Source organism: Eurosta solidaginis, chromosome 3 (assembly GCF_040869045.1).
Source record: "Eurosta solidaginis isolate ZX-2024a chromosome 3, ASM4086904v1, whole genome shotgun sequence".
NCBI lineage: Eukaryota > Metazoa > Arthropoda > Insecta > Diptera > Tephritidae > Eurosta > Eurosta solidaginis.
In genome coordinates, this window is record NC_090321.1 from 4,256,785 (window position 1) to 4,460,929 (window position 204,145).

A 204,145-nucleotide genomic window follows, 5' to 3' on the forward strand; every position below is an offset into this window, starting at 1 on the left:
TCTTTTGAACGAAGTAAACTTGAATGTTCCATGCCGAGTTTCAAGGCATTATAAACCTACAATTCTTAAACAATGCAGAAACAATTTCCAACTAAACGAACCTTTTCTGTGTTTGTGTGAAGATTATAACTGTCTCTCGAGAATAATCGATGTTTCGGACTCGCTCTTTGCATTGAAAAAAACGGTTCTATCTTCTCTTAATAATTAAAAAATTATATGTATACGGTTAATTTTTGTATTTCTCAACTGATGAGTTTCTCTGTAGCTGAGCAGTTTTAGATCTCGGCGCTAAGAAGCCACTGCCTCTCAAAGACTCGGTAACAATAAAAATTATAAATTATAAATAAAACATAAATAAGAATTAGAATAAAAAATTATGTATTAAAAAAAAAAAACAGGATTAGCATGGTTTCATCGGGCCACTTGAGGGCAGTGCGCTGCGACAATGTCCGAGAAAAAAAGGAAAAAAAAAGTTGGTTGGATCAACTGTTTTATATGGAAATGGATACGTCAAGTATAAACGGCCCTTTATGCCGACTTGGGACGGCATATGCAAGGCAGATAAATTTTGCAGTGAAGTATCAAATTACTGCCGAGGGCAGCCCCGATAAGAAAAACGTAGTCTAAAATATTTTTATGTTAACTTTCCCAGAGCTTCAACATGGAACCTGCAGAAACTTCGTATATTCTTCTTGACGTAACTACAATTGTCTAGGGGCAGTTCCGCTTTGAAGCTTAACCAAAAATTTTCTCCGTGCGAATAAGGCGAACCCCAATCTCGATTTCATAATTGCTTTTTAGGTAATTGTTTTATTTATGATGCTCTATACTCTTCACCTGGACAAATGTTTGTTGGCTTTTGTTGGTGATTTTAATTTCGCTCGCTTTAGGATCAAAGTGCCGCAGTGGCTGCTACATCATTGACTTTTTAATCTTCATGGTGGATTATTGACTAAAAAATAATAATAACTTCCGTACAAAAAGGCGAGTGGCTGTTGGTGATGAACAAAAACCACGGATCGAGAAGTAGCAGCCAAGGTTCGAGTATAAGGTAGCCGAAACTAAGCTGTGAATCATTCAAGAACGTTGTAGAAGAGCCGGATCATGGTTGGCAGAGACTTGAAAATGGATTTAAATGAACGAAAAGTCGAAAAATGTGGACCGGATGTGACAGCCTACTGAAAAATTCTACACAGATCTTTTTTAAATATTCAGAATCACACATCACTGGTAGCTAAGAAAAAGAAGCAACGTAAAAGACTCACACGTCGAGCATGAATTTTGGGAGGAATCAATTTTCTTCACCTTTTTTCCACACCACCACTGGTCTTCAGCAAAACGCATTATGCGCGCTTGAGTAAGTATACTTTGATGTTGTGTGCCTTGTCATTCAAGGCCATGGTCGTACTCAGACAGGGTAAGTCAGCCGCTGCCTAGGGTAGCCAGAGATCTTTCCTCAAAATTAAGTAAATAAATAAAGGCAAGGCGCGACAACCTCCGAAGAGGTTTTAGGCCGAGCTTTTCTTCCAATTCGCGTCGTATCCTTTTAATTTTTCCTACAAATTGGCGGACCGGCATCTGCAAGGTAGACACATTTTCACTGAGAAGCTTTTCATGGCAGAAATACACTCGGAGTGTTTGCCAAATCACTGCCGAGGGGCGAACCCGCTTAGAAAAAACTGTTTCTAAATTTTCAATGGTGCTTTACCCGGAGCTTGAATCCAGGATCTTCAGTGTGGTAGGCGGAGCACGCTACCACCACACCAAGGCGGTCACTTTCTGCTTTTTCAGCGCCTGAAATCAGTACACTTTTTTTGTAAGCAAAAATTCTGATAATCACGTTCCGTAGTATGAATGTGAATTAGCGCTGCGCACCAACCAACAATATCAATGCTGTAGAGCAGGTTCTAATCCCCTCCCCGTCAAAAATGCATGTAAGTGGTGTTTAAATTTTTCTCAAATGTTAAAGGAAAGGTAACCCTTACTATAGCAGGGGCCTTGTCGTTAGTATAAGGGCTTAACCGAACTCCAAAGGTGGTCGTACTACCAAGACGAACTTAAAAACTTCTAAAGAAGGTAAGAATGCGAAGGTAGATGTGAGAGGTAGGGTGAGAAAGAAATCGCTATCAGAGATAATTCCAAACCAACGACGAGAAAGATCACTTGGCAGAGGGGCAGTGGCAGTTCACTGACAAAAACTTTCCTACGACCAATCCTCGATTTTGCAACTGCATCGAAGAAGAAGAAGCACCGAGAGGCAAGAGGCAGCGATCGGCCGAACCTGACAAGCACTGTATCCGTTCACACTTATACTACCACTCTCTCTTGCCACTTCCACCATGCATACTTTCAGAGGTACACAGTACGAAAAATTCCATTTGTATAGAAGGTGTCATGCCTCCTTTCCGTTATAAAAAGTGCTTGTGGAAATGTTGCAAATTACGCTCCTTTAACCTTTTACCAAACTTCAAAGGTCTTGCCAGAATATTTCTTATGGTATGTGCGAGAAGAAAAAACAAAAGAGGGGAAATACATGAATATAGTGTGGAGAAGAGGGAGAGAAAGAGGTGCAGTTAACAGAATTCGTCCTGAAGTGAGTGATGGAGAAAGAGAACCACAGCAAGCGAATGATAGAATTATAAAGAAAGACGAAGACAGCAAAATGCAGTAGAATGGTAAATACTTGTTTAATGTTTCAAAATGTGGAATTAAGCCACAGGCTTTACCTATCGACGGCTGAGTAGAATATACTCCTAACTTGGCTTGATTCCTAAACGTTTCACACAATTTTTTTCAAACGCATTCTCAGCTGAGATAGTTGTTTTTTTTTTTCTAGAAACGTAGGTACGTCAATCACCATCATTTCTGTAGCAATTTGAAAAACAACCAATTTCGAGTTAGGATAATGGCGATACATAAACATTTGTAGAAGCCATTTGATGCTAGGGCTATAAGTAAGTGTCACGACATTACAAACCTCTTCTTTTGAGCCAGTGTAGAACTAATTTCGAATTAAATGAACCTTTTCGATGTTTGCGTCATGATTTTAACACCCATTCTAGTTCATTTGATATAACGGATTCACTGTTTACCATAAAGAAAACTGTCCTATCCTATCTTAACTCGTAACAAAAACAAATAAAAACCAGTAAGGACGGGACTATCTTCGGCTGTGCCGAAGACTTCATACCTTTCATGAATGGGGCTGAACAATAACCTTATCCCGTTCGTAATCCCCAAATAATCGGATGTATAAGATAAGAAATATATAGTGAACAGATGTACATACCTAAACAATTTTTAAGATAAATATAAAATAAAAAATAGCGAAAACCCCCTTATCTGAACGACCGCTTGTATGGGATATATATTATATATAGCTCCGATCAAAGTATTTTTTGAGAAAATCTTCTATGATATATTAAAATATATATCACCGAGTTTCACGTTTATACTTTCTAAATTGCGGCAGGAATGACCAAAATCGTCTTATCTGAACGATCGGTTGTATGGGAGATATATTTTATAGTGGTTCGATCCTACCGGATCCCACAATTGTCTAATATAATACAAAAATACATCCTTGTGCCAAATTTCATTGAGATATCTCACAATTTGAGAGACTAGTTTGCGTTCAAACAGACAGACTGACGGACGGACAGACGGACATGGCTATATCAACTCAGTTCGTCGCCCTGATCAATTCGGTATACTTAATGGTGAGTCTATCTTCTATATTTCTCAACGTTACAAACATCGGACCAAAGTTAATACACCATTTCATGTTCATGAAAGGTATACTAAACGAGCCAGACTCGTGCGCATTTTGCGCAACCAATATAAAATATCTTATCAAATATCAACAGAAATCAGCTGTTCTATCAATAAATTAATTGCGCTGTCATCTGGCGTATGGTAGCAACTGCCGGTAATGCAGTGCAAATGTTCACAATAGTACCATAGTACAAATAGATTTCTTTGTGTGCTCACAATCGTTTATTTTTACCAAATTATTTTAATAAAATATAGCTAAGCAAAAGCACTACGACCAAAATTACCCAAAGCTCGCTAATATCCCGAATCTCCATCTTTACAACAAACAAAACTTTATTTATAGATTTGGATTCCAAATAAGAGCGAAAAAGGGACCCATACATAAAAAATAGCCATTAGAAATAATATATATGATATTTTACGTACTAAAAAGTTCACTTACTTAACAATGTAGTATATGATGTATAATACTCAGCTGATGATTTTTATTCTGTAGCTGAGCAGTTTTAGATCTCAACGCTTAACAAACCTCCGCCTATCAACAACTCGGCAAAAACAAATCCGTGTGTATGCGGATGCACCCCTCGCGTCGGTTGGGCGGACTTTGGAGGGTACTAATCTGTTGGGTATTGGGTAACGGATTGCTGTTATGAAGCCAGAATATCACTTTTATCCTAACTGAACAAAGATTGCCACAGATTTATTGACGCTGAGCTGCCTAGGAAATTTGTCCATAACACCCTGCACAATGAGAAGAATAACAGGTACAGATAACCAATCAATACACTGACAATATGCATATGAGTGCTCAAATCAAACCTTGGCAGAATATTTAACGGTAACATCGGGGCTATCGAAAGTTCGCGTTAGAGTTGTAACATGAAGTTTAGGCTTTAGATGCTTCCTGCTCGTAAGAGAGCCAGGATAAGATACAAATCTTCACTATCTGCGAAAACATGGATCTCAAAAACGGCTGTACAAAGGTTTAAGTAAATCCTTAAAAAATATGTACTTTCTTCCCACCCTTGGTCGAAGCCTTGCTGCGCCCCTGCGCAATGCTATTGACTTGCTTATGTAAACATAGCCAGGATAATTAATAATTTTTCGTGAGACAGAAAAAAATCGTTACTAATTGATTTTTTTGCAATAATGCATTTTATTTGTCATTTTTTATTTCTTTTAAAAACTGTATTTTTTATGGTTTATTAATGGATTGAGACAAACAAAGGTACAAACATACTTACATATGTACATACCAACAATATGCATGTATGTATGTATTCATTGTTATTTTGCGATAAAATAAGACGGTGGCGATCGAGCTAATTAAGCCATGAGTCGCCATTGGCTATATTACCCACCACGAAGACCACCTAACATGAATTTGAAAAGTTGAATGCAAAAAACCACCAACAAATAATAACAACAAAACAAAACTAAACAAGTAAAAAAAAAGCAGATAATAGCTGTAATAACTGATAGAAGACACAAGCTACATGCAAACATACATACTTATTAGATTGAGCATACGGGCAAAAATTGGTGTTTGTGCAGTAGAGTGCATAGATTTAGCAACATAACAATTCCTTTACATTTCTGCTCACGCCATCGGTGCTGAAAAAAAACTCTCCTTTGCGCGAGAAATCTTCATGCATCTTACGACAGCATAAATCCGCAGCTATGTGTCTCGAGTTTAGCTTCCCAGACGATATCGACCGAATCCGCAGACCAGCTATTTATTATACGCCATTTCAGACGTCAATATAAGCAAAACAAAAGGAAACCAACTTATTTAACATACATCTGACCTCTCATAATCTATGCTTGTTCCCACATAGACATAGTTCCAAATTTGCAGCTGTTAACAATGATTTATCCGCCAAATCGGAATGTCGCCGAATACCGTAAATATACAGGTTTGTTTGTCTTCGACAAGGATAACAGAACTTAAGTAGCAGCTGTTAATGCAATAACATAAAAACGACCAGCGTCAATAGTTGCAGGTTTTAGTCACTTTTGTCGGAAACCTCTTTTGACCTCGACTCGCTCGAAATTTTTATGTTTTATGCCATATATAAGAGGTTCTTTCGTTTGCATCTTTAGCCTATCGAAGCTTTTGAGTATCGAATTAGAGCAATATTCACATAGCTGCCGACCGTCGTTTCGATGGCCGAACTACCTCAGAGGACTTCCTTGGTTCCCGAGCTAGGATGTGTGAGCTATGCTTGGAAATATAGTTAATAGAGGTACCAGTTTTTAAGAAGTTAAAGGACCTGCCAATTCATCATGGCTATTATTGTAGACGTGTAAACTCTTCCTCAAGATTTTTGTCAGAGACAGATGTGGTTAGTATATTTTAAATTCAATCACAACTGTACATCCATACATATATACATATTTACATGTATGCGTAACCGCAACTATCAGTAAAGTTGCTGTTTGCTGTACCCAGTAGCCGCAACAGCAACAACTCAAATGGCAGAAAACCCCAATGGTCAAACGACTAAACGCAAGCGGCGTTCAAAACCGCAAACACGTAGTCATATCACTCGTTTTAAGTGAGCGGCAATAACATGCCATATTTGCATATCTACCAACTAGAATAAATACGTCCTAGAGATGGACGCGAGCTCTATTATTTCATCCACCATGGCGCCAGGCTTATTGCTTGTCGCCTTAGCGATAACCTGCGGAATCCATCAATGCAGGGTGTTTGTTTACAGCCTTGGGAAACCACTCTAAGTTGGTACACTGCCCCCCCCCCCCCCCTTATTTCAGCGAATGAGGTCACTTTGAAGGGTCTTCTATTTAGTTACTCGTAAATCCAGAAGCTTCGCTGGCTGGGCCATATTAGGAAATTCTTTAACTCCGACCAAGAAAGTATGTGTATCTTTTTGGTTTACCCTAACGCTTAAATGTGGATTGGTACTTAATTATGGTTACATGTTAAGGAGTGCAAAAGGTTGCGGTGGAAGCATTTTGCCCTTGTTCCTAACCCGAGACCTGAAAAAACGATCTAGGGAGTTTCTAATAAAAAGTTTACACGGATTGAAAAATTGGAACTGGGACTGGGATGTACTAGAAGTTGCGGTGGGTAAAGCATTCAACAAGGAGCAAATGGATTTGATATTAAAGAGCCAACAACGAAAATAACGACCTTTGTTGACAGCCTCAAAAGGATCTAAAGTGATAAATCTGATGGTCCGATGATAGCGTATATTTTCAAGTTCCTCTAATGAAGCTGCGAGGATGAGGAGAAAAACAGTTGCTGTATAACTTTATTGTAAAATTTACAATGTAAATGTCTGGTACCCCAGACAAAGCGACTTATATCCCGGGGTCTGTTCCCTCGATGGTCTGACAAAAATAAGGAAAACGGCTTCATTTCATATAAGAAATTAAGTAGTTTAATAGAGATTAAGTAAAAAATATTGAACGAATGTGTTTCCACGCTGCAGTAACTGGCAAGACACACATCGTGGAAGTACCTAAATTCTACCTTTAATGCCCGATAATTATTTAGGGCCTTAGCCTGCGCACACTGGTCGGTCTTATATGGAGTTGGTGGCCAAAAATACTTCCAGTAGAGATATCAACGTGAAACTTTGGTCACGGCTTTACAAATATGTGAGAATTATTTTTACATAAAATTGGTGCGGCTGATACCTTCATTCCGACCCACAACCACCCACTTTCGCCGCATGCCTACAAGACGTAAGTAGATGTCGGGGGAAAAGTGATAGTATGTGTCTATCGCAAATACAATGTTTAAAAGGAATAAATTAAAAATTAAAGTTATTAAAAGATCTTGCATACATAACAATAACAAAACAACAAACACACACAAAAGTTTACATTTGCATATCGTCGACTGGATAAAATAATGTCGTATGTTACATGTGAGCACATATAACATACGACTATAATTTATAAGGGAGCTATCAGAAAACTGTCGCAAAACATAGTTAGTGGCAGCTGATATTAACACTTTAAAATCTTACAACTTTGGCTAATAATAAGATATAAATCCCAACGTGAGGATCGGTGAGGAACCCAACTAAAACTTTAGCTGAAATTGAAATATTTGTGCAAATAAACACCAATAAAGGCACTGGTGAAATTTTAAATAACAAAAAAAAAAAAATAATAATAACACAACAACCTAAAGATACTAAAATTATTTCAAAATTAGGTAAATAGATTTGACTTCAATATTCATTTTTATTTATTTCAATACAATGATATATTATATATTTTTAAATAGCTTAAACTTGCACTTTATTTTTAACTTGCTCTCTAAGCTATTCTTAAAGAGTACAGTTCGAATAGAACAAAAGCAAATATACCTTTAAAAATGCTTAGAGATAAGAGATACTAACAACACATTTGGTGACAAACTTTTCACTTAAATTTTTTTATATTTGGCATATGGAACCGACCACTGTGCAACGTTCAGAAAGCCTTCTATAATTTTTACTGTGGGAAACCATAACTTTCACTTAATAAAAATTCATTTTGGTCCGCGATAGGTCCAGGATAATCCCGAAATTCCCTATCAATCTCTAATACACACCTCTCGCAGCAACTTACAACCTCAAGTACACGGTAGATAAAATATAGTCGATGATAGGAACAAAAATTGTGCCGGCGACAACGGAGGAAACGGAGGCAACGGAGTGGACGATGACAACGCCCAGTATCACCAGTAAGCAAGTAGTAATTATTGCATTAAATGGGAGACGCCATGGCGCGTATGTTGTTATTAGTGTTGTTTTGTTGTACGTTGTTTGTGGCCAACATGAATGACGATTTGTGTGTGCGTTCCACAGTAGCCCAGAGACTCGAAGCAACTTTGTAAAAAAGCTCGATTGAATTATAACACAACTCCCAAAGTGGGGTGCAGTCAGCGGGGATAAAGTGCCGCGCGCCAAATGCTGATGCATTGCACTGCAAACGCCCGTGTCGTGTCTATGCATGCCAATAGTAAGAGTTTTTTTTTTATAAAAGCAGCCAAATAACTGTAACTGAAGTTGCCAGAGGTGAAATCGAACTGTAAATCAATCACTTATCTTACCGAAGACAATGGAACCTAAGTCCGACTTCGACACTACCGTAGCTATTTTCTAAATTTTCTGAATACTTTTTTTTTGGCGTTGCAACAACAGCAACACATGTTTTGTGATCACTCAAATAATGGTTTATTGTTATTGTAGCAGTAGGTAATGGAAACAGGGACCAAATCGTAATATCCGTGATCAATGACTCGTCACGTAAAAATATGATTTTCGGATTATAACATACATCGGCATGATGATATAAGTGAACGAGTAACCGAACGTAATATCCTAACTAATTATTTATTGTTATTTTACCAACAAATTCGACGATTTTATTAAACGGTTTTATTTAGCTTGACTTGATAGGCAGGCCGCATGCACGGCCGTTGTGAACGAATTTTGTAATTGAAATTTAAGTAACTTCGCGATAAGCTACAAGCTTGAAACTTGGAATATAGTTCAGAACCCGATGACAATGCAATAAAAAGGAAAAAATCGAGATATTCACAAAAATCGTGTTTGTAGCCCGATTTGGCTCATATTTGGAACACATAATACATACAAGAATAAAAAGCGACTTATGAAAAAAATCGTCGCTACGTGACGCAAGGATCGAATATTCACAAAAATCGTATTTGTGGTCCGATGTGGCTCATATTTGGAACACATAATACATGCAAGAATAAAAAGCGACTTATGAAAAAAATCATCGCTACGTGGCGCAAGGATCGAGATATTCACAAAAATCGTGTTTGTAGCCCGATTTGGCTCATATTTGGAACACATAATACATACAAGAATAGATTTGTCATATTTCTATTGATAGTCATAAGTAAACCAACTGAACCTTAATCAGGTTATGCTACGCCTCACATTTTTAGAAATTTCACGCGCCCAGCGCTTTTATTGAATTGTCTGATCAACGCCCTAGATTGATAAGGGGTGTGATGACTAGTACCTAGGACCTACCTAATTATTTTCTAGCTTTTCGTATTATTATTACTTCATGTAAGTATTGTTTTCAATAAAACCGTTTAACTTAAAAAAAATTTTTTTTAATTATTTTATATCATTATTACTTTAAAATCTATTCTAACGTACTTTTGGTCCTAAAAGGAGAAGATGATTCAAAATAATTCGAGATTTCTTTTTAATATCACGGGTAGCTTTCGAGCTTCTGCAGAATAAGATGATATTATCGCTTAATATAGAGCATTCTGAAGATCTACACATCCATCATAATCTTATCGAAATCTTTATTTAGCTAAGACATCACCCTAAACATCTTCCTAAGTTAAAAGAGCCTGCTTTGCTCAGATCTACATACATCCGGAATAAAAAGCATCTGTGGTTGGCTCTTTAAGCCGGAGTCAATGGTGCCGTATGTCGTATCGCTGTATCCGTATCCCTAACGTAATCAGCTGTTTATCGTTACGACGGTAAACCAAAACCCAATTGGTTGGCTACGATACGGTTACGACCTTAGCGGCACCAATAATCGATTGCATTGATTCTCATAAGATTGGTCGAATCAGCTGTTATAATGTTACCGATACGGTTACCGATAAAGCACCAATGTCTCCAGCTTTATTTGATGTAATGCATGGCTGATAGGAATTATGATTTTATTATAACAGTTAGAAATGTACCTATGTATAACAGTTAAGAATAAACCAAATTTTTTATAGACCGGCGGTAGCCGTGGTGTAGTTGTAGCGTGCTCGACTACCACGCCGAAGCATCGAACATCGATGGGTCTCCCCTCGGCAGTGATTTGGCAAACACTCCGAGTGTATTTCTGTCATGAAAAATTTCTCAGTGAAAATGTGTCTACCTTGCAGATGCCGTTCGGAGTCGGCGTAAAACATGTAGGTCCCGTCTCGCCAATTTGTACGAAAAAGGAGCACAACACAAATCGGAAGATAGGCGCGGCCGTTATATGTTGTGTTGGTTTCAAAGAAACTGGTATTTTTGATTTTGTTCTATTTATAGAACTACAAAGAATTAACCAATGTTGTCTATTTGTATGAATTAAGCGGCGGTTGTCCTCATTGCTGTATAAATTGAAATGTGAATGTATGAAAACATTTATTTGAAGCAATTTTTAATTTAGAATTTATTTAATAATTTGGGAAAATTTTAAACAACGTGGCATCAGGACGGACAAGGCAGAAATAAACTCCTCTGAAAATGTTCTTCTAGTGAGCTTCGTTTCCTGCTGGGTCGTAATTAAAATGCACGTATCGGCAATGGCTGGCTGCAATTGCAATTGTAAGCTTGTTTTGGTTTTGGAGCGCGCACCAAGCGCGTGGTGCAATGCCGTGGATTTGACGGTGGGAGATTGTTTGCTTACCATACGATTGTAGATTGCTGTTTAATGTTATTTACTATTGCTAAGTTAGAGTACGTCAAAAGAAGGAAAAGAAAAAATACAACAAAAACAAAACATAACTATAAATTAAGACATTATACGATTAAAAACAAACAGCGTCGTTAAAGTCAAAGCAAACTTGCCACCAAAGATTGCCGTTCATCGTTGGTGGTCGCTACGGCTCACCGACAACGACAACGCCAACGACTATACGAACTTATATACATACAGACATACAAACCAAATACAAACAATCAATCGAAAAACCGCTAGCAACGCTGGCAATCGGCGACCGACGGGCGACGATCAACCACGTGAGCTTGGGCGAGCAACAAAAAGATAAACACATATTTTGGGCTGCTGAGGAGGGTGGCCCGTATAGTATTATTGAGGCTATTTTCACAATTATTGTGTTGAGCGGGACGGCGTGTGGTTGCACTAACGCAGTAACGGCAATTTCGCGGATATGATCAACACCAACTCTTGTGTCCTCTTTCGCGTACTGTAGTACGTGACTAACCCATGTCCTCCGGCGAGCTGCAATAGGGCTTTCGCGGAATATTCAACTTAAGACTGGTTAAATTTGGAAGTGGCTGTCCACGTACATACATACATGCCTGATTTATCCAATCAGACTACACTTTTCCGACCAGAACCACAATCAAACAATGGTGGTCAGATGTCTTAGTGCGTAGAAAGAAGAAGGGATGTTAAGCCCTATACTACAACCGAGGATGGAAGAACCGACATGCTATCACCCAACTATAACGAAGTATGAATATCAATAACTTGACTAAGAAACAACAAAACGTCAGAAAATTATTAATTCCGCCGATCTGTCAATTATTAAGACAAAGAATTAGTGGTAAAGCACCGACATGCTTAAACTGTTATAAAGAAGATGGTAGCACGAGTTTATGCATACCGCTTGAAAAGCATGCTCTGTTCAACATACAATACGATCCCGCGAACCGTGCTCTCTATAACCAGGAAAAGTCTTTTCAATACCGCAAATAAGATTCTATCTCGTATGTATCACGTAACAGACGCCCACCATCATCGAGCTGAATAAACTTCATGACAGCGGCTTTCGGTCGTGTCGAAAATAAGTAGCCCTCAACTTTGATGATCTCCACTGGACTGTCTTTCCCGGAGTCGGAGGTTACACTAAAAATAAATAAATAAATCAAAGAGTAACGAGCAAGTTCTACTATGGACTGAGTAAACAAACAACTGAGATCTGAGCTAGAAATATGAATGAAGAAATTTTAAAGCTAAATCACCAAATAAACCACCCTTTACAAACACGCACACACACATCAAAACTAGTCGCTGCTATTGTGGAGCTAGCGGGCGATTCGGGCTAGTTTCGTTCGTTAAACGTTTAAAGGAGACGCAATGATGGGCCAATTGGTGTACTTTGGCGTATAGGTGCGCCTGTGCTTGGTGGTTAGTTTAAGGTGTTTTGTTGTGTTGTTGGTGTGATAATGCTTTGCTGTTGTGTGGTGCAGAGTTAAAAGTGATTGCTTTTGTTGTTTAGGTAGGCGCAGCGCGTAGGCACACGCATCAATGGTGGCAATTGTATAAAATTGTTTTTTGTTTTCAACAATTATCCGCTTATATGTACATATATACATTTACTATGTGAGTATATATGTTTTTGTGCGGGTATTAAATGTACTCGAGTCGCCGCACTATGAGGTCTGGCTATAGCGCTTGCTGAAAATTTTCCAATTTACCTCACCTACCGCCGACTTCACATCACCACTTGCCATCTACGAAATAACGTTCAATCGCTCACTGCCTTGGTTAAGCTTGCCAAAGCGAAAATTGGTGTTAGTTTAAAGAGCACGTGGAAGAAGAAAGTCGAAGTCTCTTCCACCTTTCTTCGTAGTTTGAATAATGCTGTTGATGCAAGAATAACCGCAAACTCTTCAAAGAAAAGTCGAATAAAGAAAGTTTAAGCATAAATCTCCACTATACAGATTGGCTTCACATTCTCCCTGGTCTGGCCATTTCACGCCCTGTCTTCCTGCTCCATCGCAAATCTTTTCTTAATAATTAAAAAATTATATGTATATGTATAATCTTTGTATTTCTCAACTGATGAGTTTCTCTGTAGCTGAGCAGTTTTAGATCTCGGCGCTTAAGAAACCATTGCGGCTCAAAGACTCGGCAAAAAAAAATTAATTTTAAATTACAAACAAATAAAAAAAAATATACAAAAATTAACAGGATTAGCCTGGTTTCATCGGGCTACTTGGAGGCAGTGCACTGCCACAAAGTCCGAGGAAAAATTGAATTGACATCCACACGGCAGTCACCGCAGCAATGACAAACAACAACTTATTTCACCCCCATGGCGTAGACCTAAGCATTCAAAACAGAACAGTATCAGCTTATCGATAGAGGCATATGCCGTAGACGCAGTACCCAAGTATACCATAGTAAATGTGTTCGCTCAGCGAATGTCGCACTGTAAATAATTTTGTTCTTGTAGTAACGGATTTCAGTAAGCTCTGATACTATAACCTTTTAAGCTAGTCCGACTGAAGCGGGAAGGCTTTGTTTGTTCCCATTCTAGGAGAGCTGCTAAGGGTTTCGACTACGTAAGCGTTAAGAATACGTTTAAAGAATATCTTGACTGACCCTTTAATGCGCTTGACTTTGAATCTCTATATAAACACACTGTGAAGGACATATTGTCTTTTTTTTTTTTTTTAAATAGTGTAGAGCTTAAGGCATTGAATAAAAAAGGGTCTATTTTTTCTTGGTATGCTCTAGGCATATTTAACAAGCTCTGTGATTATCTTCACGTTTGTGAAGTTTGGCAAACACTTCGAGCGTATTTATGTCATGAAAAGATTTTCATCGAAAATCAATCTGCTTGCAGATGCCATTCAGAGTTAGCATTATACATGTACACAGCTCCAGTCCCACTAATTTGTAGGAAAAATTGTCCTCTTGTCCTCTATAAAAGGTTGAGTCCCTCCTCATTACTCTGAGAAGACTGTTTATTGTTTGCCGTTCACTCCCAGGAGAAGGAGCCTCAAGACAAATATATAAATTTTTAATTAAATGTGATATCTCAATGGGCGTGAAACAGAAGGTATTTTACCTCGTAATTCAATGTTTTTAAATACGGTTTCCGCCTTATTTCAATTATATTTGAGAATTTTAGGAAAACAAGTAAGGAAGTCTAAGTTCGGGTGTAACCGAACATTACATACTCAGCTGAGAGCTTTGGAGAAAAAATAAGCGAAAATCACCATATAGGAAAATGAACCTAGGGTAACCCTGGAATGTGTTTGTATGACATGAGTTTCAAATAGAAGGTATTAAAGAGTAATTTAAAAGGGAGTGTGCCATAGTTCTATAGGTGGACGCCATTTCGGGATAGCCCCATAAAGGTGGACCAGGGTTGACTCTAGATTCTACAATTTGTTTGTGCGATATGGGTATAAAAGGAAAGGTGGTAATGAGTATTTTAAAGGGGAGTGATCCTTAGTTCTATAGGTAGACGCCTTTTCGAGATATCGCCATAAAGGTGGACCAGGGGTGTGTTTGTGTAATGTGTTTGTACGATATGGATATCAAATGGAAGGTATTAAAGAGTATTTTAAAAGGGAGTGGGCCATAGATCTATAGGTGGACGCCATTTCGGGATATCGCCATAAAAGTGGATCAGGGGTGTCTACTCTAGAATGTGTTTGTACGTAATGGGTATCAAATGAAATGTGGTAATGAGTGTTCTAAAAGGGATTGGGCCTTAGTTCTATAGGTGGACGCCTTTTCGAGATATCGCTATAAAGGTGGACCAGGTGTGACTCTAGAATGCGTTTGTACGATATAGGTATCAAATCAAAGGTATTAATGAAGGTTTTGAAAGGGAGTGGCCCTTAGTTGTATATGTGAAGGCGTCAATAAACCAATCCAATTACCATGTTTCATCCCTTTTACTATTTGATATACAATTATGGCAATTTTTTCATTTTCGAAATTTTCGATATCGAAAAAGTGGGCCAAGATAAAGTGAGTTCAGTTAAGTACGTGAACTAAGTTTAGTAAAGATATATTGATTTTTGCTTAAGTGATCGTGTTAACGGCCGAGCGGAAGGTCAGACGGTCGACTGTGTATAAAAACTCGGCGTGGCTTCAACCGATTTCGCCCATTTTCACAGAAAACTGTTATCGTCATAGAAGCTTTGCCTTTACCAAATTTCATAAGATTGGTAAATTTTTGTTCGACTTATGGCATTAAAAGTATTCTAGACGAATTAAATGAAAAAGGGCGGAGCCACGCCGATTTTGAAAATTTCTTTTATTTTTGTATTTTGTTGCACCATATAATGATACTGGAACAACTGGAGTTCAATGTTGACATAATTTACTTATATACTGTAACGATATTGAATTTTTTCTTAAAATTTTACTTGTAAAAATTTTTTTTAAAAAAGCGTGTTCTTAATCTGATTTTCCTGATTTTTATTAAGGACACATATAATAATAAGAGTAACGTTCCTGCCAAATTTCATCATGATATCTTCAACGACTGCCAAATTACAGCTTGCAAAACTTTGAAATTACCTTCTTTTAAAAGGGGGCGGTGCCACGTCCATTATCCAAAATTTTACTAATTTGCGATTCTTCGTCATAAGATCAACCCACCTACCAAGTTTCATCGCTTTATCCGACTTTGGTAATGAATTATCGCACTTTTTCGATTTTTCGAAATTTTCGATATCGAAAAAGTTGGCGTAGTTATAGTCCGATATCGTTCATTTTAAATAGCGATCTGAGATGAGTGCCAAGGAACCTACATACCAAGTTTCATCAAGATACCTCAAAATTTACTCAAATTATCGTGTAACGGACAGACGGACGGACGGGCGGACGGACGGACATGGCTCAATCAAATTTTTTTTCGATACTGATGATTTTGATATATGGAAGTCTATATCTATCTCGATTCCTTTATACCTGTACAACCAACCGTTATAAAATCAAAGTTAATATACTCTGTGTGCAAAGCACACTGAGTATAAAAACGGCAGGCTTAGCTCGGCCAACTTTAACTGTTTCAAACAAATCTCGCATACGACAAATCGCCAAATGACCCCAAGTGTGGGCTTTCCACGGCCGTTCTTACTGTTTAAATACGGTATGTCTGTCGTCCTTTCTGGAGCGTGTGCCAAAACTTGTGCCGCTATTTGCATTGCCTTTTTAAGTTCAGCGAGCCGACGATAAGGATCTTTGATAAGTTTATGCTGTGCGTACGCCTTTGTTTTATCTGTGGTATGCTGTAAGTGCTAACAACAACAAACACGGCAAATGTTGCGACATTTTGTTTGCCGATATATTCAAGTATGCTTGATATAGTAATTGAAGTTGTTTTTATTGTGGTTAATGCTGGTTGTTTCTCTATCGCGTTCTTAGTTGCTTCATTGTAGTCCTTTTGTTAAAGTTTCAAATAAAAGTGATACCGATGGTATTATAAAATCCCGATCCAAACTTTTTCAATTAAGTCAACTAACAAAAAGATTCCAAGTGCTTTGCAATATTTGACGCCAATCAAAACGAGCAAGGGAAGCCAGGACTTTTCCACTTGTTTTCTTCCAGCTTTCCGGGCCATTTTATAGTAGGACCAACTCTTAGAAGATTTTACGCTTTAATTTGCTGTACTTCATATTCTCAAATTTGAATAAAATTAGTAGAGTTCATCATTAAATATCCTCCTGTAGTCGGCAATGGAAGTATGCGAATATCCGTAAATCTTCCAAGAACACTTTCTATCGGGCTGGGCATGACAAAAGATTTATAGAGTGTGACCTTTGATTGTCAAGAGGGGAACTTCATTCTCAATTACCTAGGATTTGTCACATCGCCCCTATCTAAGCAGACGAAATCAGCAGTCAACAGCAATATACCTGGAAGCAAGTTTGCCGGCTTGTTTTTTAAAACAGCTAGCTCTTCGCCTGTTCCGCTTTTCCTACTAGACATACTCTACGCAGAGCTTTTGGCACGACTTTTAGGCCCAATTATATCAACACGATCAGCGCCAGCGTAATTTTATATTCTTGAGCATATTTGATCTGCAGCTGGAGGTTTCCACTCCAGCATTAAGTTAAAGAAATCGCGGAATAAGGGCTAGCCAGGTTTAAAGCCACGTTAGATCTGTAACGTATGATGTCATGATTATTGTTCAACACCATTTGGATAAGCTTTATGAGTTTGTAGGCCAGATGCAGCTATAATGGGCACGAATTACGCTATATATTTGTGTATATAGGGCATGGTCGATGTAAATTCCGGTCGGAGGTTATGTACTTTTGACGCATAATTTTGTAGACTTGGCACGACTAGATAAATTATTGCCTTGCTCTGTCGATAACCTTTCAGTTCAGTTCAGTTTCGGTTTTATAGACAATTTCGGGAAAGGGATTACCATAAATATCGCTGGCCCCGATATTCAAAGCTCATCTCTATTTCCAAAGGAACTATACTGAATTCATGATGTTTTTTCTACCATCCCGTCTACTTTTGTAGTTGTTATTGTTGTGATCTCCGTTGCATGTTGGTGGGTCTTAATATCTGAGCGTTGCATTTTTTCGCCTTTTTGTGCATTCCCCCATTACATCCCTGTGCTTAGCATAGCATACTTATTTTGTTGTCTTTATTTGTGTTTAATGATAAAAGAGCTTGTTATTTCATTTTTTTCTGGTTTGATCTTGTTTACACTGTTCTCTGTTGTTGATAGAGCGTAAAGGCTATTTAATGAGGATTTATGCCGTGACCATCTGCTAAACAAAAAAAAAAAAACAAAAAAAATGTAAGGCGCGATAACCTCCGAAGAGATCTAAGGCCGAGCTTCTCTTCCAATTTGCGTCGTGCTCCTCTTGATTTCCCCTACAAATTGGCCGGACGGGACCTACATGTTTTATGCTGACTCCGAACGGCATCTGCAAAGCAGATGAGTTTTCACTGAGAGCTTTTTATGGCAGAAATACACCCGGAGCGCTTGCCAAACACTTCCGAGGGGCGACCCCGCTTCGAAAAATTTTCTTCTAATTGAAAAACCTTATTTCTAAAATTTTGATGTTGCTTTGCCCGGGGTGTGAACCTAGGGCATCGGGTGTGGTAGGCGGAGCACGCTACCATCACACCACGGTGGCCGTCGCCATCTGCTAGGCAGATGAATTTTCGCTAAGACGCTTTTCAGGAAAAATTTTACATTAGTGCACCACGCTTTGACAATATACTGTAACGAATTTATGGAATTACGCTTATTTGATACCTTCTGCTAACGTTGGAATCGCTAAACTGTTTAATAAATCACTCCAATATTCTTTATTGCAAAATGGTCTTTATTAGAGTACTTTGGGAGTAGTACAATTATACTTCACTACGCAACTGATAACGTGTTTAAATCGAACTGATTGCTGATTCCTCACCTTGCGCTGCTTTTATACTGTTTGTTGCCTCGTCTGCATTGTTTCCAAAGGTCTAGACGTTTCACCTTCTACAATCTCCTGCTTGGTACATGTATATTTGTAGTTTATGCGTTTTTCATAGTCATATGCGTGTGTATGTGTGAGCAACTACTTCGGCTGATGACCACATGTATGTGTGTGAGAGATCTCTTCGTGGCCGTGTGCATAAAAGTTGCTAGCTTTAATGTGTACATGTATATACGAGTGGCTGCTTCGTGTTTTTATTGTTGTGTGATTATTAACTAGCCTAGTGATGACAACATTCGTCACAATACAAAAGCAATTATTTTTGCCTCCGTCATTCACCACGCTAGTGCTAGGGGCGCTCCTCCTACCCATTATTAACTTTAACTGGCAACTCCAAACCAAGGTGGACCCGATTCTAAAGAAAAATTTTAGTTTTATGGCTTTAATTTTCCACCGGGTGATAAAAATGCTTAAACTCTAACAAAAATTTATTTGAGTACCATAATTACTAATTTCATGGGAGTAATAAAAAGAAACCGTACACTATTTCTCCACCAGATTTAATTTTAAAAAATTTTATATTTTACCCGTATTCGTTAATGGTGCACTAATGGAACATACAGTCGCTTTTTATGATAGTAATACACTTGGTAGTATTTGCCAAATCACTGCCAAAGGGGAGATCCCGCTGATGAAAAAGTTTCCTTGAGTATTTCGATTTTGTTTTTCCCGATTCCAACTCGCGTTCCTACACTTAGTTACAACACTGAATACCATGGGTAATACCGCACCGAATGTACTCGGAGCGGGAAATTTCCTAGAGGAATGGAGATCTGTTATTTCGTAAGACTCAAGAGTACAGATGACCATCCATATATATCGTTGTGCCTGTCCAGTATTGGCTGAACTGATCCTAACGATAATCGATATCAGAGTGCTTGGGAAGTAAAACGCGGAATATCGTGCGACTCATTGCATAGGCCCTGACTCGGGCGTCGTACAAGTTCCCGGAATCTTACTGTGCCAAAACTGTTCATGTTTTGAAAGAATATAAAGCTTTCACCTACTCAATTTCGAACTCGAGGTAAACTTCGTCAGACCTTGAGAGTTTGTTAAATTGATTGAGAGACAAAGTTCGTGCTGACACTCAAGGACGCAAAGAAGATTTTCGTGGCAGGAATACTTTATCGAAGACAGCAATCGAATACGGACATTCAGATAATTAAGTAGCCTCGCTATGCATCAGAATAGTATTTTAGGTTCATACTGCTATCTATGAAGGCCACTGAACAGACCAAACTGAACCAGTTGAGCTTGGGTCTGATTTTACTACGAAAGCTCATGCTAGATGGACTCTGTTCTACAAACGTGACGGGGTTGCGTGATTCTAAATCCTTTTTGATTTAAAATCCAACTTCAAATCAAAGATATTTTTTATTTGATTCTTCAACCAAATCAAAGATACTTTTTACACCTTTCATGCTAATGGAGTAGTACATTAAGTTTGGTACGAATCTCGAAATTGTAAGTCCTTAAAGGAGAACAGGTAAACCCACCGAAAATACGAACATAATTAGGATGATCTTCTGATCTGACATCTGAATTGATTTGGCCATGTCTGTTCGAACGCAAACTAGTCCCTGAATTTTGAGATGTCTTGATGAAGTTCGGTGAGTAGGTATATGTGTATTGGTTTCTGATTAGAACTTTATCGGAAACAACGACCGGATAGGACCACTATAGCATATGTTCATTGGCGAGCTCTCTGGTCTCGTCATAGCTAATCCCCCCTACCTATTCGCTTACGAGCCGATTATGCTAGACAGCTTGGCTAGGCCGATCAGGCCTAGGTGAAAATACGAAATGTTCTATTGGGCCTGAGGTTTTGCGACGTTATAGACTTTCAAAAAACAAGAACACACATTTTCGTACTACGCGAAAAATCTAGACAAATATCTTACGAGATATTCGTGCATTTATTCAAGATGTAGAGCTAAATTAACATTCGTATAGTACTAAAATTGATATTTGCAACAGAAAGTGTATATAACGAAAGGCTTAATGAGCGCGGTTCGGATAACACTCGCAATTACGGGTTTTATCGAGTTGCTCTTTCTAGAGCTCCCAAATTCGATAATATAAAGCATTGGACTACGATTTTAGGTCTTGAAACTGGGCCCTAAATGAAAGAGAAAAGGGATACCGATGGGAGCTGGGACCATAAGAGATCAGATTACTGGAGGGAGGAAAAGGTCGCACCAGAAACGTCACCAGGGGCCTACAACAGCACGGGTCGACGTTTTGGGATAAATCCATCAAACACACCCAAAATATTAAGAAATATAAAATATATTTGATTTGAAAACATTTTCAAATAAAAAATTCATTTTATTTTTGGATTCGTGGTTCATTCAAATAAAAATCACGCAACCCTGAAATGTGAGTATCCAAGGTCCACTGATTGCTGTACTAATGGGGCACTGTCTGATGGGAGTACATGCTGAACGGTCGAGCAACTAATGGCAAGTATTTAATCAACTTTTTAATGAAGCTAGGTTAAAATTGAGGATGCTCTACACTGTGCCACCATAACCTGACCAAACCTACATAAAACTCTCTGCTGCGATTTTTCTGCTCCCTAAATTCTCAGTATGCCCAACACATAAGATTTTGGATGCGGCAGCATGCGCTGAAAGATGCCTCTTGTGATATACATTTTAGGGCTACAGTAATTTGTTAAGGGGTTCGAGGTATGACAAGAGTATGCCACCCATCGACAGCCAATCGATTCAGGATAATGAAGCTAATTGAAGTTAAAGTTTCCAGCCACTATTTAGGAAGATTAGATTTTCTTCCTTTTGGCATTCTAGATGCCTATAATGGAGCTTATGAGAACTTTCGTTAAATGGCTTTTCTTTGACTGGTCTGTTTCGAAAGCAAATACTGAAGCTCTGTTCTTGTTCAGAGGCGGAGCAGTAGCAGAGCATATTTTTCGTGTATATTTCTGGAGTAGGAAATGCAAACACTGGTTCCAATGCACCGATTACCAATATACGATTTTCTTTTGCATCAGATTCCCAGACCGACCAGTTTTTGAAATACCCGAAACCGCACATCACTAACTGTACTCCAAAGAATAATGCGGACCAACCGCAACCCAACAAACGGAGACGCACCACAACCGTGGTCTCTGTTAACTGTCCTACTCTCAACTGTTGACTGTTAAAAGTTGGTTTTGCCTGCATCAAGTTCGCAAATTTATGATAACCATTTATCAATGCTGCGTGGCGGATTTCGTTTAGCATTCGGCACTTAGCTGGTCCCAACATGGTGAAGGCATATTGGCATTGCTTGTATGCGTGTATGTGCCATGTGTTTATGTTTGTAAGTATGTGGGTTCCCTTAATCGGAAGCATTGTGGGTGGTCGCTTACTGTGAGTTGTGAACAAGCAAGTGAGCGTACCGCCAACCAGTTGGCGACTTCCAACGACGACCTACAGCGTTGCTGAGCCATTCCCCACACTCGTTCAGCGCCACTCTGCCCGCTCCAGTCTTTTTATGTCCGTTCATCCATCCATTTGCCTATTCGCTCCACGGTTCGACCATCTACACGTCAAATAGCTGATATTGAATTGTGAATGACGACATTAACGTCTTCTGTATGGCTGTGGCGTCTTTGGCGGACGTTTTTATTGTTATGGTGTTGTTGTTATTAGTGATGTTGTTTAAAGGTTTGGTGGCGGCATAGCTCGGACGACTGATCGCTGTTGCGGTTGGCCGCAGTTTCGCGGCTCACTTGAATTAAGTGATCTGAGAGAAAACACACATCCATCCATATGTATATATGTACATAGTGTACGTATTTATTTGTGTGACGCACCCTACTTGAAAGCAATGCGGCTGTTTTGATTATACCAGTAAATTATTTTGTGGAAAGGCGTGGAAGGCTGAGCTCGTGCGTCGAGACATGACATAGCTGGGACGAGGGAAAAATAAAACAAATAAGGATGGGACTGTCTTCCGCTGTGCTGAAGACCTCATATCATTCATGAATAAAGCTGAACAGTTTATGGAAATTTCAAAAAATCTGAACAATCGGTTGTACCGGACATATGTATATATGACCGCTTTTAACGATTTTTTTACGTAATGATGTATGACATATGTATGTGTAAGCATCTAAAAAATGTAATCTTCTATGTAGCGTTAGGTAAAAAGAGAAAGAATTACCTGATTTATCTGAACACTCGGAAGTGTCCCGTCCCGTTTGCGTTCAAAAAGACAGACGGACATGGCTAAATCAACTTAGCTCGTCATCCTGATCATTTTGGTGTTCTTATTGGTGGGTGGCACGCAATAAATTAAATGGGGTTACACTGAAATGACAGCTCTTGGTCGGAAAAAATTCCGAGTCGCTCCGGTACATAGAACCAGCTGCCTTGGTGGGCCTATCTCTTGTCCTTTAAGGACTTACTATTTTGAGATTCATACTAAACTTAATAAACTATTTCGTTTCCAAAAAAAATGGGTAAGAATTAGAGATGAGATGATAAAAGATATAGACGACCCCGAGATCCAATGGCCACATAATGGACGGATACAGGACGTAAAGGTTCAAAATTGCGACAAGGAGGGCTGGTACATATAAATATCGGAAGGGCACATTCAGCGCTTAAAAGTTTAATATCGGGATCGGGAGTAAATTTCTTCAGTCACGTGACCATCTCTAGTAGGAATAACAGGAGAAACGTACATACAAATCTAAATAAATGAAGGCATTACTAGAGCATTAAGTAGTAAATTAACGAGGGGATTTCTATTTCATTGGAAAAATGTTTAAGGTTTGACCACACAAAGAAATCAAAACAGATAATATTGTAATATATGTATGTATGTTTGTTAACGTTTCGCAATCCCACGATTCGGCGCACGTTAACGTATATGAGACTAGAAACTACAAAAAAAGTAGGTGCTATTTGGAAGAAAATCCTTTAGCTAACCCCCCGCGGGTTAGGAGGTGAGAATATACCCGCGGTAGGTATGCCTGTCGTAAGAGGCAACTAAAATACCGGATTCAAGGGGTTTGTGTAGCGCCGCCCTTTCAGGTTGCCAGCGCAATACATAGCTTCTCCAAACCCAATTGTCAACCTCACCTATCCGTGGCGAATTCTGTTTCATTAACAGCCGAGGCTCTGCCGACCCCGAACTCCTCATGGATCTAGGGGGTGGGAAATCGTTATGGCCTAGAAGGTCGCATGTGGTTATAACAAATCGTTCCCGAGATGTTCGGGCTTGGTACCGGAACGTACCGAATCTGCATACGGCAAAGGAAGGACCATCAACTCGATAACACTCCCCAAGGCTTTCGGGGAGTGTCCTTATCGCTACAGCAACAACAACAACAGGTGACTCGAATGAACTGTCTTTTTCCACTTAAGACAATCAGAGGGAACAAAATTCCATTCCATTTTCTTACCGAAATATCAGCTTTAGTTGCGAAGCTTGATCGAATACGCCACCCCAACCCTGGGTAGCGGTAGCAGCTTTATATTTTCATAGAGCTTAGCCAAGTGCTAGTGGGAGCAAGCATAAATAAAGTTATGAGCTCTTTGCTGAAGATGTATGTATATTGGAATGCTTTTTCGCTATCCCTTGGTTGGCGACATACTCCTTGTTCTCTCTACGCAGAAGTTCTGGAATTAGCTCGCAAGATTCATAGCTTTAAACGTAATTGGGAATGAAGGAATTTAAGTGCTGATGCTTCAGCATTTTCGGTTCGTTCGTTTACGTTTCAAGTGGCGCGTCCACAGCTTCATGGGCACTGGGAGGGATTCTGGAAAGATTCGGACCCGCATCAATGAGCACAAAACCTTAACAGATCTGAATCGTCTATTTCTCTCGATCTGCTTATTGGCGTAAACTTGAACCTGTTGAACACTTTTTTCAGATGCTGTGATCTGGCCAAAAACACTATAGTTTTCTGAACAAATACTTCATCTAAATTATTTTTGCTTTCCGTATGTTTTCGCATTGTTGAAGGCCACAAATCTTCTATTAATTATATTGCCGCGGAAATATATTCAACTGTTTCATTTGTAAATACTACTAAGTTTTACTAATCAAATGAAACACTTGACATTCTTCTGTACGGCGAATTGGTTGAATTCGCTTTGCCACCATCTGGTATGGATTCGCCTTGGGTTTGTTTGATTGATAAATTGCTAATAGTTTTCTCTGCAGTCATCGCTATAAATGCGCCATTACTTTTAAAAAATGCAGACCAAAACTCATTAAAAATCAATCAAATATCTTAGTCACCAGACTCTGCATTTTATTGTACTACAATTTTATGAGCTTCAAAACTCACCCATAAAAATTTTCTCAATGTACATATAAGGAAATACAATTTTTTTTGGAAATTTTCGTTTTTTTATTGGGGGGGTGGAGATTTTAAAATTTTCTCAACCCCATTTTAGTTTTGGCCAAGGCGAATTCAGTACCAGTGTATGCAAAATAATCAAGAAGAAGCAGAGGCAGTTGTGATAACACCACCTGATACCGAATTCGCCTTTGTTTTGGCATATTCCCACGATTTTGACGTAGTTTTCGTTATAAAATATAAAAAGGTGAAATTAAAAAATTTATTCAAACAAAAAATAATTCTGGAAAGTTTTTTTCACTTCATTGTTTCAGAATTCCTACTCAGGAAAATCCATTTCCCAAAATTTTCCCATTTCTTTGAGTTTTGCGCACAAAAAATGTACATAAACAAACAAAAATTACTCTTCCTCTTTTATAAGAACAAAAAATTTCAAAATCGGTCGAAGATTACGATCTACAAAGAGTAATGAAACATTATTTTCAATTTGTATCAGTTGTACCGGAACGAGCCATACGATCTACGTGTGCCGATTTGCTTTGCTGACGAACTTTACGTAGCCTTAGCAATAATTTATTTATCAACCCTACCCCACTGTAAACCTAATTGAATTGTTAAGCACGTTAACTCTATTTTCTGCTGTTGAGATTAGCAAATTAACAGGAAGGTGATCTCAAGAGCATATTCTTATTAACGTTCTCCTCTCTTGTTAAGTACGGCATTATAGGATACCTCAAATGATCGGTAGCATATGAAGCAACAACAAGAAATATGTAGCAAATGTTTTAAGTGATAACAGAAATATTACATTGTTTTTTTTTTTTGTTTTTGAAGAATTTTTTAATGAAATCCTAAAATTCCGCTTTAGTGAAATGCATTTTGGATATTTCCAACCCAATTTGGCAAACTAAACAGAATTGTTTTCAATATTTCCAATCGAAAAAATGCATTGTTTATGAGTGCACAAGAGAAGCGCAACATAAAAAGAGAACAAATGTGATATTGCATTCATTAACTTCTGAGAAATGTGTTCACGAAATATACACACATGCTGAAAATTGATCCAAGAATATGCTCAGTTTAATAAATGCTCAATGGTTGAGAGGCATACAGAGCGCGAACGGAAATTGGTGAGTAACAAAATGGTGTATATATGTACATATACTTACACATAATCACATACCGTTACTAGATGAGCGCTGCCAACGCGCAAGCGCTTTTGCTGGTAGAAAGCGAGACGAAATCAAAATGGCCGCGTGTAACAGGAAACAATCGCAAGCATGTTAGCTGAGTAAAACTCTGTATGTGTGCACTGTGTATGATATGAGAGCGCCTATTTAACTATATTGGAAAAATACCACAGTAGATGTAATAGCCATGAATGTGTGCTAAGTGTGAAATAATAAAGTTACTTCTGCTGCTATCGCTGCTGACAACGCACAGTGGGGTATATGAATAATAGAATCGGCCAATCTTGTACTTCAGTGTGCAATAAGGCAATGCGTTTAATCTTTATTTTAAACCGGTTTCTTCATTTTCTCCAATTCAAGTGAAAAATATAGCAAAGTTCTTAAGTAACTTGCCGATGGTGATATTTAGGTCACACTGGTAGTAAAAGTTCGTGCATATACCACTAATTTCTTCATTGCCTACTAAGTACAAACTAACACTTGTTGACTATATAAATTTTCTTTTGGATTTCAAGATTGATATCGTTTTCGCTCTTAATAATGGTTTCCAAATTGGTGAAGTATTTTCTATATAGCTTCGATGTTATATATTGCAACACGAACGTTGCTACCAAACCCATAATGCACCGGTTCTTTGGTGACGAAAATTATTTCCTGTCTCGTACACAACTATACCAATATTAAATTTTTTCACTTCTTTATCAAGGCCAGAGAAATTTATTAAATAAGATGTCCTTTCCAATCCTAAAGGAAATCTGGTATTGAAGATAAAACAAATTGAGATATAAAATCTTACATATATACGAAGAATTTTGACAGGCAAAGATGCTATAAAGTCCCTAGTCTAGAATTTATCGGTTGATAGTGTACTTACAGATTATTGTTGTTGTAACGACAAAAATGATCCGAAGGGTTGAAGGTAGGTTACCCGAAGATGAATCCGATAGTATCATCATACTGATTGCCGCAGAAACGATTTTCGGACCCTGGCGAACCTTCAGCTGATTGTCAATATAGTGTTCAAAACATTGTTTACTATATAGTTTGGCAACTTAAATTGGGGCTATGTTGCGAATAGAGTGGAAGGCAGTTGAATGGAGTATAATGAAGAACGGCAGGAAGAGCGGAGTTGCATTGCATTAATATACCTTTAATCTATGTACCAAAATTACAGATAATTGTAGAAAAAATAACTAGATACTTGAATATAAGCAAACATTTTCTCCTAATTACTGCAAATTAGGTGTCCTCAGTGCTATATATTCCAAAATTATCACAGTTTATGAATTTGAATTTTCTAAACGATTTTCGTAATACATATAACCATTAGTGATTATGTATAGTGATGTTTGTGTATGTGTGCTAATTCTGAGCGATCAGCTGTTAGTTGCGCTACTTGTTAAGGTTTACAATGGTTCAAAAGATCTTTGGAACTAACAAAATTCGATAGTGATGGGCGCAAAGTTGTTATAACCATAAATAGGCGCTCGCAATCCACGTCATGGCTGGACGAATTCGTCACGATTTTGAAACCTAATGTTCGCTGCGAAAGTTTCTAGTAGAATTTTGGAACATAATTTCAGATTATTTCTAGAACCGTTGTTCTTCCCGACTAGAGTTAGTCATATAATGTCCTCATTGATGGAACGCCGTGAGTGAGAAATGTGCTCTCTCTGCTTGGTTACATCGTTGGGTCGTCTTTTATTTCAGAGAGCAGGTGTGATGGTGTAGTGCAGACATTTTCTGCTGTATGCCTCGTGAACAACTTTTCGATGGTAAGCTTTCCTTGCAACGCTGTATTGCCACTGTAGGACCAATGATTCCTTCGATCTCCTTGCGGTCGTATGTGTTTTCCTGTTTATTACTCCATTTAGGATGGCGTCCGTCCCTTCCGACGACGCAGCGTTTATAGTGCGGATGCATTTAAAAAACATTTTATTTGAATATACTTTCAAATATCGTTGTTCTCAAGTACTCAGTGCTAATCAATATAATCAGTTGCAAAACAGGAATAAAAATTATCTCCGTGGTTACGCTGCAAAGCTGCGCTGAGCTTTTCGTCGATCTTTTAGCAGAACTAGGCTGCGTTGCTAAAAAATTTTTCGAAAGGCCATATCATCCAAAAAAAAAACTACTGTGCAATGAAATGCCTACCCAAGATTTGAGTGTAATAAAGGTAGCAGCGGCGGCAATGTCAGCGCAGCCGCCTCATCCACCACACTACTACTTCAACGCTAACTCTACCCAACAATTTTCTGGCATTAGAGTGCGAGTAATTCCGACAATACGCTCAGATTTCACTCGATCTTCGTTGTGGCAAGACGTTAGCAATCCTGTGACGCGTGGTGAAAAGTGAATATTGAATTTTGTTATAAAACATATACATACATAGTTTCTACACATTTACTTACTGCAGGGCCGTAAAGCAAGTAGAATTCAAGTATACGTTGGTGGCCTCTGTGTCATTGTGAGTTGTGTACTTAATTTATTTGAATGTAAGCGCGCATTGGCAGACAACTGTGAAATAACTTAATACATTCTTCTTATTAAGAGTATTTCAAGATAACCGAAAAAGAATAAGAGTTCCTTTAAATTCAAAACCAAACGAGGATCAACGGCAAGCGAACGACATTCTATGGAAATTTCATGTGCGACAGCGACGCTGTTTGTTTGACGTGAGCTAAGTGTATGTTAAAGAAAAGAATAAATAAAAAATATAAGTGGCAGAAACGGAAAGTATACGAGTACATGAAGAAACGTAAACAAAGAGCAAAATAAAGAGTTAATATGCAAATAAATGAATGACAACGCCAAACAATTTTATTAAGCGACGACTTGTAGACCGACGCGAAGTGTTTTTCTTTGCTTTTGTTTTAATTTTTTTGACGCAAAAACGTACGTATGTACTAAATTTCGTTAGCCAAGAAATTAATGAATGAAAGATACATACATATATCGGAAGCACATTACTTCTATGTGGTTAAAAGGACGTTAAAAATAAATAAATATTGACAAAAAGATGTAAACTCATAAAACTGTGCTAAAATCCGAAAAAAAAGAAATTTCTAACAAAACGAGCATATTCGTTAATGTGATGTAAATGTTAATAAAATAAGCAAAAATAATTATAAAACAAATTAAACAACGCGCTCAAGCACAACCTCTACAAAGAAACAGCCCAAAGAAGCGCACAATAGCTAAAATGGTTGTGCCCACAATGGATGGGCTGCCAAGAGTACCGGACACACATGGCGATGTCGTCGATGAGAAATTGTTTTCAGATTTATATGTCCGCACAAGTTGGGTAGATGCACATGTTGCACTCGATCAAATCGACAAGGTATGTCAAATTCGAAATTATTAAAACAAGCATAATGATAAAGGTGATATTTAGTTAAGATACAGCAGACTAAATATCAAACAATATAGGTATTCTTTTGTAATACGTTAGAACTTCGAGGAACTTGGCACGTGCACTTAATTAACTATAAACTTCCAAAAGGAACGCAGTATACATTCAGTCAACTAAAATACCTGCTAAGAAAAATTAATTAAGCCTTCAGTGCAATAGGCGAGAATACTAGCCACTATACTATCGAGAATCAGTTCACCCTAAAGGCCGCGGTACAATGACATTTTGCAAATATATGCGTTTTTCATATATATCGCCACAATCAACCAAGATGTTGCGTTTGCAAATACGAAGGAACTTCAGACATGGCAATTGAAGTTTATTACGCCTTGCCCACTCACATACAAAATTTCGCGAAGCACTGTTGTAAACATTCTCCCTATACAACAAAAATACTTGCTAATCTATTTTGTGTCGTATTCTATTGTTATATTGAGTTTTCAATTGCGAGAAATGTTAGAAAATTTACCAACCAGTGGGAAAGATAATTTCACTTGCAAAGTGTGCCAACACCCTTAGCCAAAGCAAATGTGAAATTCTTCTTCTTATGATTTGCTTGGAACAAAATTGGGGAGTTGGCTACTTTTCAATTCAGATGGCGCCAGTGTCGCTCATTCTACCGTTCTCCATAAAAATACGTGCAATCTACTCAGAATGCAAAAGATTGAGTAAAATGCAACTATGTATATGAAAAACTGCTTATGTGTCGGACCTATAACTACATTCGGGAAGATATATTAACCACCATAACATTGAGAGAGACTCAAAGTCAAACTATCTTAATTTTTACTGTAATTGTTATTGCTAAGTCTGTAGTTACTTTAAATTTACAAACGCAACAACTTTCGTGTTTGTGGCGATGGTGCTGTCGTGCATAAGATTGCGTTGAACTCATCTGTATGAAAAACTGCATTTTGGCTCGGCTATTAGGGAAAATAAGTGAGTATGTAACGTTAATGTTAGGATCTGCCAGTGTTCAAAATCATATCTGAATTCAGCTAATAAAAATTTACTACAACGAGAGTTAAATTCTCAGATTTAAAGGCAGCACTGCAACCATTATAAACAAATGCTCATTTGGGAATTCAATGTTTCCTCTGAACTCAATATCATGTGATTTTAGGCTATGATGCTTTAAACAATTTTCATTGTTCCCAAAAACCAAACAAAGATTTCCTAACCTCGTTTAAATAAGTGAGTGTTAGTTGGTAAACAAGTCGCATGTCCCAAAAAAACTGTCGGATATACATACATACTTACTTATCATCATATTATTATTATTATAATAAATTATTTAATTCACTCCGAATACAGTTGGCGGAATATATCAGCATTTGAGTGTACCCAACTTATTATTAAAGGCAGTTGTACTAAGCATTATATCAAGGATTTAATTAACACCGATTATTCTTAGGTCTGCATTACCGCATAAGACGGGGCCTCCCGAATATTTGAGTCCGACCTTTTTTAACATCATTTGTGCAAGCTAATGGAAGAAAATTTAATGCAACAATTCAATCAAAATATCATTGCTGATAAAGATTAATATAGTCAGCTGCTACAAAAGATATATATATCTAAGAGCTAAAATGGCAAGAATAAATATCACTGCTTTAGTTTTATGTTTTACTGACAAAGATCAAACAAAGTTGACAGGAAGAGCTGCTGTGTACGGCTTCATAAAAAGTCAATAACATGCGGTGCTTACAAACAGTGCTTTATAAAATTGTACACAATATTGAAAAAATAGTCAATTCTTTTCCTAAATGTGTTACATATTAAGCCTATATAAATCATTTCCAGCTGGCGTTTTGTGGTGGTAGTGTGCTCCGCCTACCTCACCGAAGATTCTGGGTCCAAGTCCCGGGCGAAGCAACATCAAATATTTTGAAAAAAGGTTTTGAAATTAGAAATAGTGTTTCTCACTGAAAATTCGTCTGCCTTCGTCGACTTCACTTTTGGAGTCGAAGCCATATACATACATAGGTTCCGTCCGTAAATTTTTAGGACAAATTAAAAAGTAGCACGACACGAATTTAAAGAGAAGTTCGGACTTAATTTCTTCGAACGCAAATCGCGCCAAGTGTGTTTTTTTTTTAATAATTTCATCCATCGTTTGCACGAAATCTAGAAGTAATGGTTTGTGGTTTTTCGCATGCCGCCGCCGAATGTCATAAATATCCGCGCGGTGAGATTTTTGGCGCCTTACTTAATTTTCTACTGTCTAGTCCGTTTATTGTTCAAGTGGATTGTCGATATGGTTGAAAGGGGTATCAACTGAACTGCTGAAACAAGGATTCTGTATGAAAAAATTCCCTTCATTTTGCTTAGCTGTTCCATGGTTATAGGGCCGGACCTTAATTCCTTATAACCTTATTAAATAAAAGTCCAGATTTAACTTTTCGAAATATAAGTCCGAAAATAATTTTTTCTGAAAGATTGTTATGATAAATGGAATAACAGTTTGGGTTCCTGTTTCGGACACAATCGTTTTACAATTACTACAAACCAAGGCTGGCAACTCTCAGGTGTTCTCCCGCAGACTCAATGGTGTTTAAACACCCTTTTGAAATAATTCTCACCTCATACTTAAGTTCAAGATATAAGTATGAGAAGAGTTTGAAATATTACTTGGACTTACATATATTCAAACCTATGTTGTTTATTTGCGAATAGCGTCTGAAACGATAATTTCGATTTTCACACTTGATCATTATCAAAACCCAAGTCTTCTAATTTGGCATTTCTTAAAGTTGGCTGCCCTACCCCAACTAGTCCCTTGGAGTGAATCATCATCATTATAGCCTATCCAAACCAAGTTAAATATCACCTGCACTTTACGGCTTCTGTAACAAATGTGAATATGTAGGCACATACATATATTTACCAGGAAAGAATACTCAGAGTGGTAAAGCCGAAGCTTTCCCAAGCCAGTTGAACAAATTACCGGAGGTGCTACTACCCAAACGTGGAACTAGTCGTGAAACTGGAGTTACGAGGTTAACCATAATGAACTCTTATATCATAAGGCTGAACATATAGTCATTAATATCTTTCAACTTAAGGTGGTCGACTTTCACTCAAAAATATTGTTTTGGTTTAACGAAGGATAATGAAATCAATGTTTAGAGCTCAAATGTCTGCGAATAAACATTTTTTTTAAATACAGTTTTAGCACACCGCTCACTTGTAAAATTGAAATTATATACGCAACGATATCCACTTAGCTTATGATTCCGAGGGCGGCATCTTTGGCCAAATAGTTACTCCTTAACTCCTCTCTGATGACTCGAATAGTCTCTTGTGCTCTCGGCAGCATGGAGCGATAGAGCTTCTAGGAAAGTGAAGTCGACGAAGGTATGAATTGGAGTTGCTACTGTTCGAACTTCGGAGATTGTAGCTCTTAAAAAAGGCAAAATAAAACTGGAGGTGATGCTTTGGCGCGATCAACCAGCATTATTTTAATGCGAATAGCTAAAACCGTGCAACAAAAGACTATTAATAGCGGCCGTAAACCGCAAGGAGCTACAAATGATCAAAAGAAATCGCGTCCAGGACGAGTACTACAAAAGTGGGACAATTTTAAGTATTTGTATTTTCTTTCGGCAGACGCAGCAGTACAAGTATCTATGGCCGGGGCTAGGCTCGAAGTCTCCCTGGAGAAAGTGAATAAAGAACATCCCCTCCGCAGGAAGCCACTCCTTGGATGACAATTTTTGAACGATCCGTTCCGCAACCCAATTGTCAACCTCACCTACGCGAGGGGAATCCTGTTACAAACATGAATATATCATACACATATTTAGCAGGCGAGGCTGTGGCGACCCCAAGTTTCTCATTGAACTAGGAGGTGGGGAGGGTGGGATGGCCTAGAAGGTTTAATTTGGTAATATCAATCGTTCCCGAGATGGTCGGGCTAGTACCTTAATGATGCTTTGTTACCGGAAGGTACCGGATCTATATCCGGCAAAGGAATAGCAACATCGACAGCACTCCCCAAAGCCTTCGGGAAGTGTCTTTATCGTTAATACAACAACAACAACAACATAAACCTCTAGTGAGGGGTTATCAAATTTGGAGTAAAACTACTAATAAGTTAAGCTAACCAGGACACCTAATTTTTTACATGTTTCGATTATTTAAATGGGACACATTCTTAAGTTTTTTATTCATATATAGTGAAGCGCCGCTGGTAATGAAAGCTTGATTGATTATGGGCCTCTAAACATTGAACCACTTCCGATCCATAAACTGGTAAAATAATTCCAAATTATCCACTATAACTAGGAAAAACAAAATTGTCCAACAAGTTTTGTGAGGCACTGTACATGCGCCGTTCTGTATGTATTTATGCACCTACTTTAGCAGGCGATGCCACTTTTTCATGCATTTTTATACTCAGCGTGCTTTGCACACAGAGTATATTAACTTTGATTGGATAACGGTTGGTTGTACAGGTATAAAGGAATCGAGATAGATATAGACTTCCATATATTAAAATCATCAGTATCGAAAAAAAATTTTATTGAGCCATGTCCGTCCGTCCGTCCGTTAGCACGATAACTTGAGTAAATATTGAGATATCTTCACCAAATTTGGTACAATAGATTGGTATTGAAAATGAGCGAAATCGGATGATAACCACGCCCACTTTTTATATATATAAAATTTTGGAAAACAAAAAACCAAATAATTCAGTAAATAATACACCTAGAATGTTGAAATTTGACATGTGGACTGATATTGAGACTCTTGATAAAAATGGGCATGGCACCGCCCACTTATGATAAAATCAAATTTACAAATATTATTAATCATAAATTAAAAATCGTTAAACCTATCGTAACAAAATTCGGCAGAGAGGTTGCCTTTAACGAAATCGCTTAAGGACCACGCCCACTTTTATATAAAAGTTGTTTAAAAGGGTCGTGGACGAATAAAATAAGCTATAACGTTGAAAAAAAGAGCTTTATATCAATGGTATTTCATTTCCCAAGTGGATTTATAACAATAAATAGGAAAAACTGAAAATTAAAAAAAATGGGCGTGGCACCGCCCCTTTTATGACTAAGCAATTTTCTATGTTTCGGGAGCCATAACTCGAAGAAAAATTAACAGATCGTAATAAAATTGGGTACACAAATTTTCCCTATAGCAGAAAATATTTCTAGTAAAAATGGACGAGATCGGTTAAAGACCACGGCAACTTAGATATGAAACAAGTTTAAAAGGTTTAAAAGGGTCGTAGGCTAGAATAATAAGCTATAACTTAGCAAAAAATAGTTTTGAATCAATGATATTTCACTTATCAAGTTTTATTGTAAGAGGAAATGGGGGGATATTTTTTTTTTAAACGAGCGGTGCCACGTGTTATGTAGAAAAGTAATTTATCTGAAATGAAATGTGCAATTGAAGCTCACGCTGAGTATATAATGTTAGGTTACACCCGAACGTAGACAACTTTACTTGTTCCTATTACTTTGATTTTTTGGTAAGTCTCCGTTTCCTTTTCGTCATTTATGCTGCCAGTTTTTGCTTTCGTAGGCAATCAGTTGAATCAGACTGTAGGAAACACGGGCAAATAAACAAATCTATATCTAAATGTCTGTATACAAGTACATAAATACTACATACATGTATGATTGTGTGGCGGCCCTGAGCTCGCTATTGCACAACATGGGTGGCCGGAGTGTCGCCAACCAGTGCCGGGTATAGCCCGCAGCCGCCATCGGCTGACTGACTGCCGGTCTGTCGCATCGTTGAACGACTTTCTCACAGACGCATTCAGCTCCTCCTGATTTGTTTGCGTGGTAGTCACTTTAGTTGCGGTTTTTGACAACATTCATTTGTACATGCACTTCGATCAGACAGCGCTCATATACAATACAATCTACTAATAAATACGTTCATACATCTGTTTGCATGTAATTTAGGCAGCACGAACAAGTTGAAAATCCAAACGAGGACGACAAATGTACCTACATTTTTTTGTACCACACACCAACTGATCTCTGTCGACGGCTGCCGTATGGTTCATGTTAGAGATGTGCGCGGGACTAAATGCTCTCTCCCGTCGCCGTCCATCCTGACATTGAGTTAGTAAATGTCGCACTTGTCCATGCGTAAATAATAGAGTTGTGCTCTTTCGTTCATTTCAGAGATTCGAATCTTTTGTTCTTTTTCTGATGAACGAACAAGTTGTTCTTTTTGTTCATCTGTTCTTTTTTTTTCAAGCAAATTTGTTCACTGCTGCTCGCACCAGCGAAAAAAGCCAGCAATTATAGATGGGGGTGTGTATGCAGTAATGCTTTGTGTAGGTAAATTTAAGTGTGTTATGAATAAATAAGTTAATATATATATGTATAATTAACTTCAAAAAAAGTTACAAATTACGGAAGATCCAGGAAATTGAAAGAGTACAAACACAAATTGTAAATAAGAGCTTTTCAAGTTTAATAAATGTAATCATTAGCTTCTTACAAAACATGTTTTTCATAAATAGTCCATACATATATTGTTGTAGCAGTGCCACACACAAAGATGACCACACATATCTTTAGTGTAAGTGGCATCATCGACATTCGTGCTCACTGTGAAGTGAATTTCTGCGTATGTATGTATGAATTTACAATGTTCGCGAACGAGAAGAGAGAAAGAATAACATTAGATAAAACGAACTAAAAGAACAAATGAACTAAAAGAACAAATAGAACCGAAATCGAAGATCTAGTTCACTTGTTCAGTTGAGAGACCCGGTCAATTGAACAAGTTCAGAACGAAACGACCCAACTCTAGTAAATAAAGTTTTCGGAAGCTGTCAATTTAAACGAAGTTGCTTGCAAAATAATTTTTATTTTGTGGAGTCAAAAACATTTAAAATACTTTCTTTTTTCCATTGAGTACGTGGGGTCCCGATTGTCGAGCGTGGGTTATCGTTCATGTAGAAAACACAAACTGCCTTTTTCCCAAAACAACCAATAAAGTACAATTAAATTTCCCGGACGTCCCTCATCATTAATTTGCGTTGAACTATTTAGGCGATTTCGGCCATTGCGTAACAGGCCAAACTAGCTACCCCTGATCCGCAATAAATGATGCCAGTCGAGAACACCAATCTTGCCCCAAAAGAAATGGGGGTTGATTGGAATTCTTTCTTGGCCAAATTCCACCCCAATGTCTCTCGACACCGACCATGATTACGTACATCAGGACAGGTTCTACAAATTTATAGAGCGTAATTTCTGTTCGCAATAAGTGGTCTAAAGTAGCACTCTTCGGTAAAAATTTTTTTTGTTATCAATGCTTGTCCCCAGATAGACGAAGCTCGTCGCAGTCTCTAAATTATACCCGTCAGCAGTGACATGTAAGCCTGGGCACAAATATTCAAACGATTTCTTGGATTACAACAAGCGATTCGTCTTGATGAGCTTCTCAGCGATGGATATAGTGAGACATGACAACCACTTCGAATTTACATAAGATATTTATAAATCTTTGATTGGAATTTTTAATGGATTTAAGAGTTGCGATATCAAAATGGTACATCAGCGCGCATAAAAAGCAACGCGCAACGAGTCGAGACAAACTTCAGACTGGCAGAACTGTCACAGCCGCTGCACAAGTGAGTCGCATTTTTATCTTCAAACACTATACCTCGCATGCCCAAAAGTAGTGCTAATAATCTTTAAAATGCTGACTGGGCAAACTTATGTTTGGATATGAGCACTTTATACAACTGAAGCCTCATTGAATGAAGTAAAACGAGTGAGTGACAGCAGCAAACTAACTGCAATGACTGCCGGCTGCTCTGATGCATTTGAAATAAAAAATCCAAAAGGCCACGAGAACAACATTTAGCAGAAAATAAATATGTTGCAAGATCCAGAAGGGACGCTTCTGCCTTCGACTGCGCACAAGGTTCTTCATATGTTTTATTGTACCCATTAATATTAAATTCCCTAAGATTACTGCATGGTTTCCCTCTGTAAGAGCTTGCTTGAGAATCTTTACTTATGAGTATCTTTATGTCAATCTCTTACCTATGAGCTTTTGCCTGTTTCAAGTTTTTAGATGCTTGAAGCTTTCAATCCCCATTTAAGGCTTTCGGTCTCTAGCGCATATATTGACTTTATGCTACTAACTGTAAGGGGTATAGAAATGTTCATAATCACTAGGCAATCACTTTCATGCTCGAAATACAGAAGGCAACAATAAGTATATTTATACCATACTCTCGCTATTGTACGACTATTATCTAGAAAATACTTCTGTCTGATAAATGACGAACTAACTGAGCTATATGTAAGGTGATGCTGGGCTACCGCCAGCTAAACTTTCCAACTAAATATGTATGCGCACACATTATGCACGTGAGCAAACAAACTATTTTCGACCACCTCACATCAGTTTGGCTTTCGCCATATATTCTTTCATTCTTCCTATGGACTTGAAGACATATTATAAATATTATCTCGTATTTGTATCAGGGACGTTACGGACTTTCAATTTCACAATTCCGACGAAACTATAACAATAATAATAGCGATGTTGTTGTTGTCTCCGTCAATTCCATTGTTTACGAATATGTAAGCTGAAGAAATAAGCTCTCCTCTTGTGTTTATCAGTTTAACTGGTATCTCATACGAACTGACATATCTTATTTTATATTGATGCACTTAATTGTTAAAATGTCAACGGAAGGTCTATGATTTTATCAAGCCCATTAGGGGTATGGATCTTCTAGTACTCATCCCCATTCGCAATAGCGCACCTTACAAAGTCTTATATTTTTTATTATTGAGTTGCCTTTATATGACTTATTTATGATGTTATTGCTTTACATAGTTTACAGTATGCTATCACGTCTTCAATATTCATAGATCTATTCCTATGCCTGCATTTTTATTCAACAGTCCCTTTAGAGTCCGAACTCTTTTGGTTCCTCAGCCTTAGTATACGAAACCGATTCCGAACCCAGTATTGACTTAGTACCTTAGCATCTCTAACGTAGTATATTGTGAATAAATAAATCCAAAGGAAAAGACTTGTGGAACAACCAGTTGGTTGAAAATCTCTTTTATACTCTTGAAATATCTATACACAGATGTATAGGTACTTTCCCAGCTGAAGCACAATCCTGGTGGCACCGGAAACATGGATAGGATTGTATTTGCATATTAGAATTGAATGGTCTGAACTCAGAATATGCCTAACATAAAGACTGCAAATAGGCCATAAAGTGTTGTAACATACCCCAGCAGATGGTGTCTTAACATTGGCTTGATTTTATTTTAAAATGTTTCGCTCTCCCCACTTCTCCTTTCTTTAATTTGTGTTGAATCGTTAGTTGTTCCAAACATTGTCAATATGTTTGAACATTTCTCTAATAAGTAAGGTGTGTGGCATGATCCAATTTTCCTCAATTTTGTACAACTTCATTATTTATGAGAAATATTTTATGACACTTCAGCTCTTGAGGGTTCCAAGAACCATTCGAAACAAACCACATAATAAAATCGGACACAAACAAACATATAGGTACGGAGCAGCGGAACCCATGGGACTAACTTCAAAATGGGTGGCGTATATAAAAATTCTTAGTACGCGACATCGCCTATATCTACCCCGAAGTGTTCAGATTTGGGTTCGTGGCGTGGCACATCCGGTGTCCAATATAATAATATCGAATACTGTAATTTAATAAAAAAAAATTTTTTTATTGTGACAATATCCACGAAGAGGGTACATACCTTATTCGGACCCGGATGCCCCTAAAATATGCTACTGCAATAATGATTTCAAGCGAAATGTATTACTGAATATTGTTTTAGGTTAGTTTTTCGCCAACATGTAAGAACTCCATAAATTACACCATTTAGCAGGAAGGTGACTCATAGAGCTTGATTTGGTTTAGTCGAGAGAACATTGTTTCTCAAACTCTTACTAAGCCAAAAATGCTACGGCTGATTTCGTTTTTTGTTCGATGTTTATACTGGTTCCTATGCGACCAACATTTCTTTGGGGTCGCTAATTCAATTTAACATGTAAGGAGGCATCCGCAGAGCTGATAAGGCATACAAAGAAAGGGAGAGTTTCGAGAAGGAATAATTGGATCCGTGCTCATATCTAGTAGATATATATGTAGCATGTGTTGCCATAATAAGAAGTCGTCATCAGTTTAAGTCAGAATTAGCTTGAGACTGCATTTGCAACACCTACACACTAGTATTTGGCGTAAATGGCTGGTACATATGGATGTACTTCTGTACGTAGTTGGCTTATGGCATAACGGGCACTGCCGCCTTGTCCATGTTATACTAATTCGGACATTCTTATAGCCACACGATTGAGCCATCAAATGCTCGCGCCAGGCGGCTCCAAACAGTGAACTTCGCGATAAAGTTTACAGTGGGTCAATTTGTGCGGCCAGGCCAGTGAATTAACTGCTGTTTGTTGATTTGGTGAATAGTGGCAAAGTCTGTACAATACAAAAATAGCGAAACCGCCTACTCACATTTCCGGTTTTTATGCATCAGTGATTTTGTTGTTGTAGATTTACAATTTTTGGAAAAATTGGACTTGTCTTGAGTTCAACAGCCAAAAGACGTATTCTGCGTTCTTCTACTTTTTATTGTTGTTAATTTTCGTGTGTTATCTTCAGTCAAGTTGAAAGACAAGTCAATTTTCAGTCAAAACACATGCAAAAACAACAAAAAATTAAGCAGCGATAACAAAAACAAGCATAGCAAAGAAACAACAAAAACTACTAAACAAATTTTAAATAACAAACTCAGCAAGCGAACAGAAGAATTTCCAGTTTCCGAAAAATCACACACAGTCACATACAAAAGTAATCACGCTACATGAGTACCTATATACCTACCTTGAGAAACGCAAGGGGGATCCAACTTTAACTGAAAAATCTTTTCAAATATATAAAGAATGCAGAAAACAACAAACGTACGTACAAACATCCAATCGAAGGAATTATGAAGACATTAACTTGGCCACACACATACCGCCGTCCCCAGTCCGACTTGGTAAGGCATTATTACGAAATGCCAACAGCGCAACAACAACAACAGCAATAACAATATACACAAATTACGGCAAGCCTAAAGTGAAAGATAGAAATATAGACATTTAAATGGACGGACAGATCTAAGTACAAACGCACAAACTGTTGTTGGCTGGTTTAACAATTGGTTTGCTGTGTGTGTGGCTACACGACCCGACCCGGCCCGTTCCATTCTTCAATGCAAGCGGACACACACAGCTTGTGTGCCACACACAAAATCACTCACATAATTTTAAAAGGCTCAACAAAAAAAAAACACCAAAACAACAAATAAACCAACAAGAGATCCAGCGAACTACTCTTTATGCTTTTGTACGGTTATAAGGCCGGAAAGATGCATATGTTTGTATGTAGTGTGTATGGGCTGAAGCGATTGAGGTAACGAAGGAACGAATAATCGTTGTCAGGAACACGCTTTACGGTGTCTATAAAATCAAAATAAGAACAGCAAACAAGACAAAAAGTTGTCTTCGAGGCATAAAGTATTTTTTATATCATGCAATACAGTGCTTACAAACGTTTGGATATCGGATGCTTTGGCTGAGTTTTAAAATTATGTAGGGATCTTCCCTTTTGGTTCCATAGTCTTTTTGTTTTCTGTTTAGGCAGCAGGGTTGCAAGTTTCTGGATTAACTTTCACGCTGTTCGAAGTTTGGAGTTCCACCGGCCACCTGTGGTCATTTTCTGTAAAGACGGGCGTTACTACCTCTTGCAAGGAAGTGAGATCCCCTTGACCGCAAGACGGTCTGCAAAAATCATTGGGATCACTCAATAGTGACGGGAGTCACTTTTTAATGGTAACTTAAGAAGTACATATGTACATATAAGTACCTACATTGGAAAATTCTTGCAGACAAAAGACGGCACCAAATATTTGGGTATGCTATTGTATAACAAATTTTCCCAAAAACTCTATATACAGAGGCTTCATTGCTCAGGACATTCAACCGAAAGAGCAAGTCATACGAAAGTAACTTATTAAAAGGGTAAAATGAATTAAGCGAGCTGATACAATTCTAAAACTACATATGTTCATCATCCAGATGGTTTTCATAAGGCAACTTACAATTTTTAGTTAAAATTTTTGGATTGCTACGTAAAAAGAAAATTATTACACTTCTGAATTAATTAGTTTAATATGCTTCCTGCTGATGGACTTAAACTACTCATAAAAACTGCATCTCCATTTGTTGAGTGTTTCGAGGCACGCTATTTGTAGAAACACCTTCGAAGATATCTTGATGCGGATAGAATTTTTTGTTATATTTGGCCCATAGGCCATAAAAACCCATTTCTAAAATTTCCGAAAAGGAGGTTCGAAGCAAATAGATACAGATTCCTATAAGGGGATAAGAGCAGCATCCAGATCTAAAACTGTTATCTGGCACATTCTTAGATGTTACTGTGCTTCTCTTGTTACTCTGTTAAAAGAATTTAAGAACAACGAGCCGGACCCGTGCGCATCTTGCGCAACCAGTATAAAAGTCTCTTATCAAATATCAACAAAAATCAGCTGTTCTATCAATCAATTAAAACAGCTTGCGCTGCCACCTGGCGTATGCTAGCAACTGTCGGTAATGCAGTGCAAATATTCACAATAGTGCCATAGTACAAATCGATTTCTTTGTGTGCTCACAATTGTTTATTTTTAACAGATTATTTTAATAAAATATAGCGAAACAAAAGCTTTACAACCAAAATTGCCCAAAGCTCGCTAATAGCGCGAATCTCCATATTTACAAACAAAACTTTATTTATAGATTTGGATTCCAAATAAGAGCGCAAAAGGGACCCGTACATAAAACAGCAATTAGAAATAATATATATGATTATATATGTTATAACGAATAACTATAAATAAATTCTCCTAAAAACCCATGGCATACAAAAACCTTATTTAAAGAGATTACCACAGTTTCCCTGAAACCTCCTCACATTGAGGGTATAGCTAAAAGAAAACCATTATTAAAATTTCCGAAAAAGAAATTCAAACCAATAGATAGTCACATATTCTTTAAAAGGAAGAACGAAAATACAAAATAAACCTGCCGGTTCGCCACCTATACGCGCTGTTCGACCAACATCCACGAGGCATAAGAAATTACTAGAATTTACTACGTATGTATGTCAGCTTGCGCTTCTGGTAGAAGGTAGGAATATATGTATGTATGTATGTATATGATGCCACACTCTGCGTGCCACCAAAATGTTAAACGGCATTGAGTGCTTCTACATGCGACTGACTGGCTTACCTGCTGGATGGATGAACGATGAACAACGGACGCGGCCAACTGCATATGCCGCAACACTATCTACCTACAGCACACACAAATAAAGATAATATAAAAAAAAATGAAGAAAATCAAAATAAGGCGAATAAAAAATATTAAGAAAAGTCAACGCTACAACAACAATTGCTACACACGGAGCACCACCAAAGTCGATTGGATCGACATCAATGCCGGCAAACGGCACCAACGATACCAAAGGCGAGCTTCATGTATGGTTAAGTACAACAACAGCGATATCGACATTGCCGAATGCATGAAAGGCACAATAAAACAATAGCAACAAGACGAAAACGTTGGAGCAATAAAGACGTAAACAACCGCATAGCGTAATAATAAAGACATTAAACTGTTAAAAAGCAACAGGAGAGTGAATGTTAGCGGCGATCGACCCCGACCGCCACCAAGCTGCACACTAGTACTCTTGCACCCGCACAATCCGGCAACTCAGTTAATGCAACACCATTTTTTGTGTGTAATGTTACCATACAGCTAAGAAACAAAAAACAAGTAAACTTTCAAAGTAAACTCTGTGCTTATTAAGGCATCGGGTCCCGGGAATGCCGATCAATTCTCCCCTCCGAGATCCCGGGACTATATTTATTATAATCATGTTTTAAATTTAAAGAACTTCAACCTCGTCGTATGAATTTTGAACTGATTTATAACATGCTAACAACAATTTCCCCTTCTAGTGCGTTTCTCAACTTCCGGTTACATACGTAACAGGTTAAGATCTAGTCTTTCAGATGAAACTTCATTTGTTTTAATATGATGAGTCCCGAAATGCCGGAATTGCAACATATCTTCGGGACTCGATGCCTCAGTACTTACTACTGACGTTAAAAGCCAACAAAGAATGTTGAAATCGCGGAAAACGGAAAGATGTAGTATCTTAATAGTTTTATGTGGGCGCATTAGAAAGAAACGATTTTTAAAAGAGGAAAAAAAATGAATCAAAACAGAAATGCTTCTCGCAGCTAGAAAAGAGCTTTTCATAGAACTCAAAAAGAACTCGAAATATAGAAAAAGTAGTGAAAGATGTTTCGGGGAGATGGCTGTGAAGAGGGTAATATAAATTTTCCAGTAAATTCAAGAAGGAGACAAACTTTTGTTGTTTGTACTCAAAACGTCTGTGGAGAGTCACCACAGAGAACAGCAACTGCCTAAACAGGCCATATTTGGATTTAATTCAGCGGGTAACAAGCCCACTGGGATTAGCTATTGGTGGAACTTCTTTAAGTGTCATTATGACAAAGTCGGTGTTTTAGGCCTTCCGGCTGCCAAACCATCTAATAAAGACAGCGTCGCATAACACCTTGGACTAGAAAGTGCTACTAAGCGCTCGCCAACTCTCTGCCTTCGGAGGTTAATAATATGTGAGTTTTATGTTATGATCGTCTTCGAAGATCAAGATAATTTGAAAAATATTGGAAAAGTGCTTACAACCCTGAGACATAAATAAAATCAGTTTTTCTGACCACAACATCAGAACAACAGCAAATATGTTTTTCTCAAAAGATATATGTATATGGGGTGAACGATCGGCTAGTGCGCCTTAAATATATATAATCCAAATGTTTTGCAACATATGGGCTCCAAGGATTACAGTGAAGGTGGTCATAGTCGACGGATAGCTAGTTGCCAGTAGAGTCTATAACGTTTTAATATTCTCTGCAATTCCTTATCTTTAGTTTAAAGAGATACATTCGAGCTGTACGCGATATTTTTTTTTTATTTTTTTTTTATTTCCTGATACCTATCTTTCTGTTAAATAAATTACAAAAACAGATATCGCTCCATTAGGAGAGCATAGGGCAAAAACGAGTTCTCTCCACCGAGTTCTGTTATGGGCTAGTCTGTTGACCTCCCTCCACGACCCTTCCGACCGGCATTCGGCGTGAACAGTTCGCGATATTTTAGTTTCTCTTAATTTAGTTTGATAGCTCTTATAAACTCTCTTTAAGTGATATAGATTAAGCTGTCCGTTAATAGAAAATTTGTTTTGCGAGGTGGAATATAGTGAATTATGGTCTATGGCAGGCGTCGCAGTGTGGTGGTAGCGTGCTCCGCTTACCACGCCGAGGATCTTGGGTTTAACTCCCGGGCCAAGTAACATCAAATGCCGTTCAGAGTCGGCATGAAACACGTAGGTACCGTCCCGCCAATTTATAGGGAATATTAAAAGGAACACGACGCAAATTGGAACAGAAGCTTGGCCTAAATCTTCTCGGAGTTATAACGCGTACAGTATTTTTTTTTATGGTCTAAAACTAAGGTGGCAAAATTTAATCGAGTTCTTTAACACTTAGAGCTGCTAAGTTGGATTTGAATATTTTGAAAACCATGTGCTTTCAGTTTATTTGAAAAATGTAGATATTTTTTATTACATTAACTAAGCTCACAAAATTAGATTGTAAGGAAAACAAGTAAGGAAGTCTAAGTTCGGGTGAAACCGAACATTACATACCCAGCTGTATACTTGAAATGCTGTTGTTGTTTGTTTTGTGTGCTTAATAGTGTTACAAGGCTGCGCAATAATACATATACATATGGTTCTATTCTGAACTAATTTTTCTTCGAGTTTTGGCTCCCGAAACATAGAAAGTTGTTTCGTCATAAAAGGGGCGGTGTCACGCCCATTTTTTTAAATTTGAAGTTTTTCCTAGGCTGACTTCGTAAATGCATATTGCAAAGCATAAGCTGCGATTTATTGCTCAAACTATGTAAAACAAAAATGTTTTGTATCACTGCTTTCCATCACAAATGCATGAATAAAATTTATCATGCACAAAAATGATAACCGATACGCATGAAAAAGAGTTGCAATGCAAAAACGAGCATCATCAATAAACAAAGCTGTGTTGAAAACGAACGAAGTCAGCCCTATTTATTGTTATAAATCCACTTGGAAAATGAAGTACCATTGATATAAAGCTTTGTTGCTTATTTTATTCGTCCACGACCCTTTTAAAAATCTTTTATATAAAAGTGGGCGTTGTCCTTAACCGATTTCGTTAAAGGCAACCTCTCTACCGAATTTTGTTACGATAGCTTTAACAATTTTTGATTTATGATTAATAATATTTGTAAAATTGATTTTATCACAAGTGCGCAGTGCCACGCCCATTTTAAACAAAATTTTCTAATTTTTATTAAGAGACTCAATGTCAGTCCACCCGTGTTAGGTTCTATTTCTATATATGGCATTGTGAAAACTATTTTCACCCCTCTAGAGGCCTTCTTTCGTCCTAACAGCCAGCCATATAATGTTTTTTAATCAGACTAAATTTAAGAGCACTGCCCGAATGTATCAGCAGCAGTGCGAGATGAAGGCCTGAAATTACTAGGGAAAAACCAGCGGAGAAAGACTTGACTTTTCTTTACAGGGGGTTCAGCGCCAGTTGATGATCAGTGTTGCCAGTTTAGCTTTATTTTTGAGGGGCTTAGGAACAGATATTCAATGAATTCATTCATCTGCTTCGAAACTACATTGGAACGAAATTGAATTTTTTATTTCAGAAACATACAACTGGTTGTATTTGCGTAAATAAACAAAAGAGCTGTGCAATAGAGATATACGCCGCCGATAAACGCCGCGGCCGCCGAATGTCAAAAATATCGGCGTGGCGGCGCGGCGTCCGGCGCGTTACTATATTTTCTACTCGTTTAAGACTGTTTAGGCTATTTATTGTTCATGTCGAAAATTGTTCGGATATGGTCGAAAGTGGTATCAACGGATGCACATCACCGCCAGTTATAAGAAACTAATTGCGAAATTTAACTCTTTATAACTATTCAAAAGTTATTTAAAATAACAGGCGCTTTCGATGTCAGCTTAACACGGACTTTCCATCACCCTATTCACCAAGTTATTAAACAAAAGAAAAGTTATATAATAAATTTATATGCTCACTTTGCATTTTTGAAAAAATTAGTAATGAACAATTAATTCAAATAAAATGACCCAAGGCGAACATGTTTTTAAACTGTCCTCAAGAATAAGCGAAATCAGTGATGCAAAATCCTTTAGTAGGTTCTAGGGGCATAAACACTCCTTTGAAATTATTTTTACCTCATACTTAAGTTGAGGATATATGTACTTATGAGAAAGGGTTTGAAAAATAACTTGGGCTTACATTCAAACATCTGTTGTTTATTTGCGAAACTATACAAAGCGTCTGAAATGTTAATTTTGATTTTCACACTTCATCCTTCAACACCCAAATCTCCCGGCTTGACATTTCCTAAAGTTGGTGGCCCTATCCAAAACTAGTCCCTTGGAGTGATTCACACTGATTGTAGCCTATCAACCAAGTTTAAATATCACCTGCACGTTACGGCTCCTTTTACAATTGTGAATACGTAGGCACATACATATATTAACCAGGTGAAGCTTTGTCCTTCGCAAGAACACTCAAAGTGGTGAAGCAAAATCCCAAGACAGTGGAACTTATGACCGTGTGTGATATTACCCTAACGTAGCGGACAGACTTGTCTGAAAACTGAAGCTACGCGGTCATCCATAATGAGCTCTTATATCATAAGACCGGAAAACAGCAGTTGACATCTGTCAACTTAAAATCCGTCGACTTTCATTCTAAATTTGATTTAACGAAGACTATTGAAATCAATGTTGTGAACACAAACGTCTGCAATCTTTGGTCTACATTTTAAAAATTTTACCCAGGGTCCTTGTAAAATTTTAATTATGTAGATGCGCCGAGGATTATACGGATTTTCACCCATGACGCAATGACATCCACTTAGACTGCTTATGATTTCGAGGGCGGCATCTTTGGCCGAATAGTCACTCCCTAACGTTTCAAAGTGTAGCTCGGCAGCATAGCGCGACAAAAGCATCCGTTGGAAAGTCTTTGGAGCTACACCTAGAGCTTCTAGGAAAGTGACGTCGACGAAGGTATGAGTTCGAAGTCGCAGTCCTATAGCTTCTGTACTAGCATATGGTGTGAGGCTCAGGAGGCGTGGTAGCGACTGGTGATAGGGATTCCTACTGTTCGCACATCGTAAATTTTAGCTCTTAAAAACAGCCGAAAAAACTAGAGGCGCCCTCTGCCACGATAGTCATGAGTATTAATAGACCATTCATAGCAACCCTAAGTCGCCTTTATGCGTGACCGCCAAGGAGCGACAAATGATTTAAAGAAATTGTGTTCGCGACGATTATTAGTAGTTAACCCTAGGTGAAACTACGCTTTGCACGAGATATACAGGCAAAAGTGTGACTATTTTATGTATATCTATTTCTTATCAGCAGGCGCAGCAGTACCAATTCCAAAGACCGGGGTTAGGTTCGAAGCCTCTCTGGAGCATGCGAACGAGGGACAATCCCTTCGCAAGGAGCTACTCCTGAAAATTTTGCAACGGTCTGCGAAATTTTGATGCAAAAACCCCGGATCTTTCCAAAATGGCCAACACGTTGATTTCCTTAAATACATATAAACAAAACCTTTCCTAAATATTATTTTTTTAAATAGAAAATCAAGCTTTTAAAGTAAGAACACCGGCGTACGCCGGCGAGCGGGCTACGCAGCCGCCGCCGGTATATAATAGAGCCTACGCCGCCGCCGCCGATAAAGTGATCGGCGTAAACCTCTACTGTGCAATGCTATATGCTGCGATAAACGATGGACTCGAACCATTCCGAGTTGCTTCTAGACGAATGGGATAGCGTAGGTTTCACAGTTGAATTTTAGGGACAGGTTCTACACTATAAAAACGTATTTGGGGAAGATCCCTTAGATAGTCATTCCAAGGTTGTTTTTTTTTTTTTTAAATTTTTAGTACTTGGGTAACTTAAAAACGAAGCAGCAGAACTCATTTATAAAAAAATTAATTCAATGGTACGATCTCATTGAACTAATGAAAAATTTAAATTAATTTTCATAAAACACAGATTGCATCTCTAAACTATTTTATTTATTTTTTATGAAATTGGAGTACAATTTAATTTTAATTTTTTAGTAGTTGTACCTACGAGGTTTTTATACTGTCCAAGTTTTTTATGAAAAAAATTGAAAAAATGCTTGAAAAGTTGCTTTAAACGTTTAGATTTCTTTTCTTAGCCTTACAAATTTTTATTTGGCTTTTTGCTTGTCCCTTTTCTGAAAGTTTTCTGTCAACACGCCTGATGAAGATAAAAGACGAAACACTCTAATGAACATGCATACATACCATTTCACAGCAACAGCAGCTGTTTAAAAAATGTTTGCATGTATATTCGTTTGTTCGCACACATTTACACACTTATCGTCGCAGTGAAATTTTTTTTTAGAAATTTGTCAACCTGGGTGGTCTTGCTGTTGTTATTGTTGTGTTTGTAGTCTGGTAGATGTGGCCGCTTCAAATTGGTTTGCTTGCATCGGTATGACAACAACAATAACTCATTTGAAATGGCTCTTAAAGTCCATTGTGTGAATGTACATACATACATACATACATTCTTGCATCCATTAGGTACTTATGTAGGCTTGTGTGTGGGCAAAAATGTATCTACTCCTACGCACGATCCTTAATGTAGTACCGATTTTCACTATAATCACATTTGGTGCGTAAATACATTCTTATGTACATATGTATATGCATGTATGTATGCATGTATATTTGTAGTTTCATATCGATCTGTCAACAGTCAAATAAACCTAAACGAACATGCCAATCAACCAACGGGTAGGTAGATAATAAGTACAAACTAAAATGTGTGATAAATTAGAGGTTGTTTCAAATTATTATTTGTTGTTGTTGTTGTTGTAGCGATAAAGACACTCCCCGAAGATTTTGGGGAGTGTTATCGATGTTGAAGGTCCTTTGCCGGATGCAGATCCGGTACGTTCCAATAACAAGCACCATTAAGGTACTATCCCGACCATCTCGGGAAAAATTTAGTATGACACCATAAAACCTTCTAGGCCATAACGCCCTCCCACCCCCTTAATCCATGAGGAACTTGGGGTGGCCAGAGCCTCGGCTGCTAAAGAAACAGGATTCGCCACGGGTAGGTGAGGTTGCCAAGGGGGAAGTTGTGGAAGCTATAAATCAATTTGGTATTTTATTCGCCTCTTACGACAGGCATACCTGTCGCGGGTATATTCTTAGCGCCCTAACCCGCTGGAGTTATTATTGCTGCTTTGCAGGGCAAACATGCCATCAACAGAGGATCATAAGAATATGAAGACGGCGGGATAACACAAATCCGCCGGAGTTGCCTGCTTCCATTCAGCAAAGCAATTTTATGGCGGCCAAGTCGAGTTGAATTCGTCTTTCATCATATGTCAAAATCTATTTAAGCCTTCTTAATATATCCTTGGGCAATTTCTGGATGGCTGCATCAAATTTGTATACCAAGAGCTCTATCGTTGCTTATGATATACTTTTCAACTTAAAATAAAGAATATTGTGGTTGTAGTTGTTGTTGTATTAGAAGTGAGAATATTGTGGTAGAATATAAATACATCTTTTAGCACAAATTTGTATAACTAAGTGTTCTTTCTTAAAATAACCAATTTCCTTTAACTATTTTGATGCATTCCCTTTAATTTAACAAGTGAAAAAACTCAGATGAAATGTTATAGAAATCTCCCTCTCCCTCACATTCATAATACCTACTTTTCTCCCATAATTGGTTTCCGCTTTTCCGAACATTGTTCAGAATAGGAGAAAAGGGAGAAGTGAAAAAACTCACATGGAATTTTTATTTAGAATACGACGAATAGGAGCAGGGAAAAAACTCGCACGGAATTTTTGTTTAGAATTGGCTGAATATTTTTTTAAAATGGGAATGGTTTTTATGTGGACTTTTTTAGGATATTTACTTATGCTTGGTAATTATATTTAGAGTGACTTGTCATTTTATCTGGCAAACGGTCGCAAGATTTGTTTTTTTTTTTACAATGAAATAGGAAGCATTTTGAAACCTCACATTTTTCAGCAGATTACTTATTTTTAGCAAATTTGACATTTTTTGGAAACACAACTTCTTCTCTATCTCTCTATAGAAATCATAAATTTCCACATTGCAACCTGACCTTAAACAATTATGCAAATAACTTGCTAGGCTGTGGTTTTTCAAGTTATATTGAAGTGAATTTTTCAAGAAACGGCCAAAATCTGCTAGGGGATTGAGCGCCAAGTAATGATGATGACGAAACGTTCATGTTGCGATAATTTCGATTAGTATTTCTATCATTCATTCGGCCAATGATTGTATGTACGAACTAAGCAGGATGATAATAGTTTTGCAACAAAAAAACATTACGATGCCTAATGGATACAAATATGTATTTATCTGATAAGAGGGTTCAATGTTTGTGATTGACAACTGCATTCAGAAGCTTATGCCTTCCGAACTTTATTGTCATCACTACATTTCCACGATAGGTAGCTATCTAAGTGATTTAAGCTTGTCTTATGGTCGAGTTCTTATATCACAACTAAGAGTGCGTTTTTCCTAAGATTTAAAGCCATTACTCAGAAATAGAACCAACTGTGACCTGGTTTAGGTAAAAACCTGCAATTGGTCTATCCAAAAGTTGATTAAAAAACGATATCTTAAATATTTGAAACTTGCACTTTATTATTCTAAAATTTGATGGGCTGCATAACTGCATGCATACAATTTATCTAAAAATTTAAGGAAACAAATTTTATTTTTTTTCTAATGATTTTTGAGGACATTCAAGTTTTTTTTATCTTTTAATTTCGCACATTTTTACATGCTTTCATTTATGAAATATTTATTAACATGAACAGGCAGAATAATCGATTTTCCAAAAATGTTCCCATTTCTTTGAATTTTGCGCACAAATAATTTTTACAAACAAAAATTCAAAAATAGGTTCTTTTCTAAATCTCAAAATCTTTACAAAAAACAAAATCGTTTAAACATTATTTGAATTATAAAAAAAATTTGTTCAATTTGTCCCCACTGTGCGGCGCGTATGTCTTTATTGGTGGTTCGATGTTTTTTTCTTAATTTTCAAAATTGCTCAATTGTAACTAGCAAGAATTAAAAACTTCCGCTTAATTGAGTTGTTCCCAAAGCCAATATTCATTAAATTAAAATACGCAGTAAGAATAGTATGGGTTAATTGATTAGTTTCAAAACTGACACACTTAACCATAACCTTGGTTAGGAGCCAAACGGCAGGCTTGGTTAATTTTGTGAGAAGGTCGGGCAAAATATAATCACTTCAACGAGAACGAGCTCTTACAAAATCTGTAATATTTTCTCTCATTTCCACTTATAAGATTTTGAATAACAGTTTATGTATGTCTCTTTGAGTTGAAAAAACCACTCCGATTTTGCCCGCTTCAGCTTTCGGTCACGATTTGCTAACAGGGTATTCATAGCCGCCAAAATGGATGAAATACATTAAAACCATAAATATGTTTGGAAAAATTTTATCATTTATCATTTTATAGACCCTTTTTGTGTGATGTGAGCCGACGCGGTCTTGGGAATTGAGCTAACAACCGTTGAGAATGTGAGTCGTGTTTATTGCTACATTTGTCAAAATCAATAGAGACGTCCAACCACAAACATATCAATTGTATGCAAGTATTAAAGCTATGCGTTGTTGTTGCCTATTTTTCATGATATGTTATATAATTTGGCTGTTGTTTTTGCTAACTTTTATTGGTGTTTTGTTTTTATTGTACCTGGCCGGATCACGCCGTCATGTGCGGTCCAAGCATTCAAATTGACGGCACACAAGCGCGCGCATATTGATTAACTTAACATGAAAAGAAAAAAATAATAATTTCAATGTGTGGCGATGTGAGTGTGTACGTACTTATAGCTTTTCGCCTTTCCAAAGCTTAATTGTTTGTAATTTTTATCTTTTTTTTGTACTAAAACAAAATGGGTTTCTAAAATATTTCCGCACAAGCATACATATTTTCATACAGCAGACCATAGATTACCTGAATACACTCAATGATATATGTATGTAAATAGGGTGCCACGGTAGAGGACTAATAATAATAAATTGACATGATATATCTCCAAAGAGATTTAGGCTGCGCTCCGCTTTCTATTTGACTCGTGCTACAATAAGACTGGCAAACTATTTGAAAGTTATAATTTGAACTTGGTGATCGACGATGCTGCTTCTTCATCAAGAAGACATATCTTGCTTTTTGTGGAACTTATAACAGCTATCTCAGCACCAACCCAAAGAAGGACCATTCTCAAATCATTAGGTGGAACCCTTTGGTAAAGCTGACTCCGCACAGTTAAGAAAAAACGGAGGTTGTAAAGTTTTAATGCAGATTTCTAAACATGATTTGAAACATCCTGCTGTTCACCGCGAAACTAATTGCTTTATATGCTAACAAACTTTGTTTTCATTGCACTATTTTTTTGCTGTTTAATGGTACAAGGCTATTCGAACTGAAATGGAATAATTTTATTAATTTCAGAAAATCAAAATCTTTATAATTATTATCCTTATATAAATATTTAAAATTCCACTATTTCTGCGACTCATTGATTTAAAATTTTAGACCCAAGAATTACCCTATAGTTTTCTAAAGGCCTTCAGTACCTACGTGGAATCTGAATCCAATGTCAGAATTTTTTATTTAATTCTAGTTTTCCGGAATATCTGTATCTTAGAGTACAGATAACACGTTTTATGTGAATACAGCTTCTCTACACATTTTCGTCAGGAAAACTTATATTCGTTAGGGAAATTGTACTTAAAACTGTGTTAGGTTTGTTATATTTTCTACATGCAATGGTTTTTCACAAGTTTGCGGTCTTCTTTTAGGCACGTCAAAACTAATAAAATCAAACACCTAACTTTAAAGGGAATTATATCGACTACTAACTGCAACACAAGTCCAAACCCTATATAAGAAAATCTGCCTGAAAGTGTGCTACATCTATTACTTTTGTTCGTAGCGAACAAGGCGGTACAGAACAAAAGCGTATATATGAATATACAACCAAGGAGGATAAATATTGTAACGAATTTTGGGAATTCCGCTTATTCCAAACCTTCTGCTAACGTTCGAATCGCCAAAACTGTTGAATAAAATAACTCCAATTTCAATAATGCAAAATGGTCTTTATTAGACTACTTTGAAAATACTTCACAATAACACTTATACTTCACAACCAGTAGCGTGCTTAAATCAAAACTGATTCCTCACCTTGCGCTGCTTTTATACTCTCAGTTTTCTCGTTCATCCATTTCTCCTAAGGTCTAGTCATTTTGCGAAACTGTATTCCAGAACAATTGTATCCCTTGCTTGGTTATTAGCTATAACTATACATGTATACCTATTTGTAGTTTATGTTTCTCTTATAGTCATATACGGGTGTATGCGTGTGTACTACTTCGGCTGATGATTACATCTGTTTGAGAGTATCTCTGCGTTGCCTAGTATGTACAGATGTGTGTAAACGATGATAGATTTGTTTACGTACATACGAGTGGCTGCTTAGTATCAGCTTAGTGATACTAGTATCAGGTTAGTGATGCTAATATTCGTCACAATATAATATTCTTTACTTGTAGCCATTTGCTAAATATTTTCTTCGAGGTAGTCGCTGTTTTTTTTTTTTTTTTTTTTTTGGCGAGATGTGCATAAAATGTTTTCAATACATTTTCGTGGGGTATTTGCGTTTATTTTTCCGACTGCATTTAATTAATTAATTGATTGTCCTTTCAAAAATCACAGTAGCACAAGGTAGCACGGTATGGATAAATGCGATACAATTAAAAATGTACCTCTTAGAAAACATTAGGCATCAGTTTTTTTTAATCCAGCGAGTTACTCGCCACCCGTAGCAGACTGGTGGCTCTAATTATATTTATCCTCTTTGATATCACGAACGAATATCGGGAAAAAATAAATGGCGGTTGTGAGTGTACTTTCTAACGATATATGTAGATTTTTAATCGAAATAAGGTTACGTGGCAAAATTACGTATTGAACACAGCCAAAAAATCTCCGACGTTTATGCAAGAATAGCTCGGAAAAAATAATTAAAACCAAGAATCCGCATCTATACTAATATTTAGGAACTGATGAACTTTCGCAAAGTCTTAGCTCTTTTCTGAGGCCGAACTTTTTCTTTTAACTTTTATTTACTCTAAGTACTAAATGAACATAAAGCGTCACAGTAAAATTCGATTCATAATAGGAACAAAAAATTATCTTACAACAATCGATCATTCTTTGATTTTAACTAAGAAACCCCACCACTGAAACACCCTTTGTCCTTCCATAAACATTAACGCAGCCGTTACGGCACTAGCCGGGTGGGTGGTCCTTTTGCCACACAACGTGCATGCGCTCATTGCTGGCCAGCTTTCTTTACTTTATTACTTCTATAAATTTTGTATTTCTTTTTTTTTTTTTTTGTTTTTTCTATTTCTATTAATGTCGAATTACATTCATTATGATATTGCTTTTGTATATAATTTATTGTAATTATTATTTCCGTTTGTATATCTTTTGTTGCTGCTTTTTTAATCCTCATTGCTATTGACTATTTTTCAACCCATTCAATTACTAGACAAGCAAAATAGCTAAAGAATCCTAATATTCCATAAATACTTAATAAATCTGAATGTTAGAGCGCACGGTGGGGTATTTGATCAATCTAGCTGGCCAAAAGTCGATTTTTCAAAATATTCCAATTTTGTTTAAATATATTCCCTGGCGTTCCCAGATGTCCATTGGGTTGGTGTCGAAATTCTGTTCGAACAAAATTCGGAAAACAAAATTCTGCTTTTTAAAAATTATGCTTTTTAAAAATTATGATTTTTTAAAATTCTGATTTAAAAATTCAGAATCGTAAAATTCTGTAAACAATGTTAAAGAGGACATGTCATTACTTTGAAAAACTGCGCACTTTTTCAAATTAATGACATGTTCTCTGTAACATTGTTTACATTATATTTCAAACGGTATTTTGTTTACATTATTTCTTGAAACAGCATTATAGATGTTGGTAGTTATATATATTATCTTTTAAAGACAATTCTTGCCATAGTGGTGAAACGAAAACTTTTCTTAAATGGTTCTTTGTTATGTGCTCAATAGTAATCGAAAAAACTTGGTTTATTAGTATATTTACAAACATGTCACAAATTAGCATTTTAAAATCGAATAAAAACAAAGATATGTTAGGTGTTCATGGCTATTCCTATTATTTAGAGAAAATAAATAAGAATGCTTCATATAATTGGTCTTGTTCAAAAGGAATCCAGTTTCAGTGTAAATCGCGGATAGATAATTATAACCCGAAATATTCCCCTGAGTTTTGGTCAGTACATGACCACACCTCATCGGAAACGGAAACCTTTCCTAGAACTCAAAACAATGTCGAAGCGTGGCATCGACGTTTAAATGTACTTGTTGGAAGAAGCAATTCGCAGTTTTACAATCTTGTATTAAATTTGCAAAAGGAACTTATTTACGCTAAATTGCAAATATCCAGAAGAGAAAATGGAGAAATAATAAGAAAAAAAAGAAATGTAATTAAAAAAAAGACTAATTCGAAGAACTATTAGAAAAAGAAATGAATTAAGTCACACGAATTTTTTGAAACGAATTGCAAAAATATAACAATTTACTAGACAAAAATATGGTTAATAACGTACATATTACATTTATATGGAATAAAAGTTTTGTTTGTTGAATCTAAATACACTCGTTATAACTTTTTCGCTTTATATAACGGGTTTTTAAGTTAGTTAAAACGCATTTCAGAAGTTCAGGTTCAGGTGCAGAATTTCGAAAAGCAGAATTTCGAAAAGTAAGAACTAATAAGAGCAGAATAAAAAAAACAGAATTTTGTTCGAGCAGAATTTTTAAATTTTCCGGAATTTTGGGGAGTCGAATTTTGTAATGCAGAAATGTGACACGCTCCCATGTCCATTTAATAGTATACATACCCCAAAACACATCTGCAACGTCAACGGAGCAGTATTGTATTTTTGGATTAAAAAGCAATATACCCATCTAACCTAAATACTTGTTTAGCCTTAATCAAATCTAGTTACATTTTCTTTTAGGACAGATAAATGTGTTTTTAATTCATATATTAGATTTTTTAAATCGCATGTGTTAACTGAGTTATTCTACTTGTAATACTACTATTTTTCAATATTAAATTTTTTAATAACCTTGCAAACAAAAAGATATATCTTTTTTTCATGGCATATCATGTCAGTAATTTTTTGCCAATACATAAGCTTGTGTTTGTTTCAAAGTTTAATAACAAAAACGGCTGTGCATACCCGCGATTTTTTGAGTGGTGATCAATTTTGTAAGACTGATACCCTTATTGGCAAAAGGTGGCAACCTTGTGAAAACATCCTCAGTGGCAACACCAAGGTGAAAAGTCTTAACATGTAATACTATATCGATGTACTAAATTTGATTCAAATCGGTTAAGCCGTTTCCGAGATGGTAGTGGATATAAAAAGAAATATAAAAAAGGTGAGGTGGCAACCCTTCTTAAAAATGTCAATAGAATGCGGAGTAAAATACCTTTCGTTCCATGTAATTCCAAAAAATTACCCCGGGTCCATACCAAACCGGGGGCCCGATTCATAGTAATTCTGCGCGGAACACCGTGAATTTACTGTCAAATATTTCTTTTCATAACAATGAAGGGAGACAATCACTTTTTGAACAGAAATAACTGCTGTTTTAATTTTGGCCAAATACCCCACCGTCCCACTAGACCATATATAGGAATTTATATTTTTATACAAGGGTGCCTCATTGCATAAATCCTTCTCTCGTGCGAACTGAGTTGATAACCGGCAAAGGACTTTGCCATCGTCAACACTCTTCGAAAGTTGGAAATGTGTGCTTGCCGCTACAACAACATCAATAACAAGCATGATACAATGACCTAGGAAAAGTTATCATTCACATCACAGATGTCAGGTTAATTTAGTTGTATTGGTTGTTGTAATTATACCCACGTATTTTCCTATGACTTGCATTTCCGCTCCGTATTCTTTTATTGTCAAACGGTCTTATTTTATATTTAATGGTTTTATGAATACCCTTTTTGCACCCTAACACACATAATATCTAATATTACATATGTACATATGTGTACCTTTGTTTCTCTAAAACTCTATTAGATACTGATAAAGCAATAATTTCCGAACCATTCTTAATGGCTTTTAAATTGGTTGCTGATCAAGTTAATTAACATATTCTTTCTTTTGAAGTATTTTTTTTATTTAATTTTATAGTGCTTTGCACACAGAGCATATTAACTTTGATTGGATAACGGTTGATTGTATAGGTATAAAGGAATCGAGATAGATATAGACTTCCATGTATCAAAATCATCAGTATCGAAAAAAATTTGATTGAGCCATGTCCGTCCGTCCGTCCGTCTGTCCGTTAACACGATAACTTGAGTAAATATTGAGATATCTTCACCAAATTTGGTACACGACCTTATCTGGACCCAGAATAGATTGGTATTGAAAATGAGCGAAATAGGATGATAACCACGCCTACTTTTTACATATATAACATTTTGGAAAACACAAAAACCTGATTATTTAGTAAATAATACACCTAGAATATTGAAATTTGACATGTGGACTGATGTTGAGACTCTTGATAAAAATTTGAAAAAAAAAATTTTAAATGGGCGTGGCACCGCCCACTTGTGATAAAATCAATTTTACAAATATTATTAATCATAAATCAAAAATCGTTGAACCTATCCTAACAAAACTCGGTAGAGAGGTTGCCTTTACTGTAATGCTGTAATGCTTTGAAGAAAAATCAACGAAATCGGTGTAGGACCACACCCACTTTTATATAAAAGATTTTTAAAAGGGTCGTGGACGAATAAAATAAGCTATATCTTTGCAAAAAAGAGCTTTATAACAATGGTATTTCATTTCCCAAGTGGATTTATAACAATAAATAGGAAAAACTTCAAATTTTAAAAAATGGGCGTGGCACCGCCCCTTTTATGACTAAGCAATTTTCTATGTTTCGGGAGCCATAAGTCGAAGAAAAATTAACAGATCTTAATAAAATTGGGTACACAAATTTTCCCTATAGCAAGAAATATTTGTAGAAAAAATGGACGAGATCGGTTAAAGACCACGCCCACTTGTATACCAAAGATTTTTAAAAGGGTCGCAGACGAAAATAATAAGCTATATCTTAGCGAAAAAGAGCTTTGTATCAATAGAATTTTACTTTCAAAATTGAATTATAACATTAAATTGGAAAACACTTAAATTTGAAAAATGGGTGTGGCACCGCCCCTTTTTTTCTAAGCAATTGCAATGTTTCGGGAGCCATAACTCGAAGAAAAATTTACATATCGTAACAAAATTGGGTATCTACACATATTTTCCTTATAGCAGAAAATATTTCTAGTAAAAATGGGCGGGATCGGTTAAAGAACACGGCAACTTAGATATAAAACAAGTTTAAAAGGGTCGTAGACTAGAATAATAACCTATAAATTAGCAAAATTTAGTTTTGAATCAATGATATTTTAATTATCAAGTTTTATTGTAAGAGGAAATGGGGAGATATTTTTTTCTTAAACGGGCGGTGCCACGTGTTATGTAGAAAAGTAATTTATCTGAAATGAAATGTGCAATTGAAGCTCACGCTGAGTATATAATGTTCGGTTACACCCGAACTTAGACACCTTTACTTGTTTTATAAATTTTTTTTTCAACTTCTATACGATACGATGTCATATCCATACTTTTTCAATTGATATCGCTATTTTTAATCTATAGTTTTTACAAATGTTTTTAGGTATCGAATATAGAAACCGTAGAATCGTATGTGGTATCCTTGTTCCAATTTCTCTAGACTGTTTATGGCCTCCCAGCTAAATTATTCACAATCATTGTACCAAATCCTAAGGTCCTGCAGCTTCACTGCACTGAAATGAAAGCTTAGAAAACTTGTACTGCCCTTAAGGTTGGCTCAGAGTTAGATAGAGAACTTTCTTCAGTACTTAGGAACACGATATCGAGTCTAAAGTATCGATACGATGTTCATATCAAGCTTTGCTTTACAAGTATCGGTATAGTATCTAATCAAAATGAGCCGGCTTTATAAAAAACTCATAATTTGTCATCACATGACACCAACCATCTTTTCAATTGCAATGTGCAACCCAGAGATCGGTATCAAATGCCAAAATTATCGATATGGTAAAGGGCGGTTCGTGTCCCTATCAGTGCTGGGTTAAGCTTGCCTTAAGCGCGTTATCCACATTGCAAAAAATTAAAAATTCCATACAGTTGTCGAAGGCTTCCTTTAGAGAGCACTCTGCATATCTGTGCTTAGATTATTACGAGCGGGATTATAGACGCCCTGATGATTTTTTTGATCGCTTGCTCTATAATATTCTCTATAATTTTCAAAACAGAAGATATCCAACTACTAGTTCCTCCCTCTGCTGCAGAAATTCTTTATAAATGCCACCTTCTTCTTCTTAATCGGCGCTTAACCGTTTAAATGGTTATGGTCATCAAAAAAGGCGCACCAGTTGCTTTTTCGCTCTTCCAACTGGCGCCAATTGGTCACACCAAGGGAGTTTAAATCGTTTTCCACCTGGCTCTTCCAGCGGAGTGTTACATTTTCAAAAGAGCTACATCCGAAACCTCGCGTTATTGCCCTGAGCTTGTGTTTTCACATACAAACATATGTATAGTAATGTACACTAGCGATGTGTTAAACTGAAAAACCGGCATCTCAGGGTATCTAACGATGAAAACGTCTAAAATATCCGTACTACGACACCCTAAAGGGCCAATTAATGGTGATTTATAACCATATAACCATAACCAGATAAAACAGCTGATCAAACCTACCTTATGGAAATCAATGTAATTGATTAATGGTGCCATACAATAACGCTAATGCCATAACCATACCATAGCCAAACAATTGGTTTTTGGTTTCTCGCCATATCCATAACCTAAAAATATTTGAGTTGGTGAATTTATTAACTTTTTGTAGATTTTATTCATTGTATTGGATACGTTATGACTAAGAGTATTTTTTGTGGAATATGTTTGTAATTTTTTGCGTGTTCTTCATTTTTATGAAATTTTCACGATTTTTAGGTTAAGGCACCATTAACCGATCACATTGGAGATGGTTGTGGATATGGGTATGGTTAGGACTATGGCGTTAGGGTTAAGGAAGTTTAATTGGCCCTTAAGAAATGAAAAGCGAACGACGCAATGAAAATTCGAAGATATTCGATATAGAATTTCAAAGAACCGAAACTAAAACATATAAGTAAAATCAATTCGTTCGAGTGTTAGTGGAGCGATATTTTAAATAAAGTTTAAAGAATATGATCCACAGAAATTTGGCGCACTTCTTTAAGTTTTCATGATAAACGCAGGATAACGAATTATATCCGGTTATTTGAGCAGTCGAAACTGCACATCACTAATTTATAAATAGCTAAATACGTTTGATGGAAGATTCGGGCGATGACATACTAAATGCACCCCCGAAAGTTGTATGGAAAAACAATTGAAATGAGGGAACTACATACATTCATATGTACGTGAGTAAATATGACCGTCTGTATTGTTCAAGGCATTTTTGTCAGAATTGCACACAAAAATTACCTTCAACATGGGACCATTGACTAAGAAGAAGACGTCGCTTTTTTTTTAATTCCATTGAGTACCGCCTTATCTGCGGAACGAAAGCAAGTCGTTTGAAGGTTTTTTGTATGTAAGGTACACTTGTATTTAATACCAAGAAATTGGTAGTGAAACGTCTGAATAGAATAAAGAACCACTGCAAGGAATAGACGTAGTAGTTTGATATTTACATTATTATTAGGCCTCTATGCTCCTCGACCCCTATTTAGAGTTATTGCGTTTATATTAGGCTCCGCCTTATAGTTCAGGTACAAACCAGGATCGACGTAGCCTTTGAAATAATTACAAATCGGACAAGAGAAGACGTGTCGAAAACGTAAGTGAGTGAGTGAGTGGTAAACACATTTTTAGAGTGGTTTCGATAGCTTTTTTTAAAGCTGATTACAAATTACTAAGTACCACGAAATAGCCCTAGAATGAAGCCGAAATAGTCTTGAAATGATCCCGAAATAGAAGCGAAAATATTCTGAGAAGTTTTACGCAAAATTATCTCCAGATAGTCCTAAAATGAATCTAAAATTTCTTCAAAAAAATCCCTTCCTGGTCCACAAATGTTTGTAGTATGAAGAATGTACATTTTTTCGAACAAAGGTTCTGAAAACTGTTCCAAAACGATACTGAAGTGATAGCGAAATGGTCCTGAAGTGATCCAGACATGAAATTATTTAATACCAGTCCCGAAAACAGTAGCATAACCTGACGTTGCTCCTACTTTTACTGTTCCTAATTTTAAAATTAAACCATACCTTACTTTTGTATAAGTTTGGTCAAACTCGCTGGAAGCGTGATACTCAGACATGACATACGTTTTTGTAAATATACCCAGCCAAAACTGGCATAAACCGTTGTAAGCAATAAGGAATACTAGTTTCACTCCTGACAGATAAACTTTGGAATAAGGTTATAAAAGTACATCGTACGTCTTATAAAAACGCCTGATTTTAGCCTTATTTGCACTACAAAGGTAAACAAAAATAAAAAAACGTGCCAAACTCTAACGGTCTACTGGATAAACTAAACCTTATTTTAGTCGATACAATTTTTTAATATTTTCAAGGAAACTGGAATTTCTTTTTATTTAAAAACTAGAACGCCGATAAAACTAGTTTAAATAAGTAAATCTACTTTTTATCGTTTTAAAAAATCAATTCAAGATGTAAACTTTATATTTCTCGTTGTCTGTTATATTTCCTGCACACTGGCAGAAGTAGGTATTTTATGCCAATTCCAAAAGATATCTGGGAAATGACAATTGGCAATTGAATTTTTGAAGAGAATATTTCATTGCTGATATACATTCCCTGGGCCAGCCGAATCACACCCGAGGAGTGATCTGTTTAGAAAAACTTTCAAAAAGTATTATTAATGTTACATATCCTGCATATAAAGGAAGGAACTGAAAATTAATTTTGGATGATACATCACCAATATATACTTAAATAAAGTTTTGAAAAGGTGATTATGAAGATATTTAAATGAATTTGAGGTCAGATGGTGGTTTATTATATTTATATCCTATGCAAGCCTGATTTTATATGTACAATAAGAGTTATAACTAGGTTATAATATGGCATACTACAAAAAGTCATTCAAAAAAGGTTCACTCTAATGCGTCAACAATGTTTCTGCGAAATTCGAAAAATGGCAGTGAAATTAAGATCTTGAAAGTACGCACAGCACGACTTGTACTGTTAAATTGAGGTGAGGGTGAGAGCAAGGTACAAGGCAATGTAAGGTAGAAATCCATTAGCAGGTAGCCAATTCCAATCAGGTGAATGCTTGATGAATCGACAAAATGCCGCCGTTTCCGTGAACTCCGGTTAATGCTGACTGGAACTGAAATCCACAGAAATCGTTTTTTTTTTATACTCAGCTGAGCAGAGCTCACAGAGTATATTAACTTTGTTCGCATAACGGTAATACGTAACGGCATAAACTAATCGAGATAGGTATAGACTTCTATATATCAAAATGATTTGGGCGAAAAAAGAAATTAATTTAGCCATGTCCGTCCGTCCGTCCGTAAACACGATAACTTGAGTAAATTTTGAGCTATCTTAATGAAATTTGGTACGTAAGTTCTGGGCACTCATCTCAGATCGCTATTTAAAATGAATGAAATCGGACCATAACCACGCCCACTTTTTCGATATCGAAAATTTCGAAAAACCGAAAAAGTGCGATAATTCATTACCAAAGACGGATAAAGCGATGAAACTTGGTAGATGGGTTGACCTTATGACGGAGAATAGAAAATTAGTAAAATTTTGGACAATGAACGTGGCACCGCCCACTTTTAAAAGAAGATAATTTAAAAGTTTTCCAAGCTGTAATTTGGCAGTCGTTGAGGATATCAAGTTGAAATTTGGCAGCAATGTTACTCTTATTACTATATGTGTGCTAAAAAAAAACTAGTAAAATCGGATGATGAACACGCCCACATAAAAAAATTAAATTCAAAAGTCAAATTTTAACAAAAAATTTAATATCTTTACAGTATGTATTATGTCAACATTCAACTCCAGTAATGATATGGTGCAACAAAATACAAAAATAAAATAAAATTCCAAAATGGGCGTGGCTCCGCCCTGTTTCATTTAATTTGTCTAGAATACTTTTAATGCCATAAGTCGGACAAAAATTTAACAATCCTTGTGAAAGTTGGTAAGGGCATAGCTTCTATGACGGTAACTGTTTTCTGTGAAAATAGGCGAAATCGGTTAAAGCCACGCCCAGTTTTTAGTCACAGTCGACCGTCTGTCCTTCCTCTTGGCCGTTAACACGATAACTTGAGCAAAAATCGATATATCTTTACTAAACTTAGTTCACCTACTTACCTGAACTCATTTTATCTTGGTATTAAAAATGGGCGAAATCCGACTATAACCACGCCCACTTTTTCGATATCGAAAATTTCGAAAAATGAAAAAAAAGCCATAATTCTATACCAAATACGAAAAAAGGGATGACACATGGTAATTGGATTGGTTTTTTGACGCAAAATATAACTTCGGAAAAAACTTTGTAAAATGGGCGTGACACCTACCATATAAAGTAGAAGAAAATGAAAAATTTCTGCAGGGCGAAATCAAAAGCCCTTGGAATCATGGCAGGTATACTGTTCTGGTATTACATATATAAATAAATTAGCGGTACCCGACAGATGATGTTCTGGGTAACGCTGGTCCACATTTTGGTCGATATCTCGAAAAGGCCTTCACATATACAACTAAAGGCCACTCCCTTTTAAAACCTTCATTAATACCTTTAATTTGATACCCATATCGTACAAACAGATTCTAGTGTCACCCCTGGTCCACCTTTATGGCGATATCTAGAAAAGGCGTCCGCCTATAGAACTACGGCCCACACCCTTCTAAAATACTCTTTAATACCTTCCATTTGATACACATGTCATACAAACACATTCCAGGGTTACCCTAGGTTCATTTTCCGACATGGTGATTTTCCATTATTTTGTCTCCAAAGGTCTCAGCTGAGTATGTAATGTTCGGTTACACCCGAACTTAGCCTTCCTTACTTGTTTTTAGTTTTTTTTTTTTTTTTTTTTATTTTTCGGTTATCTGTCAAATAAACTGCCGGTTAGTGTTAACGAGAGATTGCGCAACCGGCCTCTAAACTGGCAAAACACAATTTCTCATGTTCAGAAAGAATATCTGTCGTTGAGAGGTTAACAGTTGTAACTCCACGTTTAGTCCAAATAGAGTTAATATCATCTGTAAACTTTATTCCGCCTCCTTGGACTTTTGCAAAAGATCGTCTCTCAGATTTTTATTTTGAAAACGTTGTATCCTCATTCATCATTTGGACAGAGAATTTACCTGTTTTGCACATTTCTCAAGATGTAATCTTTGCCTTTCAGCTACAGATGTACATACATGCATACCTAATTAGCTATAATGTTAGGACGAATTTCAAAAGTCGTCGTCTGAGTGAGCAACTGAGCTTTTGTTGTATATCAGGACTTTCTGAGCTCTGCCGACGAGCAGAAAAACATCTTATCCCAACGCGCGTTTCAAGAACATTCGATCTCAGAATTTGACTCAAGAACGCTCTCACCCAAGTTGCACGTAAGTAATGACAACACTTCCTTTGTTCGTCTATCGCAACATGATCGGCTTAACTAAGCATCGAACCGGGTTAAAATAAAATTCATTTTGTCCCTAGCAATGCTCATACGTTTTTTGTTAAGCTCTTCTTGTAAGAGTTGTTTTTGTTCTTATGATGCTCCCAGAAGGTTTAAGGTTGTTTTACTCGACTGCCCTACAGTGGTTAAGGCGCGGCGGCCGCCGTGGTGTGATGGTAGCGTGCTCCGCCTACCACACCGTATGCCCTGGGTTCACACCCCGGACAAAGCAACATCAACATTTTAGAAATAAGGGTTTTCAATTAGAAGAAATTTTTTCTAAGCGGGGTCGCCCCTCGGCAGTGTTTGGCAAGCGCTCCGGGTGTATTTCTGCCATGAAAAGCTCTCAGTGAAAACTCATCTGCCTTGCAGATGCCGTTCGGAGTCGGCATAAAACATGTAGGCCCCGTCCGGCCAATTTGTAGGGAAAATCAAGAGGAGCACGACGCAAATTGGAAGAGAAGCTCGGTGTGACCACCCGACTCGATTTGCTTCTCCGCACTTAAAAATTTTCAAAGTGCTAACAGTGCACCACTTGACGCGAAGAAAATCAGGACCCCCAGCGGGTTAGGGGATCAGAATATACCCGCGGTAGCTATGCCTGTTGTAAGAGGCGACTAAAATACCAGATTCAAAGGGCTAGCGCAACCCTTTCAGGTTGCCAGCGCAATATATAGCTTCTCCAAACCCAATTTTCAACCTCACCTATCCGTGGCGAATCCTGTTTCACTAACAGATGACCAAGCGACCCAATCTCCTCATGGAGATATGGCCTGAAGGTTTAATGTGGCCATGTAAATCGTTCCCAAGATGGTCGGGCCAGCACCTTAATGGTGCCGTGTTGCCGGAGCGTTCCGGATCTGTATCCGGCAAAGGACCACCACATCGATAACACTCCACAGACTTTTTTAAATATAAGTGTGATACACCTTCATACGCGGATCCTTTTGCACCTTTTGTGCAAAGACTTTATTGGTTATAGTTTACGAAAATCGTATTTTTAATGACATACCTGTTTTTTGTTTTTATTTATTTCATAACTTACTGGCCACCTGAATTATTTCTCTTTCCTTTATTGCAGGGTAAAGCGCGAGGGAGCCGCACTGCCATCTATCTACGTTCAGTATTCCAATCACATCTCGAATCACTTGGTAGTTCAGTACAAAAACATGCTGGAAAAATGCTATTTGTTGCTATCCTCGTTTTGAGCACCTTCTGTGTGGGGCTGAAAAGTGCACAAATCCATTCCAAGGTACACCAGCTGTGGATACAAGAAGGTGGTCGGCTTGAGTCCGAACTCGCATATACACAAAAAACAATCGGTGAAGATGAATCCTCAACGCATCAGCTAATCATACAGACAGCGCATGATGCGAATGCGTCCGTTCTACATTCGCAAGCTTTGTTGGCGCATTTGGAAGTTTTGAAAAGAGCGACCGCAGTTAAGGTGCATATGTTCGATACAGAATGGGGTTTGCGCGATATGTGTAATTCACCAACAACGCCAAGCTTTGAAGGACATTATTTTATTGAGCAAATTTTCAAACATCTGATTCCATGTTCAATAATAACACCATTGGATTGTTTTTGGGAAGGTAGTCAGCTTTTGGGACCAGAATTTCCAGTACAAATACCGTAAGTATTGGATGTGGATTAGAGTTTTGTATTCGAATTAGACAAGGTTAGATTGACAGATAGACAGAAATAAACAATTTTCTTCGACAAATTATCTATAAGTCCCGACTCCATGTTCGACAGCTCAGCAGAGATTTTCAAAGATTTCGGCCTTAAAAAACCCTACAAGTTCAGGTGCTTGATGCGATTCACCTCCAAGGGTTTTTAGGGTGAGCTTCTCTTCCAATTTGCTTTGTAAACGTTTTAATTTACCTTACGAATTGAAGGGACGGGACCTACATGTTTTATGTCGACGCCGAACGGCAGATGCATTTTTACTGAGTTTTTCATGGCAGAAATACACCGGGGTGTTTGCCAAACCGCTGCCGATAGACGAATTCCATTAGAAAGGCTTTTTTCTAATTGAAAAAAACTTGTTTTTAAATTTTTGATGTTGCTCTTCATTATTCTAATTGCAAGAACTGTATTAAGCTGCAGGTCTAGGCGCAATTTCTCTTGCGTATACTGCATATAGAAAGACGCTTCAGGGCTCTCTAGAGTGTTAGACTGTATGACCCGCAAATGATATGTTCTGTGTATCCGACGTCTGAAGTTCAAATACTGTCGTGTTATATTCCGTTCTATACATTAAGCTAGAATGGCCCTAGTTAAGTTGCTTTTTTGCCATATCATTTAATGTGTACCGTACCGTTCATAATATGAATGATGTACGGTCACAGCTCATTAGATTAACCTACATTATTTGCATTTTTTATTTTTTATCCCTCTAGTGGCATGGATAAGCGAATACAATGGAGCACAATGAATCCCTCTAGCTTAGTACAAACAATGAAACAGCAAATGAGCGATCAAAAAATATCTTTTGACTTTGATATCGTAGATCAATATATGAAGCGTGCAGCCATTACCACCGGTTATACGGAGAAACCTTGTCTTAATCCCAAAAGTCCGGAATGTCCTGAAACTGCACCTAATAAGCACAGTCAACAACCGCCGGATGTTGGAGCCATACTGACCGGCGGCTGTAATGGTTATGCTACCAAATATATGCATTGGCCAGAGGAACTTATCGTGGGTGGTGTACAACGTAATCGCTCGGGTCATTTACGCAAAGCAAAAGGCTTACAAACGGTCGTACAACTTATGACGGAAAAGGAAATGTTTGATTTGTGGAATGAGAATTATAAAGTACATCATATCGGCTGGACGCAAGAAAAGGCAGCAGAGGTTTTGAATGCGTGGCAACGAAACTTTTCAAAAGAAGTCGAGTCACTGCTGAAGATCAATCGCCGTATATCCAATAATTATGATATCTACGTCTTTTCGTCAGCCACATTAGATGATATACTAGCTAAATATTCAAATCCCAGTCCCACAAGCATAGTGATTGGTGTAATTGCCACCGTACTTTATGCCTTTTGTACGCTCATACGCTGGAAGGATCCAGTTAAGGGACAAAGTAGCGTTGGCGTCGCAGGCGTGCTGCTTATCGGCTTCTCCACTGCTGCTGGTCTAGGTTTATGTGCTCTACTTGGTATCGTGTTCAATGCAGCTAGCACACAAGTGGTACCTTTTCTGGCACTCGGTCTTGGAGTGGATCATATTTTTATGCTTACTGCTGCCTATGCAGAAAGTAATCGTAAAGAACAGACTAAATACATATTGAAAAAGGTCGGTCCGAGCATACTTTTTAGTGCATGCGTTACATCGGGCTCATTCTTTGCCGCAGTTTTCATACCGGTGCCAGCATTGAAAGTATTCTGTCTGCAAGCTGCTATCGTTATGTGTTTCAATTTAGCAGCAGCGTTACTTGTTTTCCCCGCTATGATATCTTTGGACTTACGACGCCGTACCGCTGGACGTGCGGATATTTTCTGCTGCTGCTTTCCAGTGTGGAAGGAGAAACCTGTTGCAGCATCATGCGCTAACGATGCGCACTATAATAACAATAGACGGAATGCGTATGCTGTGAAGAATTGTAATAATCGTTCGACATCTCCCTCGACATTGTCACAGCAGTCTTCCCAACTAAAACAGCAAGAGGAAGCGCTGCTATCATGCGCCGAAAAAAGGATACCAACTTTTTCCTTATCACATTTTGCTTTCAAGTATTATACACCCTTCTTAATGAAAAGTTGGGTAAAATTCCTCGCTATCGTCACATTTGTTGGTACGCTCATTTTTAGTTTATATGCATCGACGCGTTTGCAGGATGGCCTCGACCTTATCGATCTCGTACCCAAGAACACAAATGAGTATAAGTTTCTCAATGCACAAGCGTCCATGTTTGGTTTTTATAGCATGTATGCTGTGACGCAAGGAAATTTTGAATATCCCACCAATCAACGCTTACTGCACGAATATCATGAGGCTTTCGTCCGCGTACCACACGTTATTAAAAATGATAACGGTGGTCTGCCAGATTTTTGGTTATCGCTATTTCGCGATTGGTTAATCAATTTACAACGTATTTTTGATCGTGAATTTAGCGAGGGTCGCCTAACAACCGAAGGTTGGCAGCCGAATGCTACAAGCGATGCGATATTGGCCTACAAGTTGCTCGTCCAAACAGGTTACGTTGATAACCCAGTTGATAAAAGTTTGGTAACCCAGAACCGATTGGTGGACAATGAGGGAATTATCAACCCGAAAGCATTTTACAATTACTTATCCGCCTGGGGTACAAATGATGTTTTCGCCTATGGTGCTTCACAGGTGAGCTTTAAAAGAAGGCTGAATACTGTTACAAATATTAATCATTTTCAATTTATATTTACAGGGTAAATTACATCCAGAGCCACGTCAGTATTATCACATTGCCGGCGAGTATGATCTCAAAATACCCAAGAGTTTGCCTTTGGTTTATGCACAAATACCATTTTATTTGCATGGTCTTACCGACACATCCGAGATTAAAACTTTAATAGGACATATTCGAGATTTGAGCATGAAATTTGAGTCGCGAGGACTACCAAATTACCCTTCAGGTTGGTTAAAATAAAGCTGTCAAAAGTATTGTCGGTTACTTTGTAGTTAAGTATGAATCTCAGTAACGGTTCAGAGTTTGTATACGTCATGTCACGAAAAACCATTTCCATTAAGGTCTCTACTTCGTCGAATATAATTGGTAAATTTTCCATTGGTATTTAAATGTGATTGTGAGGTTCCTATATATTTTGCTCGTGTTTTTCTGGCCCGGCGGGTTACTGTAAAACTTTTAAACAGCGAACTTTTTTTTGTAACTTGATTCAAATGGAAATGCGATTCGAAAACTATCAAATCACATAATTTTTTTTATTCAAATCCGAAAGAAATTTCTTTCAAATCGTGCTATGTAAGTACATAACAAGGCCCCAGGAATAGATAACCTAATTACCCGAATGTTTGAGCTATTTAGATACATCGCTTGCTTGTCGCCATCGAGAACATCAAAGGCAAATTGTTCGATAGTTATCTTATTTATCTGATCGAGCTGATGCAGCAACTCAATTCCATGAGCACTATTTAATGAAATCGTATGTTATCCCCATGGATTGTATGCTTTAATCCGTCTCTGCAGTCTTACAAATAATTATACTCAGCTGAGCATAGCTCACAGAGTATATTAATTTTGTTCGCATAACGGTAATCCGCAACGGCATAAACTAATCGAGATAGATATAGACATCTATATGTCAAAATAATCTGGGCGAAAAAAGAAATTCATTTAGCAATGTGCGTCCGTCCGTCCGTCCGTAAACACGATAACTTGAGTAAATTTTGAGGTATCTTAAAGAAATTTGGTATGTAAGTTCCTGGGCACTCATCTCAGATCGCTATTTAAAATGAACGAAATCGGCCACGACCACTTTTTCGATATCGAAAATTTCGAAAAACCGAAAAAGTGCGATAATTCATTAACAAAGACGGATAAAGTGATGAAACTTGGAAGTTGGGTTGTCCTTATGACGCAGAATAGAAAATTAGTAAAATTTTGGACAATGGGCGTGGTACCGCACACTTTTAAAAGAAGATAATTTAAAAGTTTTGCAAGCTGTAATTTGGCAGTTGTGCTAAATAAAAATTTGCAAAATCGGATAACGAACACGCCTATTTAAAAAAAAAATGAATATGAATATGAATTGAATATCTTTACAGTATATAAGTAAATTATGTTAACATTCAACTCCAGTAATGATATGGTGCAACAAAATACAAAAATAAAAGAAAATTTCAAAATGGGCGTGGCTCCGCCCTTTTTCATTTAATTTGTCTAGAATACTTTTAATGCCATACAATAAAAAAAAAAATAAAAATAAATGTAAGGCGCGATAACCTCCGAAGAGATCTAAGGCCGAGCTTTTCTTGATTTTCCCTACAAATTGGCCGGACGGGACCTACATGATTTTATGCCGACTCCGAACGGCATCTGCAAGGCAGATGAGTTTTCACTGAGAGCTTTTCATGGCAGAAATACACCCGGAGCGCTTGCCAAACACTGCCGAGTGGCGACCCCGCATAGAAAAACTTTCTTCTAATTGAAAAACCTTATTTCTAAAATTTTGGATGTTGCTTTGCCCGGGGTTTGAACCTAGGGCATCCGGTGTGGTAGGCGGAGCACGCTACCATCACACCACCGTGGCCGCCAATGCCACGTCAAACAAAAATGTACCAATCCTTGTGAAATGTGGCCTTCCTCTTGGCCGTTAACACGATAACTTTTTCGATATCAAAAATTAAGAAAAATTAAAAAAATGCCATAATTCTATACCAAATACGAAAAAAGGGATGAAACATGGGGATTGGATAAATTTTTTGACGCAAAATATAACTTCGGAAAAAACTTTGTAAAATGGGTGTAACACCTACCATATTAAGTAGAAGAAAATGAAAAAGTTCTGCAGGGCGAAATCAAAAGCCCTTGGAATCATGTCAGGAATACTGTTCGTGGTATTAAATATGGGGTATTCCATCCCATTTCGACCAATTTTGAACCCGGCCCCTTTAGAATTGGCTGAAAGTTTTTCTTCTTTTTCTAGCTTACGAAAGACGTTTTTCAGAAGTTTTTCAAATTTTTTCATCCAACTCAAAAAAAGTTATGAATTTAAAAAAAAACACCGTTTTTGTTTTCAAAATGCTATAACTTTTTCATAAATTGACCGTTTGGGATCTTTTTTTTTTAAATTTGTTTTTAAATGTACTTTTTGGGAAAAATTCACAAACATTTTTTAAGTTTTTTTTTTGTTGTAATTTTTCAGTTTTTCGAGATTTTTCGAATTTCGCCCTTTTTTTCTTTTTTTTCTCATAAAAAACTTCAATCAATTCTGCAATCATCCCCTTTAATCCCGGAGTGGGCCGAGAATTTTTTTATTTAATTGAATAAATTAGAAAAAAAAACTTTAAAATTTTGTTTGTATTTTTTCCGAAAAGTACATTTAAAAACATATTTAAAAAAAAAAATCCCAAACGGTCAATTTTTCAAAAGGTTATAGCATTTTGAAAACAAAAACGGTGTTTTTTTTTTAATTCATAACTTTTTTTGAGTTGGATGAAAAAATTTGAAAAACTTCTGAAAAACTTTCAGCCAATTCTAAAGGGGTCGGGTTCAAAATTGGTCGAAATGGGATGGAATACCCCATATATAAATAAATTAGCGGCACTCGACAGATGATGTTCTGGGTCACCCTGGTCCACATTTTGGTCGATGTCTCGAAAACGCCTTCACGTATACAACTAAGGGCCACTCCCTTTTAAAACCCTCATTAATACCTTTAATTTGATACCCATATCGTACAAACACATTCTAGGGTCACCCCTGGTCCACTTTTATGGCGATATCTCGAAAAGGCGTCCACCCATAGAACTACTGCCCACTCCCTTCTAAAATACTCTTTAGTACCTTCCATTAGATACCCATGTTATACAAACACATTCCAGGGTTACCCTAGGTTCACTTTCCTACATGGTGATTTTTCCTTATTTTGTGTCCAAAGTTCTCAGCTGAGTATGTAATGTCGGTTAAACCCGAACTTAGCCTTCCTTACTTGTTTTGTTATTAAACAAATTTTTTCTCTTTTCCTTTTATTTCAGGCATACCATTCATTTTCTGGGAGCAGTATATGACTTTGCGTTACTCACTCGCCCTAATCCTGTGCATTTCACTTACCGCTGTTTTCATTTTGGTGTCCATTCTGTTACTCTCTGTTTGGGCAGCCGCATTGGTCGTCTTCAGCGTCATCGCCTCATTAGTGCAAATATTCGGCGCCATGACCATGTTAAGCATTAAACTCTCAGCTATACCAGCAGTGATACTGATACTAAGTGTGGGCATGATTGTTTGTCTTACGGTGCACATATCACTGGTAAACTTTAAATTTTGTGTTATTTGCAGCGAATTTCCAACTAAATGCTTTATTTATTTATCTTCTCTTTGAAACAGGGTTTCATCACATCGGTAGGTAGCCGCGAACGTCGCATACATCTATCCATGCAAATGTCACTCGGTCCACTTATACACGGCGTACTCACTTCCGCTTTAGCTGTATTCATGCTTTCTACATCACCATTCGAATTCATTATACGTCATTTCTTTTGGTTGCTGTTGATAGTGTTATGTGTGAGTGCTTGCAATGGTCTCATACTTTTTCCCATCTGTTTGAGTATGTTTGGCCCTGAGGCTGAGTTAGTACCACTTGAACATCCAGATCGCATTTCAACGCCATCCCCTGTGATGACGCGTAGCAAGCGTGCTAATAAAACTGTGGTGGTGCATGGCAGCCGTTCATCACGTTCCTGCAACAAGGGTATGCACCATCATAAGGATATTAATATAAATGATCCTTCGCTTACGACCATTACCGAAGAGCCACCCTCTTGGAAATCCTCCTCCTCATCGATACAAATGAATGCAAATGAATGGAATGCTGCTTCAAATATGAATAATATACAATATGCTACAAATGGCACACAACAACAACACCAAATGAATAATTATAATATGAATAATTATTATGTGCATCGGCCGCAACAAAATTATGCACCATATCATCAACAGCAACAACAACATAGTACACAGCAAACTATTTATGGCACGCCAACAACATTTCACAAAATTCAACACCCACAACAACAGCAACCACAGCACTCACATCATCCCTCACAGCAGCAGCAACAACAACCACCTCCGTCGCCGCAACAGCCAACACACAGCAACTGCGGCACGACGCATACGCTTGGTGGCCACCATGAAACAAGTAACTTTCCCGAATTGCAGAGTATCGTTGTACAACCGGAAGTCACTGTGGAAACGCACCACTCGGACTCGAATACAACAAAAGTAACAGCGACAGCGAATATTAAAGTTGAGTTGGTGACGCCCGGACGTGCGATGCGCAGCTATAATTTCAGCAGTTAGCGGTCAAGTATAAACGATAGCTACACTCAATAAATGAGAACACATTAGAATTTTAGGTTATTTATTTGAATAGTTAAGTAAGTAGAAATGTTTGCAGTTTTTTAGGTCACACATTTTTAAAAACGTTGCGGGGTCTGATTAAACAAAAAAAAAGCAACTAATAAGATATGCGGAGAGGGAGGATGGCGCGCCCCTCGAAAATTCATGTATTGGAAGCTTAGGTGGCGGAAATATGTTTGCCTGATTTTGTTGAGATTTTTACTGTTTCGAAAAGAAATGATTTAAATAAGAGCGTGAGTGAACGGTTTATAAAGTATTTAGGTAACCAGGAGCGTGCGCAGGAATTGTCTATGGGGGGAAGTGTTTTGAACATATGGAAGCTCATAAAGTTCATTTAAAAATATACATATAATATATATAAAATTACATACTTCTTTATTTTTGACTGAAATTAAAAAAATTTAAAAATAACATAGTTATTGGTTATCAGTCAACAAACGGCCTCTTCCATCTACCAGTTTTTATGAAAAAAATTCAGTCGTTGTAAGCCCATGGGAGGTTGGAACCCCCAAAAAACCCCTTGCTCACGACCCTGTAGGTAACAATAGCATAATTAGGAAATACAGACATACATACATAGCTATCTAGCGCTAAAACTTCTTGATTTCAATACGAACAGTACTGGGGCCGTATCACGTGTTATGATCAGTGACTGCAAATCATTTTCACTCGAGCGATGACTATGCAACTGTCAAACTATTTTTTAAAATTATAATAAGTTATTGATCTAACGCGTACTCTTTGCCACTAGTACGTATATGCCATTAATCCGATCCACTATTTCAGAGCTGTTGTGATTTAAAAAATCTATTTCGATCACAGATCGTAACACGTACATAATACTGGCCCTAAACAAATGAATCGAATGTAATTCGGTTCGAAACTTTTTATGAAAACCAGAACAGATCTGCTGATTCTTAAGTTAAATTTTTGATAAAAGGTGCATCTCGGAAGAAATGTTACAAAAAAAATTAATAATAAAAAAGAAAAACGCATATTTTCAAATAAAAATGTATCTTCTGCGTTTCGAGATTCAATTCTGTATGATAAAACGGACAAGATTTGACCAAAGAGGATTCATATAATAACAGACGTCAGTTCATACTTTTTGCGAAATTGATTATTATCCCATTTGAGGGGTAATTTTAAATTGCTCTCACTGCTTTCACGAGGTATTTTTGATTGTTTTAAGGGATCGCCAATCAGCTCTGGATCACGAACAAATCTCAAAGGAATGATCCGGATCAGTACTATGAGAGTTCGCAGCACTCAAGTAATGTGTTCACATAATAGGGTGCCTGTTATTTTCACACTTTTTCCCCGAATCGCTCCATAAAATTTTACGTATGCCTGGTTTTTCAATACGAGTTTAAACTCCAGCTAAAGTTGACACTTTTATCGAAAAAAGCTAGAGTAGCAATGCTTAACAAAAGGTTCCAAAAATGTTGGTATGGGTACCAAAAGAAGCGTTTCGAACTAAATAACTATTGTCCCAAGGTTGATATTAAAAATTGTACTTCTCTCAGGCCGTGACATTTTGGCCCAATAAAAAATTATAATTCCAAAAGCAATTCAACGCAATGCAAAGCAAGTTATTACCGTTTCATGCAAGTATTATCTAGGTACGTGCGAAATAAAATTGAGAAAATTATATGTAAGTATGTTATGTTTGTTTGTAATGTTTTCGTCAGTACTAGGCTTTTACTGCCAATTTAAATGTATTAAATATGAGTTTCGCATTATCAACCAAATAGTAGTAAAGTCACAAAATGCAGGGTTCGCATATATGTATGTATGTATTTACGAATTGGCAATCTAAAGAACTTAATTTTTTCATTACAAAAAACTTTATGAAATCAAGAAAAGCTTTTTAATATTTTTAAATGAAAAAAGAAGTCAAAATTTCCTAGATGCAGTTTTTTTAATTGAACTTAAAGATAATACGGACCCTGCTGCAAACAACATGCATGTTTTTTATGTTAGAAAAAAATTGTAATACTCATATTTTTATAAAAGATATAAAAAAGGCATTCACGCATTGGATACAAAAAAATAATTAATACTGAAACTAGTACAATTTCCTAACGACTTAGATTTGTATCGATGCTTAAAAATGCAAATAAAATTTAATTAATTTTTAATTTAAAATAAATTATTTGTAAATATTATTATTATTACTTCTATTAATTAATGTTAGAGCTATTTAAATTAAAAACGCAACCGCAAAAAAATAAAAAACATAAAGTATTCAAATTGTTTTAAAACCTCGTATTAGTAGTGTTCCAAAGCGAAACTAAACACATATAAGTGAAACTGAAAAATATTCAATCTTAATATATTTTTAACTAAATTTAATTTACATCGTAGCGTTCTCTACTTAATTTATTTTTAAAATTATGAAAAGTCTCCTAAATTAGATAAAGCAAAATATAATTTTTAAATATCTTAGACTAAAAAAACAACAAAAAACTACTTAATTGAAAACAACAAAACTTATAAAACGTCAAACTTAGAAGACTGGACGGGTTCATGTTGACATATCACGCTGATAAGTCAAGGTATTAGTAAATCGAGTATACAGTTCGGTAGGTATTGGGAAGCTCGAGCGTACAAATAACTTCGAAATTTAACATTTTTGAGTTAGCTCCCTATTGCTCTATATGGTATGCAATATCAGCAAAAAATAGTTAATCACTATTTCTATGGGGAATTTGATATATGTAAAAGCGTAAGATTGACTCCGTCGTCTTACCTTGGAGGGTTTATTTAGTAATTAATATTTTGTAAATTAATGTTGTTTACTTTTATTATTATTTTTATTGCACTTTAAAATGTGTGTGCATAGTTAATGGTTGTTTACTATTATTATTATTTTTAATTTGTGTAAACCAACTGCAAATGTATATTAGTTGTAAACGATTACTTAGTATGTATATGTGCAAGCGAGAGAGAAATATTTAATAAATTTTCAAGGTTATGCCAACCTCCAAATGTAGCACCTAATTGAAATTATTTTTAATGTTGCTCCACTCGCCATTGCTCATTGTATGGGAAAAAGACTTCTTGTATGTTAAGGATAAGTGTTACCGATATGGGCACCTTCTGGTACTAACCTGATTGCGACGGAAAGGATTCGTTTGAACCCGTTGCACCTTGGAGTCGTATTAGAGTAGGATATTCCTAGCGTTCAAATGAACAGTGATCCAGATACCGATAAAAATTTAACATGCAAATATCACCAGTTGGCGCTCAACCGCCTAAACGGTTTGGCCATTTCGCAACAATTCATGCCAGCCTCTGCTATAACTGATGCCGGTTGGTAGCACCGAGCGAGATCAAGTCTTCCTCTCCCAACTCCGTGAAAGGCTTGACGGTTACGTTGTCTTTACATAAAACTTCACCTGTCCACCTTGAAGCTCTATATTGACTAAGGCATCGGGTCCTGAATATCTTTTGCTCATCCAGAGACTTACCTTGAATTTTGGTTAAAATATTATTAGGTAATTTATACAAATATGAATAATTTAACAAAAAAAAATTATTAGAAAAATGTCTGTTTCCTTTGAAATCGGATCATTGAAATTTGTAACGCCTAAAGGATACTGTACTTTACCAGGAATAGAAGATTCCCTGTGGTTTGAATTACATAAACTGAGGCAATCAACGGGACAACACGTATACAATTGAAGATCGTCAGCGTAAATGTTGACGTCACAATTACCACATTTTTGTTTTATTTTATTGTGATACAAGCAATTCACAAAAGTGTCGTAAATGTTGTTAAATATATAATTTCAGGATGTTTCAATGGTTTCCTATACAAAATTTTAATAAACTTAGCGAATAGGGGACTTAATTCAAACTGCACAAACAAAAACACTACTTTTAGGTATTATATTTTCAAATTTCTAGGATAAGTCTGTGCCTTCACTAATTATACGTTTTGAATGTAGTTTTGCTGACAAAGCTCTTAGTTCTAGCATTATGTTGTTAATTGGAAATAAATAATATTTATAGGGCAGTTAGGTTTTAGTAAGGAAAGCCTAAAAAATTTGCGGTTTGGTGTAGCCGAACTATGAGCAAACTCAGTAAATCAGAAATGATGCTTACTTTTTCCCCTGAACGTTGAAATTTCATACCAAAGCCCAGATTTAGTAAGTGTGATTTTTGAAAAACTCACATTTACTGAATCTAACCCCAGGTTTCAGATAAAAAATCAAACGTCTTAAAAGTTTCAACTGTGCTATAACGGAACCTGATTACATTTAAAGCGCCAAATACACGACACGAACATTCCGCAATCTTATTCGCAGCTTTGGCCATACACCATACGAACTTTTGGCCGAACATTAGTTCTCTTTCAGACAGCGATGAATACGGATAACAATTGTGCTGCAGCAATATTGCTCGCTGTGGCAATTAAGCGTAAAAAAAAGAGAAGATTTATACATTTCAATAAATTCACTCAGAAATTTTATATTGTCCATTTTACTTTTCCGCGTACGCCTGTTCCGTTCAGAAATTACTGCGATTATGAGCTATTTCGCCATACACGCACGAACAGTTCGCGCAAATGTTCGTCAAAAATTAAAATATTTTGATTTTTGGCGAAGATTTGCGCGAACTGGCAAACACCACCATACACGACAGAAAAGGTCGCAGAAACATGACATAACGGGAATGTTCGCGGAAATGTTCGTGTCGTGTATTTGGCGCTTAAGTAGGTACTAGAAATTAGTTAACAGCGTTGTTCTTGAAGTTTATGGGGTTCTGTACCTACGAGAATAAAACACAAAACACTTCTTTCGAAATCAAATCTTTTTTACATTTGCTTCAAAATCTGAATATAAAAGTAAATTTGTTTAATCGCGACACGTTATTTTAAAAGTGTTACCAAACATAAAACCAATTAGTTTCATTATTTTACTCAGTTTTCAATTCAAATCTTAACTCGACGGCCTTCGTAATGGCTCCATCAGTGGCAAGCCCTGCCAAATTTCTTAGAGGCACACGTGCATTTGAGAAAAATTTTCTTAGCTCAACCAAAGAGGATAAATACATTAAGAGCCGTCACTCGTAATTTTTTTGGCATTTACTCGATGTATACTGAGAGGTAGTCGCTACTTTTTTTTTGGGCGAGATGTTTATAAATGTCTTCTATACATTTTCGTGGGGTGTTTGTGTTTATTTTTCGACTGTATTTAATTTATTTATTTAATTCTTTTTCCAAAAATCACAGTTGGACAAGGGGCCTACGCGGCATGGATAAATGCGAGACAATTAAAAATGTCCCTCTCAGAAAACATTCGGCATCAATTTTTTTCAATTTCCAGCGAGATAGTCGCCACAAAATAACGAGTGACGGCTCTTATTGTATTTATCCTCTTTGGCTCAACTAGTAAAAAAAATCTATCATGAAAAGTGTTTGATAACCTATCGAAATATCTGGATACTAAAACAAGAATTTTGGCTGATAAGTCCGTATAATGGGTTTGCCCGTAGATCACACATCGGCGTTTCATAGATGAATTGATCAGACAAACAGGTTACGCTCTTCATATAGAGAGGTTGCGCTCTTTCCTTACCAAATGATTTAGTCGTCGCTGAACAAGTCATTGTGAATGATGACTAAGTGTGTTATCTTATCTGTCAACTGCCTGACAGGCTGTTCAATATGACTAGTTTTCAGCGTTTTGACAGGCTGTTCAATATGGCGGCGCCTATCTTCAGCGGGTGATAGAAAGAGATACAGAATGAGACAGCGATAGTCATTCACAAATCCGGTGATCCAATCACTGGAATTTTGACGTTTATGCAGAAGATATCACACTTAGTCATCATTCACAATGGAACAAGTGGCGTAGCAACATCGTTGTGTGGCTATCGCATGTTTGCGCAGCGAATGTTAAAAATATGCATGAATGTACGTATAATTTTTTTGGTTAACAACCGGCGGACTAAATGGACTAAAAGTGGCAACCGTGCTTGCAACATGTTAACATGTATTTGGGGAAACAAGGTGAATCGCAGATCGTCGAATACACAAACCTTTCTCACCACGTCAATCGCGAATCTACCATGCGAAATGTCAATCTCAGCTGTCTTTTAAATACTACCACAAACAAAAACAAATATATTTTTCACGAGTCAAATTTCCAATCGAATATTCGTTTCCTTTTTATTAGTGAAAATTTATATCTCTCCATACACAAGGAAAGTATATTTCGTAAGAAAACCATGCCAGTAGAAGGAAAAGAGAGCAAGGCACAAAAATTGGCGGCTGCACGGAAAAAGGTAAAAGAATAAATCTATGACACGTCACACAGGAGTTGTATTATAAGATGGGCAGTGGGGAATGGTCGTTTTAAATTTATTGATTTACTATAATAAATTACAAATTTATGTTTCACAGTTGCGGGAATATCAGAAACGTGGCGTATTGGATAGTGGCACATCAGTGCCTGCTACTACAGAGTCGCATACTAGCAGCATAGCTGGTGGAAGCAGCATATCGAGCAACATATCGGAGACATCAGATTGTGAATCTTCCACAAATTGCTTGGATGTTGGAAGTCTAAGCGTAGTAAACAGCGCAATAGTGACGGAATGTGTAATTGAGTCATCGACAGGGTTGGGCAGCGCAACCGAAGCTGAGACAACTGATTCTGCAACAACAGAGGAATTGCCACCACCCACTGCCGCTATATACTTTCAAGCAGTACAGCCCACACCTGAGGAAAATGTAGCAACCACAACAATATTTGATAATTTATGCACATCAGAGAGTCCCCCAGGGCCTGATGTTTCATTTAAAGACGCTGACGCTGTTAGTATAGATCCAGTACAAAATAACGTCAATACAATACAAGTACTCATAAATGAAAAGGCGACACTAACAGCCGAATTAAATAAATATCGTAGCTTGTGCCGTGAGTGCGAATTGGAATCAGAAGAATTGCGTACACAATTGGAAGCAATGACACAAAGACAAGATGACATGCTGCAACGCAATCAAATGCAAAAACAAAACTTGGAGCAAATGCGTAAATCAAATGCTGAATTACAACATAAATTAGCACAAGCGAATGCAAAACTTGAGGATCAAGCAGCGCATATGGATGAGTTAAAAAGGCTTTTGGACGTAATGCAAAAGCGGGCGACAGATGTGGAATATCAATTCAAAGAAAAATCGAATGAATTAGAAATGGCACAATTGCGAATACGCCAATTGTCGGATGAGGCAAATGTAAATCAAAGCGATAATCGGGTAGAGGTATTAACGCAAACGCAATTCATGTACGAGCAACAGATAAGGGATTTGCAGGTAAGTTTAGGTGGAATTATGTATAAATATATGTAAGGCGCGATAACCTCCGAAGAGATCTAAGGCCGAGCTTCTCTTCCAATTTGCGTCGTGCTCCTCTTGATTTTCCCTATAAATTGGCCGGACGGGACCTACATGTTTTATGCCGACTCCGAACGGCATCTGCAAGGCAGATGAGTTTTCACTGAGAGCTTTTCATGGCAGAAATACACCCGCAACGCTTGCCAAACACTGACTAGGGGCGAACCCGCTTAGAAAAATTTTTTTCTAATTGATAAACCTTATTTCTAAAATTTTGCTGTAGCTTCGGCCGGGGTGTGAACCCATGGCATACGGTGTGGTAGGCGGAGCACGCTACCATCACACCATGGTGGCCGCCATGGAATTAGATTAATTTATGAAATATAAAGCATTACAATTAATATTTGTATAACTTATATTATACTCATACAGGCTATGGTACAGCAGCTGACCCACGATAAAGAGCAAGCCAATAGTCAATATCAAAATTATGTGCAACACTTGAATGCAGAGATGAGAAGTTTGAATGAGAAACATTCCGAATTAATGGATGAATATACGCAGCAGCAAGACCGTGAACGTCAACTGGTTGATCATATTAGTTCACTTGAAAGGGATATTCAAAAAAATATAAGTCGACAAGATCATTTCAACAAGGAGAAAGAAGTGAGTTGTGTTGTAAAGTAGTTCGTTGATAGTATAGACAATTCGGCATAAAGGCAATGTCTATGTCAAAGTTTAATTAAACGTGGTTGTTGTTGTAGCAGTATTGCTACGTATTGCTTTACCGTATTGCGTAAGAGGCCAAACAATTTCTGATAGACTAAACTTCCCTCTGAACTCAACAAAGTATGTTAGGACACCATTTTAAAGAGATTCAAGAGGTTGATAAACGCAATTCATAGCTTCCGCAACCCAATTGCCAACATCACCTACGAGTAGCGAATCCAGTTACAAATATGCATGTATCATACACATATTTAGCAGCGAGCCTCTGGCGATCCAAAGTTCTTCATGGAAGTAGGGGGTGCAGGGAAGGGAGTGTTGTGGCCTATAAGGTTCAATGTGGTCATATTAAATCGTTCCCGAGACGGTCGTGCTAGTAACTTAATGGTGCTTGTTACCGGATCGTACCTGTTCTATATCCGACAAAGGGCCATCAACATCCCCCAAAACCTTCGGGGAGTGTCCTTATCGCTACAACACCAACAACAACTTTACTTACCATAGACATTTTCGCTGTAAGTCTTTAAAGAATGGCGGAAATTAGCCAAAAACTATGGTATGCAATACGATAAGCATTTTTCCATGGCCCTATTACCATGCTCATTATCAAGGCTTTCCGATGTCTCATTCTCAAGTCGTTTAGTGTACAATGTTGGGTATGTATGTAAGTTACTCCAAAGTCTGCACTGCTTGGGATGCTGAGAAAAAGTGTACTATAAAGCTATGTAATAACAATAAAACAATTTTTAACACCTTTTAGGTGGCGCCAATCAAAACAGAAGCACACAATGAAGAAATTGAAAAATTAAAGGAAAAAATTTGCGATTTTGAAATGGAACGTCATGAATTTCAATTGAAAATTAAATCACAAGAAGATCGCCTTGAGCAACTTCAAAGTGAGTTAAAGGAAAAACACACGAAACTAGAACAATTTGAGGAGTATATGGAAAATCATGCAGCCGAACAGCCAGATAAAACTAAATTGTTAGCCACCATGGAATCTGATAAAATTGCAGCCTCGCGGGCTCTGACACAAAATTTGGAACTGAAAAAGCAATTGGATGAATTGGAATTACGTTTCGTGCAATTGACAAACGATAAAGCAGATTTAATCAATAAATTAGATGCGGAGGAGCATGCAAATAGGAAATTCCGTGAAAATTACGCGACACTTGAAGAGAAATTACATAATATCGACGAGCGCTTCAAATTTAAAGACGAAGAAATGATACGCCTATCACATGAGAATATGGAATTAATAAATAAAGCAATGGCTTTAGAGAGAAAACTTGAACGCCAGCAACAACAAAGAAGGGTATGATGTTATGGTTTGATTGATTATAAAAAGTTTGAAAAAATCTGACAATGCTGTATGCTACATCTACCGTCTAAGCTACATAAGTTTGACAATTACCAAATATTTAAATTTTGTATAACTCCGTAATGGACATTATCGCGTTTTAAATTTTACTAATTTGTAAAACTTTTTACACCATTACTGGCCTGGATGTAATGACGTTTTGTTGTCTGAATAAAATGATACCTTCATATTGCACTCTTAAATTCTAACCTTTGAACTAGCTCACCTGAAACTACGCAAAATGGCTCTTTGTGAAGGTAATGAGACCATATTCTTACTCAGTGGAAAATATGTTATTAAAAGATCGAACAAACTCACGAGAGAGCTCCGGAGAACCAACGGAGCAACACTATTTTTAGAAAGGAAAGCGGCATTAATGTGAATTGTGAAATGTACACTTCCCACCGAATTTTGGCAAACAATTTACTGAAAATAGAAGTTTTTTTTTATCGATCTCTGTCTAAAGTCGTCCATGAACTTAGATTAGCCTGCTCAGGTGTTTTGGGGAACCATAGTAGCTACCGTGATTTAGACGCTTTGTCTCAAATCGACTATGTAGAGATCTCGCCAGTTCCTGAGTAACAGTCGCCGGTTCCTTTTCTGAAATGAATGTCGTCCGTTGGTTCTTCCAAACTGTCTCGTAAGTTTATGTGCTCCATTCTTAACAAATTTCCCCACTGAATAAGAAAAGGATTACCAATACCCACATGTTTAGCATTTTTGCAGAATTCCAAATGACCTAGTTCAAAATTATAATCTAAGAGTGCAATATGAGAGTTTCATTTTTTTTTTGCAGAAAGGAAAACGCCATTAGTGGCACTAGGAAATCAAGTCAGAGTTGATTAAACTTTTTTGCAGTTAGTAGCTACGCGTTCCTAAAAGCATATGTCATTATCAGAATTGTGAACTCTTTTGAATCAATATTATAACCCCCCGGGAATATTGTGAACTAGTGACTAATTGCAATACATTTATGTTCCTTTATACTTTTTCAGGAACCCCATAAAGATGTTACAGTAGCGGGTGATTATAGGTTGCATGAGTCCGCGGTAGAACTATCTGATCACACTGGACATGATCATAATCATAAGCATGGCGATCAAGCTGACAGTGATAAAGAAGACGCTGAACATAAACACAATGGATATGAAGATGAAGAAGGGCATGCACATGAACATGGATCCAGATATGAGCACGATCGCACGTTTGAACAGAGCCAACACTACCAAGATGAGGGAGATCATAACCATACGCACCATCATTATCACGACCAAGAGCATAATGAGCCTATTTTCAATAAAAAATATTCAACAAGTAGCAGTAATACAACAAGCACACCCCAACTAGCTACGGAAGAAGCTGTTGAAAAGTTAGAACAACGTTTTACGCGTCTTATGTCACAAGTGGCTGATCTTACCGATGAGAAACAACGTTTAGAACATATAGTTTTACAATTGCAAGGTGAAACGGAAACTATTGGCGAATATATAACACTCTATCAAACACAGCGACGCATGCTTAAACAACGTGAATATGAGAAGGCAGCACAAATGCAACTGCTACAACGTGAACGTGAGCAATTGCGTGAAAGAATTGCTTTACTTAATCATCTAGTAAATAGTTTGAGTGCAGATCTGCCACAGCATCGTGTACCCGTACCACAGCATTTAAATGCGATGATAGCTGATTGTAATAGCGCTGTAAGTACAATTAATGACAATAATGCGAATAAAGCAGATTTTGTTGCTGAAGTACGAGAAGCTCTTGAAGATGTGGAGCCGCCAGAGCCGAAGCATATTAATCATCAAAATGAGATGCAAGCGCAACAGAAATTAAGTGAGGCTGAATCACGAAAGATATTGGCAAAAATTCAAGATATAATTTCAGAAATAGATGAGAACACACAACATATTCCAGATGTAGCTACGACGCAAACTGTTGATCATCTAAATTGTTGCCTTGGTAAAATTGAAGTGGTTTAGACGGCTGCACTAAAAGTCACAGCATATTTATGTGAGTGCGCGTTTATTCATGCGTTTGTAGTCTTGAATTATACAAGTGATCGAGGTTTCTTAAAATTGTATCTATATGTATGTTATTTGTTTAATTTCCTATAATGTTAGCCGAACTCATTAAAACTTTTATTAAAATAATTCAAAAGGTCTCCTATTCATCGCCATAGAGCGCCAAGTGACCAAGTTCAAAAGTTAGAATCTTAGAGTGCAACATTAGGGTAACATTTTTGCTAGAAAAGAATACGCCTTAGTATCACACGGGTATAGAGTTATGTTGATTTCCGAAAATTTGTTTCCTAACTGATTTGCGTGGAAATTGTAAAACACTTCAAATTTTCTAGACAATATTTAACAAAGAGAACGTAGGTAACACTCTTTTACTCTGCATTCACCAAAGAAAATGAAATATCCGGTGAAAGCGTAGAAAGTTTTCCACCAATGTGTTTTTTTTTAATTGAAAATTCAGCTGCAACATTCTTGGCACATTTATACATTTTCTTTGTTTTACATGGGGTGGAGTATATAAAATGTAGAAACTGTAGAAAAGTTTTCACAAATGTATTTTGTTGATGGCAGTTAAAATTAAATTTCTCTACATTTCGGATGGATTTTAGACAGAGAGAATACCCCTATTGTAAAAAATTCCTGCGCACAAAAACTATTTTGTTTTTATTAATAAATCTTGTTTCAAATACCCATTTTCTACTCAAATGCGTCTATGGAAACTTTTGTGTGTAGAAAACCTTTGAAAGTTATATGGAGAATTTTCAACTATGCTTTTTATAATAATTTTAAGACTTTCAAAATTGTGTGCAGTTTTCATTAAGCTCTTTTTTTGATTTATCCCTGCCAAAAATGTTTATATAATTTCAACATCTATTAGTTAGAAGTAACTAACTGGATTTTTTTCTTGAAATAATGAAATGAAAATTGAATTTTTTCCTCCAAGCTTATATTTAGGCAAAGATATACATATATAACGTTTCGAGTTTACCTATATTTAAATTTTGTACAATCCTTTTTTTCAAATAACTATTTTTAAATTTGTGAACTTTAATAAAAATGTGGTGCACGACCAAAACAGAGATTTCTTGGTAAATATTAAAAAATCCAGGCATAGCCCAATATTTATATATACCCTATTATTTCACAAGAACACACTTGTTACTTTCGCTTTTAAAAAATATTCCTCAACAATTTTCGTCTTTACGCTTTACCAAGTTCCATTCCAATCAAAATATGTTTTCAATGCTGTGGTGCTATCGTATTTAAACTTGGTGTCGTTTTTTTTTTTAATGCAGTTAGCAGCAATTAAAAACTGCTCTTAGTTTTGACAAACTCCTATATTAGCTTCACTTGTATGTATGTAAGTTCGTTAGTGAATCTCTAGGTTAGGCGCGCAAAGGAGAGTTAGACCCATCTAGCGGCAATTATCGAAGACTCGCGAGTGGTTAAATAACTCGCTACAAAAGAAGTTGTGCTTAATATCAGAGACACGAATATCTGTGCTACGGTGCTAAGTGCTATCAACATCAAATATCATAGAGGATTGTAGATACTAAAACGGCGCTGTATTTGGGTGTTCTTTAGTTTTTTAAACTATATTAATGAAATTAAGTATTTACTACATACATATGTGCATAATAATCATATATTAAAAATACCTGACCGTTATTTTACCCACATACCGATAAACCAATTATATTTACTCAACGTTTCTTTGATTTCGACCTTTTTACTTTACTGGCGTTACGTAACTTTGTATTTAACTTGGGTTCAGCTAAATTTCTAGGTATACAGCTACGTGACGGACGCAGCGTTGAATTGTCGACAGAGGGTGTACTACCAACTTCATCAGTACAAGCTGCTGAAACAGCCATCGTCTCAACTAATGCCGACGTGTTGCTCTGCGCTTTTCCATTATGGCAGGGTGTGCTGCAGGGCTTTTCCAAAAAATTGCCCATTGAGTATTCTGGTAAGCCTAAACTTGTTTCAGTGCCTATAACAAATTAAATATAGAAAATATGGCAAGTAATCTTAATTTATAACGCATACCATCGTTCTCTTTGGTAATATCAGCTAAGTTCTCTAAGTCATGTGGTACGATTGTATCTGTTTAAAATGCAGCAAGAAACAAAAATACATATTTAGCTTACGGAGAGCATTAAAACTGGTATTGAGTAAATAGATTACCTTCGGTAGCATTATACACCATTATATTGGGTGGAAGCTCATGTAAACGTTGCAGGCGCACGACAAGATTTCTAATAGGTTTTTCATTACAAACAATATATTCATTTTGTTTATCAACTCGAGTGTTTGATTCGGCTCTACCAATTGTTAAATGCAAGGAGCGTTGCACTGAGCTTACCAATTCGTCCTCTATATCATTATCAAGATCAAACTGTGTTGGTGTTTGTGAGTAATCTAGAAGGATGATACATATGTAAACAGTAGAGGCTCGAGTATCGAGGTATATTCATGTTGGAGGTGATAATGACGCTGTTACTTTAATCTCAGACGATATAAATGTCCTAAAGTATTCTGAAACCCCATAGTGCTTATTTGTACTGCGTTGTTGATTAACTAGATCAATTTAATAATTTGTGGATTGATTTACGTTCAGCACCCGGTCGACAAACTCCAAGATCATAACCTTGTCAAAATGACTTTCCCAAAAAGATTCGTCGATTGCGAATCTCTAATATGCCCTTCGTTCGCGAGCAAAAATTTGTTGTTGTCGTTGTTGTTGTAGCGATAAGGACACTCCGAAGGCCTTGGGGAGTGTTATCGATGTTGTTGTTGTTGTTGTTGTAGCAGTGCTTCGCCCCACCTAACAGACGCGACCGATCACAAACTGTCATCAATATCCTCTAACGGGAGTCCAAGGAAACTTGCTGTTTCAACAGGGGTGGACCATAGGGAAAGGGGTGTTAGAGGCGTTGGTTCCACATTACAATTAAAGAGATGGTTGGTGTCATGTGGGGACACATTGCAAGCGGGGCATACATTTTGTATGTCGGGGTTGATTCTGGATAGGTTTGACCGTATCAAAAGCTTTTGATAGGTCTAGCGCTACGAGTACTGTTCTATGGTGGGGGTTTTGATTTAAACCGCAATTTATCTGGGTGCCAATGGCATTTAGCGCGGAGGTAGTGCTATGGAGTTTTCTGAGGCCATGCTGATGGGAGGCTAGTTGCAAATTTGCTTGGAAATAAGGGAGCAAAAGGGCTTCGAGCGTCTTTGCTACTGGCGATAGGAGAGATATTGGACGATACGACTCTCCTATGTTAGCTGGTTTACCAGGCTTTAGTAGCGGGACCACCTTGGCCATTCTCCATTTCTCGGGTATGACAAAGGTGGAAAGAGACAGGTTGAAGACCTGCGCTAAATATTTGAAACCCTCTTTCCCTAGGCTTTTAAGCATCGGCATGGCTATGCCGTCTGGGCCCACTGCTTTGGATGGTTTAGCGCGTCCAATGGCGTCCTCAACCTCTTTAGCGGTGATGGTGATTGGTGACGCGCTGAATTTGTGTTTATGTGCGTGTCTGTTGGCCCTCCGTCTAACTTTGTCGACCGTAGAATGCATTATATATTGTCGGCAGAAAGCGCTCGCGCATTTTTTCGCATCCGACAGCACTTTGTCGCCAAAGGCGATGGAAACTTTGTCTTTGTGCTTAGTCGGATTCGATAGGGACTTTACGGTGGACCAAAGTTTACCCACACCGGTAGAGAGGTTACAACCTCTTAGGTGCTCCTCCCATTTCGCCCGCTTGTGTTCATCCACAAGCAATCTGATGCGTTGGTTTATATCCCTTATTTGGGGGTCGCCTGAATCAAGCTGCCTTATAAGGTCACGTTCTCTCGCTAAGTTTGCGGCCTCCGCCGGGAAGTGGGCCGGATTTCGGGAATTCTCCCGGCGGGAATGAAACGTGCCGAGGCGGATTCAATGACCTTGCGGAAGGCACGCTCCCCTTGGCGGGTATCAGTCGGGATAGGGAGGGCAGCAAAGAGGTTGTCTGTAAAGGATTTATATTCTTCCCACTTTCCTTTTTTAAAGTTTATGAAAGTGCGTTTTTCGGTGACGATGAAGTCGGCGGTACGCTCGAGCGAAACAAGTATAGGCAGGTGGTCGGATGCCAATGATACCATCGGCTGCCAGTTGACGCAGTTTACGACTTCTACGCTCACGATTGAGATATCTGGCGAACTGTGACAGCTTCCTACCATACGTGTGGGGGCGTCTCCGTTTATTGTGCAGAACGTCGTTTCTTCTATTTGATCCGCCAACATCTCGCCCCTACTGTCCGCCCGCAAATTTGAATGCCATAGGTCATGATGGGCATTGAAGTCGCCTAAAATAATGCGATTGTTTCCAGTGAGTAAGGCTCTGATATTAGGGCGGCATCCACCGGGGCAACAGGTGGCAGGGGGATGTAGATGTTGATGATTTCTAGGTTTGCATCGCCTGACCGGACAGATAGGCCTTGACGTTCTAAGACGTTGTCCCTGCGGTCGATGCCAGGATCAAATATGTGATATTGCACAGAGTGGTGTATTATAAACGCGAGGCCGCCTCCATGTCCGCTCTCGCGATCTTTTCTGTGGACATTATACCCAGAGCAGGTCTGAAATGCAGATCGTGCTGTGAGTTTAGTCTCTTGAATCGCAGCAATGCGGATGTTGTGCCGCTTCATGAAATTGACTATCTCCGTAATCTTCCCAGTTAGTCCATTACAGTTTAACTGCAGAATTCTGAAGTGCATGAGGGGAGACGTCGCCACTCTGGGGGTAAGTGACGGGTGACTACGCCTGGGTTGAGGAAGGCCAGGACGCAATTGCTGTTGTGGCCCTGGGACTGGGCGTCCTTGGGCAAGCATTGGGGTACCCGGATGATTTGGGTTTGCGACCTGGCAACATGGCGCGATGAAACCCGTCGAGGGGTTGCCGTCGCGGAGACCAGAACATCTAGGAAAGTGGCACCACCCAAGGCAGGAGCTGCATTGGGCGGATGTCGCAAACATATATATTCTGTGCTGGCAAACGGTGCAAACGGAGGTAGGGACTAAGAGTCTGTTTCCCTGACCTACACGATTGCTGCCGGAAAAGAGGGGGGGAGAAGACGGGGGCAGGGGCTGTTGCTCAGCATTGCTTCCGACTCTACTACGAAGATTGTAGTTATGAGTGGTAGCAGCTGTTTGAGTTGTTGGCGCCGTAAGGCGTAGACTACGGGGCGCCCTTGGGCGTGAACAGCAAGGAGCCACAAAAGATTTATAAAAGTTACGTGGACGTCGGGTTTTGGGATCAAGCCCAGAACAACCTGTCCGATGCAACCATCCCTTACACGAGACACACTGAACAGAGTATGACGGTCCTAAAAAGATTCTTTTCCGGCAGATGCAGCAAAACCATTTCTCAGGACCGGGGTCAGGAGACGGACCCGGATTGGATTCGATACCTTCCCGGAGCAAGAGAATATGGAGCAGTCCTGCTGCAAGGAGCTGCTGGGAGGATGACAATTTGTGGGAGGGACGAAACAAATTAAATGGGGTTACACTGAAATGACAGTCCTTGGTCGGGAAAAATCCCGAGTCGCTCCGGTACATAGAACCGACTGCCTTGGGAAGCGGTTATCGATGTTGATGGTCCTTTGCCGGATGCAGATCCGGTATGTTCCGGTACGAAGCCCGACCATCTCGGGAACGATTTGTTATAACCACATGCGACTTTGGCCATCCCGCCCTCCCACCCCATCCATCTATGAGGAGTTCGGGGTCGCCAGAGCCTTGGCTGTTAATGAAACAGGATTCGCCACGGATAGGTGAGGTTGACAATTGGGTTTGGAGAAGCTATATATTACGCTTCTAACATGAAAGGGTTGCGCTACATAACCCCTTGAATCTGGTGTTATTTTCGCCTCTTATGACATGCACACTTACTGCGGGTATATTCTGACCCCCTAACCCGCTGGGGGATAAGCAATATTTTCTTCCCTAGTGGTAAAATCCCTACTCACAAACTGAAAGCATCATGGTGTGCGATATTGATTTCTCTTATTGTACGACTCTATTTGACACTACTGTATTTCAGTCAATACACGAAAGGGGCAGGGGAAGCGCTACACTGAACTCGCGTAACATCGGTTACGACAATTATCGTAATTGGAAAGACTAAAATAAAGACCTACATCAAGATTTACATACCCAATGCAAGATCACGAGCCGTATCAATAGAGTTTTCACATGCATTTAATCGTTCACCTTGTTTTCCACGCCTTCTAATATCGCTTTCTTTTCTTTTTGCTGGTCTATTCTCCATAATTTTATTCGACACATCTCTTAAAGGGTTTTGTTTAGGCGTCATGTACATGTTACTTTCCATCTCCAGTTCTTCTTCGGTCCCCTCATCTATGCAACCCAAAGCTTCATTTTCGATAGTATCGTCATCGTTTTCAACATCAATTATATTATCCGGATTTATTGAGTTTTCTAAATCCATGTCCGACTCTTCCTCGATCATTGTCGCGTCTTTTTCTTGTACACGTCGCGTTGGTGACATTTGTACTACACTCTGTTGGCGACAAGCTACACTAGCGCGGCGGAAATCGGACACAAGCTGTGTACTTCTACGCTTTGCACATTTGCTAAATCCGCTTTGATCACTCACTCCCACAAGGTTAGCATCTACACTTTGTATATATTCCATTATATTTATATCAGCGTCAATTTCACGTAGTGAAGTTAAAAAGGATTTAATCAGTGTACGGAAACGTTCGCGACAATTGAATTCCGCCTCAACACGTTGTCGATGCTGCTCCATACGATCGGCCTTCAGCATTACCAATTCTGTTTGTAGAGTGGTAACTAATTGTTTTAGTGCCCGATTGGCATCAATTACTTCTTTATTTAGTTGCTTGTAATCACACATATTGAATTAAATTTTTTAAGGGCCAGCTACAATGTAGCCAGTGAGTCTGATACTCCTTGCCGCGTAAACTAGCACATCATCTGTACGCACCAGCTTTCTTTAAAATCTGTTGATCTTGTATGTCTGTCTATGAATAAAAGATGCAGAAATTTTTAAAACAATGAAATATGCATTAAATAGTTTACTTACTGCACAAAATAAACACATATAAATTATGGAATATTTGTTTGCTCTAACAAAAATTCAAACGAAATCGCCTCAGGATTATAGTGCTGCCAGATATTTTATTTGTTTCTAACCAAAATGATTGAGGATTCTGTACACACGCGAATACTCTCGGGTAGATACCATGAAGCACAATTCTGTATCAACCCTAAATAAATAAATAATCTAATCTAATCTAATAACGAAATCAAAGAGGGTAAATATAATAAGAGACGTCACTCGTTACATGTAGCCGTTTGCATTTGATAAATGTTTTCTTCGAGGTAGTTGCTGTTTTTTTTGCGAGATTTGCATATAATATCTTCTATACATTTCCGTGGGGTATTTGTGTTTATTTTTCCGACTTTATTTAATTAATTAATTAATTCTCTTTCCAAAAATCACAGTTCAACCATGTGCCTAGACGGCATGGATAAATGCGAGACAATTAAAAATGTCTCTCTTAGAAAACATTATGCATACATTTGTTTAATTTCCATCGAGTTACTCGTTACTCGTACCAGACTGGAGCTCTTATTATATTTATCCTCTTTGACGAAAGCTTCTGAGTTTCTAAACCCAAAACTGGTGTGCTCGTAATACCTATATGACACAATTTTATTTTTGCTTGGATTCCAAGCTAAACAAACTGACGAAACTTTATCCGAAAGTCAAATTACAAAAACAATTACCAACGAGAGGACCAATATTGTCTACGAAATAAAATAATTTGAAATGTTTTTGTATATGTTTTAAATTTTATTTTTTCACTAACATTTTTATTATCAAAAAGAGAAAGAGGGACCGATATTGTCTACGAAATAAAATAATTTGACATGTTTTTATATTTTATATATTATTTTTTCACTAACATTTTTGACCACAAAAACAATGCAAATAGGACGGAAAAGTTATTTCTCGTTCTGGGGGGTCACTTATTTTACTCGAAAGTTCATTTTAGTTGTTTATTTATGCACAAAATTTTCAAACTTAAAACAAAATTTATGTTAATAATAATGAGCTTAAAGGCCGTGGTTAAATAAAACACAATGTTTAAAATTTCATTGGTTTTTTTAATTTGTCAATATTTCGGCTTCAGTCTGAAGCCATCTTCAGGACTGTAAGTAAACCCCCCCATTATGAACACGCCTAATGATAAGAGAATTAATTTTAAAAGTGACACAGACCAATGCGCATATGCATATCGCAATTTATTGCTTAAGCAACAACACAAAATGCAAGTCTCACGGAGCACATGAAAGAAAGCAGCGTACAGAAATTATTCCGCTAGCAGCATACTTGGGATCAGCAAATCATAATGTTGGATGACGACATATTCGTTGATCTATTGTTTGTATCCCTATATATTTGTTTGTGCATATTTTAGTTTACACTTACTGTACTTTAAAATTGTATACATTTTTGATGTTTATTTTTCTTTTGTTTTCCGAACATATGATCAGTCGATAAAGAATAACCACAAGTGTAAGTTGTGTCTCGTTTATATGTATACCTAGTTGCATAACGTAAATTTTAATGACCATGTATCTGAAATGAATGCCCCCCTTTTTATACATTTGTGTTTACTTACAGTCCTGAAGATGGCTTCAGACTGAAGCCGAAATATTGACAAATTAAAAAAAACCAATGAAATTTTAAACATTGTGTTTTATTTAACCACGGCCTTTAAGCTCATTATTATTAACATAACGTAAACGCATAAGGCTATAAAAATTACCAAAAATGTTAAAACAAAATTGTGATTTGTCAGAAAAAACTAAAAAAAAACAACCAATGTCAAAAAAATCTAAAGAAATACAAACTGGCTCGTTATATGATGCTACCTTATTTTATCTGTATTTTGTCTTATATTTTTTGTCGCCCTCCCTCCTAGTATGGTTTCGGTAGTGGTGTAAGTGTGTAAACTACATTTCAAAACTAACGAAATATACGAAAAATACAACCTAGTTCATTAAAAACAAACGAGCCAGATTTTATTTCGATATGTTTAGTAGTGTCATATAGGTATTAACAAACTAGATTGTATTTTCTTTGTTTTTTGGAATATAACTTACACTCTTATACCAGGGTGAAGCCGTATTAGGAAGGCGTGCGACAAAAAATTTAAGATAAAATACAAAAAAAATGAAGTAGTGTCATATAGGTATAACGTTTAACTGTGATTTTGATTTCTCTGTTGCATGGTGCAATTATAGGCCTCCTTCGATTTACAACGGGTTTGACTGAATTTTGTGTGTGTTAGTGCAGTCGGGTGGCTTCGTGACACACGTATTTGTTGTCGGCTACACGTGGATGAAAAGCAAACATTTTTGATTTTTCCATTTGACGCTTACTTATTTGATAGCCGCGGAGTGTGATTGACAAAACAGTAGTGTTGTATTTGGTTTGTGCCGACATTCAAAATGGACAAGTGCGCGGAAGAACAGCAATTCATATTAAAATTTATTGAAAATTATCAATGTTTACGAGCTTTATGGAATGTAAAGCTTTTATTATTATTTAATAAAATTTTTATAAATTTTTTTATTATTTAATAAAACTGCTGTAGTTACAAGTAAAAAAAATCATCATCCGATGAGGACATATTCACGTCCAAACGCTACGGTTCATTGTAAATTTTACCAAGTAGCGCAACTAACAGCTGATCGGTGAAAATTCGCACATTCACGCGCACAGTTCTCGACTCAGTTTCAAAACAAAACTTTAGATTATTTAATTCAAATTTTAAAGTGGGATAATCCTTACATATTTATGTATACAGAATATATATGGCGTTTTTGTTGTTATTAAAACAATAGTTTTATTTATATTAAAGCTTTTATCATTTTTTTTTTTTTAACTTCGAAAAATCTCCGAACACCATTCCTTCATTATATGACATTCGACTGCCTAGTCCACTGCCTTCCACTCTATTCGCAACATAACCTCTACTTAAGCTGCCAAACTATATAGTAAACAATGCTACGGTTTCTCAATGCAAATTTTGATTGATGGCTTTTTATTTGATAGTCGCGGGGCAAGCGTCAAATACCCGACACGCACGCATACAAAAATTCAATCAATCTCGCTGTAAATCGCAGGAGGCCTTATTAAAACAATTAAAATGCACTGTTGCTTGCTCATTTCCATGGCGGAACGATACAAGGTGGCAGCATGGGACAGCTGATTATAAACTTTTTTTATTTGATTTGATACATCCATTTCCGGCGCAGTACGATTTTGACATTTGTCCTTCGAATTTACAAAACCAAAGTACATGGAATTTTTATTTATGTTTGGAGGTGTGTCACCATGATGCTGCCACCTTGTATCGTTCCGCCATGCTCATTTCCACCATATAAAGGCCCCGTCACGTACAATTTTTGTTAAGCATCGTACAGGGAATTAGCAGTGGATTGCATGTATTTGCATGAACAGCGACAAATATTGATTGGTATATCTATTTATTATTTTGTGATGATGTTTTGCTATATTTCTGTAATCTTAAGTCTTTAAAGTTTCTTAGCTCATATGGTTGCACTTTTTCACATAGAGGACCTTCTGTGAAATATGGTCTGATATTTTTCCGGCAGTAGTCAATTATACATACATAATTGTATGCATCACCAATCCGCACACTCAACAATTTCAGTACATCAAGCAGCAGCTTTACCTATGTACATATATCTCCGAAATTTTAATATTAATCGTATATCTCTATTCTGTAGTTTTTATATTCTATCAATTTGAGAATTACTGCAACATGAATACGGCGTAGTGTTATAAATATTTATTGTATTTGGCACCGACAAGTTTTTTCTAATCCTTCTCAAAAATTTTTTGCATTGAACACCTTCGTTGATTATTACATCTAGATATTACCCGTTAATTTCGATATTCTTCACATTGTTCAAATTAATTTCCATTATCTGTCAATGCACGATGCTGCATCATAAATGTTATATGATGGGGCCTTAAATCTATTAGTTTGACGTATCTGTGTTCGACATTCTCTGCTTTATCTTCGGAATTCTCATATTTATCTATTCACCTTTTCGATTACGGGAAATTTATGCTGTTTGGATAAGTAAAATTATTCTAATTTATCATCTGTTGTTTCAAACTGGCGAAAATTAAATAATTTCGATAGAAAAGTGCTTTAGTTAAATCGAAGTAAATGTAATGCCATAATAAAGCGAAAGAAATCGTCTGCCCAGCTTGCCTGCAAAAAGGCACAAACAGTTGCGTGATTAAAAAAAGGTGCTGACCAACAGCAAAAATAATGCAATAACGAAAAGTGTCGACTCGTCAGTAACAAAAAAAAAAAAAATGAAAATGGGCGAATGTGTTTAAAAGATTTCGACAAATAAAATATCTTGATTATGAGGCTGTGAAGTAATATTGCATTTAATTAACAAAAAGAAAATCAAATTTATAATTAAAAAAAAAATCTACGGAATTTGTGACATTTCGACAAAAGTTAGGTAAAGCAATAAAGAATATTTGTTTAAAAATAATTTAATTGAGGGACGAAAATTTGCTATAAAACGGTGATTAAACAAATTAACGGGCTAGACATTAACCAAGGAGCGCAAAATATCCTTGCTTCCAGGTAAGATATAGATACAGAAGTTGAAGATTATGGATGACTTTTCAATCATAACATACTTATATATATATTTACTACTTTGATTGCTACATTTACATAAACATTTAATTAGCTTGAAAGTTTTGCATTGCGCAAATACTTCCTTATAACTAATCTTATTAGCGTGACGATAGAGCATGTTGACAAACGCGTAACCCACAAAAGGTGCATTGCCGCCGAACACCAAAAGTTCAACGTAACGCTAGTGAGCAGGTCACAACATAAGCATGGTGTCAAAGTGGGTGGATGCACAGGAGATGGGTTGTTTATGTATAACTGCATTCACTCATATACTTATTTCCCAAAACATTTCATTACAACATATTTCTTAAATCTCAAGAGTTTTATCTAAAAAAATTGCAGTGTTATTACTGTAAAAACAAACGAAATTACATTATTTTTATTTTGAATAAGTATCGCACATTTTAATGCAAACAGAAGTAATCAAAAACTTTAATATTAAATAATAAAACAAATAAGGAAGGCTAAGTTCGGGTGTAACCGAATATTACATACTCAGCTGAGAGCTTTGGAGACAAAATAAGGAAAAATCACCATTTAGCAAAATGAACCTAGGGTAACCCTGGAATGTGTTTGTATGACATGTGTATCAAATGAATTATTATTTAAAACGTAGTGGGCCTTAGTTATATAGGTGGACGCCTTTTCGAGATATCGCAATAAGGGTGGACCAGGGGTGACTCTAGAATGTGTTTGTACGATATGGGTATCAAATTAAAAGTATTAATGAGGGTTTTAAAAGGGAGTAGCCCTTAGTTGTATATTTGAAGGTGTTTTTGAGATATCGACCAAAATGTGGACCAGGGTGACCCAGAACATCTTCTGTCGGGTACCGCTAATTTATTTATATATGTCATACCACGAACAGTATTCCTGCCAAGATTCCAAGGGCTTTTGATTTCACCCTGCAGAATTTTTTCATTTTCTTCTACTTAATATGGTAGGTGTCACACCCATTTTACAAAGTTTTTTCTAAAGTTATATTTTGCGTCAATAAACCAATCCAATTAAACTGCCCATCTATTATATTCATTGTGTCAGACAAAGAAATAGATAAACTTCAAAAGATGCAAAACAGATGTATGAGACTTATTCTTAAAAAACCTAGAGATACTCGTACGGCTGATATGCTGAGAAGTTTGAACTGGTTAAGTGTCAAGCAAAAGATTTTTTTTCACGCTATGAAATTTAAATTTAATATTAAAAGTGAAAATGTACCTGAATATCTAAGTAAAAACGTAGTATTAGTTAAGCAAACATATAACATTAATATACAAGGAATAAACACAAACTGCCTTTATTCAGAACTGAAATAGATCAGCAAAATATTTTTTATAAAGGTCTAAAAAGTTTCAATGAACTGCCTATAGATATAAAAAGTTGTTATGAAATCGTAGCTTTTAAAGCAAAACTTTATGAATATTGTATAACCTTAGCAATAAGATAGTAAATTGTAATATAATTTAATTCATGAATTAGGCTTTTTTGCCGTAATAAATAAATGAAATGAAATGAAATGAAAATGTTTCATCTCTTTTTTCATATTTGGTACAGAATTATGGCATTTTTTTTCATTTTTCGTTACTTTTGATATCGGAAAAGTGGGCGTGGTCATAGTCGGATTTCGGCCATATTTTTTTTTCCTTTATTAACAACTTTGATATACAATATATATTCATACATCCATTTTCTCAAAAAATATAAAATTTTGTGCGAGAAGATAACGAATACATTTTTCTCATTTTGCATCAATCAGTTGTGGCAAGAGGAAATATTCCTAATTAGAGGAGAAAATAAATTGGATTGTTTTATACCAAGATTAAGTGACTTCAGATAAGTACGTGAACTAAGCTTAGTTAAGATATATCGTTTTTTGCGCAAGTTATCGTGTTAACGGCCGAGAGGAAGGACAGACGATCGACTGTGTATAAAAACTGGGCGTGGCTTCAACCGATTTTGCCCATTTTCACAGAAAACTGTTATCGTCATAGCATCTATGTCTCTACCAAATTTCACAAGGATTGGTACATTTTTTTTGGACTTATGGCATTAAAAGTATTCTAGACGAATTAAATGTAAAAGGGCGGAGTTACGCCCATTTTGAAATTTTCTTTTATCTTTGTATTTTGTTGCACCATATCATTACTGGAGTCGAATGTTGACATAATTTACTTTTATACTGTAAGGATATTAAATTTTTTGTTAAAATTTGACTTAAAAAAATTTTTTTTTAAAAGTGGGCGTGTTCGTCATCCGATTTCGCTAATTTTAATATTTAATATTTAGCACACATATAGTAATAGGAGTAACGTGCCTACCAAATTTCATCATGATATCTTCAACGACTGCCAAATTACAGTTTGCAAAACTTTTAAATTACCTTCTTTTAAAAGTGGGCGGTGCATCGCCCATTGTCCAAAATTTTTCTAATTTTCTATTTTGCGTCATAAGGTCAACGCACCTACCAAGTTTCATCGCTTTATCCGTCTTTGGTAATGAATTAAAACACTTTTTCGGTTTTTCGAAATTTTCGATATCGAAAAAGTGGGCGTGGTTGTAGTCCGATTTCGTTCATTTTAAATAGCGAGAGGTGAGCGCCCAGGAACCTACATACCAAATTTCATCAAGACACCTCAAAATTTACTCAAGTTATCGTGTTTACAGACGGACATGGCTAAATGAATTTCTTTTTTCACCCAGATCATTTTGATATATAGAAAGTCTATATCTATCTCGATTATTTTATGCCGTTACGGATTACCCTTATGCGAACAAACCTAATATACTCTGTGAGCTCTGCTCAGCTGAGTATAATAATAAACGCATACGATTTTTTTTTTTCAAAGACAGCTATGTCGGTTACCCTTGCTCCTTTAATGTACTGTTTTTCAGTGCGAGTTTAAACTACAGTTAAATAGAGTTTAACCCTGCCATTTTGGCCGCTTAAGCTGAGATGCGCAGCAAAATTTAAGGCCGAGCCATATATGTAGGTATAGTGTTAACTACTTTGTACTCTTTATTTTAATTTTTAAAATAATTTTAATTGAGTTTTCGTGTTAACTTAAAATTTTGAATAACTTCAAAAAAAGAAAATTCTAATTAGTTGGAAAATATCTAAACTCAAAAATAAACAAAAATAAATTTTTTATTGCAAACCAAAATAAAAGAGTTTTTTAAAATATCAACTTGAATGTTGATATAGTAGGGTACATGTGTTCAAGGAAATATTATGCATGCAAGTAACATCGCCATAATCACGCAAAATGTTGCATTTGTACATATAAAGGAAGTTCAGACTTGGTTTATTTAAATTTTTTGTTTTCGCCAAAATTTTACATCTTTTTTTCCAAGTTGAAAAAACAGCGTTGTCCGTTTAAAATCCAATGGCCTTTGCTACGCACATTTAAGCTCTAATTATGGTAGTAGTTGTTGTTGCTTTTATGATTAATGGCACTTGTGAAAACGTTGAAAAATGTCTTGATAAAACTTTCTCCTATATTACATTCTTATCATTTTGATGCTGGATATTAATTAATCTCAAATTCTTTAGCCATCGATTTTTCTTTGCCAAAGCACACTTTTAAATCAATACTCAGTTATATTTGTTCTGTGTAATCTGTAAATTTATTGCCCTTGATTACAATGCAAGTGGTTTGTAATTATTTTATTTTATCATAATTCGGGACATTGCTCAGTATAATGCCTTCAGTATTCGTTCTGTGTATATAGGAAGAGAGACAAGGATAGGTATTAAAGTTAACCCGTACAATTTTGTGTAATCAATGGTACATAAGCGTTGACAAGGTCACCAAAGTTCTTCGCAGCATTACACAAGTAAACTTCTTACTAATGTCAAATGTAAACTTTGATTAGAACAATACTAACAATTAAACACTTCATGTACCTACCACCTTGTACATGAAGCACGGTCTCCAAAAACAACCAACCAACCGAGCGCACGACGAACTAATCCGATATACCAATGGTAAATGTATTGGCAATGTGCATTTGCGTTGCCATGCTTTGCTTGATAAAAAAAAAACACATCCAACATATTTGGGGTTGATTTCTATATCCTTTTTAGCATTTGAGCATACAATGCATATCTCCAAGCATATATGTATGTATAATTATTTATTTATCAAAGTGGAAGCATTTTCCGTGTGCGACAATAGCAATATTGTTAAGGCTTTCCCAAATGCATGGGCGTCTTACTTTTTTTTATTTTTCGCATTAAAAGTGCAGCACTTTACCCAACAAAGAAGTGCTAAAAGTTTTCCACGGGTTTTCTTTATATTTCTTTTGGAGTGGCTGAATGAGTTCAATGTCGTTGAGAAGAAGTAGCAAACAAAGAAAACTTTCATATGTAAATACATACATATACATATGTACATATATATCCCGTGATGGGGAAAATAAAGATTTAAAATTTTTATTAATGTTAAAAATATGAACAGCTACATGCTCTATGCTGCTGCGGATTACTCACTCAACAGTTTTACACTCTCCCTTATGATTATGTCAAATATTTTTTTTTTGTTATATCATAGCGCTGTGGTTTGCCTTTCAAAAAGTAATTTAATTTTTGTTCTAAATTTTACAAATGCAACAACTATCACCGTTTTTGTTTACTATTAAGTGTCTGTTTTCATATCTTATCCGTTAATAAGGCAAAGAATCTGCCACAAAGCTTTTTAGCGATAAGATATGTATGGATATGTACGTATAGCAGATACTTTTTTAGGGTGGGCCTCAAAAATCAAACGAACGATATTTTTTTACACGCAAACCGTCATACCACGCTCAAAGATATACATACATATGTATGTACATACATATAAATTGTTGGTATTTTGATCACATAAGAATCAAAAAAAGAACCAAGTGGTACAGCTGATTTAAAAATGATGCAAACATATATATAATCGCTGTGTTTTTTTTCTCATCTATATACGTTTACGCTTAAACTTTATATGGAATGCTACGCGACAAACTTTAAATACACCAGGCATGCTTAACCAACGAACCGATATCATTTCGTTACGATAATTAACGTTAATAAACGAAACAAAGTCTTTTCGTTTCGTTTATTAACGTTAAGAACGTCAAATTAACGAAATGATTTCGTTTCGTTTTCTGCCATATCAAAACGAAATCAAATCGTTTATGTTGATTATAAATTTCAAGCTATGCTGGCAAAGCTGATTGGTGGCGGAGTAATTAAAGGTGAAAGCATTAGCCAAGCTGATTGCAACTTTTCTCATGAATTTTGACAGTACGAACATTTCTCAGAGAATTTTTGACATTACCACAAACGAATTACACAAACAAATTACATAGAGTTTGTGTGTGCATGTCCGCTCGCTGTTGCCACCTTACGGCTTCACCATGGCTATAGCATTGCCAGCACAATTCAAACATAAAGTATCACGTTTTTGTTAACGTTTTTAACGTTAACGAAAGCTTTTCGTTTCGGTTAAAAACGAGATACAATTTATCTTGATAATTTCTTTATCGATAATATTTCGAAGTGTTTCAACGGAAACGGTGGAAATTTTTTGATAAACGATTGGCTTAACGTTACGGTGCATCCCTGAAATACACCCCCTGAAATTGCTACGCATATAATTAGAACTACTAAAGGCCCCATTACTGATACAGCATAGGCTTGACTTGGCTTGAGAACTGTCACTTACAGTTGTGTTAAATGAACATTGCATGTTACTACCCTGCAAAAATCGCGAGTACTCCATGCATGCATGTATGGAGTACTCGCTATGGACCAACCGAGTACTCCAAAATTAACCACAATTCATACAAAAAATATGGTCCAATTAACATTGCGATGTCCTAGGACTGGACCATATACTCCAGCTTCGCATTACATCAGAGTAATCCATGGAGTACCCACAGTCAAATAAACATCGTGTAGTGATTACAATCGTTAAAAACGAGCAATGTTCTGCTTACAATGTGTTCGTGTAGAAACATGAGTTGGTCCATTGCTGCATTACAGTGGAGTATAATGGTAAGTACTCCAGTGGACCACATGATCCAACGATATTTGTAGGGTAATTACTCAAAACTTAGCAACAATTAACTTGACTTAAAGACAAATTAAACTTCCTTAACCCTAACGCCATAGTCGTAACCATACCCATATCCATAACCATCTCAATGTGATCGATTAATGGCCCTTAACCTAAAAATCGTGAATATTTCATAAAAATGATGAATGCGCAAAAAATTACAAAGATATTCCACAAAAAATAAGTATCTTAGTCATAACGTATCCAAAACAATGAAGAAAATCTAAAAAAAGTTATTAAATTCACCAACTCAAATATTTTTAGGTTATGGATATGGCGAGAAACCAAAAACCAATTGATTGGCTATGGCGTTAGCGTTATGGTATGGCACCATTAATCGATTACATTCCTTTCCATAAGGTAGGTTCGATCAGCTGATTTATCTGGTTATGGCTTTATGGTTATAAGTCACCATTAATTCGCCCTTTAGAAGTCTGTTGAATTTTGATCTTCTATGTAAGTTCTAAGTGACGTTTACATTTTGAGATGCCATTTGTTTGTTTCCATTTCATTTTGACATTTTGTCATACAAATTGGCATTTATTGATTATGATGCCAGATTGTATGCGCTAAGTGGAGTATAATCAAGGCTAAGTTGTCAAGTTTACTCCAAGTCAAGTCAAGTCTATGCTAAGTATCAGTAATGGGGCCTTAAGCCAGAGTCATTGGTGCCGTATGTCGTATCGCTGTATCCGTATCCCTAACGTTATAAACTGTTTATCGTTACGACGGTAAACCAAAACCCAATTGGTTGGCTACGATACGGTTACGACCTTAAGCGCCAAATACACGACACGAACATTTCCGCGAACATTCCCGTTATGTCATGTTTCTGCGGCCTTTTCTGTCGTGTATGGTGGTGTTTGCCAGTTCGCGCAAATGTTCACCAAAAATCAAAATATTTTAATTTTTGGCGAACATTTGCGCGAACTGTTCGTGCGTGTATGGCGAAATAGCTCATAATCGTAGTAATTTCTGAACGGAACAGACGTGCGCGGAAAAGTAAAATGGACAATAAAAAATTTCTGAGTGAATTTATTGAAATGTATAAATCTTTGCCATCATTGTGGCAAGTAAAAAGCAAAGATTATTGTAATAGAATTAAAAAGAATAATGATTATGCGACTTTAATCGAAAAATTAAAAGAAGTAGATCCTGATGCCACAAAGGATACAGTTATAAAAAAAAATAAGTAGTTTGCGGGCGCAATACCGGCGTGAATCAAAAAAAAAAGAGAGATAGTTTGAAGTCTGGTGCTGGTGCTGAGGATGAATATGTTCCTACTCTTTGGTGCTATGATTTGCTATGCTTTTTGAAAGACCAAGAAGAACCTTTGGCAGGCGTTACCACAATGCAGGATGAAAATACAAACACATTTGAGGTAAGAAAAGAAGTCAAAATTTTATTGTTTCTTTTTTTTTGTGAACACAAACATATATTTTGTTTTTATTCCGTAAATGATTCACTTTCTTATATTTAATATATTGTTCTGCCACGGAACTGCTCCCACTGTATTAAAATAATTACAATATTTTTCTCGAGTAGTTTTTGCTAAATTGGATGCATTCTTTGCATTCGTTATGAGTGCCAAATTTTTTGTAAAAGTTGGTCAAATGTTGCCTTGCTCATACGAACGTAATTTTTAAAATCATTTTGTGACGTGAATTCCAGTTCTTTAATAAGCTCACTTTGTCCAAGAACTGCACCAATGTCTCCAGCTTTAAATTGCAATACGCATTATACTCAGATGCAACTGAAATGTGTGTCTATGTTTCACCCTCTGCACTAATTCTGTGTATTCTATGCGCGTCCACTATTTATCACAACTGATTCAGCTATAAGCTAAGCGAAGATAGACGTTTTTTTTTCACGCGCAAACGAAACGTACACGCGTGTAAAAAAAAAACACGACTAATATTACTATAAATGATGATAAAACTACATATATATGTGACCTGGAATCATGAAACGACCGTATTTTGCGAAAACAATTTTTCGAAGAAAAATGCGTTTAAAGTTTTTGTCTAGCTTGACTCTGTGTAGCGGCTGGCCGTTGTGAACGAATTTTGTAATTAAAATTTAATTAACTTCCCGATAAGCTACAAGCTTGAAACTTGGAGTATAGTTCAGAATCCGATGAAAATGCAATAATAAGAAAAAAACTCCGATAGGTGGCGCATGGATCGAAATATTTCACAAAATCGTATTTGTGGTCCGATTTGGCTTTAAATGCGATTTCTGACTGTGGTTTGTTCCATTGGAAAGAGCGTTAAATTTCCTATAAGAACCACTCAAAAAGTGAAGAACGGAATTTTCGCACAATAGGGTCGTTTCATGATTCCAGGTGACATATGTATGTATAAATATTTTTCTAAGTACATATGTAGGAAAATATATATTTTCGTATGTGCACTTAAAATACATTTTCAATTGAGTTGTGCCTATCTTCTCTATATCCATATATACATATATGTATGTATGTGAGTGTGAAATGATTTTAATATCCCTTGCTGTGCTAGCGTTGTTGGATTTGATTGTTTGTCACGTTGTAATCGTTTAACATTTAAATAAAACTAACACAGGAAACTCAACCCCCACATTGAATAAGTTGTGGTTTATTGATGGCTGCGCGGGCGGTCGGTGGGATTTATTCATAATCATAGGCAGCACTTATGTACATTAAATATTTTATTAAGATTACTTAGACATACAATTATTGTTTATAAAATAGTATTTTTTAGTATGTTTTTGCTTAAAAGCGTTGCTTTATGGTTGAAAATGCCTTCAGCGTCAAAATCCTGATTTATTAAAATAATGTAATTCGCGACTATCTCCGAAGAGATTTTAGACAGAGCTTCTTTTCCAGTTTGCGTTGTGCTCCTATTTTAATTGTTCCTACAAATTGTTTTATACTGATTCCGAAGGGCATCTGCAAGGCAGATAAGTTTTCACAGAGATGCTTTTCATGGCAGCAATACATTCGGAGTGCTTGCCGAATCACTGCCGGGGGGCTACTCCGATTAGAAAAAAATTCTTATAATTGAAAAAACTTGTTTCTAAATTTTTGATGTTGCTTTGATCGAGTATGAACCCAGGATCTTCGGTGTGGTAGACGCAGCACGCTGCCTCCACACCACGGTGGCCCCCTAATATTGAGGATAATTTTAAATAGCCATCATGAAAAAATCACTAACAAGACTTTGTTCGCTTATATTGCTCTATTTACGCTACCCCGCCTCTACCCTCCTAGTTCCCTAAAGGGAGTCGGGGTCCCCAGAGACTCAGCCGATAAAGAAACGGGATTCACCACGGATCACTAACTTGAATAACTTGACCTCGCTTATATTGCTTTATTAAAGCCCTCCCACCTCCTACCCACCCCACCCCTAGTTCCCCAAAGGAAGAAGAGGTCGCCTGGGACTTGGCTGCTAAAGAAACAGGATTCGCCACGGGTAGGCGAGGTTTACAATTAGTTATATGATTGAAGAGACTTCGCCTTTCAGGGACTAAAGAAGTCATCTTCGCAAGCATTATGAGAAAATACGGCACCTGAGATATCCACAAAAAAGCGCCAGACCTCAATGCCAGGAATTGCATGGCGAAACCCCTTCTTAAAGTGAAATACCCTTAACTCGCAGTAAAGGAAAGCACAGGAAGACGCGGCCGCTCTAGCTCAACTTCGATCTGGATTCAGTAATATGTTAAACTCTTACCTGGCATACATAATACAACGCTTGTAAAGTGTCCCCAAATGACACCAACCACCTTTTCGATTGCAATGTGTAAGCAACGCCTCCTAACACCCCTTTATCGCCGTTCCACTCCGATAAGAGGATGTTGATGACAGTTTGTGAGTAGTAGCACCTATGTAATGGGGCGAAGCACTGCTACAACAAAAACAACAACAACAGAACGACCTATACCGCTAAGAAAGACAGAATGACGCGTACCACCCATTGATCTCATCTAGAGAAAGATTCTCTTAAGGTGGTAAAGATAAATAATTAGATAAAGACAACGAAAAAACAATTACTGTATAAATTGTTCTATTTGCCAGAGGCCCTTTTCAATATACTCTTCGGTTTTTGCTGTTCGAATTTGTTCTTCCTCGGGCAGGGAGAAAGCTATTTTATTCTATAGAAAGATCACAAACTCAATACCTTCATTAGGACAAATTATTCAATCAAACCGCTCGATAGGGAACTCTTTTGTGACTGTCTTATAAAATAAATTTTACTGGCTTGTAACGCTGCCAGTGTCTTTCTTGAATCCGCCATTTTTTAACGTAAAAGGAACTGAAGTTTTAAAAAACTCTATTGGCGCATACTGGTCTGTTATATAATTCTTTTAGTTGAACTAGGCTTGCTATATGGTGTTTTTTTTTCAATACCCTATCACTTGGCTTGGTACTTCTCTCTCAAATACTTAGACCGGTTGCGGAATTATCGGCAATTCTGAAATGTGATCGTATGGTGTAATTGCCAAATGAGGATGTTAAAGAGTTGTGAACAAAGCATACTCTTACTGATGATTAAGAAAAATTGTATTTAAAATGGATATTCAGTTTATTGCTTTTTCTTTTCATAAAAATATTAATTTAATATTTTGTGCGGTAATAAGACGTTGCCACCTATTCTGCTATATTTTGCAAGCAGAAAAAACGGACGCAAAAGATGCCTGCCATTTTTGTAACCGGTTATAAGAAGGTCGGAACAATTCTAACTATCTGCTTTTCTCTGCCCTTATAGCAAGGGCCATTTGAAAGCCTAAGCCATTTAATGTTTCCCAAATTTTTAAATTTTCTCTCAATGATTCATGAAGTTTAGTTTTATGCGTTGTGTATAATCTGTAAGGTGCTTAGTTGCATGATTCATTTAAAATTCATTGCCGCAAAGATCAATTTATTATCATTTAAAATTTATTTAAAATAATCAACCAACCAACTGGATTATTTCAGCCGCGATTAAAGCACTGAAGAAATTTGAACTGGATTAAATTGAAAAATTAAAACAATAAAAAGTACCCAAAATATTATACCCACATTTAGCCTGTAAAAAGTAGAGCTGTTAAGCCAGGAATAAATGCACAAAAGAAGCACAATCACAAATGTCCCCAATGTCATGGCGCTCCGCCGCAATATGTCTTAGCTACAAATGTAAATACACATACATACATACATACAATCTAACCCACGCCATTAAAATTATTTAACTAAAATTTATAACCACAATTTTAATGTAGATGTAAAAAGCATAGTTTAATGTTACAATTATGATTCAGATGACTTCATTCGCACACTGCATGACCCACATACAAACAATTGCTCTATTAGTAATTGCCTGCGTTTAATGCAAGGACTATAACATTTTTTAAGCCTATGGAAGATAAGGAAAGGAAAATTGCTCATACAGACTTGAGCAATTTTACCTTACTGCTAGTGTACGTTTAATTTACATATCTACTGTTATCTTCGTTTAAAAATAACAGCACGTTCAATTTATTGGCAAAATTTTAACCATCACAACATCGTATGAAACTGCGAAACCTCATATAATTTCCACGAGGTATTTCAAATTGGCAGTAGAGCGACAGTATCGAGGAAGACTTAGAAAGATTAAGGGGTTTGAGATATTTTTGCAGTGAAGCGAACATGAATGTCGAAAGGCGCGAATAAAATCCACAGGTGCGAGGGACTAAAAAATCCCGTACACCTACTACTGTGGCGTACCGGATTCAATCCTCGGCAAAATGCTGCCCATATCCGTAATAATCCCCTAAACCTACAGCAATTGTTTTTTACGAACACATTTGATATCGGTGTCAAAGGTTTTTGCCAACGGGAAGTTAATAAAGCATTTCACGAAGAATCTTCGATAATATCCTGAAATATAACCTCGGACGATAGTTTGGAAGAAAGGAGACGGCAAAAAATTTTGACGTAAACCGAAGTAGCAACTACAACTAATAAGTGATTAAATTTTTCGAAATGATATAAATTATTATATATTTATTTATTTTTTAACTAAATTTATTTGACTGTTTTGGAAAGTCCCCAGTATCATAAAAGCTGCGTAATGTGGTTGACTCATAGATAATAAATATGTAATTGAGTTTATATTATAAGTACGTACGTGCATTTGACGCGGAAATTTGCAGCTTAATACGGAAATTTCATAGTTTGAAGTCAATAAGTATTTATACTCATCTAGACAGACACGGTTAAAAGTGTCAGCCTAAGCTGGACTTTTTTTCTACTACAAATATGACCAAATCAATTTTAGATTATACCGGTGTGTTTAAAAACCACTGTGTGTAGAGCTTGATTTTAAACCAAATAAGTTTACATTCGTTATACCCACTAACTGTATAACAAAACATATCGGAACATTTCATACTGTAACGGATTTAGGGAAATTCCGCTTATTTGAAACCTTATGATAACGTTCGAATCGCTGAACTGTCGAATAAATGACTCCAATATTCTGTATTGCAAAATGGTATTTATTAGGCTAACGTGGGAGTAGTACAATTATACTTCACAATTATACTGCACTTCGCAACTAATAGTGTGTTGAAATCAAACTGATTCTTTATTACTCAGATTGCGCTGCTTTTATACTCTCGGTTTCCTCGTTCACCCGTTTATCCTAAAGTCTAGTAATTTCGCGACCAGTTGTAGCTCACGCTTGGTTAGTTACCAACTATATACATAAGTACATGTATATTTGTAGTTTATAGCCATATGCGTGTGTATGTTTGAGTAACTACTTCGGCTGATGACTACATCTGTGTGTGTGAGATAGCTCTTCGTCGCCTTCTACATAAGTGTTGCTTGCTTAAATGTTTTTGTTGTTCCGTGATTATTTACTAACAGCCTAGTGATGTCAACATTCGCCACAATACGTATAACAAAAAACACTGAGCAGATCCGCTCAACGCGTTTATTCAGCTGTATGGTAGTTCTTTGGCGTTTTAAAGTGTTGTTTATGAGTACAATCTGTTTTCTTAATACTATAGGGAAGTTTGAAAAATAATTGAGTAAGTCCTTTTCCTTATAATTTAAGGATTATTACCTCATTTAGCAGTTGGCTCAACTCGCCTTTCATATAACGAAATTTCTATCACTCACCTAACCGAAATTTGTTTGCAACGTATCAACAAAAATTGTGTTCGCTGAAAGCGCGCTATCAATTGCAGCCAGAATTGGGCAAAATTTATTCGTATAACGAATAAAATATAAATAATTTTTTTTTGTCAGTAATTTACGAATACAGATAATTTTATTTAAGAAAGAAACGAAATTTTATTTGAGTGAGGAATAAATTATTTTGTTCTTTATTCGAATAATAAATAAACACTAAAAGAGAGACTTGTTTTCTTAAAATAAATATTTTTTTGCTTCATATTTAGATAAGCAAACTATGAGTTTTTGAAAAATTTTTCAATCGAAAATTTATTCAAAAATAAATTATCTATAGAAATTTGTTCATGTATGATTTATTCATGAATTAATTAACTTTGAATAATTTTCTTATAATACATTATCATTCGAATAATTATCTAAATGAAATTTTATTAGAATAATGCCCAACTTTGCTTTACAGCACTCTGCAAAATAATTTTTTTTTTTAATTTATCAGATGATTAAAACATATTGGTTTTGTTTAAAAACAGAAGTGTCTAAACGTTTCTGTTGTAGATTTTTTATACTTTTTGATCTTGTTTTAATACAATTTTAAGATTTCAGTCTAATTGTTAAAGCAAGTTTTAAACTTAAACCGAATAAAGTTAAAAATGCAGTAACAAATTGCGAGATTTTCAATTTAATGCAAAAAAGTTTAAAAGTTTGCTTAAACCGATGAAAGGTCTAAAATTGTGGCTACAATTTTTTACATGTTTTTGTTTTTCGTATAACATTTTGAGATACATATATATACAGACATCGTCAGCTTATATTCAATATCCTATAGCTGTAGTTCCATACCGAACGCCTTGTTGTCGGTTCTCAAGGTAGATATTGTCAAAAATGGCAGACAGGCAGATGAGCATTGCACAATCAAAAATGTTTAGATACATAACCTTAATAAACGGGAGTTTATGTATATCTCGACCCTTTTACCCTATGTAAATCCGCCTTAACTTAAGGGCGCTGTTAAAGTCTCCCGCAAGTTGTGAAAAACTTAAATAAAATTTTTAATAAAAATCACTCTGAGCTGAAAAAATTTCGCCACGACATAAAATTCAAATGTTGTGACTACATCAACCCTGTTTTCAATCTCTTACGTTCCTGCACAGAACCCTAAATTGACCGTTTTCAACTGAAACAACAATGGCAACCCAGATTTTCCGGTTATGCTAACTTAACCGAGTGCCTGTCAGAAATAAGTCAACACAATCGTACTAATCCACAATGCCTATAATGTCCGATGTACGATGTATAAGTCTAGCTGGGTATACAAATTATGTTGATAAAGGATTTTGCTTTTATAAAATAATTATTTTTGTTGACAAAGAAATTTTCAAGATGATAATACCATTTTTGCTAAATTTTAAAGCTGCAAAATAATGTGGGAACAATTTGTAAAGTAAACCAATCAACTAAAATGTTTGAAATTAGAAAATAAACGGTGTAATTAAGACTGGTTGCCCTTTCTATCGAGCCCTCTGTATTAATTATTAATTAATTATAATACGGAAAATAAAACTCATTTATGTCAGCTTTTTCTCAACAAGAAATGACTCTCTTATATTGCAACCATGGCTCCAAATAAGAGTTAAACGAAGTAGTTATTTGCAGAAAGATAAATATGGTGATGTATTAGATGAAGATGGAAATGGAGACGCTCTTAGAGAAAGAGGCCAAGATGGAGATAGAGAAATAAGTAGATGAGGCTATGAAAAGGGACAGCGAACCTGAAGTAAATACGCTACGTATGCTAACTGCAAAGGTAATGAATTACTGGTGGACTCAAAACCACGTCATACAAGTTGAAGAGTTCAAATATAGGAAGCTTTTAAAAAATTGAATGACTGATTTTGTGCTTGGACTTTTTTACTGCTGCTACTGTGCACCCCAGCAGATTTAGGGGCTTAGAATATATCCGCGGTATATCCACATACTGTTTGCTCGAAGTGCATACAAATCGTGCTTGATGCTGTCCGGATAATAACTGAATGTGCTCGTACCAAAGCATACGAGATTTATACCCGGTAGAGATAAACGCCGCCGCGGCTTTCGATGTCAGCTTAACACGGACTTTGCGTCACCCAATTCACCAAGATATTAAAACAAAAATTAAATAAAATGACCCGATGCGAACATGTTTTCAAATTGTCCTCAAGTTGTAAAAAAAGGCAAATTACACAAAAAAGGTGCAGATTAAAAAAAAAAAATTTATATTGCGATTGGCTGAAAGAATAAGCGAAATCAGTGATGCAAAATCCTTTATCTTTAATCCGGATTTTTACCTCATACTTAAGCTGAGGATATATTTACGTATGAGAAGGGTTTGAAAAATCACTTGGGCTTACATTCAAACATCTGTTGTTTATTTGCGAAACTATAAAATGGCGTCTGAAATGTTAATTTTGATTTTCACACTTCATCCTTCAACTCCCAAGTCTCCCGGTTTGAATTTCCTAAAGTTGGCGGTCCTATCCAAAACTAGTCCCTTGGAGTGAATCGCATTGATTATAGCCTATCAACCAAGTTTAAATATCAACTACACGTTACGGCTCCTTTTACAAATGTGAATACGTAGGCACATATGTATATTTACCAGGTGAGGCTTTGTCCTTCGCAAGAACACCCAAAGTGGTGAAGCAAAAGCTTTCCCAGGACAGTCGCACTAATGACCGTGTGCGCTATTACCCTAACGTAGTGGACAGTCCAACTAGTCTGAAAACAGAAGCTACGCGGTCATCCATAATGAGTTCTTATATCATAAGACCGGTAAACAGCAGTTGACATCTGTCAACTTAAAATCGGTCGACTTTCATTCTAAAATATCGTTTAACGAAGACTATTGAAATCAATGTTGTAAGCACAAACATCTGCAAACTTGGGTCTACATTTTAAAAATTTTACCCAGAGTCCTTGTAAAATTTTAATTATGTAGATGCACCGAGGATTATACGATTTTCACCCATGAGTTACACAATGACATCCATTAGACTGCTTATGATTTCGAGGGCAACATCCTTGGCCGAATAGTCACTCCCTAACGTTTCAAGTTGTTTCTCTGGTGTAGCTCGGTAGCATAGCGCGACAAAAATATCAGCTAGAAAGTCTTCGGAACTACACCTAGAGCTTCTAGGAAAGTGACATGGAGGAAGGTATGAGTTCAAAGTCGCAGTCCTATAGCTTCTGTGCTGGCATATGGTATTAGGGTCAGGAGGCGTGGTAGCGACTGGTGGTCGGGATTGCTACTGTTCGCATATCGGGAGTTGTAGCTCTTAAAAATAGCCGAAAAAACTGGAGGCGCCCTGTGCCACGAGAGTTATGAGTACGAATAAACCATTAATAGCAACCGTAAGTCGCCTTTGTGCGTGACGGCCAAGGAGCCACAAATGATTTAAAGAAATTAATTGTGTTCGCGACGATTATTAGGAGTTAACCCCAGGTGAAACCACGCTTTTCACGAGATATACAAACAAAAGTGTGACCATTTTATGTATCTCTATTTCTTTTCAGCAGACGCAACGGTACCAATTCCAAAGACCGGGGTTAGGTTCGCAGCCTCTCTGGAGTATGTGAACGAGGGGCAACCCCTCCCGAAAATATTTGAACGATCTGCGAGATTTTGAGGCAAAAACCCGGGATCTTTTCGAAGTGGCCAAAACGTTGATTTCACTAAATACATACAAACAAAACCTTTCCTAAATATTATTATTTTTTTTAAGGGAAAAATTAAGCTTTTTAAAGTAAGAACACCGGCGTACGCCGGCGCACCGCCCACGCCGCCGCCGCTAAAGTGATCGGCGCAAACCTCTAATACCCAGCAAAGGACTTTTTAAAAAAGGCCCAACAATACATTACTTACTCGAATTGGCTTGCCTTAACAAAAGATGAAGATTAATTTATAATAAAAAAATTTGCATGGAAATGGACATAGTATTAACTTTGACGTAAATAGAACATCAAACTTCCACCCATTTATACATATGTATATACATATATACTCAGTCCACTTTCACCTTACTTTGACATTATCATTCAATGTAATTGCCAAAAAACTTTAAGGAAACTGCTCAAACAGAACTTAATTGATTTAGGTGCGGTTCGCTGACAGGAATATCAATATTTTGCTTAAATTACAAGAACAACACCGGCACATCGTTGCTGGTATTTTTACGGTAACCTTAAGAATTCAACATTTCATTGAGCAAACCATCCATTAGGGATGTCAATACCGGTGACCAGGGTTCGCATTGCTGACTAAACTTGCACTATTTCATTTTCCATGCATTTTTGTATAATAACAACGACTATCGCATTGACTGCGAAAGATGCACAAGTAAAATGAAAATGAAATATGCAAAACCCGTTTTGAAGTCTTAGACGATTATCTGTCGTTATGGTATTAACTTAAAAATTACTTTCAAAAAAGGTTGAATAATAAACGCACACAGCAGTTTATCACTAAGAGTCCTCATGGACATCCAAAGCGTTTAATTAACCTCAGTTAAAACCCTCTCCTAGTCATTTTTTGATAAATCTAAATCTATTCTGACCGGCCCAGCTTTTAATCCAGTTTTGCACTTTAATGAAACCAGAATACGAAAAGTAGCACCGCTGGCGAAAAAAATTTTGATAAAAAATCGCGCAATTTTTTATTCCAAATTTTCTCCAAACTTTTACCTGAATAAGTTCTTCTTATCTCAGAGACGACATTATTGGGCCGATCTTTCTTTAGAGTGGGACCAAAATATAGGAAAATTAGCGTTGTATCCAAGCAATTTTTATGAACAAATTTTAAATCGACTGAAAAAAAAACAAAGCGAAAACAATAAAGCGCAAGTGTAATTCAACAGTTGCTACATTTTGATACATGGAGGTGCGAAACAAAATAATTGACCTTAAGACCACTTGAGCAGAAAATAGTTGACTTTATGACTTTAGATGGATGGTCATAGTATTTACATCGTTAACATTGTTACCATTTTGACGTTGTCATAACTTCAACTGACTTTGTGGCCATTTTAAGTGGTCAACAACAACAACTTAATGTCACCCATCCTAGATTAGAAACACAATCTTCGTGTCTTATAGAAAGGTTTTATCTTTCTGCCAGCTCTTTAACTCATTCTTCTATTTTGCTTTCTCAAACTTAATTCATACGCGATCTACCTTTTGACCAAAAATAAATTTTACTCGATAATTTATATCTCCCATTAAACAGTACCAAAACATATGTAACCAACTACGTATGTAGGTATGTAAGCGTTTATTTGAGCCGCTTACTAAAATTTATAAAACTCATAAAAACGTCAGCTATCTACATTGTCGTTGCAAGTATTTCGGTTAATTATTCCTGCTACATACAAAATTGTGACATAACTAAATGAGCATAAAAAACATTTTATTCATGAACAAATAAAACCAGACCTCTTGCATACTTCTTTCGTCAGGTATTGCAAGAAATTGAAATTCGTGCATTAGCTAATAAAAGCGGTAATGACAAAATATTGTAACGAATCTAGAGGAATTCCTCTTATTTGAAACCTTCTGCTAACGTTCGTATCGCTAAACTGTTGAATAAATCACTTCAATATTCTGTAATGCAAAATGGTCTTTATTAGACTAACTTGGGAGTAGTACAGTTATACTTCGCAACTAGAAGCGTGTTGAAATCAAACTGATTCCTCATTCCTAAGCTTGCGCTGCTTTTATACTCTCTGTTGCCTCGTCAGCATATTTCTCCAAAGGTCTAGACGTTTCACCTTCTCTAATCTCCCGCTTGGTTACCAGAGTTATACATGTACATATATTTGTAGTTTATGCGTTTCTCAGTCATATGCGTGTGTATGCGTGAGCAACTACTCCGGCTGATGACCACAAGCGTGTGCGTCAAATATCTCTTCGTTGCCTTTTATATATGTGTGTAAATGATCCATGTATACCTATACGAGTGGCTGCTTCATGTTTTCTTATTGTTGCGTGATTATTTATTTAGTATCAGCTTAGTGATGCTAATATTCGTCACAATATTATTAGGGGCATTTACAACAATTTCAGAATTATGGTAAAGCGAGAAATGGTTAGTACCTCGTAATACCTAATCTAAATTTTTTATTTGATCTCAATTTAAGAGGCATTTCATTACATACTAACCTTACTAACACATCTCAAATGTGAGTAGTTACTCGTACCTAAATGACACTCAAATAACCTTTGTATTCTCAAACTAAAAAGGGTATTTTTATCAGAGGGTAAACTATTCGAAGTTTGGAATTTCCCAGATGGAAACTATTTGAAATGAAATTTTCAACTCAGGTTAGGTTAGGTTAAACTGGCCGGTCAATGAAGATCTCACATAGACTGAATGTGTCCAACATGTTACCAGAATTTGTTTGACGACCAAACGGAAGAAACCCAATCAGGTTCCAGGACATATGTTATAGAATAACTCCATCCTCTTGGCAAATACTAACAGTTTTCTAGGACCCAGCTTAATTGCTGCCTCGAGATCTGGCAACTCTGCCGCACCTAATATCTAAAGCCTTGACTTGGCGAGTGCAGGACACGAACACAGAACGCCCTCAACCGTTTCTTCCTGCAGTTCGCACTTCCTAAATCTACTGTTACTGACGAGACGGTCTAATTTATAAGCATGTGACGCCAAAAAGCAGTGTCCAGTTAGTATGCCCATCGTAAGTCTTAAGTCTTCTCTCTTCAGAGATATTAGCCGCTTTTGTGAATCGAATATCATACATAATCTTGAAAATTTTTAAGCCCCACTCTTCTATCCACGCCTTTCCTGCTTGACGGATCAACTGCAACTCCTATCTCCTTTTTATTTCTCCCAAACAGATTGGGACATCTACCGCCGATTCAGCGAGGGGCTGCATCCTCCTTTGCCAACTCATCGGCCTTTTCGTATGCTGTATTCTTTCTTTTTGCCCTGTAACCGTACAACATGGCGGTTCTTTGACACAGCTATAGTTGCTAGAGTGAAACGAATCAGGTATACTCGGTGGCCAGCCTGAAAAGCCTCACACCCTTTACTTCCCAAGGAACTTTGAACTGCTCTAATTGTTGTTGTAGCGATAAGGTTACTCCCCGAAGGCTTTGCGGAGTGGTATCGATGTGATGGTCCTTTGCCGAATACAGATTCGGTACGCTCCGGTAACACAGCACCATTAAGGTGCTAGCCAGACCATCTCGTAAACGATTTATATGGCCACATTAAACCTTCAGGCCATCCCTCGCCAGAGCCTCGTCTGTTAGTAAAACAGGATTCGGCGCGGTTAGGTGAGGTTGACAATTGGGTTTGGAGAAGATATATATTGCGCTGGCAACCTGAAGGGTTGCGCTACACAATCCCTTGAATCTGGTATTGTAGTCGCCTCTTACGCCAGGCATACCTAGCGCGGGTATATTCTGACCCCCTAACCCGCTGGGGGTCAAACTGCTCTAGTCAGCTGGTGTGTCTAGAAATGGCGTAGGGAGAGCGCTTTTTGCTAAATTAAACATTTACCTTGCTACGTTTTTAAGTTAAATTTGTTAAGTTTGTATTAAAACAATAATGCAAACTACATGCAACTCTCGCTGTGCACCGCCTGTCGTCCCTTCCTTTTATTGGCATTTTGTACTATACTTCAAGTGCGATTATTTGATTTGATGTGGCTTACTTTTGTTGATAGTGCAAAAAGAAATGTACGTACTAAGTGAAAGCTCTTTAGTACGCGTGTCTCAACCAACTTTGAAATGCCAAAAAACTGTAGTAAAATAATCAAATTATTTTTATTTGTTTACTTAACTTAACACTTGTATTGCGTGACTTCAAACCTTCACAATCATTGTTCGCGATGAATTTTCAACATTCATTTACTAATTGATTGACATTCAATCGTCTAACCGATCTTAGTCGAGTCCAAGAAAGTGTACCAGCTTTTTCTTATTTGAATAGAAAGACCAAGGGAAGTCAAGTATTTCAAAGCGAATTAGGTTTCCTACCCCTTTTTTCATTGGGTATCGATTAGAGTACTTGTTGGCCCAAAAAGTTATAATCCAACCGCATGACTACCTCGATGGGGCCGCACCGAAAACACACGAGCAAGCCTGGGATGAGAACCATTTTATGATGACAACCGCGACAAGTATTTTATGGACTATGTTTTGATGGCAAGTATGTATGGGATGTCCAAACCCATGTCAGTACAGCTGTCCGGATTTTTTGGTGCCATTATTAATTCTTCACCCTAAGGATATGAAAATAACGGAGCAATACTTGGAAACGATGAGTCATGGTGTTGTAGGAGTTGCGGGAAAGAGACCGTGCCGGCAAGTACTATTTTAACGCGAGTGGACTTTCTAAGCCACCTTTATTTGCGCAGAAGTGGAAAAGACATTTAAATATACACAGCATCGCAAGAAAAGTCTCCCGCCAAAACCGACAGCTGAAAACGTCTCCGCCCGACTCTCGCATCAATCGTCTTTTTGGTTTAGTGTGAGCATATTTCTCATTCCCTATGTAACGTCTTTGCGGATACTAACTATATAGCCCCAATGAGCTCAAAAAACAACTGTCATGATGAGGAGTGTCGCTTTGCTTTGAAAAAAAAAGATGCTGCCTACAGTGACAAATTAGGTTCGGGTCTAAGAGAGAAGCCTATTAAGTAGAAAGAAAATTTAGATTACAGGAGAGAAGCGTGCTAATAGGAATAATGCCGAATAAATCTAGCAGAACATTCGGCGGATGACGAAAGGTTTCAAGGGCGGCAAATTATTAGCGACCTCATTACAGACGTGTATTATCCGATAATAGGCATGCATCATATTTTGTTTTAAAGACCTGAAAGCCGCTTGTGCGGTGAATCAATACTCAAGTCATCGCTGTCATACTGTAAATGTGAAATTTCGCTTATTCCAAACCTTCTGCTAACGTTCGAATCGCAAAACTGTTGAATAAATAACTCCAATATTCAGTAATGGAAAATGGGCTTTGTCAGACTACTTTGAGAGTACTTCACAATAACTCTTACTTCACAACTAATTGCGTGTTTAAATCAAACTGCTTAGTCATGCCACAGCTTGCGCTGCTTTTATACTCTCGGTTTCCTCGCCCACCCATTTCTCCTTAGGTCTAGTAATTTCGCGAATTTCATGCTTGGTTACCAGCCATACCCATGTATATTTGTAGTTTGTAACCATATGCGTGTGTATATGTGACTACTACTTCGGCTGATGATTACATGTGTTTGTGCGTATCTCTCCGTTGCCTAGTATGTAAGTGAGTAAGTGATGATTGATTTGATGTACACAAGAGTGGCAGCTTACTTTATTGTTGCTGTGCCTTTATTTACTTAGTATCAGATTAGTGATGTGAGTATCACTTAGTGATGCTAATATTCGTCACAATACATACACACAGCTGAAGGATGACTTAATCTAAATAGGCTTTTCTAATTTATTTCATTGAAAGGATGACTGATCGTACTTTGGTGCACAGCGACCAAAATGAAAAGAGTGCTTTGGCGTCTATTAAGAATGACGACAATAACAATCGAACTTTCAGCACTGAATTTCTACACATTATCCCATCTATGAGTCGGCTATATTGTATTCAACAGGTCTTATACCTCACGTAATTTCTGCGAAAGCTGTATGACTAGATGCTGTTCTCTTTGAAAAAATTCTCAAACTCATAAGAGCTACCAGAAATTATAAGGCTACTCACGTATTTTACTCATAAATCTCAGTCTAACAAAGCCATAAAAACTGTTTCTTTGTATCGCATCAAACATGGTTATGCAATATGTACGTCAAACATTTAAGTTGCAGCTGTATTTGAATAAAGAAAAAATTGCATATTTTTTTAGTAAATAAGTTTGTTACGTAAACCATTATCCCACTACCTTCTCAGTGGCAGAACTGTGGGACGCTTGCGGAACCTTGATCAAAGCGGAACCAAACAGTCAGCTTGTACTCGGTCAAAATTTCTTATCGACCTTTTCGTTGTTCGTTTAGTAGCAAAAGATTTTGGGTAGCGTTACTTTTCACATTATACACTCGGGTACTGGAACCTTGGTGTTCTCAGAGTTGTAAGCAGAGTTTAAGAACTAGTATTTGTATGTGTTTTTGAGGCATCGGCAAAAAAATAAATTCAAGTTATGTGAAGTCATCTCGGTACAACAATCTTGTGTAATCTCTTGTAGAATGAGAGATCGACCTTAGTTTCGATCAATCGTTATGACTTCTTATGGATTTACACACCTGAAACATGTGAAAGCAAAACTGAGACAAACCAAAGAGATTTCCAATGAGAAGGAACTGGAGAAATCCAACTGCGTATAACACATTCAAGGGGTTGATAAGCGCAATACAAAGCTTTATAGCTTCAGAACTTCCTCAACTCAATTGCGAGGGAAATCTTGAAAGTATCATAAGCAGGCGAGGCTCTGGCGACCCCAAGTTCCTTATGGAGAGGGCGGTATGGTCTAGAAGATTTAATGTGGTCTATTAATCGTTCCAGAGATGGTTGGGCTAGTACGTAAATGGTGCTTGTTACCGGAACGTATCGGATCTGTATCCGACAAAGGACCATCAACATCGATAACACTCCCAAACACCACATGCGTACATCAAAGGCAAGTCGGTATACATAAAGAAAGCCGTGGAATATAAGGAGTATGCCTTAGGAGTCTTTCTCTAAATGGGCAATCATGGATGGTCTTAACTACATTGAAGTATGAGACCACGAATTCAGTGGACAGGGGCATGCCGCTGGGCTGGGTGGTATCACCTCTGCGGTTCGATGAGGGAGCCGTCAAACTTACGGAAGTGGAAAGTCGATCAGCTCTTTGGTGGATCGGGCGCTTCGGGATATATATACCTGGGCATCTAACAATGGGTTGACAACCAATGCAGAGAAGACGGGCATGGCCTTATTTACTTATAGGTACAAGGTCTCAAATTGGACCAGGCCTAAGCTAGGTGTGGTGACCTTACAGGAGAAAACTTGCACAAAATATCTACGAATCATTCTAGGCAGTAAGTTGTCGTGGAAGCTCAAGGTGGACGAGAGAGTAAGGAAGGCCTCGACGGCACTTTATGCATGTAAAAGAATGCTGGGATGTACGTCGGGTTTATCATCCTTGTTTGGTAGACAGCCATATAAAGAAGAACCTTCCCCCAAAAATTAAAGGGCGTATGCCCTGTATGCCATTCTGCACATTCCACTTGGAGACCTGGTGGCAAAGAATATAGCGTTAGGCTCAGTGTGTCAGGGCAGATTGAGCGTAGACCATACGGCAAAAGTAGTATAGCGTCGTCAATGGAGGGAGTAGGGTCTGCGGTATACTATGCTGATCCGGAAATAAACAGATCCTACAAGCTGCCAGATCAATGTAGCGTTTTTCAGGCGTTTTCAGTGAAAATAGATGGGAATAAAAAAGCAGATGAACTATCTAAAAAGTGCACAACGCTCGAAGCTTGCTCCGTAGACGTCCCAATTATTGGGCGAGATTAAAAGAAGGCGAGAGGTGCACATTATCGACAAAGCGGGATAGCCGTGGACCAAGCGCAGGGATAGCAGATGTAGGAAGTGCGGGTTGGAGGAATGAAACGATTGCCAGGCTAAGACTCCAGCTATTAGGATTGATATAGCAATCAGATCTAGAAGCAGCAAGTGGCATAGGTCCTAGAAAGCTTCTAGTACTAGCCAAAGGGATGAGATTATTTTATAACATAGGTCCTAGTTTTTGATAGGGTTTTTCAGTTTGGTCGTAAAACAAACTTCTGTAACGACTCATTCAGTCTATGTGAGGTCCTCATGGACCGGCCAGTTCAACCTAACCTAACATTCACACATCTGAAATGTAAATTGCTACATATTTACCCAGCTGATTCATCAATCAGTGTATCCTCAATCTGATTTCTCTGCCTGCATTCAGTTCGCTTTTGTTTTGCTTTTCCTTTTTCAATCTTAACAAATTGAAATTTGTCGCTACATAAAAATAAAAGCTTATCTGGCTATTGACTATATTAGCTAGCTCGCTAACAATTTTTTTTCATACAATGAGCAATGTCGCTGACGTCATTTCTCGTAAATCTCGTCCAATCAGCCAGAGGAAAAAAGATGAATCTACTATGTGGGCACGCGCCGCCTGCAGGAGCTCTATAACTACAAATGTTTGTATGTATTTATGTCTGTATATTTTTACGTATTCGTACCAACGGAGAGCAAAAAGAATGAATGAAAGGTAGAGAACACAAGCAAACAGAAATTAAAAAGCTACTTAGTCATTTGTTCGATATCGTTTAGCCGGAGACTTGAGACATTTTGCTAGTCTTATTTAGTTGCATCGTCTTATTTGCGATACTCACTCATTCTAGGAATGCCATTGTTATCGAAAATAATAACCCAGAATAGAATGAACATGTGGAGGTGTCTCTTCAGGTGTAACCGAACATTTTATACTCAGCGTGAGCTTCAATTGCACATTTCATTTCAGATAAATTACTTTTCTACATAACACGTGGCACCGCCCCTTTAAAAGAAAAATGTCTCCCCATTTCCTCTTACAGTAAAACTTGATAAGTGAAATATCATTGATTCAAAACTATTTTTTGCTAAGTTTAACTTATTATTCTAGTCTACGACCTTTTTAAACTTGTTGTATATCTAAGTTGCCGTGATCCTTAACCGATCCCGTCCATTTTTACTGGAAATATTTCCAGCTATAGGGAAAATTTGTGAACCCAATTTTATTACGATAGGTAATTTTTTCTTCGAGTTATGGCTCCCGAAACATAGAAAATTGCTTAGTCATAAAAGGGGCGGTGCTAAGCCCATTTTTTTAAATTTGAAGTTTTTCCTATTTATTGTTATAAATCGACTCCGGAATGAAATAGCATTTATATGAAGCTCTTTTTTGCAAAGATGTAGCTTATTTTATTTGTCCACGACCCTTTTAAAAATCTTTTATATAAAGGTGGGCGTAGTCTTTGACATATTTCGTAAATTTTTTCTTCAAAGCATTCCTTATAGTAAAGGCAACCTCCCTGCCGAATTTTGTTACGATAGGTTTAACGATTTTTGATTTATGATTAATAATATTTGTAAAATTGATTTTATCACAAGTGGGCGGTGTCACGCCCATTTAAAAAATTTTTTTTTAATTTTCATCAAGAGTCTTAATATCAGTCCACACGTCAAGTTTCAACATTCTAGGCCACCGTGGTGTGATGGTAGCGTGCTCCGCCTTCCACACCGTATGCCCTGGGGTCATATCCCGGGCAAAGCAACATCAACATTTTATAAATAAGGTTTTTTAATTAGAAGAAATTTTTTCTAAGCGGGGTCGGCCCTCGGCATTGTTTGGCAAGCGCTCCGGGTGTATTTCTGCCATGGAAAGCTCTCAGTGAAAACTTATGTGCATTGCAGAAGCCGGTGGGAGTCGGCATAAAACATTTGGGTCCCGTGCGGCCAATTTTTGGGAAAAACAAGAGGAGCACAACGCAAATTGGAAGAGAAGCTTGGCCTTAGACCTCTTCGGAGGTTATCGCGCCTTACATTTATTTTTTATTTTTATTTACTAAATAATCAGGTTTTTTTTGTTTTCCAAAATGTTATATATATAAAAAGTGGGCGTGGTTATCATCCGATTTCGCTCATTTTCAGTACCAATCTATTCTGGTCCAGATAAGCTCGTGTACCAAATTTGGTGAAGATATCTCAATATTTACTCAAGTTATCGTGTTAACGGACATATGGATGGACGGATATGGTTCAATCAAATTTTTTTTCGACAACCAACTGTTATCCAATCAAAGTTAATATACTCTGTGTGCAAAGCATGCTGAGTATAAAAATGTTCAGTACAGGATGCTCGTGGTAGTCCTTATATGATGACGGTCATAGAAATATAATACCAGGACCTAGCTGGATGATTTCCTCATGAAAGCTCAGGCGAACATTTCGATACGCCATCCATCGGGTCTGGGGATCATGTAAAGGAATGATGCCAAACTATTCAAGATCCATACTCAGCAGTTGATTGGTGACCTATAAGCCACTGTTCAGATTATACTCCATACAACAAACGCCAACCCCAAAATACAAACCTCACCAAATCGATTGAACTCCCCACAAGGTGGTAACTCTATATCAGACCTAATTGCTCCCGCAACGACGTCACCTCTGATTGTTATGCCCGCTTGCTTCAGTTGTTCGCTCTATCACTCTCTCAACATTTTCGTCATACATATGTAGTGCTGACGCTGCTGGTGATGGTTTCAATGATAATGATAGTTTCAGTTTGAGATTAGCAATGCAACATATCGTCAGCATTGTAAAGGTCGCTTAAAAACTCACGGAGCGTTTTGTAACTTGTGCGTTAAATGCGAATAGTGCTATGCAGTTTCGGAATGCGCGCGTGCGTGTTATGCGTTTAAAGTTTTTACGAGCGCAAGCGGCAATCCAAAATGTTTATTTTGTATTTAATGTGTTTTGCTAAAGCAAATGCATAAGTGAAAAAATACAAAGGTACAACAGCAACAAAAAATTATCGAAAAAAGACCACTTGGCACTTAACTGATCATCGCATCGCGTGTGGTGTGAATTTCAAAGAAATTCGCTAAAATAAATTGAAATTAAATAAAAGTGAAATGTGTACTAAATGGCCTTTGGACGTTTTGGGTTTTTATCAGAAAAATAAATAAATAATATGTAGTACCATTTAAATGTTCGCTCAAAGCAGTTGCTGCTGACTCACCTGCGCCAAAGCCAGGGGTCAAGAAAGTTTGCGTATCCTTAAATGTTTGAGAAAAATTAAACAACCATAGGATTGTTTCCGTCTTCAGTTCACTTACTACCTATTTCAAAAGCTTACCAGAGTTTCATACTCACCGTAACATACTCAACACCTACATACATATGTACCTATTTATCCATATTCAGACCTCCACATAAGAGTCGAATGTGCGTGTTTCTTCGACCTCTAATTTCTGATCTTAATGCGTTAATAGACAAGCTCCTTCTGCCGTCCTAAAAAAAAGTGGGTATCTAGATTCTTACTCAAATTGACATTTCATTTCATTTCATTTCTTTATTGACTCAATGGTAACATACCTTACTGACTAGATTACAGGTTTACTAAATTATTAATTTAAGTATGACTTAATGTGATAAATAGTAAGACTCAATGCATGCCTTGAAGAGAGACCTAGACATGACAAAGTCAAGATCTAGACTCCTAGATATGTGATTGAATTCTACAAGTCCTCTTAGAAGAGGAGCAAAGCTGAAGTAATTAGAACGCAATACTTCAATACGGAATGTATAGTGAAAGCGGAGGGCTCTGTTAGGGACATTGAAAGTTAACTGATAAAGAAGTTCAGTCAATAGCACCAGATATTATATCCAAAATAAACATTAAGCCTTGAACAGAACGCCTAACTTCAAGTGGCAAGACATTGATAAGCCTGCATCTCGCATTGTAGGGTGGCATGGGACTATCAAAGTGTAGAGGTTGAAGAGCAAACCGTATGAATTTGCGCTGAACTCTTTCAATTCTTAAAGAGTGTGAAGAGTATATCGAATTCCAAATGACTGAGGCATATTCTAACATTGAACGTACTAAGGAATTGTACAAAATTTTTCTGGTATACGGGTCTTTGAAATCCTTCGCATATCGTCGTAAGAAAGCTAAGTTGGTATAAGCTTTTGGTACAAGAAAGTTAACATGATTAGCAAAGATAAAAGATGAATCAGAAATTACACCAAGGTCAGGAAACTCATCAACTGAGGCAAGAGTTATTTGAGATCGAATACACAGACGAATGCATATTCATTGACTTAGTAAACGTTATGTGACAGCATTTACTAATATTGAGTCGCAGATTATTTTGTAAAGCCCAATCGTTAATAGCATTCAGATCTTCCTGCAGACGCAAAGCATCAGAAATATTGGTGATCTTACGGAAGAGTTTTAAATCGTCTGCATAAAGTAAATAATTGGAATATTTTAGGCAAGAACCAACATCATTGATAAAAATTATAAATAAAATAGGACCAAGGATGCTGCCTTGTGGTACACCCGAAGTTGCTAGGAATTTGTAGGACTTAGTTTTCTCGATTTCAACAAAAGATATCCTATTTTCTAGGTAAGACTTCAGCCACAACAGAAAACTTGAATGAAAGCCCATATTTTCAACTTAACTTGTTGAACTTAACTTGTTTGCAACTTTCCAACATGTGTTGCAAATTTTTTTTATTGAAAATAAGTACTTTCGACAAATTTGGATGTGATCTTTCTTCCCTTCCTACAAAAAGAACTATTTTTGAATTTTCTGAGCTCACAAACTGATTTAAAAAAAAAAACATATATATTAACAATTTGTGTTGTTACTTACTTACTTAATTGGCGCTTAACCGTCTAAACGGTTATGGCCGTCCAACAAAAATTTTTTTAACAATAATAATGATAAAAAAAATATTGTTAGGCCTTTTTTTTTTTTTTTAGAAAATTCAAAGACAAAATTCACGACAAAGTCTTACAAAAAAAGTTCAAATTTCAATTCATTAAACGCGAATTTCACGACTTTGACTAATGACTAATCTTCGAAAAAAATGCAGATACCCACATTCTTTATTAGAACGTCAGAATGGCAGCCTTAACAGACGTTGTTCCGCCGGAACTTTGGCTTTCATATATTTAAAAAAAGTTGCCTCACTCCCATATTGCTTTCAGGCCGAGAGGGGCTTCTACTCCCTCTCTCCTAATTCTCTGTCGATCTTTCTTCTTCCCCATCGCTTGTTGACACTCATCAATTTAAAAATGATATCTCCACTCATCTCGCTCTGCCTCTCACTCCCTGTCGTTCTCATTATTTACAACATTTATTTTTCCTCTTTCTTTCCCTCGTTGTAAGCTCTCTGGAAAACCTTTCAAAAACCTCATAATTGATCCTTGCAGTGGGTCAGCCACACCTCAAATATTCAGCCACCTCCTGAAGGTAAGGTCATGTGTTGTTTATACCATGTGTAGTGAGCTGTCAGCAATCGCACAACATGTCCGCAGTGCTAGCCAGACCTTCAAAGATTGATGCCATCATGAGTTTTACCCGCATACAGTCTCACGATGCATCTCAGTCTCGACTTTGTAAAATTTCGCAAAGTATCTGACAGTTGCTTCGATTGCCAAAGAAGGGAGTGGAATACCCGGAAGAAGGCTTGCAACATTTTTAAATCGCGACTGAGATTGGCGCACCAGTTTTTAGGTAGTTAAAAGATAAACCAACGCTTTTAATACAGTAATTGCGACTACATCTGGAATGTTTCGAGGCCGGGCTCTGTATGTAGATTAACCGGGAACCGTGTCTAAGGGAACTCAACATTCAACAATTCCTGCAGTAAAGGCAACAGTGGCATTGAATCTTGTGGCACTGAATAGACAAGGCAGTTTATATTGCAATGCCCAGTTTTATCCCTGTCACCTCACTCCGTTGTCTACTTACAGCATTGCATCCAGATCCCACGTTATTGATTTATAGTCTGCCTCATACAGTCAAAGAATTGCGAGCAGACTTCATCCTAGCTTCATAACTTGTGATCATAACAAACTTAACATACACGAACTGACAGCTACTACAGAACTCATAATTGCCATATTTAGCTATCAGCACAGAAGTCGACGTAGAATATGAAATAAACTCCCCTAGCAAAGTTTACAAGGTCACTACACCTTGGAGTATCAACACTGCACACCGCAAATAACTTATAGCAAAATTTCCTTTCTTAAAATGAAAACAATAAAGAAAAAATCTAAAAAGGAATGATTTTTGGCACACCAAAAAATTAGTAATAACAATATTTAGTTTTAATTGCAAGTATAAAGAAATAACGACAAGAGTTAATTAAAATAAATATAAGTAATAAATTACAACGAGCCGGACCCGTGCGCACTTGTACAACCAATATAAGTCTCTTATGAAATATCAACAGAAATCAGCTGTTCTATCAATCAATTAAAACAGCTTGCGCTGCCACCTGGCGTATGCTAGCAACTGTCGGTAATGCAGTGCAAATATTCACAATAGTGCCATAGTACAAATAGATTTTTTTGTGTGCTCACAATCGTTTATTTTTAACAAAATATGTTAATAAAATATAGCTAAACAAAAGCACTACGACCAATAATGCCCAAGGCTCGCTAATAGCCCGAATCTCCATCTTTACAACCAAAACTTTATTTATAGATTAGGATTCCAAATAAGAGCGAAAAAGGTCCTTCATAAAAACAGCAATTAGAAATAATATATATGATAATTGTTTTAGTTAAGTAAATAAAACATAGAAAATAGCGATTTAACTTGAATGAAAACAAATTTAAAAAATACTTGTGAAAATAATAAATTACATTTAAAAATTTATTATAGATTTATTTTAAAATTTATTAAAAAAATTGAAATTAAGTAAAACATTTTTTTCACAAATATCGTAGTCGTTACGGTCCCTGTACTCAGCGGGAGATAAGCCTTTGTCAATTATTTTCTCTCTCTCTCTCTCTCTTTCTCTACCTCAGCCGTAAACAAAATCTTAACCAGCAGAATTCTATTCTAAAAGGTTGTGCAATTGTTGTATGGATTTAAGTGAAAAAAAAAATGAATAAATGAGTAAGTTAATATTCGATTTGCACAATTAGTCAGTTTCAATTAGAAAATTCTAAAAAAAAACGTGTAAATCGAAGCAATAAAAAAACCACATACAACAACAAATATAAACAAAAAATCACGGCGACATTTGTCAACAAGCGTTTTGAAAGGTAAACACTCCAACAAAATATTTAATAGACAATCGACTTTGATGTCACATTAGTTAATCGATCTCATTCGACAAAACGCATCTTTGCTTACTCATACAGAAAATTGCGCCTTACAGCAGCAGAAATAGCATTTCAATGTATTACTTCTATATTTCAATTACAGTTTTTAAAACAGCTTATAAATGCTCTTAATATTTCAACTATAATCGTCTAACATATTTTCATTGTTGACTCATTTATATACATATGTATGTAGATACATATTACATAAACACAAAATAAATAAATTTAATTTTCACATGTGGGTTTGGTTAATTTTATGTTTATATATACATATGTATACTAGGGTGAGTCGATTTGTATGGACGAAAGTTAACCGATATCGGGCCATCGATTTTTCGATAGGATTTGGGCTCAGGAAAAAAAGTTGCATTACGCATACCCAAAAAAATAATTTTCGAGCCTGCGAAATTTTATTTTTTTGACTTTTTTTCGGCTTTGATTTTGTAGGTTTTTTTCATATCTTTTTATTTAAAGACATTTTCAATAAACTGTTATCGCCAACGTTTTTACTGTACATTTTTGGACAGGGTATACATGAAAATTTTACAATCAAATGAAGTTAGTAGGTTATGAAAAAACCTTAAAAATCAATGTCGAAAAAAGTAAAAAAAATTAAATTTCGCAGGCTCGAAAATTATTTTTTGGGTATGCGTAGTGGAACTTTTTTTCCTGAGCCCAAATCCTATAGAAAATTCGATGGCGCGATATCGGTTAATAAATCGACCCACCCTAATATATACCCAGTCGTGATAGCATATATCATAACATGAGAAAGTGAACCTTGGTAAAAAGTAAATTTGTCTTATTAAACTGGAGACAGTATTGTAAAAATATTTAATTTAATATGTAAATTCATTTTCAATACCTTTTTTCCTCTTAAAGTAAAGTGCTGATTTAACTTTTTCAATTCCGTTGATGAAATTGCTTGTTTTGAAAAAGCTGTAAAAATATGTGACTTACTCATCTTTAATTAATCGAGCTGATTTATAATCAAATTATACAAACCCCATATTCTTATTATTAGACCTATCGAATAGTATTAGCTTTGTCCCACCCATGACGTAAAAAGTTAAAAGTTAATATTCTAAATTTTGCAAATCGTTCTCTTATTTGATATTTATTATGCAGTGTTAAAAACGCGTTTTAAATATATCCAACAATTCATTCTTGACTTCTTTGAAGCTGTTAAGGAATTATTCAACAATGAAGTTTTTCCCACCCATGCACAAGTATGCAGAACCACTTTTTGGAAGTGAGTAGGCATTTCTAATATGTCTTACAACCTTAATAGCGATATCAAATAATTACGCCCAGTAGCAATGTAAATCAAAAGACGAAAATTATGATGTAAGTTCCTTCATGACCCTTGAATCTGCGTCAAACAAAGCCTTAGAAACTAAAAGTTCATGAAATGGTTCCATGACGTGAACCATATATATTTTAATTAATTAAATTGTTTTTACATTTGATTTCACAAATGTTGGTATTTGAATAAATGTTGGTATATCTTAAGGTACATATATACTTAATGTAAGTGTTTCAACATGCATATACATTAGGCCGGGTCGATTTGTGGGGAGGCAAAAAAATCGCCCATTGCTCTGTGAAAATCATATTCTAGGGATCAAAATAAGAAACTTTGCCGAAGGAACCATACCTCAATTTGGGTCGTAGGGGCAAATTTTGAAAAATCCCACTTTGAAATGCCTATGTTTTTTCTTTTTGGAGTTTATTTTTCTTTTTAGAAATTTATTTAGTCAGAACATATGTAAATGAAAAAATGAATTTAACTTAGTAATAGAAAAGAAATTAAAAAAAATTATTAGAAATTAGCGTTTTTACAACCCTCTTTTAAAACCAAGGCATCACTGTGACACAATTGCAGATCGTAAAATTGCTTGTGTTGTTTTTTTTAAGCCACCACAAGACACAGCAGGTAGAATTGAAATTACCCCTACCCAAAAGTTCGACCCAAAGGGGGGATATCAGAATTCGGTTTAGAGGTGTGGTTCCTTCGGCAAAGTTTCTTATTTTGATCCCTAGAATACGATTTTCACAGAGCAATGAGCGATTTTTAAATCGACCCGCCCTAATATACATATATTAGAACCAGAAATCCCCAGCTGATTTTATCGGACTGCTTCAAAAAAGATGAAATAAGGCGTACAATTGTCACACCCGTGACGATGGAACATCCCAACATATTTTTGAAAGATACAACCACTTTATGTTCAAAACTTCAGTTTCAGTTAGAATGTAGATAACCTCATTGTTTATTTGGACGGCAGTATAGTGCAGAGTCAGAACAGTCGCGGGCTATCGGACTAAAAAACTTCTTCAAATTTTGAAACCGTCGCCCAGTCTCATATTTTAAGTCCACTTAGTTGTCCCTGAGTCCAAGCCCCATTTTTTGCTATCAGATTGGTTTCATAGTTTAGCCCACCTACCATTTCTGCTACAACATTCTCGACTGTTATTTGGCATTCAAGCATTTTTCAATCTCTATTCCTTGGCATGGGCTTTTCGACACCTGAGACCAGTTCGAAAGCGCCCTAACGCGGAATTCATTCTTAAAGTGGTATCAATTTTTTTGGTTAATAAAACTCATTGAGCGAAAACTGAATATTTTAGTGGTTGGAAAAAAACTTCCGAAACTTTTTTTTATTTTACAAACTTTTGCTTCCGTGTGAAATAGGATTTTTTAAATTTGTTGTTTTGTTTTTACTTGTTGTCATTGTCATTTTTTCTAATATTTTGTTTTGTGGCGATGTTTATACAAACGATCAATACGACCTACGGTTGTCCGATCATATTTATTGTCTTATGATTGAGCAAACAACTGAATAATAAAAAATTTCGTTCCTTCCTTCCTTCGTTCAGTTATCTCTCCATCAAATTAGTGCTTAAATTCTAGGCATTGATTTGGTATTCAGAAAGAGTGTTTGCTGTTTAATAATGCGCGGGCTCACATTTTTTCAGGTTCAAATGCCTTTTTAGGGATTCACAACTGCTTTCCGCAATATTCATAAACAGTTCGTAAATGAAAAAAAAATGTATACCCTACTACCTGCTAGAGCTCGAACAAAACGGTTAATCGAATAAACCGGTTACGGTCGACGACTTTCCTTATTCGGTTAGCAGTATTCGAGTAATCGAAAACTTTAGACTTTATATAGAAGCTACAATCAAAAATAGGAGGTAGAGGAGATGAAGGCATAAGTAGTAGAAAAAGGAAGAATTAGTAGTTGGACAAAAAGAAAGACTATAAAAGCAATATGAAAGAGGAGAAGGGTAAAAAAAGTAGAGAAAATTAGAGGGATTAGCAGAAGCAGAAGAGGAAGACTAAAAAATGGAAGGCGAGGAATTTGAAGGAGGAGAGTGAAGAAGGCAGGATTATGACAATTAGGGAAATTTGGAAAAGGATAATGATGATGGGAAGCGAAGGAACCGCAGCAAGAGGCGAACGAGAGGAGGAAGCAATGAAAGGAGAAAAAGAGGAGTTAGAGAAGGATAAGAGAAACACGAAAATGAAACGTAGAAGAAGTAAAGCAGAATAAGAAGTAGAAGAAAGTAAAATAAAAGCGAAGGAGTAAGCACGCTACTTCGAAAAGAGAGAAAGAGTAGAAGTAGAGAAATATGGAGAAAAGGAATAAGGGGAAGGAGGAGGAAAATGAAAAGAGCAAGGTGAAGGAGCAGAAAAATTAGAACTAGAAAAAAAGTAGAGAGATGAGAAGAAAAACAAGGAGGGGAGATGAGGAAGTAGAAGGAGAGGAAGATGAAAAACTCTACTTATGTAGAATATTGGAATAAGGCAATAAGTATGTGAAAACACAGAAAAGTTTTCAAAACATAGAGATGAGCAAAAAGGAAAAAGAGGAAGACTTATCTTCCATTTGCGTATAACAAAGCATGCCCTCTAAGAAGATTCAGAGGAAAAGCAAAGCCGCCATGGTGGAGCAATGAGCTGAGTCTTCTAAGAAGACAGGTAAAAGAAATGTTTAAGCTCGCAAAGACCGCGGAAAGCGAAGCGTGTCGGGACGAGTACAGGGATCTACTGAGGATCTACAAGCGTGAAATTACCAGGGCGAAGAGAAACTCTTGGAAAAGTGTCTATACGGACATAGAGTGCTCCAGCGAAACACCACGGTTGAAAAAAGTCCTTGAAAAGGGAAACATAGTCCAGGGACTAATAAAGAAAGAGAACGGGGAATGGTCACGTAATAGTGAGGAATCCCTTGAGGTGCTTCTCGATACACATTTCCCATCGGGAGACGGTTTAGAGGAGCCAGCAGACATCACTCACACTTCGATCACGGAGCTAGTAGTGCCGGGCTTGGTGACCGATACCAAGATCGAGTGGGCAGTGAAGACGTTTTCTAAGTTTAAATCGCCGGGCCCAGATGGTATATTCCCGGCCATGCTACAAGTCTCAAGTAGGGCGGCCGTGGAATGGCTTAAAATAATATTCGATGGGTGCATACGACTGAATCATGTATGATCGGTCACGTGTATCCCAAAGACTATAGACCCATTAGCTTAACATCATTTCTGCTCAAAACCTTTGAGAGGCTGATAGATGTGTACATAAAGTCCAACGTGGATGAAAAGCTGCTCTCCACAACACAGCATGCGTACACCAAAGGCAAGTCGGTAGACACCGCATTGCATAGGGTGGTAATAAGCATAGAGAAATCCCTAGAATATAAGGAGTATGCTCTAGGAGTCTTCTTGGACATTGCCGGGGCTTTCAATAATGTTGCAAAATGGGCGATTATGGATGGTCTTAATTACATTAAAGTATATCCTGCCTTAATCAGATGGATCGGCTGCATGTTAAATTGCAGAAAGATTACATCACAATGGGGATTGTACGAGGCCATGAAATCAGTGGACAGGGGCACGCCGCAGGGAGGGGTGCTATAACCTCTGCTGTGGACGCTGGTCATCAACCAACTGCTCAGGCAATTCGATGAGGGACCCGTAAAACTTACGGCTTACGCAGATGACGTTGCAATTGTCATAAGTGGAAAGTGCCTTCCAACGATTAGTTCTTTGATGGATCGGGTGCTTCGCGATATTCATACCTGGGCATCTAATGTCGGGTTGAAAGTCAATGCGGAGAAGACGGATATGGTCTTGTTTACAAAGAGGTACAAGGTCCCAAATTGGACCAGGCCTAAGTTAGGAGGGGTGACTTTACAGGAGAAACCTTGCACAAAATATTTAGGAATTATCCTAGACAGTAAGCTGTCATGGAAGCTCAACGTGGAGGAGAGGTTCAAGAAGGCCTCAACGGCACTCTATGCATGTAAAAGAATGCTGGGGTGTACGTGGGGCCTATCGCCCTCTCTTTCTCATTGGGTTTTTACAGCGATTGTAAGCCCTATTCTATACTATGGAGTTCTTGTTTGGTGGAAAGCCACACAAAAAACAACATACCTCAAAAAATTAGAGGGGGTATGCAGACTATCGATGCTTAGCATTACGGGAGCCCTGAAAACAACCCCGACGGCTGCACTGTATGCCATTTTGCACATCCCGCTTGTAGACCTGATAGCAAAGAACAAAGCGTTAAAGACCGCAACCAGGCTCGGTGCTTCGGGGCAGCTTGAGCGCCGACCATATGGCCATAGTAGTATAGCGTCATCAATCACAAGACGAACAGACTACATGATTCCCTATCTGCGCTTCGAGGGAGATCTTAAGGCCACAATAGAGGTGGACGGTTAGCGCAAGGGTGCGCAAATGGCGGACGAGGCGATACATGTGTACACCGATGGTTCCAAAGTAGTGGAAGGGTCTGCGGTATACTGCGCTGATCCGGAAATAAGCAGATCCTACAGGCTGCCGGATTACTGTAGCGTTTTCCAAGCGGAAATATGAGCCGTAACCAAAGTAGTAGAAACCCTGGAAGAGAATAGCTTAAGCTGCAACCGTGTTAACTTCTATATTGACAGTCAAGCAGCAATTAAGGCAATAATCTCGCATAGCACAGCATCTAAATGCGTGTTAGAGTGTAAGCAGTCTCTGGAGAGAATCGGGACAGGGAGAAGCATACATCTATATTGGGTCCCAGGGCATATGGGAATAGATGGGAATGAAAAAGCGGACGAACTAGCTAAAAAGGGCGCATCCCTTGAAGCTTGCTCCGTAGATGTCCCAATTAGATTGGGCGAGATTAAGCGAAGTCGAGAGGTGCACATGATCGACCAAGCGGGAAAGGCGTGGGTTCAAGCGCGGGCTGTAAAGTGTCGAAGATTATGTGTAGGTCTTACAACCTTAGACTAACACAGTTGCTCCTATCATTAAAAAGAGAGGACTGTAGACTTCATGCCTTTAAACTAGGCTTGGTCAGTGATAGCAGATGTAGGAAGTGCTGGTTGGAGGAGGAAACGATCGAACACGTTCTGTGCTCGTGCCCTGCGCTTGCCAGGCTAAGACTCCAGCTATTAGGAGTGAACCAGCTGTCAGATCTAGAAGCAGCAAGTGGCTTAAGTCCTAGGAAGCTTCTAGTATTTGCCAAGAGGACGGAGTTATTTTATAACATAGGCCCTGGTTTTTGATAGGGTTTTTCAGTTTGGTCGTTAAAACAAACTTCTGGTAACACTACGGACTCAATCAGTCTATGTGAGGTCCTCATGGACCGGCCAGTTCAACCTACCTACCTAACTTCCATTTGAGTATTAAACTACTTAACACGTCTTTCATTGATTCAGGAAATTTTATCTGTAGAAATCAAGCAGAAATACATACAAAATTTCAATTTTATAATGTATTTGTTTTAATGTATAATAAAATTGATTTTCCATCATCCTTTGTCATAGTTAGTTTGGAGACAAATAAGCTTCTTGATTATTTCCAAGCAACGCCTTGGTACAACAATATGTCAGTTAATTGAAATCAATGCACATTTTCTTTTGACTTGACATTCGGCACGACTAATTGGGTTGAATTCGCTTTACCATCACTTTGTATAGATTCGCCTTGATACAGATTAATAAAGTTGTAGCGCTGTTTTACAATTTTTAATTAGACTTTACCTTAGTACATATTGGTTTTTTATTTTAACCACAATACTATATTTTATTACAGATGGCTATACCACCACCGCCTGGTCCTCCACCACCACCCGGGCCACCACCTCCACCAGCGATGGGAGGTCTTAAATTGGGTGGTGGTGGCTCCGGTGGGGGAGATATGCGCTCTGCGCTCCTACAATCCATTCAAAAGGGCACCAAACTGAAAAAGACTACAACAGTTGATAAAAGCGGACCAGCCCAAGCAGGAAAGGTGTGTCTCTTCTTTGATAATATATTGATGAAACTAATTTTTACTTTAATGACTTTGTGTACAATTGCAAGCAACCGTTAACTGTTTTTTTGTATTATATTTTTCCAATTGCGGCAGATTTGCGATTCAACGCCATCTGCAACGAGTTCACCGAAACGAATACACAACAATATAAGCAATAGCAATAACAATAATATTGTAGGTAACGGCACACCAAAACTGGGTGGCATTTTCGAAGGGCTGACCTCAATGCCCAAACTGAAGCCAGTCAATGGCAGTAGTCGTGGTGAGTAGACGCACGTTTTTCCCAATTCGTATGGTATCAACTAAATATTTTTTATCTGTTTTTTGTTTTCTTTTTTTATTTCGTTCCAATTTAGCACAAGCACCAGCAATACCAATAGCGTTGAATGACTCTTCGGCAGCGACGAGTAAACGTAATGATGCATCATCACCGCCTGCAAATGCTAGCAACAGTAGCGCCAACAGCAACAACACCAGCAGTAATGGTCCATTGGATTTCAATGCTGAATTAACAAAACATTTGACACTAAAACGTCAAAAACAACACCAACCGCCGGTTAATGCGACTGAGGCAAATTTACGTACAAATCGTGGACCACCGCCACAGCCACCGTCGACACCACCAAAAAATCTTTCAACGGTAAAAAATGTTGATGTTTATGCTATGCAACTGAATGAGAATGATAAAAAAAGGGCAGATTGCGCGAAAAATGTTTAACCACCATATCATAGGAACAATTTGCAATTAAATAGCCAGAAAATTTATCAGTGGCTAGAATGCTTTTTTGAATTTGATGTACTGAAAATAACTAACTTGCATCAAAATACGTAAGAAAAGTTGCTTTAAACGGGCTGACACCACGGCAATGGTTCGGTTCAAAGTACATATTAGCTCGACCTTCTCTTTCAATTTTGGTCGTGCTACTTTAATGATTTCCTACAAATTGGCGCAATATAGACTGAATGTGTCCAACCAGAATTTCAGCCTATGTTATATAATAACTCCGTCCTCTTGGCAAATACTAAACGTTTTCTAGGACCAAGATTGATTCCTGCCTCGAGATCTGGAAACCCTACCGCCCCAAAAAACCGAAGCCTTGACCTGGTGAGAGCAGGACACAAACACAGAGACCGTGTCTTCCTGCAGCTCGCACTTCCTACATCTGCTGTTACGGACAAGACCTCACTTATAAGCATGTGACGAAAGAAGGCAGTGTCCATTGTGAGCCTCAAGTCTACTCTTTAAATATATGTCATATTTTAGAAAATTTGCAGTTCCGTGTTCTGTCCACGCCTTTCCCGCTTGATGGACCTAATGCAACTCTTGTCCACATTTGCCAAGTCATCGGCCTTTTCGTTACCTTCTATCACTTTGTGACCGGGAACCCAATATAGATGTGTGATCCGGCCTAAGCGAAGTTTTTCTAATGCTTTTTTGCATTCCTGGACAACTTCTTGATGAAGTACTGTGTGAGAATGTTGCCTTAATCACCGCCTGACTATCAATATATACATTGACCCTACTGCAGCTTCAACACGCTTCCTCCAAAATTCCTGCTACTTTCTTCACGACTATACTTTTCGCCTGAAAGACGCAGTAGACCCGACCCCTTCCGTTAATTTAGAACCATCGGTATACATTGATATATGATTGATAATCTGCCAGCACGTTACCACCGCAGGTTTGGTTAACACTCCTATTTTTGTTCTGAAAAGCTTCTTAGCAAAATTGCATTTGTCTTGCCGTACCAAGTCGACATAAGGCACGCAGGTATCGGCGATATGTAGTAGACAATTTTAATTAGCATGCCACAAATTGGAATAGAACCTCTGATTTAGTCTCTTTGGAGGTATATGCACCGATTTATTATGATTATTATTATTGTTAACTAATATATTCAAAGGTCCAATAGAGACCCTAGAGTACTATGTCCACATACATACATAGATTGTAACATTCAGTATGGTTAAAAAGGAGGAACTCTATAGGTAGCTCGAGTTTGACCCTTCTTAAATTATTTACATTCGAAGCAGTCAATATTGCTATGAGGATCAATGTCGTCATAATGAAACATCAATAGGACATTTTTGCCAAATGCTTCTAATGAATTCTAATATTTTTTTTAAATATTAATTGGGTAATTAATTGCACGAAGAGCCCCCGATATGCACGTTTGGATTTTTCTTTTTTTTTACTTTACTCTGTACAACACTCTGCTAGGTATTTGACCAAACCAAACGAAGAGATTGATTCACAACCAACAAAATGTATTTCCGTGTTAGCCTCTAAAGCATAGATATTGCCGTTCGCAGTTTGAAATTGTATTTTATATACGTACATACATATCTAACAGATTAACATTAAAAACTACAAATTACCTAGGTACAAAAAACGATGGCGTACATTGTAATGCTACAAATTAAACTTTAACAAGTAAGGAAGGCTAAGTTCGGGTGTAACCGAACATTACATACTCAGCTGAGAGCTTTGGGGACAAAATAATAGAAAATCACCAAGTAGGAAAATGAGCCTACGGTAACCCTGGAATGTGTTTGTATGACATGGGTATGAAATGGAAGGTGTTAATGAGGGTTTTAAAAGGAAGTGGGCCATAGTTCTATAGGTGGACGCCATTTCGGGATATCGTCATAAAGGTGGGCCAGGGGTGACTCTAGAATGTATTTGTACGATATGGGAATCAAATGAAAGGTGTTAATGAGTATTTTAAAAGGGAGTGGCCCTTAGTTGTATATGTGAAGGCGTTTTTGAGATATCCACCAAAATGTGGACCACTGTGACCCAGCACATCATCTGTCGGGTACCGCTAATTTATTTATATATGTAATTCCACGAACAGTATTCCTGCCAAGATTCAAAGGGCTTTCCATTTCGCCCTGCAGAACTTTTTCATTTTCTTCTACTTAACATAGTAGGTGTCACACCCATTTTACAAAGCTTTTTCTAAAGTTATACTTTGCGTCAATAAGCCAATCCAATTACCATGTTTCATCCCTTTTTTCGTATTTGGTATATAATTATGGCATTTTTCGAAATTTTCGATATCGAAAAAGTGGTCGTGGTCATAGTCGGATTTCGCCAATTTTAAATACCAAGATAAAGTGAGTTCAGACAAGTATCTGAACTAAGTTTAGTAAAGATATATTGATTTTTGCTCAAGTTATCGTGTTAACGGCCGAGCAGAAGGACAGACGGTCGACTGTGTATAAAAACTGGGCGTGGCTTCAACCGATTTCGCCCGTTTTCACAGAAAACAATTATCGTCATAGAATTTATGCTCCTACCAAATTTCACAAGGATGATTCTAGACAAATTAAATGAAAAAGGGCGACCCACGCCCATTTTGAAATTGTCTTTTATTTTTGTATTTTGTTGCACCATATCATTACTGGAGTTGAATGTTGACATAATTTACTTATATACTGTAAAGATATTCAATTTTTTGTTAAAATTTGACTTAAATTTTTTTTTTATGTGGGCGTGTTCTTCATCCGATTTTGCTAATTTTTATTTAGCACATATATAGTAATAGGAGAAAGGTTCCTGCCAAATTTCATCATAATATCTTCAACGACTGCCAAATTACAGCATGCAAAACTTGTAAATTACCTTCTTTTAAAAGTGAGCGGTGCCACGCCCATTGTCCAAAATTTTACTAATTTTCTATTCTGCGTCATTAGTTCAACCCACCTACCAAGTTTCATCGCTTTATCCGTCTTTGGTAATGAATTATCGCATTTTTTCGGTTTTTCGAAATTTTCGATATCGAAAAATGGGCGTGGTTATAGCCGATATCGTTCATTTTAAAAAGCGATCTGAGATGAGTGCCCAGGAACCTACATACCAAATTTCATCAAGATACCTCAAAATTTACTCAAGTTGTGTCAACGGACAGACGGACGGACGGACGGACATGGCTCAATAAAATTTTTTTCGATACTGACGATTTTGATATATGGAAGTCTATGTCTATCTCGATTCCTTTATACTTGTACAACCAACCGTTATCCAATCAAAGTTAATATACTCTGTGTGCAAAGCACGCTGAGTATAAAAATTATTAATAGTCAGTCAGTTTTTACTATTTTTGAGGTTAGGGAGTAGATGTAGCGCTTTTCGATATCTGTCAACATTTTTTTATGTATGTAGATGCGTAATGTATCGATTTTAATTGTTTCAAAGAACTGTAGTTTGAAAAGTAAAAAAAAATAGATGGTAATTAAAGGAACATCTTAGAATGAGTCCAATTACGAACTTCGAGAAACGTAAAATCACTTATTTGCTTATCGATCAATCCTAACAAAAATATTGGTTACGTTCCATAACCCAGAAAAAAAGTAATTTTGTTAGTTATTCAGAGTTATGAACTAAATAATTTTCTTTTTTTCCTTTTATTCTTCCCCACCTTCATATAGAGCGCATCCGACTCGGTATTGGTGAAAACGAAAAATTCCAGCTCGTCTTCTGGCGGAATACGGGCTAGCCCGTTGGCGGCAAATTACCACAATAACAAATCCTCATCACCTACGCTTTCGGAGAGTAGCAATAGCAGCAATAAAATCACTGGCAGCAGCGGTAGCAATAATAGCATCAAAAGTAAAGCGGCTAGCTTGAAGTAAGTATATAATAAAAATTATTATACATTTATGTATGTAATAAAATAAATGAAACATGAATATGTACACTTCGGTATATACAGCTGACCACAAAAATACCTAAACTGTCATCATTCAACTTACAAAAAAAAAAAAATGATAAAAGAAATTATGATTTTCGTGTTTGTTAAAGTTCTGATAAAATTTCCTGCAGTAAAAAATAAAATAATATTGCAATTTTTTAAGGCTTAAAAACTTGCAAAAATAATTTAAATATTTTTCCTAGTTTTTTGCGTACAGCTGTATGTGTACATAAACTTAGGCAATTCACAAGGTCTTCTATTCGCCGTATATGGTATCCTTTAATCCAGGGCTCTTCATTTCATAGCACAATTGTGCATATTCGCCAGTTAATGTTAGCACATATTTTATTTTAATTCTCTGGTACTCTCATTTAATAAAATCATATTTTCATAACAAATTTGCGAAATATTTTTTTAAACGTTAGTAAGCAATGCTCTTCATTCTTCTTGTTTCATTGCTCTTTGATCAACGATCATAACCTTCTTACTAAAAGCTCCGCCACATAAGCAGTTTTTCATATACATAGTTGCATTTTACTCAATCTTTTGCATTCTGAGTAGATTGCACGTATTTTTATGGAGAACGTTAGATTGAGCGACACTGGCGCCATCTGCCATGGAAAAGTAGCCCACTCCCAGAATTTGTTGCAAGCAAAGCATAAGAACAAGAATTTGACATTTGCTTTGGCTAAGGGTGCTGGCACACTTTGCAAGTGATTTTATTTTTCCCACTCTTTGGTAACTTTTCTAACTTTTTTCGCAATTAAAAACTGCAAAATAACAAATGAATATAACACAAAATATGTAAGCCAGTATTTTTGTTGTATAGGGAGAAAGTTTATAACAGTGCTTCGCGAAATTTTGTATGTGAATGGGGAAGACGAAATAAACTTCAATTGCCAATGCCTGAAGTTCCTTCATATTTATAAACGCAACATCTTGGTTGATTGTGGCGGTGTTACTGGAATGCATAAGCTTGTGTTAAACGCATCTATATGAAAAATTACATTGTGCCGCAGCCTAAAGACAGTTTTAAATTTTATATTGGAAACCATGGAAACAACAGAATTCTTATAGCCGCGTCACAATGAACTTCTTCATATAGGTGCGTTCAACGCAATCATATGCATGACGATAACATCGTCACAATTACGAAAAATGTTGCATATAGACAGCACTTCAGACTCATCAGATGAAACTTATTTCGATTTGTCCATTCACATACAAAATTTTGCGAAGCGCTGTTAAAATCATTCGCACTATGTAAAAAAAATACTTGCTAACATATTTTGTCTTATATACTTATGTTTAAATGCAGTTTTAATTGTGAAAAAACGTTGGAAAAGTACCCAATAGTGGGAAAAATAATTTTGCTTGCAAAGTGCGTAAACACTCATAGCCAAAGCAAATGTCGAATTCTTCTTCCTATGCTTTACACGTAGCAAAAGTTGAATCATGGTTCAATTATGTACAGGTTGGCTCATCTCATCAGCTGATTTTATTTATGTCATTGCATGGTCGAAGGGATTGTCAAAAGGAGATGGCAAACTCAAAATGAAACCAACACATTGGCAACATTTTACTTACACATACAAAAACTGCTAAGTTTTATGTTTCCATTCCATACCATTCGCACCAACACCAATACACAGATTTTGACAATTTGAACAGACATATTTTGTTGCTTTACATATGAGCCAACCTGTATATAGTTGAACCATGAGTTGAATATTGCAAACTTGTACATGTCAGATGGTGCTAGTGTCGCCCGATCTGCAGTTCTCCATAAAAATACGTGCAATCGTATCATCGTGCATATGATTGCGTTGAACGCGGCTATATGAAAAAGTTCATTGTGATGCGGCCATTAAATCGTGAATTTCCAATTGAAATATATAAATAGGCAACTCACACCACTGGTGTATTTGTTGTAAAGTCATATGTTTGTAGTTGTATCCATGTTTTCAAATATGAAGTTTGATTAAAAGATGGCACAAGTAGAAGGCATTTTAATTGCCTAAATATGTAATATCTTGTTATATCGCAATTATTCTATAGTACCATTGACATTTACTTAGAAGCTATGTAGATCAGTAGTTGTATATACTTATGTACATAGGTATGTTCATACGTAATATTTATGTATGTTATTATAGAAAAAAAAAATCTGTCTATGTATTTATGTATATACCTATGTATAGCTATGCCTTTTTAACATTGAATTTATGCTGCGTTCGCTATTCACCTGCTTCGTTTTACAGTTTCTGTAAAAAAGATCATACCAACACATGCATTTACTGTAGATTTTTCTTATTTTTGCGGTTGCACCAAACCAGCTTCTGCAGTAACTCAAACACAAACACAAAAGAAAAAACCCAGTAGGAAAAGATAGAAGTAAGAACTTACAGAAGCTATTCTCCAGTGGCAAGCGAGAATTACCATCTAAATTTTTTCGTTAATTTGAGAAAATACGCCAAATTGCATGGCCTTTCCATAGCACTTTCAGCGAATTATTTCATTTGCTTAGCACTCTGTCTACACACGTTTCGAGACGGAGCAGCTAAATCACTCTCAGTGGAGCACAGATGTTATTGCTCTTACCTTATAAAGGAAAGAGCTTGACAACTTTTCTTCTGGGATTACATGCAGTAAGAAAAGTGCGGGTTAATTGATTAGTTTCAAAAGCTTGGTTAATGTTGGAAGAAGGTCTGCGAAAATATAACCACATCCGCAAAGAGAGCGCGCTCTCTCAATATTTGTGATATTTTCTCTCGTTTCCACTTATAATATTTTGGAAATAAAGTTTATGTATATGTCTCTTCTACAGGTTAAAATTGACTTAAAAAAGCACTTCGGTTTTGCCCGCTTTCCTTTCAGTCAAGACAGGGCACACTTACATACATTACCTCCAGTGAAACGCCGAACTACCCCAAAGAAATAACAGCTTGTAATTCGAATATTTCGTATGAAACTCATGTACACATAAAAAATATAATATTGTAACGAATTTAGGGAAATTCCGCTTATTCCAAACCTTCTGCTAACGTTCGAATCGCTAAACTGTTGAATAAATAACTTCAATATTCAGTAATGCAAAATGGTCTTTATTAGACTACTTTGAGTGTACTTCACAATAACTCTGGCGCTGCTTTTATACTCTCGGTTTCCTCGTTCACCTATTTCTCCTAAGGTCTAGTAATTTCGTGAACTTCATGTTTGGTTACCAGCCATATACATGTATATTTGTAGTTTGTACGCATATGCGTGTGTACATGTGAGTACTACTTCGGCTGATGACGACATGCGTTTGGAGTATCTCTCTGCTGCATTGTATGTATGTGTGTACATGATGATTGATTTGTTTACGTACATACGAGTGGCTGCTTAGTACCGGCTTAGTGATGGTAGTATCGCGTAGTGATGATAATATTCGTCACAATATTGATTTTTGAGAGCATCGAATTGAATTAGGTAGCGTCATTTTAATATTAGAATATTATCATAAGGACTTTGGAAACAATCAATTTAACTTTAGAAAGAATGAAATGTACTTCAGATGAGTCAAACGTCCTTCAGAAAAAATTAAATGTACATTAGAAAAAATCAAGTGTACTTCAGAGGGTGTCAAATGTACCTTTGGCAATATCAGATTAATGTGCATTCTGAAGAAGTTTTGATTCCTTCTAAAGTGCATTTGTTATTTTCTGTAAATTTTACGCCTTCGATAGAACATTTAATTTGATATTTTCGAAAGTATAATTGGAAATGGTGTAGTCTAAAACAGGCCTAAACTTAAGAGTTTGGTAGCGTACGCCATATTTAATATTCACTGCTAATGTCGGCCCCTACAGATTCCAATAAGTGCTTTTAAACACCTCAAAGGGGAATTGATATTACTCACATTTTAACTACTACGTTGCCTTGTAGTACTCTTGTCCAGCATGACCACAATGTATCTTACCTTTTCTGATAATAAGTAGACTTCAGTGGGATCCCTAAAACATTTCACTAGTAAAAGGCTTGCTGTACTTCTATTTAAAGCAGGCATGCTTAACCAACGAAACGATATCATTTCGTTACGATAATCAACGTTAATAAACGAAACGAAGTCATTTCGTTTCGTTTATTAACGTTAAGATCGTCAAATTAACGAAATGATTTCGTTTCGTTTTCTGCCATATCAAAACGAAATCAAATCGTTTATGTTGATTATTAATTTCAAACTATGCTGGCAAAGCTGATTGATGGCGGAGTCATTAAAGGTGAAAGCATTATCCAAGCTGATTGCAACTTTTCTCATGAATTTTGACAGTACGAACATTTCTCAGAGTATTTTTGACATTACCACCAACGAATTACACAAACAAATTACATAGAGTTTGTGTGTGTATGTGCGCTCGTTGTTGCCACCTTACGGCTTCACCATGGCTATAGCATTGCCAGCACAATTCAAACATAAAGTATCAGGTTTCTGTTAACGTTTTTAACGCTAACGAAAGCTTTTCGTTTCGGTTAAAAACGAGATACAATTTATCTTGATAATTTCTTTATCGATAATATTTCGAAGTGTTTCAACGGAAACGGTGGAAATTTTTTGATAAACGATTAGCTTAACGTTAAGGTGCATCCCTGATTTAAAGTAACTAATTAGTTACTGAAACCAAGGGATTTTTTACTCGCACACGAGCCCGACGGTCTCAAATATGCTTTCGGGGAGCATTGGCAATAATATTGTTACGAATATTAGCAACACTAAGGGGTACTGTCATATCTAAGCAATGCTAAGCAGTGACTTGTATGCACATCAATAGATCAATCATTATGTCTACACATATGTACGTACACGCAGCGGAGAAGAGACGCACAAACACATGCAGATATCTTATCTAAGATGCTCCCAAAAGTATGCAATTATAATTGTGGAAGTGTCGCTCACAAATACACGCGCATATGAGAAGCTATACACGTGCATCTGTAGTTATAATTTTATAGTTGATAACTAACTAGTAAGTTCCGGAAATGGAAGCCCCTAGAAATATGTGAACGAGGAAACCGCACAGTATAAAAGCAGCAACAGTAGAGGCGCGACAATCAGTTTCATTTAAGCAAGTTATTGGTTGTGAAGTATCAGTGTTATTGTGAAGTACTTTAATAAAGGCCATTTTACATTATTAATTATTGGAGTTATTTATTCAACAGTTTAGTGATTCGAACTTAGCAGAAGGTTGGAAATAAGAGGATTTGCAGTAAATTCGTTACAATATGCACAGACTAGGCTTGAAGAAGCAACCCGCCTTTTTCTGCACTCCGGTATTTTTCGTCGAAACAATGTAAAACTGCCATTTATTGGTTGTTAAAACAAAAAAAAAAAAAAACATTCACACTACTTGCAAGGTAGTTAAACACTACTTAGTTGTTTTGACTGCAAGATACATATTCTTAGGCTTTCCATCACACATAAAAACATTGCGTGTCAGCTGTTTTTCAATTTTTATATCACGACTCACCTCTAGACTATTCCAATCCTTTGCTTTACTTTCGTCTTCTGCTTTTTAGTGAGTATTTTCCAATTTCACATACTCGTTTCTCTGTTCTTAAGTTTATTTATTATGTGCGCACATCTTAATCCTTTGAAAAATGAAACTCAGTCTCAAAGACCTGAAACCCGAGTTCTACGGAACGCTGGGCTCTTATTCGCTGCACTCTGTTCATATCTGCGTAGAACTCGGTCGAAAAACTATAAATCTTACAACATCTATGTCTCTCGAATACACAAAGACCATCTGCATTTAGCAGGGCTCATAACTCCTGGCCACTCATCAGGACATTAACAATGAGCTACTTAAAGAGCGTGGTCTTTGATCGGTGAGGGAAGAGTTTACTGCCCAATTTGATGTTTTTTAATCGCTCTTTATTTATGCTGTAAATGCTGATTCCCAAAGAGATGAGCTCCTTCACAGCTTCAAATTTGTATGTGTCAACAGTGATGTGGCTGGCAAGTCACAGGTATGCCAATTATTTCGGACAGTAAGTCGGCGTCTCATCAGCATATGCCAGCAATTGCAGGCTCTTGTTGAATTCTGATACTCAAATTATTTATATCTCGCATATTATTTTTTATACATACCGATTCATCTACTATATATTTGTGAAAGTATGTCTGTATGTATGTTTGGACTTGCAGCATAAACCGCAGAATGGAATCGAACGAAATTTTGCCATGACATACCCTGAGTGCGTCAATCTATGGTAGGCTATATAAAAAAAGTTTTCGACAAGGGGGCGTGGCACCTCCCATACAACTGGAATTTTTCGTAGTCAATATATCTGAAAGTATTAAGGCTAGACGACTGAAATTAGGTGAGTGGTTATATGAGACCAATCCCTACCCCCTCCAGAAAAACTGGGTATAACGAAAAAGGGGGCGTGGCACCTCCCATATAACTGGAATTGTTCGTTGTCAATATATCTGAAAGTATTAAAGCTAGACGACTGAAATTAAGTGAGGAGGTATATAAGACTAATCCCTACCCCCTCGGGAAAAATTGGGGATAGCGAAAAAGGGGCGTGGCATCTCCCATACAAATGGGGGTTGGGATTAGTCTAATATATTAGTCTATATAGTACTGCTTTTATTTAAGCCCGAACGACGTCGGGTACTCTGCTAGTATTAACTATTAACACTCATGCACCCGGTATAAATTTCACTTATTTTAACCTTTTTATACCTTTCATAAAAATTGAATGATGTATTAAGTGTGGGCCAAATCTCGAAATTTTAAAGTCCTTAAAGAAAAAGTGATAGACCCACCAATAAGTGTACCGAAATGATCATGATGACAAGTTGAGTTGATTTAGCCATGTCCGTCTGTCTGTTCGAACGCAAACTAGTCGCTCAAGATATCTTCATTAAGTTCAGTGAGCCAGTTTAATTGGGTTTCCGGTTAATCATATGTAATAATTGACCGGATCGGACCACTATGGAAGATACCACTGATTTTTCGGATAAGAGTGTGTTCGTCATTTCTTCCCTATTTTATAAGCTAGAAGCTTGAAACTTCCCAGGTTGCATACATATAAGATATGCATTGTTGTCTAGAAAAATAGTTAAAATCGGTCATGTATATAAAATATATCCCATACAACCGATTGTTCAGATAAGAGGTTTTTCACCATTTCTCCCATACTTCAACAGTTATTTATAATATATGTATATCCTATACAACTCATTGTTAAGATTTAATGACTTTTTGAAATTTCATCAGATTATTGTTCAACTCAATTCATGAAAGGTATGAGATCTTCGGCACAGTCGATGACATTCCCGTCTTTACTCGTTCTTCATTATTTTATTCACACTAAGTTCTTGTTTTGCTTGCTTTGTTTTGTTTATTTACACATAAAATATATATTTATTCTTTTTCAACAGTTTAACGTTAGGAAAGTCAAATTCAAATTTTGTAAATAATAAAAGTAGTCTGTTTAATACAAACTCTTCTATAAACACAACAATAAAAACAACAACTACCACTTCTAGTACTATCAACAACACAACAACTACCACGAAAAACATATTCAACTCCAAAAGCAGCGTAAACAATAACACACTGTCCAAGACACAACAATTTCAGCAGATGCAACATCAACAAACATCGCCAGCACCCAGCCGAGGCACTATCCTACCAAACAAGTCGTCATTATTTGGTGGTACGAATGGTGTTGGTAGTACTGTCGCTGTTGGTGTAGCCACAACGTCGGGTAGCACCAATTCTCTCGCCACTAGCACACCATCATCGTCACCGGCAAATAAATCGCCGACGCTAAGTATGAAACCGGTGCCTAATCATGGCAAACCAAATTTTGCGCCTAAACCGCCAGGATTACAACAATTAGCATTGGCGAGCAGTCAACGACCGACAGTGTCGCGTCATCATAGCATGAAATCACCCAGGTATAAGCAATATAAATAGTACTAAGTACAAGAAGGTATAGCAATAACAAAGTATAGAAAGAAATCTTTGTTTTTGGGTTCATATTTAAAGGGTTAAGCTTAAATTACCCGCATTACGTATTAGGTAGGATAACATCGCATAGTCATTTAAAAATATGCTTAATATGTATCTTGTCAGATTACTAAACGTTCCGTGTTCGAAGGCGATTTTTAGCGGACTTTTTTTGGGTATGCGTAGTGGAACATTTTTTTTCCTGAGTCCAAATCCTATCGAAAAATTGATAGCGCGATATCGGTTAATAAATCAACTCACCCTAATGCACATACGTACCTGTGAACTAGTGACAACGCATGAAAATTTTTTTTAATCCATAATCGTTTGAAACGATACGGCCCTTTTGTTTAAAGTATCTTGTTCAGGTAAATTAGGATTCGCTATTAGCTTAAGTTAGATCAGATTAGGGGGCATGCATCAAATTTCATACATTTTCACTTATAGAAACTGCGGCACATAAATATGAGCGAAGGGTCCACTTGCCCAAACCCGTGTGAAGTTTCACTGGAGATTATTATTCTAGCTCCAACTTTTCCAACTTTTTGAAGGCGTAATAAGCGAAACTAGAAAAGATTTCAAGTTTTACACATACTGAGCAGTATTTTTAAAATACCGCTATACATATGTATATAAGTATGTTGTTAAGCTAAGAATGAGTAATTTATGATTTAAATTGAGCCTGCATAGTTATACGGATATAACTAATTTTTAAGTGAGGGCTTCCAAGAAGATGGGTGTGCATTTTTGTGGCCCTTATTTTCCAAAGTGTTCCGATTCTCGATCTCACCTCCTAGAAATATTGGAATAGCCCTAAAATTTTAGGCCAATCAAAAAAGATTTACAGGCTGCGCAAGGAACATGAATTACTACTTAGTTTTTACATTTCTTTTGGTTCATCGTAATCATTTATTGGACAAATGATATAACAGAGTTATATAATAGATGAGATGACAAGATTTCAATTAAGTTTCAACTTTTTATTATGATTTTTTAGAAATTTAGGCCGTTCAATTTGACTTCAACGACGTTCAAGTTTCAAAACGTTATCGAATGAATGAACGAAGAAAATCTGTGCATTCCCGAAATGGTTGGGCTAGTACCTTAATGGTGCTTTGTTACCGGAACGTACCGGATCTATATCTGGCAAAGGACCATCAACATCTATAACACTCCCCAAAGCCTTCGGGGTGTGTCTTTATCGTTAATACAACAACAACAACAACAACAACAAGAAAATCTGTTTCTATTTTTTTTTATATTTTGGTCCATAGCTGTTATTAATTATGCAGTATTTAAATATGTACATCTACCACCCCCACAAAAAAAAAAAACAAAGAATTTAAAAATATATTTATATTTATATAACGGCTTATCTTATATTACTATTTACCATTTTTTCGTTGTAACATTCGTTTTAATGGGTTTGAGATGTATTCACAGTAATTTCTCCATTTAGAAATTTTTAACGTAGACAGAAATTTTTAGAAGTCGTATTGTTTGGGTTAAATTTGTTTTTTTGGGTTAAATTGAAAATTGGGAATTTTAAACAATTTTTGTGGGAGTAATACTTTTTTGTTACGTAGACTTGGAAGAAAAGCAATAAAACAAAGCCATCCTGCTCTCCCAACCTGCGGCCTGCTAATCATCGGCATAGCTTTTGAAAATTACATACAAAGCACTGCCACCGCGCTAAATGCTATTAATATTCAAATAAATTGCGGATTGAACGAAGAAGTCCACCATATACGAGTAACACTACTGTCTAGACCTCTAAAAGCTTTTGACATGGTCAATCACGGCGCCTTACTGCAAAACCAGGAAGTGTCTATCCTTCCCCTTGTCTTAAAAGTTGCCGTAAACTATTTGAAGTGTCAAGTCCCTTGCTGGCAGCACTTGGGACAAAGACGGAGAAACACTAATAGCTACTCAAAAAGCAATTAGCCAGTCGGGTGTGCGCTAAGCGTCTTCGATTCGGTTGTTGAGCTTAAGAAAAATAAAGTGAAGGAAGCTGCAGGGCTGTTAAATCGCGGCGTTTAGAACTGCCACGGGATGTCTTCGTCTGACGTCAAACATCATCTGCACAACGAGGCGCGAATCCTCCTCATAAAGAGGAAAAAAGAAATGCTGAGCAATCAATTTCTCTTAGTTTCAAGTAATTTGGGGATCCTAAAACATCTGCACAATCACTACATAGAGATCCGGTAAACAAGAATCCAGCCGTTTAAACTAGGAGAGCTAAAAAGGCCCTTAGCCTCATTCACAAACTGTTGAAATGCCGATAAGTGTCCCCCGTTAACTAACTGATATACGAATACAAACACAAAAGTACCAGTAGGGTACTTAAGTATTAAATGGATATATTTACTTGAATGGTTATAACTTTTGTATTAGTACATCGATTTTGGTGAATGAAAGCTTCTTTTTTTTTGTAAGAAAACAGAGCTTAGAGGGGAAAAAAATAAAAAGTTTTCCAGATCCTTCCTCGCAAAGTACAAATTTTTTTATATTTTTACAAAAAAAAAAAAAAATTGAAAAAATCCGTAATGATTGTTCGTTATCTTTGAATCTGCAGGGTTTAGCAAAAAGTTTTGTATGAACAGTTTATAGCAAATTTTATTACCTTTTAAAAGCTTCAAACCGTTTTGGAATTGCTCAATTCGTTCTTGAGGTATATATGATTTAGTGGACCCAATTATTATTTTGTTTTTTTTTTTGTTTTTTTTTTTGTTTTTGAAAAAACGGTTATTCGTAAATATCTCAAAAACGTTACCATAGAATTAAAAATAACCTCGATTTTCGGAATCAGGAGTGATTTTACATAGGAATTTCATAATGGCGTCTCTGGTGCATTTTGGCTGTAAACCAGTTTTATCAAAATTGTTTTCATTTTCATCAATGTAGTTTTCAATGAATTTTGTTTTATTAATAATTTTTTTTCCTACCACGAACGTCAAGCAAAAATAAAGTGTTAATGTTAATCCCCCGAAAAAAAGTTCCAGAGTTTTTGCAACTATTTTGTCAGCTGAGTTGAGCATTTTCCTTCTTATAAAAAAAATTACCTTCAAAAGCTTGTATTTAGAAAGTGCTCCTATAATTTGTACAATTCGAATACCTTTCGGTGATTAAAAAGAGTTTTACAAACATCTCTTGGTATATTCTCACAAAAAGTCATTAAAATTCTAATAATCTACGACATTCGTATGTGATGAATAGATTTAAATGTAGTTTAGCTTAAAGCTGCTTTCTTCTTTCATTTAATCATACATATTTGAAATCTTATTCCACAGATCTCCACCAATAGCAGCGCCAGGTGCACCCACTTTTCCCACTCAACAGCATTTTGGCACGATGCGCGCACCACTCGCACAGTTATATCAGTCCCAAGAAGCAATTAATAATAGCGGTATGCGTATGGCACCAAATCCACCAATTGGTATGTTAAATATATGCAAAAATAATTATTTAAAAATATATATTTAATTTTCTTTGGTCTCTCCCTCTCCTTGTAGGACGTCCCACAGTGGCTCCACCAAAACCACCATCAGTCAAACCACCGCCACCACCAACACCAGCGCGCAGCATTTCCAATTCCAACCTCAATAATATTGTGGGTGCACAACAAAGTGCAGCGAGCGTGGCAACAACTCCATTTAGCGCTGTGAATACTGCGCTTGTTTCTTCCGTAACAAATACATATTCTTCGCCACCGACAACACAGCCACCTTCCAATTCTTCTTCTTCCAGTAGCGTATCGGCGTTACGCGATCAATTTCGAAGCGCTACTAATGGTACGCCACCACCACCACCCTCGGCTGCAACGAAAACCACTGTAGGTGATCAAGGTAGTCCAGGGAGCCCAGGTAGCAGGAAAATCAATCGTGCAGATAAATCCATAAAACCAATCGTATTAAATGGTGGACCATTGAATGCACCGCCATTACCACCACATCGAACGTGTCCAGCTCCACCCCCACCACAACGACAGACGAGTAATGTAAGTTTATATTACCCTTATTTATATATCAAACTATTTTCTCGGTATTTAATGCCCCGATATTGTCATTTTGTACTATGCTATGTTGGTTGGGTGTGTTTACGAATTTGCACGTGTGCTTTTGACTTAAAAGAGCATAACATGTGTATGTAAATTCCAACGTTTGCAAACTTCAGACCAAAATAGAATAAAAAAAACGTGAAAATAACGTTAGTTTGCAAACACAATGAATATCGTGATATGTATATGAATTCATTACTTCATATATTGTGATAAGGGTTGGTTTCTCTCGCTAGACTTAAAACACATGTATTGCTTTGAAAGGGTAGTTTTTCAGTGTTTTCATTTGCATTGTAAGGGTAAACCGTAACAATGGTGATTTTAATTCTTAAGGCCGCGGCATAATGATATTTTCATATACCTAGATGCGGTTAACGCAAGCTTATGCATTCCAGTAACATCGCCACAATCGACCAAGATGTTGCGTTTGTAAATATGAAGGAACTTCAGACTTGGCAATTACAGTTTATTACGTCTTGTCCATTCACATACAAAATTTTCCGGAGCACTGTTATAAACATTCTCCCTATACAACAAAACTACTTGCTTACATATTTTGTGTCGTATTCATTCGTTATATTGCAGTTTTTAATTGCCCATTGGGAAAAATAATTTCACTTGCAAAGTGTGCCAACACCCTTAGCTAAAGCAAATGTCAAATTATTCTTCTTATGATTTGCTTGCAACAAAATTTGCGAGTTGGCTACTTTTCAATATCAGATGGCGCAATATCAGGTGTCGCTCAATCTACCTTTCCCCATAAAAATACGTGCAATCTACTCTAATGCATAAGCTTGTGTTAAACTCATCTATATGAAAAACTGCTTATGTGTCGGGGCTTTTAGGAAACAATATGTAAAGGAGCGTTTAAAAAGGGGCTATCGTATGAATATTTTTATATGACTTTAGTTCATGCAAAAACCATGGTTGAGTCCCTGCTAAAAGCTTGGCTGAGCTCAAGTGGAATTTTCCATTATTATGAATTTTTGTTTTTTTGTATTCTACGAGTTTTGATTTCAATTTCTCGAGACTGTTCGATTCTATTCCGCAGAAGTTTATTAATTCAAAACACCGTCTTCATTGGCGGCTGAGAAATAGTGCTCGTCCTTCCTTTTTATAGGAGACTCATGCTGTTTGGGAGCACGAAAATATATGTATTCTAACAATATCTTCTCCCCAACTCAGTGGAAGTCCTAACCAAGTTCAAAAAAACACGACAACAGTGTCATGCACATGGCAGTAGGACTCTCTGCTTTCTCAGCCCACTACAATCCTACACATACATATATTATTATTGCTAAAAAAATATAGGTCAATTTTTAATTTGTTGTGTTATGTTTCTATAACACAGCGATGCTCACCAGTCCGGAAACATCGGGACATATCTGGAACATTAAACATGTGTTTTGATGCATGCTTTTGAGAGAAAATTTATATCCTTGTGTGGGGTTGCATTTCTTTATGTTACAGAATATTTAAAGGGGACCATTTGTGTACATGTAAGTGATGACAATACCGAAATATAGAAATATTGCAGACACGAAAGAATTTGATGTGGAGTTGCAAACTTTGGAAATGTGTACAAACAGAATAAATAGTGATGTGGAAATCTTCATTACATTCGATTGCAACCGTTTAATCCGTTTTATCAAAGAGCATACCCGACAGAGCAAAATGCTGTCACCTTTAAATCCCGGCAATCCAGACTAATTTTCTGTCATCAAAGAGCATATACCGAAGGTTGAAAATTGAAGAAATTCTTTAAAACGTGTTATTGGCCGAGTTTGGGTTATTGTTATTATGATTGGTCGATATTTGGTCGTGACTGTATTGTGATTGGCCGGTATTTTATTTAGGGTTACCACCCATCCTTAAGTATAGATTTGTATATATGTATTTATATGCGCTACAAACTTAAAATCTAATAGCGTTTTCTTTTCTGGCAAAAGTGTTACGCTTTTTGTACGCTGCGCAAGGGTTGTAAATATATTTTGTTCTGTTCTAAAATGCAGGTAACGCCTTTACGGGGTATTTCGTTCTTTTGTGAAAATTGTTGCCTGCTCGCAACGCAAAAGCGTTACACTTTTACCCTGCATAAAATGGCGGTGTGGCAGTGCAACTCTGCTAAACTAGCTGATCGTGACAATTTATTTTCGTAACTTCACATATTTTTAGGCGAAGAAATTGAAATGAAGGAAATAATTGCTAATGAATTTTTATTATCATTGAAAGCGCGTTTGTGAAAATCAGCTAATACACGGTATAGCCATCTATGTTCTTTGCATGCACTATAAATGTTCTGGGGGAGGAGTAACTCTATTAAGGATTTACCATTTACTTAGGCAACAATTTATTTCAGTAAAGAAAACGCTATAAATTATATGTATATATTAATGAGTAGGGCTCTCAGTATTGGCAACCGTACACTTAATTTGTACATATAAACCTATATAAATGCGCAGCTGTATATTTAATTTCTTATTCGCTCCTATCGTGAAAAATAAATAAATACTTATATACAAGTTGTTCCTTCGAAGAAATTTCGGACGGACTTCTCTTCCAACTTGCATAGTGCTTTTTTTTTTCCTACAAATTGGCGGGGCGAGAACCTACATGTTTAAGCCGACTTGGAACAGCATCTGGAAGACAGATGAGCTTTCACTGAAAAGCTTTTCATTGCGAAAATACCCTCGGAGTGGGTGCCAAATCACTTCCGAGGGACGCCCTAAATTTTTAATGTTGCTTTGCCCGGGACTTGAACGCAGGATCTTCGGTGTAGTAGGCGGAGCACGCGATCACCACACCACGGCGGTAGCGGGAAATAATCTACCGAATTTCACACTCCTTTCCGAGGTGTTGCAATTGACGATGCTTGTAGTAGTTTCAAGGAACCAAATGTTAGCAGGGTTGCCACCTAACCTCAACGATATATTTTAGCTGAAGGTTATGTGGCAACCCAGCTAAACGATACATTTAAGGTTGAAAATTAATCATCCAAGTTTTTATACTCAGCTCAGCAGAGCTCACAGAGTATATTAACTTTGTTCGCATAACGGTACCCCATCGAAATTTTCGAAAAACCGAAAAAGTGCGATAATTCCTTACCAAAGACGGATAAAGCGATGAAACTTGGTAGGTGGGTTGACCTTATAACGCAGAGTAGAAAATTAGTAACATTTTGGACAATGGGCGTGGCATCGCCCACTTTTAAAAGAAGGTAATTTAAAAGTTTTGCAAGCTGTAATTTGGCATTCGTTGAGGATATCATGATGAAATTTGGCAGGAACATTACCCCTATTACCATATGTGGGCTAAATAAAAATTTGCAAAATCGGATGACGAACACGCCCACTTTAAAAAAAAAAATGTTTAAGTAAAATTTTAACAAAAAATTGAATATCTTTACAGTATATAAGTAAATTATGTCAAAATTCATCTCCAGTAATGATATGGTGCAACCAAATACAAAAAAAAAGAAATTTTCAAAATGGGCGTGGTTCCGCCCTTTTCATGTAGAATAATTTTAATGCCATAAGTCGAACAAAAATTTACCAACTCTTGTGAAATTTGGTAAGGGCATAGTTTCTATGACGATAACTGTTCTGTGAAAATGGGCGAAATCGGTTGAAGCCACGCTCAGTTTTTATGCACAGTCGACCGTCTGTTCTTCCGCTCGGCCGTTAACACGATAGCTTGAGCAAAAATCGATATATCTTTACTAAACTTAGTTCACCTCATATATGTAATACTTCTATATCACTGCTACTGAACTGTGCAGCCTGTCAAACATTACAGTACAGATATACAACGAGAGAAGGCGACAAAATCTCAAGGCTGCCGTTAAATTTTTGTAAAAAAGGGCCTTAAATATATGTATATTTCAACAAGCCGTCTTGCTTCTATCAATATTGTTCATTAGGCATGCCCAATTGGAAATGCAAAATTAAGTTTAATAAATAAAATTTTTCAAAATACAAGTGATGCATTCTCCAATAGTATCATGGACGATCACATAGCCATCGAAAATTTATTTAGCAATAACATCTTTAACAATCACCGGACACAGCTGTGTAAGGAAGTAATAAGTTCTTATTTGGATATTTGTTTGTTTTTTGAAACCAAAAAAAGCACGGACGAAGAAGAGTTTGTTAGAAAAAAATTTACAAAATTGATATTATTTCAACACCAATAGCAGCCAGCCCAGTACTCATATTTTGTTTACTTCAGCAAAAACTTACTTCATTTAAAAACTCAAAATACGTAAAATTTTGAAAACGTTTATACTATATCGTTTGTTGAAACTAATTCACTTTAAATTATTTTTAAAAACGTTTAAAGAAATGCTTCTTGGGATGTATGTATAAGTATATTTTTATACATGTATATTTGAATTTTTTTTTCATTTCAAAAATATGAATTCTTCGCCTTGTTTTTTTTGCTATTTATGTAAATAATGTACTTTATGTGGCTGCAGCCCATGTTTAAATAATAAATACTTCAAGCCTTGTATTGTATTTGTTGGCCTTTTCATTGTTTAATCGACTAATCGATTTTATAACAATAAGTATGCAGAAGTTGGGTAAAGGGGATAGTGACCCGTTGTTACCCCTTTAATACTTTTTTTTACAAACGCTACTACAATTCACTAACACTATCAAAGCCCGCGCATGCGCAGAAAATACATTTGCACAGTTTCAGCAAATAATGATTGACAGAAAATTTGCACATTAGGAAGATAGGAAGGTATTGATATAGAAGTATTATATATATGGTTCACCTACTTATCTGAACTCACTTTATCTTGGTATTAAAAATGGGCGAAATCCGACTATGACCACGCCACTTTTTCGATATTGAAAATTTCGAAAAATTAAAAAAATGACATAATTCTATACCAAATACGAAAAAGGGGGTGAGAAATGGTGATTGGATTGGTTTTTTGACGCAAAATGTACATAACTTTAGAAAAAACTTTGTAAAATGGGTGTGCCACCTAATTTATTAAGTAGAAGACAATGAAAAAGTTCTGCAGGGCGAAATCAAAAGCCCTTGGAATCATGGCAGGAATACTGTTCGTGGTATTACATATATAAATAAATTAGCGGTACCCGACAGATGATGTTGTGGGTCACCCTGTTCCACATTTTGGTCGATATCTGGAAAACACCTTCACATATATACAACTTAGGGCTACTCCCTTTTAAAATACTCATTATCACCTTTCAGTTGATACCCATATCGTACAAACACATTATAGTGTCACCCCTGGTCCACCTTTATGGCGATTTCTCGAAAAAGCTTCCACCTATAGAACTATGGCCCACTCCATTTTAAAATACTCTTTAATACCTTCCATTTTATACACATGTCATACAAATACATTACAGGATTACCCTAGTTTCATTTTCCTACATGGTTATTTTCCCTTATTTTGTCTCCAAAGCTCTCAGCTGAGTATGTAATGTTCGGTTATACCCGAACTTAGCCTTCCTTACATATTTTTATTTAATTTAAAAAGATATGTTGTGTTATAAAATAAGGGGGCCCTGATCTTTAGACTTTCAATGATAAGCAGACTTTTCTGTTTATATTTTTCTTTTCTTTCTATTTAACAAAAAAAAAATCCCGAAATTCTAAAGAAAACAATCGTTTTCAATATTAACAACCCCCTCGCACCTAGTTATATGTTCTGCGTCATTTTACGCACATGGTTTTCTCAATTTATGCTCTCTGTCTCTTCCATAAAGAACGAATAATTTCTTGTCATTTACACTGTCTTGAGCGCAAAACAAAAGTAGTGGTAGCGTTACATTTTCAGGTGGAGTGAAAGCGCATAAAATTGTAGTATAATATTAGGCGCTGTAACGGGAAAGTGAAAATGGTGTTGCAAAGAAAATAATAAATTTTAAAAACACATTTTGTTGAATATTTGAAAATAAAAGTGAAGCATAAAAACAAGACTGTGCACAAAAATCTAATAATATTAAACTACGCAGAGAGGACGGGAGGACGCTGTGTTTTTGCACAAATTTGAGTTGCTGTTACGCGAATGCTGCTTAACTACAAGCGTGTTGTAATTATGCAATTTCCTTTGAAAATATTAACTAAATATTAGTAATTATTAAATATTACTAGCACTTGATTTACTTATAAAGCACCGGCTTATAATTTACAACTTTTTTAGTTTAAAAGTTTTTAATTTTTTTCCTTTTTTAATTTATGCTCGCTTATTTTAGGCATAGTGTTAGCTACTGTCAAGGTTAACACATTAAAGTCACCTGTGTGCTTACACACTGAAATGGAACAAAAAAACTATTTGTTCCGATATTCGAAATGTTCCTGTTTCCTTACACTATGCGACAAAATCAACGTTTCTTCTTAGTATTGTACCAAACCCACTTTTTTGTAGAGATTGAGGCTTAAGTAAACAAAGTACTATCTCCGTTTTTCGAAGTTAGCCTCCAAAAAATAGATATCGGCTTTCGAAGTTCGAAATTCTACATTTCGAAATTTTATTTTTTTGTTAACGCGTTCAGCAAATTAAAAAAGTAAAAATGAAGTCGTGGTCGGTCCGCCTTTTTCTTTTATTTGAATGGCTGAATTATTTTTTTTTTTACGAGAGACGAATCCCGTTATGAATGGCAATGCAGTATATGTACAAATATGTAGCAGCCCTGGCTCTGGCTACGACAAGTTCCTTAGGTAATAGAAGGTTCAATATGATCATATGAAATCGTTTCCAACAACGTTAAATCTATAACCTATGTTGCTAGCGCCGGAGAGTATCGGATCCACAGGTGCCAAAGAAGCCTACAACGGGAACATTCCCCAAAATCTGGAGTTACCCGCTGCAACGGAACTGAGAGGATACATAGTTCGAGGTGATAAGAATAACCAGACTACAATCGACCGTAGCACTGTTGATTTCAAAGGCTTAATGAAATTAAGTTAAACTCGCTGGAAATCTTTTCCGTCCACTTCATTTTTGATTGTGGCGAATTCCCCTTGGAAAACACTATCGTGATGGTGTATTCCGCTTAATAAGCACCACAAAATTTAGTCGGCTTGACCACCATTAATCCACCACAATTAACAACCGATGCCTTCTTCGCTATGTCTTCCATTTTAAGTTATCAGTCCATTTTCTGGACCAATATATTTCGAGATACTTAAAACTATCATACAGAGCCAGCTGTATTCCCATAATCGTCTGAAAGAAGGGATATTGTATATTCTCGGGAGAAAAACGAGTCCCGTTTAACTAGGGTTGGGAGACATATTCAAAGGCAGGTATGTTAGCCAATTTAAGGAAATCCGTGTAAATTGTTGACAGCAAATCTCCACAAAACTCTTGAGTTGACCGAGAATAATCTGATCCTGATAATGAGACTTGCAGGAGTACAAAGAATTGAAAGCTCCAACAGCTTGGTGTTCCAGCAGGAGTTTTATAGAGACGCCAATCGCCGACAGTGTGGAAAAAGATTCCTGCGTAACCGTGGCATAAGGGAAATTATTGTCCTTAAAAGGTTTTAAGCATTCCCCGCTACTCATCGCTTTGTCACTACCCACATTAAAAGACAGTTTGTTAACATGTAAATATTTTATATTACTTATGTTATTTACATGTAAATACTTATGTACTTATGTTTATTAACATGTAAATATTTTATATTACTTTTAAAAATAAAAACATGGCGGCCACCGTGGTGTGATGGTAGCGTGCTCCGCCTACCACACCGTATGCCCTGGGTTCGCACCCCGGGCAAAGCAACGTCAAAATTTTAGAAATAAGGTTTTTTAAATTAGAAGAAAATTTTTCTAAGCGGGGTCGCCCCTCGGCAGTGTTTGGCAAGCGCTCCGGGTGTATTTCTGCCATGAAAAGCTCTCAGTGAAAACTCATCTGCCTTGCAGATGCCGTTCGGAGTCGGCATAAAACATGTAGGTCCCGTCCGGCCAATTTGTAGGGAAAATCAAGAGGAGCACGACGCAAATTGGAAGAGAAGCTCGGCCTTAGATCTCTTCGGAGGTTATCGCGCCTTACATTTATTTTTTTATTTTAATAAAAACATTTTCTACATTGTAGAAACTTTTCGAAGCTTTGACTCGAATTCCGAAACGTCGAAATTTCCGATTGATGTAGAATTTCCATTCCGATCTGAGTTTAAACTGTTTGGAATCTGATTTGAAACAAAAGTCTACCGTTACAAAGGGTCTGCTGAAGTTTTGACAGTTATTAGATGGATATAATTTTACGTTAGTTTATGTTAGGTTAGGTTAAGAGGGCGTGCGTGGGTGATACCCACACTTCCACTCGGAGACATTAAATTTTACGTTAAGTATCGCAAATTATGTAGAATTAAATAATTTGTTCCACTATAGAACAAGAACATTTTTTTGTTATTTTTTATTCGGCATCCTTCTTACATTTGACTAGATAAGTATCTTTGTGCCATTGTTCGATTTTCGATATCCAATAAATTCGATTTCCGTTTCGGAAAACTCGATTCGTAATACCCCTACAACATAGTAAAGACAAATTTACTTATACATTTGTTTTCTCTTTTTTATTTTATTCACAGCAGGCTGGCAATAATAGCGCGCCACCAGTGCCGCCGCAGCGACACTCCTCAATACGCGCCAACGCACCTGTAACACCACCTACAACAGCAGCCAGCAACAACAATACGCCTATGTTTGGCAATAATTCAGGCAATTTGGCACATGCCAATTCAGTCAGCCGTTTAGTAACCGATTTAGAGTCAAGATTCGGTAAACGTTTTCATAATGTCACCGAATTTCCAAAACCGCCACCTTTTCTCAATATACCCAAAGTTTATTCAAGTCGAGCAGCCAAAGCGAATGGTATGTAATATATAGATATGGCAAATAATATACCTAGAGAAAGGATAAAAACACGCCGAGACGAAGAGAGAGCGTGCGCTTTAGAACAAGAAAGCAATAAAATTGCATGCAAATATGTATAAATTTAAAATATATAGGCTACAGCTGACTGGATGTGGAAGCAAAGCGAACCAAAGGCAAATGCAGACAGTCAAGTCAGGTCGTCACAGGTCAATGTAGTGACCGTGAAATTTATTGTAGAATAGAAGTAAAAACAATATGCGCGGGAGGGAGTAGATTATAAAAAAAAAAAGAAAAAAATATTGTGAATGCATACGTTTATGTTGATATAGTACGTACATTAGGGTAGGTCAAATTTATTGTTGAAAATGCATATCCAGTTTCTGAATCTATGGGTCATACTGAGTAACATTGTCCATGGAACCATAGGTCTGAAATGAATTTCGGGCCTGCCTAAGAAAATTGTATATCCTAATCCGAAAAGCGGCTCTCACAAATAAAATAAATGGAAATAAATGTCAAATTCGGATTCGGATTGGCATATACAATTTTCTAACAAAATTAGGGAGGCTCGAAATTCATTTCAGACCTATGGTCCCATGGACAATATTACTCAGTATGACTAATTAGATTCAGAAACTGGATGTGCACCTGAAGTTTTTTCCCCATTTTTCCCCATACAATTTGACCCGCCTTAACGTACATATATTATAGATTTATAGTATACATACACATATACACTTGTTGTGTGCTCTCCAACTTAAGCGCTATATGAGCCGCTTTATATGTAAATTTTTGTATAAGCCCACTTTAGACAATTTTTGATTTTTTACCTAGTCGGCTTTAACGCACAAGATATAACTTTGCTCGCTTTACGCTGGTTTGTATGGGCTTCAACGAATCAAGATAGATACTGATATATATTTGTCAGGAAAATCGACATATAAAAAATAAATCGATTATGTAATGTTCGACCATACTCTGGTACAATCTTATATCTAAATATGTTCCCACAAGATCCAAATGAAATCAGTTATTTGGACTGGCTCCGAGGGATGACTGAATTTGTACAAACAAGGAGTGTGGCTAGTTATCGATTTTGCCCATTGTTGACCGCACACACTTTCGCATATGGGCTTACGTAGGAGCCTTGTGCAGAGGGTACTTGTTGGGCACATAATATCCTGTGATGACTCCGTACTCACACTGCATATTTGTTTTGTTTTAGCAGGAAGCTCGTTCTTTGTTATCTGCTTATTACCATCGGGACCTTCAGATATCCTTGTCTTCTGCTGTTGTTTCGCAATCGTACGGAATTACCGCTTCGTTTATATCCATTTCGAAACCTGTTCTAACCATCGCCACAAAATTATTAAAATTATGTATAGCACAAAGAGTCATTTTTTCTTGTGTGAACCAAAATTCGTATGATATATGCAAGTGCATTCGTTCACATTTGAGTGACAGTAAAGCTGAGTAACTGCGACGCAAAGTGTCACGGCGTCATTCATCGTCTGGCTTTTAGAAATTCGATGCTTTTAGACAGTTTTCGGGTCAAGGTTAGGTTACCCCGTTTGCGGCACCAAAGCTGATTTCGATACAATACTGGACATGTCATAAAAACTATACAGACCTACAAACGATTCAAGGAATCAAAAGTGGACTTATTCCATTATTTCTAACAAAAAGCGGTTCATATGAACTTAAAGCATTTCTTCATTTATTGGAATATTGTTGTCAATAATAGTCGGTAGCTTTTTGAATTTTTATTTTTTTTCACCTAAATTACTTTACACTTATGGAATGCGTATGCGAATGCTGTGTATGGAATGCGGTTAAGAATTATTTTAATTATTATTGTGTATTGTATTATTATTATTTGATTAATAATTAGCTTATTTTTAAAGCGAAAATATGAAAAAAAAAATCATTTTAACATCCTCTAGTTTTAAATATGTAGTTAGCTTTTATTTGAAATTTTAAAATATTGAAACATTAGATGCACAAATGAATTTAAAATAAAATGAAAATCTAAACGATGTATAGTCTATTTCGAAATTCGTAATTTCTGCTTTTATCTAAATTTTAATTCTACTCATGGGAAATTATAAATTTCTTTAAAATGATGATGGACATAGGAAAAGTTTGTGAATAATGGAATAATCGAATTTATTAAATCGCGCAAATATCCTGTTATCGTGAAACCTCTTAATCAAATCAGTTTTCATATGAGCTACACAAGTCACAAGCTGAACAAGGCACGTGCGAGTTTAAAAAAAATTTTATTTTACACCAAACTAAAAAAGTTATGGCTTTATACGCCAAAATTTCCATTGTATGCCATTTCGAGATGTTCGAACTATTTGTATGCAATTATTTTTGTTTTGTTCCACTCCATCGTCGATAGGTACATAATAGTCCAGTTGTGAGGTCAGTGTCGTAAAATATGTACTATTGCTATTGTCGATTACGAAGAAATTAATAAAAAAAAAATTTATTGAGAAAACTTAAATGTTTATAACTTCGAAAAATGTTCGAAATATTTTCAAAGTTGTAGTTTTCAGTTTTCCAATGTGAACGAAATTCAGTCAATTATCATGTTAGCTCTACTGGTACGTCAATTAGCTTAGCTAGTTTATTGTAAGCGTTTTTTTAACTTATTAACCAAAACATATCAATAAGAAATATAGTTAATTGTTCGATTGATGTGGTCCAAAGAAAAATTACAAAAATACTTTCCATCATTTAATTACCTCCACTTATTTAATATCCCTATACTCAAAACACTGCATACTTACACACATCCGAAAAAAAGAAGAAAAAGTTTATATGGCTTTATAATTTTATTTCATTAACTTAGTAACATGTATTTCTTTTTATTGAATTTTGCTATTTTTTATAAAACAAATATTGTAAAAGAAATATTATATATGAAATTAACAAAGTTATAAAATGTGTTAATAACAATTGAAATTTTAGTTTATAAATAAATTTAAAAAATAGTTAATTACACTTTTTATTATTCTTCACAAAACACAATATTGTCTAAATATGTGGTTATATATATATAATATAAATGAAGTAACTTCAACACTTATTATGAGAAAACACAAAATATATCTATTATTTATGCTTTTGCATATTTACATTTAGCGCAGTTCAAATATGTAACTCACTCTATATTGACATGTTTTGAACATTTATACAATTTTGTTTTAATTTTAATATTCCATTTATTATTATTTATTTCGTATAAAATTAAGCTAGAAAAATGTTTGTCCTTTTTCAACATATTTTAAATTAAAAACAGAAAATACAGTTTTGTACCCATAATTTTTTTTAATTGCAACTTTTATGTGGTTTAAAAGTCGCCTTGAATTTTTAACACCGCATTTTTCTCTAAGTAAATCTTTAACTAAATTAATTAATTAACTTGCACTTTGCCAGGTCTTTTGGTTTAAATTATGCACAAATTATTTAATTTTCGAAACTGTTTCTGTATTATTCGTCCGGAAAAATCATATATTCGTAATATTTTTTCTATGTTTTTTTTTTTCTTTTTTCCGTTTTTCTTCATTTTGGACGAAAAAATATTTGTTTCCGCACGAATAGCCACTTAAGAAATATATGCAAAACTTGCAACGTATATCGACTATAAAATAATATTTCTTAGTGAAAAATGCTATCATTAAAACAAAATTCGGCCTCTCTCTAATTGTCGAAACGAGGGTGTAGAGAAAAATGGTAAAATTCACCAATATTATTTTATTTTTCAATCTAACGTTTAAGTGTGGAACAGAGAACAGCAAAAATCGAACACAACAACATTCGATTACATTCGGCAACATGATCGCGTTCAATGATCCAACTTGCTTAAACGAACATAATCGACATTGATTTAAAATCAACCAACTTATTGCATGCGTGAATATAATCAATTCAGGCGTTTGATCTTTTGCCTCCATGCGTCTGAATATTTGCATTATTCTTCTGCCCTTATGTCACGGCGACAAGCTACATATAAACATCGCTTACGATTTTGTTTGTTTGCCGAACTAAACGATACTAATTCTCGTGCTTTGATTTTATTCTCCGCTTGCCTTCGTTTGATCAATACAATCGTACGCAGAACCTGTTCGGTCATTCCATCGCAATCATGCTAACGGAGTCTAGTAAAGACAGATGCTGAGTTTATTCAATAATGAGTTTATTCGCATGATTTAATGTGAATGCAAGTTTTAGTGTTTGATTAAATCAAGAATATTGTGATTTTTGCAGTTCTCTGGTGTGGAAGTTAAAATAAAAAAAAAAAAATAATCGTCATTGTAGTTTGCCTATTTTTTGACCGACTCTAATTTCGATAATTAGAACAAAGCCACCCATTGAGCGTTTCAGGCTTTGTAGATTGCTGTTTTAAAAAGCTGAAAAAACGGCATGAAAAGTCGCGACAGAGAACAAAAGTAGTTAAAGCGTAAGGCAGATTATATGAATAATTAAAACATGTCAATTCTAAGTGGGTCGTATAGGGAAACGGTCAAAATTCTAAAATTAAAATTCTGAAGTCAAAATTCCGGTATTTCAAAAACCTCATAATTCCGGAATTTACGTTTTCCAGAATTAATTCTGGAAATTTTTTCCCCAAAATTTGAGCAAAATCGTGTATTTTATATAAATTTGCATATACATACAATTTGTCCTTGAACAATAAAAAAAATTAAAGGGCCAACTTGCCCTGCAATGAAACACAGAAAAGTTAGATTTACAGTAATTTATTGAAATAGAACAAGCGGGTTAGTAGTGCACGATGCAACTGCCACTTTGATACGCGCTGCTTCCTTTTATAGACGTGTTGCTCTGCTGCTTTGGGGTGCGCAGTATTTGGTACGGTGGCTTAGGCCCTAGCTTCTTACAGTTGACATGCACTGAGGGCATGTGCAAGTATTTCACAATCGTGCGAAACATAATTTGCTGACGCTACTGTCTGGCTCTGTTGGTATGATTCTTATTACGTAACCATTAGTACGTGGTACTAATCATGAACTTGGTTTCCCACAGGTTTATATGGTGAAATATCATTGGACTTGAATTAGGGTGTTGGGTTGCAAAATGAAATGACTGCAATTATGCTGATACAGCGGCACGTGTACAGGTAGAGAGTGGGAATGGAAACATAACCTCCAAAAATAATTCCAAAATTCAAATATGTTTATCGGAAAACAAAAAACAACATTATTAACAAATAAAAATCAAATACATACTACAATAATGTCATGCTTGAAGCAATACGCTTTAAAAACGCTAAGTGACTTAATTCTAATCTTTTTTTCATTACTTTTGTAATTGGTTTGCTTTTTTTAATGAATTTTTTGTTTTTTTTTTTCGCCGTTTTTTACTTTTTGTACTTGTGTTTCAGCATAAATAAGCTTTCTTTGTAAGTCAGATATCAATTTGTACAGGGTCGCACGACTTTTTCCAACTATGACTTTAAGGCGGCGATGCCAAGCTTCCACACTGTTTTGCGTTCTTGGAAAAACTTTCGATGTAGGGTCATCGAACACGGACCAAAATTGTGTTAATTATTTAGGCTGTGACTTTTTACCAAACACATAATTTTTTTCAAACCATTTTGAAAGTTTTTGCAAATCGCTGTCGTCCAATGAATTACGCAAACTTGCCATATTTGCGGCTTAGTCTGAAAATATTTAATAATCATTTTATCTTAAATGCAGGAAGTTGCAGTTATGCAATAAATTTACCCTTATTTTTGAACTTTTCGCCAAATATTTTTCCCGAAGTGGAAGAGGCAACCACTCTGCCGTGCAAATGGGAAACACTCCCTTGCTGCAAAAATAATAGCCATTTCAAAATCACTAATTATACGCGTCGAATTCAGTTGGACACCATAGTTCAATGCGACTTTCTCCAACTCAACAAAAAAAGAAATATACATTGACTTTGATTTTTTGGTCATAAGACAGAATACCAGCGGAACAATTTCTCCTTCTACTCTTCCGTGTATGGAAAATAGCTGCCTCATCATCGTTGGAACAACGTCAAATATACCGTCCATAAACCAGCAGTCGCTCTCATTTAACAACTGCAGTGAAGATTTTGTTCCAAATATAAGAATGCATTCGCCATCAATAACTTTCTCACTTAAAATAAATAGTTGACCTTTCAAAACATAAAGTGATAAAGGAATGTCTATTTCATCCAACTTGTGTTGTTGGCTCTTTGCAACATTTCAAACTGTTCCGTTGTCTTCTAATTTTTAACTTAAGGCCATTTCTTGATGGCAGATAATCTCTAAAAGTGCGCACTTTTTTTGTTATGAACACGCATTTTTAATCATTAATTACAGAATTTTGAATTTCATAATTTTGGATTCCAGAATATTGACTTCCATAATTTTGATTTCCGGTGTTTCGACTTCCGGAATTATGAATGCAGAATTTCCAAAAAAAAGCAGAATTTTTCGTATATATATATATATATATGTGTGAATTTAGCTATATGTATACACCGTTCATCCTCTTGCATACCAAACACAAATACATGCATATATAATGTGTGTCTACCGCATGCTCGCACAATTTTTTTGCAATCATTTTGATAAATAATAAATTTTTTTTTAATAAATATTTAAATTTGTGCATACCTTGGTAATAAACCTTAAAAGAGCTCGCTGTACGCCTGTAAATGTAATACATTTACCAGTCAGTGATTTCCGAGTTAGTTTTTATTTCGGCTTAATATAAAAATTTAGTGGCAATGAAAACATGTTTTAACTTATCCTAATAGAAATGTCGCAACTTGAAAGTTTTGTTAACAAGGATCTCAACGAAGTCATTAATAAAGTTGAATTTCAGGGCGCCTGTTGAATGGTTGTATTTACAACTTATTAGAGTACTTGCAGAAGCTGGATTCGGTCGCGCTTACCTTTGCAAAACAAATGATCCTAGCAACCAGCATTATGTTTGCGTGGAAAAGGATAAGAATTCGGCAGCCTAATGTTGAAATGAAAATGCTGATGCAGGAGATTTATATAATATCTCGACTGAAGCATCCGAATAATGTAAGATTCTTTTGATCCTTCGTATACCTCAACAGTTTGAATATAGTGATGGAGTTTGCCGCAAACGGAACAATACGTAATGTAATAAGCACACATGATAATTATCGTCCTTGCATACCAAGAAAGATATTGTGACGAATATTAGTAACATTAAGTGATACTCACATCACTAATCTGATACTAAGTAAATAAAGCCACAACAACAATAAAGCAAGCTGCCACGCTTGTATGTACGTAAACAAATTAATCATCATGTACACACATACATACAAGCAGCAGAGAGATACTCAAAAACGCATGTCATCATCAGCTACTACTTCGCTCATATATACACACGCATATGGTTACACACTACAAATAAACGTGCGTATGGCTGGTGACCTTGTAGAGGATTCTAGAAGAAGAAACGTCTAGACAGTTGGGCAGAGAGAATAAAAGCAGCAGAAGCTGAGTAGTCCGTGATCAGTTTGATTTAAGCACGCTATCAGTTGCGAAGTATAAGTGTTATTGTGAAGTACTTTCGAAGTAGCCTTATAAAGACCATCTTGCATTATGGAATATTGGAGTTATTTATTCAACAATTTAGCGATACGAACGTTAGCAGAAGGTTAGAAATAAGCCGAATTTCACTAAATTCGTTACAATATTTATTTCTCTGATGTACGGGATTCTATAAGGACTAGAGTATTTACATATACGGCATGTAATTCACAGAGATCTTAAGCCTGAAAATATTCCTTTAGACAGGGCAAACCGGATTAAGATAGCAGATTTTGACATTTCAACTATACACACTACGGATAAACCACTAGACGGCCTTATCGGTACATATCTTTATATGGCACCAGAAGTAATGGGAGGAGAAAAGTATGAATTTAAATCGAATATTTGCTGGGATCTATATTGTATGAAAGGTGCATAGGCACTAATCCCTTCAGTCACGGTCAGAATTTACCTCATCTCAAATACATGATACAGAGGAGTGTTCAATATGGACATAATATTGGCACGACAAGTACTTACTATGGAGTTGAATGGGGCAAGCTCTGCGAAAAAATGTTAAAGTTCAGCCAAAAAAACGCATATCGATTTCTACCTACATTAAAGATAATCCTAAGATTGCAATTTCGTACTACGTTATGTATTTTAATTATAGTTATTACAAGTACTTATACTATTGTGGCATTTAATGTTCACTCGCTAACTTAATGGTCCAAAATCTGAAAATTTATCCATTTATTTTAGGTCCTCAAATGTACACAAAGATAGTAATAAAGCTTACAAGCATACAAAAAAAATAAAGATATGAAATCGATTCGTTGCTCCGCTTACTGGCAATTGGTAACACCATGGGAATTTAAATCGTTTTCCATCTGATCCTTGCAGCGGAGTAGGAGTCGCCCTCTTCCTTTGCTTCCGTAGGTGGGCTCCAATAAAAAGCAAACATCATCTTTCATTCGCATTACATGTTCTAGCCAGAGTAGTTGCTGTGTTTTAATTCGCATGTTGGCATTGTCCATGGTTCTGCGCCATATAGCAGGACGGGTACGATAGCTGGTAGAGTATGGTTTTCGATTACCGAGAGAGGACTTTACTTTTGGATTGACGACCTTGTACAAAAAGGATTTATTGGCAAGAGTGACTCTTTGCTGGATTTCAAAGCTAATGTTTTTATTTATATTAATGCTTTGTCCCAAATAAACGAAGTACTTTACTATTTCGAAATTATGACTGCGTGGATTGCCAAGGCGCAAATGCGCTGACAATTTGTTTGATGGCACTAGGTACTTAGTTTATTCCTCACTCACCATCAAAACCATCTTTTCCGTTTCTATTTCCCAGTTTAGAGCAAGCAGAACTTACGGCACGAGTGTTCAGGCCAATGATGGTTAATGTCGTCAGCATATGCCTACGCTTTTATAGAAGGAGGGAGAGCGGTGAGTAGAAGTCTCACACTCCAATGAAAACGGCCTCCTGAGATTCTACACTTTGAATGACTTGTCTGAGACATCCTAGTTAAAAAACACTTTTGAGCTACGACATTTGTATTAGAATAGTCGATATATTAAACTTTTTCGGTTAGCATGCACTGCAAATTGACCTTTAGATTTGTATTAATTTTGTGTATGTATGTCATTTAATCTTTCATACTGCATAAAATGTTATGTATGTATGTATGTATATGCACTAGGCCCGGTCGATTTGCGGGGAGGCAAAAAAATCGCCCATTGCTCTGTGAAAATCATATTCTAGGGTTCAAAATAAGAAACTTTGCCGAAGGAACTATACCTCTAAAACTGATGTCCCCCCCTTCGGGTCGTAGGGGCAAATTATGAAAAATCCCACTTTGAAATGCCTATGTTTTTTCTTTTTGGAGTTTATTTTTCTCTTTAGAAATTTATTTAGTCAGAACATATGTAAATGAAAAAATTAATTTAACTTAGTAATAGAAAAGAAATTAAAAACAATTATTAGAAATTAGCGTTTTTACAACCCCCTTTTAAAACCAGAATTCGTTTTAGAGGTATGGTTCCTCCGGCAAAGTTTCTTATTTTGATCCGTAGAATACGATTTTCACAGAGCAATGAGCAATTTTTAAATCGACCCGCCCTAATATGCACGTATTTATGGTTATGTATACATACATATTTATATCTAATTCTTATTATATTACAATAATTTTAGTTTTCTTTCTGTTTGTTAAGCAACAAAATGTATTTATGAAATTTTTTGAATAAAACCTTATTTTATAATTTTACTTAATTATATCAACTATTCATTTGTATTTTTAAATTTTTATTTATTTAAAAATTGAGTCCTGAGAAATTAGAGCTGGATTTCGATTCAATTTTTTTTCTAGAATCGTTCGATTTTTTTAGCCTTCGAAGTTTTGATCATCTTACAGTTATAGTGGGTACAATTTAATATTGATTAATCAAAATGGACAGAGAATATATTTATTGTAATTTTTTATAAAATTTACCTTCACCGGCTCATATTCATAGTCAAAATAAAATAGTTTCGAGTGAAGGGGGAAAATGAAGATTAGCGCTCAACCGCCTAGATGGTTTTGGCGTAGAAAAAGAAATCACGCCAGCATCCCTGTTTCAACATAACTAACACAAAAAGAGACCAAGCCGTCTTGCTGAAGGTCTCCCCCTTCGTCTGCTTTAAAATACGGGTGCCTATAGATATAATATCTGTGCCAGAGCATTAGAGCGAGGACCATAAATCGTCGCCAGGACTAGAGTTGTGCTTTTTCGTTCATTTCAGAGATTCCGTTCTCTCGTTCTTTTTCTGATGAACGAACAAGTTGTTCTTTTTGTTCATCTGTTCCTTTTTTTCAAGCTAATTTGTTCGCTGCTGCTCTCACCCACGAAAAAAGTCAACAAGTATAGATGGGGGTGTGTATGCAGCAATGCTTTGTGTAGGTATATTTAAATGTGTTATGAATAAATAAGTCATAATTAACTTCAAAAAAAGTTACAAATTTCGGAAGATCCAGGAAGTTGAAAGAGTACAGGCACAAATTGTAAATATGAACTTTTCAAGTTTAATAAATGTAATAATTAGTTTCTTACAAAAGATGTTTTTATAGATACATACACACATATCGCATAAGTGGCATCATCGACATTTGTGCTCACTGTGAATTTCTACGTATGTATGTATGAATTTACAGTGTTCGCGAACGAGAAGAGAAAAAGATCAACATTAGATAAAACGAACTAAAAGAACAAATAGAACCGAAATCGAAGATCTAGTTCACTTGTTCAGTTGAGAGATCCGGTCAATTGAACAAGTTCAGAACGAAACGACCCAACTCTAGCCAGGACTTTTCTCTCGTACAATGGGGCATCCCATTGTCTCTCGACACGGTCCATGATTCCGACCCATACAATAGGAGAGATACGATGAGAGATTTATAGAGCGTTATTGACAAGAGTGATTTCTAAGCTAGCATTGCAAAGAAGGCAGAATTTACCGAAGAAATTTTTTGTGTACAAAATGGAATATCCTAAACAAAAATCGTTCATGCTCCCAGGTACTCGAGGTTGGTTTCTCTACTACTGCTATAAATTAATTTGAAAAAGCACAAAAAATAATGATATGTCAGTATCAAATACACTAATAATCGCACTCCGATGGGAGGACCAGGTGGTGCCCCTTGATTTGCGAGTTAGTGCCAGTTAACGAAAGAGTAAGAAACTGTCGAGCTTTTTTAAACAGTGAAAATCGTGTAAACAATTAAGAAGCAATCAAGTTTTCTCGACTCGATTTAATCGATTTTTTTTGAGAATCAAAAAATCTAATCGAATCCAGTTCTATTAGAAATTATTAAAGCAATGCTGATTCAGCTTTTATATAACACAGAAGAAAAGAGGCGAAAACCATTTTTTAAAGCACGGTAACTCGGAATTGGTTAATCGAATTAATGAAAATTTTTTTACACACGCGTTACATATGAAAGCTCAACCAAATCAAAATACTTCTTTATTCTAAAAAACATCCTAAAACTAAAATTTCATTTAAAGTAACATCTGAAAGGCAGTGGAGAAAAATCTTTCAGACTCCACACTAGCACTAGCAAAATTGTAATTATACTCCGTTTCTAAATGTACACCACGAAATCCATAGTGTTACGGCGGCAAGACCAGATATAAGGCGTGCTCGCAATAGTGGTGGGGAGAAAAGAAAGGAAAAAACACAAACGAATTCGTTATAAAAGGATACACAATAATGTTTATTAAGGTGAAAGTAAATACAAATTCAGAGTTAATCCACTTAATCACAATTCAAGATTTCCGATGACGGAAGTATAAAATGAATTTTATAATTTTTAGTATTATGGAAAGACTTCGGTGGCTCGGCTGCTGGCGGTTTCTTAAACGTTCGCAAAAGAAGTGAAAGAGGTAAAAAGACTTTAGTTCGCGGTCACCGCCGAATCCTAGGCTTAACTATTATCCGGCGGGGTAAACGGTTATCGGTATAAACCGATAGAATGAATGAAAAGAAAAGTAAAACAATACGAGGGTGCACCGCCATATTTAGGCTTGTGGCCTAAACACATAGCATAGAAAAATATCTGTCTCTTTGAAAAGATGATTTCTTGGGGTTTGAAATTGACACGTAAACCAATTAACTAAACCAATGTAAGATATTGAAATTTGCAACATGAAATCCTAAAGAAATCCCGGAATCCCGGGATTTTGGGATAGCAAAGTGGCTCGGGAGGCTCTGGATTCGGGATCGGAATTCCAGGGACTCGAATTTATTATCAGTTTCATAAATAATTTGACAGATTCATAATTATGAGTGGAATGAAATTAGTTTTCGATCCGTTATCGTACAACACGATATGGGCACTATTAAAGGGTTACAATAGCTCACAACATTCAAATAAAAACAGTTATTTAACCCAGTTTTTAAAAAGTCGCATAAGATGCAATTGAAACATTATAAGTCGCTGCCTTCGACCTTTCCTTAAAGTACAAAGCTATAAACCTTTGGAAAAGTGGAGAGTCAAATTTCCGAGAATACTCTACAAAGAATATTTAAAGGGCCAATTAATGGTGACTTATAACCATAAAACCATAACCAGTTAAAACAGCTGATCGAACCTACCTTATGAAAATCAATGTAATCGATTAATATATTAATTAATAAATTAATATTAAGATGCCATACCATAACGCTAACGCCATAACCATTCCATAGTCAACCAATTGGTTTTTGGTTTGTCGCCATATCCATAACCTAAAAATATTTGAGTTGGTGAATTTAATAACTTTTTGTAGATTTTATTCGTTGTATTGGATACCTTATGACTAATGGACTTTCTTTTTTGTGGTATATGCTTGTAATTTTTGCGTTTTCTTAATTTTTATGAAATTTTCACGATTTTTAGGTTAAGGCACCATTAATCGATCACATTGGAGATTGTTATGGATATCGGTATTGTTAAGACTATGGCGTTAGGGTTAAGGAAGTTTAATTAGCCCTTAAATGTGTCCAATTTTATATTTCAATATATTTTGCTACATGAAAGCTGCCAGTTCATTTTTTAGATTACCAACCGATTTATCTCAACTAAGCTGCACATTAGGATGGATACAGCGGTCTTTGAATATATTCGGTTAACGCTAACAGGCACTTTATTTCCGTTAATATCAAATGTTGAAAACGTCCCTTAAAGTAGGAAAGTAGCTCATTGTTATATTCTGCTACTCCTTGTCAATTTTTTGTAAAAACGTAACGATTAGAAAGTCGGAGAGTTAGAATACTTAGACTATACAATTACCAGATAGCCTGGGAACGGAATTTTATGTTCCTGTAATTTCCGCTCCTTCAAGCGTAGTTGCTCACTTTAACCTTTTCCATTTTTATTTTGATAAAAAGGCCGGTGAAAACTACTTTTGGATATTCGGTATCGAGTTAGTATACTCTATAAAGAACTAGGCCCGTTTTTTTTCTCAGTGAAAGTTTCAACTACAGTTAAAGTTGGCTAAAGTTTATCCGACCCACTTTGGCAGTTAAAAAAAAAATCAAGAGCTAAATTTTATATAAATGGTCAAAGTAGCAAGAATGAGCAAAGTTTAACAAAAAATGGAACTAACTGGTTCCTATGTCCCCATGTGACAAAATCCATAGTTCCAGGGATACTGGTGTTTTTTAATTACTATTACATGTCACATGTCTACAGCAAATAACATTGCCTGGGGTATGATTGGTCAGTGTACTGATCGCGTAGTCATCAGAGAATCTTTATAGATTTGCTATTGACTTTTTCTACGGGGTACATTTGTGAAGAGTTTGGAGAGTTAGAATGCTTGTAGCATTTTGGTAAGCCGTTACAGCTGCGCTACCTGGCTTAACTTCTCCTTCTTCGCTGGACCGTGGAAAGCTCCTTAAGAGCTACAACTTAAGGAAATTGCACCTACAATATGCGAGTTATTTAGAGTGGAGATTTTTCTTGCCGGCTGGTTGATGTCTCCATGAATATAAAACTCCACATCGCAAAGCAATCTTATTATCAGCAGTTTCATAGCAAGTCACGCTAGCTATTCCTGTTTCGCGGTAGCTAACGCCAATTGGGAGTACGAAGGGAGACCAAGTCTTCCTGTACCTGCTAACTCAGTGGGGATCTCCCCCCTTCTCTTCTTCCAAATGCGGGTGTCGATTGAAATACTTTCTTGGCCGAAGCGTGATCGTCTATTCGCGCAACATAATCTAGCAGCGAAGCCTCTGGGCTTTTATCCGTCGTTATAACAGACAACTCATCTTCTCTCGACACCGTCCATGATTCCGGCCCATACATCCGGACGGGTATGGTATACTGAGCTTCAAGTAGATTGATTTTTTGTTCGTCTAGAGAGAACTTTTTGATTGCCTACTCTGGAACTTGGTGGCAAGTGTTATTTTTCGTTTTTTTTTTTTTGCTAGCTGGTATTGTTTTCGCTGTTAATGCTGGTGCACAGATAGACGTGGCTTTCAAAGTGTATGCGCTGATTCCTTCGTTTCCCCCTTACCGACTCCTCGCCTCTATGTATGAATAGCTCGACGGACGTCCGTCGACACCCGGCGTCTTTTTATTCGCAGGCCGGGATATTACCATTCTCACTTCATCTAATTCGGGTACTGCAACGTGTTTTCTGTCATCAGTTATAAGGTATCGGGTTTGTCATTTTTATACTCAGCTGAGCAGAGCTCACAGAGTATATTAACTTTGTTCGCATAACGGCAGTCCGTAACGGCATAAACTAATCGAGATAGATATAGACTTCTATATATCAAAATGATCTGTGTGAAAAAAGAAATTCATTTAGCCATGTCCGTCCGTCCGTCTGTAAACACGATAACTTGAGTAAATTTTGAGGTATCTTGATGAAATTTGGTTCCTGCGCGCTCATCTCAGATCGCTATTGAAAATGAACGAAATCGGACTACAACCACGCCCACTTTTTCGATATCGAAAATTTCGAAAAGCCGAAAAAGTGCGATAATTCATTACCAAAGACGGATAAAGCGATGAAACTTGGTAGGTGCGTTGAACCTTATGACGCAAAATAAAAATAGAAAAAGTTTGAACAATGGGCGTGGCACCGCCCACTTTTAACAGAAGGTAATTTAAAAGTTTTGCAAGCTGTAATTTGGCAGTCGTTGAAGATATGATGAAATTTTGTAGGCACGTTACTCCTATTACTATATGTGTGCTAAATAAAAATTAGCGAAATCGGATGACGAACACGCCCACTTTTAAAAAAAAAATTTTTTTAAGTCAAATTTTAACAAAAAATTTAATATCTTTACAGTATAAAAGTAAATTATGTCAACATTCGACTCCAGTAATGATATGGTGCAACAAAATACAAAGATAAAAGAAAATTTCAAAATGGGCGTAACTCCGCCCTTTTTCATTTAATTCGTCTAGAATACTTTTAATGCCATAAGTCGAACAAAAATTTACCAATCCTTGTGAAATTTGGTAGGGACATAGATTCTATGACGATAACTGTTTTCTGTGAAAATGTGCGAAATCTGTTGAAGCCACGCCCAGTTTTTATACACAGTCGACCGTCTGTCCTTCCGCTCGGCCGTTAACAGGATAACTTGCGCAAAAAACGATATATCTTAACTAAACTTAGTTCACGTACTTATCTGAAGTCACTTTATCTTGGTATAAAATATGGGCGAAATCCGACTATGACCACGCGCACTTTTCCGATATCGAAAATTACGAAAAATGAAAAAAATGCCATAATTCTGTAAAAAATAAAAAAAAATTGGATTGGTATATTGACGCAAAATATAACTTTAGAAAAAACTTTGTAAAATGGATGTGATACCTACCATATTAAGTAGTTCTGCAGGGCGAAATCAAAAGCCCTTGGAATCTTGGCAGGAATACTGTTCGTGGTATGACATATATAAATAAATTAGCGGTACCCGGCAGAAGATGTTCTGGGTCACCCTGGTCCACCTTTTTGGTCGATATCTCGAAAACGCCTTCACATATACAACTAAGGACTACTCCCTTTTAAAACCCTTTTAATTTGATACCCATATCGTACAAACACATTCTAGAGTCACCCCTGGTCCACCCTTATTGCGATATCTCGAACTAAGGCCCACTACGTTTTAAATAATCATTAACACATTTCATTTGATACACATGTCATACAAACACATTCCAGGGTTACCCTAGGTTCATTTTGCTAAATGGTGATTTTCCCTTATTTTGTCTTCAAAGCTCTCAGCTGACTATGTAATGTTCGGTTACACCCGAACTTAGCCTTCCTTACTTGTTCTAGCTAGTTTCTTTAGTTGCCGAGGCTCTGGCGGCCCATCTTCTATTAAACTAGGTAGTGAGAGGAGGTTCAATGTGTTTATATTCCATCGTTCCAGAGATGGTCGGCCTTGTGCCTGAATGGTGCTTGTTACCGGAACGTGCCGAATCTATATCCGGCAAAGGACCATCAAATCGAGAACACTCCCAAAACCTTCGGGAGTGTATTTATCGCTAAAACAACAGAGCTACCCAAAGCCTTCCTAATCGGTAATCGTGGCACCAATTCGTGATCGACGACATACATATGTATATACATACATCCAGTTTCCTAGATGTCAGTACTTCTGTTTTGAACATCATAATTTAAACCTGTTCAACTCAAAGCCCATTCATAAACTTGCATCTATCAATATAACGGTAACTGTATTTAAATAAAAATTCTGTCAGAGTCAGTGAGCATCATTTTTTCTTCAGAACGTAAAGGCATTATAGTTGAACCCAGAGTTATATATGAGTTGCTTTACTCTTTTATGCTTTTTTTCTTCTGGCTTTTGTTGCATTTTGTATTTGCTTGGATGATAAATTGTAGTAAATATTTCATTCCCAAATTATTTTTTTTATAAAATGGACTTTTGAGGGAGAGGTCGCCCTATCTTGGCTGCCAGTTCAGAAACGCCCTATCACAGCTAACAATTGAAGGACCCTCCATCTTAAAAAAAGACCTATCTCAAAGTTATTTCAATATATACTATATAAAAAATAAATAAATGTAAGGCGCGATAACCTCCGAAGAGATCTAAGGCCGAGCTTCTCTTCCAATTTGCGTCGTGCTCCTCCTGATTTTCCCTACAAATTGGCCGGATGAGACCTACATGTTTTATGCCGACTCCGAACGGCATCTGCAAGGCAGATGAGTTTTCACTGAGAGCTTTTCATGGCAGAATTACACCCGGAGCGCTTGCCAAACGCTGCCGAGGGGCGACCCCGCTTAGAAAAATTTTCTTCTAATTGAAAAACCTTATTTCTAAAATTTTGATGTTGCTTTGCCCGGGGTGCGAACCCAGGGCACACGGTGTGATAGGCGGAGCACGCTACCATCACACCACGGTGGCCGCCAACTAGAAAAATTCGTTTTTAAAACTAAATCCTGAAATAGGACATTGTTCTAAGATATTGTCATAGAACCCTCTTTATTAACTGGCAGGCAAAAGAGAGAGGATTATCTTCCACGTAGCCATCGATATGTATAAGTACTTACTTTTTCATGACAAATGGAAGATTAAAGCAATTTTTTTAATATATCCGTTTTTTTTCGTTAGTATCTCGGCTAGACGCATTGCCGATTTTCAGTTCCGATCTGCTATCTCCTGACCTTCCAATCCGCATCCACCCGACAGTCGATTTACAGGTTGCGAACCCATTAATCAGACATTCAACTCTCAAGCCTAATTTCATTGTGCTCGTATTTCTCTCATGAACCATAAACATAGTCTTAGATTTGATTAAGCTGGTCAACACTTTTTGTATATGTATGTAATAGACATAGGCTGCAATGACCAAAATTTGCTTAAGTGCAACTCAAAGGACTCCACTATTCAAGCCCTGCGTTTCGCTAATCTTCTTAACTTCTTCAGGGGCAGAAATTTATGTGTATAAATATGTAATTATAATTTACATAATGCACGGTTGTCATTAATAAATAAATTAAATTCAAGTCAAAATTTTGACTAAGAAGATTAGCGAAACGTAGGGCTTGAATAGTGGAGTCCTTTGACTTGCACTAAAGCAAATTTTGGTCATTGCAGTCTATTTCTATTACATACATAAACATAGTCATTGTAAAAAACTCACAACCTTCCTAAAATTTCTTTGTCATATAATATAGCGCCAATTCCAGGAACCAACAACAACAACAATATCAACAACAGCTCAGATGGGCCAAGTAATAATTCCGCAGCTTCTGCAACAATACAAGAAACTACAACACCTGCAGATGCATTAGCGCTTCCGACGATACGAAACCCCCTACAACCCGTTTACCCTTTGGGTGTTAAAAAACATCGAGCACCACCCCCACCACCACAAGCGGGCGTAGCTGCAGCAACGGTATCTGTGATAAGACAATCAAGTTTCCTATATGGCAGCGCAGGTGTTGGACAGCAATGATAAGGAGAGAACGAGGGTAGCATGGGGAATTACTAATGGTCGCAAAGGATATTTTTTGGCAAATGTACGTATGTAAAAAAAAATGGAGCCAAACACACACAATTATAGAATGATATATTCAGTATTAAAAAATAATTATATATAGATGTGAATAAGTGTGTATGTATGTATGTAAGTCTTTGAAAAAATAAGTGGGGCAGTAAAAGTCGCTGTCTGTCTTCACAAGTTTAGACAATAAGTAAAGTTATTTGAGTGTGAAAAGGAGAATATTAATACTATGTGACGATTACCATCGTGGAGAGCATTCATTAGGAATACCTGGGGAAGAGCTCTGCCTGTTACAGTCTGCGAACATAATTTGCAAACAGTGTTGCTCAACTAAGACATAATCGCTGGTAGATAGGTATGAGTTAGTCCTCTCGCAATTTATGCAGTTTAAGCTCTGTCTGTCGTTCGTATGGTTGGGAACTGCTTTAAATAGACCCTCACCTTGTATGTTTTTTTCAGTAATGTTCGGCCTGATTTTTCCACTGACTAATTTTTAAAAGATTTTCCGAAACAAATCAAAGATCTCACTAGTGAACGGATGACTGAAATCCTTTCTTATGTATGTATATACATAAATACACCAATAATACTGGATCACAAATTACAATTTTTTTCTGCACCAGAGACGCCATTATGAAATTCCTATGTAAAATCATCCCCTGATTCCGAAAATCAAGGTTTACCGTTTTTTTTTTTCAAAAAAAAAAAAAAAAAAAAAAAAAAAAATGGGTCCACTTAATCATATATATCTCAAGAACGAATTGTTCACTACATCATAAAGGATTGATCAGAACGAATCGAGTTTCAAGTTGGGGTGGATAACATAAAATACTCCCCACCTATAAAGAAGGAAACAATAATTCTACCTCTATAATTCCTCCACATCAAGCTCGGCCTTATCAAAAACTTTGTCAAGGCTTTGGACAAAGAAGGCGAAGCTTTTCAAGACAAAGGCTCAATTCCAAAATACTTATAGTATGTAACTTTCAAAAGATTTGAAAACACACGTCGTATCCTTTTAACGATAAATTGATCACAGATGAAACAGAACATATCTGGATCATTTGTACATTCAAACTCTCGCGCCCTTTTATTCATATTACATTTTGAAGTAAATGACGGCTTATAAACTGCAATTATAAACTGAACAGTATCCGGCGAGCCTTGCAGATATCATGAATGAACAAGGGGCATGTACTATTATTTATACTTAGATCAAGTAAAAATTCAAGCCTACCTAAACAAAAAGGTTCCCTAGTTCTACAAAGAAAGCACTACCTGCCTTAAAAATATGCTCTTGCTTGAAATGTACCTGGGTTCGATAAAACGACACTAACAGTTTTTTGTATCTAATAACCAATCGAAAATCTACCTGCTAACTAACTGATATACGAATACTAACACATATGTTCCAATAGGGTACTTAAGTAATATATTAACTTGAATGCATATTTTTGTATTAGTCCATCGATTTTGTTGAATGAAAGCTTATTTTTATTGTAATAAAACAGAGCTTAGAGAGAAAAAAATCTGCAAAAAAAATAAAAAGTTTTCGAGATCCTTCCTCGCAAAGTACAAATTTTTGTATATCTTTACAAAAAAAAAAATTGAAAAAATCCGTAATGATTCTTCGTTATCTTTGAATCTGCAGAGCCTAGCAAAAAGTGTTGTATGCACAGTTTATAGCAAATTTTATTACCTTTTAAAAGCTTCAAACTGTTTTGGAATTGCTCAATTCTTGAGATATATATGATTAAGTGGACCCAATTTTTTTTTTTTTTAAACGGTTATTCGTAAATATCTCAAAAACGTTACCCTAGAATTAAAAATAATCTTGATTTTCGGAATCAAGGGGTGATTTTACATAGGAATTTCATAATGGCGTCTCTGATGGATTTTGGCTGTAAACCAGTGTAATCAATACGGCATTTTCCAAGAAAGAATTGCTTGCTAAGCATAATGTGTTCTCTCATTGCGATAACACTAACTTTAAATACGATGGTCAGAATAGATCAAAACTTCCTAATTGTGAGTCTACAAACGGGCAGAGCTCAGTTCACTTTTCAATCGCTGTAGAAATACAAACTTTGGACGTTTTTGACCAATAAACCTTTATCTAGTTCGATGCAAAGTTTCAGCGACTGCTGCGTCTCTCCGCGCTGTAAATCAAAAACGGTTGATCCCACAAAAAAATACTTTATGCTGGAATTGTGGAGAATTACATGGTGTTCAGCTTCTCACTGAGCGGGAAACACGAGTAATGTATAGGAAGCGAGATATTTGCGAAGAACTAAATTTGGCGACCTTTGACTTCGAATATCTCAAGACTAACACATGTTATTCAATCTGACTCGTCTAGCACTCCGAGGGTCCTGGATTCAAGACCCGGAAAAGCGACATCATAATCTTTAGAAACAAGTTCTTTTTTCTTTCTCTTGGCAAACATTACAATTGAAATTTAGAAATTTTCAATTGGTGCAACCCTGGCGGAACCATAAACGGTGTCCGCAAGGCGTTATACATACAAACAAATATGCACTTTCCAAGTATTTTTGTTTTTTTTTTTTTATGGTTTTATGTCGAACCGTACTGCGCCAGAAGTTGAAATGTCAATCAGACAAAAAGTTTCAATTGGCTAAGCAGATTTTCGGTCATCGCCTGTATGATTCCGCCATGGTTGCAACCATAAATTTAAGCTTGTAACATTTCTCGAGCTTTTCTCGTACCCTCGAAGAAGAGTTCAAGAAATGTCCAAGAAATCATTGCAGGCTTCAATTTATGCACGCAGAACACATTTTGAAAGTGGTTTTATAAAGAAACTGAATAATGAAAAAGAACAATGTACATTTTAAAATTAAAGAACTTCAAGTTTGGCTTACAAAAGGGAAAGAAAAAAAATTTTCAGCGCCTTATGATCTGGATACCGCGCTAAACCCTAGAACGGATAACCGGGTACCCGTGTGGCCAGTTGCGACTTTAAACTACTTTAGTGAGAAAACCACTGTCACTAGAGTGTTGAACCTTCTAATCTAGGAAACTACAGTACTTCTAGTATCAGTTGATGGGTTCCCCAGATATAAGTTTCCAAAGTCGACACCTACGCGAACGCATAACCGGGTACCTGTGCACCCTTCAAATATTTAAAAATTTATTTGTTTTATTAGGAAATTTTTATTGCGGATTGTAAAAATATATTAGAAAACATGAATCTTTAAATAAAAAATATTGTATTTTGTAGACATAAACTAATTTTTCTGCTCGCAAACGGTGCAGATACAATTTGTCACCGAATGTACCAGGCACATTGGCTTTTTGCATATGCTGCATGCTTTTGCGTTTTTTTCTGCGTTTGGGGGTTTCAGTATAACATAGGTAGCAGGATCCAGTTACCGGGTTTCTCGAGCTTGTCGCAGTACGTAAGTAACCCACAGATCAGCACACAATCTGTAATAATTTTTACTTATGAATTTTGTTAATGTGCATTTGTAACGGTAAAAACTTGTAAGTGGACACACGGGTACCCCCGTTATGCGTTTGAGTGGTATTTTTTTGTTATGCGTTCTACGGTTAAATCAGAAAAAGTCACATTATCAACATTCCAAGCACATAGAATTTCTTTTACACATATTGCCTTCATAAATGTATCTATGTATGTACTAAAAATAAAAATATTAATATTGTATTAGATAATTTTGTCGTGTCTACTAAATTCATAGCAAATTAAAAATTTAACAAAAACTTAAAATAAATTACTAATATTATAATTAAAGAGATATGAATCAAAGTTTGAAAATTCATAAATGTAGGAAAACATATTTGCTTTTGTAAAATGTTGTTGTTTAACTAAATTAATACTTTTTAATATCCTTAGCAATATTTCAAACTACGAACTAATATCATTCATACAATTAATTAGTTTTTTATTAAACATAAAAAAATAGTCAGTTTTATGTTGGTATATTGAAAATAGCGCATTATACAATGGTTTAGAAAACCTAGTAAGAATAAAAATATATACAATATACTTATTCATAAAAAATAAAATAGTTTTATAAAGCTCTTGTAATTTGTAAAATGTCATTTCAAAAAGCTTTGTAAACCTTTTGTAGTTTCCTTTGAATAAATGGGTTGAAAATAAGTTATCTAGCACAACTTAGAGAATATTAAAGAACGCATTTAAAAAACACATAACTGAACTTAACTGTTTTTGCAAAAATAGACTGAATGGGTCCAGTGGCCCGGATGGCGAAACCAGAGCTGCACAAAAAATTCGTCTATCATTTCAGTTTTACTCATTTAAAATCCGTAATCTATATACATAAAAATCAAATTGTGTGTGTATGTGTGTGTTCGCTATGGAAACGTATTTCCATCACCAAATTTTGGCTATAGGTTCCTTCGATCGACACGAAGTTTTAGGCTAAAAATAATTTCAATATATAAAAGGGGCGTGGCACCTCCCATACAAATGGAATCTTTGGTACTGCATAACTCTGAATGTATACATGACAGAACATTGAAATTCAGTAAGGAGTTATATGAGAAAGAAAATGTGAAATTAGGAAAAAAGGGGCATGGCACCTCCCATACAATTTGAATATATCATACTACATATCTCTGCATGTAGTAACGGTAGGATAATGAAAATTGGTAAAAAGCTATATGACGTTAAGTCCTACACCTCCAGCAAAATGTGAAACTGGAAAAAATGGGCGTGGCACCTTCCCTACAAATGGAATTTTTCAGAACCATGGCTGCCGTACAAACTTAGGTTATTTTAACACCTAAAGTTTCACTGCATTGTTGAGTTTGACTGTTATTCCTTTTAGACGATTAGTAATCTGCGGACTTTAAAAAAATTTGTTAGCTTCAGTCTATCTACAACTTCTATAAAAATCAAATTCTGTGTGTGTGTTCCCTATGGAAACGTATTTCCCACACTTAAATCATCACCAAATTTTGGCTATAGGTTCCTTCGATCAAGACGATGGTTTTTCATATTTCACAATTATGAATTTTAAATTAAATTTTTTTTTTTTGGCTATGTGAACGAGCAATCTTAGCTCCCAAAAATGATCATGTTAACAAAATTAATGATCGCACTCAAAAACAAATTCCTGGTGAAGTGACGAAATATGAATCGATCGACACAGTTACAGATGAAGATCAAATTGTGAATTATCGAATTGAATTTCTAAATTGTATAGAACCACCCAAAATGCCTGCGCATATATTAACTTTGAAAATTGGCTCACAAATCATGCTTCTTCGGAATTTAGACCCACAAAAATTTTGCAATGGAACCAAACTTTGGGCTAAGAAGTGAATGCCGAATGTAATGGAAGCAACAGTCGTCAGCGGTAAAAGCAAAGGTGAAGATGTGCTCATAACACGGATCCCAATGATTCCTACAGATTTGCCATTCAGTTTTAAGCGCTTACAGTTTCCTGTACGCCTTGCTTTTGCAATTACAATCAACAAATCACAAGGACAATCGCTTAATGTTGCAGGTGTGAATTTAGAAATTCGGTGCTTTTCCCATGGCCATCTATATGTTGCTTGCTCTAGAGTTGGAACGCCAAAAACATTTTTTACTATATAGTTTGGCAGCTTAATTCGAGGTTATGTTGCGAATAGAGTGGAAGGCACTCGCAGGCCGTGAAAATAGGCACTCGGATGGAGTGGAAAGAAGAACAGTAGGAAGACCAGAGTTGCATTGGATCAATCATTGTATCAATATTAAAGATAAATTTAGAAAAATTAATTAAATACTTGAGTATAAGCAAACATTTTCTTTCAATTACTGCAATTAAGGTGTCCTAGATGCTACATATTCCAAAATTATAACATTTTATGTCTGTTTAAAAATTTAACTTCAATTTCCCTAAGATTTCCGTAATATGGCCATTAGTGATGTTTGTGTGTGTGTGCAAATTTTGAGCGATCAGCTGTTTGTTGCGCTACTTGGTAAAGTTTACAATGATTGTAAAGGTCTACAAGTAGGATATGTAGCAGCACGCACATACACAGCCACGCTCACCTGATAAAATGCTTGTTCTTGTTCCTTTTACGGGGATGATTGCTAAAAAACGACCAAAGCCGTAGAGTGAGGTATTAATAGACACGTTTTGCCTCGCTTCCAATAATTCGAATACTTTTTCGCCTTTGGACTATTGAAAGCAGGACAAAACGCGTCTTTTCATTTCTCTTTCAACATTTTTCGACGGGTTATTGCAGTCGACCTCGGTTTCAAACTGTTTTTCGCGGAGAACTTTTGAACGGGTAGAAAAACTTAGCACCCATGTTTGTATTCTTAATGCTGGAATAACTACGCGTCTTCAGATACCCCAATTCAAGACTTTTGTATAATTTTCTGTAGGACCCATATAGGTGCACTACATTTTCATACTAAATTCGTTCAAAAAAATTTACCATCACAGCAACCCTTATCTGATATTCCGCTCCTGTACATTATCATCATCATTTATTGCAAAAATAGTATTAGTACAATAAGATCTAGGATCTTTTATAGTACAACAAAAAGATAAATCGCAATGTAAAAAAGAACAAAAGTCATAACAGAGGGTTATGTAGGTTAAATTATCACATTAAACATAGAGAAGTATCGTAATTTACTAGTATCTAAAATAAACAAGTAATTAAATTCAATAAAAAAACATTGTATACACTCATACATATTGATGGCGAAAACTCAAGAAGTATAATGGTTTCAACTAAAATGAGCATAAAGAACATTTTTAAAGTTGCTTTTATTTAGACTACTACGTACGGATACTGGAATAGAGTTCCATAGACGAATAGCATTGACAAAGAATAGCCGTCCAGATGTTAGATAGTTATAAGTTGGTACTATTAGGTCGTTGATTCGAGCAGACCTGGGGAATATTAGCTTATCATATAGGTAACTAGGCTCCTTATACATGATAAGTTGACAAAGGAAAATGCTGTTTCTAGCTTCCAGATATTCGAAGATTTCACAGCCCAGTGGACGCACTCTCCAGCTGGATATATGATCAAATCTAGCTAAGCCGAATACATAACGTGTAACATGATTAAATGCTACATCAATTTTATGAGCAGACTGGGAGCTCAGTTTACTGTACACTAGCTCAGAGTAGCAAATGATCGGCATAATCAATTGAATTGCAAGTTTTCTTCTAACATTGACCGGAGTATAAATAGCAGACATTCGTAAGTTTCTTAAGATATTGTATACTTTCTTAACCACCGAATTTACATGACATCACAGGACAGCGTCGTGTTAATAACAAAACCAAGATTATTCACTTTTGAAACGAGTTTGAGACATTTACTGGCAACGCGCAAGGGCGGAATACTTGAGAAACTTATTCGTTTTTTAGATATAGGCAACACGTGTGATTTCCCACTGTTCATGCATAAGTCATTTTTCCTAGCCCATTCAAATAGGGATGCTAAGTCATTATTCAATCTTGAGCATAAATCGTTTGTCCCCTCATGATTTCCCGACAAATATAGTTGGACATCATCAGCATATGCATGCATATGAGCATGCTGGCATGTATTAAATATGTCATTAATAAAAATAATAAAAAGTAGTGGACCCAAGATAGAGCCTTGGGGTACCCCTGCCAATAGTGGTTTTAGACCTGAAGTTTCGGAGCCGACTTTGACAAGCTGGGATCTACCCGTCAGATAACTTCGCATGAGCCGCACTGCGGAGTCGTCAAAACCAAAATAATTTTTTAATTTTAAGCACAGCAGGTCATGGTTCACAGAGTCGAAGGCTTTTGAGAAGTCAATTGGCATAATAAAGTCAACTGGTTTTTGTCAAAGGGTGCCCTGATGTCGTCTAAAATTTTTATGATAGCCGTGGAGCAACTGTGCTTTGATCGGAAGCCTGACTGGAATGGTGATAGCAGACTATGTTTGCAAAAATGGTCTTGAATTTGTTCCGACAACAATATCTCAAAGATTTTCGAGAGTGCTGGTAAAATGCTGATAGGCCGAAAGTCACTAGGACAATCTGCAAACTTCGTTTTTGCAATGGGTATAACCGTGGCAATCTTCCACATATCAGGGAAGCAGGGGGTAGTAATACTGTGGTTGATAATATGCGTCAATGTAGGAAGAATGTACGGGGCAATTATTTTAACAAATTTGAGCGGTATATTGTCCTGACCGATTGCGTTTGACCTTATTTTATTTATGCATCTCGCCACATCAAGTTCCGAAACAGCTGTAAACTCGAATACGTGACAACCAGGAACCACATATAAGGGAGGGGTTGAGAAACTGGTATTAAGACAAGACGGGTTAGCTTGGCTCACAAAAGCTGCATTAAGATCTACAGGATTAAGGGAACAGTCAGAACTCTCACTCACATGTACACGAAGTTTTTTCAGATTACGCCACAAAACATGATTAGGCAACGATATATTCAACATTTTACTGTAGTATTTGCATTTTTCTCTCCTAATATAGGCTGTGGTTTCATTTCGTGTAAGTTTGTATGCACGCCAATTTGCGTCGCTTCGGTTTTTCTTCCAAAGGGAATAAAGCTTATTGCGCTTGATAATCATAGCACGGACGGATCTATTAAACCAAGGGCAAGAGGAAGATCTGTTGCTATATACCCGAGATGGAACGTGAGTTGTATAGAGGTATAAAATAATTTCATTTAAAAATCTCAGCTTTTCATGCACCGAACTCAAGCTCCAACAAGCAGACTAATTTATGCTGGAGATGTCTCCAAGAAGGTTATTTACGTCCGGTCGTCGATAATCTGGTGAAATGGATGGTCTAGCTACTGCACTGTGGTTATCGAGCACTACATCAAATGAACAGAAAATTAGATCATGGTCTGAGATAAAGGATAATTGATCAAACTTTAAGACTTTAGACGTATCGGACACAATGAAATAGTCAAGAAGGCTGGGGCAGCAGTTCTGTCCATACCTTGTTGGTACGCACACATTAACCACTTCAAGACCAACACTTGAAACATCGTCTAACAAACGGCAGGTATACGGGTCACTACATAAGAGATTAACATTAAAATCTCCGCAGATAATTATATCAGTGTAATCAACTGCGACCGAGGACATTGTAAAATATTCCTTCACGTTGCACAATTTATTAGGGTTATAGACGCACGAAAAAAGGACTTTGGACATTGAACTAGACACTTCAACTAGCAAGTTCTCAATGACGCCAACAGCTATACTTGATATGATTTTCGACTTGAGATGTTTTTTACAATACATAGCAACACCACCACCTTTCTTTACCCTTCTATCCATCCTATAGAGTACGTATCCCTTTATGTCAAAATGGCCATCAAGTATTTCAGGTTTAAACCAAGTCTCGGAAACACAAATGATATCAACACTAGATTGTTCAAATATCGCTCTGACTACATCCATCTTTTCACCATTTAAACTACGAGCATTAAAGTGCACCACGTTGAAACCTTTATGGTGCCTGCATAGGACACTAAGCAAAGCTAGGCTATTATTCGCAATGCCATTCGCATTTCTACTATCTCCAAACACTGAGTACAATCGAATTAAAAGCAACTTTAAAGTAAGGTATAGACCAAGCCGAAGAAAAAGAAAAACAATAAATTAATCTTTGCGCCATCTTTACATAACAAAAAACAATGAATAAGCATATGAACTTAAGGTTGGCGAAATCGATCCAGATCAGCCTCACTGGTAACTTTTGTTGGCTGTGCGGATGTATCAAGTCCATGCCTAACGTAGACGCAGCCACGGAACGTGAATGCCGCCTGCAGCTTTCCCTGCCGCCTTAATTGGATAGCCGCTTGTAGCAAAAGCCTATTTTCCTTGGTAAGGCTCTCGTATAGGTGGATGTTTCCCTGGATACCAAGTGGTTCCAGAGAAACAGCGCTTTTCATACGCCTACGGTGATCCCCAAACGCACGCAGAGTACGATTGCGATCCAGCGGCGAATGGAACTTGATCACAATCGCACCGTTGTTGCCTGCACGTGAGGGTCTCGTGCGGAAAATGTCCCTTATTTGCGGTGACTGAAAATCAATGGAAATGCACACCACGTTAAAAATACTTTTTAGGTTTTCGCCCTTCTTATACGGGACACCAAAAGCGACAGCCTCAGCAGCGATATCAGCAGTCAGTTTTTGCTGAAGTCCTTTTGCCTCCTCTTTTTGTTTCCCTGCGTCGCTTTCCGCGACAGCAACCACAGTAATTTTGACACTTCGTTCAGTGTCAAACGCATGTTCCACGCAGGTTCCACTGAGTTCCACAATAGTTTGACACTGACCGAAGTGTCAAACGGCAGTGTGTTAGAAAGAGAAAGGAATTGTTTCCTTCTCATACATATCATACTTGTAAACCTGTACTATGGTATCTGGTATGCATAAGCTTATTTTAAACGCATCTAATTATATGGAAAATGTCATTGTGCCGCGGCCTTTAACCACATGTATATGAAAAACTTATGTGACGAGGCTTTAATGAACTAGGCAACCTTTGCATCTGTTTTATTCATTGTGAATTTTTCACTTGTTCATGTTATTGTGAATTTTGGCGGCAGCAAGCGGGCATTTTCGCTTCATACAGCAGCTAAAATTGTGTAAAAAAGCTTGGGAAAGGTGATAAAAAACAATTAATGATTTCTATGTTGTGCGCAATTAGGGAAAAATTATTGTTTCAACAAACTTAATAAAATATTTAAGATGGTAAGTTTTTATAATTATTTGAAAAGTATAAGATTTCACCATGTGTGCCATGAAAAAGCGATAAAGATGTGGTGCTTGCTCGCCTTCCACGCCAGGCCCTTTGTTCTTCCCACATACATACACAACATCCGTATGTACGTCTGTGCCGAAAAGTTGAACATTAAAAAATGCAAGACTATTGAAATTGCAAAAAACTATATTTTCTTACGAATAATGGAAAATAATCTGCTCAACTAACATAACCTCACTAACGGGACCAATGAAATAAAGCTGCGAATTTGTAAATCAAGAATAATTATAGAACATGTATTTATTTTCCTTTTACAGAGTCCTCGTTCGCGTAGTCGTAGCATTTCACGTCGCAGCTATACAAAATCTCCAGTTCGGCGCACTAATGGACGGCGGTAAGTAATAGTTGATTTGGATTATTTCCATATATTATTAATAAAATGGTTTTTCGGTATCTATGTAGTCGACACTCGAGAGATAAAGCGTACAGATCTCATAGCCGTTCAGTTTCACGTCACCCGCCTTCACCCCCACGACCACCATCAGGACGGGGTGGACGTTACTCGGCAGCCAGTAAAAGTTTATCAACGTAAGTGAAGCTAGATTTCATTCTAAATACTATTTATTTAGGTGTTAAATTAAATAAATGCTCCCATTATATTTATAAGTAATTTTGTTGTTATGACGACCATTATTGTAAATTAGATAGTAGATGGGGCCAGTTTGATATCTTTATTTTCGCATAATGTCTATCATTCCTGACAACTTAATATTCTAGTACTTCTTGTATGTATTCGAAGATTTGATACAGTTTTATGAGTGGTAATCACCACCGGGCAGGGCTAAGTATAATAAGAATAACATCAAGAACCGAAACCAAGTCTATTCTGACAGGCAAGCTACAATTTATTTAATAGACATGTACTCTGTACACAGAATACCACTTTCAATGTAACTAGGTTAATCTAGATTAGATGGTATAGTGATATACACAGTGCTTAGCCAACACTTCCATTCATGGATCGAGGTTATTCCTGTCCGTAGAACTGGATATCGTGGGAATGACTAATGTAGCATCTGTAATTATTGTTCTAGGTCCTATTATCAGCACACGATAACGCTTATATATTATGTTTCACAAATATAAATTAACTAGCCTATCGTTAAATAATATAGTACTGTGAAGCTTTAAAATTGTTAAAAGCAACACGTCAATACGATTACGGGGATTTTTTTTGGTAGTAGATCAGGATTTGTTTAAGCTTTACATTCGTGAAGTATTGCTTTACGTAGTGATTATTTTTTCCGTTTCAGAATAGTGATTTTGTAGCGAAAACCCGCACGCTTTCACAGTGAAAATTGAAAAAAAAACCTTTAAGACTTAGATATGAATGAATTTAATTGGACGGAAAAATAACTATGTTAGAATCGAAGAAAAAATGAATATCATTGAATCCAAACAATTTCTGGAACTCAAGTTGCAACAGCATTTATCAAACAAACTCTGCCCTCTAAATGAAACACAATTCTGTGCATTGCTCGAATTTAAAATTTGAGATTTTTCAATACTAAAAACTCAGTTCAAACAAGATATATCAATCAAACATAATAGTTAAATCTACATAAGCTATCAAAAATTAGCAAAATAGTGAAGACAGCAGAAGAAGCGCAAATTTTAGCAAAATCATACACAAATTTCTCAATCAAAACCCAAGCTTTGAAATTTATGTTTACAAAACCAAGCTCAACTGGCATACATATAAACTTGAAAGTCGAAAAATGAATCAAGCAACCAATAAGAATATTTCTGAAAGAATATATATATATATATACACTACTTATAAAGTACAAAAACATACAAGACATATTTATCGTTGGTTATCCCCATCATCTTAAAATATTTGAATTTTTTCTTCTTTCACATACCAAAAAGATCACTCTCACCACGAAATGGACGTCGCTCTTCACGTTCGCGTACACGCAGTCCGTATGAAAACCGCCGAGGCAATAGAGTAAATGTAAGCAATATTGGGATTATTATTGTGCTAAAGAAAACTTATTTATTTTTTCATAGGAAAAGCCTTTACCAAATCGATGCATTGGAATATTTGGACTGAGTGTATATACAACACAACAAAAAATACGCGAAATATTTTCCAAATTTGGACCAATCGAACGAATACAAGTGGTTATTGATGCACAGGTGTGTCGTACTATTAGGGTTCAAAATATGGATGTAATGGTGCCATTTTTAAACATTTTCAAATTAATATATTGTTAAATGGCGAAACAAAAGAAATGGCTAAAGAAATTTATGTATAAATTGGAGATAATGAGTAGCTCCCCAAAAGCTTATAGGTTTGCGCACTAAAGGCTCTCCAATACATTAATAAAATTCCCATTAAAATTACTCGTATTTTGCGTATTCTATATAGCTGCATTATTAATGTGGTTTAATTTTTTCACCTATCCATAGACTGGGAGATCACGTGGATTTTGTTTCATATATTATGAGGATTTAAATGATGCTAAAGCAGCCAAGGACGCTTGCTCCGGCATGGAAATCGATGATCGTCGTATACGTGTTGATTTCTCGACAACACAACGGCCACATACACCTACACCTGGCGTTTATATGGGACGTTATATTAGGTGCGTATAACATTAAAAACGTGATAGAACATAGAAATATAAATTAAAATGGCGAAACTGAAAGGTCGAAATGTCGAATATAGAATCAAGGTGTTGATAAGCGCAATACAGATTTTTATAGCTCCAGAGCTTCCGCATTTTCAACCTCACATACGCGAGGATAATCCTTTTACAAATATTAATGTATCATATACATATTTAACAGGCGAGGCTCTGCCGACCCCAAGTTCCTCATGGGGAAGCCCTTAAGGTTAATGTGGCTATGTTAATCGTTTCCGAGATGTTACGGCTGGTACTTTAATAGTGCTTTGTTACCGGAACGTAACGGATGTATATCCAGCAAAGAACCATCAACATCGGTAACACTCCTAAACACCTTCGGGGAGTGTCTATCGTTAATAAAACAACAATAATAATAAATTATTTAAAATATGAGCGGGAGCATACATTTCACATATCCTCGAAAATGTTTTAAGTTGTTCCTATTTTAGCGGAGGCGTGTTTATTCCTTTATATTGTATACATATGTATCTCATTCAAATTACCGTTTTAATATATTTAATAGGCGTGGTGAACGTGATGATCGAAGTGATCGCAATGATCGTAAAGATCGTTATCGCGATGATTATCGTGGTCGGCGTCGTTCAGTTTCACCCTACAACAATCGCAATAATTATCGCAGTGATCGCAGACGTCGCTATGATCGGAGTCGAAGTCGTTCCTATTCACCGCGTAAGTAATGAATGAGTGAATAATTCAATTTGGAAAAGTGGAAAAGAAAATAAAGTTCAACATTAACAAAAAATGACCGCCATTCTTAAATATTTTTTTTTCTTTTTCAGGGCGTAACCGCTATTAAATGACAAAAAAAAAAAAAAAAACGCTGAATAAAAAGAAAATATATATGTATGTATGTACCCAAAATAACCCACACCTTAGCATGTGCTAAAAATAATGTTGGCAGGATAACCAAGAAATGCGTTGCATATGTACAATTTCAAATGAATTTTATGCAGAAAGCAAAGAAATAAATTACAAATTTTAATAAACTCAGTATACAATTTGATGAAATAATAATTTGTGTGCAAATATTATCAAGTAACATAATAAACATACATATTTGAATTACATTATTTAGCGATGTGAGAGGGAAATTCATCAATGTTTTTTTTATAAATCATCGAATATTTTTGACCCATTACACTACACCTAATTGGTTAATATTTTTTCACAAATCGTATACATTTAGTTAAAAATTTATTGAATTTGCGTGCTCAGCTCACCTAATGGATAACAACTATAAATATATATATATGTGTGTGTGTGTATTGAAATAATATACACATTAGGGTGCCTAGTCAAAAAAATTTTTGGGTTTTCAAACTGAATGATTTCCTTATGTGTTTCGACTCATGAAAATTTTGTTATTTTAGAGCTGGAATGATATAAAAACGTATCTAAAATTTAATTTTCCGTTAATAACGAGTATTACATCAAATTAAAGATGTCGAAGTACTTGTAAAACTTTATTTAAATACAAAATACTTTTTGTACATTTCATTATTTTTTGGGAAAAGGGCATTAAAAAGCTTTAAATTCATAGACATTTATTTGCTGTAGGTATTGCTAAGTTGGTCTAGCTCGCAAGAATGTCGAATTATATTCGAAAAATAAGTATTTCTTGATTACATGGAGGAGGCAGCCTAATGTACAGATACAAATGTTCGAGCGTATTTAAAAAAACCATCGACAAAAAAAAATTGTTTAATTTACTTCTCATAAAATTACTTCCTTAAGAAATTTAATACACTATTCTTACTTTTTCAATAATCTTAACAACGTTCTTTGCATACCAGTAGTTTTATTAGCAATTAACCATATTTTATTTATATACTTTCAAATGTTATTACATTATCTCTCACTTCTGTTTAATGTAAATGCAGTTTTCTTTAAGTAAAGAAATAAAAACAAAGTAAAAATTAATTATTTGATGGAATAATATTTGCATTGAACAAATTTTTAATTACTATTTATATGTATGTATGTTTGTACATTAGACTTAATAACGGATCAATCTTAACTGTGGTGGAGACGGTGCGCAACTATTCAATTTCATTTTTATACATATTATAGAAAAAACCTTAAACTTACTTTTGTTTACTTCTATTTTTAATTAGTTTTTAATGCTTACTGATACAAATTGAATAAAAGGAAAGACAAAACACAAATATGCGTTTTCCGTTAAAAATGGCTGTGAATTTAACAATTCGACGACTCATTGAAACGCGACGACCCCGTTATTCCTAGTTCACATATCTCAATCCCATTCAGTACTTCGAAGCTATTGCCATTTAAAAATGAATATCGGTCACGAATCATGAACCACGATGCGGCCATGATATAAACACGTCCTAAATCAATATAAAAACCAATAAATTTTAATTTCATGTATTTTTGCCAAAATAACCAGTTTATTGTTGTTAAGCGTTTCTCAAAAAAGTTTAGAATGCCTTAGCTTCGAATTAAATATGTTAATCCAAGAAACCATCAATTCTCAAATCGCTCACAACTGAAAATATTCCGAGTTTAAATCGCTCTTACCATTTATCACAAAAAAGGTATATTTAATATAATTTTCAATCAAATCTCAGCTTAAAGCTGAGGATCGGCTAATCAATCGACTTTTACTCAATAATGTCTTAAGTTTCGTTTTGATATTGTGCAAATTAAGCGCCAAATTTTATACAACTGTTAGATTATTCGAAGTAGATTTCGAGAGTTCTTTCACTTTTCTATTTAGCTATGAGCATTCCACGGTTGGTACTAGACAAACCGTACCCATGCTTTCAGTTTTCGACACAAACTATAACCAGCAAATTAAGCAAATTATATGTATAGTACATTAATACTGTGGTACATGGCCAAAAAAAGAGAAACCTGCTCATGAAATATTTGTATATGTATGTAAAAAATCGAAAACAAAAAATCATTGAATTTTGTGGGTACAATGGTGAAACTCGGCAGTGTCTGGCAAGCGCTCCGATTGTATTTCTGCCATGAAAAGCTCTCAGTGAAAACTCATCTGCCTTGCAGATGCCGTTCGGAGTCGGCATAAAACATGTAGGTCCCGTCCGGCCAATTTGTAGGGAAAAATCAAGAGGAGCACGACGCAAATTGGAAGAGAAGCTCGGCCTTAGATCTCTTCGGAGGTTATCGCGCCTTACATTTATTTATTTATAATGGTGAAACTAATAACATTTGAAGAAACCTAAAAATTAAAAGGTATGTTAAAATAACAAAAAAAAAAAAAAATGATTTCAGCTACTTTAAAGAAGTTCGTTCCCTGGAAGGCAGCATTGATACCAAAAAGAAATGCATCAAGAAACAAGTGAGGAAGGCTAAGTTCGGGTGTAACCGAACATTACATACTCAACTGAAAGATTTGGAGACAAAATAAGGGAAAATCACTATTTAGGAAAATGAACCTAGGGTAACCCTGGAACGTGTTTGTATTACATGGGTATCAAATGGAAAGTATTAACGAGTATTTTAGAAGGGAGTGGGCCATAGTTCTATAGGTGGACGCCTTTTCGAGATATCGCCATAAAGGTGGACCAGGGGTGACTAGCATGCGTTTGTACGATATGGGTATCAAATGAAAGGTGTTAATGAGTATTTTAAATGGGAGTAGCCCTAAGTTGTATATATGTGAAGATGTTTTCCAGATATCGACCAAAATGTGGAACTGGGTGACCCACAACATGTTGTTGTTGTTGTTGTTGTTGTAGCGATAAGGTTGCTCCCCGAAGGCTTTGGGGAGTGTTATCGATGTGATGGTCCTTTGCCGGATACAGATCCGGTACGCTCCGGTACCACAGCACCATTAAGGTGCTGGCCCGACCATCTCGGGAACGATTTAAGTGGCCACATTAAACCTTCAGGCCATCCCCTCACTCCCCAACCCCAAGTTCCATAAGGAGCTTAGGGTCGCCAGAGCCTCGTCTGTTAGTGAAACAGGATTCGCCGCGGATAGGTGAGGTTGACAATTGGGTTTGGAGAAGCTATATGTTGCGCTGGCAACCTGCAGGGTTGCGCTACACAGCCCCTTGAATCCGGTATTTTAGTCGCCTCTTACGACAGGCATACCTACCGCGGGTATATTCTGACCCATCCTAACCCGCTGGGGGGGGTACCGATAAAGTCGCTAAATGCCATGTATGCATATAACTTCACACAGAATGCTCCGATTTTAAAACGGTTTTTTGCATTTGAAAGCTTAGCTACGTGAGATGGTACAGTTAATATAATTTGAAGGTATATATTATAGGGGCGTGACAAATTGCCAAAATGTAGTAAATCATAAAATTTTTGTTTACACAGCTATAACTCATAAACGGATTGATGGATTTAAAAAATTCTTCTTTTCAGTAAAACTTTGAAATATTCCTTCGATCTGCATCAAAAAAAAAACTCGATTCCTTTCTTATATCAGCCAAATTGTTTAAACAAAAGTAACATTTTTATCAAAAAATGCGTATGAATGTTTGTTCGCTGTGAACTGTTCGCGCTAATTGAGTGAGGATGATGCGACACATACGTACATATATAGCATTCGCTGCGTTATTTAGCTTCGGGCGAAGGTTTATAGGAATGTATGGATGTACATCACTACATAGTATAAAACAAAATCGCTTTTTCTGTCCCTATGTCCCTTTGAATTCTTAAACCGTTAAAAATACGCAACGGATTTTGATGCGCTTTTTTTTAATAGATAAAGAGTGATTGAAGAGGAAGTAACGGATGAACATGTTTGGCTGAAAATTGGTGGAGGGGTAGCTTAGAAACAGGAGACAGACATAGGCTAATTTTTATCCCGTTCTGGATAGGGCCTTAAGACCAAAAGTGGACCTGGGTAATCCTGGGATATGTTTGTACAATATGGGTATCGAATGTAAGCTGTTTATGAGTACTTTGATACGAGGTATTTTTCGTACCCGCGGGTAACTAGGGTCTCGAGATATAAGCGAAAACGTGGACGCGGGTACCCCTAGAATGCGTTTATAGAATATGGATAACGAACGAAAGCTGTTGATGAGTGCTTTAGTACAGGGTAGTTTTCATACCTATTGGTGACTAGGGTCTCGAGATTGAGGCCAAAACGTGGACCCGGGTACACCTAGGAAGTGTTTATACAATATGGATAACAAATGAAAGCTGTTGATGTGTTCATACCTATTTGTGAAGGGTCTCGAGACATAGGCCAAAACGTGCATCAGGGTAAAACTAGGATGTGTTTTTACATTATGGTTATCAAATTGAAGCTGTTGATGAGTGCTTTAGTACAGAGTAATTTTAATACCGCTGGGTGACTAGGGTCTCAAGAACCTGGACCCGGATACCCGTAGAATGTGTGTGTCATATGGATATCAAATGAAAGTTGTTGCTGAGAGCGTTAAAGTAATTTTTATTGTGTTATTCGATTTAGTTGCATTAACCTGGCAAAACTGATAAATGGAAAAAGCTTATTAAAATGTGTGGAGATAGACCTAATTTAGGGCAGAACAACGTCTGACGGGTCTGCTAGTTTATTTATATATGTAATATCACGAATAGTATTCCTGCCAAGATTCCAAGGGCTTTTGATTTCGCCCTGCAGAACTTTTTCATTTTCTTCTACTTAATATGGTAGGTGTCACACCCATTTTACAAAGTTTTAAGTTATATTTTGCGTCAATAAACTAATCCAATTACCATGTTTCATCCATTTTTTTCATATTTGATATAGAATTATGGCACTTTTTTCGTAATTTTCGATATCGAAAAAGTGGGCGTGGTCATAGTCAGATATCGGTCATTTTTTTATACCAAGAAAAAGTGAGTTCAGATAAGTACGTGAACTAAGTTTAGTAAAGATATATCGATTTTTGCTCAAGTTACCGTTTTAACGGCCGAAGACAGACAGTCGACTGGGTATAAAAACTGGGCGTGGCTTCAACCGATTTCGCCCATTTTCGTAGAACACAGTTATCATTATAGAATCTATGCCCCTACCAAATTTCACAAGGATTGGTAAATTTTTGTTCGACTTATGGCATTAAAAGTATTCTAGACCAATTAAATGAAAAAGGGCGGAGCCACGCCCATTTTAAAAATTTTCTTTTATTTTTGTATTTTGTTGCAGCATGTCATTACTGGAGTTGAATGTTGGCATAATTTACTTATATACTGTAAAGGTATTCAATTTTTTTGTTTAAACTTTACTTAAAAAAATTTTTTTTTTCAAAACTGGGCGTGTTCGTGTGTTTGTTGTGCCAATTTTTATTTAGTACACATATAGTAATGGGTGTAACGTTTCTGCCAAATTTCATCATGATATCTTAAACTACTGCCAAATTACAGCTTGCAAAACTTTTAAATTACCTCCTTTTAACAGTGGGCGGTGCCACGCCCATTGTCCAAAATTTTACTAATTTTCTATTCTGCGTCATAAGGTCAACCCACCTACCAAATTTCATCGCTTTATCCGCCTACCACACCGTATGCCCTGGGTTCACACCCCGGGCAAAGCAACATCAAAATTTTAGAAATAAGGGTTTTCAATTAGAAGAAAACTTTTCTAAGCGGGGTCGCCCCTCGGCAGTGTTTGGCAAGCGCTCCGGGTGTATTTCTGCCATGAAAAGCTCTCAGTGAAAACTCATCTGCCTTGCAGATGCCGTTCGGAGTCGGCATAAAACATGTTGGTCCAGTCCGCCCAATTTGTAGGGAAAATGAAGGAGAGCACGACGCAAATTGGAAGAGAAGTTCGGCCTTAGATCTCTTCGGAGGTTATCGCGCCTTACATTTTTTTTTAACCTGAAGGGTTGCGCTCCAAAGCCCCCTTGAATCTGGTATTTTAGTAGACTCTTACGACAGGCATACCTTCATAATCACATATTCCAAAATTTTGTTTCACCGGGGGTCACTCGGCGATGTTTCGGCCCTCCCAGAAAAGTGTCGTGAAAATGTTCTCTTGTGAAATTCATTTGCCAGATGTAATTTCCCAGATATCGTGTGTATAACACGTACCACTTGCACAATATATCTGCACAAAGGTCGCAGTGCTTCCAGACCTATTAATAACACTTACCAAAAACTTCAGACAGCGTGATATGTAAAACTTACATCTTTGATGGGTTCTTTGAAAGGACAACAACGGCATTTAATTATTGAAAACAGGTTTATTAGCGTTCCTATTTTGCAATTAAAAAAAAGTTTACTTTTAAGTTAAAACACAGCATCGGCAAATAATTTTTTTTTTTATCAAATTGGAGTAAAAACAAATTTTATTTTTATCAAAACAAAGTTAATAAAACCCACGCAGTTACCTTAAACTTTTGACTTTTTTTCTAAGCCTTAAAAGTTTTTATTTAGCTTTTTCTTTTTGTCCATATAGCCTTTCTCCTGAAAAAGTTCTGGCAACGTTGCTTCAGAGCTTCCGCAACCACATTGTCCACCTCACCTAACCGAGAAGAACCCTGTTACAAATATGAACGTATCATACAAATATTTAGCAGGCGAGGCTCTGGCGACCCCGAACTCCTCATGGAACGGCGGTATGGCCTAGAAGGTTTAATGTCGTTTTATTTATCGTTCTGTAAATGTTCGGGCCAGTATCAGAATACTTGCTACCGGATCTATATCCGGCAAAGAACCGTCAGTATTGATAACACCCCAAAACCTTTTGGGAGTGTCTTTATCGTTAATAAAAGGCCATAAGAACTCTGCCGAAGCAGCCCAGCCATGATTTGGATGCTAAAGTTTAATTTGTTAGATAATAATGCATTTATTTATTCAGAAAAAAATTTCTTATATCTATTTCAGTCCCTAATTCGGAAAAGGTTTTTAAAAGAGGTCTTGGTACTTTTTTCATTCTAATCTTATACATAAAATTTTGGTAATTCTTCAGAACTCCTCTCCAAAGGTGTGTATGTTTGTGCAACAAAGTCATCAAAATTAAAACCGCATAAATGTTTTAACTTTTGCACATATTTCTCGATTAAACAATTACAAAATGCTTTTCAAAGGATATACTTTGGTCTAGGTATAATAAACACTAATTGCTAGGAGTGTTGTGTTGCTGTATCTGTCGTGATGTCTTATAAGCTATTTCCAAAGTATTTTGTATTACTTGTATATCACCTTCTATGCTCCGTGCCCAATTTTCCACATCACCCAATTCCTATATGAGAATAAAAAGCATGACGAGAATACTTCGCTTATCAAATTATATATATAAATGAAAAAGCCATTGCTTACTTTTAATGCACTACTGAAATTATCAATTAATTGGATCCATTGTTGTGTTTGCTTGGCGAAGTTAGTCGCGCCAACATGCAGCTGCTTTGCTTCAGCATCCAAACGTTTTTGATTTAAATATGCTTGTGCCACACTTTCAATTCAGAGAATTTTAAAAAACCCAAATACATAGAAATTTTAACTCTTACCCAACATTTAAATGGTCCACAATAGCTTGGGTGAGCTCATTTGATGATTCGACCAAATCTTTTCGACGTATTTCTATAGAAAATTTCAATACTTTGTGTTTAATAAATTAAATGTTGAAATAATATCCTATTTGTACCTTGTTCCTGCTTTCGTTTCGCCTGTTTAACTTGGTATTCTTTTACCATAGAGGTTAACATCTTTTGCAGTTCTTGATCTACCAATTTTTTTTTTTTTTTTTTGTGAATTCATACAATGCAGCTGATTTAAGTATTCACAATAGTCTATAGCGATTATTGTGAATTCATGAATAGGAGCTCACAATGGCTTTGGTAGATTCAATGCGAAGAAAGCGACATGGAGTTTCATCATTATCTTTTGGCGCTGTCAAAGCGTTGGTGGAATATTTAGAATAAGGTGCCACGATTTTCCAACTTTTCTTTTTTTCGAGGTGTGGCGGGG

General features: G+C 36.6%; 6 protein-coding genes across 18 annotated transcripts; 4 read left to right on the plus strand and 2 right to left on the minus strand.

Moving 5' to 3' along the window:
- Positions 1-29,263: 29,263 nt before the first annotated feature.
- ptc (protein patched) lies at positions 29,264-77,917 on the plus strand. 2 transcript variants are annotated; one of them, XM_067770476.1, is made up of 6 exons: positions 29,264-29,568; positions 66,914-67,467; positions 68,238-70,182; positions 70,247-70,454; positions 73,537-73,808; positions 73,886-77,917. In XM_067770476.1, exons 1-6 carry the CDS (start codon positions 29,431-29,433, stop codon positions 74,858-74,860), a joined length of 4,092 nt encoding a protein of 1,363 aa, XP_067626577.1. In that variant the 5' UTR covers positions 29,264-29,430; the 3' UTR covers positions 74,861-77,917. The 2 variants fall into 2 exon arrangements, with proteins under 2 accessions (XP_067626577.1, XP_067626578.1); XM_067770477.1 differs by lacking the exon at positions 29,264-29,568 and adding an exon at positions 61,572-61,578.
- Positions 77,918-81,042: 3,125 nt separating this feature from the next.
- Positions 81,043-88,045, plus strand: LOC137243149 (Golgi matrix protein 130 kD). The gene is made up of 5 exons (XM_067770478.1): positions 81,043-81,214; positions 81,333-82,244; positions 82,698-82,931; positions 83,752-84,306; positions 85,347-88,045. Exons 1-5 carry the CDS (start codon positions 81,158-81,160, stop codon positions 86,331-86,333), a joined length of 2,745 nt encoding a protein of 914 aa, XP_067626579.1. The 5' UTR covers positions 81,043-81,157; the 3' UTR covers positions 86,334-88,045.
- mei-S332 (meiotic from via Salaria 332) lies at positions 87,916-93,599 on the minus strand. Of its 2 annotated transcripts, none has more exons than XM_067770479.1 (5): positions 93,483-93,599; positions 92,570-93,420; positions 88,560-88,793; positions 88,422-88,478; positions 87,916-88,365 (listed from the first exon to the last, which is right to left on the minus strand). In XM_067770479.1, exons 2-5 carry the CDS (start codon positions 93,291-93,293, stop codon positions 88,076-88,078), a joined length of 1,305 nt encoding a protein of 434 aa, XP_067626580.1. In that variant the 5' UTR covers positions 93,294-93,420; positions 93,483-93,599; the 3' UTR covers positions 87,916-88,075. The 2 variants fall into 2 exon arrangements, with proteins under 2 accessions (XP_067626580.1, XP_067626581.1); XM_067770480.1 differs by having other exon boundaries at positions 92,570-93,416; positions 93,483-93,546.
- A 3,916-nt stretch (positions 93,600-97,515) lies between these two features.
- Vrp1 (Verprolin 1) lies at positions 97,516-182,511 on the plus strand. Of its 10 annotated transcripts, none has more exons than XM_067770486.1 (11): positions 97,516-98,001; positions 98,049-98,109; positions 137,400-137,597; positions 137,715-137,883; positions 137,978-138,261; positions 142,056-142,255; positions 149,748-150,269; positions 153,612-153,757; positions 153,834-154,318; positions 162,958-163,240; positions 181,490-182,511. In XM_067770486.1, exons 3-11 carry the CDS (start codon positions 137,400-137,402, stop codon positions 181,768-181,770), a joined length of 2,568 nt encoding a protein of 855 aa, XP_067626587.1. In that variant the 5' UTR covers positions 97,516-98,001; positions 98,049-98,109; the 3' UTR covers positions 181,771-182,511. The 10 variants fall into 10 exon arrangements, with proteins under 10 accessions (XP_067626587.1, XP_067626585.1, XP_067626582.1 ...); XM_067770487.1 differs by lacking the exons at positions 97,516-98,001; positions 98,049-98,109 and adding exons at positions 125,739-125,965; positions 130,005-130,244; XM_067770484.1 differs by having other exon boundaries at positions 97,516-98,109.
- Positions 182,512-192,385: 9,874 nt separating this feature from the next.
- Positions 192,386-197,430, plus strand: LOC137243152 (transformer-2 sex-determining protein-like). 2 transcript variants are annotated; one of them, XM_067770492.1, is made up of 8 exons: positions 192,386-192,541; positions 192,869-192,945; positions 193,014-193,139; positions 194,484-194,568; positions 194,625-194,753; positions 195,027-195,202; positions 195,768-195,934; positions 196,045-197,430. In XM_067770492.1, exons 1-8 carry the CDS (start codon positions 192,539-192,541, stop codon positions 196,059-196,061), a joined length of 780 nt encoding a protein of 259 aa, XP_067626593.1. In that variant the 5' UTR covers positions 192,386-192,538; the 3' UTR covers positions 196,062-197,430. The 2 variants fall into 2 exon arrangements, with proteins under 2 accessions (XP_067626593.1, XP_067626594.1); XM_067770493.1 differs by having other exon boundaries at positions 194,484-194,562.
- Positions 197,431-202,999: 5,569 nt separating this feature from the next.
- Positions 203,000-203,980, minus strand: Blos1 (biogenesis of lysosome-related organelles complex 1 subunit 1). The gene is made up of 4 exons (XM_067777277.1): positions 203,823-203,980; positions 203,686-203,758; positions 203,498-203,630; positions 203,000-203,420 (listed from the first exon to the last, which is right to left on the minus strand). Exons 1-4 carry the CDS (start codon positions 203,881-203,883, stop codon positions 203,295-203,297), a joined length of 393 nt encoding a protein of 130 aa, XP_067633378.1. The 5' UTR covers positions 203,884-203,980; the 3' UTR covers positions 203,000-203,294.
- Between the last annotated feature and the right edge of the window lie 165 nt (positions 203,981-204,145).

Bases quoted from the DNA above. Each gene is read 5' to 3' on its own strand.
- LOC137243152 (XM_067770492.1), top strand. The intron at 192,946-193,013 runs GTAAGTAATAGT...GTATCTATGTAG, and splicing joins CGGCGCACTAATGGACGGCG to TCGACACTCGAGAGATAAAG. The intron at 194,569-194,624 runs GTAAGCAATATT...ATTTTTTCATAG, and splicing joins GCCGAGGCAATAGAGTAAAT to GAAAAGCCTTTACCAAATCG.
- mei-S332 (XM_067770479.1), bottom strand. From the start codon at position 93,293: ATGTGTGATTACAAGCAACTAAATAAAGAAGTAATTGATGCCAATCGG. The intron at 88,794-92,569 runs GTATGTAAATCT...TCATCCTTCTAG, and splicing joins GGCTCGTGATCTTGCATTGG to ATTACTCACAAACACCAACA. The intron at 88,366-88,421 runs GTATGCGTTATA...AATTTGTTATAG, and splicing joins TATTACCAAAGAGAACGATG to GCACTGAAACAAGTTTAGGC.
- ptc (XM_067770476.1), top strand. From the start codon at position 29,431: ATGGTTGTGCCCACAATGGATGGGCTGCCAAGAGTACCGGACACACAT. The intron at 70,183-70,246 runs GTGAGCTTTAAA...TTATATTTACAG, and splicing joins TCGCCTATGGTGCTTCACAG to GGTAAATTACATCCAGAGCC. The intron at 70,455-73,536 runs GTTGGTTAAAAT...CTTTTATTTCAG, and splicing joins ACTACCAAATTACCCTTCAG to GCATACCATTCATTTTCTGG.
- Vrp1 (XM_067770481.1), top strand. From the start codon at position 105,607: ATGCAGGATGAAAATACAAACACATTTGAG. The intron at 138,262-142,055 runs GTAAAAAATGTT...ACCTTCATATAG, and splicing joins CACCAAAAAATCTTTCAACG to AGCGCATCCGACTCGGTATT. The intron at 150,270-153,611 runs GTATAAGCAATA...CTTATTCCACAG, and splicing joins CATAGCATGAAATCACCCAG to ATCTCCACCAATAGCAGCGC.
- Blos1 (XM_067777277.1), bottom strand. From the start codon at position 203,883: ATGTTAACCTCTATGGTAAAAGAATACCAAGTTAAACAGGCGAAACGA. The intron at 203,759-203,822 runs GTACAAATAGGA...AATTTTCTATAG, and splicing joins GAAACGAAAGCAGGAACAAG to AAATACGTCGAAAAGATTTG. The intron at 203,421-203,497 runs GTAAGCAATGGC...ATTCTCATATAG, and splicing joins ATTTCAGTAGTGCATTAAAA to GAATTGGGTGATGTGGAAAA.
- LOC137243149 (XM_067770478.1), top strand. From the start codon at position 81,158: ATGCCAGTAGAAGGAAAAGAGAGCAAGGCACAAAAATTGGCGGCTGCA. The intron at 81,215-81,332 runs GTAAAAGAATAA...TATGTTTCACAG, and splicing joins TGGCGGCTGCACGGAAAAAG to TTGCGGGAATATCAGAAACG. The intron at 84,307-85,346 runs GTATGATGTTAT...ATACTTTTTCAG, and splicing joins GCCAGCAACAACAAAGAAGG to GAACCCCATAAAGATGTTAC.